Genomic DNA, 288,358 nt, shown 5'->3' with positions numbered 1-288,358 from the left:
CATGGAAATATACATATTTCTTAAATAGGTACTGTCACGCAGTCTGGAATGGCTCATGACCATGAATGCCTACATCAGGGCAGTCTGTCAAAAACAAGGCAGACAACCAAATTGGTGGAGTGTTCTATAATTAGATTTCACCAAGCCAGTAACAAATGTGAACTCCTGGATCACTATATCAGTCTTACCATGGAGTCACAGACTGTCCCCTTCGACTCTCCAAATTCTATCTTGCCACCCAAACAAAATAGAGTTAGTGATAAATGGTCACTTACACCAAAAATCACATAATGTTCAGGTTATTTCCAGTCCCAAGAGACCAGTTAATTACCCCAGATCAGTTGGTACTCTAGATCTTACATCAAAGACAATACCTGTAGCCAATCCTGTAACAAACTATCTAAAGGCTTATTAACTAGGAAAAAGGAATAAGAGAGCAAGCAAACATATACCATTTAAATCCTAAGAGTGACAGAGTTGTAGTGATCTGTCAACTCAAAGTGTCTTTCAGGGCAGATCCAGGGGTAACCCCTGAGGATCTTTGCCTCAGTTTAGTCTCTGGCCCTGTCAGAGTTCAAACAGCAAAGAGAGAGATGGAAAATCTTCCCGTGACTTTGTTTTTATTTTCTTCATTCAGCTTCCAAGTCTACAGGACGAGCTTCCTTGCACGTAGCATTTCCCATGTCTCATAGCACCATTAACCAGTCCTTTGTATTTAGATGTTCTTTGATGGCCCAATCTGATTTTGATAGTCCTTCTGGATGGGCAGAGAGAGGGGACAATTCCCAGACCTGAGGTCACATATTTTCTTATAGCATGGATCAGACATTGCAAGTGAGATTAATGCATGCAGCAATTTATTAGCACTTCATGGAGTCGAAACACTAAATACATTCTTATAAAAAACTAGCATCTATTTTGAGCAAAACTAACATACGGGTGAACTGGTCTGGTCTCCAGCTATGAGTTTGTCAGTTCTTAGCTTATACCTGCAGCCTGGGCAAGAGCTGGCATCTGGCCTACCAGCATCACAGGTACATTTTGCAACATGTGCTTATTACATTACAAACGCAACAATATGCAACAGCAGAAATCTCCCCCACTCACACAGAGTTACGTAACCTCATTTAGCTCTGTGGAGTCCAACAATAAAGTGGAACAAAATGGATGGGACTTTACTCATAGCCCTTTTCATGTAGTCACTTTATTTTCAAAGTCTTTTAAGGCAAAAGTTGTCTTTGCACCAGTTACTCACAACAGGCTACCTCAAATAAATTCTGTCTCCAACATGTCTTACCAACAAGATCTCCATTTTACTTCTATCTGACCCCTTTGGCTTTAGCTGACATCAGCCTAATCTTGGCAATGTATACAGTGTATAAAAAAGTACCTCCCTTTGGCCCCCTTACCACTGGCTCTACCACTAATTACCTTAGATTGCAACTCCCTCAGGGCAAGGATCTCTGTTTTCCATTTGTACAACTCCCAGCACAATAGGGCCACATTCCAATTAGGGTCTTTGGATATTAACATTGTATATTTACATATATGCTTGAGGACACGTATGCGCCATGCACACACACACACACAATGATAATATTAACTTCTGGCTGGCTTCCTTTATACAAGGTATGATTTCAAGAGTGCTCAGAGTAGGCCTACACCTATTAATTAAGTCAACTGGATATCAGTTGTTTCCTTCAATGGGAGCAAAGTTTGGCCAATACTGAGTGTTTTTGAAAATTCCACCCATAATGTCCAAAGACCTTCTGGGGACCACCGATATGGAATGGTTCTTAATGGAGGTCATCAGTCCTCCCAATTATATTTAATTAAATTGAATTACCCTTTTCTCCTTTTGAGAGCTTCTCCAATTTACCACTCTAGATTGAATTCACTATATCTAATACAGAAGCACACATTTAACTTATAACTTTTATGTACCAGGACCACAAATACTTCTGTCCAGACTAATGGCCTCCTGGAACACAGAAGACACTTGCAGGGTTTTCACATGTAGTTTCTTTATTTCCCCCTCTCACACTGAAATGGGAGAAGAAAGTGTGCAGACACATGGATCCTGAAGCAAAACACTGCCATGGGATAATGAGTTTTAACCTAAATGGCTATTATTACTCCGGTAGATATGACAAGGGGCCCTTGGCTGCTCTGAGATCAAACCTGGCTGAACAGCACTACTTTTGCAAGACGTGCCATGCTATCTTAATGATCACAAGTTGTAAGTGTGATAGATATTACAATCCCAGTAAGCAGTATCTTTTGGGGCCACTGTATTAAATTTATGAAGAGTTTATGTATGATTGCAAGTGTTTAATACATCTGTTATGTAACTACACTATTAAAAAAAGAGAATTAAATATGTTTCCCCCTTTCCCTGCAATTCCTCAAGCAGATCACCTTCCTAGTAACAAAAATATGATGGCTTTTGACTTACTATACTATAATTTGTAAAAAATTCCCTTTATGAGTTACACATCTTCAATTTGTGTATCTCTTTTCCCATATTGAGACCCCACTCACCCAGATCAATTTCTTTGTCCAAATCCCTCTCCCATGTTTTCATCTGGACTGCTTTTTACTTAATGATCCAGTGAAAGATCTGTATTTTAAGCAGAGAAACAAATTAATTTATTTGTTATTGTTAACAGCTAGACTTTTTACAACACATTAGTAGAATAATGAGATTCCTCCTCCTGTGGAACTGTGGTTTAGTAAAATATGGACTGTCCTTGTAACAGACACGCTTTCATACCCAGTATCTACACAAGAAAAGTGCCAAAAAGAGAATATACACTTAGAAATTTGGTCACTTTTTTTACTATACTCTGTGGAGGACAACTCCCCAGCCAGCAAGGCAGAATCTTTAGCCAGGTTCTTTGAATATTGATCTGAGCCTAAATAAGTAATAAGTACTGTATAATGTAGTAAGTTAACTTTGCTTCAATAAAAAGTTTATAAAAAAAGATATAAATACAAGATAAAATTGGAGAAAGATTATTGAATATTTTTCGTCACAAAAAGGACCTAAAAATGGCAATTTCTGAATATACATGCTACCATATAATATTTTATACCAGAATTTTGCTGTGAAATACATTCATATGCAGCTTATTTCTTAGGCCTCAATCCTGAATTCAGATCCTTGCACTCACATACAACCCCACTGACTTCGCTAAATTCCTTTCTTTTTTGCAATTCCCCCAAACATTGGTCTTTCTCCATAGACCTTCTACTTTTGTAGGAGGCATCAAAGATCCAAAGAAAGAAAAGGGTGAACTTGTTGCCAAGGCACTGGACTGAAACCTAGGATACCTAGGTTCAGCTCTGAGCTCTGCCACATACTCGCTGTGTGGCGGTGGGCAAGTCAAGTAATCATTGTGCCTCAGTTTCCCACCTGTAAAATGTGGATAATGCTTTCTTTTTATCCACACTTTTTTCTTGTCTATTTACATGGTAAGCTCTTTGGAGCAAGAACTGTCTAATCAGATCTGTAGCCACCATAATAATACAAATAAATAATAGACATGGATATGAAGAAGAATAGCATCTAGAGACACTCACTTTTTATCAATTGCCCTGGATTCAGAACAAAACTGATCCCCAGCAGGAGGTATTATGGCTCTCTGAAGAATCTAGCACTGGTGGCTAGCAGACGAAGACAGTAGACTGGAAGTCAAATCTTGGGCCAAGTCACCCTATACATTTTGAACACAAGTCCCTATTGAATCCCACTGAATTCATCTTAATTCCCTTTGAAAGTTCCATCCTCCTAATAATGTTGCAGGATTGACACACTTTTGCTATAATATTGTGTCAATGATCCTGTGCACAATCTATGAGTGTTTTTTCTATTCTTTATTATGACAAAAATAATCACTTGATCAGAAGTCATTGTTCCTAAAACATAATCCAGGAACTCTGATCTATTTAATAAACCACACACAAAAATTTGTCAGACTTGCACAATCCGTGGTGTACTATTACACACTTAGTCACTGTACACAGTGGGTTATTTTTCAAGAATGAAATGACACCATTACATCATTTACTGTGCTTTTCCACTACAAAATATTGATCATTGTTTGCATTCATTACTCCTACATTACAATGATAAATGCATTATTGTTGATCTTGCCGTGCTTAGTATTACATTAATCATTCATCCATTTTCACCATCAGCATGAGAGAAGAATATGTATAAAGGTCAAATCCTTCCATCCAGCACACAACAGGCCTGATCAAAAATGCACTGAAGTCATTGTGTATCTTTCCACTGGCTTCAATGGGCTTTGGATCAGATCCAACTTATATACTGGGCTGAATGTTGGGGGCGGGAGGATCTTTCTTGGAAAAATGGGAAAGGAATCCTGAGATTGCAGTAGCCCCTGCAATACTAATCCTTCCCTTTTGAAGGTGTTTGAGATCAGGACAAACAGTTCGATATGTGAAGCACCAGATACTCTAGCCCCTCCCCTCTTCAGATTTGTCATTGCCCCACCCCCGAGACGGGCTTTAACAGGCTGGCATGCATGGCACCATGCACAGGGCTGAGCTCCATATAAAATGCATGCAGTCCTCCTAATCCACACCAGTTCTTCTGGCAGGGGAATCTGTACCCATAGAGAATGGGGTAGTATTGGTCCCCAAACATAGTCCATGTTTCCTGCATTTGTATATCAGTGTAATTGTGCATTCTGTTATTGTGAAAAACAGTGGTTGTTAAAAGCCCTTCTCACATGATACTCATTATTTCATTAAAGAATCAAATCCCTTCTTCATCTTAGAAATGTATATCAAACTAATAGTGAATCTCTATTCTCCCCAAGATACACTCATATATATGAGTGTATCAGCCATGTCACATGCAGAATACTCACTGAAATCAATTCGAGTTTTGCCACATGGGAGCATACCCAGGCTCATCAGCCTCCAGAATAAGTTAATGGAATTTAAATCATCAACAGAACCAGAAAGTGAATTTCCCACCAAGAGTAATAAAGGTGCAATGTTTGCTGAAAACCTCCCCACACACAGGAGGAGTTGGGAAAGGGTTAAATTAATTCTAATTGACTAATGAAATCAGATGACCTTTAACCCCCACCTGGATTTAAAGAAAGTATTAGTGGGTCTCTGAGGACATTGGGTGTGGGCTGAGCAATCCTGTGGGAGGAACCCTGGCTAAGATTTTCAGAAGCTTGAGAGATCTTAAAAGGGATTGATTTTCAGAAAATGTTGAGCGTGAGGCATTAGAAAATTAGGTCTGCATGCAGTGTATCAAAAACTGGGCAAAGTGAGCTGTAGCTCACGAAAGCTTATGCTCTAATAAATTTGTTAGTCTCTAAGGTGCCACAAGTACTCCTTTTCTTTTTGCGAATACAGACTAACACGGCTACTACTCTGAAACCAAAATCACCAGTCACTTCTGAAACGCTAAGGCCTCCTGAGGGAAGCCAAGTCTAGGGAGAAGATTTGAGCTGTGTGTTTAATATTACCCTGATGATCTTTTGCTTTTAACATAGCCAAAACCCAGGAAGGGATGAGTGAACTTTTCATACTGTGCTTATACAGCACAGTGAGAAAAGTGCCTGCTCTCAGTAACTGAAAGAACATCTGCCCTTGTTATGGTGGTAGTCTACAGTTCACCATGCTATCACCCTTCTAAAGATTTGAGTCACAGACAGACAAATCCATTTTTAAAACCCAATTAGTGTTTAAAACAAAAGAATTTTCCATGTAATCATTCTTTCAAGGCACTGATTAAAAATATGCTCTTCCAAAATACTATACATCTTTTTCTAATTGAGGAAATAAAGATATGCCATAATTAATAGCCAACACATCATTATATGCCAATTACAGTGAATATTTTGCACTTACTGCATTGTATTATTTTTCACCTTTTCTTTTAATTTACAAACAATTTCCCCACAATGAAATAATATTTACCCAGAGTGCATCACATGGGTATTGTGAAGATTAATCAAGAGCAAAGAGGTTAAGGTCAACATTTTCAAACATGTGCACCTAAATAAGTGGCCTATCTTTCAAAGGTGCGGACTACCCAGAGCTCCTACTGACATCTCTGTACTCTGAAGTTAATGGGGGAGCAGATGCTCAGAATCTTTGAACAATCAGTGTCTAATCTTTATTTAAATGTCTAACTTTGGACTCACTTCTGTTGGTGAGAGAAACAAGCTTTTGGGCTTACACAGAGCTCTTTAGGTATAAGCTCAAAAGTTTGTGTCTCTCTCATCAACAGAAGCTGGTCCACGAAAAAAGATATAACCTCATCACCTTGTCTGTCTAATGTCCTAGGATGAATACAGCTACAACAGCATAAATATCTGACTTTTCATAGTAAGTATAATTATTCTAGTTTGAATCATAACGTTGATGCTGCACTTCCTTTCAGATTGTTTTAATGAAGAATTATAAATATTTTCTCTCTCATGAACACACTGTTCCAAAAACTACCATTGGACATGTTTTGCTTTTCAGAATCTTTGATAAGACACAATGGAAGTGTTTCATAAATCACACTATATTATTCAGTTAGTCCTTCACAGAAACTTTGGATAGTGCTCTTCAGTAAAATTAGTGGAAGGATTCGTTCCTAAACTGCAAGATGCAGGGAGATCATTCCATAATATTTATTTTCATATAAATAACTTTGATCATGAGGCACCCATATCCATCCAATTAATTGCAGCAGGACAATTTAAAATACAATGGTCTTTATCCTCCATTCACCTCTAGAGTTGTAAATCAAGAGTAACTCCTTTGAAATCAGTGGTGTTACACCAGTACCAATAATAGGAAAGTTGAGCCCAATATAATTAGTCAAACAATATTAAAGATAAAAATCAAATTATTGAGGCAACATTTGAAAAGGATTGGGACAGGTCATATGTAGGGGGAGACAGATTAAAACAGAAATATTGCTGGAAAATATCCTAGACCTGAATTCTGACTAACTTCCAGTAGGTTTGGATTTGGCACTCTCACTTTGCTTACCCAGGGCTACTTAAACTCTGGAGTTGACAGTATAGATGGTGGACTAAATGATTTCTTCCAATTTATAAAAGTACACCCATTCAGAGCTCACTTAATCTTGTACCAAATGCATCAATGACAATCATAGCTACCGTGTTTCTACTTACTACACAAAACAATAAATACAGCAATCCTGCCTACTACAAAGATCTTCATTGACTCTTTGTATTACATACAATGATCAGCTTTTTAAAACTTACTTAGTTCATGAACTCAAAAACACAAGAAACACTAGTCAGCAGTGTAAATGGGCACCAGTGAAAGTACTGGCAGAACTTACGCACCTCAAACATGCTTCTCATTTTAATACAACGGCCATGGTTAATAATTGTGATTATTTAGCTTGGTCATAATCAGTATGTCCCCTAACGTATGTAAAAGAACCTCTGTGACATGCCTGAGTTGACAATAAGAGAAACAATTAGTAAGAGCTGGCCAGCCATTTCTTGTTTCTCTAAACTTAATATTTTATTAATATTAACCCACAACGCTCTGTCAATGCTCAGGAAAAAGAAAGTAGATGCTTTAAGTAGAGTTTCATACTACAGTATGTTCACTAATGTACAATACATTTCCATAATTATTTAAAACCATGGTCAGAATAAGGGAACAAAGCAAATTTTGTGATGCAACATCTTTCCATTTTAAAATTGTGTTTTTTCACTCCTTGGCTAACTCACAAAATGCAACCACTTCCCACTGGAGCTTTCAGCTATTAGTGAGTTTCTCTGTGAGTTCCTCAGCTCTTGTCCCCTAATGCCCTTACTCTACTTGCACTACATTGATGACATCTTCAACATCTGGACCCATGGAAAAGAAGCCCTTGAGGAATTCCACCATGATTTCAACAATTTCCATTCCACCATCAACCTCAGCCTGGACCAGTCCACACAAGAGATCCACTTCCTGGACACTACAATGCTAATAAGCGATGGTCACATAAACACCACCCTATACCGGAAACCTACTGACTGCTATGCTTACTGACATGCCTCCAGCTTTCATCCAGATCACACCACACGATCCATTGTCTACAGCCAAGCTCTACGATACAACCGCATTTGTTCCAGCCCCTCAGACAGAGACAAACACCTACAAGATTTCTATCAAGCATTCTTACAACTACAGTAACCACCTGCTGAAGTGAAGAAACAGATTGACAGAGCCAGAAGAGTACTCAGAAGTCAGTATTACAGGACAGGCCCAACAAAGAAAATAACAGAACGCCACTAGCCATCACCTTCAGCCCCCAACTGAATCCTCTCCAACGTATCATCAAGGATCTCCAGCCTATCCTGAAGGACGACCCATCACGCTCACAGATCTTGGGAGACAGGCCAGTCCTTGCTTACAGACAGCCCCTCAACCTGAAGCAAATACTCACCAGCAACCACACACCACACAACAGAACCACTAACCCAGGAACCTATCCTTGCAACAAAGCCCGTTGCCAACTCTGTCCACATATCTATTCAGGGGACACCATCATAGGGCCTAATCACATTAGCCACACTATCAGAGGCTCGTTCACCTGCGCATCTACCAATGTGATAGATGCCATCATGTGCCAGCAATGCCCCTCTGCCATGTACATTGGTCAAACTGGACAGTCTCTATGTAAAAGAATAAATGGACACACATCAGACGTTAAGAATTATAACATTCAAAAACCAGTTGGAGAACACTTCAATCTCTCTGGTCACTTGATTACAGACCTAAAAGTGGCAATACTTCAACAAAAAAACTTCAAAAACAGACTCCGATGAGAGACTGCTGAATTGGAATTAATTTGCAAACTGGATACAATTAACTTAGGCTTGAATAGAGACTGGGAGTGGACGAGTCATTACACAAAGTAAAACTATTTCCCCATGTTTATCCCTCCCCTCCCACCCCCCACTGTTCCTCAGATGTTCTTGTCAACTGCTGGAAATGGCCCACCTTGATTATCATTACAAAAGGTTCCCCCTCCATACCCCCCACTCTCCTGCTGGTAATAGCTCACCTTAAGTGATCACTCTGGTTACAGCGTGTATGGTAACACCCACTGTTTCATGTTCTCTATGTATATAAATCTTCCCACTGTATTTTCCACTGAATGCATCCGATGAAATGAGCAGTAGCTCATGAAAGCTCATGCTCAAATAAATGTTAGTCTCTAAGGTGCCACAAGTACTCCTTTTCTTTTTGCGAATACAGACTAGCATGGCTGCTACTCTAAAATCATTGAAATAAGTGGCATGATTCATGTGAGTAAAGCAAGCAGGCTTTGATCCTAAATATTCATATCACTGAATATTTCTTGTTGTTTGTTTTTTAGGATGGAAAGTGCCAGGAACTAAGTTCCCGGTAAGATGCGCAGCCGCACAGCTGCCTATTTAGCACCGTGCAGGCACTCAGGGATCTGCCGGGGGAGGGCCCTCCCTCGCTCCCCTGGTTCCAACCCAGCCCCAGACCTGCTGCAGTCAGGGGAGGGGTGGCCCAAACACAGCCCCGGTTGGACCTGCCGCAGCTGGGGTGCCCCTCCCCCAGCCCAAACCCAGCCGGGACCTGCTGCGGCCAGGGGAAGGGCACCTATAACACAGCCTCAGCCCTAGACCTCCCACTGTGGGGAGAGGCACCTCTCCCCCCAAGCCCAGGTGCTGCTGCAGGAAGAGAGAGCTGGGGGGAGTCCACACTCCGAACCCCTCATCCCTTCTCCCGCCACATGAATTTTATTATATGCAGGGAGGTGATGTGTTACACATCACTTCCATATTGGTGCACATAACAAAATTCCTTCCGCACATGTGTGAGAAAAATTAGAGGAGACAGTGGCCAAGAATCAAAGAATTTGTATTCAGTCTTTTTCTAATCACTGTTCATGGAGAACCTGCATCTCAAAGTGTAACAGAAAAATATTCTTTTGCCATAAAGGGCTAAAACTCGGCCATTTTGAAGATGTCTTAATATGCTTTTTACATGTTGTAATGTAAATATATAGCTGGTAATGGGGGAAGATTTGTGTTATAATTTACATTTTGGGGAAAGACAAGAAAGAGGGAGCTTTTAAAGAGATTACAGTACTAAAGGAAGGTGTGCTTGTTTATAAGCGATTAGTGTGCGTTTCTTAGTTGATGTAGCATCAGAATCATCTCTCTAGTGAAAAGGAATTTTTGCCTCACTGCATATTGTTATTTTAGAGAAGATGTTTGCTCATCATGGTTTCTAGTTTGTGGAATTGTTTGATCAACTCCAAGCTTAGGACACACATGCAGAAAGAGGCTGATTGTTAGCAACACAAAGTGTATAAAGGGAAATGTTTTGCTTGGATGCTAACAGTTAATCTCAGTCAGTTTCAACTAGTTGGTTGCTGACAGGAGTAGCAAGTTCAGGTGCAAAAGAAAGGTTTTTTTAATTTAGGGCAATTCTTGTTCTTATCCCAGTAAACTGGTCGTTGAGAAGTTTAGACTTGAAATTAGACGAAGGTTTCTAACCATTAGAGGAGTGAAATTTTGGAATAGCCTTCCAAGGGAAGCAGTGGGGGCAAAAGATCTATCTGGCTTTAAGATTAAACTCGATAAGTTTATGGAGGAGATGGTAGGATGGGATGACATGATTTTGGTAATTAATTGATCTTTAAATATTCATGGTAAATAGGCCTAATGGCCTGTGATGGGATGTTAGATGGGGTGGGATCTGAGTTTCTACAGAAAATTCTTTCCTGGGTATCTGGCTGTGAATCTTGCCTACATGCTCAGGGTTTAGCTGATCACCATATTTGGGGTCAGGAAGGAATTTTCCTCCAGGGCAGATTGGAAGAGGTCCTGGAGGTTTTTTGCCTTCCTCTGTAGCATGGAGCATGGGTCACTTGCTGGAGGATTCTCTGCTCCCTGAAGTCTTTAAGCCACGATTTGAGGACTTCAATAGCTCAGACATAGGTGAGAGGTTTATCGCAGGAGTGGGTGGGTGAGATTCTATGGCCTGCGTTGTGCAGGAGGTCAGTCTAGATGATCATAATGGTCCCTTCTGACCTTAGTATCTATGAAACTCTGTCCTCTGAGATATCCTAGAATGTTTCATAGCATAAATTATAGATGCTGAAGCAATAAAAACAAAAAGGTGTACCATATTAATTTTTCAGGGGACTCAACATAGGTAATACATTTATCAACCACATAATTGGCCAGGCTCGCAAAGACCTAACACTCAACTTGACAGTGTGTTTGTAACATAACTTTTAAATGTCACATCTGTTTTTCTGGGGAAAGGGGAGGGGAAATCAGACAAACAAAAGGGGGCACTGAGGGACACATGAAACCCCTGCCATTTGTTTAGCACAGCCTCAAGCGCCTCTGCAATTGTGCATGGATTGAATAACTGATTGATGGCACCCGTAACACCTTCCAGCATAACAACGCCCCTGCTCACTGTCCCACTACATTTTACACCCTGAATGATTTAGCCCTCAGGCAAATAATGGAAGAAGGGAGGCACAAAAAACCCCTGAAGGGGGAAAATTGAAGAACCCTGCCAAGGGGAAGAGGAGCATACAGAGCTGCTGCCATGGGGGGAGAATAGAAGACCCTGGTATGGACAGAAGAAGGTATGGGAGGCACATAAAATCCTTGGCAGAGAAGTCCCTGAAATAGAGGGGACGGGAGGGTGGCACTCAGAGAGCTTGTGAAGTGGAATGGAAGGATGCAAGGAGGCCCGATGTGTGCTATGAGCTCAGCCTATATAAGCTACTAAACATGCCTCCCAGTGATGAGCTGCCAAAAGCTGAAGAACCAGTTCCTTCACTTGCTCTCGGGTCTTTGGCAGTACTTCGGCAGCACTTTGGCAGCAGGTCCTTCAGTGCCGCCAAAGACCTGGAGCGACTGAAGGACCCGCTGCCAAAGACCTGGAGAAAGTGAAGGGCCCGCCGCTGATGTGCTGCCGAAGACCCAGAGTGAGTGAAGGGCCCGCTGCCGAAGTGCCGCCGAAGACCCGGAGCGCTGCAGGGTGAGTAAAAATTAAAAAGAGGTTCTCAGGGGAGCCTCCCCAGCCAGGAGCTCAGGCGGGCCGGACAGGATGGTCCTGCAGGGTGGTTGTGGCCCACGGGCTGGAGTTTGCCCACTCCTTTAACAACCAGTTCTAAACTGGCTTCAAAATTTAACAACCAGTTCGCATGAACTGGTGTGAACTGGCTCCAGTTCACCACTGATGCCACTCCATAGTACTCAAAAACTCTGCTAGAAGAGACATCTGGATTGAGAGATTGCTCCTAGCTCCAGCTTCATGACCTCTCCAGCAGATCAGAGAAGAAATTGGTACCCAGAGTTACATCTGGTTCCCTGGTTACCCTTGTGATAGCGTGCTGAGAACCAACAGCTGAACCAACATGCTGGGCATTGTAAATCCAAGTAGTTGAGGGAAGGACAGGCTAATTATTATATCATCCTGGGCAAAGGAGAGCTAAGGAGCCAATTAGCCTGTTAATTGCAAGCATAGAAAAAGAAGCACAGGAAAGAAATGCAGGGAGAGGCTCAGGACTAGCTGAGCCCAGCCTTAGCCCTGGTCTACATTACAAGTTTAGGTCGAATTTAGCAGCATTAGCAATTTAACCCTGCACCCGTCCGCATAACATAGCCATTTTTGTGGACTTAACGGGCTCTTAAAATTGATTTCTGTACTCCTCCCCGACGAGTGGATTAGTGCTGAAATCAACATCGCCGGGTTGAATTTGGGTTAGTGTGGACCCAATTCGACGGTATTGGTCTCCGGGAGCTATCCCAGAGTGCTCCATTGTGACCACTCTGGACAGCACTCAACTTGGATGCCCTGACCAGGTACACAGGAAAAGCCCCGCAAACTTTTGAATTTCATTTCCCGTTTGGCCACCGTGGAGTGACCACGCAGAGCTCATCAGCAGAAATGACCATGGAGTCCCAGAATCGCAAAAGAACTCCAGCATGGACTGAACGGGAGGTACTGGATCTGATCGCTGTATGGGGAGATGAATCCATGCTCTCAGAACTCCGTTCCAAAAGATGAAATGCAAAAATATTTGAAAAAATCTCCAAGGGCATGAAGGACAGAGGCTATCACAGGGACCTGCAGCAGTGCCACGTGAAACATAAGAAGCTCAGCCAAACCTACCAAAAAACCCAAGAGGCAAACACCCGCTAAGGGTCAGAGCCCCAGACATGCCAATTCTATGATGAGCTGCGTGCAATTCTAGGGGGTGCCCCTACAACTACCCCACACCTGTACGTGGACTCCTGAAAGGGAGTCTCATGCAACAGGGATGAGGATTTGGGGGATGAAGAAGATGATGAGGAGGGGGAGGTTGAAGATAGCGCACACCAGGCAAGCGGAGAAACTGTTCTCCCCGGCAGCCAGGAACTGTTTATCACCCTGGATCCAATACCCTCCCAACCCAGACTCCCAGACCTTGAAGGCGGAGAAGGCACCTCTGGTGAGTGTACCTTTGTAAATATAATACACAGTTTAAATGCAAGCATGTTTAATGATTAATTTGCCCTGAAGACTTGGGATACATTTGCAGCCAGTACAGCTACTGGAAAAGTCTGTTAACATGTCTGGGGATGGGGCAGAAATCCTCCAGGGACATCTCAATGAAGCCATCCTGAAGGTATTCCCAAAGCCTTTGCAAAAAGTTTCTGGGGAGGGCAGCCTTATTGCTTCCTTTATGGTAGGACACTTTATCACTGCAGGCCAGTAGCATGTAGTCTGGAATCATATCATAAGAAAGCATGGCAGCGTGTGGTCCCGGTGTTTGCTGGCTTTCAAGCAACATCCGTTCTTTGTCTCTCTGTGTTATCCTCAGGAGAGTAATATCATTCATGGTCACCTGGTTGAAATAGGGGAATTTTATTAAGGGACATCAGAGGTGGCCGTTCCTGCTGGGCTGTTTGCCTGTAGCTGAAAACAAATCATCCCTGCTGTTAGCCACACAGTGGGGGGAGGGGTGAAGTGATCATCCCAAAGAATTGCGTGTGTGTGTGTGTGGGGGGGGGGGGGGGTTAGTTGGGTTTCTGCTGCACATTAAGCCAAAAACATCAGCCCCTCCTTTTAAATGGCCAATGTGTTTTTTTCAATTTTAATCTCCCTTTTTTCTCTCCCACAGCTGCAAATGTTTCAACACTGTGACTAGCATCTCCGTCCCAGAGGCTAGCACAGATAAGAAGGCAAAAAAAAAAACCCACACTCGCGATGAAATGTTCTTTGAGCTTATGCAGTCCACCCAAACTGAAAGAGCCCAGTAGAATGCGTGGAGTCAGACAATGGCAGAGTCCAGGAAAGCACAAAATGAACGTGAGGACGCACAAGGGGACAGGTGGTGGGATCAAGAGGAACGGTGGCAGCAGCATGATGAAAGGAGGCAGGATGCAATGCTGAGGCTACTGGAGGATCAAATTGATATGCTCCAGCATAGGTTTGAGGTGCAGGAAAGGCACAGACCGCCACTGCAACCTCTGTGTAACCAACCGCCCTCCTCCCCAAGTTCCATAGCCTCCTCACCCAGATGCCCAAAAACATGGTGGGAGGGGGCGCTCCAGGCACCCAACCACTCCACCCCGAGGACTGCCCAAGCAACAGAAGGCTGGCATTCAATAAGTTTTGAAGTTCAGTGTGGCCTTGTCCTTCCCTCCTCCACCACCCCACCTGTTGCTTCCCTCCTCCCCCACTCCTCCCAGGCTACCTTGGCAGTTATACCCTATTTGTGTGACAAATTAATAAAGAATGCATGAATTTGAAACAACAATGACTTTATTGCCTCTGCAAGTGGTGATTGAAGGGGGGGAGGGGAGGGCGTTTGGCTTACAGGGGAGTATAGTGAACCAAGGAGGCGGGTTTTCATCAAGGAGAAACAAACAGAACAGAACAGGTCAGCCATGGTCAGCCATGAAACTGGTTTTCAAAGCCTCTCTGATGCACAGTGCACCCTGCTGTGCTCTTCTAACCTCCCTGGTTTCTGGCTGCACATAATCAGCAGCCAGGCGATTTGCCTCAACTTCCCACCCCACCATAAACGTCTCCCCCCCTTACTCTCACAGATATTGTGGAACACACAGCAAGCAGCAAGCAGAATGGGAATATTAGTTTCGCTGAGGTCTAACCGAGTCAGTAAACTGCACCAGCGCACTTTGAAATGCCCAAATGCACATTCTACCACCTTTCTGCACTTGCTCAGCCTGTCATTGAACAGCTCCTGACTTCTGTCCAGGCTGCCTGTGTATGGTTTCATGAGCCATGGCATTAAGTGGTAGGCTGGGTCCCCAAGGATAACTATAGGCATTTCCACATCCCCAACGGTTATTTTCTGGTCTGGGAAGAAAGTCCCTTCCTGCAGCTTTTGAAACAGACCAGAGTTCCCGAAGATGCGAGCGTCATACACCTTTCCCAGCCATCCCACGTTGATGTTGGTGAAATGTCCCTTGTGATCCACCAGTGCTTGCGGCACTATTGAAAAGTACCCCTTTCAGTTTACATGCTGGCTGCCTTAGTGATCCGGTCCCAAGATAGGGATATGTGTTCCATCTATTGCCCCACCACAGTTAGGGAATCCCATTGCAGCAAAGCTATCCACTATGACCTGCACATTTTCCAGAGTCACTACCCTTGATAGCAGCAGCTCAGTGATTGTGTTGGCTACTTAGATCACAGCAGTCCCCACAGTAGATTTGCCCACTCCAAACTGATTCCCTACTAACCAGTAGCTGTCTGGCGTTACAAGCTTCCAGAGGGCTATTGCCAGTCGCTTCTGAACTGTGAGGGCTGCTCTCATCTTGGTATTCTTGGTATCCTGTGGTTCAGGGCAGGGGAAAACAAGTCACAAAGTTCCATGAAAATGCCCTTACGCATGTAAAAGTTTTGCAGCCACTGGGAATCATCCCAGACCTGCAACACTGTGCGGTCCCACCAGTCTGTGCTTGTTTCCCAGGCCCAGAATCAGTGTTCCACAGCATGAGCCTGCCCCATTGCCATCAGGATGGCCAAATTGCCAGGGCTCATGCTTTGAGAGAAGTCTGTGTCCATGTCCTCATCACTCTCATCACCGTGCTGCCATCGCCTCCTCGACTGCAGGTTCTGGTTCTGCTTATACTGCATCATAACGCATGAGGTGTTTACAATGCTCATAACTGCCGTGGTGATCTGAGCAGGCTCCATGCTTGCCATGGTATGGCGTCTGCAGGAGAGCAGTATTGCAGGGGAAGCAGTGGTTGGATGACCAGTTTTGCAGACCTACTGCACAGTCTGCTGCCAGGACACAACAGCTGAGCGGGCTGCACGCTTGCCGTAGTATGGTGAGACAAGTGCAGCTGAGCAGAGTTACAGCTGAAGCGGCCCTGCAAGACTACCAGGAGAGCAGAGTGGCAGTGGAAGCGGTGGATGTCAACGGTCATATAGAGGACCTGCAAGATGGATTCATAGCATCAGGAGAGCAGAGTTGCAGCGGAAGCGGTGGATGACAACGATGGCTTGCAGTCCTACTGCACCATCTGCTGAAAACAGTATGACACCTGCACGGAAAAAAAGGGGGGGAACAATTATCTGCCGTTGCTTTCACAGCAGGGGGGCGACTGACAACATGTACCAAAACCACCCGCGACAATGTTTTTGCCCCATCAGGCATTGGGAGCTCAACCCAGAATTCCAATGGGCGGTGGAGACTGCGGGATAGCTACCCACAGTGCAACTCTCCGAAAGTCAAAGCTAGCCTCAGTACTGTGGACACACTCCGCTGACTTAATGCGCTTAGTGGGGACACACTAGTCTCTAAGATGCCACAAGTACTCCTTTTCTTTTTGCGAATACAGACTAACACGGCTGCTACTCTGAAACACAATCGACTGTATAAAATCACTTTCTAAAAAATCGACTTCTACAAATTCGACCTAATTTCGTAGTGTAGACATACTCTTAGAGAGGCCTCACAGGAGGGTAACCTCTGCACCTTTCAGGTCCTGAGGAGAGGGCCTGAAGCATAGTGATATGGTAAATAGACTGGTGCACAGGGATCATAGTGGTGTTGGTGTATGGAACTGAAATATGTGGCCCTGTGAATGCACAGTCATTGGACTCTGTGCAGCTCTTTGGGGCAAGAAGACAGGAGCAAAGGCACGTCCTGGTGCAACCCACTTATTGCAGGGATGGGCAGAAGTAATCTGCTATTGGCTCATCCAAAAGCCATTTATTTCTCCCTTCCAAACCAGGCCAACTATGCTGGCAGGTACATTATCACGTAGAGTCATGGTTCTACCTACTGCCATCCTTCCCCCTCACTCCCCCTAATCTGCATGGGCAAGAGGAATACAGGAAACCTGCAGAACCTACTGTGCACCCTGTGCACAAAAGGGCAATGGAGGTAGCTCACATGGGGAGATGGGGGCTGCATGGGGGCTCTTACGCCCCCACACTTACATGTGCAAGCACAGGTGCCATGGGAGGATATTGGCCAGAGTACGTATCTGGTTATATCAGGCTTTTAAATTCAATCCTTTATCAAAAAAGCCTCAAAGCAACTCAACTTTGAATCACTGTCCTTGGTGACTATGAAATGCTGGAAGAACAAAATCTACGACAACACTAATACTGCCAGACAGAAGAAGCCCAGATAATGTATTAGCTTAGGTTAGTCATCTTCCAGGGTACAGGCTTTCAGGAGACAAGACTGTGCATCTGAAATCCTTTAAATGAATTCTTACACTAAGATCAGAATGTCTTTGGAATAAAGCATTCAGACATTTAGGGATCATGTACCAACGTGATAGTAGATCCTGAAAATCTTCATTCACAAGAGTAGCTCTTACTTGCAAATAACCACAGCTCTTAATTGAGCTGTCAGATAATACAGCATAAATCAGGAAATGTTCCCCAATCCCCTAACAATTGCATTAAAGGAGTTATCATCCCAATGCAATTCCCTCTTCCCCACTCAAACTCATTGTGACCCTGTCTTAGTAAAACTCTAGGTCTGCATGCTGGGGGAAAATTTCCATATTCATTGGAGGCCTCCAACAATATTTTAAGCAGCAATGCCAATTTACATAGACTGCACTTACTCAGACTGCATTTACTTGAACAATATATTAACTTCAGGCTGATAGAAAGATCAGTCCATTGCAAGGGGAACAGATATATCAGCTTGTCCTTCATTTCAGTACTATCTTCCATGGATAGTGAGTAGGACAGGGTCGGGCCAGATGGCTATAGGAGAGTAATAGAAGGCAGATATATTAGCCCCAGGCTAAGTAGGTCCCTTTTCCCTGGGTAAAGTAACAGGGAAGGTTCCTGATTGTTCTGGAGACAATTAAGACAGGCTGATTAGAACACCTGCAGCCAATCAAGAAGCTGCTAGAATCAATTAAGGCAGGCTAATCAGGGCACCTGGATTTTAAAAAGGAGCTCACTTCAGTTTGTGGTGTGCGTGTGAGGAGCTGGGAGCAAGAGGCACTAGGAGCTGAGAGTGAGAACACAGACTGTTGGAGGACTGAGGTATACAAGCATTATCAGACACCAGGAGGAAGGTCCTATGATGAGGATAAAGAAGGTGTTGGGAGGAGACCATGGGGAAGTAGCCCAGGTAGTTGTAGCTGTTGCACAGCTGTCCCAGGAGGCACTCTAGACAGCTGCATTCCACAGGGCCCTGGGCTGGAACCCAGAGTAGAGGGCAGGCCTGGGTTCCCCCAAATCCTCCCAACTCCAGGTCCGACACAGGAGGAGTCGACCTGGACTGTGGGTTCAGAAAAACCACCAAGCTGAGGGCTGCAGTGAAGCTCCAAGGTGAGCAAATCCGCCAATAAGTGCAAGACCCACCAAGGTAGAGCAGGAACTTTGTCACAGGAGACAACTTGATTTTAATACCTGACAAAGAACAAATCTCCAAAGTAGCTTTAACAAACAAGGTTTGGAAAGGAAAGGGTGAGAAATAAAGAACAGATCATCTGCATAAGTACTAACTGGTTATCTGTGTAAACCACCTAATTCCTTCAAAGCCTAGGTAACAGCTGAGGACAGCAGCCCTATAGCCCAGAAACACCAAGAAAGAGTTTTATTGCATACTCCTGGGAAGATGCCATTAGGGCATTCCATACATTTTATTTGCCCTGTGTTGATAGTCCCTGATAGTGAGGTCCCTGAGGATATAAGTAAAGTGATTACAAAACGTTAATAGATGTACAACTCAAATTTCCAACCTTAGTCTACATGTGTAACACCACAAGCCGAGCAGAGTCAAGGTATGAGGAGCACACACTTTCAAAGGATGTCACAGCTCCACTGTGGCATGTCCTCCCCCACATACTCCCCGACTCATTCCTACTGTGCCAACTAGAATGCCTCTGAGAACTGTCACATTTCAGGAAGGAACATACCCTGAACCCTTGCCCCAACTGGCTCTGCTTGTAAAAGTCTCAACAGAGACCTAAGCACAGGATACAAGGCCTATTGCTGAGTGAAATATTGAGGATTTTACTTTGCAAAAAAGGCAATTTTCTTTTTCACTATGGGAGCACAAATGCAAATTGTTTTCACCATTGCTGAGAAAGTAACATGCAGCTCTCTGCTTCTTTTCTTTTAAAAAGCAGCAAACCCAATTGACTTTTTCTTGCCTTTTTTAAACAGTTCTGGTTTGCAAGTTGCGACACTCCTTCAGATCAATGCCTAATTATGTCTGACTCACAGATGATGAAGCTAAAACATTAGCTAACAGGATCAAGAAACGCTGCACCTGCAAACAGTTATAAGAAAAATTATTTCTGTTCCATTTTTCAGTTTTTCCTGTACATTTTGAATCATGATAAAAGGGAAAGAATATTACAGATACTGACTATATTATTTGATAGTATTAGGTCAAATTTTCTTCACCTGTATGAAGAATTATAAACTATTATCAACTTCATTCTAATCAAGTCCCTGTCTTTTCCTCTCCGCTTTTCAATTAAAAATATAATACCTTAAAATGTCTCTTCTGTATACCTCTAAAAGTTAAAGCTAATATAGATTTGCACGCCAAAAGTGATTGAAACCAGTTATTTAGGTAATAAAGTGTATTGTTTTTCTAGATCTAACAAACTTTAACAAGTACCACTAACCCAGTGGAGCAAAATGGCATATGGTGCACGAATCATAGAATATCAGGATTGGAAGGGACCTCAGGAGGTCATCTTGTCCAACCTCCTGCTCAAAGCAGGACCAATCCCCAACTAACTCATCCCAGCCAGGGCTTTATCAAGCCTGACCTTAAAAACCTCTAAAGAAGGAGATTCCACCACCTCCCTACGTAACGCATTCCAGTGCTTCACCACCTTCTAGTGAAAAAGTTTTTCCGAATATCCAACCTAAACCTCCCCCACTGCAACTTGAGACCATTACTCCTTATTCTGTCATCTGCTACCACTGAGAACAGTTTTCCATCCTCTTTGGAACCCCCTTTCAGGTAGTTGAAAGCAGCTATCAAATCCCCCCTCATTCTTCTCTTCCACAGACTAAACAATCCCAGTTCCCTCAGCCTCTCCTCATAAGTCATGTGTTCCAGTCCCCTAATCATTTTTGTTGCCCTCCGCTGGACGCTTTCCAATTTTTTCACATCCTTCTTGTAGTGTGGGGCCCAAAACTGGACACAGTACTCCAGATGAGGCCTCACCAGTGTCGAATACAGGGGAACGATCACATCCCTCAATCTGCTGGCAATGCCCCTACTTATACATCCCAAAATGCCATTGGCCTTCGTGGCAGCAAAGACACACTGTTGACTCATATCCAGCTTCTCGACCACTGTAACCTGTAGGTCCTTTTCTGCAGAACTGCTGCCGAGCCATTCAGTCCCTAGTCTGTAGTGGTGCATGGGATTCTTCCGTCTTAAGTGCAGGACCCTGCACTTGTCCTTGTTGCACCTCATCAGGTTTCTTTTGGCCCAATCCTCTAATTTGTCTAGGTCCCTCTGTATCCTATCCCTACCCTCCAGCGTATCTACCACTCCTCCCAGTTTAGTGTCCTCTGCAAACTTGCTGAGGGTGCAATCCACGCCATTCTCCAGATCATTAATGAAGATATTGAATAAAACCGGCCCCAGGACTGACTCCGCTCGATACTGGCTGCCAACTAGACATGGAGCCATTGATCAGCTTCAAATGGCCAACTTCAAAACGGGAATTGGCTTTAACCAGTTGGCATTCTCTCTGGACAACTAGGCCCTTATTCTCATTTATATTAAAGTTTCTTTCTGTTGCTCCATCAGTGTAAAGAGTCCTTAAAGTAGGTGCACATGAATAAAATGGATCAGGCACATGCACAGTTCTAGATGAGAGTACTACTAAGGCCTGGTCTACACTGGGGTGGGGGAAATCGATCTAAGATGCACAACTTCAGCTACAAGAATAGCGTAGCTGAAGTCCAAGTATCTTAGATCAACTTAGAATCACTTACTTCACGTCCTCATGGCGCGGGATCGACAGCTGCTGCTTCCCCGTCGACTCCGCTTCTGCCTCTTGCCGTGGTGGAGTTCTGGAGTCGACAGCAGAGTGATCAGGGATCGATTTATCGCGTCTAAACTAGACGCGATAAATCGATCACTACCCGCCGATCCGGCCAGTAGTGTAGATGTGGCCTAAATCTTGGTGTGCACTTAAAACTTATACCAGTATAGCTACGTCGGTCAAGGGTGTGACTGCCCCCCACCACCCACAAATGGCTTAGCTATGCTAACAAAACCCCTAATGTAAACACAGCTATGGTGACAGAAGAGGTCTTGTGTCAGCTTAGCTAATGTCACTCAGCAAGATGGTATTCCTGCACTGCCAGAAAAGCTCCTTCTGGCTGTGTACATTTCATCTATGGGAAGGGTTATGCCAGCACTGCTATGCCAGTATAGGCTCTGTAGTGTTGACATAACCCATGGGAAGAATGGCATGTCACACTCAAAAATTGCCTCTGACTGACCCAGAAATAGCACTAATGGTCACCCAATGCAGAGAAACTCAAGACCTGATCTATTAAGTCATGGAAATTTTTCATTAACTTCCATGTATTTTCAAGTAGGGCTCTAAGTCCTCACTCAGAAGGAAGGGAGTGTCTTTGAAGGGGAAGAATTTATTTTTTCAGTCAAATCCTCTACTTATGCCATACTAATGATATGTTTTGTTTCCTGTGAGTCACCTCATAGTCTGAGGATAAAGGATTAAATGTAGCATGTATCAGGGGAAGGGCACATGTACATACACTTCTTTGTAAAGGACAGTTGTCAAGATTTTCTACTTGTTTGTATTCTTGTGAAAGCATTAATAAATTCTGTTACCTCCACACTTCCACTTTGCATAACTACAGTGACACTTGATAATGCACTAACCCTTTTTTATTTTAAAGATTTCGTTGTTTTTTCTTAGGGGACACAGTGTAATGCAGCAAAGGAAAGGAGGGGACTGTGACTCAGGAGACCTAAGTTTTGTCCTGACTCTACTACTGACGTGCAGGATGACCTTGGGCAAGTCATTTCACCTCTCTGTGCCTCTATCAAGCAAGTGGGACTAATCATGGCAGGCAGTCCACCTAGGCGATGGAAAATTCTGATTTCAAACCAAGAACATCAAATCTGGCTACCAGTTTGTAAAAGTTGTGCCAATCATACACCTCTATGGGTCTGCCCTGCTGACTCTGGCTCATGGAACAAGGTGAATCAAGCATATTTCAGAGTTGTTTTTTCTTAAAAATACTGGGACATTTACCCCACTTCCCTGACAAGCTACAAAAGTAGCCTTAATGGAAATGAGAATCAGACCTTTGAAATTCAGGTCCTCATCTTACAAGTTGTTTTCCGTGGGCTGAACCCACTGTAAGTCAAAGGGGCTTCTCACAGGTGTAGGGATCCACCTACACAGAACAATTTGCAGGACTGGGGCCTTATTTTGTAACACATATGAAATCTGAGCCAGCCTGAACACAATGAAAACACATTAAACGTGAACAGAAAATGTAGCAGGCATTGTCCAGGTGGTTAGATTTGCATTGGTAAGCCATATATATATATAAAAATACTCGTTAGGTGGGTTGTTTTTTTAAAACTAGGGAACATGTTTATTATCATGTGCCTGCCTCTCCTATGCAAATATCATGCAACATATTTACCAACTTAGATAAGCTTTTCATCATCATTACTGTGTAGTAACAAATCTCCCTTCCATTTAGACTGTGTATTCTCTATTCCAGTGAAGTAGCTTTTCCTAGTCGTTTCTGAAGGAAGTATCAAATTCCCCTTCTATTATTTGCTAAGCTGCAATACATTTCCTTTCAGACTGAATTTTGATTCTCCAAAACAGGTTGATTATTTTTAGTGACCCTTTAAATCATCATCCCTAGATAGAATATAATGTCATTAGGATACAGTAATTAGTCCATGTATAGTAAATACCCATTAATAACCGTATATAAATGAGTTGGATTACCCATGTAATGTAGTAATAGAACTGTGGTAAAGGGCATTTAATTAAAAAGTGAATAAAAATATAGGCCTAGAGAGACTTACACAAACCTGCATATGTTCCCATGAAAGTACCTGTCTGGTCAAATTGGACTACTGAACAAATAGATGTAAATCTGTGGTGAGTATCTAGGATTAAGAAGGAATCTCTCTTGGGTGCCAGTTGCTTAGTCATTGCCCATTGTGGAGATTCTTGCCCCTTCCTGTGCAGCATCTGCTATAGACCACTGTTAGAGACAGGGTATTTGCCTAGATGGAATGATCCAGAATGGTAATTCTTAACTTTCTATGTAAGGAAAGAAGTAGCCATTGCAGAGCATGGACCACTTGTATTCCACAGTCATGATTGTCCATCCCACTGAAGCCCCTGCACTCTGCAGCACCCAGATTTTTTTTTTCCATCAAAAGGGTCAAGCGGAGAAGTAATTTGGCTCGTGGTTACAGAGATGCCAATTACTACAGTGATATCAACATCAGACAAGTGGTCCAAACCTCTGGCCCCACCACCAACAAGAAAAGGTACAATGTTCTCACACCTATTACAAGTAAATACTGTACAATAATATGATTGCTATTATCTGTACAGTCAAAACAGCTGATCTCTTCTTCTTTTACACTTACCCAGCCATTTACTCTTCCCTCCTTACACTTCTTTTGCGCCTGAGTATTTTTGCTTCATGAAAGAGTTTGTTTTTGTAAGAGATATCCAATAGGTCCCCCAAGACAGAGAACCATGTACAAGTGCATGCACATTTATAATTTTACACACACATTCCTCTGCTAGAGCATTGAATTTGAATACTGAGCAGAAAGGGAGAGGGGACCATGAAGGAACCATGTGTTAAAAGCAGTTTTAGGACTAAACAGTAAATAGAGTCACAGAGAGAAAGGAATTAAACTAGGGCTGTCGATTAATTGCAGTTAACTCATGTAATTAACTCAAAAAATAATCTCAATTAAAAAATTAATCACAATTAATCATACTGTTAAACAATAGAATACCAATTGAAATTAATTAAATATTTTGGATGTTTTTCTACATTTTCAAATATATTCATTTCAATTACAACACAGAATACTAAGTGTACAGGGCTCACTTTATATTATTTTTATAACAAATATTTGCACAGTAAAATGCATTGCATTAGGTGAATTGAAAAATAATAATTCTTGTTTTTGTTTGTTGTTTTTTACAGTGCAAATATTTGTAATAAAAAATAAATATAAAGTGAGCCCTGTACACTTTGTATTCTATGTTGTAATTGAAATCAATATATTTGAAAATGTAGAAAATATCCAAAAATATTCAAATAAATGGTATTCTATTATTGTTTAACAGCACGATTAATCACGATTAATTTTTTTAATCACTTGACAGCCCTAAATTAAACCATTTCACTCTGTCCCATCCATTTCTCCAAAATCCTGCAGGCAAGTCAGTAGAAACTTGAGACCAATGTATCAAAAGCTGCTGATAGTTCTATTAATCAGTGGCCAACAAAAATGGCTGCTACTCTTAAAAATAGAGGATTCCTAGAGAACAAACAGGAAAATCCTTCCTCACCAAAAAAAAACATCCCTCTCTTCCACAATGAGAGCACTTACTGATTTTCTGCACTTAGCTATAAAACAGGTACAACTTGGGTATGACAGGGAAAGCTTCCTTACTCTCTGCCCTACCAGTATAACTACACCCTGCTCCAAAATGACCATTTCTCTAAATGAGGGGTCATTCATTCTCTTTACATCTCTCCTGAGACTCCCTGCACAACTGCCGGCAAATGCCATGTAGTTTGGTGGGTCTGTCCACTAGCTTGGGGACAACACAATTAGCCACACCCAACTCCATTTTAGCCTTAAAGGAAGGGTCTGTTATTCTTCTCTTAGACAAACACAAAAAGTAACAAAAGTGATAGTCCTGAGCTGGACTGCTACTGCAAGGTCCTCTGCTACCCAGGAGCTCACGGTCCTCCCTGCCATGTTGCAGTCTCCTGCTGCTGCTTAGGGAGGTGTTTGTCTCTCCTGTCCCTCCTTCTCTTACAGACCTGGGTCCTCATTGATATCTTCCAGCTGGGAATCAGAGCCAATCATTAGCTGCTGCTTAGTTGGATTTGCTGATTCCCAACACCTACCTGCTGGGTTTCTCCTTAGGCCAGGGCTTTCTGGAGCAGACCGCCCTGCTGCATCTTATAAATCTTATAAATAGCAGCTTGAGATGTGGACAATTATATTAAACCTGATTATCACTAGCAATGAGCTTGTGTTGCACAGTCAAGAGTTGGATCCAGATCCAAACTTTTCCAAGCGTCCAATTATGTTCAGATCTAGGGGGTTTAGTTTAACTCCTTACAGAGTTGGGATCTAGATTTGAAACATCCCAGTCTGCAGGACTGTTCAAATCCAAGGTCTTGGGTCCAAATATTATTGAGTTGGGACATCTCCCAACAGTTTGGATTGATCCAATCCCTTTTTATACAGATTTATTTCTCTTTATAACAACCGTATTTCATAGGTGCCCACTGATTTTGACTTCTAAAATCCTTGGGTCAGACTCTGCCTCCTGGGGACAATTCACAGAGTAACATACAGAGTAACATAGCAGAATATGGTCTCTATGTGGGAACTGTTTCAATTAACTCACTAAAAAACTTGGAATAAACCCCACCTATTTTTAGTTCACACAAGTAAAATGGTCCATTTGTGTGAAAACCAGTAACTGGGGTTTGCATCAGTAGGGTTGCAAGATGTCTGGTTTTCAACCGGAACACCCGGTCAAAAACAGACCCTGGTGGCTCCAGTCAGCAGCACATAGGGGGCCCAGGGCTAAGGCAAGCTTCCTACATGCCTTGGCTCCATGTGGCTCCTGGAAGTGGCCGCCAGATCCTGGTGGCCCCTAGGTTCAGGGAGGCTCCATGCACTGCCCCACCCGAGTGCTGGGTCCACAGCTCCCATGACCAATAGGAGCTTTGGGGACAGTGCCTGTGGGAACGACAGCAGTGCATGGTACTGGGAGCCTCTTTGGTTGCCCATGCATCTAGGGGCTGTAGGGACCTGGCAGCTGCTTCCTGAGAGCCACAGTAAGAGCCACTGGGAGCCCACACCCGCCTCTCGCACCCCAACTCCATGCCCCAGCCATAAGCCCCCTCCTGCACCCCAAACCCCTCATCCCCAGACCCCCCTAGAGCCCACACCCCCAGCTGGTGCCCTCACCCTCCTGCACCCAAACTCCCTGCCCCAGCCCAGAGCCCTCTCCCTCACCCAAACCCCCTCATTCCCGGCCCCACACCAGAGCCTGCACCCCAGCCAGAGCCCTTACATCGTCCAACACCCCAACCCCCTGCCCCAGCCTGGAGCCCTCCCCACACTGTGAACCCCTCATTTCTGGCCCTGCTAGGGCCTGCATCCCCAGCCAAAGCCCTCACACCCCTCCCCAATCCTAACCCCCGGCCCCAGCCTGGTGAAAGTGAGTAAGAGTGGGGGAGAGTGAGCAATGGAGGGAGAGGGGAATGGAGCGAGCGTGGGCAGGGCCTCAGAGAAGAGGCTGGGCATGGGCATAGCCCCTGGGAAGGGATAGGGCATGGGGCAGGACGGAGTGTTTGGCTTTGTGCTGTTAGAGAGTTGGCAACCCTATCCAGCTGACAATCAACAGCATTCTGAGCTGTGAGCAATATTTACTAGGTTTCCATCCCTTTGTCATTTTTTCCTCCCCCCAAAAAGAGAAAAGTGAAGCATGTTTTGAATTACTAATGAAATGACAAGGAAAATAGCCTGGCACAGGAAATAACTTGGCTCTGGAACTAATTTATGTTGGAAATAATTTGAAGAAAACTAATCTTAGGTCAACTGTGCTGCTGTATCTCGGAAATGTTCAATCATTCAGACTTTCTCAACTTTATTATCACTTTATCCCAGTGTTTGCTCAAACAATGACTCTGTGGAAACTTTTTTAAAAAAAACTAAACATTCACACTGATGTTTCTGATCATTTTTTTTCTTTTCTAAATGTCCTCTTCATCAGTGACTCTCCCACCACAGACCATTTCCTTCTCCCCCACCCCTGATTATGGGTACATTCTGCGCTCTCGCTCTCTCTCTCTCTCTCTCTTTTTTTAATAAAGTGTTTTGCTGAAAACAATAGTTATTGGCAGGCACGTCAAAATAGGTTGCATAGAGTTCAGAGCTGCAGTTACTGGACTGGATATTGCCAGTTATCTCTGAAACGTCTCTAGGGGTTTTCTCTGCCTCATTCTCACATCATCTATACTGAAATGAACATAATGGCCTACACGCCCCTGTTTGAGAAATGTGAGAGAAGAAAAAACCCCCGTTTATTGAATCCCTCCTTCAAATAAACAAATAAACCACTTGTTGTAGGACTGCCTAGATCCTGCTTGCTTTACTCATGCGACTAGTTCTGTTGATGTCACACAAGGCTATGAAGCAGGATAGGGAGCACGTAGAAGCTCACAGTTGCTTTGAATTATACATAGCTAGATCATGCCTATTCAGTGGGTGTGCCAAACTTATATTACAATTGTGAGTGATGCAACAAGGAAACCTGTAATACGGGGAATATTCCTCCAAATCACCCTTTTACATGTTAATTAGAAATTGTTTCATCCAGCCCCCTTCCCATACCACAAGGTTCAAGAATGTCCAGTAGAATTTTTCATCCTTAACTGCACAATATCTGCTACTACAACAGATATTTCCAAGGATCTCTGTAGTTTGAGCAGCTTCAATACTAAAGGCAGAGTTTATTCCAGGGTAACAGCAAAATATGTTGTTAACAACATATGTCATTCTCCCCACTCTCAATTGTCTCTTCATGCCTCTAGGTAACTTCCCCCATTAATGGAATTTTCTGGGACAAATATGTAATGTTTCATGGTAATGTATTATGGCCCTAAGGATCATATTACGACATCCTTTTTGCTGCCACAAGTTTGTTTGGGCAGTAATAATATTAGAGCTTATGACCAGAAGAGATCACCAGAACATCTAGTTTGACCTCCTGTAAATCATAGGCCACTAAACCCTCCCAGTTACCACTGCATTGAGCCCCAATAACCTGGATTAGTCTAAAAAATTACAGTCCTCTAGAGACTCAACTATTTTGAGCCACAAACAGAGAATAGGCAGCACTGAAGTATACTAATGTCACAGACCCCTGCAATGGCAGGGAATTTATTTTGTGAGATATTCACCAGATGATCCTAGCAAGTGACCCATGCCCCATGCTGCAGAGGACAGTGAAAAGTCCCTGCCACTCTGACCTGGCGGGGGGGGGGGGGATTCCTTCCCAACCTTGAATCTGGAGATCAGTTAGAGGCATTTGAGCAGCTGAGAAAGAATGTTCAGTACCACCTCAGAGCACTGGCCAGCCCCATGCAGTGTCCCCGCTCCAGCTGTCCCCTGATGCTTCAATGGAAGAGGGAAAAAAAAGGAAATATGTTGTGGAGAGGGGGTGTCCTTCCTAACCCCTGTGGGACACCAGCTGAAACATAACATTTAGAACATAAAACATAGGACAAAAAGGGACCTTTGGGGTCACTGATCCCAGCCCCCTGCCATAGGAGGCAGTCATGTCATACAATCCCATTCATAAATTTATCAAGCTCTATCTTAAAGCTAACTCGTTATTTGCTCCCACAGCTGTTACTTGCTCCTCTGATGGTTCAAAACCATTTTCTAATTTCCAGCCTAAATTTATTCATAGCCATTTTATATTTGTTCTTGTGCCAACATTTTCTTTTAATTTAAAATAGCTCTTCAGACAACCTGGTGCTTAGCTTCTGATGTATTTATAGGGGACAATAAGATCCTCCTCTCACAAAATAGGCTCTCCAGTCCACTGATCAGCCTAGCCACCGTTCTCGGTGTCTGCTTCAGTTTGAATTAATCTTTCTGAAGCATGGGTGACTAGAATTGTACACCATATTCTAAATGAGGTCTTGCCAGTGTGGCTTTAATACTTCCCTATCCCCATCCCACCATCACATTTGACTTTTTCACAATGCCCCACGCAATGTGGCCCTGATCCCTGACTGGGACTACTATGTGCTACCACAGTACAAACAACAGGCACCCAACTTATACTCTGAATACCCTTACCCAGTTAAAATAGGATAGGTTCATATCATTCTCCAACATAATCAGATAATGCAAATAAAAATTAAATCGTGAAAAAGAAAAAGCTAGCATGCATCCCTTCATTCCCAATTTTGAAATGATGAAGGCATGGATAAATGTAGCAGCATTTGCCTCTGACAAAGGATTGCACTTGCCAGACCCAACACAGATGGAAAAATGTATCCTTAGCCATAACTGAAACCCAAGCATCCCACAGCAGCCTTCAATCTCTCCCTATCCCCTAAATTGTGAAACTTAATAACAAATGGCAGATGCACTTCCTATATAATCACTCCTGATTGAACACTCACAAGTTCTTCTGGCTGTTTCCCCTCAAACTACCAACATGATCTCCATCTTATCTGGACTGGGCCTCTGCCAGCTGGCTCTCATCCATACCTCAGGCACCAACACAGAATTATCCATTTAATTGCTCCAGGAGGATCAGTTGAAATGGAGGCATAAAGTTAAGTATAATCCACATACTGATAATTTATTCAATGTCCCCTTAGTTATACAAATGTTAACTTGGCTTCTGATGGAATGGAAGGCTGCATCGCCCCAGAAAACAGCTTCCATTATCTGATAAACAACAGCCTACAATGTGTTAAACCAATATCTAATGTGACTTCTCACGTCTACCTATTGCAGAGAATGCATGTGTCATAAACATGCAGCTAAGGGTAGCATAAAATCCCTCCTTTACCTATAAAGAGTTAAGAAGCTCAAATTACCTGGATGGCACCTAACCAAAAGGACCAGTAAGGGGAGAAGATACTTTTTTGTAAGTTTAAAGTTTTGCCTAGAGGGGAATCCTCTGTGTTTTGAATCTGATTACCCTGTAAAGTTACCTTCCATCCTGATTTTACAGAGGTGCTTCTTTTTCTTTATAATAAAGTCCTGTTTTTTAAGAATCTGGTTGACCTATTTGGTTAGTATATTATTCTCAAGCCTCCCCAGGAAAAGAGGTGCAGGGGTTTGGGGGGATATTTTAGGAAAACAGGAACTCCAAGTGGTCCTTTTCCTGAATCTTTGTCTAACTCACTTGGTGGTGGCAGCAGTACCCATCCAAGGACAAGGAAGGATTTGTGCCTTGGAGAAGTTTTTAACCTAAGCTGGTTAAAATAAGCTTAAGGAGTCTTTCATGTGGGCCCCACCTCTGTACCTTAGAGTTCAGAGTGGAGAGAGAACCCTGACACATGAAATTAAATAATTAGCTGCAACATCTAAACTTATCTCCATACTTTTTAATGTTTTCGTTCTATTAACTAATATTCTGGTATGTTACTTGCTATAGCAGCTTTAACTTCTTTTTCCTCCATCTAAAACTGATAATAATTCATATATACTTTGTGACAGGGCCTTTCATTTTATTTTGTCTGTAAAGCATTATGCCCATCTATGGCAATATTTAAACAATAAATAATAGACAGATGCCATTAGTAATAAGTCAGAGTTTTGCGTAAGCAGAAGTGAGGCTTTCATGAAATATAGGGTTTTCCTTTCAAAACAGTTGTGGCAGCTCAGTTAAAATACAGTAATTTGTGAAACTAAATAGCATATTTGTCAGATTGTTTTATTGTGCTTTCTTCTCCCAGACATTTTATTGGCTGACTTATTTTCAGAGTCTAAGGTTTCTAATGTGCTCTTTAATTTCTATAGTGTTCATAAAAATTTTAAGCCAACTGGTTCACATTCTATAAAATCAAACTGTCTTCAACACAGAACGGTATTTCTCAGTCTCTATCACTCAACTATCAATGTTCCTAACAATCAATTTTTGTCCATAACAGTCAGTCCTCCCTGGAACTATTATGACCCACTTGCTCTGGATGGAACCATTGTTTTAAAATACATGTTAAAAGAAAATTTTGAAGAAGAACGGAGATCCACTTCCTTACCAGGAACCATTTTATAATGTTTAGCACTCATGGGGGTTTTTCATCTCTAAAGCACCAATTTAGCGATGGATTTAAGCACATGCTTAACTCCATCCTTACTCGGCGAAAGCTCTTATGCATGTGCTTATCTATAAGCACGTGCTTAAGTGCTTTGCTGAATAGGAACAGACTTCTGAATCAGAGCCTACGTGCTTTTAAAAGGATGGCAAATATTATTCACAGTTTACAGACAGAGTAGCCCAAGGCACACAGAGATTGAATGATTTGCCACAGTTCATAAGGTAATTCACCTTTCTGGAAAAGCCAGCACACAACATATGCACCACTTAAATCCCTAGAATACTGGCATATAGGCTTTATGCTGGCCCGTTGCACAGGGATGAATTTCATCCAGAGTCTATAGCAGGGGTGGCCAATCTGAACCTGAGAAAGAGGCAGAATTTACCAATGTACATTGCCAAAGAGCCACAATAATACGTCAGCAGCACCCCATCCGCACCCCAGCGCCTCCCACCTGCCAGCAGCCCCACCAATCAGCACCTCCCTCTCCCTCCCCCACCTCCCAATCACCTGTTTCGTGGCATCCAGGAGGCTGTGGGGCCGGGGAGGGGCGAAGTGATGGAAAGGGGTGGAGTGGGGGCAGGGCCTGTGGCAGAGCCAGGGGTTGAGCAGTTAGCACCCCCCGGCACATTGGAAAGTTGGCACCTGTAGCTCCAGCCCCAGAGTTGGTGCCTATACAAGGAGCTGTATATTATCTTCTGAAGAGCCGCACGTGGCTCCGGAGCCACAGGTTGGCCACCCTGGTCTATAGAAATGTCAGGAACTACAAGAATACTTGAATTTATTCCTTCTCCAAACTGTATAGTCCCAATTTTTCAAATGCTTAGGTTTATAAACTGCAATATTCCTTCACATAGCTACATGCCTACAACCTTAACATTACAAGGATTTTTGTCTGTTATATAATTTTGTATCTCTAGTAACATCAAGTCAAGATGGTCAGAGATGCAACCCCATTCTCCAGGTGTCCCTAAACCTCCAACTGTCAGAAGCATCTGGCACCGGCCACAGTCAGAGACAGGATACTGGGCTAGATGGATCACTGGTCTGACCCAGTATGGCCACTCTTATAGTCTTTCATTCTTACTGTTCTGTAGAAATTAAGTGTCATTAAGATATTAAGTACACAGAACGGTTTGTCAGTTGGCTTAATCAGGGAATTATTTAATGCTAGTGAGTATTATATTGGCAATGAGTTACTAGTAACAGGTTTGATACACAAAAAATCACATCCAATCAGTAATATTTATCTGTTAAATTAGTTGATATTACATGGGCTTGATACACAGAATCTGCTGTGTTACCGAACTGCACAATTCCAAAGCATTTCAGTTTTAATGAGGTATGTTTCAGAAGAACAAGCTGATGTCTTGGACTAAAATTACATGGACTGTGACATATTGCACTGCAGGTTTCTCTAAAAAGTGAGCCAAGTGTGATCTGTTGAGCTCACAGCCTTTTACTGAGGTCAATCTTTTCAGATTCTGAAACATGCCTAGTTCCAAACCCACACATCTTAGCACAAGAAACCACACGTTCTGGCATTCCAGTGGGAAACAACTGCTATGTAATCATCACAATCGCATTCAACAGCAAAGCAGTTACCTGAAATCCATTTAAAGAGTGTTACTTATATTCCCAATCTCTGGGGTAATGACTCACTCTCTGCAGCCTTACCTGATTTGGAGATATTGATGAGATATATCAATTACTCTGAGAGGATTGAGATAGGCTTTAGCACTCAGTAACATTATCTAGTTTTGAAACAATATCTGTAGACAATTATTTCACCAGAAACCATCAACCAGTTTTTTTTAAATTTAAGATAATCCAGCTCACTGTCAGGTTGGTGATGTGCAGAGCATCCCCACTAGCTTTGGAAATGGTCTGTGCTGCTTCTTGGTTGGGCACACTTTTTATTGTTATGTTTTAAAAACTTCCAAAAGAAAAAAATCAAGGCTCTTTACCAACTGGAAAGGCCAGAAGGAGGTCAGCACAAAGGAGCAGAGATGCCCACTGCAGCCTGATTGTTTGTAGGCTAATGCCCATTAAAACTCAATAAGCTACATTTCTGCAAACATTATGGAAAATTGCATGTAGTAACACACATTGGGTTACACACGCAACTACCTAGCTATTTGCATGTTCAGATGCAAGCTGTTGACCATGCAAATGTTGCAGGTGCTATTACAGATGACTTCTGAAAATTTAGCCATAAAAGAATGTACTGACTTAGCAAGTTGTTGCACAATAGCCAGGTGTAAGAGCACCCAAGAAACTTCTACTCCCAGTAATGGGGAGGGGGGAGAGACAGGACTTTTGCCCTTGATTACAGAAGTAAATCTGGCTAATGCTGTACTTATGAAGTTCAAAGTAAATGAAACACTTTTTCGTAGGATGCCCAGCATTAATTATACTGTATTGACTGACATGTTTAGTCTAGAGAAGGGAAGACAGAGAAGGAACATGATAAGTCTTCAAATATGTAAAAGGTTCTTTTAAAGAGGACAGTGGTTAATTGTTCTCCATGTCCACTGAGGGTAGGACAAGAAGTAATTGGCTTAGTTTGTAGCAAGAAAGATTTAGGTTGGATATTAGGAAAAACTTTCTAACTCTAAGGATAGTTAAGTAATGGAGCAGGTTACCTCGAGAGGTTGTAGAATTCCAGTCATTGGAGGTTTTTAAGAACAGGTTAGACAAACACATGTCAGGAAAGATCTAGGTATTCTTACAGTATGTCTACACTTGGACCTGTGAATGTGATTCCCAGATCTACTCACACTAGCTCTCATCAAGCTAGTGCACTTAAAAAAAAAAAAAAAAAAAAAAGACAATGTAGCCGTGTCAGTGCGAGCTGCGGGACATCATATACTTAGGGCAGCTAAGCCATCCCATGGTTCATGCTGCCACAGCTACATTCCATTGTTGGTGTGCTAGTTCAATGACAGCTAGTGTGTCACCTGAGGCCTGGTCTACAGCACGAGGTTAGGTCGAATTTAGCCGTGTTAGGTCAATTTTATAATGAATGTGTCCACACAACCAACCCCATTCTGCCTACCTAAAGGGCTCTTAAAATCATCTGCTGTACTCATCCCCGACGAGGGGAGTAATGCTAAAATCAAATTTGGGGTACTGTAGACTCAGCGCTGTGCAATTCAATGGTACTGGCCTCTGGGAGCTATTATAGAGTGCTCCAATGTGACCATTCTGGACAGCATTTTCAACTCTGATGCATTAGCCAGGTACACAGGAAAAGCACTGGGAATTTTTAAATTTCATTTCCTGTTTGGTCAGTGTGGTGAGCTCAGCAGCACAGGTGACCATGCAGTTCCAGAATCGCAAATGAGCTCCAGCATGGAGTGAACAAGAGACACTGGATCTGATTGCTGTAAGGGGAGAAGAATCTATGCAGACAGTACACCACTCCAGCAGAAGAAATGCGGATATATATGCCAAAATCGCATAGGGCATGATGGACAGGGGCTACACCAAGGAAACACAGCAGTGCCACATGAAAATTAAGGCACTCAGGCAAGCCAACCAAAAGACAAAGGAGGCAAATGGTCGCTCTGGGTCAGAGCCCCAGACATGCTGCTTCTGTGATCAGCTGCATGCCATTCTAGGGTGGGACCCAACAATCTCAATGGACACCTGCAAGGTGGCAGCCTCATACAACACGCATGAGGATTTTGTGGATGAGGAAGAGGAGGAGGAGGAGGGGAATGCACAGCAGGCAAGCGGAGAATCTGTTCTCCCCAGCAACCAGGACCTTTTCCCCATCATGGAGCCAATACCCTCCCAGGGTGTATTGTTCCGGGACCCTGAAGGCAGAGAAGGCACCTCTGGTGAGTGAACATTTGTAACAACACTACAGGGGTTAGAGGCAATTGTTTGTAATGTTTGATTTGCCTTGAACAATTGGGATGCATTCGTGGAAAAGCTACTGGAAAAGTCTGTTACCATGTCTGGGGATGGAATGGGAATCCTCCAGGGACATCTCCATGAAGCTCTCCTGGAGGTACTCCTGAAAGCCTTTGCAGAAGGTTTCTGGGGTGGGCTGCCTTATTTTGTCCTCCACAGTAGGACATTTTACCATGCCAAGCCAGTAGCAAGTAGTCTGGACTCATTGCAGCACAAAGCATAGCAGCAAATGGTCCTGGGTTTTGGTCACATTCATGCAACATTCGGTCTTTATCTTTCTATGTCAGCCTCAGGAGAGTGATATCATTCATGGTCACCTGGTTGAAATAGAGGAAGTTTTGTAAGGGACCAGTAATCCCCTCTGTTTGGTGATCCCCAACACATTAGACCCCGGTCATGCTGGGCTGTTTGCGCTTGGCTAAAAGAAATCATCCCTGAGCATAGCCATGTGGGGAGGGATGTGCTGTACATCCACCCCAAAACCACAGCTCCTCCTTTTAAACAACAACCACAGCCCCTCTTTTTAAATGGCAAACTCAACCGGCATTAGTCGCTATGGGAAAGGAGGGGGCTGCAGTTTGAAACCATTCCCACATGTTATGAAGCTGGAAGAAGCCAACCCCGCATACCCTTTGGCTTACCATGGCTGCCTGGAAACCGAATTCTGTTGCCCAGCTGTGTGTAATGTGTCACCATACCAGCAGATGCTCAATATAAAAGGCAAAATGCAACCTTGTATCTAAAACACATGTGCTGTCTGCTGTGAATTGCTTGATTCACTGTGAAAGTCTCCCTTTTGTTCTCAGAAATATATTTTCTTAAAATCTACTCTCCCTTTTTTCCCCCCCTGCAGCTGCAAATGTTTCTATGCTCCCTGTATCAACTCCATCCCTGAGGTTATCGCAGATTAGAAGGCAAAAAAAAATGCACTTGTGATGACATGTTTTCCGAGCTCTTTCAGTCCTCCTGCTCTGATAGGGTACAGCTGAATGCATGGAGGCATTCGGTGGCAGAGGCCAGGAAAGTATACAGTGAGCATGATCGGAACACACAGGAGGAGTTGCTGAGGCTAATGGGAGAGCAAACAGACATGATGAGGCATCTGGTGGAGCAGCAGGAAAGGCAACTAGAGTACAGACCCCCATTGCATCCATTGTGTAACTTCCTGCCCTCCTTGCCAAGTTCCACATCCTCCTCATCCAGAGGCCCAAGAAAATGTGGCGGGGAGGCTCCGGGCACCCTGCCATGCAACTCCTGGGGATGGCCCAAGCAACAGAAGGCTGTCAGTCATTCAAACAGCTTTGATTTGTAGTGTGGCTACAATAAGGAAGGTGGCCTTGCCCTTCTCTCCTCCCCCACCCCACCCCATTATCAAACCCTTTGTACACCCGGGCTACCTTTTACTAGTCAATGTTGTCAGTGATCTCAAGTTTTTTTTAATAAAGAAAGAACGAATGGATTCAGAACAATAGGGACTTTATTTCCTGTGCCAGCTGTGGTAGAAAGGGGGGAGGGAGACTGGCTTACAGGGAAGTACATTCACTAAAGGGGTGGGTTTGCATCAAGGACAAACACATACAACTGTCACACTATAGCCTGGCCAGTTGTGAAACTGTTTTTCAAAGCCTCTCTGATGCACAGCGCACCTTGCTGTGCTCTTCTAATTGCCCTGGTGTCTGGCTGTTCAAAATTGGCTGCCAGGCGATTTGCCTCAACCTCCCACCCTGCCATAAATGTCTTCCCCTTACTCTCACAGATATTATGGAGCACACAGCAAGCAGCAATAACAATGGGAATATTACTTTCACTGAGGTCTAACCTACTCAGCAAACTGCGCCAGCGCTCCATTAAACATCCAGAGGCACATTCTACCACCATTCTGCACTTGCTCAGTCTATGGTTGAACTGCTCCTTACTGCTGTCCAGGCTGCCTGTGTACAGCTTCATGAGCCATGGGAGCAAAGGGTAGGTTGGGTCTCCAGGGATACCTATTGGCATTTCAACATCCCCAATGGTAATTTTCTGGTCTGGGAAGAAAGTCCCTTCTTCAGCTTTCCTAAGAGCCCAGAGTTCCGAAAGATGTAAGCATCATGTACCTTTCCTGGCAATCCCACGCTGATGTAGGTGAAACGTCCCTTGTGATCCGTCAGTGCTTGGAAGACCATTGAGAAGTACCCCTTGTGGTTTATGTACTCTTTGGCAAGGTGGTCCGGTGCCAAGATAGGGATATGCATTCCGTCTATCGCAGTTAGGGAACCCCATTGCAGCAAAGCCATCCACTATGACCTGCACATTTCCCAGAGTCACTACCCTTCTTAGCAGAAGGGTATTGATTTCCCTGGCTACTTGGATCACAGCAGCCTCCACAGTAGATATGCCCACTCCAAATTGATTCTCGACTGATCGGTAGCAGTCAGGCGTTGCAAGCTTCCCCAGGACTATCGCCACTCACTTCTCAACTGTCAGGGCAGCTCTCATCTTGGTATTCCTGTGCTTCAGGGAGGAGGAAAGCAACTCACACAGTTCCATGAAAGTGGCCTTATGCATGCAAAAGTTTTGCAGCCACTGGGAATCCTGGAAAAAATTTTGAAGGAGAAATTAGTTAAGGACATTGAAGTCAATGGTAAATGGGACAAAATACAACATGGTTTTACAAAAGGTAGATCGTGCCAAACCAACCTAATCTCCTTTTTTGAAAAGGTAACAGATTTTTTAGATAAAGGAAATGCAGTGGATCTAATTTACCTAGATTTCAGTAAGGCATTTGATACCGTGCCACATGGGGAATTATTAGTTAAATTGGAGAAGATGCGGATCAATATGAACATCAAAAGGTGGATAAGGAATTGGTTAAAGGGGAGACTGCAACGGGTCCTACTGAAAGGCGAACTGTCAGGTTGGAGGGAGGTTACCAGTGGAGTTCCTCAGGGATCGGTTTTGGGACCAATCTTATTTAATCTTTTTATTACTGACCTTGGCACAAAAAATGGGAGTACGCTAATAAAGTTTGCAGATGATACAAAGCTGGGAGGTATTGCCAATTCGGAGAAGGATCGGGATATTATACAGGAGGATCTGGATGACCTTGTAAACTGGAGTAATAGTAATAGGATGAAATTTAATAGTGAGAAGTGTAAGGTTATGCATTTAGGGATTAATCACAAGAATTTTAGTTATAAATTGGGGACGCATCAATTAGAAGTAACGGAAGAGGAGAAGGACCTTGGAGTATTGGTTGATCATAGGATGACTATGAGCTGCCAATGTGATATGGCTGTGAAAAAAGCTAATGCAGTTTTGGGATGCATCAGGAGAGGCATTTCCAGTAGGGATAAGGAGGTTTTAGTACCATTATACAAGGCACTGGTGAGACCTCACCTAGAATACTGTGTGCAGTTCTGGTCTCCCATGTTTAAAAAGGATGAATTCAAGCTGGAGCAGGTACAGAGAAGGGCTACTAGGATGATCCAAGGAATGGAAAACTTGTCTTATGAAAGGAGACTTAAGGAGCTTGGCTTGTTTAGCCTAACTAAAAGGAGGTTGAGGGGAGATATGATTGCTCTCTATAAATATATCAGAGGGATAAATACAGGAGAGGGAGAGGAATTATTTCAGCTCAGCACCAATGTGGACACAAGAACAAATGGGTATAAACTGGCCACAGGAAGTTTAGACTTGAAATCAGAGGAAGGTTTTTAACCATCAGAGGAGTGAAGTTTTGGAATAGCCTTCCAAGGGAAGCAGTGGGGGCAAAAGATCTATCTGGTTTTAAGATTCTACTTGATAAGTTTATGGAGGAGATGGTATGATGGGATAATGGGATTTTGGTAAGTAATTGATCTTTAAATATTCATGGTAAATAGGCCAAATCTCCTGAGATGGGATATTAGATGGATGGGATCTAAGTTACCCAGGAAAGAATTTTCTGTAGTATGTGGCTGGTGAATCTTGCCCATATGCTCAGGGTTTAGCTGATTGCCATATTTGGGGTCGGGAAGGAATTTTCCTCCAGGGCAGATTGGAGAGGCTTTTTCGCCTTCCTCTGTAGCATGGGGCATGGTTGACTTGAGGGAGGCTTCTCTGCTCCTTGAAGTCTTTAAACCATGATTTAAGGACTTCATTAGCTCAGACATGGGTGAGGTTTTTCATAGGAGTGGGTGGGTGAGATTCTGTGGCCTGCACTGTGCAAGAGGTCAGACTAGATGATCAGAATGGTCCCTTCTGACCTTAGTATCTATGAATAATCTATGAATCATCCCATACATGCAACATTATGTGGTCCCACTAGTCTGCTTGTTTGCCAGGCCCAGAATCGGCATTCCACTATCTCAACATACCCCTGTGCCACCATGATAACCCAATTGCCACATCCCGTACTTTCAGGAATGCCTGTGTCCATGTCCTCCTCACAATCTTCCTTGTGCTAGTGGTTCCTAGCTAGGCTCTGCACATACTGCAGGATAATGTTTACAATGCTCACAAAAGCAGTGTGCAGCTGAGTGGGCTCCATGCTTGCCGTGCTATGGCATCTGCATGAATAACCTAGGAAAAAAGGCATGAAATGATTGTTTGCCGTTGCTTTCAGGGAGGGAAGGGAGACTGACAACATGTACCCAGAACCACCTGCGACAATGTTTTTGCCCCATCAGGCATTGGGAGCTTAACCCAGAATTCCAATTGGCAGCGGGGACTGTGAGATAGTTACCCACAGTGCACCATTCTGTGAGCCGATGCTAGTCACGGTATTGAGGACGCACTCCACTGACCTAATGTGCTTAGATATGCTCTAAGTGTGAATCACACCAACTGTAGACATACTTATTCCTGCCTTGGCAAAAAACAAAACACCATGTCTAAAAATCCTCACCTCCAATAAGGTTGCCACTATCCTTTCCACCTAATAACTCTTCAACATTGTTTGCACTTGAGTATGTTGATCAGTTATATCTGGTTTCTTTAAAATGTTAGCTCCAAGCATTCCAATCAGAAACAAAACAAATTGGGTTATGGCTTTTTTTAGCTACTTGTGAGTATAAAAAGACATGGAGGGATGGTTTGTTTATTTTTATATTAGAAATTCAGGTACCGTCTACCATGGAAGATACTGGTGAATGGAGAACTAATAAACCAATGACATAATTAAAGAGAATGAAATCTAGGGATTTTTAATTCTTACCTTTTAAAGCCCTTGGGTTTTAGTTTGTTTGTGTAAACACCTAATGAACTTCAGTTACTAATTAATATTGTGGAGAAATTAAGTCTTTCTTAAAGATGCATCATGCACACCTCTACAATTAAAGGCCTGAGGGATCACAACATAGATGATCCAAGACATCCAGGAGGTCCCTCCAGCAAAACCAAGGAAGATCAGAATTCTCGTGATAATGTAAAAAAAATGGAGGAAAATAAAAATCAGATCCTCTTTACATATCCTTAAGTAGCAAAAATGGGCACGTCAGTTTTTAAAAAATTCTTAACCGCTAATCTTAAATTCTGGTATTGTTTTGATATATACCAAGTAACAAAAAGCCTTCTTTACTATGAGCTAAACTAAACAATCCCTTAAAGAATGATATCTCTGTTGTTTTTTAAAGAGAGAGACATCAACTGTCGTGAAGTATAGCAAAGCAAACATCATGGTAGCTCTACAAGTCAATCATCACCAAAATGATCCGAGTGTTAGAGAAAAAGAGATAGGTAGTCATTTGCAGACATTCAGGGTGGTTGAGAAATTTGACATTATTAGTGGGTGGTGGAGCATAATCTGATTTACCATTTAAATTCGGCCAGATTCAGACCTGGGGGCACAAAAATAGTGTAAATTTAAGTCTACATCTGAAAATTGCTAAGCACACAGGAAACAATGCAGAAAGAGAAAATGGAACCCATGCAGCTGGCATGAATATGGAATGGTGGTTAGTGATGCGGTAGTGGAAGTTAGTTTCCAAATCAGTTTGCCCATTCATAAAGCCTGAAAAAGAGAAATCTCATGAAAAAGCTTGTCTTGGAAAGACTTCCAGCCTGTCTTGGAAAGATTTCTGGCCAAGTGTTGTACTCCAGAAGAGGTTATAATAAAATTGAAGGACAGCCAAGCTTTCTGCTGTTATCTGAACATTCTGAAGCTCATCCAATACTTGGTACAGCAAAAGTTATTCAGTTGTGGGGTAGAGGTCTCTTATGACTCAAGACCATACAGCATTCATCCCTAATCATCTGTGAGAGGTCCTCTGCCTTGGTTCAAGCAGCACCAAGCACTGAAAAGACTTCTTGATACCTATCTTCAGCAATTTGAAAAAGACATCCAGGTGCACATCATCTATAAGTACAGGTCAAGTTGATTGAGCACTGAACTAGAACACAGGAAACTTGATCTCTATTCAGATAAGTCACTCCCCTTCTCTGTCACTCAGGTTCCCTGTATATAAGGTGGAGATAACGTAAAGTGACTGGGTTGTAAAATACTCTAACTCACAGGCCTATAGGAAGCTGCTGTGTACAAAGGCACCTGAAGTTTGCCCAAAAAAGTCTTTACTGAACTGTGGCTATAGTATTATGTTTGTAATCTTATTTATGAAGCATATAGAGATGCATGTATATGAAATATTTAAATTAACGTCAAGTTCATCACTATTGTTACTTTTAGTTTTTTCACCCCTTTCTCACCTTTTCATGGATCTAATTTTTTCTTTACATAACTGAGTACTTTTTCTTTCAGTTCCTTGATGAATGCTTCCAAGATGCCAACATCCACTGAGTAATCATAAAACTATATGAGCAGAGCCAGAAAAGATTCCTGAACAATTAAATTAGCCTCAGAAAGAACTCATGACTCCTTTTAGAGAAAGTGCTGGCAGCAGTACTGAGAAATGGAGCATCATCCAAGGGCACTTGGCTGCAGTCTAAGCTATATTAAAACACACTTTATGACAACAAATGACAGATTTGCCCACAAAGGACTGCTTGAATAAAAACTGACAGGAGTTCTGTGGAAGAGAAGCATATTTTTAACTAGTTTAAACTACAAGTTTAGCTTGCCACATAGCCTGGACCGGATTATGCAGAAATATAGTTAGGTAGAAGGCATAGGATGCTATGATATCTAACAAAACCCTTTGCCCAGCCAAAGGCTGCACTGGCAACTCTCCAGAGTCCAGACAGTGGTACTTAATTTCACTAAATGGAGATGACTGCAACTGCCCTCAAGTTTAGGAGAGATTTTGAAACAAACATCTCTCCATAAACATACAGAAAATATGGAGTTGTCAAGGTTCCTTCCCCACTCTGAAGTCTAGGGTACAGATGTGGGGACCTGCATGAAAACCTCCTAAGCTTACTTTTACCAGCTTAGGTTAAAACTTCCCCAAGGTACAAACTATTTTACCTTTTGCCCTTGGACGTCCACTGCCACCATCAAACGTTTGGCTGGGTTTACTGGGAAAGCATTGTTTGGAAACGTCTTTCCCCCCCAAAATCCTCACCAAAACCTTGCATCCCACCTGCCTGGGGAAGGCTTGATAAAAATCCTCACCAATTTGCATAGGTGACCACAGACGCAAACCCTTGGATCTTAAGAACAATGAAAAAAGCATTCAATTTCTTACAAGAAGAATTTTAATATAAGAAAAGGTAAAAAGAATCACCTCTGTAAAATCAGGATGGTAAATACCTTACAGGGTAATTAGATTCAAAACATAGAGAATCCCTCTAGGCAAAACCTTAAGTTACATATCCATTCTATTCAGCACAGTTTATTTCCTCATCCATTTAAAGAAATTATAATCCAACGCATATCTAGCTAGATTACTTACTAAATTCTAAGACTCCCTTCCTGTTCTGTCCCAGGCAAAAGCATCACACAGACAGACAGACCCTTTGTTTCTCCCTCCCTCCAGCTTTGAAAGCATCTTGTCTCCTCATTGGTCATTTTGGTCAGGTGCCAGCGAGGTTATCCTAGCTTCTTAACCCTTTACAGGTGAAAGGGTTTTTCCTCTGGCCAGGAGGGATTTTAAAGGTGTTTACCCTTCTGTTTATTTTTATGACAGGAGCCTTCCAGCAATATGGAAGGTTGCTAGTTCGATTTTGATGAAAAGTCATTTACCATCTGTCAGGTGTTCAATGACCTAGGTCAGTGATTCTCAACCTTTCCAAAAAGAAAAGGAGTACTTGTGGCACCTTAGAGACTAACAAATTTATTAGAGCATAAGCTTTCGTGAGCTACTATAGCCCCCCACCCCACCCCCTCAGGAGTCTGATTTGTCTTGCATACATTAAGTTTCAACTCATTGAAAATCTACTTGCTTACAAAATCAGACATAAAAATACAGAAGTGTCACAGCACACTATTACTGAAAAATTGCTTACTTTCTCCTTCTTTACCAAATAATTATAAAATAAATTAATCAGAATATAAATATTGTATTTATATTTCAGTGTGATACTTGAGCCTATTTTCAACTTGTGAGCCTTGTCTGAAGCCTGAGTCCCAGGCACCAGGGCTGAAGCGTGTAACTTAGCTTCACGGGGGCCCCTGTGGCTTTGGGCCTGGGGCAACTGCCCTGCTTGCCACCCCCTAATGCCAGGCCTGCATTTGTGATCCCTATAAAACCCGTCCCATAACCCCAGGTTGAGAAACACTGATCTAGATGAGTTGAGTACCTCCTGGAAGACCTTGGCGTAACTCTACGGGTATACATACCCCTGGTTGAGAACCCTGCTCTAAGTGAAGCAAGTTGGCAATCTCAGTTCAGTTCTTAGCGATAGGATGCCAATGTCACCAGAACACTATCACAACAAGCACTAATGGGCATGCTTGTTGTCGAAAACCAAGGATTGAATGGATTGGATTTACCACTCAACACTAAATGTGGATGTGACATTACCCAGGGTAGAATCTGGACCAATGAACAGCTGTGTCCCCTCAATTCTCCAACCTGGGGTGCCTTTTACACAGCTTTGCTGTGAGAGCAACCACTCCTGGTCTGCTCACACACAGTCCCCAGCGTATAAATTACTCCCAGATATACTGCAAGAGTGCTACAGCCAGTCACCCTTGAATTATACTTCAGAGTAACACCAACAAATTCGCAGTCCCAGACATTCCCCCAGAAATGTACATCTTGTACTGCCCAGCTCTCTCTTGATCAATATAAGCTCATATGAAGTCCATCATTTTATTAATAGAAAATTATATGCACAGATTCTGTTGTCCCAATTGGAGCTCCCCAAACACTTCAGTCCAAACATACTGGTTTAGATTAAACAAAAAACAAGTTTATTAACTACAAAAGGTAGAATTTAAGTGATTAGAAGTAATGAAGCATAAAAATTAGAATTGGTTACAAGAAAATAAATCAAAATGTATGCCTAATTTAACAAGCTAGAGTGAATTCAAAGAAAAAAGGTCTTTCTCACCACATTTTAGAAGTGTTAGTGGCTCATTCTTTCAGTCAGGATCCCTCCCCCAATCCAAAGCTATTTTCTTTGTTCTTCTGGTGTTGTGGATGCCGTGGATAGAGAAAAAGGGAGGAAGACATGATTTGGAGCCTTTGTGCTTTCCATCTTATATTTTTCCTCTTCTTTGAGGATCATCTCCAACTGAGGTTCAGGAGACAAAGTCTGTGTGGATGGAAATCCCTAGCTGTTTCTTTGTCAAATTGTAAATCTTCATTCATTTCCTTTTTCCTGCCAAAACAGGGGATAGTCCATTTGATTTTGTTGACACCTGGCTGAGGTGTTGGTAGCCTTTTATCTCTGGGGAACTGGTTTGTGGCTGCTTTTAGTAATATCATACAGTAGAATCTTATAACTATACATACACTGTTGCCACACATATTTTATCAGGACACTAATGATGAGCAAATTATTAGTTTTCAAATTATACCTCCCAAGGCATACCTTGTACAAGATTTATTATAGTCCTATAACCAGGGTGAGTATAGAGGTACCGACTGCCACAGTGAACTCTCCAGGTTAAATACCTTGACCAGTACTATTGCAAAGGAAGCCTATGTATCCCATTGGTCAGTGGGAGGTATGTATCCCCCTTTGTGCCCAGCCTAGAGAAAATGGGTCTCTTATAGGCCCAGCTTGCAGAGCCTGGATCTTTAGCTCAAGCTTAGAGAGGCATATTTTGAGTTCTTGAGGTCCCTAGTTCAATCCCAGGTGTGTCAGCCAAGCTAGCAGATATCAAACTTGCACTGTTTCTTCCAGTGCTGTAGCAAAATACAGGATTTTATCCTCCATTGTAGTTTCTCTTACCTTTCTCAGAAATTTAATTCATCTTAAGAAAACATATGGGCAAATTAGCTGGTGTCTAGAATAGTAACAACACATTAGATGAAATTTGCCATTTTTCTGTTCATGAAGCATCTATAAAAATATCTTATTTAACTAGGTATTTATCAAATTTGTTCAATAGTCAATAACATTTGGGCTATATATTGTCTGTGAACTGCTTATATTACATATTCCCTCAAACATTCAATACTTGGAATTTATTTTTCTAGTCTTTTCTTTTACACTATTTATATAGGTTGTTTATTTCTTTCCCTGATCTGATGATCTAACCTTTATAAACTTATTTCCACTTCTACCAGAAGCAAGTTCTCTTTCATTCCAAAACAAAATTTAGTTTTTTGATTAAACTAACCTCAGTTAGTGATCCATTAACTGGATTTTGCTAACATTCGCACCAACAAAATTTCAAATTGTAGAAATGTTGATGCACATAAAAAACAAGGCTGTGAACAGAAACTTAGACCAAACTTGAAAAGTTTGGGTGACTAAAGATAGGATCTTAATTCCATATTTTAGGCACTAAATAATTGTGTTCTGATTTGTCAATGGGAACTATGGAGGCCCAGCACCTCTGAAAAAATCAAGCCACATGTACTTGTGCTCAGAGGTATAGCATTGTTTATTTCTGTGAAGTCATGGAAGACAGGAGAGATTCCAGAAGACTGGAAAAGGGCCATCTATAAAAAGGGAAATAAGGACAACTCAGGGAATTACAGACCAGTCAGCTTAACTTCTGTACCCGGAAAGATAATGGAGCAAATAATTAAGCAATCAATTTGCAAACATCTAGAAGATAATAAGGTGATAAGTAACAGCATGGATTTGTCAAGGACAAATCATGTCTATCCAACCTGATCACTTTCTTTGACAGGGGTAACAAGCCCTGTGGATGGGGAGAAGTGGTAGACATGGTATATTTTGACTTTAATAAAGTTTTTGATACTGTCTTGCATGACCGTCTCATAAATTAACTAGGGAAATGCAATCTAGATGGACTTACTATAAGGTGGCTGAAAAACTGGTTGGAAAACCATTCCCAGAGTAGTTATCAGTAGTTCACAGTCATGCTGAAAGGGCATAATGAGTGGGGTCCTGTAGGGATCAGTTCTGGGTCTGGGTCTGGTTCTGTTTAATATCTGCATCAATGATTTAGATAATGGCATACAGAGTACCCATATAAAGTTTGCAGACGATACCAAGCTGGGAGGGGTTGCAAGTGCTTTGGAGAACAGGATTAAAATTGAAAATGATCTGGACAAATTGCAGAAATGGTCTGAAGGATGAAATTGAATAAGGACAAATGCAAAATACTCCATTTAGGAAGGAACAATCAATTGCACACATACAAAATGGGAAATGACTTCCTAGGAAGGAGTACTGCAGAAAGGGATCTGGGGATCATAGTGGACCACAAGCTAAATATGAGTCAACAGTGTATAGGTGCCGACTCCGTGGGTGCTCCGGAGCTGGAGCACTCACAGGGAAAAATCAGTGAGTGCTCTGCACCCACTAACAGCCAAGCTCCCCTTCCCTCCCCACCCCTCCTCACCTCCACTCCGCCTCCTCCCCCTCCCCTGAGTGCACTGCATCCCTGCTCCTCCGCCTACCTCCCAGCACTTGCCACCACCAAACAGCTGTTTGGCAATGTAGCAAGCTCCGGGAGGAGTGGGAACATGGCACACTCAGGGGAGGAGGTGGGGAAGAGGTGGGGCCAGGGTAGGGATTTGGGGAAGGAGTCTGAATGGGGAAGGGAGAGGGCAGAGTTGGGGCGGGGACTTTGGGGAAGGGGTTGGAATGGGGGAGGGGCCAGGGACGGGGGGCAGCACTCACTGGCATGAGCAGAAGTCAGCACCTATGCAAAAAAGTGAACATCATTCTGGGTTGTATTAGCAGGAGTTTTGTAAGCAAGACACGAGAAGTAATTCTTCCGCTCTACTCTGCTCTGATTAGGCCTCAACTGGAGTATTGTGTCCACTTCTGGGCACCACATTTCAGAAAACATATGGACAAATTGGAAAGAGTCCAGAGAAGAGCAACAACATTATTAAAGGTGTAGAAAACATGACTTATGAGGGAAGATTGAAAAAATTGGATTTGTTTAGTCTGGAAAAGAGAAGACTGAGAGGGGATATGATAACAGTTTTCAAGTATGCAAAAGGTTGTAAGGTTGCATAAGGAGGAGGAAGAAAAATTGTTTTTCTTAACCTCTGAGAATAGGACAAGAAGCAATGGGCTTAATTTATAGCAAGGGAGGTTTAGGTTGGACATTAGGAAAAACTTCCTAACTGTCAGGGTGGTTGTGACATTCCCCTCTGGTGTTATCTGGACTGGTGATCTGCTAGGTCACTCCAATCTTTGACTCTTGGAGCCAGCCTTACCCTGCTCTGCTGTGAGAACCCCCCCTCCTGGGCTATTCATGCACAGCCTCTGGCATGTAAGCTGCTCCTTGGATTGTGCAACCGAATGACACTAGCCAATATCTCCGGTCCCAGACACAGCCCTAGGAACCTCCGTCTTGCAGTTATGCCCGTTGGACACTGCAAGCTCATAAGAGTTCGTCAATTAAACCAAGAAATGTATATGCACCAGGCTTGTTATTCCAAGGGGATCCTCTGACACACTTCAAACCAAATGCACTGCTTCAGGGAGAATAAACAAACAAATTGGTTAACTATGGAAGATAGATTTTAGGTGATTATAAGTCAAAGCATAACAAGTCAGGTTTAGTCAAATGAAATAAAAGCAAAACATATTCTAAGCTGATCTTAACACTTTCAATGCCCTTACAAACTTAAATGCTTCTCACCACAGGCTGGCTGGTTGCCCTTCAGCCAGGCCCTCCCCTTTAATCAGTGCTTCAGTCGCTTAGTGTGGTAGATGTAGGTGGAAGAGAGAGGAAGACTATGGCAAATGTCTCTTCCTTTTACCATGTCCTTTCTTCCCTCTTGACTTTGGCTCCCCCCTTCAGAGTCAGGTGAGAATTACCTCATCACAGTTCCAAACTGACCAAAGGAAGGGGGGTGACTCCCTCAAGAGTCTAATAGATTCTTTTGTTGTTGCCTAGGCCAGCATCCTTTGTTCCTGTAGAGCTGGGCTGGGTTTGTCCCATACCTGCCCTGATGAGGTGTGAACTGCCTCTCTGTTCTTGGAGAGTTTTTGCCTGGGCTTGCTTTGTGCCATGAGGATACATTTTCAGCCTCATAACTATATACATGAAATTATAACCTATAACCTTACTATAACATTACTGTAACAATTACTATAACATCACTATACCAATAATGCTCAGTGCATCATAAGCCTTCCGAAGACATCCAGCATGACAGACTTTGCATTGGATACCACACAATCATTTTATAAAGATGAAGATGGGGGGTGTAGGATGTTCCCCTTAGGTACAGAGTGTCACAATGGTTAAGCACTGGAATAAATTGTCTAAGAAGATTGTGGAATCTCCATCTTGGAGACTTTTAAGAGCAGGTTAGAAAAACACCTGTCAGGAATGGTCTAGATATTTAGTCCTTCCACAAATGCAGGGGACTGGACTAGATGACCTCTTCAGGTCCCTTCCAGTTCTATGATTCTATGTACTTTCCAACAGGTGACATTCAGCATGCTGACATCAACATACTGACCCGTAGCCTTGCATAATTGATACACTCATAAGAAGTCCTCATCTCCAACTATCCCCACACACATATTCCTCCTGTCTGCAGCTAAAACTTGGAAGATGTCATAACACAGTCAACAGTGGTGCCAGGAGAACAGGAAACCAGAAGGCAAAGAGCCAGAGCCAGCAGCCAGGAAAAAGAGCAGAGACACAGACAAGCAATTATTTTCAATTATTCAGGGTCTGTTTCTGCAAACCTTACTCACACAAGCAGCCCCACTGTGTTTGAGAGTAAGTACTACACTTGAGTAAGGGTTACAGAATGAGGCCTATAGGAAGCATGCTGTGAAGTTCTCATCAAGTCTGCTGTTTGTATTTTTAGTAAGTCTTTTCCTGCATTGTTGCTTCAAGGAGCAAGGTTCTGTTGAGCACTGGCATCTCTCCCTGAGAGAGCCAGCGATGAAGTGGAAGTGCAGTTACTTGATCAGAGAGGAGAATTCCAGACCACCCTGTATCTTGGAAATCTGGTCTCAGGCCCAGAGCCGTCTGTTTTTTTCACAAACTGTCTCTGAGGCCACTACCTCTCCCTCAGTGCACCACATTCCCTCTTCCACAAGCAGAAACCCTGGAACAGGATAGTGTTATTTCAAGGCCCGTAAATGGCTCCCTTAAGGGTGAGAAAAAAAGGCTTGTGAAAAAATAAACAGATAAAACTATTAAGTTACTTGGCTTTACTCAGCCAAGAAATCTAGCAGGAAAAGACTTTCCTGGAGAGAGATCCCGGTATTTTCCATTTACTGACGGACAGAAAATATCAAAAGAATAACATTTCTCATATTATATTGCTACTTCCACTTGCAATGCTGGCAACCATCAGGAAGTGCAGAGTGTGTGAAAAATGGAAATGTATCTCCCATTTAAAAAATAAAACACATTTGTCTGAGTGGCCGAAAAGATTCCATTTGGTTTCAGATCTGGTTTTGGTTGGTTTTTAATTTATCCAAACAAACAGATTCACCTATTCCTATTTAATCATTTTTGTCCAACTGAATGGGGAAATCTATAATCCTAAATAAAAGGCTAGTAAAGGAAAGACTTGCTTACTAATATAAGAATGAAATTGAATGGACTGTTAAGAAAGGCACCCAAGATATAAGTTAGAGAAAAATCTGTGGTGGAAGCTGTTTTATAGACTGAAAAAATGAATGTAGTACAACCCTGCTTGTCTGAAGATCTCGGAAGATTCCAATTATTGGGTGATTCTCCCCAACAAACTTTTAAGCGTGTGCAAGGTTAAATGATTCTGAGTGTACACCTCAATGCCAATCAGCTACCCCAAGGCTATTTGCCTCTGTAATTCTGACTCCAAATTGCTGCTAAGAACTAGACGGCTAGAATTTCCCTCTTGTGGTGGTTTTGAACTCCATAGGACTGGAGATTTGGTTTTGTGAAGCTCCTGAGTTCTGTATAATTGAAGCCCTAGCTTTCTGCAGGTTAGCAGCCCCATAGAACCAATATATGTGGGGGAGGGGGATGTAATTCAGTCCTGCAAAGCTCTTATGCATCACATGACTGAAGCTCCAGTTATTCAGTCAAACTTTGTGGGACTTTCTGCATTAAAGTGATAAACGTTCTAAGGCTAATTATCTGGCTAATCTACTATGAGAAGGTAGCTGGCCAGTGGGGATTGCTGATATGTACTTTATTAGAAACCTTTAACTCAGTTGTGCAGGTAGCTAATCTATGTGTAACTATGTAACAACATTTCTGAGTTCTAAATTAACTGAAACCACTCAGGAAAAAGATCTAGCCTTTCCTGTAGACAGTTACATTAAAACTTCTAGTCCACATGCAGCAGCAGTCAAAAAATGCAAACCAAAATGTTATTCAGATGTATAGAGAATGGGAAAAAAAGCATTAATGAAAATATTACAATTTGTTATATAGAACAATGGTTGCTCTCACTTCAAGTGCTCTGTTCAGCTCCGGTCCCCCCATCTCAATAAGGAATTATACCAAAAACATTTTAGAACCCAACATAAATTGCATATTATCAGAGATTATTAAAGCAGCTCATCCAGTCCAGCTGAAAGTTTCAGTAGAGTTCAGGGTCTTCATACTTCAGGAAATACTCAACTGATGGACCTTCAGTGAAGTGATGGCTTTTTATAAGTCCTTAGGAAGAGAATGAACTTGATCCTAACCTGAGATACTCAGGTATTCATCCATACCTATTTCTGAACAACAACAAACAGCCTTAGAGGATTTATAGAGGGGTTCTTCAGAAATATGTACTAGTACCACACTATGGTCCTGATCCTGCAATGAGTTCTGTGCAGGCTGCTGGATTCACTGCAGCAGAGAACCTTGCAACACAGCCTCAGCGTCTCAGGTGAGTCTCTAATCCTCCCAAGGCCTATACTTTCATGTCCCAAAAAGTATTGTTTGTATAAGAAAGGGCATAATGTAGTGATATTTATATATGGAGATTTGATAATTTATAACCAATAGATAGATTGCTTTTTCCCCCTCCTGTTTCAGAGGTTTGAGGCTTTTTAGTTACCTACCTCCCCTTCCCTTTCTGTTTTATGTTGTTCTGCATACTGCCATTACAGCTAGCTCTGGAGACCACTGTTGTCTAAAAGAGTTCAGAATACACAGTCCGTATTTGGTGCTGTACTAAGAGGAGAAAGCTCAGTTAAAGCACATTGAATTGGACATTAAAATGTGGAATCTATTGCCCTTTTTGTCGGAAACATCAGACACTATTCATACAGCCTGCTCCCTGGAATCATTTCAACATTCTAACAATCCAAAAACAACAGAGACATGTCCTGAATCATTCAAGTTGAGGCAAAATAAACAGAAACTTACATCAAATAAGAAAGTCCAAGGGAAAGCCAGCATGAGTAGTAAGTAACCTTCTGTCTATACAACTGAACGCTCTTTGACCAAACATTTCTTTTTGATTAAGGAAAGCTAAGAAATCAAAAACAGATGTCTAAGACTCGATATGACCTTATTTCCTGTTGAATACTTAACTCTGTCTAACCGTTCTCTGTGTCATTCTGCTAATGTTCTACAGTGCATTTTACAGCAACAGTGTTCACGTGGCACAGTGACACAACAGGGAATCTGAATGTTTGATTCAGTTTTGATTATGGAACATTTTCTACTGCATGTAGTGTAGTGTCGTGTCTGATCACGTATGGCAGTGTAAGCCATCCATTTACTATTCATACTACTTGCGCCTCATACTAATTGCGTGTACTACCAACTACTCATACTACTTGCACCTCTCTCACCCCAGAAGAAATTAAGTAACTTTCAGATAAAGATCCAGCCCTTTTCAAAGGTGACATGTTACTCTGCAAGCTGTTAGAAAAAAATATCACTCTGTTTATACTTAACTCTGGATTAAGTTAACTGAGTGAAAGTTTTAATTTTGTTTTTAATTAATTTTAAATTTATCCAGTTTTCTAAACAGAACTAGTATACTGGTATATTCATTGGCTACTGTGTACTCTAACATCAGTAGTGCAAGTAGGGAGGTACTCTCCAGTACACAGTACTGGCAAGAGATTTTTAGCGGGTATGGGGTACCGGAAAGACTTGGGGCTAGCCTCCCCACATCCGGGGGGTGAGGCTGCGTTCTGCTCCTTAAAAGGAGCAGAACACTGCTAGGGAGGGCATTCATTCTTTATATGGCTTTAACAGCACAATACATATGCAAACAAACTTAAAGGCCTTTTTTGAGTTTGTTTGCATATGTGTTGTGCTGTTAAGTTGGTCAGGAGTCCTCAAGACGGAAGGGGAGCGGGGGAACGGAAGGAGTTTAAACAGTGTTTTTTATTCTGTTTCTCCCCATTGGTCTGAATTATCCATGTCATTCATCTCAAAGAGGCAGAGGTTCACAGATTTGCAAACCTAAAAACCTGTGTTATGCTTTAAACCACCTCAGCACATACGAGGTTTATGAACATTAAAAAGTTAACTGCAAAGGAACACTGAAGCCCATTAACCTGAATGTGTGCCAGCCAGTATGCCCTCAATGATTAAAGGTGCAGTCACACCCGAACAGCTAAAAATTAACTTGCCTTTTTAGGCTAAACAGTCATATCACTGGCTCCATCTCCGTTGTTACATAACAGATAACAAAAATCCAGTGCAGTTTGGTGGTGCTAGCACTTAGGGTCTCAGATATGTGGTGTGCTTTTTCAGAATCTCTTTGTGGAATAGTCATGTAGGTGAAATAGCTGGTACTTTGATTATACTGTTTCTATGCATGTATATTCATCTTGGTATCTGAAGTTATGAATATTAGCTATGTTCACTACGTTTGCTCCTGGGGTAATGTCCACAAGGTATTTAGCCAGCACATGAAGAGACAAGTCAAGTTGAATGGTCCATTAAGGAACACTTAGCTCACAATGAACCCTGGAAGCTGCCTGTCTACACTTAATGGACTTTTTGTGAATGTTCTAACTAGAACATGGGTGGGGGTGATGGACATGCAACTTGCCCAGGTGACTCCAAACACCATCTTTCACAGTGAGAACAGATGTTCCTTTATTTGGCACTTGGCAGAAGCTAAAAGGCCCTGGCCTGGAAACATCTCAATTTTGCCTCTTCCTTGCTCCGGTCTCTTTCCTGCTCAAGCCTCTGGATATATACTAATGGGAGCATTCTAACCAAGGTCTGAGGACTTTAAGGTAATCTGGAGCCTTTATATTTCCTTGATCCTTTGCAGATGGACTTATGAGTTATATATGGTACAGAGACTGTTCTAGCCTCATTGATTGCTGATTTCCCCCTTGCAATGGACAAATATCAGATGTCTGCTGACTTTCACACAAGTCAGCAGCCTTTGATATCTGTGGTAAAAGGAAAATGGCCCTTGCTTGAGTGGTTTTGTTCTTTCCTCTCCAAATGTCAAAGCCTGTTCCCATGGAACTCAGTGGCAAAACTCCTTTTGATTTCAATGGGAACAAGATTTGACCCAAGAGATCAGAGAATGTGATTTTGAGCAATTATCTGTCCAGAGACAGTTCTCCTGCATGTTCTGCCAGGCTGATTTTGATTGCCCTTCCTGTATATCATGCTGAGGAAAATAAGAAAACAATTTGGGCTGTAGTTCTATCAAGATGTACATGGCACACACAGTTCAATGCCTCTTTTCCATCAAACCCAGATGGCGCAGCATCTTTGCTTTTCTAGTGCCCGGCAGAGAGCAATACTTAGATAAAGGCAAGCTGGCAGAAGCTTAGTTTGGACATAAGGGAGACACTAATAGTGTGATAAGGGAAAGTGAGGTGATTGTCCTTCCTATCCTTCTTTAAGAAATTTTCAATTTGGGGTGCTGCTGGATCCTCAATGACACCTGGAAGTACAGTGGCACCAGGGGCCCAAAGGATCTGTTAAACAGATGCAGTTGTAAAATTTTGGACAGGTAAGAGGGGTGTCCGAGGGGGTGGGAAGAGCGTGGGGGTCTTGGGCTGGGGGCGGGGCAGAGTCACGTGGGGAGGTCACATGGGGAGGTCACATGCTCTCCCTTGTGTCCTTCCCATGAATGCAGTACAGTCAAGAAATGATTTCTACTTGCACCGCTGTCTAACATCTAAGCCTATATTTATAGTGTCCTTCACAGAAAGTCACAGGACATTTTACAGCACAGTTTTATATATCATACAGTCTGTGATACTGTGTATTTGCACAAGGAAATGTGAGGAAAACTCACTAAAGGGAAAATTCTGCCCAGAGCAGAAGCCCAGCACTAAGTCCTTTGCATCACTTCAGTCCCATTTCGGTCCTTAATGGAGCATAAGTGGGTCTTAAGTTATGCACAGGACCTTCCCTACACTGATGAATTTTACTATACACCTAGTAAACCAACCATTTAGCATCCCAGCACTTCCAGGCTCCCTGCTGTGGAGTCAGGAGCTGACCCCCATTAGAGCCAGAACTCCTAGGCTCCCTCTCCATGGCAGGGAACCTGGAAGCCCTGACATGGTAGGGCTGCTCTAAAGCCAGAGAGCCTGGTATTCTGGGGTCCCTGGTCTCAAGGCAGTCCACACAGCAGAGCTATCCCAGAGCCATGGACCCCGGAAGACTAGGCTCCCTAGCAGACCAGCAAGTTAGCAGGGATCCACTTGAACACTGCCTTGGTTTTTATCAAACCAGAGATATTTCCAAACAATATTTTAGGTTCAGCACCTTTGCATTTCATCAGAAATTTTCCAGCAAGCTCTAATCATAAGCAACCACCTTTCTCAGTACTTTAAATTAAAATTTAAATATCAGCGCTACCCATACCAGGAGCCTATAGATTGCAGAGGGTATGCATATGAACAGGAGCTGGTTGGAAAATGTGAATAAAAAACTGAACATGTCAAAAATTAGTTTTACATAAAAATTCAAAAATTATCAGAATTTCAATTTCAGAAAATTTCAATTAGCTCTAAAATTGACTACAAGAATTATTTTAATATGTTTTCCCCCAGGAGAAGATTATCATTGAACAAAATGTGTGTATCAGTAATATTACTTAATAATCAGTAATAAGCTCTAAGACTTGCTACTGCAGACTGCTACTCACTATGCAGACGTACCCTAAGGGTATGTGTCTTCCAGCGACATGTAGTGTACCCATCCACGTAGCCCCCCAGCACAGGTATAAATAGCAGTGTAGCTGGGGAGGCATGACTTAGGTGAGTAAGGACACACCTGAAGGGCATGGGTAAATTGGCAAGTACATATCTTACAGGCTCTCTACTCATCCAAGCCGCACCTCTATTTTTAGCAGTGTAGTCTCCCACCTCTGGAGCCTTTCCCCTCCACAGGAAAATACTCCAGCAGAGGGGAAAAAGGGAAGGCAGCAGGACAAGGTTCCGCCAGCTCCCCACTGCTGGAGCACTTCCCCATAGCAAAGAAAGGCTTCAGCAGTGGGGAAAAGTGCTGTACGGGGTATTCCCTGATGTCTCCCCCTGCCAGAGCCTTTCCTCACTGCAACAGAAGTCTGCAGCAGTGGGAAAGTGCTGAAGCCTTTCTCTCTGCTGGAGTCTTTCACGGACATGTGTAGCTACACACTGCAGTCTGTACACAGCTTGCTTTCCACTGACACTACACGTGCACTACAAGCACCAACACAGCTATGTAGCGCAGACTTAGCCTAAGGGTCTCTGGGACCCTCACTTATGGACTTGGTGTTTCTAAGCCAATGCTTGAGTGTCCACACTGCATTGTAAACCTGAGTGTACAATAGCTGGATCTGGGTCTCACAGCCATGCCAATGCATCCATACTACACTGCACAGACCTTCAGAATCAAGACTGCGGCTTGACCTGCATCCACACTGCACAACGACAGGGCTTGGAACAGAGTCTCAGCAGGACTCTGACTCCGACCCATGTCCTGAGTGCTTGCCAACCCAGGCTGGAATGACTTGTGTGTGTGGATGGAAAGGAGACTTGATCCCCCAAGCCTGAGTCAGAGCCCGGGCTTAGCACATAGAGCAGACATACCCTAAAGAGCACAGAACTTGCAGCCCTGGGGAAGGGGGGGGGACTAACATGCCTTTGAGCTCCCCTCACATCCTCCCAATCCTGGGCTGCTCTGGAGGCTTCACAGGCCCTTCAATAACTTGGCCTGTCTACGTTACATCATCATCCAAGGCCACAACAGTGCCTGGAAATGCTACAACCCTGTCCCTAAGGTGCCTCTCCCACTCCCAGCACGCCCCCTACACAGAGACTTGTAAGGAGGCCTCAGAAGGTCAGCCAAAGGCTGTCTTCCACTGTGGGAATCCTCCCCCTGCTGGATACAGAGCTTTTTCTGAATTATTCATGCCCTTTACCCTGCGTAAAAGGGCCAATACACCCACAGTATATCAACTCAAAAATTTATTTTGTCCCTTCACTGATTCCTTCATTCCCCAGCACACAATCACTTTTCTCAAATGCAATGATTATTTTTAAAGAGAATATTTCCTCTTGCAATTCCTTTTTCTGGCATCATCTGCTATAGAGCAATTTCACAATTATGAAAAGCATATAAAACTCCAAAGGTGTTTTAAAAAGGGGGGGAAGAGTTGCATCCACTTTAACCTTATGACTTTGAAAATGCATTTGGCTGCACTTTGAACCCCTTTTACCAGGTGTGTCCCAGACTCCCAGCTCTCCCTGGGTGTCAATGGAACATTCAGGGGAGACAAGTAGCACAGTATGTAACTTGGAGAACCAGCAATCAAATTGTTAAGTGTAGCGATCTCACCTAGCACTGGAAGCCAAATCTAAGAATACATTGTCATTCAAGCTGGCTAACATCTTGTCTGCTTGCTTAGAGACAATTACGTAGGAAAGAGTGGCTTAGATCAGAGCTTTTAAGTTCATAAACATTCTTCAGTCTTTCCCGCCCATCCACTGTGTTGTCACTAGCAGCATCCTGTGTAAAACTGGAAATGGGCTGCCAAAACAGTCAGAAGAAAAACATGAATACTAGGCAAGCAGACTAATATGTCAACAGTGGAATCCCAGGCTTGGATACTATCTGGGCAAAACTTTTCATCCCTTATAGTAGAATCCATTTATTTCACAGCGTAGTAACAATTCTTCACATGGGATTTTCATTTTGCTTCACTCATGTGGAGCTGATTTTCAAAGGTATTGAGCACCCACAGCTCCCATGGACTTTAATGGGAGTTTGGGGGGGGGGGTGGCCAAACCTCTGAAAAGATCAGCTTGATAAACCACACTAATTTTAGTACTTCAGGTTCTTCATATCCCAGCAAAGGGAGATTGTGTTCCAAGTTTTAGACATGTGTTTGAAATGTGTCCCAGCTGTGGTTTCTCTCTCCCCTTTTGAAGTCCCCTTCTCCAACAATATGTTTATAGAGTTTTTAATGCTATGGGTTTTGGGAATTGTTTGTTTGAATACTGACTTCACTCTGCCTGGTATCATATTTGCAAAAGCACCACTGACAACTTCCTCCTACAAGCCCGCTCCTCTTCCCCAATCCTAAATGCCGTAATTCCATAAAATGTGATCTCGCTCCTCACTGGTCTTAATTAAGCTGTGTTATGCTCCACTTGCTGTTTTTATAAGGCACATTCATTCGCCACATACTGCATCAACCTCTCTAACTAGGTATCTGGACCCCACAATCAATGCTGGAAGTGCAATTGCACCTAGTGACAGCTACTGCCTCCCAAATGTCACATCTCTCTCTCTCTCTCACTCCCACTCTCACTCACACACTTTGGCATTATTTTTGGCTGAAGTGCCTAGAGCTTCACCCTTCTGTTATCCATTCATTAGTGAAAATGCATCATTGCATAAACTCAACCCCAAATATTTTCTTTGTATCATTTAATGGCTATACCCTGGCAGAACTAGCTCAATGCCCTGGGTGCATCAAGCATTCTACCCTAAAGACTCCCTGAGCAATCATTTTGTCAGCTTCTCAAGGAAGAGGAAAGTGTCACTGACACAGAACATAGTTATTCCATGGAGGTCTCTGTAGGAGTGAGTGACAGCAGAAGATCATGCATCTTTTATGCATAAGGAGGAAAAATTGTTTCTGCAACCTTTCTGCTTTGTGAATTTCTTTCCATGTATGCAGGTAGTTGCCTGGACTCCTAGAAGCCACTGTGATGTCATTCAGCTGTGGCCAATCCCCTGCCGTCTCACTAGCCCACCTCTGGGCTGTTCATCAATTCTAAAATTTCTGCAGGAGATAGCAGGACACTCATCTGGGACCCCAATTAGAATGAGATGGTGCTTTCTAAATATCTGGCTGAATTTGGGACCAAGTCCAGAAGCAGTGAACCCAAAGTCTCTACACCCATTCTGAGATAATATAAAAATCCCAGTTTGACTCTGTTTTGCAACACCATGATGTTGCAAGAATGGCTGATTAGAAAACAAATTTCCATTTTGCGAAAGATTTTGAGGTTTCCAAATTTGTTTTCATTTCGACATGGCACAAAATCATAACCTTTCAAAATTTACCCCCCACACACACACTCTCTCTCTCTCTCTCTCTCTCCCTCTCCCCACCCCCCCCACCCAGAATAGCTAATAGCCTGGTGGTTCAGGCACTCACCTGAGATGTGGGAGAACCAAGTTCATTCCTGCTCTACCCAATTGTCTATTCTGTATTGGGTGTCTGTCTCTGTCTCATGTTTTGACAAGAAATTCCATCCTGGACCTGAGCAACCTTCCAGATGAAAGTTTCAACTAAACTGATACACTTATATAAAAAAAATTTATTTCAGTGAACATGTATTTCCCAATAAAATGTTTTGTTGAAATACTCTTGACCAGCTCTACTTGCAACTTTCCACCAATACATGAGGAAAAGAAGAGTTTCATTGTGTATAGACTGCTTAATGATACCATTATTTTGTTGCTTTCCATCTCAAAGTTTGAGACCCACTGTTCAAGAATAAAACACCTGAAGCCAACCATCTTCTCTGCAATTGCATTTTTCCTTCTTCATCCCTGAAATGATAATTTTTGAACTTTTTGCTAGAAAAATGTGTGAAGTTTTGGGGAACCTGAGATTCATAGATTTTAAGGCCAGAAAGATCCACTGTTCTGATCATCTAGTGTGGCCTCCTGCAGGCCAAAGAACCTCACCCAGTAACTCTGCCTCAAGCTCATGACTGCTGTATGACCTATCCCAGGTCTTTTAGAAAGACACCCAATCTTGATTTAAATACTTCAAGCGATGGAGGATCCACCACATCCCCAGGTAAAAACTGTTCCAATGGATAATTACCCTCACTGATCAAAAATAAGCACCTTATTTCTAGTCTAATTTTGTCTAGCCTCTGCTTCCAGCCATTGAATCTCTCTTTGTTTTCTTCTGCTAAGAATCATCTATCAAATTCCTCTTTCCCTTATAGGTATGTATACACCATGTTCCTGTCTCCTCTGACCTTCTCATGGATAAACTACACAGACTGAGATTCTTAAGTGTCTCATTATAAAGGCATGTTTTTCCAGACCTTGAATAATTCTTGTACTTCTTCTCTGCATGCTTTCCAATTTGTTACCACCCTTTTAGAACAATGACCACCATAGATTCATAGATACTAAGGTCAGAAGGGACCATTCTGATCATCTAGTCCGATCTCCTGTACAGCGCAGGCCACAGAATCTCACCCACCCACTCCTATGAAAAACCTCACCCATGTCTGAGCTATTGAAGTCCTTAAATCATGGTTTAAAGACTTCAAGGAGCAGAGAAGCCTCCCTCAAGTCAACCATGCCCCATGCTACAGAGGAAGGCGAAAAACTTCCAGGGCCTCTCCAATCTGCCCTGGAGGAAAATTCCTTCCTGACCCCAAATATGGCAATCAGCTAAACCCTGAGCATATGGGCAAGATTCACCAGCCACATACTACAGAAAATTCTTTCCTGGGTAACTCAGATCCCATCCATCTAATATCCCATCTCAGGGGATTTGGCCTATTTACCCTGCATATTTAAAGATCAATTACTTACCAAAATCCCATTATCCCATCATACCATCTCCTCCATAAACTTATCAAGTAGAATCTTAAAACCAGATAGATCTTTTGCCCCCACTGCTTCCCTTGGAAGGCTATTCCAAAACTTCACTCCTCTGATGGTTAAAAACCTTTGTCTGATTTCAAGTCTAAACTTCCTGTGGCCAGTTTATACCCCTTTGTTCTTGTGTCCACATTGGTGCTGAGCTGAAATAATTCCTTTCCCTCTCCTGTATTTATCCCTCTGATATATTTATAGAGAGCAATCATATCTCCCCTCAACCTTCTTTTAGTTAGGCTAAACAAGCCAAGCTCCTTAAGTCTTCTTTCATAAGACAAGTTTTCCATTCCTCGGATCATCCTAGTAGCCCTTCTCTGTACCTGCTCCAGTTTGAATTCATCCTTTTTAAACAATGAACGCCAGAACTGGACAGTAATACAACAACTGTTTCACTAATGCTATATACAGAGTTAATACCACTTCCCTAACTCCTATTTGATATTCCCCTGCTAATACATCTAAGGATCACATTCGCCCTCTTAGTTACCGCATCTCTCTGGGAGCTCATGTTCTTTTATTCTATCAAAATGAACTACATTTTAGGAGATTGTTCTAACTTCACAATCAATGGGACTAAACCTGGCAGTTTAGCAAAGCTTTACTTCAAACTCAATGGCATTTGAAGAAACAGCCTTTTGGGATAAGCGAGTCAGCATATCCATTGCTGCCTTTGCTTTTCAGCTTCAGCAATAAGAGAAAGACTTCCCATATAATTTACCTATTAAAGAAATGTATAGTATGAATTGAAATGTCTAGGGGAGAAAGACTGGATGATTCAAGTTGTGGGCTACTGAAACATGAATCTTATTTTAGAACTGTTTAAAAAATTATTTTCATTATTTTTTGATAAAAGGGACAATATTTTCTCAAAAAATCCATTTTTTCAATCTGTTCTTTGCTAAAATACTTTTCCTCCAACTTAGCCCAAGTTGGAAGTAACCAAAAGTTGTTATCTACCATTTGTTTGGGGACCTACATTGAATGAACCGGTGACCTTAGACCAGTATATGCACATTACCAAAAATGCCATCACAATCAGCATGCTTATTAACACTCTCAGTTGAAAGGTCAAGGATTGACTGGCCTTGAGAGATGAATCTACTCCAAGAGGAGTAAGTTTTTTAAGTGTAAACATATTTTAATATCACTGAAATTATATTTGCCTCAATATTTATAAAGACCCAAGACTTATATGGGCTTCAAACAGATCATCATTTGAAAGTAAATGGTTACATATTGGCAAGCACAACTGTGGATACTTACAGGGCTACTGCATGAAGATGTAGTTCTTGCAACAGAAATGCTCTTTTCCCCACTTTGATAAAATTATTACCGTAACACTGAACACTAAACACTAAAACTGTCCGAATTTGAATTCAGGACTCCAATTAAAATTGATGGGGCTTATACATGCATGCATCCAAGGAGAGAATTTGGAAGGATTGGTTGATATGGTGAAAAATAATGCTAAGCATTTTAGTGACATCTTTACTACAGTATACATGGATGATCATTTTGCAAACGAGCTGATTCAGATAAAGCAACTGCCAGAAAAGAAGCCAACATGCTGAAGCTTCACATAAAATGAAGTTCAGAATTTGGTTTTTAATGCCTTCCCAATCCAAGATTAGCGATTGCTGCAGGCCTGATATGAATTATTACATACTTGCTTGTGGGGAATGAGTAAGAAGAGGCTGTACTGAAGTGGGAGCCCCCTCAGGAACTTTGGCTGACTGAGAAAGAATCCTCTCTGGAGCTCTGTGAGAGGGCATACTACAGGAGCAGTTGCACTCCCATCCTCACCTAGCCAACATTGCTGGCTGATGCAGAATGAGAAGAAAGTACCATAGCCCCATCTACCCCCTTTCCTAGGGCATAGTGCCATCACTAAAAGGAGCCAACGACATTGCTTGCAGGACTGTGTACAGCCCTTGGGCAGGGCTCCAAGTTGTAGAGAAGAGAGAAAATTCTTGCATCCTCTTCCACCCTGGCATAATTTATCCCTACTTGATAAACCACATATGAATTTTTGCTTTCACTAGAATTGATACATGCCAAAGCACAAGTAATGACACAAAGCAATTCAGATTGTACATAATGCAACAAAATGTTGCCTGAATCAACGTACAAGTCACCATACTTTAATCCACAAACTGGAAGAACAGCAGCATGCCTTCTCCAGTCTTAACTCCAGATCTATTTACTCTGGAGTCTAGACTAGACTCTACACTAGGATCCAGATTCTCATATTTAATCACTACATAGAAAAATAAATCAATATTATGAGACTGTCTTCTGTTTGTGGCACTGAATTAGCACTGAAAAAAACTATCAATAATTTCTCTGGCATTTTGTCCTAGTTTTTACCATCAGTAATTGTTTAATGACCTCATGGAATAGAATATAAAGGATATTCCACACATTTTGCATAGAAGTCTGGTATTTGACTGGGTAAAATGCAATGGGCAGTCAGCACCATCTATTGGTGTAAGAGAGGAATAATAATTAAATTTAGAAACTCTGAGGGTATATCTATACTGCAATTAAACAGGGTCCTAGAGCGTGGGCTCCAGCTTGAGCCCAAACATCTAGACCGCAATTTTATAGCCCCGTAGCCCGAGCCCGAGTCTGTGTTATGAAAGAAGTCACCAAAGGGTGAGAGAATTCACATTAAAAGAAACAGGATGGTACCGCAGTAGTATTGGTATGTATTGACGACTTATAAACATGTGTTATATGTACAAACACAGAAAATGACATTCTCTGCCCCCAAGAAACTTACAAACACTGTATAAGGCAAGACAATTGGGCTGGGGGTGATGTGGAGTAACAAAAACACGTATAGTTCTTAGACAATCAGTGTTAATAAGATAACATTAATTAGAAGGCCCATTATCTGAAAATGTCAAAGGTTGGATCCTTAACTAAATTTCTATTTTAAAACTACAGGAGCAAATTCTGCCTTGATTTACATTCCTTGAAATCTCATTAACTTCAAACATACTGCATAGGATATAAGCGAAGGCAGAATTTCGTTATTAAAACACAATTAAGGATTTTTGTGTGTGGTGGGAGGAGAATGAAGTTTCACCCACAATAATTTGCTGTTCTTTTCATATCTTTGCAGCGTTTTGCATTGCCAGGAAATCTTTGTAAATTTTTTATGATGTAATACCACACAAAGAGCCTCACTTTTGCTTGAAATGCAGACCCTTTTCTACCGATGAGAGAAGATGGCAACACACTGTAAAAGTGTGTCACATTGCTCTCTAATGACTAGTGGGGGAAGAAGAGGAGGTGGGCTGAGGAGAAGGCACGGTATGGAGAAAGAGGTGAGGACTAGTTGAGAAGGGGGAGACTGAGGAGAAAGAAAGAATTGGCTGGAGGAAAGAAGGGGCTCGTTCTTTGAGAACCCATGCTTCCCATTCTCAAGTACTAGGAGGGCAAATTGGGATCGCATATAGCCAGAGTTCTGCCTCCTCTCCCTGGTCCCATCACCCTTTGGCCCCTACTCTCAGGGCTGCAGCACCTCCCTTGCCTCTGTCTAACTGGCTGGTCCACTAGAGGTTACCCGGTAATGAAGTTACTCTTTTAGCTCATGAATTAGATCTCTGGGTTGCAGTACTGAAGATACCACATTTGAACCGAATGGGGATGTTCTTACAAAGACAGGATAGGAGCATGAGAAAAAAAAACATATACACTTATTCCTCAGTTAACATTGTAGTTCTGTTCCTGAAAAACGAGACTTTAAGCAAAATGATGTTAAGTGAATCCAATTTCCCCATAAGAATTAATGTAAACAGGAGGATTAAGTTTCAGGGAATTTTTTTTTTCGCCAGACAAAAGACATTATATACATTTTAAACAATTTTAAACAAGCACTTTAATACAGGTATAAGTTTTAAACAAACAATTTAATACTACAATTATCATTGCTGAGTATGAAGCTTGGTTGAGGTGGTGGAGTCAGAGAGTGGAAGAGGGTGGATTGTCCAGCTGCTCCTCTTGCTGTTCTTGCGGAAGTTTCTGAACTCGAAAAAGCACATCTAGAGATTGTTGTTTTGCTTTCCTTTTTTTCTCTTGGTAAATTTCTTTATAGCAAGTCATTAGATGACCAAATCTCCTAATCACTTTGGAGCTGTCAGGATCGTCATAACTCAGGATTTGCAAGCCAACCTTAACCCACCTCTTCTTCTCCCCCCGCCACTTTACTCTGCAAGCTGTATCCTCGCTCCTCCCTCCTCTTTCCCCTGCGGCAATCAGCTCATTTGCAGTGTTCAGAAAGGAGGGGGGAGAAGCGAGGACACAGCACGCAGGCTCCCCCTCCCTCCCCTATGCTGCAAATCAGCTGATTGCCATGGGCAGGAGGCAGGGAGAGAGGGGGAAGGAGCGAGGACGCAGTGCGCAGGCTTCCTCCTCCCCTTGAGTACTTTGGTACTCAAAAAGTGCTGTACTTTTGAGGACAATGTGCTGTATTTTTCATACATAGTGCAGAGATTCAGCAGCTTAACTAAGGGTAAAATTCAGTCATGACTATGGAACTTTAATGACTGTGTCCATAATATAATGCTCTTTCAATGTTCAATATGCATGAAAGTGTGCAAGACCATTCACATCACTGAAGTAATTAAAGGGGGAAATGGTGTAATATTCTCTAATACTGATGAACACTTACACACATAAGTAGCCACAATGGGACTACTAACATAACTCATCAGGACTGTACATTCAAGACCACTTAAGTGTGTAAGAATTTCAGCCTAGACATGGTTTATACATTAGTGTTACATAAGAATAAAATTTCAGACTTGAGTTAACTAAACAGAAGAGATGACTGGTCTATAATATTACTGATACCCATTATATTTCTTCTTAAAGGGTCAACATCAAGAACTTTGACATTTTCGAAACAAGAATGTAGGAACTGCCACACTGAATCATACCAATTGCCCATCTAGTCCCCTGTTTGATAGTGGCCAGTACTGAATGTTTTAGAGAAAGGAAAACTCTGATGTGGGCAACTATGAAATAACTCACCCAAATGAGAAGTTTCTTCCCAATCTCCTCAATTAAAGATTGGTTTATGGAAGACAACAAACAATATATTTTGATTTCCATCTAGATTTAAATTAGGGCTGTCAAGCGATTAAACAAATTAATCACAATTAATCATGTGATTAAAATATTAATCATGATTAATCATGCTGTTAAGTAATAATAGAAAATTATTTACATATTTTGGATGTTTTCTACATTTTCAAATATTTTGATTTCAATTACAGTTATTATTATAGCTGGTGTTGCAAGATATTTACATGTCAGATATGCTAAAGATTCATATGTCCCTTCAGGCTTCAACTGCCATTCCAGAGAACATGCATCCATGCTGATGATGGGTTCTGCTAGATAATGATCAAAAGCAGTGCGGACCAATGCAGGTTAATTTTCATCATCTGAGTCAGATGCCACCAGCAAAAGGTTGATTTTCCTTTTTGGTGGTTTGGATTCTGTAGTTTCCACATCAAAGTGTTGTGCTTTTAAGACTTCTGAAACCATGCTCCGCACTCCGTCCTTCTCAGATTTTGGAAGGCACTTCAGATTCTTAAACCTTGGGTCGAGTGCTATAGCTATCTTTAGAAATTTCACATTGGTACCTTCTTTGCATTTTGTCAAATATGCAGTGAAAGTGTTTTTAAAATGAACAACATGTGCTGGGTCATCATCTGAGACTGCTATAACATGAAATATATGGCAGAATGTAAGGTGAGATTTTCCAAAGCACTCAACTCTGATTCCAAAGTCAATGGAAAACTTTCATTTACTACAAATCTGCAAATGGAAAGGGATATAAAACAAACACATCTGATAACTTCATTTAACTTGTCAGCAACAAAGCTATAACATTTAGTTTTCCACTAATATGTTATAGCTCTGACACAAATATTACAAAAATTGAGCTGGCCAAAAAAAAAAAAAAACAGTAAAAAAAATTTCACAGTTGAAAAAAATTTCCTGTTTTTAACATCTTTTCTAGATCAATAATTTTTTTTTCTAGATCAAAGTATCTCCAGTGTGTTGTAATGAAACCATTTTTTTTCATTTCAAAGTTTTTGTTTGCTTTGTTTATTATTTTTTCTGTAGGAATGTTCATCAAAATAGATACATTTTGTTTTTAACAGATGTGGCATTTGTCATCAGAAAACTTTTCTATAAACTGAGTTCTATTATATTCATATTCACTCTAAGAAGCGCATCCTTCATGTATTGGCAATTCATATACAGAATTACTCATATAGCTTGTTTAGCAAAGAGGGGTTGAAAAACTGACCAGTGTGTAATTTCCTGGGCCCTTGTCTATTCAATAACTACTTAAAAAAAAAAGTCAGGATGTGCGACATTTTCAGACCTGGGGACCTTTAGCAACTGTGGGGCAGGCAGGGCGAGAGAGAACGAGAACGGCTTGATGTTCATAGACTTGTGAAATCCCTCTACTTGCTTTTGGTGGTTCACTTTACTGATAAACTATGACTTTAATGGCAGTGTTGTCTTGTCCTAATGATCTGGTATATGTTTCAGTATTGGGAAAGACATTTTAGTTGTTAAGCTTGCTATTCCCCCTTAAATTCCATACACTCTGTTCTAGTTGGAGAAATGGTCTTCCTTTTGGTAATGGTAATCCTTTTGTCAGCTACTTTCACTTCTGGCCAATTCTATCTGATATAAGACCTTCTCTATGCCTTTGCTGGTTCTGGGGAACTGAAACAGGTCAGAATAAAAGAGTGTGAAAAAATGTAGATTTTTGCAATAATTATTAAGAAATTGTCTGTATTCCCATTTAATAAACATATTGACATGAAAACATTTATGCCAAAACCCTTTGTGAAGTTTTTGAGAATTTCTAGTTAACCTCACTATTCTTGAGAAGGTGTTTTTAAACTTTTTCCTATATAATCTCTGCAGCTTTGCTTTTCATCAGAAACTCATACTGCACAAAGATGGATAAACATTATCCCCATTTGTAAAATGGGGAAATGAGGTACAGGGAGAGGAAGAGATTTGCCCAAGGTCACAGAGAAAGTCTAAAGCAGATTCAGGAATAGAAGCTAGGTCTCCTAAATTTCAGTAGACTGGGTTTGTGCACTAGATGCTCTGCATAATTAAAAAACCTCAGTCATCACTTTGAATGTCCTAGAATTACAGCTTTTCCTTTGCCTTTTTTTGTTAAATAAATGTACATAACTTCCTATTTCCTGTAGCAGAATTAATGAATATATTAGAAGATAACTGTCACTGATAAGATTGCTATAATGTAGCATTCTCATAAAACTAATGAGAGGAACCATTTTAAATCCAGAGTTCAACACTAGCACAAAGTCAGAGTCTTGCAGTCCTTACTCAGTGAAAAATGTCATTGGTGTTAAGCAAGATGTCTGCATGAATGGGGAGGTTCATGTGAATACAGACTGCAGGAGTGGGATCAGCATATATATGTATATGCTTATATTTTGTTCAAGTAACTTAGAAGTTACGGAATATTTTAATTCAGAAGATTTTTCCCCCACCCATTTTTAATTCTAGTACAAATAACTGCAATTGTGACACTTTCATCAAAAGACTAAGTGTTATTTAATATGGCATGTTCTAGACGTTAAACAAACATTCAAAATGAGGAAAGTGTTATTCAGAGAGTCTGAGTTGATTCCACCCAAGCAATTAAAGTTCATGTGATCTTGAATTTTTTTCTTTAATTACTATTCAACTGAAGTTTTCTTGTTCTGACTAGTCTATTTCCTCCTTCACAGGTATTATTCATAACTGCTTTGCTGCAGTCTCCTGGAAAAACTCCCATATCCCTGTTTCCCAAAGTTTGTGCTAAGATTTAAAAAGAGTTTTGAACCAAAACCCCAAACTCAAACACTCTTGAATTTGGATCAGAGCCAAGGTCTGCAGTTAGGTCTAAAATGAGATTGTAGACTGAAGTTAAGGAAAACAGTAAGTTTGTGGAGAAATTATTTCATACAGGGACAGAAAAGGGAAATGCCTCTGGCAGACACTCAAGGAAAGACAATCAAAGGCCTCTGTGGGCATTTAAAACATGCACATTGGGAAACAAAAACGGATGGGAGCCAATTTCCTCCTTAAACAGACCGAGTAGCAGTTTACACATTTCATTCCAGTGGCCACATTCAGAGTTCAAAATGCTGCACAATCAACCCAAGCACTGCAAGGAGTCCTAAGAAAAATTAAAAGGCATAAAATGATCTAAAAAGTTCATTTTCTGGATATAGGACTTCTCTACACTGGCATAATACCTGTTGTACTCATAGGGTGACCAGATGCTAAATACAAAATATCGGGACCGCCGCAAGGGGAGCGCCTTTTCAATTGTTACACTCACCCGGCATGTTCGGCGGCAGGAAATAAATCTTGCCGACGAAGAAAGAAGTACCCGGACCAAAGACCCGGACGTGCCAAGTGAGTGTAACAACTGAAAAGGTGCTCCCCTTGCCTGTCACCGCAGCCTAAGAGGGGAAAAAAAAGACGCGCCCGAAACAAAATATCGGGACAAATGGCCTCCCAGCTGTACGTCGGTTGGGACGCGGGACAAACTGCTCAAATATCGGGGTAGTCACCCTAAGTACTCATGACTTGTACCAGTGTAGTTTCCCCAATTTCAAACTGGAAGAAAAAGCAACACACCAAGTCAGTTTAGAACAGTGTACATCTACATCAGTTCTCTTGAAAATTCTCATTCTAAAAATTAAAACTTGACAATTTATTGGGGTGTTTAGGCACACAGAAGATTCAAGAACTCTTGGAAAAGACCTAACCCAATAGAACCCTATGACAATCCACTTCCACCAGCAGAATGCCTATTAGGAAGATACTGTTTCCCCAAACACTAGTATTGTTCATTCGGCACATAAGCATGACAATGAGGAACAAAATTCTGAATTTAACGAAACACAGACTAGCGTGTTCCCAGGAACAGCAATCGCAGTTTTGCCAGCCATGCTGGAAAACATTTTCAGCCCCAATGCCCTCCGGAAGTTGGTGTCCTGCTCGCCCACCCCCAGGACTAGCCCGAGTATACCCAGGCTAGCACTTTCCGGTGGAGGATGAAATTTAAAAATTGCACTGAGTCAAAAACCAAGTTTCATAAACTTGGCATTGCCTTGATTGTCATTTAAGCTACACAGCTAATGTTTGCACTTTGAGTTGGAGGCATAATTTGCAGCTCAGGTGGACATACCCACACTAACTTTGGTCTAGCTAGTGCACTGGAAATAGAAGCGTAGGCTGCAGCAGCACGAGCAGCTGGATGGGCTAGACCCCAGGTATAATCCTGACTGGGACCCTGGGCATATTCTCAGAGCAGCTAGCCCATTCCACCATAGCTACACTTCTATTTTTAGCACACTAGCTCAATCAAAGCTAGCGCACAGGTCTAGTCAAGTTGGAAAGTACACCTCCAGCTCGAAGTGTAGACATACCTTTTGAGTTGTCAGTACTGGACACGTCAACATATACTAGCTGCGTTCTAGTAGATCCCCTTCTAGTAGCTAAATCAAAGAGAGGTTTAGGCATCTCTGGTCTATTCTATGGGGTTAGACCGGAATTTAGCCACTTTAGTCGATTTTAAAATGAATGTGTCTACGCAACCAACCCCGTTCCATAGATCTAAAGGGCTCTTAAAATCGACTTCTGTACTCCTCCCCGGCGACCTTGCTGGGTCGAATTTGGGGTAGTGCAGATGCAATTCTACGGTATTGGCCTCCGGGAGCTATCCCAGAGTGCTCCAATGTGACCGCTCTTGACAATACTTTGAACTCTGATGCACTAGCCAGGTACACAGGAAAAGCCGTGGGAAATTTTGAATTTCATTTCATGTTTGGTCAATGTGGTGAGTTCAGCAGCACAGGTGACCATGCAGTCCCCCCAGAATCTCAAACGAGCTCCAGCATGGACTGAAAGGGAGACACTGGATCTGATTGCTGTATGGGGAGAAGAATCTGTGCAGGCCGATCTCCGATCCAAAAGAAGAAATGCTAATATATCTACCAAAATAACACAGGGCATGGTGGAGAGAGGCTACCACAGGGACACTACAGCAGTGCCGCGTGAAAGTTAAGGAGCTCAGGCAAGCCTACCAAAAGACAAAGGTGGCATTGTGATTCACTGTGAAAGAGTCTCCCTTTTGTTCTCAGAAATTTATCTTCTTAAAACCTACTCTCCCTTTTTGTCCCCCCCAGCAGCTACAAATGTTTCTATGCTCCCCGTATCAACTCCATCCCTGAGGTTATCGCAGATTAGAAGGCAAAAAAAATGCCCTTGCAATGACATGTTTTCCGAGCTCTTTCAGTCCTCCCGCTCTGAAAGGGCACAGCTGAATGCATGGAGGCATTCAGTGGCAGAGGCCAGGATAGCATTAAGTGAGTGCAAAGAGCAGAGGGTGGAGGTGATGCTGAGGCTAATGGGGGAGCAAACAGACATGATGAAGTATCTGTTGGAGCTGCAGGAAAGCCAACAAGAGCACAGACCCCCACTGCATCACCACCTGCCATCCTCCCCAAGTTCCATATCCTCCTCACCCAGACACCCAAGAATCGGTGGGAGGAAAGACTCTGGGGAACCCACCACTCCACTCCAGAGGATAGCCCAAGCAACAGAAGGCTGTCATTCAAACAGTCTGATTTTTAGTATGGCTACAATAAGCAATGTGGCCTTGTCCTTCCCTCCTCCCCCACCCCATCCCACCCCACCCCACCTGGGCTACTTTGTCAGTTATCTCACTTTTTAAAAATTAATAAAGAAAGAATGTATGGTTTCAAAACAATAGTTACTTTATTTCCTTTGCCAGGTTTGATCGACAAGGAGAGGGTGGTTGGCTTACAGGGAATTAAAATCAACAAACGGGGCGGGTTTGCAGCAAGGAGAAACACACACAGCTGTCACAGCATAGCCTGGCCAGTCATGAAACTGGTTTTCAAAGCCTCTCTGATGTGCAGCGCATCTAGCTGTGCTCTTCTAATCGCCCTGGTGTCTGGTTGCTCAAAATCGGCCACCAGGCAATTTGCCTCAACCTCCCACCCTGCCATAAACATCTCCCCCTTACTCTCACAGATATTATGGCGCACACAGCAAGCAGCAATAACAATGGGAATGTTGGTTGCACTGAGGTCTGACCAACAGAGCCAGTGAGTTTTTAAATGTCCAAAGGCACATTCTGCCACCATTCTGCACTTGCTCAGCCTATTGTTGAACTGCTCATGACTACTGTCCAGGCTGCCTGTGTAGCTTCATGAGCCATGGGAGCAAGGGGTAGGCTGGGTCCCCAAGGATAACTACTGGCATTTCAACATCCCCAACAGTAATTTTCTGGTCTGGGAAGCAAGTCCCTTCTTGCAACTGCTCGAACAGCCCTGAGTTCCTAAAGATGCAAGCGCCATGCACTTTTCCCGGCAATCCCACGTTGATGTCAGTGAAATGTCCCTTGTGATCCACCAGTGCTTTCAGCACCATTGAGAAGTACCCCTTGCGGTTTATATACTGGTTGGCAAGGTGGTCCAGTGCCAAGATAGGGATATGTGTTCCATCTATCGCACCACCATAGTTAGGGAATCCCATTTCAGCAAAGCCATCCACTATGACCTGCACATTTCCCAGCGTGACTACCCTTGATAGCAGAACATCAGTGATTGCATTGCCTACTTGGATCACAGCAGCCCCCACAGTAGACTTGCCCACTCCAAATTGATTCCCGACTGACCTGTAGCAGTCAGGTGTAGCAAGCTTCCAGAGGGCTATCACCACTCGCTTCTCAACTGTCAGGGCAGCTCTCATCATGGTATTCCTGCACTTCAGGCAGGGGAGAGCAACTCACAAAGTTCCAGGAAAGTGGCCTTACCCATGCAAAAGTTTTGCAGCCACTGTGAATCGTCCCATACCTGCAACACTATGCGGTCCCACCAGTCTGTACTTGTTTGCCAGGTCCAGAATCGGCATTCCACTGTATCAACCAGCCCCACTGCCACCATGATGTCCCAATTGCCACAGCCCGTGCTTTCAGGAACATCTGCGTCGATGTCCTCATCAAAATCATCCTCGTGCTGGCGTCTCTTAGCCTGGTTCTGCACATATTCCAGGATAATGCGTGAGGTATTTACAATGCTCACAACAGCAGTGGTGAGCTGAGAGGGCTCCATGCTTGCCGTGGTATGGCGTCTGCATGGGTAGCCCAGGAAAAAAGGCGCGAAATGATTGTCTGCCGTTGCTTTCACGGAGGGAGGCAGTGGCGACTGACGACACGTACCCAAAACCACCTGCGACAACGTTTTTGCCCCATCAGGCATTGGGAGCTTAACCCAGTATTCCATGGGCAGCAGAGACTGCGGGAACTGTGGGATAGCTACCCACAGTGCACCGTTCCGTAAGTTGATGCTAGCCAAGGTATTGAGGACACACTCCGCCAACTTAATGCGCTTAGTGGGGACATACACAATCGACTGTATAAAATCAATTTCTAAAATTCATTTTCTATAAAATTGACCTAATTTTGTAGTGCAGATATACCCTAATTATTTCTAAGCAACTAAAACTGATTCTCTAGCTCAAGTAGCAAAGATTCATGCTTCTGGATTGCTCAGTCCTGGATTCAGTCTCCACTGACAACGCTACCAAGGGCATCATCTATGCTGTATAGAATGCTATGTCAGTCAGAAATTTACAAGCTGACAACACTGCTCAATCATCCTTGAATTTTGTTTTGCAAGGGTTATCCTTAAGTAATCAGTGATAAAGTGGAGATGGTGTGCAGTGTTACCCGTATTTTGTGCTTGGATACATCTGACAATCTTGATCTGACTCATTTCAGGAAGCCATGCCCCAAACTTGGAATGCATAAAATAAATTTACGCAAAGATTAAAAAATGCAAGGGAGTGTCTTGTCAGGGGGAGAGTGGGTATCAGGGCAAGTGAAAACTCCTTGTTGTTACCTAGTTATGAGATAAACAAAAAATGTTTGATCAAAGGAAACAGATGGTTGTATTTGATAACTGTGTGGGTGGGACAGGGGTTGAATGGATTAATAAACTAAAAGTGCCTTCAGTGCAATTATTGAAATGGAAGTACTGAATTGCTAATAAAAAAAGTAGTTTAAGAACACAATGTTTAATTATGGATTTTGTAATAAAGCAGTCTGAAGATGATATGGGAATTTCCATCTTCCACCCCCTACATGCATTAATTGCCTGTTTTACTATCAATTAAGGCCTATAATTAATAGTTCTAGGCCAAGAGTCAAACATCCATTAGGCTGCATAAAAGGAATGACTAAAGAGACAACTATTGCCTATATTGGTGGTTCCCAACCTTTCTGACTAACAGTTTAGCCAGTAAAGACTTGATATCGGATAACAGTTTAAACTACGGAAGTCTTAATTAAGGGTGTTCAAAGAGTAGAAGTAAAAATCTAAGGGTGGCCACTGAGGTAAATTTAATCACTTCAAAAAAAAACTTTTAAAAACATCTTTTAAAAATGGGGTTTGTGTCCAAAAAGACCCTGCCACCTTATCACATTTCCTCTCGCTTTAAGAGACCCTTTGGAAGGTGACCTATAATCTTAAATGGGAGTGAATGATTTACAGAAGCCAGATGAACATCAGTAAAACCTTTTCTGGGGCAATCCCCCAATAAGAACCAACTGCTCTCTTGTACCAAAAAGTGAGGAGAGGAGCAAAGGAATACAAATTGGAGAGAATGGTCTGTATATAAATGTCCACAGTTGTATGAGCTCTTAACTAGAGCTGTGTGAAGAATGGATTTTTCAGTTCACTGAGAATTCCAGAAAATGGGAAGAAAATTGCTTTGGGACAAATCACAAATGAATTTTTTGTGCTTTATGGTTTGCCAAAATTAAAAAAATAATTGATTTTGGATTGAAGCAAAAGTTTCATTCAAAACTCCTCTAAATGTTTTGTTTTCAAACTTCTTTTTAACATTTTTGAAATTTTAAATAAAACTGAAGGAAATTTCTGAACAAAAAATTGTTTTGAACCAAAAAATAAATAAAAAAATAAATCAGAACACTGTTTCAAAAATGTTGAAAGAAAGCATTTCAATTTTTTTCTGATTTTGTGGGGGGGAGTGAGGAGGTTGTGGGGGTTAGCTGAAACCATTTGCCAAAAGCAACACAAATTCGCAAAATATTTCAGTGTCACCAACTCTTCATTTTGTCCCAAAAAATGTTTTGGCCAAACAGTTTCACTCAGTTCTTCTCTTATTTTATGTTATTAGTTACCACCAAGTGAAGATCCATTCACTTAGTATGGGGTCTCCAGACTCTGGTCACACTATTACCCTGAAGTAACAAAATTCAAGGCTCTTCTGTTCCACACCTTTTCATAAGGATGTGACCACTTTCCAGTTTGTTTATATAAAACCATTGCCAATATCACTTTATCACATCAGACCACCAGTACAGTAAGTTGAAATAAAACCTCCTTTACACAATCCATGGAAGCAAGTCGTCTTAACATTAAACCCTCTATAAATTGTTTCCAGTCAAAATATTTTAGAAAGGAAATCACGTCAGCCAAGATAGTCAAACACGAAGTTCTTAGTATGGAATTTTTTACACCTTGAATTTCACCAGGGAAACGTATCCAGGGAGGAATTAATCAGTTTTATGGAAAACGAACAATAAGTCTGAAAATATACTACAATGGGTTGTGATTCACAGCTTATGTTATATTAAGTGGCACTGTTTATTTAAAGCCATGATAAAGTGTACAGTATGATGAAGGGTATTGCCCTGTCAAAATAAGAGACTCAGAAAATTCATCATTTGGTATGTTTTAGCTCACTACAATGAGCTGTGAAGGTTTATGTTCATTTTATGTCAAAAACATTTGTTACAATGGGAGACTGTGACACATCCATAGAGACTCTGAGTTCCATTATTCCACAGAGGTGCTCAAACACCAGGGCAATGAGCATGGTAGGAAAACTTGGATAAGAAAAGGACGATGTAATAGAAATAGTTGCTGGAGAAGTCACCTCTTGGCCACAGAAATCTTTTTTCTAGAAATTCAGACACCTAGTCTTCGCCCTTCAGGACCATATTAACCATTAAACCCAGGTATTGGGCATAGAGATTTTGTGGGTGCCATTTGGAACAGTCAGGTAGATGGACAGCTTAGCCTAAAAGGGGAGCTGCAGCTATGCACCGACTTGTCATGGTGGAGAAGCGCTGTGCTGGCCAGCTAGATATGAAACATAAAGAGATGTGCCAGATGGAGGAATTGCATAGTCACCTGAAGAGACCATCCCTTAAACGAAAGGGCTGCTCTTCCAGGCTACACTAGCATTCATACCATTGGTACCTCTGGTGTGGAGCTGTACAGACGGGGAACATAAAGAAAAGTGCTACAGTAGAAAAAATCATTTACACCAGCAGCAACAATAAAACCTTGCTAACATGCAATGGCCTCACCATTTCTGAGTCTACCCAGCACCCAAGTTTGTCATCATCCAGGTAAATTTAGTGTCTTCTTGTACATCTGTGGAATCTGGATGAATATTTTTATGATGAAAGGACAATATGGATTCCACCATTATGTATTAGGAACTAAGTACTCATGGTCTGTTGTGAATTCTTGCAAAAATGTCTGAGCTACCCACACTGCTCATCATTCAATGTGCGTTCAGTAAACATCTTCAGGGTTGCTAGTGGGGGTATTTTTATGACCCAAAGGACCCATTTTAAGTATTGGGCTGTAGCAGGGAAGGCCTTCATTTGAGTGTCTGAGCCCAAGTAAGTCATGATGTAAATAAGGACAACTCCACTGAACTCACCAAAATTACACTTGCTTACAATAGGACTGAATTTGACCTGTACCTCAGAACATAGTCTAGCATTATAACTATCTAGACAAGCTTTTCATGCTCTAAGCCTATGCTAGCTATACATTTTTTAGCTATCCTCAACAGATGCACCCTTAAAAAGTGATTGACTCTATAATATTTGCTCTACAGACATTTCAGGGCTCTTGAAAGCAAAATACAACATTACTGTATCTTAGCTAGGGAAAACATGCAGTTGTAACAACAAAGAAGGTCATGCAGTCCAATTTACCTATGCACTCTGGAATTCCTCCGGTGTTAACTGGAAAGTGTAGGATGTTGCCTTTCTTGGTTGCTTAGACAAAGCTCATTTAAGGGTATATCAGTAAACTCCAGTAGACCACATAGATCCAATCTACTTTAAGATTAAAAAAAACACCTAAATCATATATTAGGAGTAGCTTCTTGCAGAAGCTAATCTTCACATTCAGAAAAGTGTAAATTTATGACTGAACTTCCAAATTTATTTCAATTTTCACCACTAAAAGTGTACAAATGTACTTTTTTTTAAAAGCTATAAAATATAAGTAATCAAACTATCTATATAACCACACTATAACCGTGACCACTGGGTATACAAAAGGTTGCTTTTAATATTAAAGTTAATTAAGCCTCACACAAAGTAAGAGGGAAGTAAGTATTATCCCTATTTTACTGATAGTAAAACAGAGGTGCAGCAAGGATGAGTGACACCATAAGACAGTGACAGAGCCAGAAACAGAATCTGGGTACCTGGAAATGCATTCCCCTGTTCTAATCACTAGACAAACAATGCTCAACATTGAGCATTGAGCACTAGGATTGGTGTTTTCCATTTAAAAAAAAAAACACTATTGGGATTTATAATTGTGCTAAAAAAACATCAACTTGGCTGTTAAAATTATCAAAAACTAAACTAAACGCAAATTTAACATCTTCCCTGCTTTTTATAATCCCCAAAAATGGCTTTGTTTGATAAAAGTAGTTTTTTTAAAGATAAATATTGCCAATAAGCCCATTAATTTTTGCATAGTTGTCTGACAATACAATCTCACTAATTCCATGCCCAGGTATAATAATTGGGATAGGACAAGAAGACGAAATGTCCATAGTGAAATGCACCCTAAAAGACCGAATTTGACTAGATGTCACTTCAATGAAACGGATTTTGCTGAACAGACTTAAATGAAGTGACATTCATATCCTGACATGCTGTTCTGTTCTCTTTCAATTGCTACTTCAAAACATAGCCAGATCATGAAGCACGTATGAACAGCAGAAGCTGATTCTTCTGTGTAACCAATGGATGGTTTCAATTGTTAACTTGCTGTGGAGGTCTATCATCAAATCCAGCAGTGCCTGCAGGGTGGAAGTAGTAGGTAGAAACCAGCACGTGGCACACGCTGCCAGAAGGAGTTTTCCCTGCTCCTGCTGTTCCTGGCTATGTGTTGCATATATTAACATGTGCACTAGCAGATTAGAGGGCCAGATGCTCCCTTTAAACCATACATCACATCCCTTGAAGACATAGTGTACATGTCTGGCACACTATAATGAAATTCTACCCTGAAGAATTCCTAAGCCCTATGTCTACCCCAAGCCTCTCTTTGCCTGCTCTTACCCTTGCTTGTGTAACAGCACAACAAAGAGAAAGACCGAGCCCTTAATCCCAAACAATCAAATGCTTCTTTGCAAAAAAAAAAAAAAAAAAAAAAAACAAACCCCAGGCAATAAACCAGACAATATATAAGTCAATACAGCAGAATCCTGCACAGTTCACATATCGAACAAGCAAGTACTGGAGCAAATTAAAACAGGGGTCAAGGATCAGCACACATTTTCCTCCAAAAACAATTGCTACTCTCTGATTTTAATATACAAGAGCTCAAGATGGCCTATTAGAAGAGCAAAAAGTTGTCTTCTTAAACTAAGTGCCCAAATGTTCATAGTATTTATTCAGGAAATCAGTTAGCTATTCAGGTCTAGATTCTCAGTTGGGGTAAATTTTCATAGCTGTCTTGACTTCATTGAAACTCATGTTAATTTACAAATCTGAGAATCTGACTCCCAGTCTAAAAAGCTAACTAAAGAATAGAGCTAGAAGAGTGCTTATGCTAGGCAAGAGAAAAAAGGTGTATCCCTTAGGTTTTCAAAGCATTTAAATGTTTCTCTTATTTCACAGACTCGAAGTCATGGTAGATTAGCAAGTACAGACAAACATAAAAATAGACAATGTTATTTTCCATATATTGAATTTCAAAGCTAATATAATGATTCCCCTTTTCTTAACTAGCAGAGAGAAGAGTGTCTTTATTGGATGCGACCTCAATTACAACTAGAGAGTCACATCAAAAAATTTTACTCAATATATTGCATGTTGCTTCTCTGTGTTGTTCAACATTCATACATAAGCATTATGGAAAAATTAGAAGGGGCTTATTCCTAAAACTGGAAGTCTTATTTTCTTCACAGGGTTTGCAATAGTTAACACGAGTTAAAATCCCTGCAATGGAGTAGACACAAAAGCTGCAAAGAGGAATATTGTGCCAACGTGGCCTGCTCTTTTGTTAGTCCACATATCTTCAATTAGTAACTGCAGAATGATACGTCATTTGGAGACAGACAAGCCACGTAGACATGACTGTACAATGAGGTGCTCTATGCACTCACTTTTTAAAATAAAGGTCAGTGCATGCGGTACAAAAAAAACCCAAAGGAAAGCATGTCCAACATTTGACATTTTGGGGAGCAGGGAGGGGAGAGAGTGGTTTAGAAGATTTCCGCCCAGTCATGCATCAATCTAACAAAGTCAGAATAGAAAACATGGCACTAGTCCATCTGATGATTTTGCCTAGCAATTATCTTTTCTTTTGATAGCCTGCTGTACTCCAACGCTTCACAGCTGGGAGCTTTCATTACATAAAAGTTCCACAAGCTATCAAGTACCTCCTTTGAAAAGAGCCATACAATCAGATTTGGGAGTTTTTCTTATCCTTTAAATATTTATATTGGAATAACCTGCTGAAATGGAAGTGTGTATACAAAAAACCTTGGAACTGGAGAGGATAACCAATTCCACTCCTTTAATTTCTCCCTACCAGAGCAAGAAAACAAGTAGAAACCAAAACACACTGCTGGACAAGCTTCAGAATTAAAACATTGGAACACGGTAATGGTTCATTTATTCCAGTACCAGATAGTGATTTATCATAGTTTTTGTTTTGGAAAAAGTCCTGAAATATCTTCAGTGGGGATAGATGACTCAGAGAATGCTTGCTAAGAACCGGACACCCTTATGCCATTTTATTATAAGTAAAGTTACGTTTATAAGGATCACAGAAGTCACGGAATCCGTGACTTCCAGAGATCTCAGTGACATTCTCTGCTTCAGCCCCAGAGGCCAAGAGATTGGGCCCCAGCAGGGTTCCAGGGACAGGCAACAGCCTTCTCATGGGGCCCCTGCAAGGTTCCAGCAACAGGCAACAGCCTCCTCATGGGGACCCTCCTCAGGGTTCAGAAAGGATGGGGTCGGGGGACACCTCAAGCAAGCATCTGGGGGTGTCCTGTTTTCTCTTTGGGAAATATGGTCAACCTGCAGATCCCAGATGTCATGGAAGGAGCCCCCCCCCCCCCCGCAGCTTCCAGCTACCGCGGGCAGAGAGGGAACCCCACAGCTCCCAGCCACTATGGTGGTGGGGGAAACCATGAAGATACAGTAGCAAAAGTCACAAACAGGTCACGGCTGTTTATTGCCCGTGACATGTCCGTGACTTTTACTAAAAATAACCATGACAAAATCGTAGCCTGAGTTATAAGTAGAGATACAAGACAAACTGAAAAGCATAAAAATAAGATGTAATCCACGTTATAAAAGAGCACAAGCACTTTTGCTCTAAGAAAGAAATGGATTTACACTGCAATGACTAAAATGAAAGGCCTTTCTCATGAGAGAAAATTAATTGTATCTGCTGGAGATGCTGCAGCAGTAGCAGAGGGTTGTGCTATTTGCATGGGCCCCAGATTGCACAGCAGAGAACGTTTCCTGGACCCCAAATCTAGATGGACAGTAACCACCAGCAGCCCAGCCATCAGCCCCAGCCCAAGTCTTAGGAGAATGCAAGAGGCCTCTGCTGGAGACACAGCTATACTAGAGAAGAAGTAGGTTTGCCTGAGGACTACCTTCCACCTTCCCTCCCCCCTCACATGCCAGTCCCTGGACTAAAGAATGACTAGTAGTGTGAGGAGTGCAGGGAGAGTTGTATGTAGCACACACACACCCCACCAAGTCCCAGCTTGGGAGCCATAATTCCAAAGGTAAAGCATGAGCCATGGTTAAGCAGAGACATTCAGGTCTGCTGCCAGAGATGCGTTATCATGCCTTCGTGCTTTCATGTCACTCTACCATGAGCTGCACAGATGTAGACTTAGGAAGGAAAATAAGGACCCTAGAATATTGGCTGGTTGCCACCATAGGTGGAGAAGAAAAGTGAGTTGGAGGGAAAATAGGAGAAGAAATTTAGAGTATTAGGGCATTTAACTACAAAGAAAATCATTTGCTGAAACAATTTTTTTCAAAAAAATGAAACAGATTAAAATGTACCAAAACTGTATAAATATATAAAAATAAGGGGGTGGTCAGTGTCTGGGGAAGGATAGGAATTTAGATACACAGGAGCTGGTGGGAGGAGATAAAAAAGAATATTAAGAAATGAGAGAATTATGTAAAGCTTATGTTTATACTGTGGACGTTCACATGACATTCACCTGACAAACCTAGAGTAACCATACTATCTTTTATTGTTCACTGGTCCTTCCTTTCTCCTATTCCCACTCCTCCCTATTGTTCGCTAATATCACCTGTTGAGGCATGTCTAGTTTTTAGGTCCCCAGTCCTGCAGTAGAATCTAGTAGAACTAACCTCCTGCTTCTTCATAAAGACTCATTGGATAGAATGGGGCTCATTCTAGGTTCAGGTGTCTATGCTAGTAGATCGACTGCAGAATCAAAGTCTAAATATAGAATGTTCTTCCTCTGGGAAAAAGGCTTTTTATAAAAAGGCTTTTAATACCACCCTATAATTATGACCAGGGGATTAGTATTTGTATTGATAATATTACTCAGTAAATTAAGTAATTGCTAAGATTAAAATGATTGACTCATGTAAAGTTTGTGATAATTTAGACCATTGTATGGCTGTTAGGATCCTATTATACAATACAACACTGCTATTTCATAAGCAATGTTTTTGATTCAAAGTCGGAAGACTTGAATTCAGTTGTGAACTGAATTGATGAGAAATTCAATATAATGTTGCAGTGAAAGCTTTTATCCCTTTTTCAGAAGGCTTTAGGTTTAATCATTAATATAGGAAGATTCCTGTTCTGCTATGCTTAGTGTTGACACAACAAAATTCTTTTTCTCCTCATATTAAAACCATCCTAAAAAAGTACAGGAAAGAGTTTACACTGTCTTAGAGACAGAGTTCTCATACTGCAGGAGTCACAAGCAAAGTCACTTTTTAGATGGCTGCCACCAGAATGGGGCTCAGAAATAACTTAAGTGAAAAACATTAGGCCACAGTACAAAACTCACCATTCTAGAGCACCCTCATCATGGTACACTGTGATACTGCAGCCATTCTACCTCAGGTTCCCCACCAAGCTCTTTGACCTACTCCAATCATAGATATGACTCAGCCTTCTGGCCAAACCACTTTAAAGAGATTAGCCTCTTCCATGGCAATGGAGTCCTTGGATAAACAAACGAAACACAAAACAAATTATTCTTTATCCCAGCCAGGGTTAGCATCCAGCCCCCTTCCTTATATGTGGGCCTCAGCTGCAACCACCTGTGTGAACACCCACCAACAGGCACCTGGGCTTAGGTCTACCCAACAATCCAGTCCACACATACCTCCTTTTATAAAGGCCCCCAGCTAACCATAGCTCTCAGAGAGCTCCTGGCCCTCAACCAGGTAGGAGCAGTCTGTCCACTGTCCTCCTCAGTCAGCCTTTAACTGCTGGGCTTGCTCTTCTCAAGTCCACTACCACTACTTAGTGCAGGTGTAGCAGAACAGGGCTGACGGGCCCCCAGGCCACCTGGCCTTTAAAAGGGGCTAACCACATCATTACAGCCACTTTCTCAGCTGGTCTAAGTTGGCGAGCTACACCAATTTACACCAGCTGGGAGTCTTGTCCTTTATTTTCACATATATTTTGCCGATACCATGAAGTACTTCTTGGCCTATTATTTTTTAATCTGCTTTGCTGACAAAAATGGACTGTATCCCTTGCAAGACACATACAACATGAAGAAAGGAACCCGCTTCTATGACAGGTTTATCTCAGATATTGCACCTTTTTGGCTCAGACAGCAGCACACTTGTCTATGGATCCTGACTGTCCCTCTTGAGTCTTGTACAGGACACACACATTTTGCATTTATATAACAACTTCCATCCAAAGACACCCATGGCTCATCTTAAACAATGAATTTTAGTTTCAACACCAGTGAGATAGGTAAATACTATACTGTCATCCCCATTGTACAGATGGGGAAAGAGAGGGCTTCTATACACAGTGCATTAGTGCACATCAGGTAGGGTGTAAATTCTAGTGCACAAGTATGTCATGCACCAAGTGGCCATGTGGCCCCCACTGGCACACACTACATTTTGTTAGTGAACATCAAAGGACCCTAGAGAACTTTTAATATATACAGCAGAGTCCCCACAGCCAGTTAGTGCATGATATGCTGATGTGCACTAGAATTTACACCCACCTCGTGCATGTTGACGCAAAGCACTGGCAAGCCCTAAAACACAGATTGTGATATGCCCAAGACTTTGTTGAAAAGAAATGGAAATCCCCAAACTGAAAAAGTTTGAGAAAAAAACAAAAGAAAATTCAAGGACTTTAAAATATACCTGTTTTGTTTTTTGTTTTTTAAAAAGTCATGTATGAAGAAATTGTCTCAGCTCCAAAGAGTTTGCTACTTCTGTGTTTTCAGGGTGGGAGAACCTCATGGTATTTTGAAAAGCAACAACTTAAGGATATGAAAATATTCCATGATACAAAGGGATAGACTTGTTGACCCATTAGGATTTCCTTCCTATGGAAATGAGTCTGTGATTATATATTTAAAGATGTGTGCATTGCCAATTTTTTCCCCCATTTGCGTTCAAAATCCTCCTAGCAGACTTGAATCTGAATCACGTTCTGACACACACCACTAAATCAGTAACTATGAATAACTAATGTCTGCATCTAAATCTCAGTCATTTCTATTTTTTTTCCTCAGCCAGGTTCCACTGTCTATAATGCCCAATCATTAAAAATCAATCTGTAAAGGATATCAATCATGCAAAATCCAAGAATCAGCATGAAGGATCTGATTAGAAAATACAGCAGATAAGAAAGAATCTCAAAGATGTCTGGTAACTGTAGAAGATACTTAAAAATTAGACAATTATTACAATGGACATGAATCAGTCTGTAAGATCCATTTCTGTTGTGACACCTTAGAGACATCAGCCAACCCAGTGATAGCTATGTGGAGCAGCAATCACAGGTAGATCATTTTATTCATTATTTGCAAAAGAAAAAAAGTTCTCAAATGATCTGAAACCAAGTTGTGTGCACAACCAACCTGTGCAACCACATAATCATATTACACTCATCATGCCTTCCTACCTAGTATTTGTTACACCCCCTGCTGTCTTATTTCCAGTTAATTGTCATAGAGTTTAAGGCCAAAAGGGACCCCCACCCCCAGATCATTTAGTCTGATCTTTTGTGTATCACAGGCTGCCAACATCATCCAGCATTCGCACACTAAATGCAACAACTGAAACTAGACCAAAGCATTACAGCTCACAGAAGACTTGATAGTATGGGCCACAGAAGGACTGAAGTGCACCAGTGCCTGAATACCCCCCTCCCCACCACAGTGGCAGGGAAATGATTAAGCGATATACACCTAGATAATCCTGGCTAGTGACCTGCTGCAGACGAAGGCAAAAATCCTCCAAAGCCACTGCCAATCTAACCTGAGGCATAGTTCCTTCCCGACCCCACAGAAGGCGGTGAGTTAAACCCTGAGAACGTGAGCAAAATACCTGAGAAAGAGAATGCTCGGAGTCACCTCAGAGCCCTGGCCCTCCCCATCCAATATCCCATCTCTAGCCAGGGCCATCCCTGATGCTTCAGAGAAAGGAGATAAAAAACAAAAATGGTCAAACAGAATATATTGGGGAGGAAACATCCCATCCTGACCCCTGGAGGTGGTTGGCTGAAACCCTGAAGCACGAGCTTTTAGGAACATAAAAGATAAACCAGAAGTGAGCCCCAGGGCTCTTGAGCCCTGCCTTTTGCTGTCACAAGCAGCCCCATCATGCAACTGCATTCATATATTTTTCCAGATCTCTCTTAAAACTAATTAAGCTGTTTGCCCCAACAACTCCTATTGGGACGCTGTTGCAGAACCTCAGATCTCTGATGGTTAAAACCCTTCTTTTAATTTCTAGCCTGAATTTGTTCATGGCCAGTCTATATAATATTTGTTGTTGTACCAACACTATCCTTTAATTTAAATAGCTCATCACCCTCCCTGGTGTTTACTCCCCCCCAAAATGTATTTAAAGCAACCATATCCCCTCTCCATCTTTTTGTTAGATTAAATAAGCCAAATTCTTCCAATCTCCTCTCATAAGATGAGCCCGCTATTCCCCCGATCATCCTAGTAGCTCTTCTCTGGACCTGTACCAGTTTGAATTCATCTTTTTGAAAGTTGGTGACCAGAATTGTACATAATATTCCCAGTGCCTTGTACAATGTTAATATTTCTCTATATCTACTGGAAATGCCTCTCCTGATACATCCTATGGTCACATTTGCCTTTTTAAGTATCACATGGCTTTGGTAGCTCAGTCATCCTGTGATTGACCCACACCCTCAGGTCTCTCTCCTCCTCTGTCACTTCCAACTGACGAGCCTCCAGATTGTAGCAGAAATGTGTATAACTAGACCTTAAGTGCATGACCTTGCACTGTGTGCTATTGAATTTCGTTCCATTTCTGTCACCCCAATCTTCAAGATGGTCCAGATCTTTCTGTATAATGTTCCGATCCTCCTCTGAATTGACAATGCCTCCCAACTTTGCATTATCAGCAAATTTCATAAGCACACATTCCTACTTTTTGTGCCAAGGTCATTAATAAAAACACTGAATAAGATTGGTCCCGAGACCAATCTTTGAGTAACTCCACTAGTAACCTCCTGCCAGTCTGATAATTCACCTTTCAGCACAACTCTTTGCCTTCTCTCCTTTAGCTGGTTTCTTATCCACCTTGCAATTCTTGTACTTATCCTCATCTTCCTTAACTTAACTGTGGCATGGTGTCAAATGCTTTACTAAAGTCCAAGTATATTAGATCTAATGCACAGGTTAGACTGGCATGAATTACCTTTGGTAAACCCATGTTGTATTACATCCCCTTTACAAGTTACCTCTTTTAATTTAATTGTTCTTTCCTTAATATAATTATTCTTTCTTTGTGAGATCTTTAGGCCAGGGACCATATCATCCTGTGCTCATTCATCCATTCAGCACCTACAATTATAACAATTAACATAATAAATCTATGTATACATCATGATTTTAAAGTCTACTGAAAACGCCCTGCATTGTTTGAGTTCTGCTGAAAAGGTTCAGAAAGAACTGGTTTTGATTTGCTTCTGAACTCTTCACCCAGCCCTGCTTATAATGCCATTTAGTCTCTGTATACATGATGAAAAAAGGTGCAAATAGTTACCAGCAGGCTTCTGAATCATGATATAGTGAAGCTAGTTATTTAACTAACTCAGTTTCAAAAAGTACCTTTTTTCCTTTGTCTAGAAATACCTCTAAAAGAAAGTATTATTTCCTCACCGACAATTGCACAGCTGGCTTTGGTAATTTATTGTTTAAATCTATCTTATGGTGCACACACTGTAAATGCTAGGCTGATAGCACTTGAGAGATTAATGAAAATTCTATCGATCTAGCTGCATTGGCAGCATCTTTGATCCAACAGTAATACTGTCCCTTGCACTTATATAGTATTATTTATGCAAGGATCTCAAAGCATTTTACAGATATTAAGCCTCATAATACACCTATCTAACCTGTTTATGATGCATCCATCACCATAATATCTAAGTACCTACTATCTGAGGATGAATAAAGTTAGGGACAGAGATGTTGACTGATTTGGCCAAGTGGATACAGTAAATCACGAGCAGAGGTCAGAGTAGACTTAGGAATCTAATTCGTATTTCCCTGCTCTAACTACTAGACAACTCTCCCTCATTGTTCATGTGAAGGGCAATGATTTTAATACTTGGAAATAAAGTAGGAGAGAGACTAGGGCTGTGTCATAAAGGTTAGTGGGCTTCACTCTTGCCCACTGTCAAGAAATAACCTGGTGCCAGTTTATCTGGGGGCCAAAGTGAACCATAGATTTGTTACCAGTTACAGGAGGTCAGTAGAAGCATATCTAACTAATTAAGAAAAAGTCAATACATCTTAGTAAGAGTGCCCCTTTACAACTAATAAACCTGAATGAAAAAATTAGAAGTGAATGAGGTGCGATATGTCTAGACATAAAATCTTATCTAAATCTCCCCTGTGCACATATTATTGCAAAAGGTTTAACAAGGGCCAACTATTCACAAGAGAAAAATGTTTTTACTACTTTTTTCTGTTTGTGAAAATGTTTAGTAGACTTTGTTTTTCCATTGATTTATTTATTATTTAAAATCATTTGAACATTTCATGTGAACATATTTCATCCTCTGGATGGTTTGTGATCTTTCGTTTCCATTATTTCTTTGACTATTAACTATTCATTTAGTGTTGTGTGACTGGTCACTTAAATCACATTTTGTTCCTGTTATCTGATTGGAATGCTGAAACATCTATAAATAAAGGAGGGAAATAAAAGATACAGAGATAGCTACACAAGCACTTCTGATGTGAACCTTCCCACTAATACATCTCCAAAAGCATTTAGTGCACTCTGCTTTCTGCAAACATTCTTATGGAACAAATAGTCATTCATAGAAAGTTCATAGGAAATTAATGAAAATATCATCAAAGCAAGTTCACAGCTTTTATATTGAAGAGTTTTCATGAATACTTTTGGGCAGGATTCAGCCAACACTCAAGGCACATTCAGATATTACTGGAAAAGTTTCATTTTATCAACAGATCTTGGGCCAATGACTTCAGAGTTGTCCCAGGGCAGAAGCCAGCCCTTATGGAGCATGTCTACACTGCAGTTAAACACCCGCAACAGGCCCATGTCAGCTGACTCAGGCTTTCAGGGCTCGGGCTACGGGGCTGTAAAACTGCAATGTAGACATTCAAGCTTGTGCTGGAGCCCAGGGTCTGGGACCCTCTCCACTTGCAGGGTCCCAGAGCTTGGGCTCCAATCTGAGCCCAAATGTCTACAGTGTAGACTCTACACCAAATTTTACAGCCCCACAGCCTGAGCCCCATGACACCACTTCAGCTGGCATGGGCCAGCTATGTGCGTTTAATTGCAGTATAGACATACCCTGTTTTCAGGGGCTTAACACTTCAGCATGGCATCTCACACTACACAGCAACCAGCCATGCTGCCTGGAATGATGCCAAACACCATGTTTGAGCGAACTATTGCTGTTGTGTTAACCAGATGGCTTCAGTTTCCAGAACGGATATAGCTCGCTTCATCCGAGTGCTACATGCACTTCAAATTTCAGTTTAAAATCATTTTAGATGGTTAGCTAAACTGCTACGGGCAACAGTGACTGATGATTTACAAACCCATTTTGGTGAGGAATTCAAGGAGGGGAATCCACAAAGTTCTGATGTCACTTACTGCAGAAGAACAACCAGAAAGAACCTTAATCAAAAAAACATATTTCTTAGTACTAAAACTGTGTTCAGGTCAGGCCAGGCATCGTTCATTTCAAACTTCATTTAAAAGACACTTGTGAGGGGATTCGAGAATATAACTATATATTCTAATTTTCTTGACAGCCTTGAGTGATTGCTCATACCACGTCTGGGATAATAAAATCAAGCATATTGTCAAAACAAATGCCAAGTGTATAAGGATTTTATTTTCTTAAAGCATCTTTGATAATCACTGACTAGTATTTATGCTACTTATAGTACCAAGATCCTATGGAGCACTTTCATCAGTAGATATCAAATAACTTTACAAAGGAAGCAAGTATCATTACCCCCCATTTTACAGATGGAGAAACTGAGGCACAGAGAGTGAAGTGACCAGCAATCCAATGTCAGAGTTGGGACTAGAATGTAGGTCCTCTCCCGAGTCCCAATCCAATGCTGTATCCATGATAATATTTAAGCACGTATACTGTAGGTATTTATACCACTTATACAATATAATACTTTGCATTCCTCTTTAGAAAAATATGGTGAACTATCAAGAAGAATTCCATGCATTTGCATTTCAATTTTAGAGATTTTTTTTCCAAAATTAAAGGTAGGTTTAATATTTTAAAGATCATAAAAATCAGAACCAAATCATCTGTCAACAACAAAGTCCCACATTTTTAATTTAATCACTTTTGTAGAACTTTGAAAATTTGATCAACATAATTTAAATAAGAAAATTGTGATTCAGAAGTCATCAGAAGGAGATATGAAAACAAATAACATATTCTGAAACTTACATTATACTCCTTTCAGTGTAGCAGCCGTGTAGTCTGTATCCGCAAAAAAACCAGGAATACTTGTGGCACCTTAGAGACTAACAAATTTATTTGAGCATAAGCTTTCATGGGCTACAGCCCACTTCATTGGATGCATAGAATGGAACATATAGTAAGAAGATATAGATATAGATATGTACAAATAAGTTGGAAGTTACCATACAAACTGTGAGAGGCTAATTAATTAAGATGAGCTATTATCAGCAGGAGAAAAAAAACTTTTGTAGTGATAATCAAGATGGCCCATTTAAACAGTTGACAAGAAGGTGTGAGGATACTTAACTTAAAGAAATAGATTCAATATGTGTAATGAGCTGGAATTGTCCATTTTAATGGCAAACTACTGACCTCTATAGGCAATAGATTTACACATGTAAAATTACTGCATACAATGGCTAATACACATCCTAGGAGACAAAAATATACTCCGTATAATCATCTGATCAAATCTGAAGACAAAAACCATCAAAATCAAACATGCTCGGCAGCAAGTTGAAAACTTTAGCAACAGCAGCAGAATATTTCACTGCAATGGGTTTGATTACAATCAGAGGTATTTCAGACTGAAAAGAACTGGCAGTACTCAGAGGCAGTGATGTTAAAAAAGAAAAACATTAGTGATTTGATTTGTTCGTGCTAGTAAATTGTACCCTTCTCTGCCACAAGAGATACTAAACGCCTAAGGAAGGCAGGTAACGTTTACAATACCACCATCACCACTGTGGGAAGACTGTCAACTTGAGTGAAATTGCTTCACAGACCCACCAAAACTGCTAAAGCTGGCTGTCCATCTGAGGCAGCACTGTGCTGTGGTGGAATAAGACAGTGCAGCACTGTGCTGAAATCAGACATGTAAACAACATTTTTCTGTTTGTTCCTCATTTTCATCCAAATGACAAAGACCAGAACAGACTGAACTTTCCTGGTTGGCTCCATGTCAGCTTCTATGACAAGCATCAGTCCACAATTATTGAAACAAAGGACTATTTGGGCTAAAGATAGACAGCTACAGTTTTCAAAGCGCTCTTACAAGTAGAGAAAACACCCATTAAAAAGCACAGCCTGAGATCAGTTCTTGTAATAATTTCTCTGTGAGTGTGCCAAGCATTCTCCACATTGCTAGCCATACACATAAATAGAACTCATTGATATTACAACTGTACTTTATCAGAAATATTGAAGTCTCCTAAGAAATAAGAAAGGCCAAACTAGATAAAACACAGTAGGAATTAAGAGTACTCACCAGCTAGCAAAGAGGTAGTTAGCTGTAGCCAATTGCAAAATGGCCTCTTTAGGGCTACAGCTGTTTCATTATGCCAAATTTAAAGGACCAGCCACAGAAAAGCATGCAGGGAAAAAAAGTTCCTATAAGATGCCAATCCTTCCCTAAAGAGAGTTAGTATGAAGTAGGTGATTACTAAAGAAAAGTGTAGCTGATATGTTAAAAGGTCTTAGCCCAGTTTCTCATTTTGTGTCTGCAGTTTTCAGTCAATTGCCAGCACTAATTATTACAACACAAAGTAAAAGTAACTAGCTTATTTCCCTTGCCCAAGATAAGTAAAATTCAAAAAATAAATTAACAGTATAAATGAAAACAAGTACATTTTATATTAAAAATGTGTCCAGCTTCAAGTGTTTTAGTAATACTAGTGAAGAAGTTTGCTTTTGCTTTTTAAAAAATATGGTTTTAAATTGGGAAGTATCTGTTTAATAGCTCCATGTACCACTATGCAGTAAAACTCAGAAGGGCTGCAACTACCTCCCCCAAAATTCTGCTTGACAAAACCAGCCTGAAGTTTTATTTTGTTGTTTTCTTATGTTGTTCACAAAACCCTTTTGGTTTTGACCAAAATAATTAACCACAAGTTGAGCTAATCTTGTTTTTACTGCCATTGAAAACATACTTAGGCCTTGATCCTCAAACTAGGTAAGCAGATCCCTATACCAGAGGAATGTTCTCAGAGGGCCCAGCCCCACCCCGATGGCGATAGACTGATGTTACTACAAATTCACAGTCAAAGTCTCTCTAGTGGGAGTAGAGGGGAGAGGGGCAGAGGTCATAGGCTTTCTGGTGGGAGAGAAAAGGTCCTGACCAGTCCTGATTTCTCTAATGGGAAAGAAAAGAGCAAGGTTCTGGACCAACTGCTCGCATCCCAAAATCCCAGGCTGCCGTCTCCTGATGCTGTCTTCTCCACCTCTTTCATTTCCAGGACTGCTCTAGAAGGTGAGATGCAGCAGCATAAGCTGTACAAGCAGGCCCAGAACCATAGGTAATTACTAGGATAGCTACCCTGTATTGAAGCCTGTGTTGTCACAACATCACTTTGCCAGTACCTGAGCTAGCTCAGATAAGTTTAGCTGCAATTGCACTCTGTGATTGCAGTGAAGACATGTGCTTAGCCTTTAAAGTTAAAAACAACCCAGGTAAATAAAAAATCAACTCATATCTACTGTGTGCCACCTTGAAACTACTTTTCTAATAAAGTTTTCCTTTCAATTTCCTTTTGTAGGCAGAAATGTATTTGGATAAGTCTAATGGTGTTTTGGGATTCAATTGGTAATGAATTCCTGGATAGGATTAAAATTAATAGCAAACAACATATTGTTTTACCAACCTGATTTCATTCTTTGATGAGGTTACAGATTTGGTTGATAAAGGTAACAGTGTAGATGTTGTATAGTTAAGTTTGTGTAAGGCACTTGACTTAATACCACACAACTTTTTGATTAGTGCTGGGAAAATTATTTATTTTTTTGTTTGGCAAGCAAAACAGAAAATAAGGGAAAATATTTGGTTCTGTTCTGAAAATGTTCATAATTTGTCAACAAATGGGAAAAATCAGTTTCAGGACTGCTTCAGAAAACCACATCTACATCTGAGTCAGAAAAGGGATTGTGACTTCTTACTTCCTCCCTCCCAGCAGAGGGCCTTAATTGTCAGGCTATTGAGCTGTTATAAATATAAAGGGAAGGGTAACCACCTTTATGTATACAGTGCTATAAAATCCCTCCTGGCCAGAGGCAAAACCCTTTCACCTGTAAAGGCTTAAGAAGCCAAGGTAACTTAGCTGGCACCTGACCAAAATGACCAATGAGGAGACAAGATGCTTTCAAATGGGGGGGGGAACAAAGGGTCTGTGTGATGCTTTTGCCGGGAACAGATTAGAAATGCAGCCTTACAACTTTTAGTTAGTAAGTAATCTAACTAGAAATGTGTTAATTTCCTTTCATTTAATGGCTGGTAAAATAAACTGTGCTGAATGGAATATTCCTGCTTTTGTGTCTTTTTGTAACTTAAGATTTTGCCTAGAGGGATTCTTTATGTTTTGAATCTGATTACCCTGTAAGGTATTTACCATCCTGATTTTTCAGAAGTTATTCTTTTACCTTTTCTTTAATTAAAATTCTTTTTTAAGAACCTGATTGATTTTTCATTGTTCTTAAGATCCAAGGGTTTCGGTCTGTGTTCACCTGTACAAATTGGTGAGGATTCTTATCAAGTCTTCCTCAGGAAAGAGGGGTAGGGCTTGGGGGGATATTTTGGGGGGAAACTTCTCCAAGTGTGCTCTTTCTCTGGTCTTTGTGTAAGGCGCGTGGTGGTGGCAGCATATGGTTCAAGGATAAGGCAAAGTTTGTACCTTGAGGAAGTTTTAAACCTAAGCTGAATAGGTAAGAATAAGCTTAGGGGGTCTTTCATGCAGGTCCCCACATCTGTACCTAGAGTTCAGAGTGGGAAAGGAACCTTGAAAAGAGCCATTCTTGTGCTTGTCTGCTTTCTTCAGCCTAGTCAGTGAATAACTAAGTACTGATACAACGTGCAGCTGCTTCAAGAGCAGACCATAAGAACAGAATAGCTTATAACCTCTTGGCCAAGGCTTGCCTGAATGTCGCCAAAGATGTGAGTTCAAGTTGACTATTTAAGAATTTATACAATGTGAAACAGTTTCAACAAACAAAACTGAAAATAACTTGTAGCATGGTGGTTAAGGCCCTCCCCTGCTAGTGGGGAAGTGCTGAGTTCAAGTTCTTCCTCCACAGTAAGGAGTCCATCTTGGGTCCCTCAAGCAAAGGCCCTACACTAAAGGGAGAGACAACACCACTTTCTGAAGCTGGACCTCAAAAATGTTCCCCAGTTGAAACTAATCAGATAAAATTTGTAAATTGTTTCAGAATGACTGAAATTGCATTTTTTGGCAAATAAATTATTCATCTGAAAAAATTGCCCAGCTCTAATTTTGATTGAAAAATTAGCATTCTGTCCCATATTAATAACGCACATATTAAATGGATTAAGAACTCACTGACTGACATCTCAAAGTTGTCAATGAGGAATAGTCATCAAATATGGGTCTCTGTAGTGAGGTACTACGGGGATTGGTAGTGACAGATACAGCAATTTCTTACAATATCTTTGGAAAAATCTTACTGAATTAAGTTTGTGTATCATTGTGGGCCACTGACTGTATTGTATTTCATGGGAGAGGGTGACCACAGCTCCTCCAGGAACTAAGAACAATGAGAAGAAAAGGAGTACTTGTGGCACCTTAGAGACTAACAAATTTATTTGAGCATAAGCTTTCATGAGTGAGCTGTAGCTCATGAAAGCTTATGCTCAAATAAATTTGTTAGTCTCTAAGATGCCACAAGTACTCCTTTTCTTTTTGCGAATACAGACTAACACAGTTGCTACTCTGAAACCTAAGAACAGTGAGGCGTGAGTAGGCAAAGTCACTTGGGTTATAACACTTCCAGAGAAAAAACATCACCTGCAGAGGCTCACAAATACTAGTTCAAACTGGATTCTCCAGAAACCTACCAACAAATAAGACTTTTTGATGAAGAGCCTGAGTTTAAACTGATTAGGGCCTCTATCTGATGCAGCAAATGGACAAGACATTCCAAGGGAGCCCCCATCCTTTCTGGAAAAGGGTCTGGAAAATTTGGCCTATTGAGGCCCCATAAAACTGATGTGTGATCGCTGGTAAGCCATTAGCCTGGGTATAGGAACCTTGATTGTTTTTATATGTTTTCTCTGTAATGCTTTAACCTTAAGAATAAATGTGCTTGCCTACAAAGATCTTTGTGGTAACTGAAAACTGCAGGCAATTACACTGTTCATAGCTTTCAAAGAGAAAGCAAAGCACAGATGCTGGCCTGTTTAGGTAGTCTGGCTTGCTGGGAATATCACAGTGCAGCTGGGAAAACTCATTTCATGAGGGGGAAAGATGTAGGTCTCCACCCAAGAGAAGTGCTTGCTGAAGAGCTGGAAGCCTAGAATGGGTGGCCTTAGTGGACCATGAGGGCTAAATACAGGTGCAGTTGACCTGAACTGTGACATGGGTACTTGACCTGACCCTATTCAACATTTCATCAATGATCTGGAAATAAATACCAACAAGAACCAATGGCAAATTCACATCAGAAATCCTATACACATATTTAACAGAGAGGATGATTAACCAATGGAACAATCTACCAAGGGAAGTGGTAGATTCTCTATCTCTTGATGTCTTCAAATCAAGACTGGAAGACAACGCTTCAGCCAAACAAGTTAAGCGTTAGTTGAACACAAGTGATGTGGCTCAGTACAGGAGTAACTTAATGATGCTTACTGGCCTATGATATATAGGAGGTTAGCTATATGATCTGATGGTCCCTTTAAGCCTCAAATTCTATGCATCTATTTTAAAAAAAAAAGCAGCAACATTAAGGCTATTTTCTTGTTTGTTGTTTATGCAGACTAGAAATTGCCTGGCTTTCTATTCAGTAATAATTTTTGAACAACAAAAGAATGAATATGTAGGTGATTTTTTTATGTTATGGAATGAGGGAGAAGTCATTCTTCAGTAATATTAAGCGTTTGTCCTCCAGATCAAGTGTCTATCTGTATGTTACATTGAACAGAGGCTCAAAGTAGCTTAAGTTATGACAAACTTTCATCAGGTAGAAGAACTGCCTCTTTATCTGCTACGTTGTTTGTCTTGCTTTTGCCTTTGGAATTGGTCTAGTAATATGTGTTCCTCTGCTTTTTAATATGATCTTCCATTAAAATTCAGTAATTGTCCCACAGAAGTAAAATCTTTCACAAAAAAAGTGGAATAAATGAAGCATCTGGGAGAGAACAACAGGACAGGGTTGCAGCACTTCTGAATTTTCCTGAAAACAGATAGAATTACAGAAACCGGAGCAGGTGATATCTTCCATACTACCACCCATACAAAGAAAATAATGTAATGCTACAGCCCTCAAAAAGAAAGTAATGCAATGCTAAAATAATTACAGTGATATCTCTATGGGGAATAAGTACATTAAGACTGAGCCTAACCACTAGTAGCTAACAAAGTATGCAATTCCTTGTAATCCTAGACACATTAACATCCCCTACGGGATTATTTTACCACCACATGGGCAGAGGGCTTAAATTGTTTAAACCAGTTTGGCCCAAAAACTCACCCTTAGTACTCTGAGTTAGCCTGTGGAACAATTGTACAGGACTTCCCCAATTTTAACTGATTCCTGTCCATCATTCTCACACAGGACCAGCTTTAAGATACAGAGCACAGACTGTGGGATGATTCTTGGGGGTCCTCAACTTAATGTGGAGTGGCATCTCGGGTTCACCAGAAGCCACTGCTGCAGGAAATGAGGAAAACAGTTGTTTGTGCTGGGGCATACACATAGTTGTTAGTGGCACAGAGTGATAGTTTATGGATCTTTGTCTTTAAAGAAAAAAAGAACAGACTGGGAATAGAGAGAGAGGAAGTAGAAAGAAGAATAATGAGGGAAGGCACAGGAGTGACTGGGGCTGAAACTGCAAATGTTTGAGAAGGATTCTGACAGTGCAAAGTAGTAGTTTGGGTATGCTATGCCTAAAGATTTAACCTGGAACAATAGAATTAAACTGGTTTTACTGTAAAACTAATTCAGTTTGTGTTAATTATTTGGGTCACTTTAATCTGGGCAGACATTAGTAAAATTACATAGTGATTGACACACCCTCTATGTCATTGCAAGAACAGCCATACTAGGTCAGACCAGGGTCCAGCTTGCCCAGTATCCTGTCTTCTGACAGTGGCCCGTATCGGAATTTCAGGGGGTTTGTACAGAACAAAGCAATTATAAAGTGATCCAGCCCTGCTTTCCACTCCTGGCTTCTGGTAATCAGAAGTTTGGGGTTGCCCTAAGCATAGGGTTGCATCCCTGAGCATCTTGGCTAGTAGTCATTGATGGATTAGTCCTCCGTGAATTTATCCAGATCTTTTTTTGAACCCAGTTTATGTTTGGCCATCATGACATCGCACAGCAATGAATTCCATACATTATTTGTGCATTGTGTGAAAAAGTACTTCCTCTTATTTGTGGTAAATCTGCTGCCTATTGATTTCCTCAGGTGACCCCTATTTTTTGTATCATGTGAAGTGGTAAATAACTCTTCTCCATTCACTTATTACACACCATTCATGATTTTATAGACCTCTATCATATCGCCTCTTAGTTGTCTCTTTTCTAAGATGAACAGTCCTTATTTTTTTAGTCTCTCCTTGTATGCAAGCTGTTCCATAACTTTGATCATCTTTGTCGCCCTTCTCTGGACCTTTTCCAGTTCCACTATGTTGTTTCTGAGCTGGGACAACCAGAACTGGACACAGTATTCAAGGTTTGGGCACACCATGAATTTATATAGTGGCACTATGATATTTTCTTTTTTATTTTCTATTCTTTTCCTAATAGTTCCTTACATATTGTTAGCCTTTTTGACCTCTGCTGTACATTGAATGGATGTTTTCAGAGAACTATCCACGGTGACTCCAAGATCTCTATCTTAGGTGGTAACAGCTAATTTAGACCCCATCATTGTATATTATAGTTGGGATTATTTTTTCCAATCTGCATTACTTTGCACTTATCAATGCTGAATTTCATCCGCCATTTTGTTGCCCAGTTTTGTGAAGTACACGTAGAGAGAACAGAAGAGAAGAGAGCCACCAACATTTAAAAAGCACTCTATAAGCGTTCTCCAAATAAGACAGCGACAAGATTTTCCAAAAAGCTCAGCACCCAACAGCTCCTACTGTTCTCAATGGTATGGTAAGCCATGGTAAACTGTGTCGGACCATCTTTATACCCTGCAAGTGACATTCAGAAGTACCATACAGCCAAACAGGCAGAGTTAATTCACCCCACTGACTGTAGCCATGTTTTTGCAGCAAATGTTAGTAAGGTCACCCACATACCCCCTAAGCACAGAAGCCCGGGCGAGGACATGAAAGGCAGTTTTACTTAGATGGGCCTGGTTCCTGCAAGGTGCTGAGCACTCTGGCTGCAATCCTTCAAACCATTTCAATGCCTGCTTAACTTTAGAGAGACAAGGTGGGCGAGATAAATATCTGCCCCTCAGTCATATGTGCACCTTAGGCAATCCCATACAAACAAACAAACAAACAGCTCTTAAGCCTTTTACAGTAATGCTTCAAAATGCTGCATCTTACAGCAGTGTTTTTAAAAGGTATGATATTGCAGTCCTTACCCAGGTACCAGTCCCATTAAAATCTAGCTTCCAGTGTTTTGGACCTTTAAAGCAAGATACTACAATATGTTTTGTAAAAGAGACAGCCCATGAATTCATTTCACACATGGTAGCGACTTGGCCTCAAGCAACCACTTTTTTCTGGCTAAATAGAAACCTATCCAGATTTCTCCAGAGTGTTTTTAAATATGCCATCTCCTGAACTACACAATAAAAAATGAGATGAGGGAATGGGTTTTCACAACAACGTTTTTTGGTGGCCTCAGAGGGCGGCCACCAACTCTTACTGGTGGCAGCTCTGACAAATTCGTCTCTCTGTCCCGGCCCCCCATGGCCCTTCAGTGAGAGCCTGCTCCAGGGAAAGTGGGTTGGGAACTCACTAGATTCATGCAGAGTCCCAGGCTCCCCGTGCCCTCGCCAGGTTGGAGCAGGGGAGCTACCTAGGGGAGTGCCCCTGAGACCAAACTCTGCAGCTGCCTCCAGCGCTGTGCCCACCAGCCCCACATGTCTCCAGAGGTGCTGCCCAGAGCCCCCGAGGAGGCTGCACGGTGCAGCAGCACCAGCGCAAACACCAAGGCAGCACATCTCACTGTCTTTGGGAACATCTATTCAGGAGCAACAGCTGAGTGCTGCAGGGAGAGGCCACTGCTTTCCCCCCACCCCAATATGCACCCATGCTTTGGAGGCTGTCATGGCCACAAAAAAAACACACTGGTGGCCCATGCTGTTAAGGCACAGCCCTGCATTGGAGTCATAACCACAAGGGAGCTTGTGGGAGGACTGAGCTCCCAGAGGCTTGCATAAGAAGGGGAGATGGAGCTATGGCCCTGCCTCCTTCCTTTAGGTTGCACAGAGACAGCCCCCAAGCACAGAGTCTGCAATTATGGCTGACCCTTACATGAGTCACATGTGGGAAGAGGGTCTTTTTGGTATACCTCCTATTTACCCCCATGCACCATGTAAGAGCCAGGGCCCCTGCTCTTTAATAGATACCACAGCCTGTATTTTCAGTGAAAGTTATTCTTACACTTCACTGTTCATTTATACCACATAAGAGATGATACTTCATTTTGCATAATGTAAAATTTCTCTCTTTCAGACTTGGATCTCTCAGTTTTTTAAAAATTAATATCTAGGTCTGTATTACTATAGCATGACTTCTGCAGATGGTTTTAATCTTATTTATGAAGAGGGTTCAGATAATAATTCAAACCAATTTGAAACCTAATCATTGTTGAGATAGAAGCTGCTGTGCCCCATACAGTGTCTATCACCAGTGTATCTGCCTTGGACATTTATGATACACCTCTCACAGCAGTATCAAACTGCCATCTGTAGCTCTTCTTTAGCCTTGGTTGGTTTTTCCGTCCCAATAATATCTATATACTAAAGCCTTTAAATCCATCTCAAGCCTACAATTTCATTGGCCCAGTCTAATGAGCAGAATTTGCTAATTCCCTTCTGGTAATCCTATTATCTGTCAAGAGCTATTTCTACATGGGTCATCATTATCCAGAAGCCTAAATCTGATTCCAGATCTACCTATCCTCAAGTGCAATCCCACCAGTGAGTCACATTCTCCTCTGCTACAAGCTATCAAGGACACTGGTCACATTGGAAAAGTGGAGCTCAGCAGCTGATCTTAACAGGTAAAGTCTTTTACATGTTGATACTTTTTAGAGTTAATGTTAACAGGGGAGCAAGATATGATTTTACAATACTTTGTGATAGCTGTAGAGGTGTATTAACATTATGCTAAATGTTTTGCAAAAAAGATAATTGCTATAGAACTTCATCCCTCAGAAAGAGTTTGTTAGGGATCAGAGTAAGGTAAAGCTACTGATATCAAAATTAATACTAGATTTTTACTTATTCAATTACCAGATTTTTTCATACATTGAATGTACAGTATACAAGCTTGTTGTATAGTATAGACTGTCACAAGTTGTGCAGTGAACAAGCATTGGCCTTTCTTACAGCATGGACTATGACAAATTGTTCAGGATAAGTTCTAAATGGAACAGTTTTAGCAAGGAATAAATCTATTAGACTCCTGACTCTGTGAGGTGCCACCTATGTTCTAGGAGTAGCTGTGCATCTATCAGTGGGAGCAGGATTGACTCCTATGTCTCCCTGTTTTTTAACATCTTTTATGTTCCTGGGGTGAAATCCTGGCTCTACTGAAATCAATAGGAGTTTTGACATTGACTTCTGTGGGGCTAGGATTCTACCCATTGTGTTTTACTGACCTTAACGCCACACTACTTTAAAAGGAGCTACAGAAGAGTGAATATATGTCATTCTTTTACCCACATGTATATATAACCCCCATGTTCCTTTAGGGGCTCTTATGTTTGTGGGGAAGCTCTTTGTTTTTGACCCCAGAATGTTTTCAGAACAAAATTTTCAAACCTGGGTCTGAAAGTTAGGCTCCTAAATCCTCTTAGGTCTTAGGTATGAGGACCTGCAGCTCCCATGACTGCAAATTAGGTCACTTATATTTAGGTGCCTAAATACAAATTTAGAATTTAACTTTAGGCATTCAGGTTTGAAAGTGTGGGTCCCGTGCTCACAATTTAGTGACATTCATTATTCTTGTTTTATTTTGCTGTAAACTCATGACAGACAAAACATATTGGGCTAAATTTTTCCCTTGAGCACACTCTCTGCTACACCATTAACGGGGCTACAAGAGTGTATCTGAATCATATGGTCCATTGTACATAACAATAAAGAACATGTCTCAGATTAAATACGTGCTCCTGCATATGTCAATGGGAGTTTTGCCATTGATTCCAGTGAGAACAGCATCTGGCACGTATTTTTGTATGGCTCCATTTGTATATCCAGAAGGGATTGCTGTACAGTTCACCATTTTCTAATATCTCTCTCGATATATGTAAAGTTCAGACCTGCCTTTTCTAATTGACATGTAACTAATTATTAACATTGTGTACCGTTGTGACACAAAGATGTAATCTGATACGGCATGGTTGTTTTTCTCCTTAATGAGCATCTTTTGACAATGCAGTATCCACATAAAATATACAAACTTAACAAATTTTTAAATTTATGTAGACCACTGTGGGAATTTCTATCCACACTCAAAATAACTTATCAAGCATATCTACTGAATATGTACACAAAGGAAATACACAGCCCCTTTAAATCAATGCAGTCAAATCCATCCTTGAATCAGGTGTGGGGTGTGAACAGAGGGAAAAGGAATCTTCTCACACAGAACTGACATGTAAATCCCAAAGCTCTTGATTTAAGCAGAAACACAATTGCAGGTCAATGGAACTTCTTTCCACAAGAGCTTTGGATAACCACAATCCTTGCATTCAGCTCAAATTATGTCTTACTTAAACTTACTGCTTTGCCATAGCATCCCAAAGCATGAAGGATAAATACATTTTAAAATGTAATTCCACTGCCTGCTGCAGCTTGGTGGGAGAAGAGTAAGAGAAGAATTTGAATAAAGGTACAAGATCAATGAAGCACTCAAAGTTTTGTCTTGCCAATAGAAAAGAGAAAAATTCATATTTCTTGATACACAACTTATTAGTATTGACAAAATTTGGTAAGGCAATCAGATATGGTGATGGACCTAAAGTAAAAACAGATAGAAAATGTACAAAAAATGTTCATCCCAAGTAAAAATATGTATAATGTCAGAAAGCGATCAAAGGAAAATTAGACTATATGAAGATTCCCTTGCAATACAGTTTTCTACATAGTATAATTCCATGATACAATTCTCTCTAGCTGGAGTCCCTAGATCATGAATATTCCATGAATGAATAATCAGATTATTCCAAACACTCCTAAAGTAGCCGGGAAATTTGGAGGTTAAATGTACCTGATAGAATATTTGCTTCATTATGCTCTGTTTATTCTCTTTCATGCATCATCAGCAGTGATAGTAATAGTCTCTCTCATCAAGAACCTTGCAATCAAGTGCTTTGAAATGTTTACTGCTCCTAAAAACATTTGTGCAATTTTCTAGTTTGGACAGGGTGAACAATATCAGAACTTAAAATCATGTCAGTTACCCCCTTGAATTTTTTCCACCCACTTCAATTGTCAGTTATTAGCAGCTGATTTCTCACATGCTGCTAGAGTTATAGATTAATCCTTCCTCCCATTTCAAAACTGGGATGTTAAGATAATTTCATATGTTATAAAGCAGGGTTGGCAAACTTTTTAAGCCAAGGGCCACATCTGGGTGGGGAAATTGTACGCAGGGCTGGGGCAGGGGGTTGGGATGCAGGAGCGGGTGCAGGAACAGGCTCAAGACAAAGGATTGGGGCGGGGCGGGGATGCGGGTGTATGAGGGGGCTCAGGGAAGGGGGTTGGGGTGCAGGAGGGGTGCGGACTGCAGGAGGGAGCTCAGGGCAGAGGTGCAGGAAGGGTGTGACAGGGCTTAGGGCAGGGAGTCGGGGGGCAGGATGCAAGAGAGGTTTGGGGTGCAGGCTCCGGCCCAGCACCGCTTATCTAAAGCCACTCCAGGGTGGCAGCGGCGCACACCGGGGCCAGGGCAGGCTCCCTGCATGCCTGCCCTGGCCCCACGCTGCACTGCTCCGGAAAGCGGCCGGCCCCACATCCCTGCACAGCCCCTGGGTGAAGGGGGGCACAGGGCTCCGCGTGCTGTCCTTGCCGCACCTCCAGGTATCTCCCCCAAAGCTCCCATTGGCCGCAGTTTCCCGTTCCCAGACAATGGGAGTTGCAGGGGGCAGTGCCTGGAGGCAAGAGCAATGCAAGGAGCCCTCTGCCATCCCCTGCCTAGACTACAGGGACTTGTTGCCAGCCACTTCTGAGAGCGGTGAGGGGCCTGTGGCACCAAGGGGGGCAATCTCTCAGGCCAGATCCAAAGCCCAGATGGGCTGGATCCGGCCTGTGGGCCGTAGTTTGCCCACCCCTGTCAAAGTATTAATTTCCACTTCTATAAAGCCACTGCTATAACATCATTCTGAAATAGAGTGCTGAATGAAAGAATGGAGTGGTGAATGAATGATGTGGTTTAAAGGTAAATTGTCATGACTAAAGATGATTGCTGTATAGCAGCATATGCCATTCCCTAGTTTCCAGTCATTTACAGCATTCATCTCTAGCTGCAATGGATCTTGAAATAGTCACTGTTTCCTCTGCCTGATAAAAACAATATCACTGGTACAGGACTGAATACATTTATTTTATTTATATATATATTTACAGAGTGCTGACAAAGCCTCTGGCCGTGCTTCACACCTTAGAAATCCGCCTGGTTTATTTTTTATCTTTATCTGTGCCACAAGGATTTTTCTGTCCTGAAGGCTGAATTGCACTAATAAAAAAAAAAAAAAAGACATCCTGTGAAGAAAAAAAGTTAATTGTTACCTGCATGGCCCCATCTCTGTAGTAGGGTAGTTTTCAATACCAGTTGTGCCAGCAGCTACACAGACAGGTCAATTTGCTTGTCCAGATAACTAACATTATAGAAGATTATAATTCATTTGTCCAAAGGACACTTCTGGATTTACTGTCAGATCTCAAGATGGTGTCCACCTCAAGACCTGGAAGGCAGAGGAATACTGCATGAAAAAAAAAAGTTTTTTCAATTTCCTCCCTGTCTTTTAGGCAAATGGTGCATTCTGACTGTTTACGGATGGTCAGTGGTATTGAGAAGGCATAAAAAAAATCCTCAAGCCATCCTCAGATTTTTATAACGATCAAGTTAGCTTTTATGGACAGACAACTGTAACTTGGTTTTTAGTGCAATCTGACTGGCAACGTGAATTACTTGTCTACATCCCTTTTCCCTTTTGATTTTGTCCCACTTGATAATTGGGTGGGTGTTGAAATCATGGTATTTTGTGGGACCACATTGTTTTGGTGTTGGATGACAACTGCGTTGGCATATAGTGTGCTGGGAAGATAAGAACTCAGCAAAATTTGAAAGATATCTGTAAGGAGGGACTGTTTTATTAATAGAGCAAGGTGGAAGGTTTGCCTGCGTGTTATGGATGGAGGGTTTAGGTGGGCGTAGGTGGACTTTGCAATCTGCTTTGTAGTTTTTTAATGGGCACCTATCTGCATGCTTTCAATGACCACTTCAGAGTGACTGACAAGGCAGAAAAATACTGCTGTAGGCTTGGAATATGGTGGCCTCAGGGAAATGGCTGTGGCAATGTGGGTTCCTCTATTCCTATGTTAGCGGGTAATGAGAGAAGGCAGGAGAAATACAAGCAGCACAAGATTTAATATTGAATGTAAGCCAAGGCCAAGATGTTTAGTCTCCATCTCACTGGGTTCAATGTATATTTTGTCCAGGGAATGGAGGACACAAAGATCCATCTCTTCACTTTATGATACTAAATGCAAGATCTGTTCCTAATAGGTCTTGCACTAGGTTATGTGGAGTTGTTCTCAGTGGTTGATAGCATGGTTAGTATAGGTTACCTACACTTGATCACAGAGTCGATTTAGTCTCCTTCTGAAGAATTTTCATTACTTTTCTTTTTATCTAGTCAACTTTCTGCGTCTGATGAGACAGTAATATCTTGAAAGGACAAATGCTAAGTCCTCATTGCCTGACTTTCAGAAAATGTCATTCATTGAGGTCCTGGAGGCATGAGTGCTTCTAACCACAAGATGTTGGTTGGACCCCTTTCCTTCCTGTCTGGTGAAGGTCAATAGAGAAGACTAGACCTACCAGTAGTTGAGATTAGCTAATGTGTCCTTCATGGGGAAGGTTGTAGCAGTTTATGGAGTCCTCATTTATTTGAGGTCAAGAAAATATCAATTGTAGGCCACACACTTGCTGTGGTAATTGGTCTTTTATAAGCTATGCATAATGATAAAATGCCCGTGATAATATTTTAAAATCTGTCAACAAATTCTGATATCATTGACCATGGGGCTTTGCTGATATGTTCATGATTTTCAGCTGTAGTTTGTAGTAGTTCTTCAGTGGCTCCAGTGGTGGAGTATAGTTTTCAACAGAGAGGAAATGGGTCATTGGAGGTGGGCTGAAGAGTGAGTCCACCCTACACTCACCCAGCAGCTGCACCCAGCTCCCAACTCCAGGCATTAAAAGCTGGTAAACAGGATCTTAGTGCCATACAACCCTGAGTGCCATGTCACAATGTCCTTAGCTGAGAGCCAGACCCAGCCCCATGGACAGGAGCCACCGCTGCCAATTGAGTGCAGTGTGAGATTGTCTCTAGCCTCATGTGCAAATTCATGTTGAACACCTTCCGTTGCCAGTTGCATAATGTCCTTGAAAAGGTACCCTACATACATCTAAAGGGCACCGGGGTGGGTGGTTGCCTTCTCTGCCCCCCATTTTCTTCACCACCAAGTGGTTTCACTTCTTTCTTGAAATGAGGTCCCAGGGGTAATCCTTGACAATTGTTCCTCTTCCTTCTTCTCATGTACAGGGTACTGCAGCAATCTCCTTTGACATCTCTCCTGTTCCACAAGTTTTTGACACAGCAGGGAGGTTCAGCATGCTGGTGACTCATGGGTATATGAGAATGCAGCCTGTCTAAGGACTAGCTGGCTGAGACTCAGTCCAGTCAAGATGAAGTTAATGTTACTAGACCAGGGGAAAACAACTGGAAGAATGGGTAAAAGTTAGAGTGTCCCAGACATTCATTACACAGATTCAAAATTAGAGAGTTTTATTAGACCTGGGCTTCTGCTGAATGGTCATGTAGCAGCTATGACCAAAAGTTCTTTTTCTTCCATCTGTGTCTGGCTCAGTGTGTGATCATTCCCTTTGGATGCAAACTTTGCTATTATTATCATCCATAGCATTGTATTCTCAGGATTAGCTAATGTAAAATGCTCTGTATATGAGGCTGCACACTGGAACTATTTGAAAACTGAGGCTAAAGTGGGAGCAGACACTCACTTGCTAAGTGGTTCATCACTCCATAATTTGCACCGGCTACCAGAAGGTAAAGCCAGGAGTTTTAGTTACCATGGCTACATTTTTTAAAGGAATTTAGGGGAGTTAGGCATCAAACTCCTACTGCATTTCAACAGGAGTTGCATGCCTAAATCCCTTTGGTTCATTTGAAAAATCCCTGCCCCTGAGTCCACCTATAGGAGGCTCAGAGGGAGCCACGGAAGACTTTAATTAGCTTTCCTATTCATAAAAATGGCCTTCCTGGGCTCGAAGCAAATCTTCGGTCCTATTGGCAAGTTGGGACTCTCCTCATTCTGGTGGAATAATAATTTTTTTCCAGGGCCTCAGGACATAATTTTGAAGAGCCAATGACTACAAACAGTTGTGTAGTCAGAAATGTCCATGAACTTCAGCCTTTGGACATGATCTGTATTAGACAGTAATAGGCTTTTCCTTGAAACTCATATACCCCACATTAATAGAACTGGTTGACTTTTTTTGTTGAAACTTTTGTTTGATGGAAAATTGGGTTTTTGATTAAACATATTTTTTAAAGGTTTGTGTGTTTCTTGAAAGGTTTTGATTTGTAATTTGAAAAAAACCAAAAACTTGAACACTGAAAATTTTCATTTTTTTGATGAAAATTTGAAGATTTTGTGGAGCGGGGAAAAAATTCCAACTAATGCTACTATTTTATCCGTCTGATTTATTAAATTTTTTTTAAACCAACTCTAGTATACTAAGATCAATGGATAGCTGCAAATAATTATTCAGTCACAAGCTAAACTTCCGGACACAGGGCTTTTGGATATATATTTTTGCACAGAGTCAAATGGAAGTACCAAACATGCAACTACAGTATAATTACAGGTTTCAGAGTAGCAGCGTGTTAGTCTGTATTCGCAAAAAGAAAAGGAGTACTTGTGTCACCTTAGAGACTAACAAATTTATTAGAGCATAAGCTTTCGTGAGCTACAGCTCACCTCATCGGATGCATTTGGTGGAAAAAAAGAGGGGAGACTAATATACACACACAGAGAACATGAAACAATGGGTTTATCATACACACAGTATAATTACAGTGTACCTGCACTATGAGATTTGTCCAGATTCTGATTTCAGTTACATAGGCATACGTCCAGAGTAACCAACTGCATGTTTAAATCTCTGTTATATTCAATACATGGTTAATAATCATAATCAACAAAAAAGCATCAGACTTACTTACTTGTTCAATAGGAAGAAAATTGAAAGTTAGGACTAACCATATTTGACATTTATATAGCATCTTTTATGGTCCTAATTAGGATTTCTTGACTAAAAAGCTGAGTAGTGGGTAGTGAAGATAGGATCAATGTCTTTCAGTGATCAGATTAATTTTATAATACATGCACATCCAGTGGAACCTATTTAGAGAGAAACTGTTTTCTGGTAAAGTAGAATGAAAGTCACAAATTATTTCAATGCATATGTAATGTGAAAATGGTGCTACCTCTTTGCTTAGAATAAAATTCTGTGAGAACAGACTCCACTATAAGAGGGATCCATGGTAAACCAAACATGTACTAAATCATTCCATTCTCTGTATCAACCATTTAAGTGAAACAATGAGGAGAACACATTCGAGCACTGGCAGGTTAATCTATGAAGAAGAATCCTTTAATAAATCCACTTGGGAGGATTTTCCAGTCAGGCACTAGAGGTCAGTCCTTGTTAATAGCATCTATTAAGACATTTATTGTACGGGTTAGAATGTATATATATTTATGTGTGTAATATATATTGTGTATGTATTTTAAACAGATAAGGTGGGTGAGGTAATATCTTTTATTGGATCAACTTCTGTTGGTGAGAGAGACAAGTTTTTGAGCCATTGATACTACAGTAAGTTTTGCAGCTGTAGAATTGTGGCAGAATTGTGGAGAAATTCAGCTGCTGAAATCTCCTCCCCTGAGCTCTCACATGGCCAGGTGTAACAATGGATTATGGTGAGTGTTAGACCAACATAGTGCACTACTCTCTTCTGCATGTCTTGGTGATATTATCTGCCAACCCCTCTTATCCACTAATGGAGGGGAGAAAAGTCACTGAAACCAGCTCTGCTGCCTCTAGAACACATAGTTTGGGGGAGAAAAGGGAGAAAACAGATATGCCCCTGCAACCAGAAGAAGGTAGTGCTCCGCACTCCCTGCAGATCAGCCAATAAGAGGAGGAGACAAAACTGATTTTTTTTCCAATCCTAGCACCCAATAGAAGGGACCCAAATTCTGGAGAAAGATCCTGTGATTTCTGTATTGCAGCAATATTGCATTCTGTTGAGAATTTAATTTTCTGAGGCAGCATAAGATGCCTGGGTAAATGTTCCAAACCAGAAGTTCCCAGTGGATGAAATTCTATCTGGAACATTTCATTCATTTAGCATTATGTTTCAGAGTAGCAGCCATGTTAGTCTGTATTCGCAAAAAAGAAAAGGAGTACTTGTGGCACCTTAGAGACTAACAAATTTATTTGAGCATAAGCTTTCATATACTCAAATAAATTTGTTAGTCTCTAAGGTGCACAAGTACTCCTTTTCTATTTAGTATTATGTTCACTTGAAACATGAGTGTGCCTCATTAAATTTCACACTGCCATGAAATATTTTGGTTGATCTCAGAGGTCAGTACCTCAGTAATCAAGAGGCCTTGGGGTGTCACCCAGGGCTGTTCCTGTGACGTAGTTACATTATTTATCTTTACATTGTACTGATTACACTAATAATCTACTTGAGATTTGTTAAAAAAAAATCAGTGACTAGAAGGAAATTCACATCTAAGTACTAGTGTCTATTGTACTGGTTTGCCACGTCTGAGAGAATGAAATGACCCATCCCCAAAGATGCTCACAGTAAGAGTACAGGGACCTTCCCTCCACCTTTTCTGTGTTCCTTTCTTTTCCTCCTCACTTATCTTAAGAAAGAATAAGTAGACAGTCTTCACCTGCTAGCATCACATAAAAAGGTGTCAAGCCCCTCCTCTTGACTTCCTTCCTGTTCACAGGGTGGGGGAGGATACTGATGTATTCCTGTTAATTCACTGCAGCAGGAGTGGCTCATTAAGAGGTATGATATTATTTATTGACTCCCATCAGGATATAAGGGTGTTAGGAACATTTTACCAGCCTGAAAGGCTCTGGACTGAACAGTCCTCTAAAAGGAGACCTAGAAAGAAGTAATCCTGGGGAAAAAGACTTGCTTGGAATTGGTGTTCTCTTGCGAATGGTCTCTTCATAAATAAAGTCCAGTTGCAGGAATGGGGTGAGTTTTGTGGCAGGGTGGGAAAGCACCTATTCACACCACTGTCCTTTTCTCCTACTTAAAGGGAAGCAAACTCAAAATTACGTAGAGTGATTGAAAGTTTCAAAAGTGGAGTTTGCTAGGTGAAGAAGGGAGAGAAGCACTAGTGTTTCTTTTCTGCCTTCTTCTCGTGCACCTGTGCTCCAGCACAGCTGCTCCTCAGTTATTCAAAATAATTGAGCCTCTGGAGGGGGAGCCACGGGGGGAGACCAGGTCAGTGGAAAGTGGTAGTTGGAGGGGCAAAAGCAGACAGGCTCTACTGGGGATATGAGACGCTGCCAGGGATAGATGGAACCTGTTTGGGACGAGGCACTCAAGAACAGCTCTGAAGTACAGCAGGAGAAACCAGGGAAAGCCATTGCTTTCTCTGTCCAATGAACTGTCTGTGGCTCATCAAGGAGAAATCCCACTGCTGAAAACAGAAGGTCCCTAGAAGGAGGCAGATGAGAATGGGTAATAACTGCATCTGCAAAGAGGGAGATCAGGGGCCATTTCCAATTGACAACTTTTTGCATTAAATTTAATTAACAAAATTGAACAGACAGATGTGGAGCTGAGGTGCAATTTAACTTAGTAATATTGAAGGTTGCTGGGTGTTTTTGGGGTGGGGCTTTAAATGGAGCAACATGCTTATGATAGAAACTCAGTTGCAACCTTAACAATGGAGTGGCTTCACAAACTCTATAATAAAGAAGAATTGATTCAGAAAATAACAGAACGCCACTAGCCATCACCTTCAGCCCCCAACTAAAACCTCTCCAACGCATCATCAAGGATCTAGAACCTATCCTGAAGAACGACCCATCACGCTCACAGATCTTGGGAGACAGGCCAGTCCTTGCTTACAGACAGCCCCCCAACCTGAAACAAATACTCACCAGCAACCACACACCACACAACAGAACCACTAACCCAGGAACCTATCTTTGCAACAAAGCCCGTTGCCAACTCTGTCCACATATCTATTCAGGGGACACCATCATAGGGCCTAGTCACATCAGCCACACTATCAGAGGCTCGTTCACCTGCACATCTACCAATGTGATATATGCCATCACGTACCAGCAATGCCCCTCTACCATGTACATTGATCAAACTGGACAGTCTCTACGTAAAAGAATAAATGGACACAAATCAGACATCAAGAATTATAACATTCAAAAACCAGTCTGAGAACACTTCATTCTCTCCAGTCACTCGATTACAGACCTGAGAGTGGCTATCCTTCAACAAAAAAAATTCAAAAACAGACTCCAACGAGAGACTGCTGAATTGGAATTAATTTGCAAACTGGATACAATTAACTTAGGCTTGAATAGAGACTGGGAGTGGATGGGTCATTACACAAAATAAAACTATTTCCCCATGTTATTTCTCCCCCCCCCCCACTGTTCCTCAGACTTTCTTGTTAACTGCTGGAAATGGTCCACCTTGATTATCACCATAAAAAGTTTTCCTCCTCCCCCCCCCCCCGCTGGTAATAGCTCATCTTAAGTGATCACTGTCCTTACAGTGTGTATGATAAAACCCATTGTTTCATGTTTGTGTGTGTATATAAATCTCCTCACTGTATTTTCCACCGAATTCATCCGATGAAGTGAGCTGTAGCTCATGAAAGCTTATGCTCAAATAAAGTTGTTAGTCTCTAAGGTACCACAAGTACTCCTTTTCTTTTTGAGAAGCACCTGAGGTTTCCCTCATAGTGAGTTCACCATCCCCCGTGGGATGTGATTTCAAGAGACTGAATTCTTTGTCATGACTGTTATCTTTTGTTCATTAAGGGCCAAATCTGATCCAAAGTCTATTGAAGTCAGTGGAAGGACACTCATTCACTTCAATGGGCTTTTGGATGAGCAGCTCTATTTTGGAAGATCTGGCCACTTAAAACTATGGATTTAGGAGCTTAACGTTTAGGCACCTAATTTTGAAAATCTTGACCTAAACCCAAAAGGGGCAGAGAGCCTAGAATCCTAGAGAAACCTCACAATAGATGTCTGGAATGAAGGCTATTTATATGTTTGAAGGCCATTCTGTAAATCCACCATTGCTGCAAAATTGTAATCTTTCAGCACTTTCAATTCTTTATTGCAGAGGAACCACAGTCTGTAACTGTTGCCCCTTTACAAACCAGATGTTACTCTCTTATTTATTGATATGCTATGAACTGGGGAAAGTAGCTATTTAGTATTTGTGGTCAGAAAAATAGAGCTCATGGGATAAATCTGAAGGCTTTTAAATGATTGAGATGTTGTAAAAGATGTACATAAGACAAGGGTAAATTATTACCTGTGGGATAGGCCAATGGTTCCAAACTCATGTTTTGCTGGTAGTCCATGTATCATTTGTTGGTGGTCTGCAGCAAGATGGCCCATCACATGGTATTGGCTCTCTTCTATTTTTCCAGCGCAAAGTCACATTATAAGAAGCTAGAAATATATTAAATACCTTCCCAATGTCACATTTCCTTGTAAACAGTTGTTGTGGTGGCCACAGGGCTATCATGTGATCATAAATGGGAAAGAAGGTGATTTCTCCTATTGCATGTGGGAGGTGTATTCAGATGTGGCTCACACCCCGAGACTGCCGAAGAAGAATGTTATGAAGGTATGGTAATCCCCACTTGAAGTCTGCCAGCTTTTGGGACTCTGAACTGAGCCTCTAGCAGATCCTACCCTTTGACTGTAACAAGAATGGCCAGTTACCTCTGACACCATTTCCAAGTATGCTTGGAGTCAAGGGTGAGGAAAGAATGGACTTGAAACTCCCGTGGAGGCCAGTAGGGAGGCTTTTGCATGGAGTGATCTGAACAAGTAGTTTTTTGGACCAATGATGAGCCAAGATGAAGGTCAGGCTCTGAAGTCCACCCTGCTTCCTAGGCTTCAGAGGCCAAGTCACAACTTCAAAGCACTGTCTCTACAGCTATTTTTAGAGTGCTAGTACATGCCTTGCTAGCCTATGTCTCTCGACCTGTACTGAGAGGCTCGCTCCAAAATACCGTTTAGACATACCTTCAGTGGGAGGGCACAGCCTGATCCAGAAACAAAAAGACAAGGTTCAGTTTTAAGCACCAAGTTTGGGATTTGAGAGAGAAGTGAAACAGGGCAGGGAGTCTCCAATTAACTCTCCCTCCCCACAAAAAGAAAAGGAGTACTTGTGGCACCTTAGAGACTAACAAATTTATTAGAGCATAAGCTTTCGTGAGCTACAGCTCACTTCATCGGATGAAGTGAGCTGTAGCTCACGAAAGCTTATGCTCTAATAAATTTGTTAGTCTCTAAGGTGCCACAAGTACTCCTTTTCTTTTTGCGAATACAGACTAACACGGCTCCTACTCTGAAACCTCCCCACAAAGGGAGTCTTTGAACTGCTGTGGGATCTAGTGCATGGATCAGGCAGTTCCAACCCTGAGCAGGAGAGCTGCAACTAAAATGGCAGAGACTCCAGACCAGGGAGAGGAACCTCCCCCAATCAGGTTCAAAGACCCCTTTCTTTTGTTTAAGCCAGCTAACATTCACAGTGCTGCAGCACTCATCTCTGGACTCATCCTCATCAGACCAACTGCCCGGGAGAGAGCTGGGAGTTAGGAAGAGTTGTGAGTATTGGGAGGTGGGAAGTTTGTTTTGTTAATATTTAGTGCCTATTAGTTAAGCCTAACCCTTTCCTTCTCCAGATCTTGTTTTCCTGCTCCCAATAAAACCCTGCTTTGTCAAATTGTTATTTTGGGATGGGTAATTTTGTTGCTGGGGTTTGTATTGATGTACTTTATTATTTCTTGTGTACTGTTTTATAATCCTTTCCAACCCGAATAGCATTATTATTTTACATGGGGTGGCGGCAGCAGGCATCATACAAAAGAATCCAGGCCAGGACCCAACCAATGTAAAGAGAGGGAAGAAGCCACTCCATGTAGCAGGCATCAGGGAGGAAGCTTGAGGGGCTATTGTAGCATAGAATGTAACTTACATGCCTGTAATTTGATCATTTATTTTATGCCATGTTGCTCTAGTGCAGCAAAAAGTTACTATAAATGTTTTGTTATAAGGATATGCACATGGCAGCTGCTGGCAGATTGACAGGTCAACAAAGGAGATTCCCCTTTTTCCCCTTGTTCTTGTTGTATATGCTGATTGATTCCAGGACTGCTTAAGCCTAGTTAGCAATGGCTAGTTGTGTCTCTTGACTCAAACACAAAATATACAACTGTTGTATAAATCATCCTTTGCAGTAATCTGTTGTCTTCTTTAAAATATATACATAGTTGGATTGGTCATTCCCAGCAAGTGTGCAGGGAGATATTCATTTCCTGATGCCCTCTCCAACACTCTGCTGGACAACCTGAACAGGGGAAAGCAGACAGTGCTCTGGAGAAGAGGAGTTAAGAGTTATGACCATATTTTTCCAACTTGACTGCTAAAGTTAAGCAAATAAACCCATATTTAGGCATCTACAGAAAAGTTTGGCCTGATTTTCAGAGCACCTCACTGAAGTCAAGAGAAGCGGCAAGTGCTCAACACATCTGAAAATCAAGCTAGGTATTTAGGTTAAATATGAATTTTGGTTCCGGTCTTTAAACACCTAAGTTTGAAACTTTTGGGCATTCTCCTTTTGCAACAAATAGACATTTTCTGACCTCCAACCATATGTTTTCCCAGTACAACCATGGCTTTAAAAAAATGCACATAAAAGCAGTTCAGAGTAAGGAACTGATAAGTAAAAACTGGATTTCCTGAAAGAATAATGGATCAGAATATCCAAATAAATGAATACATCACCACCATGGTAACAAACATTTTATTGGCGCCCAGGTCTCCAAAATTTAACTCCTTTAATTTCAAGGGACACCATTTAATGCACAGCATGGGGCTTCATTAAATCAAGATTAAAAACATCCCTATTAATATTAACCAAAATGTTTCTCAGAAATAAAACAAGTATTTTTATAATTTAAAAGTTAACATTCTGTTCTAGGTGCACAACCCAAACACAACAGCACTGTTCCAGGACACGATCTACAGAAAGTGAAACTGACTGATAAAATTTCAAGCTAGTTTAACTTTTCAAACTGAGTGAAATGCAGAAAGTATACATACATAAATAAAGAGCAAATTAGATTTTATATTGCACAGGGAAATGATCAAATATGTATGTGCACATGAAAATGCACACACAATTTTGTGTGCATAATTGTAGGCCAAGTTTTGAAGGTTTGTTCCTAAAGGTGTCCGAGTACCACAGATAAAGATTTTTTTTAAATGATATGATTTTTAACCTAGTACAATCCCTGGAAGTCTAACATTGTCACTTAAAGTGCTTAAATTGACTTGACATAGCTTTAAGGATCAGTGAAACTTTGAACTGCATCTATTTAAAATGTTTCTATCTCACCATATGAGGAATTACATAACGCTTCTAATCCGGATAGACTGAGTAATCCACTAACCTTCTCATCAACCCTGTGATCTGTAGTGAAGTTGACAGCTTTCTACGTCAGTCCATCCAGGTTTATTTATTTTCTTCCTGCAACATGATCATTTCTTTAATCTGACAAACTCCTGCGCCACTGCCTTTTGCAACATTTTTAGATGTGGTGGTCTGCAGACTACAGTCTGTATGAACATGATTATAGTTTCGGCTATTTGTGTGTACTTAAAGCACATGCAATTTTGTGCCTCTCATGGATGCATTTCATTTGTAGTTAATACAGAAATGAGTATTTGGGGCAATGTTTCCAAATCTGAGTTCCTGAATACATATTTAGGCTCCTAAATATAAGTGGTCTGATTGTCACTGAAGTCGATGGGAGCTGCAGGTGGTCTGTACCTTGGACTATCAGACATGTAGGTAGGAGTATATCATTAGTCACTCAGGTCTGAAACAGTCAATCTTACCTCCCTAAATACTATTTGCATATGTAATTATGATAATACATGCATGCACAATAGGAAATGCATGTGCAATTCAGTATTGACTTGGAGTGTCCCCATTTGAAAATTTGGCTCATGTAGTTTTGGGTCATATAATATGTATTTATTTAGTCATTGGTCTCCTAGTAAAACTGCAAGCTTTTTAACAGCAGCTACAGCTAGTAAAATAATGAGTTAACAGCCTCCTGTAAGTTGTTATAGTCGTAGTAACTACAGGATGGATCCTCTACTGGCTGAGCATTCTCTCCTTGAGTCAGCAAAGCATTCAAGCACATCTCAACTTTAAGCATGTAAATTGGGCTCAGAACCTTGTAGATCAAGCCATGAGGGTCTAATCCAAAGCCCATAGAATTCAATGGAAAAGCTCCCGTGACATCGATAGGTTTTGGAGGAGACCCGTTGGAAATTATGATACTAACGGCAGCACTAAGATGCGTATCCTCCCTCCTATCTTGTCATTGGGTGCAAAAGGTCTCAGATACAGAATATTCTAGTGTTTCTGCTGTATCGGGAGGGGAGAAGAAAATCAGATTTTAGTTGTCCACACACTGGGTGCATGATATCCTGTGGAATTTAGCTCTATGCTAGGTCTCTTCATGGGGACCCCTTGGGGGCAAGATAGGCAGAGCCATCCCTTGAGTATGGCAAATCGGGGTGACCGCTCCAGACCCTGTGCTTTGGGGGGCCCCATTAGCCAGTGTGATTGGCTGGCAAGGTTGGTCCCAGAAGTAACTGAGTCATCACTTCTGCCCCAGGGCCCGCATCCCCATAGGGATGGCCCTGAAGATAGGGGATGGTTGACCACTGATGACAGAGGCAATACCCACTGTTCCATGCAGAGGAGAGGTGTGAGGGCCATTGAAGTAGATCCAACCTCAGTGATGGAGCAATGATCATGGGTGTTTCTGCAGCTGCTCCATGGCCTATTGGGAGGATTTCTCTTCCCTCTCCCCACAGCATCCACCCACACAGTTGTTATTGGGCCATTTAGTGCCCTGGATGAGGTACACCATATGTTGTGATAGGCATGTGTAGGACCCCTAAACCTGGAAAGGTGTGCTGTGGAAGTGTTGATCATCAGAGCAGTGGAGATATGTCTACAGGTTTTGCATCTGTTGTTCTGGTAGGGTCTGGTGCCACTTTGAGTTGATGTGTCCTGGACTGTGGGAAGCTTGCTTCTGATGATGAGCTTGGAGAGGTTGGGGGTTTGTTTGAATGCCAGAAGAGGGGATTCAGGAAAGATTTATTTCAGGATGTGGTCCACTTTGAGTATGGGTTGTAATTGTATAATGATACTCAAAATGGATTCCAGTATTGGGTGGTAGGTGACAACAAGGGGTGTGTAGTCAGAGGGGGTTTTATTTCTGTATTGAAGCAGATTCTTTCAGGTATTTGGGTGGTCCATTCCATGGTGTGATCTACTTCTCTGGTGAAGTGTCCTTGTTTGGTGAAGGCTGTTCTAAGTGTGTTAAGGTGTATAACCCTGGATTTTTTCCTTGGAGCATATTCTTTGGTATCTGAGTGCCTGGCTGTAGAGAATAGATTTCTTGGTGTGTTTGGGGTGGTTACTGGATCTGTGAAAGTAGGTGTGGTGATCCGTGGGTTTGTTCTTGCCTGTAGGGTTCCATTGTTGAAGCTGATTGTGGTGTCCAGGAAGTTGATGCTAGTGTGGGAGTATTCTAGAGAGAGTTTAATGGATGAGTGGTGTATTGTTGATGTTACAGTGGAAATATGAAAGGGAGTTTAGGTCATCTGTCCAGAGGACAAAAACATCAATGTATATCATAGAATTTCTGGACAAAACACCAGAAAACATTCTCAAGGCGGCCCATGAAGAGATTGGCATATTGGAGAGTCATCCTAGTACCCATGTCTGTTCCCATGGTTTGGACAAAGTATTTGTTGTTGAATGTAAAATTGTTATGTGTGAGGATGAAATGCATGAGTTGGGTGATGAGTTTGGGGTGGTATGTGCATGTTGTCCATTGTCTTGTAGATAATTAAGGCAGGCAGCAATGCCAACATTGGAAGGAATGTTAATGTATAGGGAGGTGACATCCATGGTGGTAAGGATGGTGTTCTAAGGGAGTTTGTTAATGTTGTAGAGTTTCTGGAGGAAGCTGGCACATCATGTGGTGAGTGATTTGAGGATGTTTTCTATGACTCCCGAAATTCAGGTGGTGATCACGATGTTATCTGGCTACCGCACATATGATGGGTCTGCCTGGGTTCCTTTGTTTGTGTATCCTGGGAAGCATGTGGAAGGTCCCTGAGGTGAGGTTGTAGAGTTTCTCTGAAGTTTTGGGGGAAGGATTTGCTGCTATCCTTAAATTCCTGGGTAATTTGAGGTGTAGGATCTTCTCTGAGTTAGTTATAGTAAGTGGTGTCAGAGAATTATCAGTTGACCTTGTTAACATAATCATCATGGTTGAAGCCTACAATGGCACTCCATTTGTCTACTTGCTTTGATCACTATCTGGTAGTTGCATGTCAGGGACTGTATAGCTGTCCTCCCGGCGGTGGAGAGATCATGGTAGATGTGAGGTTTGTTAAATATTTCACAGTCAATCTTTTTCTGAAGCAATCAATGTAATGATAAAGAATATGATTTTGTCTGCTGTGGGGTGTCCAGTCAGATGATTCTTTTTTCTTATGACGTCAGTGAGGATGTGGTAGTTGTGGGTGGTGTCATCATTGTTGTGAAAAAATTCTTTAAAGCAGAGTCAGGTTCTGTGATGGGACAAAAGTTCAGTCTCTTGGGGACTATAGATAATTCACCTCTGGTTAGGGTGGTCTTGATAAACTGATGATGTTGGAGTGTCATATAAAGTCCACGTGGTGGGTCCTGGTGCCATGGTTTCTCTCAGAGGTGGTGGTGTGCGCTTTGTGGAACTGTTGCAGTGGTTCCATTTTTTGTTTTTGTGTTGGAGGACTGTTATCAGATTTTTTTGATGGTTGCTTTTGGTTTCTTGCATGATTTCCAGGTAAGTTACCTGATCTTTTTCTTCCAGTGTGTGGGAGCATGTGATGATTTCTTGTTTGAGCAGGTTTCTTCTCCAGTATGTGAGGTGCAGTAAGTGGGTTACTCAGTTTTTCTGAAGTCCTTCTGCAAATCTGTTCATCACATTTAGAGTTGTATGTAGTGGTCAAAACATTATAGATAGTGAGACCTGTGGGGATAATATTTTGTTTCTTGCATTTACTCAGAAAGTAAATGCTGCCATTAAATTTTGCTTTCTTTTTCTTCCTGCTGTGGAGTTTCCATTTCAGCTGGCAAAATATGGTATCTTCATTGCTGTATTCAGTGTTGTTGTAGCCAGGTTGTTTTTTTTTTTAAAAAAAAACAAACAAAACAAAAAAAAACACCCAAAGTTTTCAAAACCCAGAAATTTTCCATTTAATTGAAATGCTTTTTGATATTGAAAATTTTCCTTTGAAATGTTTTTTGCAATCAGCTCTAATGATGAATGGTGGCACTAATTGGCACTTATTTGGGAGGCATTACTGGTACTTGTTTGGAATTTACTATGTAATTAATGGTTTTGACATTTAAATAAAAGGATCATCCTCATGCCAATAAAACCTTCCCACCAGCACTCGTCACCTGACATTCTATTATTTTACATGACTGTATCATCTCAGGGTACCTCAGACACAGCTGAAATAACAGTCCTCGCTGTGGAGTCAAATTTGCCATCATAGAGGCCAAGAGCATAGCAGGATTCCTAAAACAAGTGGACATTTATATGGGTAACAGAAACATCCAGAGTTGGTGTAGCAAGGATTCTAAAAACAGGGATTTTGAAATGGATATGAGTGTTTATGCTTCAGGGTATAAACCAATCTACCTACTGGGATTAGGAAGAAACTTTTCCTGGGGACAAGTTAGTTTATAACTGCCTTCTCACACCTTCTGAAGCCACTCACAGTGGCCACTGTCAGACACAGGAAACTAGACGGAGTGGCATGGCAATTTCTATGTTCCTAAGAAGTCCAGGGTCACTCTATGACCACAAACTAGGAAAGACAGAAACAAGGAAGCTTGATAATACAGTGGATTTACTGGAGATATTAATCCAATTCTTTTAAGAGTAGATAAGTGAAATAAAGAATAGTGGTCTCACCATTCTCCTTATTTGTCACAGCACAAAGACACCTTACACTTCATCATATTTGGCAGCCTCTGCTTAAAAGAAACCAAAATACTGCTATTACAGGTCTTGACTCAAGGTGCACAGGCAGAGCCTACACTATACATAGTTTAAATGGTGTTCTTACACACTTCCTCATTTTCAATAGCATTGGCTTCACTCTCAGATTTTGTTTTTAAAAAGAAGCAGGGGGAGGAGTACCAAAGGATGATGAAAGAAACTTCTTCTCTAGGGATCCCCTGACCAATTCTCTCAGGCCTAGGAGCAAGAGTGGTGAACTCCTGACACCTAGGTTAACCTAATCACAGTTAACCATTAGGCCACTGAGTCAACTCAGGTTTAATGCGTTTCTATTAATAGGTTTTCTTAGTATATGCATGATAACTAAGGTTCTGTGTTGGTCATGGAGGTCACGGATTCCGTGACCTCTGAGACTTCTGCAGCGGATGGTGCACCTGGCCTGGGGACCATCTGAGTAGCCCCCGGGCCAGGTGCACCGCCACTGTTGGGGCACTCTTGGGCCGTCTCCCCAGAAGGGACACAGGCCCTCAGCTCCTAGCTCCGCCCACAGTGCTCCCCCCGGGCCACAACTCACCTCCCCAGCACCCATGGCGTTCCCCCCCCCCCCCGACACACCTCCCTCCCCTGCTCATGTGGTGCCCCGTCGCACTCTCCAGCTTCCAAAGCACTCCCCAGGATGTCCTCCCAAGCTTCCCCACCCTGCCAAGTTTTAGTCAGGGGTATATAGTAAAAGTCATAGACAGGTCATGGGACATGAATTTTTGTTTACTGCCCGTGACCTGTTCATGACTTTTACTAAAAATACCTGTGACTAAAACATAGCCTTGATGATAACTCATTTAGTCCATTAACTGGGACTGTCAGTTACTGCAGTCTTTGCTACAGTGCTGATAATTTTAATACAATATTGAAAGCAACTATGTTTACTTCAATAATTGGTTAAAAAATGCAGTTAGGGCAGTGGTACGCAAGCATTTCCAGTCATACACACCCTTATTGTTACTGGAGTTTACCCCCACACTCCCTCCATTACTGCCCAGCCATGGCTTCCTCAGCAGCAGAACTTGGGCTGAAGGCAGAGCTGGGGGTGAAACTGGAGATGGGGGAGGAGCTGGGCTGGGGGTGGATCTGGCCTGGAGGCAGAGCAGGGCAAGGATAGAGCTGATCTGAGGACAGAGCAGGGCTGGAAGCATGGTGCTCCCTCACCACCTCCCATGGGGGCTCACGCAGGCTTGGAGGCAGAGCAGGACCAGGAGCTGAACAGGGTTCAATGAAGAGTGAGGCTGGGATGCAGCTGGTCTGGGGGTGGAGTGGGGCTGGAAGTGTGGCCCTCCCTCCCTGACCTTCATGGGGACTGGCCCAGGCCCTACTGTGCATCCCCCCCCCCCCAAATGTTCCAATGTGCCCACCTATGGGGGCCTACCCCACAGTTTGGGGACCACTGCATTAGGATGTTCAATCTAGGATTTATATTGCCATTGAATATACAGACAGTACTACTGTAAAAGCTTCAGTGTTTATGTTAATATAGGTCCCTTTTCCATGCCGAGTAGTAAATAAGCAGTTACAGTGAAACCAGTGAAACTACGTGCATTGTAAAGTTGTTTGCAGTGGTGTTTTAGCTGTGCTGGTCCCAGACTGTTAGAGAGACTACGTGGGTGAGGTAAGATCTTATATTGGGCTAGTGAAGAGCTCTGTGTAACTCAAAAACTTGTCCCTTTCACAAACAGATGTTGGTCCAATAAAAGATATTACCTCACACCCCTCATCTCTGCATGGTAAAGTACAATTCAATGAGTAAAGGTGACAAAAATCAGACCCTTAACTAGTAAAAATAGGCTTTTCAATATTTACATTACATCTCTTCAGTTATGAGTGCATACACATTGGCCTTGCAGTGTCTGAAAGCGTCTGTCTTAATTCCTGTATAAACTGGATTTACAAAGATGACATGAAACAATTATTTCACTTTCCTGGAATGTGGTTCCTGCTGTCTATTTTAGGTGCTTCATTACCATAGTATCGGAGTACCTCACATCTTTAATGTATTTATCCTCACAACACCCCCATGAAGTAGGAATATATTGTTATCCCTATTTTACAGAGGGAGAAATGAGGCCCAGAGAGGCTCAGTGACTTGCCTAATGTCACAGGAAGGCAAAAGGATGGCAAAAGGAATTGAAGCCAGATCTCCCAGGCTAGAGCCCTAACCACTGGACCATTTTGTGTATCAGGACACCTGCCTACAACGGGCAACTCACCTTCCATTTCCAACATGTTCTAATCCCATCAAAGAGGTTTCTAACATTGAATATCAGGGTTGGAAGGAGTTCATCTAGTCCAACCCCCTGCTCAAAGCAGGACCAATCCCCAATTTTTACCCCAGATCCCTAAATGGCCCCCAAGGATTGAACTCACAACCCTGGGTTTAGCAGGCCAATGCTCAAACCACTGAGCTATCTCTCCCCTCCAAAAAAAAGCCACCCACTGGGCTAATCTAGGAACATAAACATAACTAAAGCAAATCTTCTGATACATATTTAAACACCCAGTTACTGTACAGCATTGATGGGCCATAAGAATAGGTAAATTGCTGTAGAAATATATTCTGATACACAGCTGAAATATAAAGTTAACTAAGTTCTTCTAAGAAATGGTCCCCTATATTTTAGAGGCAGAGAGATTATTAAATTTGATGTCAAAAAAAGGGACAAAGGAATATATATTAATCTAACAAGTACTTACAATACATGTTTAAATTTATTTCTATTAAGCATCTTTGAAATAATTTACAAATAAGCATTCTTTCAAAGAACATATGGCAGGAATTAAATCATGCTTTATGTACCAGATTTATTATTAAAATATAAATCTATACCTATTATGAAAGTCCACCAAAGAGACAGGCAGGTCAGAAAAGAAATTTCTTAGCTACGTGGCAAATTGCCAGTACGATTATGATAGGTCCCCCGCTGCTTGTTCTTGGGCTGGGGGTATTCAGGGCACAGTTTCCTGCCCCTGAACTAGGGTATCTACTGTCCCACTAGTAACCCAAAGAAGGGTAGTGGAGAGGGAGGGCCCTCTCCCACAGGCCCACCCTCTACTCCGGGTCCCAGCCCAGGGGCCCTAGGGCTAGTGGTAAACCACTTAAACTAGTGTTTCCTTCCCCTGGGCTACTTCCCTCTCCTGTCCTTCAGCTTGTGGGGCTTCCTACCCCCACCTCCCAAGCCAGGTGTCTCTTTACCTAGGATCTTGGTTTTCTAGCCAGCTATGGCACTTCTCCAAACTGCACTCTGCTCCAACTCCTTTTTCTAGCTGATTGAAGCAGGGGAGTTTTATCAGGTGATTAGCTTCAGGTACTCTAATTGGCTTCAGGTGCTTTTAATTAATCTACAGAAAACTTTCTTCCCTCTACAGGGAATAAGGTTTCTCCTCATCCTGGGACTTACATGTCTCTTCTATATCACTCTCCTACTGCCTTCTGGCCATGCTGTATTACAGCTAAAATTTATTTAAAGATAAAATCAGATATATAAAGAAAATAAACATCATTAAGTACTACTGATATTCAGGAAGCGGTGATGTATCAGGAATATTAGAATCTAGTTATCTACCTTCAGAAGATAATTTTTTTTTATTATTGTATTATTATTGTCCCTCTTCAGCTGAGCAGCAGCTTAAATTCAAGAACTCATAGGTCAGTCTCCAATTTGGAGCAGAAATCAGTGACATGAAGTCAGGTATTTTCTTAATGAAATTTGTTTATTTACAAGATGTACACAAGCCCGGTTCCCCTGAACAGTGGTAGGAATAAACTGTATGCAGATAGCATATTTTGAAGGAATCCCAGGTAAAGAACCATTGCTTTGTGCCAAGAAGCTGGTATCCTCTCTCCAGGGCTCTCAGGCTAAAAGCCAAACAAAAACTGATTCCTTTCAGGAACCAAAACAAAAATTCCATCTTCTGAATGCTTAACACATAACTATGTTCCAGTCCTGGAGTCTGAAATCTGGGAAACCTTGTAACTTCACACAGTCTCTCCAGAATGCATGGTCTTACTGTGTATGTTTAGACCGCAGCAGGGAACATGTCTCCCAGCCAGTGCAGGTCTGTCTGCACAAGCACTGGTGAAGCTAGCATGCTAAAAAATGCGGTATGGACATTGTGGCATGGGGAGAGAATTAAGTGGCTCAAGAGTAAGTAATGGAAAACCAGGAACCAGAGCCTCACCTCAAGCACCTTCCTAAAATTATGCTCGTTTTATGAGGAGTTTGGCCCGATACTGAGCACTGCACCCAGCACTGAGCCAACCATGGTGCGTGATGACCTGGTCAGCCAGGATGGTGCCCTGCTGGGCTCAGAATCGGCATGGGGACTGTTCGGAGCCAGCAGCAGGCACTGCCTGGAGACAACGGAGTCACTCTATTGCTGAAACCGCTTCCAGAATAGACTTTGGAGCAGGAGCAGCCACAGCACATCCTAGATTCATACTCAGAGGAACTGATAATACCCTGCCAAGAAACAGCCCGCTGTGAACCCTGCAACAGACACAGACAGGACAGAAGCCACCCCTGAGTCTGGTAAGTTTCTGGCTCCATTTTAAATATTTGTTAATATAGTAATATGAGGGATTTCCACTCTATGACTCAATGTTATGAGAAGCCTCAGCTAGCAGCGTGTATCCACGAATAGCAAATTGCATGCCACTGGTGTGGCTCCCCTTCCACTACCCCATGCAGTTCAAAAAGGTGACTGGGAAATGCAAATAGTAAAAAAACACCTTCAAAGTGTATTTTTACTGGAAAGGCACAGATTTTTGCTAGGGCCATTCCTGTTCCTTAATTGCCATATCTGTAAGTATGCTGCTCTGTAACCATTCTATGGTATATTGAGCCACCTAGAAACACTGGGTGGTAATAGCTCCAAGCAGGAACTCCAGATAGGTAGCCACATTCCGGGGCCACCTCAATAGCTGACTAGCCCACACCATTCATCAATGTGCTGTTCAATCACTATACATTTGAATACTCCTGCTGCATAAATTGCAAGTTTCACACCAGCAGCTTGGAATATCATCTCCCTTTGCCAATAGGGCACCACAAGAACTGTTATGTCTTCCAAAATGTGGAAGGCCTGAAATGATAAAAAAAAAAAAAAAGTGTTGGTAGCATGGCAACTGATGGAAGTCTCACCCCATCCCCTCAAAAAAACCCAAGTTTTGCAAAATCAATAAAGCAGTTTTAATGTACCATTAGGCCTGCAATGCTTTTGCTGCAATTAACTAAGCTGTGTCCAGGGATCTTCTATTGTTTGAGGCATCCTTCTCGTAATAAAGTGAAGTTCCATTTGTAAAAGTATCATTTTCTGTCCTTGAAATTCCACAAGGATGTTTTCTGTGCTCCTGCAGTGAGCTATTTGAGACAATAACCCTCTGTATCTTGTCCTGGTTCCAGGCCACTCAATCTCTGCTGGCTCCAGGACCTCCACAGCTTGCCCATACTGCAGCTAAAGGTTGGGCCAACGTACCTTCACAGACTGTTCCGAAAGGAAGCGTTTCCATGATGAACTTATGATTGACATTCTGGAGAGGGCAAACAAGCAGGTCCAGTACCAAAACCAGAAGGATTTGGGGCTAGAGGAAAGGCATGCAGCAAGGCAAGAGGAAAGGCTCAGGCTGGCTGCACAGCTTGAGGACAGGGTTTCAGCACTGGAGCAAGCACTTCCTTCACAGTTCCTGGAACAGGAACAGTGGCTAAAGGGAGGAGGACAGAGCTCAGCAGAAAGAGCTGTTTGAGAAGCTCATATCACTAATGACTGCAAGAGTAGCAGCTCCTGCTGCATCACCCACATCACAGACTGATTCCTCTGCACACTACCCTGTGCTGCAGACCAGAAGCAGCTTGGACGTCTCCATGGCTGGGTGGTGCATGCGAGTGGGCCCCATGAGTGGCTGGGCAGGGCAACCTTGCCCCTATAGCCCTCCCTATTGACCCTCTCCCCTGTGGATTCCTCCACCTCTGTCCCACAAAAGCACTTGCCTGGCAAATGGGGGAAAGAAGGGAAAGGAGAACTGGTGGCCAGGGTCCATGCTATGGTAGGGGTTCTGTCTTGTAACTGGTTTCACTTGTTTATGCACTTTATTTTGTTGTGGGTTTTTTCCCCCTGTGAGGGTGTGTTGTCACTGGTGTGACAGTGGGTAATAGCAGCTGGCCTGCCTGGCAATGGGTGAATGTTGTACTTTTCTAATACATATTTATAAACAAAGGGTTTTTTATTTCCTCTAGAAAGCTCATTTCTATCACTGCTTCACATCATGTGGTGTGTGTTCTAAATAACCAAGGTAAACACATGATCAGGGACCATTGGGAATTAGTACGCACAGAGGGTCGCTCAATACAGTTATCTATAGCAATCCATACTTCAATCACTTCCTTACATCAATCCATACTGTGAATAACCCCATTCCCCCTATTTCATAAATGATCATGTCATTCAAAAGTACACGGCATGGCACTAAAATTCTGAACCCCACTCCATCCCCCACCAATCAATGACTCCCATACCACCCTCATCTCCCAAGCACATTCATATAGGTTCTATTCCCCCACTTCCATTGGGCCATGCAAGTCCATAATGTGGAAGCACAAAGCATGCCTGACTTCTGTTGCCCGGGCAAATCCAGCCCCAGTAGCTGCACTTTCTGGTTGAGTGTACAGATTCAGCAGCCCCTCACTGTCATGGGTCCATTCAGGGAGAAATGGTTCGACTCTGACTTCACAAAGATTGTGAAGAGCACAGCAACCCATAATAATACAAACAGCATCAATGACACCAGCATGCAAATGGGTCTGTAAACATCTCAAATGGGACTTTGAGCTGCCAAAAGCACATTCAACAACAATTCTGCACCTACTGAGAGTTTAATTAAACTGTCTTTTGCCAGGGTCTCTGAAATCAGGATATGGTTTCATAATCCAAGGCACAAGGAGGTATGCAGGGTCCCCCAGAATAACAGTGTGGACAGTCATTTGGTGAGAATAGCATCCCAGCCTGTCCACGAATGTAGACTCCTGATAGGTAGAAAACCCCGGCATCATGAACTTTTCCAGTGCAACCCATGTTGATGTTCATAAATTGCCCTCTGTGGTCCACAAGGGCCTGCCTAATAGTGGAGTAGTATCCTTTGTGGTTATGTGCTCCTGGAGGAGAGCAAACTATGGGCACATGAGTCTCATCATTAGCCCTAGCGCAGTTTGGAAACACCATTCTCTCAAAGCCAGTAATTACTTCAGGACTATCTTTTATGCCCACCACTTTGGGGTAAACCACATACCTGACCACCTCAGAAGCCTCTGTCACCACTTTACCCACAGTCGGCTTTCCAACACTAAATTGGTTTGCAATGGACCTGTAGCAGTCTGGAGTAGCCAGCTTCCAGACGCTATGCCAACCCGCTTCTGGACCGGCAGGGTTGGCCACATGCATGTTTCTTTATGCTACTCACAAAGCTCCAAAAATGTAGCTTTCTTCATGCTAAAGTTCTGGACCCACTGCTGGTCATCCCAGGTCTGCATGACAATGTGATCCCAGCAGCCTATGGCCTTGCTTCAGAAGCACTGGTCTACATAGAGGGCTATATCAAGTGTATGAGAAGCATCAGACAGTTCAAGTCTGCCATGCCTGGGTACTCCTATTCCTCTGCTTTCTCCTCCTCCAGCTCCATCATAAGCTATGTCAGGTGTCTTTGGTGGTTCAGAAAATGCCACCGAAATGTCCATCAGCACCTCATGGAAGCTCTGCCAATTTCCTGACACAAGAGTGCAAGTGCAAGCCAGAGAAGTTCTTCAAAAGGTGCCTCCTCCACGCTTCTGGCTCTGGTAGCTGGGAGTGCACTGACCAAAATGACTTCAGGCAGGCCGTTCAAACTTCCTGTAATGTACAGGGTGGACAGTCAAGTTTTCCCAGAGTGCATCATGGTCAAAGGGCTAGAGCGGCCACATTTCAGGTGGGCACTAGGGAGTCTGGGATATGGTTGGTTTGACTCAGGTCTGAGTGCTGCAGTGTGGACAGCAGAGCCCTAGATTTGAGCCCAGGTTAGAAAATTCTTAATGTAAGGTTAACAATCAGTGTAGATGTTCAAGCCCCGGGTTCTCTAACCCAGTGTCAGCTGACTCGAGTCCCACTAACCCTGGGGTTACATTGCAGTGTAGACATACCCTAAGTGGCCATATTTTCAAAAGTGTCCACACCCAGCAGTTCCAACACCCTTCTGCAGAGTAGCTCCTATTGGCAGCTGCAGAGTGCTCAGTACCTTAGAAAAATCTAACTACTTCGCTTGTGAAGTAAATGTGAAATCTTCCCTTAACTAATTCATTCTCACAATACCTGGCTAAGGTAGGCAAGTAAAGTTCTCCCATAGTGCACCAAGGTCTCCGAGTGAGTCAGTAGCAGAGCCAAGATTACATCTCAGGAGTTCCTGGCCCCCCATCCCAGGCTAAGCTCACTAAACTTCTGTTTTATGTTGTTCGTTGTCTTACAACCAAACCACTTAAAATGATGTGAAAATACTTTTCGCAGTACTCAGTGATTCAGCTAATTTTCTGGGATGCATTATGTACAACACACCAATAAAATATACTTTCTAAAAAACACAGCATACTTTGATGCCGTTATGCAATGTTTCCACTCAAGCTGCTTTACTCTTGTTGTGGTCAACTTTCTCAGGTTCAAACCTGCAGCAGCCAGGAAATCCACTTAACTGTACTATTTGCTTTCCTTCTATATTTTTAGATGCACTTAGGGCCAAAAGCAATGGAAAAGCAAAATCTACATAAAAGGGATCCACATTAAAAACCCTCATGTTTTTCTGATGGAGCAAAGGATGAAACCTTGGCTCCAGTAGCTTAGCTGCTGACATTGGCATTAGAGACTGCAAATGACTGTCCTGGGAGGGATTTTTAGATGCATTTCACTACTACCCCTTTATGGCCTAGTGGATCTACACAGGTTTCAGAGTAGCAGCCGTGTTAGTCTGTATTCGCAAAAAGAAAAAGGAGTACTGGTGGCACCTTAGAGACTAACAAATTTATTAGAGCATAAGCTTTCGTGAGCTACAGCTCACTTCATCGGATGCATTTGGTGGAAAAAACAGAGGAGAGATTTATACACACACACACACACACACACACACACACACAGAGAGAACATGAAACAATGGGTTTATCATACACACTGTAAGGAGAGTGATCACTTAAGATAAGCCATCACCAGCAGCGGGGGGGGGGGGGGGGGGGGGGGGGAGGAGGAAAACCTTTCATGGTGACAAGCAAGGTAGGCTAATTCCAGCAGTTAACAAGAATATCAGAGGAACAGTGGGGGGTGGGGTGGGAGGGAGAAATACCATGGGGAAATAATTTTACTTTGTGTAATGACTCATCCATTCCCAGTCTCTATTCAAGCCTAAGTTAATTGTATCCAGTTTGCAAATTAATTCCAATCAGCAGTCTCTCGTTGGAGTCTGTTTTTGAAGCTTTTTTGTTGAAGGATAGCCACTCTAAGATCTGTGATCGAGTGACCAGAGAGATTGAAGTGTTCTCCACTGGTTTTTGAATGTTATAATTCTTGACGTCTGATTTATGTCCATTCATTCTTTTACGTAGAGACTGTCCAGTTTGGCCAATGTACATGGCAGAGGGGCATTGCTGGCACATGATGGCATATATCACATTGGTAGATGCGCAGGTAAACGAGCCTCTGAGAGTGTGGCTGATGTGATTAGGCCCTATGATGGTATCCCCTGAATAGATATGTGGACAGAGTTGGCAACGGGCTTTGTTGCAAGGATAGGTTCCTGGGTTAGTGGTTCTGTTGTGTGGTGTGTGGTTGCTGGTGAGTATTTGCTTCAGATTGGGGGGCTGTCTGTAAGCAAGGACTGGTCTGTCTCCCAAGATCTGTGAGAGTGATGGCTCGTCCTTCAGGATAGGTTGTAGATCCTTGATGATGCGTTGGAGAGGTTTTAGTTGGGGGCTGAAGGTGATGGCTAGTGGCGTTCTGTTGTTTTCTTTGTTGGGCCTGTCCTGTAGTAGGTGACTTCTGGGTACTCTTCTGGCTCTGTCAATCTGTTTCTTCACTTCAGCAGGTGGGTATTGTAGTTGTAGGAAGGCATGATAGAGATCTTGTAGGTGTTTGTCTCTGTCTGAGGGGTTGGAGCAAATGCGGGTATATCGTAGCGCTTGGCTGTAGACAATGGATCGAGTGGTATGATCTGGATGAAGCTAGAGGCATGTAGGTAGGAATAGCGGTCAGTAGGTTTCCGATATAGGGTGGTGGTTATGTGACCATCGCTTATTAGCACCGTAGTGTCCAGGAAGTGGATCTCTTGTGTGGACTGGTCCAGGCTGAGGTTGATGGTGGGATGGAAATTGTTGAAATCATGGTGGAATTCCTCAAGAGCTTCTTTTCCAGGGGTCCAGATGATGAAGATGTCATCAAGGTAGCGCAAGTAGAGTAGGGGCATTAGGGGACGAGAGCTGAGGAAGCGTTGTTCTAAGTCAGCCATAAAAATGTTGGCATACTGTGGGGCCATGCGGGTACCCATCGCAGTGCCGCTGATTTGAAGGTAGACATTGTCACCAAATGTGAAATAGTTATGGGTCAGGACAAAGTCACAAAATTCTGCCACCAGGTTAGCCGTGTTGGTGATGGCTTATCTTAAGTGATCACTCTCCTTACAGTGTGTATGATAAACCGATTGTTTCATGTTCTCTCTCTGTGTGTGTGTGTGTGTGTGTGTGTGTGTGTGTATATAAATCTCTCCTCTGTTTTTTCCACCAAATGCATCCGATGAAGTGAGCTGTAGCTCACGAAAGCTTATGCTCTAATAAATTTGTTAGTCTCTAAGGTGCCACCGGTACTCCTTTTCTTTTTGGATCTACACAGTAGTCATATATCTCTGATATGTTCACTATTCTCTGCTCTACTGGAGGGCATGCAACAGGATGTGGAATTCACTTTCAGAGGGTCCTGTGAATAGCTGACCACAGTATTTATGCTACTTTTGGACCTACATAGTTCACAAAATTTGGCAAATAAAGTGAGCAACTACAGAAATACAGAAAAGGAATCAATTTCACAGTAATTTGTATCTGCATAGCTCTATCATATACTACAGGCGGTATTTTAGTAATATCAGACTTCATTATCCGCTTCCCTTCAACACAGAATCAGAATGTTGCCCAGGTACCAGTTTGAATAAATTATTTGCACCAAGAATTTTTGCCCTGAAGAATTTATCACTACATTTGCTAAATTACCTCCCCTTGAAACTCACATACACAAGCAGCAGCGTATCCACCTTAGGAGGTATTACATTATGCTATTTTACCATGAAAAGCACAGATTTGTTACAGAAACATTGGAGTTGGCAAAAAAATAAGGTGCATTTCTTTATGAACACTATCTAAAATGAAAATCACTCTATTTTTACTTACTATCAGCTTTTTAACTCTGGCATTAATTACCTGGTCAAAATTTAACAACATATTTACTTGACAGTGACTTTGCAGAGCTGACTTTGTAGCACAAGCCAGAGAAAAATATTCTCATAGGGCACAAGTACAGGGCAAAGTATCAAGTACCAAGTTATATCTGCAGAGAAAAAGTGGGAAATAAGACTAGACAGAATGGCATCTTCATTTCTCCGAGTTTCTGACATTGGTCTTTCATGTGGAAAATGCTTATAGCTCAAACTCCATTTACAGTTTTTGAATAGAAGGGTGCAATGTTTCTACTAGAGGGAAGATGAAAAGGTTCACCTCAAAGCATATAGTAGCAATTAGGTTGAATAATATGCCTTGTCAGCACTGGGTAAGTAAACAGATGAATTAGGAATTGGTACCTTTACTATTCCTATGTAAAAGTGCTAGTAGGTTCTCAGTGCTCACAAAAGTCACAATATTTCTGTTAAAAAAAAATTGCCTTTCAGGAAAAAAAAAAAAGTATACTGCCCAAATCAGCTCATTTTGCAACCCAATGGCCCAGTCTGATCCAGTCGCCTTGTACCACTCTGGCAGTGCAAAGTAGTCAAAGTCAGCGTATCTGTCTGAGAATTCTTCATGGAAAGGAGAATCCTTGCATGGAAGAGAGTCATCATAGTGCTCTGACACACTGACACACACACACACAAAGTTCAGGGGACATGACATGGGGGAAAGAGACATCACTAGGTTACCTCACTGATTCCCAGCTGACCATATAGCCCTGAGGCGGCTTTAATTTACAGCAGGAACCAGCCAGGTCCCCTGACAGCTCCATGATTGAGGGAGCATAAAAGTGGCTTAAAGCCACCTTTGCCTCATCTTTCCCAGCATGCAACAAGTGCAGCCCAGCCAAGTCAGAGGATCTAGCCCTGGATGTTTAAGAGATAATCGGTACAGACACAAGGTATTGAGGTTTGGCTCAGTCGTCTCTAATAAACTCTGAAAGTGCAGGATGGAGAATGTATTGCATAGGAGCTATTTGGTGAATAATTAAGAAAATAAATATGATTGTAGGAATCAGGATCTGTTACTGAATGGTTTTCAGACAAAAATGGGACACATTTGCAATGAGTATAATTCCAGCAAATTTTACTACCTCTATTCTTCTCTAGATTACTCATATTTCCTGCTGATTTATAGGACACAATAAGATTTAGGAAAAAGAACACCCTCATATTTTAAATTAGCCTAGGTACAGACACTTTTAATAATGCAGACTGATACGTTGTCCTAATTGCTTTTTATGAGGTTAAGAGAACTATAATTAAATTAAGATTACATATGCTTTAATTACCGACTTGGAGCTGCACTGATATCTAAAAGCAGCAGGAAATTATACATTGTACTATAACCAGCTGTAAAACTTACAACTCATCTGTCATGTTTTTCATTATTTTCTGTGTCATTTTAGCCAATTGAGTGACAGTTATGGAAGAGCAAAAGAGTGCCAGTTTGGAACAAGATTTTGAAGGGCAGGCTACACATACAGGTAAAGAAACAAAAAGTTAAGGGACATTGTTAAAAATTAATCCATGTGGAAGCCTGTAATTTTCATTTGCTGACTGGAATTCAGAATGCCTTGCACAGGTATATTCAGGTATACTCAGGATCCAATGAAAACATTTTTATGACTAATTCACACCCCTCTTGACTGGACGGTTATGCAGGATTGAATTCAGAGCCAGCCTTATTGGTGCTTGAAGCAAATGGCTGCACAGGACACCAAAGCAGCAGTGGCGTTGTTCAATGCAAATTTGATGTAGGCTCCTTTGCCTCAGTCATTAATGATCTCCTTTATTCCTTTGTACTGAAAACAACTGTAACCCACTCGCAATGGGTTATATGTTTTCAGTCAAAAAGGCCGAAATCTGGGAATCTTGCTTCCCATATGTCTTTGCCAGAGACATTAATGCCTCTTAGTGTGACAAGCAAAAGTGTAAAGTGAAATCTTAAAGCTCTCAATTTGTTTGGAGGAGAAATCTTAGCTAAAAATTCATCCACAAACCCTTTTGTCATAGCATAATATATCCAGTAAAAGCTTTAAACCATCTTTGGTTGGATACATTCTTCTTTTCTTTTTCCAGTATCTACTGACTATTGTTTATGTGAGTGCTGTCACTGTACTCAGGGAGCATGGAAACATATGTTCTACACAGCTTGTTTTTCTCTTTGTGCCCCAGATGTTCCTGTGCACTTTATTCAGCCCTACCCCTTGCAACACCTCTTCTTACAATTCCTTCCCAAATCAGCACTGTTGACCTGGGCTGAGATTTCAAAAAAGGACCCTAAAGTTAGAAGCTTAACAGGAATATAGTAGCCTAAATATGTAACCTGAATTTCAAATGTGCTGAGCACTCAAGATCATCCACTGAGATATTAGGAGTTTCTGGGTGCTCACCACTTTTGGAATTCAGGCCATTTATTTAGACTCCTAATTGTTGGTTCCTGTTTTTGGAAATGTTTAGCCTATATCTTTTTCCCATCTTATTGGGTGGCACATGCTCTCTTTTTACGTGTGGCTCTTTAATATGATATTTAGAGCCTTTGCTCTCAAAGATTATGATAATTGTTTAATTCACAATCATAAAACAAGACACTCACTGAATGCAAAAAGACCCCACCAACTAGCAGTTTAGTAGCTCTGAAGGGAGAATGCTTGACATTTTTGAATTTTTGGTGCAAATTCAAATTTCACTGAACAACCACCACATACCACCCTGAAAATTTGACAAGTTTTCCTCTGATATTTTTTTTCAAACTAGCTAGATGCAGTTTTTGGAACCATTTGACATTTTCAAAATATTTTTGCAAGATGTTTTACTGTTTAATCAACCAGCTCTAGAGAGTAGATTTTGATTTTAGTTCTGTAATCAGAAATATTTCAGCATTGACTGAGACATACATTTCAATGGCATAGATATGGGCTATAAAGTCTCAGTGTTCTGACCTCTTGTTTTGCAGTGCAGTAGAAGGTCTTTAAATATGCCCTGTGTTCAAAGATACCGTCTTTCTGAAACTAACAACCAAAACCAAATAATTACAGATCTTTCTCTCTCCTAGGGCCCAAAGGCGTGATCAATGACTGGAGAAAGTTTAAATTAGAAAGTGAAGACAGAGATTCCCTTCCTTTGAGCAAGAAAGAGATCCTCAGACAAATGTCTTCACCACACAGATCTCTCAGTAAAGATGATAAAGACACCAGAGAGAGATTTAGCCGTAAGGTAACAAGAGAAAAGAAAACATAAGCGAATTAATGATTCTGTACAAAACATGAAAACAAGAAAAATGTGGTATAAGCACAGGAGAAACCAGAAACTACTGAATTTAATTGCCATTGATTCCAACTTCCTTTGTGTCTTTGTACAAATCACTTAACATCTCCATCTCAGTTTTCCTCAGCTGCAAACTGGGACAATACTGAACTACCTCAAAGTAACATTGTGAAGTCAATGTTTATAAAGTATGTTGAATGTGAGAAGGACTGTGTGATACATGTTCGCATTAGTTGCTGAAATTTAAATTGGGGCCTATTGAAAGCGACAAGGCATTTGAATTATTATAAATAAAATACAGAGAGATCATGAAGGGGCAGATTATGCTATTCTTGCCCACACTGAGTAGTATTTTGCATTGCAAGTAGTCCCACTGAAGAAAATGAGACTACTCAGAGAGTAAAGAACTACTTAGTAGAAAGATGGAAGCAACTGACCCAAAACGCACACAAAATAGAATACACCACTTGATTCCGACAATCTGGCCAACTGTTGACCAGTGCTGAATCTTCTACCCTTAATTAAGGTTAATGAGAAGACTGTGGTGAGATAATTCTCGTGGTATCTAGCTGTCTCAGATTTTTTTCCACTCTTGTCAATATGGGTACCATGCATAGACTGTTTTGATTGCCTTGGTAAATTATTTCCCCCTGAAAACAGATAAAGACCGGGGTGAAATTCTGACCCTACTGAAGTCACTGGCAGAACTCCCACTGACTTTAGTGGGGCCAAGATTTCACCCAATGTGTCCTTGCTGATATTATTAGATATGTCAGTTGCTTTCAATACCATTCACCTGTACACCCAAGTAAAGAGAGAGATGGGGTTTCCATTCAATGGCTTAATTCCTCTCTCAAGATTCCCCAAAGGGCAGTTTTGCACAATTATTCTTCTACCCAAGGGTCTTATGTGGGGTTCCATAGGCAACATCGTTCCCCTCCTTGTTCAGTGAATATATAGATCCATTCAGTAATATAATGCTCTCTTACTATTCACAGATGAGTATGCAGGAGTATGAGCTCATCCATGATGAGCAAGAGGATGAAAGCTGCCTACAAAAATACCGCAAACGCTGCATGCAGGATATGCATCAGAGGCTGAGCTTTGGGCCCAGATATGGCTATCTGTATGAGCTGCAAAATGGGGAACAGTTCCTGGAAGTCATTGAGAAAGAGCGAAAAACCGTCCTGGTCATTGTTCACATTTATGAAGACAGCATCAAGGGCTGCGAGGCGCTAAACAACAGCTTAACTTGCCTTGCTGCAGAATACTCCACAATGAGATTCTGTAAGATAAAGGCATCTAACACAGGTGCTGGAGACCGTTTCTCAACTGATGTGCTCCCAACCTTGCTTGTCTACAAGGGAGGGGAGCTTCTGAGCAATTTTATTAGCATTACTGAACACTTCAGGGAGGAATTTTTTGCTGTGGATGTGGAATCTTTCCTACATGAGTATGGGCTGCTACCCGAAAAGGAGATTCCAGCACTTGGAAATGGCAATACAGATGATCAAGATATTGAATAATTAGAGAGGGATATAGCCCTTCATTATCTCCTATTTCTCCATGTATTGCAATTGGATCTCAGCAGAACCCATGATCGTTTAGAGAAGCCTGTGTGTGCTCATTACTTTATACGTAAGATATACATATATAAATATTTCTTAACTATCAGTATGTGAACTTTATTTAAAGCACATCTAGCAGGCCTACACATTTGTTTCTATGCAATCTCCACTAATAACAAAATTAGGAGAAAATGCAGGTGACAATCATAGGTTTTACGTTAGACACAGGTCTTAAAAGGTAATTTAGGCCAATCCTGGGCCCACTAAAGCCAAAAGAAGGTTAGCATCTAATGTCAGTCAGAACAGAATCAGGCCCTTCGAAACTCCTTCAGTGTATGCAACTCCTGCGGGAATTCTGCGCCAATGCCCATGTGCAGAATTTATGTCACTGCAGATTTTTTTTTTTTGATTCCCCACAGAAAAATTGCTTTGAGGGGGAAGCCACAAGAGCAGTCACACAATCCTCCCCAGTAGTATGTTTCAGGTGCCCAGGGCAGCTGGCAGAGAGGTAAATCATTGTGGGGCGGGACTGGGGAAGACCCAGTTGGTGGCTCCTACCCTGTGCCAGGCTTAGCTGGTAGTCCCGGCTGGGCTGGGGAGGACAGGACAGGACTTCCTCTTCCCCTGCTTGGCCTCCGGGGCTGGGTCAGACCCACCCCCACATTTCTTCCCAGGCTGTAGGAAGCTCTGCAAACTCCCCGCCCCCTTCCCCAGTGCTTCCTGCACCCATCACTCCTCAGCTGTAGGGGGAGGTATCACTGTGCAGGGGGAGGTCCCCCATCTACCCAACCCCCATGCACCAGACCCTCCTACAGAGCTTCACCCCTGCAGACCCAGAACCGCTCCTGACAAGCCCCATTTCCCTGGTACCACCCCAATGAGCCACCCACACCAGGATTCCCACCACCCTGAGAGCCAACCAGCTGCAACTGGATCTCTGCCCCACTCTCCCAACATCTGGATTCCTCCACAGCTTCCCAGACCTCTCTACCAAGCTCTATCCCTCCCACACCATGACCCCCTGGCTGAGCCCCAACCACCTTCACCTCGACCCCCCTCCCTGCAGCATCCCATTACCATTGCACCCAGAACCCCCCCAACAAGCACCTGTGCAGCCAGATCACCCAGTGAGCCGCCTACACCCAGATTGCCCCGAACAGAACCCTCTCAACCCACACTTGGACCCCACCCACACACTGTGCCCCTCCACACTTGGACCCTGGCTGCATCTGGCACAGAGGGGCAGGGCCCTGGGGTGTTTCTAGGGCAGGCCTGGTCCTTGCGCTGTATGAGGGTTGGGTGCACTGCTGAGTCCATGTTCCAGGGGGAGCTGCAGAGTGATCTCCCACCTCTGTGCAGCCAGTGATCTGTGCTTCTCAATGCCATGCTGGAGCTGCCACATTTAACAAATAAAATTTGCAAAAATTTGCAGAATTTTTAATTTTTTAAGTGCAGACTGCCCTCAGGAGTAGTTTGTGAAAAAATTAAGAAGCCACCCTACATATCTACAGCAAGGAAGGGACTATATGCAAGATCATCACCTGATTGAAATCACTTGCAAAACTCCCACTTATTTCCACGGGGCTAGAATTTCACCCAGTAATGTTAAAGATAAATCGGTATCTGGGCTGTGAATGTTCACGAGTTACATACATAAGAAATATAGAACACTTAAATATTTGGTTTTGTATTTAACTTTTAATTGTGAAAATATGGATTAGCTCATTGCTGAAACAAGATCTCTTCTTGAGAAAATAATATCAAAAGAGACTTAAAGTTTGCATTAACAAAGAGATTAATCAGCTGCTTTTTAGTATGGTGGTGTAACATGTTCTGACCATTGATGTTACTTATTTTAAACATTTGTGATTCCTGAGCAATTATCTTTGTTTATGTAATTAATATGAATAAAGCTTAACAAAGAACCAAAACATCAATAACAAATATGAAAGTAAAATGTATCATAATGATCCTTACGAGGAATTACCAGAAAGGTTTCCAACTCCTTAGGGGAAAAAAAAAAAAAAAAAAGTTCACCCAACTCAAATTTGAAACATGTTATTAAAAGGGACATGTGGGGAAACAAAGAGGCTGTTTGGACTAAAGGAATGCAGGGTCAATGCACTGAATGATTTGTTCTCTCTTTCACTGAGAAAAGTTCCTTAGGTTTTATAGTTAAAACCACTTAAGAATGTCAATTATGGCACAAAATACAATGAAACACAAGTTGTCCATTTGTCACATTTTGATATTGCTCATTAGCATGATTTGAGGCCGAGTGGTTTGATTGTTACTGACATCACCTCAGGTTATTAAGATTTACACGTTTACCAACCTAGCTTACATTTCATCATTGCTACTGTTTGCTAGCTTTTTGAATTTTATTCACCATGGACAACAAAACTAGACTAGCAAGTTTCCCTTTACGTTCAAGGTCAGATCAAATGCTCCATGTGCAGAATTCCAATTGATTTTGATGGGAGCTGAGCATGTAGATGTCTATTAATCCTCCTAATCTTAGTGCCCCAGCCACATGCAGAACATTCATTGGCACAACTCCAACATCAACTCCTTGATTTGTTACTGTTCGAATATATTTTTTTCTCACTTGCAATCATCCAGAAAAATGTTACATATGAAGTCAAAGTGACACCATTTGCCTGTAGAGCAATACAATATGGAGGTTTGCAAAACATAGCCTTTTAAAACTTATTTTGAACTTCAAACTTAAAATATGTTCCTTTTTAAAATAAAAAAAAAAAGTCATTCAAATGGGGTTTATGCCTGGTTTAGGTAACTTTGAAAACCCACTTTGCTTTTTGCCTGCTGACTTGCAATGAATATTACCAGAAAGCATGTCTAATGGCAGACTTCATTTCAAAAGGAGGGAGGGTGGTAAATAGAGAAAGCAGCATGTAAGTGCATTACACATATTGATAGACAGATAAAACACTTAGCACACAAGATGAGATTCATGAACAATATAAATAAATGCCGGTTCCCTAACTTTCAAACATAAATCCACTTGCACTCCCGTTTCAATCTGAACTACTATTTAGACTATTTCACACTATAAAAATGATTGATAATTTTCTTTTCAACCTAGAACTTAAATGACACAATGCGGAAGACATAAATTCTCCAAGAATTGTCAAGTATAGTTGGTATTTTACATTAGTCAAATCCTCCACTATGGTGCTTGGTGGAATAATGCAGGCAGCACGTGGCTCTTTCAAAGCAGCCCCTTTCTGTTCTCTACCCCCTCACATTTCATCCCGAGCTAAAAGTAATCCCAGCTGATCTCATGTAACATTTCTATTCCGGTGAGTAAGGGCCTGGGTGTGTTTTTTTGGAACAATTACCACCAGGTATTGGGCTCTTTCCTCTTTAGCAGTAGCATGAGGTGAATAATTATTATCCCATGCAGAGTGGTGGTGAGAAGGAAATTAACAAAATACTGATCTGTGGCACAGAGGAGAGAGAACGCAACAGTGAAGGGAAGGAAATGATCATTTCTGATGAAGCAGCACGCTGCTTTTCCCTCCCATCTAACACAAAAATAAAATATAAAATAAGTCAGAAGCTGCATCTATAGCTGGTTATAGGAAATAAACCACCACATTTCAACTTAAGAGGCAGATCATGAGTGCTTCAGCAGGATATCCCTGAGGATTCCTTTAACCCATAACTATCACAATGAAACATCCATGTGGTGCCAATGCAGCATCCAAATATTACTAGCAACAACACTCCACAGAAGGTGATCATGACTAACCAAACTTGAAAGCAAAGCTTTGATCACAGCATTAATCAACATTTCTCCAGGAAAGACTCACTGAGAGGCAGAATTTGAGTCACATATTGCATACAAGATTCTTGAATGACAAAGAGTAAAAGATTTAATGAACCCATGAAACACAACTTCCTGCTATCTATAGCCCCAATCTGAAATCCATTGAATTCAATGGGAATCCATCCATTTGCTTCAATAAGCTTTGGATCAGGGGAAATAAAACTAGCAACTTTGGCTGTGTGTGTGTACACTGGTAAAAATGGGACCTGTAATTCACATCTGGTGTCACCCCACTGGAGTGAGCAATAGTAGATCCTAGTGTAGACAGAGCTCAGGCATTATGATTGTTGTAGCCCTCAGCCCTGCCATAAGCAGTACATCTGTACCAGTGGAAAATTATGGTTCCTAGCATACACAAGTCCTCTGAGGCCCAAGTTCTTCTCTAGGTTTCACCAGTTTAACTTCATTGATTTCAGTAGTTACCCATGTACTTTAGCACAAAATTCAACCAACAGCTATATAATGTACAATAATTTGAAGCCACTATATTTAAAGTAAAACTGCCAAACCAACAAAGATTAGTATGTGACAGGCAAGGAAAATAAATACAAGATTTATATAGGAGCGTGGACCAAGGTTTTCAAACCTGCAGCACCTAAACGTACATACCTCCGTACAATAATTGGCCAGGTTTTTGTAAGTGTGGAACACCCAGCAGTTCCAACTGAGGGCTTATTACTAGATTTTTTTTCCCCAGATGTATCAGTGGAGACAAGCAAATGAATATGTAGGTCTCACCTGAAAAATCTTCATTATAATTCAAGTGAGGGGGACCTCAGATTTCAACTGGATCCTTCAGAAATACTATATGCCTCATAGTGAAAGGTTAGATCTTGCAAGGGTATAGGCATGAGAGAGAAAGAGTGAACCACTAATAAATAGTCCCTATCATTTTTGTTTTATTCTCAGTCCTGACTTCTTCCTCTTTTTAAAAATGCCCATTTCCCTATTTTCTTAGGCTACTATAGTTAGTAAGGCAATTGTAGCGTTAAATGCTAAAAAGCTAAGCAATCTCCCTTCTCTTGTCCCCACAGTTCTCAGATCACATTCCACCTTTCTGTAGTGAGAGTTGCAGGTAGTCCACACAAGAGGCAGGCAAGGTTTGTTGCTTACTTCACCCACTGTTTCCTAAGGGCAGGATGTTTGCTGGGCTCAGTTCTTGTGGAGATGTTAACTGACTTCGCAATGATCACTGGAGAGGTATTTATTAATTTACTTCCATTCATTCATCAAGGAGCAAAGTATTAGGTTTTCCCTGCCCATTGCTCAACAAGAAAGAAAAAACTTCAAGGTTAGCCTTGCGTTATACCTGGTGTTTCACCTTAGGCTATTTCAATTCCTCAGTGTCCACTCCCAAATCTTAAACATATGTGTCAGGCTTTGCTAAATCCATTATGTACACTTTTATTAAAATAATTCATCTGACAACACCAAGCATATTGTCAGCACTCTCCGCATAAAATAAAACAAATCTAGGTGATGTATTAAATAAGAAATAAACATATGGATAAAATATGGTCCACTTCCAAGCATCCATGGAATAGCAAATATGGCTAAACTCTGATTTACGCTACAAGTGGCAGCTGGCAGCCAGATTGCTGAGCCACTATTGGAATGCTGCATAATAAAGCAAATTCTTGGCTCAATAAAATACTCCTCTGCTGAATTAGATTGTGATATCCTCAAATGCCATATTCTGAGGCTTTCTACTTCCCCACCTCACTTTTAATGGCTGGATTCTGAAAATAAATGAGCAGAGAATAGTTATGTCTTAGACTTTCCCCACTGAAGATAAACATTAGTATGTCTGGGTACACATATGAAGGCACATTAGAAATTTTGAACTTAAATTCACTTTATAATGGGGGGGCTTCATTTTTTTCAGAAACAATCCTTTGACCTCATTTCACTAATTTCAGATATGGATTTTTTTCCCCTAAAATGGAGCACTCAATTATTTATTTGAAATATTACTACTTTCAAAAGGCTGCACTGGCCATGTTAATTTGAGGCAGATCTGGAGTACAAGAAATCCCAAAGAACAAAACCTTAGATACAGAAACAGCAACCTATCCCTGCCACTGCATCATCTATTGCTTCATTATTTTCAGAACTAACCTTCAATGAACGCATTTTCAGTAAACTTCAATAAAATCCTAAATCACAATATGGATCATCTCTCTCAACCTATGGTACCAACGAGAACATTACAAGCACAGGAAACTCTTCATATGACTGAATTAATTGAATTCACCATATTCTTTAATCCTTCACAATTCTGTAAAAATAAGAGGATTTACACACAAATTTGTGTGGGATAAAGGTAACAAATTGAGGGGGAAAGTGATAGAGAGTTGCAATTTAGTTTTTTTAAGTGCAGGAGAGACGTGAACTTCAAAATCTATAAAGAATTATTTAAATGCTCTGACTAGACTTCGCTAGGTCAGTCAGGGACATGAAGAGATGTGATCCCAGACTGGCTGGCACTGCTATGTTGAAGCCCCTAGGGCATATGCAGTTATATCAGCAAAACCGCACTTTTACTAGTATAGTCCATTTTGCTCATGGAGGCGGGGCGGTGGCAAAAACGGAGTGGCCGGACTCAAAGAAAAACTTTGCCTGTACACTATACCAGTTTTCTTATACCGGTAAGATGCTCCTAGTGCAGACGTGCCCTAATAAAAAGCACGGTGACATTAGAGTTAAGGAGAGAGGGTTGATCTGAGTAGACAAACAAGAGCCATGAACTCACAAATTCTAATCCCAACTCCAATATTGACTCCTTGTGGTGTGTCAGGCTCAATTTCCCCACATGTAAAAATGGGGATAGACTTGCTTGTATACCTCAGACAGATGTTTGTGAGGAGCATTTATTAATCACTCACTAAAGCTTTGTTTGGCATTTCACATGAAACAACAGTTTACCAGTCTCAGTGTTCACCATCTATGTAGGCAAAATACGAACAAACGAGAATAATTATGAGAATAATGTACAAAGCATGTAATGTACAAAGCAGGTATGGAGCGGACTTGTTTATACATATACACAATAAGAACAGTAATAAAATATTTTCACATTGCCTAGTTTTAATTAATATTCAGAAAAGATCACTCTTTATTTAAAAAGCTATATTTTGACTAAGTCATCACAATACCAGCCATCAACAATTAACATATTTCACAGATTACTATTTTAAAAGAATTAACCTTTGCAAGATGACTTATCCCAAAAATACACACATCCAGCTCTTTATTAACAAACCTGGGCCCTGGCTGACCAAGAGATTTTATTTTTGGTAGGTGAGAAATCAAATGCCAAAGTCAAGGACCCCTACTGGAGAATGCCCTGGCAGCCACTCTTTTCCTTTCTTGAGTGCCTCCACTATGTTCTCAACTGAGAGACCCAGGGGAGAAAAGAGATAATTTAGGTACCAAAGTCCAAGGTCCACCTTCTTTTAGCAGCCAGAAGTGGGGAAGGAATAAAGTACCTACTCATAACTAGGAGGACAGACTGATGTCTTCCTACCATTCTCTCAGGAGACAGGAGCAGACTTGTGAGGAGCAGTTTTTTTTTTTTTTTTTTTTAAATTTCAAAAAAAGTCTTGAGATTGCTGAACCATTCCTGCCATTATTGATTTGTCCCTGGCTCATTAAGAAGATACTTTGTCATAATTCTACTTTGCCTGTGGAATCCATCAGATTTATGTCAAATAGCACACATATCTGCAAAATAAATTTGCTGCAGGAGGGCATCCCTGCACTCTGCTATAAGGGGCCTTGTTTTCCTCTTCGCCCTTCAAGTTGCTCCATTCAAACAATGCAGTGAGAAGAAAAAAAGAGTACATTAGAGAGGCCACCACTGCCTAATACAGGCCTCAACCATGCTCCAAGTCTGAAATTTAGCCTTTGGCCAACAATTACAAAGAATTCCTATAACGTTCAAATTTAGTGCGTTACTAATGCTTAATGAAGAGAATGCTTTTTATAGCTGCAGTTTACTCTAAAAATCAGTCTAAGCTTTTCTTGATCTTTACAACACAGCAGTAATTGCACAAATCTGAACATCAAATTTTTCTTTTACTGGGTTTGTTGTTTAGGGAATATAAAAATCAAATGAACAGGCTATGAATTTTAATATTTCATTTGCAAGTTACCTTTTGTTCAAAGTTTCCTAATATTTTATGCTTGATTATGCGGTAGGCTCAAAGCTTTCCGATTTCTTCCTGCAATTTCAGTACCTTTGCATATAAACTCATTAAGCTTAGTTACAAAGGTTAAATACCGTTCAATCTGGTACATATCAGTTTATATAGTAACTCTAACTACATGAATGCCAACAACTTTTGTATAAAAGTGATATTTGTTAACCTGGTGTCAAACATTTTTCCTTGGGGAAAGCAATAATATACTTTAAAGATAGCACAGACTTACCTCTCATTCATATCTTAAAAACCTTAATTATTTATCAGCCTCTAAAAAACTTATAAAATTATTCATGCCTGTCTGCATATTTGGGATTTGAATATCTGGGGAATTATCGGATATATCTTTAACGGAAAGAGGGGAATGAGTCAATCAGGATTGGATGGATAAGTCAGATCATGATGAAAAAAGAAGCATATATAAATTAACCATACATCTGAGAGGTTTAATTATTTCATTGATTTCTGTTTATGATGCTTGAGCCAAGATATTTATATAGTGTGTGTTGGCCTAAAATGGGATTTTGGGGCTGCTACAAACTATTTGCATATTTATTACATCAGTTAACCAACCTGATGCACCCAGTGCATAGGTGGGGGGGGGGGGGAAGGAGCAGCCGTTCCCCTTCTGAGCACAAATGGCACCTTTTTAATTTATAGGCGCCTTTTTTAACTTTAATCACCCGGCAGTGCTCCACCTCGGCGGGGGCCTTCACGCGCTCCGGGTCCCTGGCAGCATTTTGGTCTTCAGTGCCACCGAGGACCCGGAGCGCCACATGCTGAGTACAGGCGGGTGGCACCTTTTTTTTATGTCCGCTGCCCCTGTTTGCTCCACCTAGCTACTCCACTGGATGCACATGCTTTAACAAAAAGAATATATGGAGTGAAATTCTGGTGCCACTGAAATCAGGGTTTAGCCAATTGATTGCAATGGGGCCAGGGTTTCAATTCTTGTCTTTTTTTTTTTTTTTTTTTTAAAATACTTAACAGCACTTTAGCCCACATCAGCGTTAAAGGATTCCTTAAGGAGAGACCTGTCATAGTGAATAATTAAAAAAGGGCAAACGTTAAGATCCAACAACCTTGAAAATGTCTCTTGAAAAATACAGTTAAGCTTTTAACAATGAAATTGTAATCAAGTAGCTGGGAAAATGTTTGGTTTTTTTTTCTTTTTTGAAAGAATTCTTCCTGGAAAATAATGCTATTTTACAGGCAATTTCCATCAATGATATATACCTTCAGTTTCCTGGATATCTGATCCACCTACAGTATTTGCATGTTGAAACAACATGAATATATCACTACAATTAGAACACACCTAACTGGTGTATTTTAGGCAACATGTTTAGTTGCTAACATATGAAATCTTTGAAGCTTCCACCTTGTATTAATGTGAATATTGGTCAGTGTTCCCATGATGATTAGACTGCTTCTTTTGCTTGGAGCCTAGTCACTGAAGTAATTAAAGGAGAAGGTTACTGCAAAGATTGCGACTGCAGCTGCTATTACCACACCTAAAAGGACAAAGGAAATACAACTTCCATGAGTGAAGAGGAGAGTACAATCACCACAAGGCAGGGTGTGAAGAAAAGGAAAAGTGGGAACAATAAGAGTCATTTTTAACATTGCTGAGTAGCACTACAAGGCCTAAAGATCAGATTACATTATTGTTAGTCATAGAAATTAATTTTACAAGACAATCTACATAAATAATTTTTCAGAGTGCAAAGTTCTTCAGAGATTCAATTAATCATAAACTCTACTCTTATGGGCCAGATCACCAAAAGCCTAAACGCATTAACTCTAAGTTATGGCTTGATGATACCAAACGGACTCTCAGATTAAAGGTTATGGATAAAAAGGGGCACAAACAAACTTAAAATTCCAATACATGAATTAAATGTTTCAGATACTGCTTTTGTAGTTTTACATTCACATTTTCCTATTGTTTTAAAATGTTTCTCCCCAGTGTTGTTATGCACAAGCAGGGCAAAACTGGCTAAATGTCGAGAGGAAAGAATTGTCATATGCACAAATTAAACAAACAAGCAAACAAAATATATATATTTTTAATCTCCAATTTACAGAAAACTTAGGTGTTACTTGTAAAAATATTAAATAAAAACAAATGTAGTGATAAGTAGGCTTTAAGTTGGTGTTGTAGTTGTTCCACTGACTAATCAAATACCAAGTATAAATCCACATTTTAAGAAGGACAGATTTTCATCAAGATTTACTACAATTTCTTTGCTCACCAGCTTGATGTCTGCACCAGGGACTATAATACAATGTTGATTGAGGAAAGACTTCTATGATGGCTGGAATTCATTACCAAGATAGCACAGCTCATCCTTGCAAGCAGCATAGCGATAGCCGCATGAGCACTGCTATGAACTAATTCATATATTCATTCAATGCACCTTGGAAGAAGCCACTTGCCTGCTCTCTCTTCCTTGATTGTCAAAAGAGAGGTTATAAAAATGGTGGCTTCCCAGAAAGCAATAGGGCTACCTCAGCCACTTGTTTTGAGTGAAGTTTTCCTTATTATCTGTTTTGTGCAACTTAGATCTGGTTCTGATTCTGAGATATGCTGATCACCTACAACTCCCATCTGGGGAAATATTTTTAAAAGACTACTGATGTAATATTTAAAATCACTGCTACTATATTGTTTCTCTCATCAAGATTAAAGCTTCTTTTCAAATATCAAACGCCCCATCAATATTTCATTATTTGCTTTGGACTTTATCCAAAATGGACTTTGGACAAAATGCTGAACACTTTGGTCCCGATGTAGCAAAGCACATCATACATACATACATACATACATACATACATACATACATACATACATGTTTAACTTTAAGCACGAGACTCAGATGCCAACAGGACTACTCACATCCTTAGAGTATGATCTTAAGTGCATGGCTAGATCAGAGCCAGAGTGCCACCAATCCGGTCCAGAAGTTCATCTATGCAGACAACATCTGCTCTGGGCTACAGGCTCTGACCTTCTCAGAACTGAAAAAGATCCTGCGTAATGATGCTGCAAAGCTGGCCAACTACTATAAAACATGGCGCGCCTTCAGTCTAGCACCAACAAGACAGTCTCTAACATATTCCACCTCCACATGTCAACATTAATAGGGAATTGAACATCATAATGGATGGCCAGAGGCTGAAGCATATCCAGTTTACTTAGGTGTGACCCTTGACCAAACACTGACATACAAAAGCCACCTGAGCAAGAAAGCAGTGAAGGTCAAGACACACAACAACCTTCTCAGCAAACTGGAAGGTTCTTCATAGAGAGTAGATGCTCCAACCCTAAGGACCTCAGCCCTTGCCATCGCGTACTCAGTAGCAAAGCACTGTGCATCAGTATGGAGATGATTGGCAAGCACCAAACTTGTTGAAACGCAACTCCTCTCAACCGTATGCATCACCACAGGAAGTCTCCGACCAACTCATCTTCCATGGCTTCCAGTTGAGCCACATTGCTCCCCCTCACATCAGGAGGGAGATTGCAGCTGGTAAGCTGCTTGAGAAGGTATGTGCCAATCCAAGCTTGCCCTTGTTCAAAAACCTTTTTAACCCACTAGCTATACATCTTTCCTCACGACACCCACTGTGTTTGAGGCTGCCATGCCAGGACGTGATAGTGGAGTCCCTGTAGTGGGAAGACTGGTGATTAATATCAACCACCAATCGGTTCCTTGTCACAGACCCTATTGCTCGCCCATCTGGCTTCGACCTGGGCCTTTCTTAACTAATTCCGGACTGGCAAAGGCCTCTGGTGCAGCCAACTAGCACCATTGGGGTCTTTAAGACAATCGAAGCTGCAGATCAAACAAACAATGATACACATTGTAGAGAAAAGTGTCCACTAACCAACTTCAGCGGTTGGCTCCACAAGCACCACTTGGCCACTAAGCATGCTATTGCTTGGCTCAGCGAATACACACACACACACACACACAATTGCAAAACTGAGCCTTTGAAGAGTGAGCCAAATAACTCCTCCCCCCCCCCCGCCCCAATCTCAACTTTTAGCAAGCACATAACTATTTGGCTTAAGCCCACTGAAGAACAAGTCACCTTCCCCCCACCCCCCGCTTTACTAACTCTGTGCTTTAAACCGTAAACTAAATTATGCCGTTTACTATGTCCTCACATTCTGAAAATACTACCAATACTGTGGGAGCAAATGACAGTGAAAGACTATACTTGTCAGTTCTACAGTGCCTTAATGGGCTTATTGGAGGTAACATACCCATGTTTTGTTGAAGTTTCGATAGCAGCGTTGCTTTTGTCAATTGTATCTGTTGTGTGTCATCTGTGTTGTTGACAGGTGGATTTATATCAACTGCACGAAATTGAGAGATAAAAGTTTAGCAAAACCAAGTATTCATTCACAGTTTATAATACACACCTATATTTTGCAATCACAATAATACAAATAGGACATTAAGTTTATAATTCCCGATCTGCTCTACCAGTGGACTATATTGACCATTTTGTATTATTATCAGTAGTAATGAGGTACCTGTACTGAAACTTGTGCTATTCAACCTATTCATCAATGATCTGGAAAAAGGGGTGAACAGTGAAGCGGCGAAGTTTGCAGACAATACAAAATTATTCAAGATAGTTAACTCAAAAGCAGATTGCAAGAAGTTACAAAGGGATCTAACAAAATTGGGTGACTAGGCAACAAAATGGTAGATGACATTCAACCTAGATATGTGCAAAGTAATGCACATTGGAAAAAACACACAAATATACGATGGGTTTTAAAATAGCTGTTATCACCCAAGAGAGATCTTGGAGACACTATGGATAGTTCTTTGAAAACTTCTGCTCCAAGTGCAGCAGTGATCAAAGAGACATACTATTGTACGTCAAGCATTGTTATGAAAAGGATAGAAAGTAAGACAGAAAACATCATGCCACTATATAAATCCATGTGCACCTTGAATACTGTGTCCAATTCTGGTCACCCAGTCTCAAGAAGGACACAGGAACTGGAAAAGGTCCAGAGAAGGACAAAAAAGGTGATCAAGGGTACAGAATGGCTTCTATATGAGGAGAGTCTAAAAGATTAGGGCTATTCAGCTTAGAAAAAGAGACAAATGGGGGAATACGGGGGAGATAGAAGTCTTTAAAATCATGAATGGTGTGGGGGGAAGAAAGTGTTATTTACCACATCATACACACAAAAACCAGGAGTCACCCAATGAAATAGGCTGCAGGTTTAATACAAACAAGAGGAAGTACTTTTTCCACATAATGCACAACCAACCTGTAGAACTCATTGCTATGATGTTGTGATGTCCAAAAGTTTAAAAGGGTTCAAAAAGGACCTTGTTAAGTTCACGGAAGATAGGTCCATCAATGGCTATTAGTCAAGATCATTAAGCACTCAACCCCATGCTCAAGGCAATCCTATACATCTGATGACCAGGAGCTGGGAGTGAAAAACAGGTATGGATAACTCCAGGGAGAGTGTACAGAACGGCAATTATGAAGCTCTGGTACAGGCCACTGTTGGAGACAGGACACTGGGAAAAATGGACCAGGTCTAGTATGACAGCTCTTATTAGTAATAATAGAAACAGCAGCTTAGCACCAAAAGAATGCTAAGTGCTATACAAACCAGTTAGAGACAAAAAGGTAAAAAACTGTGAAAAAAGCATTTAAGTGACATTCCTAAGGCCCATTTTCAACAGTAACTTTGACACTTAGGAGCTGAAGTCATTTTTCACAATTTTTCCCAGAACCTCTACTCCAAGAAGTTTTAGAAACTCAGGGCTAGAAGTTAAGATTTAAGCACATAACATTACTCACTTAAGTGGTTCCATTTAAGTCAATGGAACAACTGGGAAAACTGAAATGAGTAGTTACTCAGGTACATAATCGTCCATAGAACTGGATCCTAAACTGGGGCTTTACAAGAAGAAACTACATTATTTTTTCTTAGAATGAAAGACAACCTTCAGTTTTGTTTGTTTTACTGCACTTTGTGTCCTTGTGCTGTTGGCAGTAGTAGAAATGCAAGGCTGCATAGAGTATTTTTTTTTTTAAATCATGACTGGAAATAGTTATAAAGGAGACCATAAAAACCAGCATTTAGATGTGAAAATATTTAACCTATTATTGTTACAGGTAACACCTAAAATTAAGTAATAAAGAGATTGGATGGGGGGGGACGGGGAAGAGGGGATATCTCTTTTAGATTTATTTTGTGCGTTTGACAGAACCTCATGTGTAGTTAGTTTCACCCATCCCCATCTGGATACCTCTTATCATTGTGTGTAGAAAAACTCCCAAATAAAGAAGAGAAAAATTTTAAATTGGGAAAATCTGACTGTAAAACTTCCATTAAAGATGAGAATGGGAGGTGGTGCTCAGGGGCAATGTAATGTCTGAAAGTACTTTTCACTCATTTTGTAAAAACTGGGTGGGTTTCAAGTTGACAGTGCCTCTCGATGCATTGTCCTTCTGTAAACATATTGAGACTGTAACTAATATTACTAGAAACACACACACACACACACACACACACACACCAAAGCATCCATTAACCAATGCAAAAATATGCCACATAGGATTCCCAAACACCGAAGTCCTTTATTTTTCCATAAAACAAATACAGCCCAGACAGTGGAAATAAACATTTCTGTACACGTCTTTGTCTGTGCATTTTAATTCTGGCCAATTTTTGAGACCGGGAGAATGATTTAGAATCCAGTCCTGTGTCTTTGCTAAAAGTGCCAACTGTTTGGTGGACACTTGTCCAGTTATAATTAGATTGAGCTCACTAATTGATTTCATACATAGAGGAAAACACATTGGCCACTGTTGACTTAGGCTGGAAATAAACCACTGATCTAAAGTTGAAGGGTTCTGTATCCCAGCCAATTAATGGTACTTTCAGAATATGTGTTATATATTTGAGGGAGAAAATTCACAGTTTCATTATTTACTTTAAGCATACACATAAAAATTCACCCAGATTGCTTCAGATGTGCAACAAACAAGTGACTACACGGGGTGAATCTATTAATACTATCTGCCAATGGTGCAAGCAGGGGCTTCTATATTGGCATTTTCTGTAAAAGTGAAGTTCCACCGGATTTAATCTGGGAAAGTTAGGCCTAAGTGTTTTTCCCGCCCCGCAATTATGTTTCAATGTGTTCTTGTACCAGAATCCCTAAAAGATGGCCTTGTTCTATTTAGAATAAGATTTTCTACCCAGCAACTAATAATAATAATAATTTTAAAAATCACTTGTATTAAGGAGGAGCTTTGAGCACCAAAAGATTTCACATTTCTAAGTAATATACTCTTTAACTAGACCCAATAACTTAATCTTTTAATGAAAAAAAGAAGAATAAAAAAGAATTTACAGCCAATTATCAGCAAATGTAAGGAAATGGAGACTGGAATCTAAAAATCATAATACAACCTGTCGATTGCTGGGTAAATATTTGGAAATTACTGTCCATTAAAGTGGATATAGCATTCAAGTTAGTAACATGAGGAAGATGAAAATGTATTTTCATTTGAGTTGAGATGAGTTGCAGCAACAAAAAAAAAAACAAAAAAATGCCAGTAGGATCTTAGCCCACATCAAAATAATATATTATGAACATGACAAGGGAAATTATACAGTGAAATCTGTTTTAAGCAACCACTCAAGGGACCAATGTCAATTACTCACTGGAAGTAGCAGTTCAAAACACAGGTAGAGCAGAATTGGACTCCGTATGTTTGGAGATACTCTGGGGTTGTCTTCTATGACATGCTTTGCCTAAAGGAGTGGCTTTTCACACAGGTTTCACTGCACCATCGTATCATAGCAGGGTATGGAGGCACCACTTGCAGTATTATGTTATGCTGCAGTATTATGTCTTGACTGTTATAAATTACTTTTTGGATTAAGTCCATACATTTTACAGAAGTAGAATCTAGATAAGAAAAGTTTTACTTTGTCAAAATATAAACAGAACTCCACATAAGCAAGGCTGCCAGATCCATTCATTAATCATCTAGGAATCACTGAGCAATACAAGGCAGTGCCCTCAGTCTCATGCACCAATTACAGAAATTGCTACACTTCCAGAAGTACTTTCACCATTATATCATCAGCTATTTAAGTAAGTTTAAACAGGATCTGGGTTGATCAGATGGGTGGCCGGTGAATCATCTGAGATGACTCATATATGGCAGCTTATGAAATTCTAACGCCATCTAACTTACACACAAATGAGGTCATTTAAAAATCAAAGCTGTCTCCCTTTGTGAAAGCATGTCTCTACATGTTTTTACTCCAGAAACGGATAGCATTGTACTGTACATATATCATAGCAACTAATGAATACAATTGCTTAGCAACTTATTTAATGGAATGCAGAGGTTTGCAGTACTAATCAAGAATAAAACTTGGATAATATTTCATTTACTACAAACTACAGTTACCAGAAAAAATACACATGCTCATCTGTTTACAGTGTGTGGAGATCTGCAGTTCAAATATTACAGTGAAGAAAATAATTTGATATTTTAAGAACCTGTATTGGAAAGAAAAGCTAGAAACAGTGTTCTTTCTAAATATATATTTTAATAATGGTTTCAATTTCATAATAAAGTTCAGAATTTTGCATTCACAGAAAAACAACCTTTTTCAGTCAGCATTTAAAAATCTTCATAACTCTGGGCAGGGTAATGAAACCCTCCCCCCCCAATCAGGTTTATATGGCTCTGATGGCATTCCTACAAGCACAGTTATCACTTTGGGGGCTGTTACTCTTGAGAAGGACATTAATGCACATGGTTCACAGGATGGATTAGAAAATAAAATAAATAATAAATAAATACCTGTTCTTTGTAGTAACCCAAAGAAGATTAAAGCCTAGGACACAAAGCCCAAATCTAAAGCAGCACTGATATAATGCTGTGTACAATTGTCTAGTGCAGACGCTTTCTAATGCCAATACTCTCTGTCCCTTGCCTTCGCCAGATCTTAAACTGCCTTACAAAGAACAAGTGAACAATAAGAAATTACGGCCACTAAAATTGTATTTGTGTTTACCTACTCAATGTATTTAATTTGTTGGTGCCAGGAGCTAGGATTTGGTGAGGCCAATTGCTAATGCAAAAGCTTTCAGTTGCTCATGTCAAAGCCCTGGAATACCTTGGAACAACAATCTGAGAGTTGCTTATACTTTTCAGATATATGACCGATTAGTTCTTCTTACTATTTTCCATTTAAAAATTTTAAAGGCTGAACCATTGCAGTGGGTCGTTAGCATGAGCTACAATGAAAAGATATAGTGAAAACGCTTTTGTGACCAGAACATGTGGATCTAGTACACAAATAACTACTGTATGTAATTCTTAAAAATATGGCATTGTTCTGTGTGTTTTGAGTAAAAAAAAAAAAGTTTAAATCCTTTTCATATATTGATTCTCTCCTAACCATATGAAGATATTAAATTAAAATAGTGTTAAATAGAATCACTTAACTAAAATGTAAGCAGATTTTTCACTATTAAAAAGGAATGAGCATATTTTTAGTAGATATTTTTTAGAAATATCTATATTGTGTAACAGTAATTGAGAAATTTTAAATGGAATTTTAGATACGGTCATATTTTCATCAAAAACAGGTTTTTAAGATGTCTAATATTATGAGCATTGTCATAACAGAAAGGGTATGTCAAAATTCACTGCAAATGTTAGCATTAACTCTCCATTGTTGCAGCACACCAAGTTTTAGGAATGCATGCTTAAGCTTTGAGAAACAAGTGATGCCATTCAACTGAAGACCAACTGTTCACATGAAAGATATCTCAGGAAAATTCCAAACTTGCGTTATGTCACAAAAATCACATAAATAGCGGTACATGTGAAAGTACACAAGACCCACCTAAATTTAATTACTCCTTGTTTCCTTAAGCATTTAAGGTCTTCCTAGTCAGGCTGACAGTTAAGCTTCATTTCTAAATTAGCAAGATAGACTGGAGAGTCTGAGGGGATTGTCTGTGATTCTGTGGTAAGACTGGTATAGTGACCCAGGAGTTCACATTTGTTACTGGCTTGGTGAAATCTAATTATAGACTATAACACCAGTTTTGGGGTGTCTGCCCTGTTTTCCAACAGTCTTCTCTGAAGTAGGCACTCATGGTCGTGAGCCATTTTTGACAGCAAGATATCTTCATTATAGCTCACCTACAGTATTCTGTTAGCTGTAATATTATTTTAACAAAAACAATGTTAGTGTAACACCAGTGGGTTTTTTGGTTTGCTTTCATTTTTTTTTTTTTTTTTTTTTATAATTAATCCCTAATTCATCCCTGTGTACTGTCACTGAAGTGCATTGGTTAACACCAGGGATGAGTTTCACTCATTATTTCCAGAGAAGTTGAAACATGGGGACCTCAATTAATTTGGAACTGATGGAGGAGTTTCCAGCTAGTAATGAAATTCACTGAACAGAAATATGAAACTCATCACAAGAAATCACATTCCAACCTACAGTCAACTCTACAGCAACATTTCACGTTTTCCTCTTCAAAACATATCCAGGTTTGAAGCAGTGAAAGTGATATTAGCTATGATAAAACTAGAAAAGTATTAAAATGTTTTTGACTTAAGACATTACAAAACCATAGAATAAAACTCCTCTAACCATATTGGGGGAAGAGGACAGGTGGGGCGCGGGGGGGAAAGAGAGAGAGAAAGAAAATAAGCGTGCCTCAGATATTAAGGCTATATTTTCCAACCGCCACCCCCACCACATTTGACTATCTCACCTGGAAAGGGATAAATGTTTTCCTTATGAGTTAGCAACTGCAATCAGGTGATACAGAAGTGAAATTCTATATAGCTAATTATACCACAAAATACTACTAAATTTTAAAAATAAGAAAGTATGAAAAAAGCTCATAACTGGAATACAAAAAAGTTATTTACAGATACAGTGTTATTTAGCATACAATGGAATTCCATGTTAAATTAAATGGAGAGCACTGCTCCAACAAAAAAAGTCGTGCACAACACATTTGACACAGACAAATTAAAACTCAGAATAATGAGACAAAAATCCCAAACAAAACTCCAACAAAAATGCTGGAAATAAATGTTTTCACAGTAAATGTAAAAATGTGTTTGATAAAAGCTTTGTTCTAGTTAAAATATTAAGCTACTGAGCAAGCTCTTGACTAAAATATAAGAGGTCAGAAAGTTCATATGTGGTGCAGTTTTTGTCTCAGTCTTTAAGAAAATAGATTTATAAATTCCTCATGAAATAAGGTCATCAATAACTCATCAACACACTGCTTTCATGGAGTTTTAAATTAATTACATTAGTTTCTTGATGAAGCCTTGTATATTGCTACAATAAAAGATTTAAGATTATCATCACATTTTTGTGGGTTGTGACTAATTACCAACATTTTTGCCATCTTACCTTGAACAAAGCTCTAGATAGCTGAAGTGCTGATACATGACACAACCCATGAGAAAGCAAAAACATATCAAGTAACTCTTTATTATATATAAAATATGACAGCCTTAAGCATCTTATTCCTGTAATATAAGTAAGTATATTTAAAATGTAATTACACTAGTATACACAAGAGGTACAAGATACGAAGTTAGCCAGATTTAAGCCTTGATGCATTCAGTGTAGTGTAGTGAACCTCAATCAAGTCTGTTGGTTAATTTATTCATAATCCCAGTTATAGTCTAATTTGGTTCTTCACTCAGATGCTATATTTACCTGTGTTTATTTCCTCGGCTATGTGTATAGCTTCCCCATGCACAACTTGATCCAACATCTCAAAAAAACGCTCTTGGATTTCGCCAGCCGTTTCATCTCCAAATTTATAATCACACAGCATCACATTTGATCCGGCAATGGAGGCAAACACTCTGTGAGGCAAGGCATGAAACTCTCTCTCAGAATCTAGAAAGAAAGGGGAAGGAAATACTTGCGTAGCTGTGGTAAAGACATTTTAATAATCAGCATACATTATACAAACAGTTGTAAACAGGACTGTTCAAGGCATCATGTAAAAGTCTGATTTCAAACATTTCCAGCCTAATTGTTACTGTTTCATGTAAGTTCTAGCCACTTATATTTGTAAATGGAAATTATATTCCTACTAACTAAAACTTTTCATACATTTTTCACATAACCCTCTCTTCAGTAGTCCTTAGAAATAGCCAAACGACCTTAAAAATGATTCTGAATTGAGAATGTTGACCAGGCCCTTTATCGCTTTAGAAATGATACAAAGAGCACTCTCAGGAAGGTTGGAGATAAAGGAATTGATGCATGTACCAAACAGTACACAATTTCAGCATCATAAAGGATATCAAAGAGTTATGGTTTTATGTAGTTAACAGCCATGGAGTACAAGTGCCACCTAAAGACAGAATGGAAAACTGCATGCAAATGATAAAATCTACTCCGGCCATATTCCCCATTTTGGATAATATTAGCTAAAACAATATTTACAATGAGTTTATTTCTCAGTACACATAGCACCATAAACATAACTTAATGTCATCTAAAGTAGATGAAGACGACTATTTGGCAGCATTCAATTTTCCTTTCAGTTAGTCAAACAGTTACTCTTTTTTTTAAGAAAACCACCCAAAACATCACAAGACATTTTCCAACTCTCCAACTTAGCAGATCTTGGGTAGGAGAAATTAACATTTCACTCAGCTGATCACATAGCGTTTGTCATTTTAAAACATTCCTTTAAAATTATTATACGGTATGAAGGATAATGAATGATATAAACTGGCCATCAGGAAGTTTAGACTTGAAATTAGACAAAGGTTTCTAACCATCAGAGGAGTGAAGTTCTGGAACACCTTCCAAGGGAAGGAGTGAGGGTAAAAGACCTATCCAGCTTCAAGATTAAACTCAGTAAGTTTATGGAGGAGATGGAATAACATGATTTGGTAATTAACTGATCTTTAACTATTCATGGTAAATAGGCCCAATGGCATGTGATGGAATGTTAGATGGGGTGGGATCTGAGTTACTACAGAGAATTCTCTCTTAGGTATCTGGCTGGTGAATCTTGCCCACATGCTCAGGGTTCAGCTGATCGCCATATTTGGGGTCGGGATGGAATTTTTCTCCAGGGCAGATTGGAAGAGGCCCTGGGGTTTTTTTTGCCTTCCTCTGCAGCATGGGGCATGGGTCACTTGCTGGAGGATTCTCTGCACTTTGAAGTCTTTAAATCACGATTTGAGGACTTCAATAGCTCAGAGATAGGTGAGAGGTTTATTGCAGAAGTGGGTGGGTGAGATTCAGTGGCCTGCATTGTGCAGGAGGTCAGACTAGATGATCATAATGGTCCCTTCTGTCCTTAATATCTACGAGTCTGATGGATAACCTAAACATGAACCAACTGAGATATATTAGTATACTAATTTGGTTTTGTGGTTTGTAATTGTATTAAGATACAAAGTTCACTATTATGGAGAATAAATGTATGTAGTGAAAACAATTCTGGCCTTGAAATTAATACAAACCCAGATAGCCTTACAATTCATTCAATATGCTGAGCTGATATACAAGATACATACCTTTTTATTTAAATGTAAAGTGAATTTTGTATATTATATATATGAAACCTCAGAGGTGAAATACTGGAAACTTTAACACTACATGGGCTACCATTTGTAAATCTGGATAGGAGCATAACAATTCCCATACTGGCTCAGACCTGAGGTCCATCTAGTCCAGTATCCTGTCTCTAACAATGATCAGCATAAGATGCTTTAGAGGAAGGTGTAAGACTCTTGCTGCAGGCAAATGTGGTATGGTCTGTTCTGCATGTTAGGTCTCCCCCAAATCCCTAATAGTTAGGATATGGATAATTCCTTTTTGAATCTTGCCAAGTTCGGTATATTGTTTATTTCCCTGTTGGGTGGGGACATCACAAAAATAATTGGCTGATTCTGACTAAGTATCAAAGCCCTTCTGTATTAGAGATCTTGATGCCAAGTCCATGACTATGGGGTACTGTACTGAGGGTCAGCTATGCCAAGAAAGGAATAAAGTGGAAGTTTAATTTACACTCGGGGCAAGAAAGTATTTAATAAACATTATAGGGGGAAAATGCAGGCCGAAAGAACAATGCCTGAAGTTGAACGAAATCCTTCTGAAGTGGATAGCTGAAAAAAAGAGGCAAAGGAGTGACAAGTAGAATTTATGCTGCCTGATGCACTTTTGTTTCCCTCTAACTAAACCCAGATTTCAGTATTTCAGATTGAATCCTGATGACTATCAGTAAGGAACTCCAGGAAAACAAAAGGCAAATTACATTAGAAAAAGATAATTTGTTTTCTTCTCTAGTCTCCTACTTTTTTTGGCAGGTGCCTCATTTATAAGCAGATCTTCAAACAATATTTCACAACGATCAGAGAGTGTGTTTATTATATCCCTCTTCAAAGCCTGCAAGGACAAAACAAAACAAAAACAACCACCACAAACAACACGTCAGCCAGTTTGCAAGGTATCTGCGATTACCTAGAAACAATCATAGAAAAAAAAAAAAAAAAAAAGTCTCAGTTTGTCCTATGCATTTAGGCCAACTTAACCGTGATATGCATTAACAAAATCAAAATATAAAAAAAAACAGGAATAAAAAAAAAAGCCTGACAAAGGGAACCTAGTATCAAAAAACCAAAACTTTCCCCTTCAGTATCCTACCATAATAACAACAAATCATCAAGAAGTGTGGTTTTGTTATTATCTGTTTGTTTTAAATAAGCTTCAATATTGAAAATAAGCATATGACCAAACTCAGGAGACTGGGTTATCTTCTTGGCCAAGTTACAGGCTCTCTTTAAAAAACTTTCCTAATCCCACAATGATTTTAAGAGACCTAATTCATTACTGTCTGAACTGCTTGGCATGCCGCACACAGAGCTGCAATAGAATAATTAGGCTATCGAGACAAATACTGCTTTCACATATGATCCTCCTCCATTAAAACCATTCCCTCCACTGAAACTAATCAGAGTACAATATAGCCCATTACTATAACTAGTCTGTTAAATAAAACTGTTTTATGCGATTAGGGGGTTTCCTAAACATAATAGAAGTTATCTGTTTATGGTGCTTTTATGCAAAATGCTAGTTTGATTTTAAAAAGGTGTTGCTCGTCAAAAGTTAGTAATGTTAAATTTATAAAACCTGCTTCATCATCAAGTCACAATATTCTCTCTGTTGTGTTATTTTTATGTATTTTTGTTATGAACATTATGAGTGAAATCTTGTCTGCATTAAAGTCTGTAAGAGTTTTGCCAGTGTTCAATGGGGCTCAAATTTTATCCTTTGTCTTTAGTTTGGCTATGTCTACGCCAGCTCCTTTTGTTGGTGTAACTTATCTCACTCAGGGATACGAAAAAACACCCTTCTGAGCGACGTAAGTTACACCAAGAGAAGCACCGGTGTGGACAGAGCTATATCAGCGGGAGACACTCTCCCACCGACATAGCTACTGCCGCTCATTGGAGAAGGTTTAATTATGTCAATGGGACAGCTTTCTCCCATCGGCATACAGCAGCTATGTCGCTGTAAGGTCTCTAGAGAGACATAGCCTTACTCACTAACAGAAGTGGGAGACTATATGAACAATTTCAAAACATGTGGTCTGTTACCATGCAGAAGATTGCAACATGGAAAAATACTGACTGTCATATTCAGTACTTTTTTGGACAATATTAGAAGTGCAGCAAGACAACAGAAAAGATCACTTTGATTTAGAAGTACTATTCCAAATACATTTCAAAAGAGTAACTGCAGTATCTAATCTGCCTACATTTTTCCTCTGGCAAGTACAAAAATACGTAACATACAAAAGTCATTCCTTTAATTTTAAGAAAACTTTACACCAAGCATTACCACCACTAGACTAAAGACTAAGTTAGGATTTCTTAAGAGGATAAAAACAACACTAGTAGAGATCTAAAATGAACTGCTTCTAAATAAAATTAATTTTTTGAAAAAATTTATTTTCTTGAACAATAAAAAGGACTTCTAAAAATTCCAAACTATCACTCTAGCTGTCGTGAGTTCAGACTTTTTGGAGCCCAGTTTTGACCTCTATTATCCCACGAAAGGCAGAGACAGAACAATAATTTTAGGGTTCTAGTAAAATATTTGGGAAAAAGCAATGAAGGAGAGTGCATTCAATACCTGAATAGCATCTTTAACTTTTGGCTTGTTATTATGGATGTAAGCTCTGCATTTCACAGCACCTTTAAGATTAATGGAACCACTGCAGACTTGCACCATTGCTGCAGATCGATGGCCTGAACTCTGGGACTGAAAGATAAACACATTTCAATTATAATGTTAGCTATGCATCTGCAATATGGTCAGGTAATGAAGCCACTACATATTTCAATTAACAGCACTTAAACATTTTAAGTACTTGATAAAGTGTGTGTTATTCCCCCCTCACAGTTTATACCTTTTAGCAAGTAACTTAAATATGAAGCTCCGTCTTAATAGTTTTGTCCTTTTCCAGTTGCAAATTTTAAAGCATTTACCTTTTCCAGGAACTTATAATTTCTTGCAATTAATATATTTTATGTTTACTTCTCATCAGCATGCAAATAGACATCAATGGTGATGTTAGCAAGGTTGTGAAAATAGCTCCCTCTGCTTGTTTTTGAAGTTTGGTCACCACTGTTTTGACTGAAAATAAAAGTAATTCTATAGTCCTAGAATGTGTAAAATGCTTACTTTATTTTTTAATCAGCCTGTTGCTAATATGAATACAGTATCTTCCGAGTAACTTCCCTTGAACATTACTTTTTGAAGCCTTTTTTTAAGTGACAGAAAGTTTGTCTAATTACTGTATTAGTAAGTATAATCTAGAATATCTACGTTGTGGTGTTTGAGTATTTTTCTTAAAGCAGAGTCATCCATCAGTCCTAGAATTAATTAGGAAGACATTTTTATCTGGTCATATTTGGAACTAGATCAAAGCTAATATCCATGGGAGTCTCTCTCCTATTTTAGGGCAAACTATAACGTTTCTGTGGCAAGAGGGAGACCATTATGGAAATCCCTTCAGTCCGATATTCTCCTCTGACTACCCCAAAGATGTTCACAGAACAATTAGTGATTCCAGTATAAACAGGATTGTCGGAGACCGATAGTTTGACTGTAAACATCTGCCCTTTGCACAGAGCATAAATGGGCATGTCTCACAAGAAAAATAACTTACATTATTACTATTTTGATTAAATTTAAAGATGTCGTCATGAACTTTGTCTAATCTTCAACAGGCCAGTTGGGCTCTGATCACACAAACTATTTGAAATAATGTGCTTTTTTGCACTTTTTTTTTTGGAAGGGAGTAAATTAAATCACGGAAACAACTTAACTAGGAACATGATGGATTCTTCATCACTGCAGTCTTTAAAATCAGAATTGGATGTCTGTCTTCTAAAACAGTGGTTCTCAACCAGAGGTACACATACCCCTGAGGGTACTCAGAGGTCTTCCAGGAGTACATCAACTCATCTAGATATTTGCCTAGTTTTACAACAGACTACATAAGAAGCACAAGTGAAGTCAGTATAAACTAAAATTTCATACGACTTGTTTATACTGCTCTATATACTATACACTGATATGCAAGTAAAATATTTATGGCCCAATTGATTTATTTTATAATTATATGGTAAAAAGAAAGCAAGCAATTTGTCAGTAATAGTGCACTGTGACACTTTTCTATTTTTATGTCTGATTTTGTAAGCAAGTAGTTTTTAAGTGAGGTGAAACCTGGGTGTATACAGGACAAATCAGACTCCTGAAAAGGGTACAGTAGACTGAAAAGGTTGAGAGCCGCTGTTCTAAAAAATATGTGCTCTAGCTCAACCAAAAGGTATGGGCTTGAATCCGACACCACTTGATAAAAATGCTATGGTCTGTGTTACACAGGAGGTCAGACCATAGATAAGCACAACGGTCCCTTCTGACCTTGAGATCTATAAGCCTTTTTTGTGCAGGTGAACCCATATAGCCACACAAAGCCCCACTGAAATAAATGGAGCCTGGTAGATGCAGGAGTCTGCCCAACATGAGCAGTTTACAGAATTTAACATCTATAGGCTTCAGTTTTCCTCCCCTCCAACTATACTCTATGATCCTCGGGTGCTCTATCAGGACCTGATACTTCCACTGAAGTCAATAACTTGGGTAAGTCCCTGCATACCAGGATTATATTAATTTGAACAAGAAACCAAACCTATAGTGGGGAGGAGTTGTTTTAAAAAAAAAAAAATAGATCATTTTCAATTACATCATGCCCCTTTTTTTAGACTAGGCATCTGAGAATAAAGCTTTTTGAAATACTGTACTTAAGGTTTCAGAGTAGCAGCCGTGTTAGTCTGTATTCGCAAAAAAGAAAAGGAGTACTTGTGGCACCTTAGAGACTAACAAATTTATTTGAGCATAAGCTTTTGAATCCGATGAAGTGAGCTGTAGCTCACAAAAGCTTATGCTCAAATAAATTTGTTAGTCTCTAAGGTGCCACAAGTACTGTACTTAAGCTTATTGGCATTTTCCACACACAATGCTTACCAATTGCATCAGAACCTTCACATCAAAGGGTTGAATACTGTGTTGAATATTTCCTCTTGAAGACTTTTTCTGAGATAAAAAAGGAAAAAATGGTATATGAAATATACAGAACATGTATCTGTATCTACCATATCTAGGTGCTCCACTGGCCCATAGCACTGTAGTAACAGTTTGTAGATTTTAGAAAGAAAATTCAGATATAGAAACAACCTTAAGGACACAGTTAACAAAATGTTAGGAATCTTTGGAAAAAAATTAGTAGTAGTGGTTTTAGTACCAAAACAACTGCACAGTTTTAGATGATCTCATTAGAATCTTCTTGAGCGGCTCACTCTTTACCTCTAAAAACTGCAACAGAAAAAAAGTGTTGAAGTCACCCATAAAAGTCAATCTAATCTTCAGCATATAGGCAGAATTCTTATACACCTGTCCTCCCTAACTTATCCTTCTTTTCACTATTTCTACGATCATCCCTTTTTTGCTTCAAGGACAGGTAGAGAATAGGCAGCAAGTTTAACACAAGCAAAAGGAAGTATCTCCTCAGACAATGCACAATCAACCTGTGGAACTCTTTGCCAGAGGATGTTGTGAAGGACAAGACTATCACAGGGTTCAAAAAAGAACTAGATAAGTTGATGGAGGATAGGTCCATCAATAGCTGCTAGCCAGGATGGGCAGGGACGGTGTCCCTAGCCTCTGTTTGCCAGAAGCCAGGAATGGGCGACGGGGGATGGATCACGTGATGGTTACTTGTTCTGTTCATTCCCTCTGAAGCACCTGGCATTGGCCACTGTTGGAAGACAGGATACTGGGCTAGATGGACCTTTCATCTGACCCAGTATGGCAATTTTTATGTAAGAGAAATGCAATCCTTTATATTAATTACATGGCACACGCCAGTTAGAAGTAAAATATTCTACAGAAGACCTTTCGGCCACTAATATTACCATACCAGACATTTTGAGTGACACATTGATATTAATACTATGCTATACAGCACACACCTGCCCTTCCAATAGCTCTGTGTCATCTTCTTTAGCTTGCCCGTTGATCAGAAAAACGCCTTCCTCTATCTGTTTTGCCCACCGGGTTAATCCATTCTTTAAAAACCAAAACACACAGAAAGATGGTAAGTATATATTTTGGGAAGAAAGCTTCTCTAAAAAGAAAAAGGAATTCTTGTGGCACCTTAGAGACTAACAAATACATGTGAGCATAAGCTTTTGCATCCGATGAAGTGAGCTGTAGCTCACGAAAGCTTACGCTCACATATATATTTGTTAGGTCTAAGGTGCCACAAGTACTCCTTTTCCTTTTGCAAATACAGACTAACACGGCTGCTACTCTGAAACCTCTAAAAATAAACTACACTTTTGGTTGAATATTGCCACAAAACGCACTAACACTCCAAAACTACTGTCATGCATGTTTAAATCATTAACCAAAGAAAGAAATTAAATCCTAACCAAATTTCAGACCTCATTCATATGCATTATACTGATAGACAACATACTACTCACAAGCCACCTCTTAATCTACATTTCCTAAAGTAAATAGAAATATTAATTTTAATCTTTATTGGCCTAAATATAAAGGTAATTTGCATAACCACCTAAATGGAAGACATGACGTGGATTTTGTTTTTCCATAAGATGGGGTGGGGCTTATTAATAGTGAATGGGCAATGAGAGCACCCCATTTTCAAAACCAGACCCTGCATCAAATGAAGAGAAAAAGGAAAGCTGTTATCTTCTTTACACACTCCTAAAAATGTGTCTGAATAACTTAAATTAAATAAATACAGGAAAATAAAAATCTTGCATAAGGAGAGAAATCTTTTTTATGCTTAATGCAGCAAGTGAGTTGTGCATAAGGAACTTATTACCTTATAGATTTAACTACCAGTAACAAATCATTAATTCTATTCCCCTACCTACTCCATGTTTTCATAACACGTTATTCATTTCTAAGCAGTACAATTGTATGTACAATATTAAAGGAGTAAGAAAAAGTGTATTGTTATTGTTTAGTTACCCTTGTATTTTTCTCTAGCTCATAGCTGACTGATGTAGCAGAAAGTGGGATGTGGATATTAACATTAATTGTGCACTCCAAAGATAGCCAGAAGGCAGACAGGCCACTTTGGTACTTCCAGTCTGCTGGCTTAGGTAAACTCTGGGAGGAAGAGACAGGGTTTTATTTTTAAAAATGTAGTAAATATAATGGCTTAATACAATGTTACAAATGTGAAATAAAATCTATTTCTTCTGAACTTTACAAATCTTACATACAGTAGTCAGTCAATCTTACCTTTGGATCTTGCATATCATAGGTTCGACAAAGTATCCTTTATTAATTAAGGAAAAAAAATCAGTGAAATATGCTTAAAAGGAACAAATAAAAACTAAGGAACAAAATAAACACATATTTTAAATTAACTTATAATTTATCATTTACGTTTACTATCTTCTTATTTTCCAGAGCCAAATTTTTAATACTGTAGAGAATGTTCTCACACTGATGGGAATAAAAAAAAAAAAAAAAGTTTCACCTGTAAACTACAAGTATTACAGAAATTATGTGCCTGCCTTTCATATATGTATCAACACTGATTAGCTATCCATATGAATAGCTATCAATGGTGATATGTATTTTACACTTGCAAACCCTGATGTCTCCCATACTTCTCTACAATTGTGCTCTCTCTCCTGGCCTCCTCCAGAGCAATACTTCTCCCCCATCAATCTGTTGAGCCCCTGTTCTCCATGATCCTCACCTGCACAGCTATTTCACTGACTTACAACATTCTTCCCACCATGCCTGTTACTTCACCACCATAATCAACCTTTAAACTATTTTTTATTATTACAATTGCAAGTTACAATGCAACACAAAAAGACATCAGATGTTATTTTGGGTGCCTTTGATATTTAAAACAAGAACACTACTTTTACAAATTAAATGTGGGAGTGAAGTAGCGGGGCATGGTGAGAAGCAGCAAATGCACAGAGAGAGTGCAAGGAAAAACCTGAAGATGCTGCTGGGAAGAGGCTCTCCTTTCTGATGAACCCATAAGTGGTTCATTAAAATAGATCTCCACTCCCTTGTGCTTCCCCATCCAGGCCCCTCCCTGTTGATTACCATCTTTTTCCTCAACTTCCTTCCACCAATAGAAACCCCTATATCTTTATCCTCATTCTGAACAAGTGTATAGCCTTCAACTGACAATAAATATAAACACAGAATGGAAATCTGTGTGCACTAGTGTAACTTCTACATGAAAACTACTACCAAATGAGTTTTATATGAAAGGGTGATCTCCAACAGAAAAACATTCTACATTTACAATCTGCAAGCGAACACCATACCTCACCTACCTACATGCATCATACAAAAATTAATAATGGAATTTACAAAGGAAACACCAACCCTAAAACAATCAAAATGCATGACCATATAACCAGTAAACATGCTCAAAGTTATGGCTGCACATGGTTGAGCAGAGTGAAGGTAGAGAATGTGGTCTGTGAATGGTGGAAGGACAGTAACTGAGCTTGAGCAGGGGAGCCGATAAATTGAGTGCAGAGTGGATGCCTTGCTTTTTATGATGTGTGTTGTTGGAATATGCATCTTAGCAACCCTTGACACAAAGGCAATAAAGATTTTTGGGTGGCAATAAATATACATTAGATAGATCCTGAACTATATTATATTTCAATACACTGTATCAAAAGACATTATATTTTTGCTATACAAGGATACTTCTTTGTAGCAGAACAAACGTGAAGAGCCATTCTGTCAGAGACTTCCTCCTCAGTAAAATTCCAGAGCCTCTTTTTAACTATAGACTTTTCTACTGAAAAAACTAGCTGAAGAAGAAGAAAAAGAATGTTATGGGATTTTTCTTCATAGCACAAACAAAAATGAATGCAAGTAGTTATTGTTACTGAAAACAGCTCTGTATTTCAGTTTTAAAGCAAAACAGCATGTCATTTTCGCTACAAGTCAGTTTCTCAGCTGTATAACACTTTGTAATAGAACCAAAACTCGAATATTTGCAAATGCACAGGCTGCAAATATACAAACTGAAACTGATGGAAAAATTTGTGCAAACCCTGGGAACGGTCACTGCCACTCTGATGCCAGCATCCATTTTCCAAGGACCTTCTGGCTTTTAATTATAATCTAACATGAAATCTGACAGTCTGAAGGTTGGCTCATCTCAGATCATCCCATTTTCAGATGGTACAGGAACTGAAAATACGTGGTTTTAAGTTAGGTTGGTGCCACTGTTAAATGTCTGAAACATCACATATGAAAGACAAGTGCTGGAGATGATGTTAATGAAAATATCTAATATGCAGACTTTACATTGAACAGCAACTTTCTGTACATGCTACAGTACAAAGCAGTACAACCACTATCACACAAATCTTCAAAATTAGAACAAAAACAAATCTACTGACTTAATTAAGTTCATTTTGCACTTTTAAAAAAACCCTTCATAGACTTGCTCATGCCCCACTCATAGACCTGGTTTCTTTCTTCACCTTCCTCTTCTCAGTTCCTCAATACAATCTGACTTCCTTCCCTGCAGCTTCTGATATTTGCAACAGCTTTCTCATATCTCTCCATCTCATCAACTCTCTCTTCAGACCACATCTGAAAACTTAAAGTCTCATTTGCCTCCACATTTCCAGTTCCCACTTCAAACCATTTAACTCTGTGAGACAATTTGGAAGACAGTTGGTATGAAAAAGAAAATACATCAAATAAAGTTATATAATAATAATAACAGAGATGAAATAATTACTTTTATTTTGTCTTTTGCCACATCTTAGGGAAGTTATCTACAGAAGTATCTGTCCCAATATTGAGTAACAATCATAATGCTTCCACGGATATATAGGTTACTATAAGTGGGACTGGTAGCACTGCCAAATATAAAAGCTGCCTGACACCACCCATTTTAAGAGCTTCTTTTCAGTTGCTTATAGCTTTGTCAAGCTTTAATCACTGGGACTGAAATTTTATATGCCTGGTGTCTGCCTCAGACTGAATTTTTTTTTTTTGAAAAATTTTAGTCAAAATAGTTACAGATGTTTCCAAGAATAATGTTGTTGAAATATATATAGTTTTGCCCATGTTGAAAAATTCAAGCAATCTTTTACTGCAAACCATTTATCTGGTATATTTCTGGTTTCCGTTTCAGAGAATCCAGTTAATAAATATAGCTAAGACTTCAGCGATAGAAAAATTACTCTGCCGCACAAATTTAAAAAAAAAAAAAATCCAGCTCCTTCCTATGGACATTATCTACCCGCTTACCTTGCGCAAAGCATTTTGGATATCTTTTGCCAGTTCTGGAGCTGCAACAATAAATACACCAAGAACTAGCAGTCCTCCAGGGAGCATTCTAGACAACTTACAAAATAAACAGAAAAGCAAAATTATTAATTTACTATTATGATTATAAAGTTCTATAAACTATATCACTTGGTTTACTTTTTTTTTTTTAGGTATTGGAACCCAGATGTAAAATAAACTACAAGACTAAAATTAGTAAGGCTATTTCTCAACTTCACATTCCCTCAATTTAAAAATACTCTATTCTTCCATTTTATCATCATATTTCATGCAAGTTTTGTGCTCAAAAACTATAGAACCACCTGCTTTTTTAGAAAAAAAGACTACTTTTTATATTGGTTGTAGTCGTGTAAGGTTTTGATCAATTAACAAAATCAGTGCCATCAAACGACTCCTGAAAAGACTCTTTTATGCATAAAATTAGGATTTGAAGTAAAGAAGAATTTCAAAAAATTTATTTCTTACAATAACTATACATCTTCTGAAAGTGTTTTACCTGACTAGCATGTGCGGTTACCCATTCTTCATCAATGTCAGCCAATTTTGGATGATAATTTTTGTTACTTTCATTTTGCTCTTCTCTTGGAGGTGTTCGAATAGCCAGAATCACATAATCTCTTTGTGGGGAACACTTTAGGGGAAAGAAAAAAAAAACCCACAAAAAAGACACCTGCACAGCTATTTCACTGACTTACAACATTCTTCAGGTTGGTATCGATTTTAAAAGAAAATCACAGTGTAACATATAGCACATTTTGAGTTGCTGTGTAGTTCGTCTCTATAATGCTCCAAGTTTTGGGTTTTTTGTTTTGTTTTTTTTTTTAAATCACACATGGAAATATTTTCTCTCCCTTGTCTTTAACTCTTAAATCAACTCAAAGGAGGTAAAATTTAGCTCTAAACAACATTATTTAGAAAACGGAAGTCTAATAGATGTTTGGCTTTGGTTTTTTGGGTTCCCCTCCCCCAGACAAAAAACACTCCCTTGCAGTCCTTGCAACCCAAACACTGCAGTACTGTGCTAGTGCAGGAAAACCTGTAAGTGACGTTTACTAGATTGTTTGAAAATGAAAATGAATATCTATTTTCATTTTCAAAACCTAGAGAAATAAAAAAAAAAAAGTCAACAATGTAAGTAGCGGTAAGTGATTTTCTTTTAAACTCTTCATTTTTAATAATCTCAAAAGTTACTGGGGATAGTAAAAAGTTGTTGAAATAAGTTATATTACTTGAGAAGCAACGTATCATGTAATTAGAGAGACTATTATGCTCAGTGCATCATTTTAAGAGTCTCCTAACTCTAGTTTCCTCATCTTTCAACACCTCACCTATTTACCTGCAAGGCTGTTCAAAACACAGTTCACCCCCCCCCCCAAAAAGTATAATGGGAGCAAATACCCTTGCTCACCCAGATACTCTCCTTGCAATCTATGGGTACATCTATACTGCAATCTTGGGGTGTGACTGCAACTTGTATGGACATACCTGAGCTTTAATCTAGCTAGCTGAGGTACCAGAGCAGTGAAGCCATGGCAGCATGGGTAATTACTAGAGTGGCTAGCCTGCGCTAAAGCCTGTGCTGTCACAGTTTCATTGCTTTGGTACCTGAGCTAGCTAGATTAAAGTTCAGGTACGTCCATAAGAGTTGCAATCAAAGCCCATGATACCGATATAGACATATTCTAAAACTACGATACAATTTTCCCACAACTTTAAAAGACAAAATAAGGTCATCTTTGGCCAGAAATCAAACATTGTACATTTCAGAGAGATAGGAGTAAGTGAGAACAGAGGCTTAGATTATACCTGATTATTCAAATTTAACAATGGCAGTTGCTGCCTATACCAGCAAAGTACACACAATGACCTGCAAATTTGATGCCATCTATCCTTCACATAAGTCTGTAATGAAAATGTATGTATAATATGTATGTATAATATCTTCGACAATTATCAACTTTATTGCTGAATCCTCTGCAGTATATGAGCTTCAAGTGGAACAGAAATGGATGCAGATTGGAACACTTTTCCTAAAGGTGAGGAGACATGCCGTGTCCTTAAAAGCACTAGTGTAAAGAATTCAGAGTAGCAGCCGTGTTAGTCTGTATTCGCAAAAAGAAAAGGAGTACTTGTGGCACCTTAGAGACTAACAAATTTATTAGAGCATAAGCTTTCGTGAGCTACAGCTCACTTCATCGGATGCATTTGGTGGAAAAAACGGAGGAGAGATTTATATACACACACACAGAGAACATGAAACAATGGGTTTATCATACACACTGTAAGGAGAGTGATCAAAGTGATCACTCTCCTTACAGTGTGTATGATAAACCCATTGTTTCATGTTCTGTGTGTGTGTGTGTGTGTATATAAATCTCTCCTCCGTTTTTTCCACCAAATGCATCCGATGAAGTGAGCTGTAGCTCACGAAAGCTTATGCTCTAATAAATTTGTTAGTCTCTAAGGTGCCACAAGTACTCCTTTTCTTTTAGTGTAAAGAATGTAAAGCATTAGGACATCTGAACAACCAGAAGCTGGCCAAGAACACAACTTAGAGGGCTGCATTTTTTTTCCAAGAGGATTCTAAATTGTTCCATGAAGAAAATGAACAAGACCACTAACCCGAGATCCAGAAAGAAAAAATAATCTAGAGAAGCAACTATTAATTGTATTGCAATGGCAGCTAGAGCAGTTGTTTTCAAACTGCAGGTCATGGTCCAGTACTGGGTTGTGGAATGTAAGGCACTGGGTTGCAGCGGCTCTGCTCAGCACCATCGACTGGGCCATTAAAAGTCCCATAGGCAGTGCTGCCGGTTAAGGCAGGCTAGTCCCTACCTGTTCTGACACTGCGCTGCGCCCCGGAAGCGGCCAGTAACAAATCTGGCTCCTTGGCGGGGAGGCCATGGGGCTCCGCGCGCTGCCCCCGCCACGAGCACAGTGCCTCAACCTAGGAGCCAGACCTGCTGCTGGCCACTTCTGGGGTGCAAAGCAGTCCGCAGTGCCAGGAAAGGCAGGAAGCCTACCTTAGCACCCCTGCTGCACCACTGATCAGGATCCGCCAGAGGTAAGCCAGCACCCCAACCCCCTGCTCTAGCCCTGACCCCTCCCAAACTCAGAGCTCCTTCCTGCACTCCAAACCTTCATCCCTGGCCCCAGCCCAAAGCCCTGACCCCTGCCGGCACCCCAAGCCTCTGCTCCAGCATCCCCACAAACCCAGAGCCCCCTCCTGCACCCCAAACCTCTCATCCCAAGCCCCACCCCAGAGCCTGCTCCTCAGCCCAGAGCCATGACTCCCTCCTGAGCCCAAATCCCCTGCCCCAGCCCTGAGCCCGCTCCTGAACCGCAAACCCTTCATCCTCAGCCCCACTCCAGAGCCTGCACCCCCAGCCCACAGCCCTGATCTCCTCCTGCACCCCAACCCCTTGTACCAGCCCAGAGCCCCCTCCCACATCCTGAACTCCTCATTCCTGGCTTCATCCCACAGCCCTCACGCCCAAACCCAATCCTCTGCCCCAGCCCTGAGCCCCTCCCCCCCTCATTGCAGCTCTGCTGGGTCATGGGCATCAACAATTTTCTTCAACTGGGTCACCAGAAAAGAAGTTTGAAAACCACTGAGCTAGAGGATCCAGTCAGAGACAAACACCCTATTGTGCTAGAGACAATACATACAATTTTTTTTTTTTTTTAAAAAGGGCAGTCCCAACCCAAAGAGTGTACATTTGAAACATCTGATGAGACAACAGGCAGAGAAATACATAACAAATAGGAGAAGGACAAGGTAACAATGAAAAAAACAACAGATTATTACTTTTGGGCATGACAAATGTGGGGGAAATTAAAATGGTAACATATATTGCTACGTTAATTATTCACAAATATATAAAAGTGACACTAAAAAGATCTGTTTACATAAGCAGACACTTGTAAAAACAGTTGCTTTAAAAGTCAGTGTCAAATAACTCCAGTGTGTTCTAGGTCCCTCCAAATATTAATGACAGGACTCATTTTCAGTGACAGTTGAATGGCTGGTAACATTTGCTGTCTGTCATTCTATTACAACTGGGTTTCACATTGATAGCGAAACATGAATGAAAATACGGAACAGAAATGGGAGATCAAAAGTCAAAATGTTGCTACTATCACCTTTGCAATCTCATTTCTACTATATGGTTTAATACCTGAAGATATAGTCTCACTTCAATACATGCATGCAACTCCTAACTATATTCCAGACTACTTGGGAACACAAGTTCGAAACACAGCAGTGTTATCTGAGCCCTTAATTTTTTTTTGGAGGTGCATAAATGTAGTTCCATGCCATTTACTGTATCTTTCAGACAAGATTTCAAAAATGAAGTCTCTAAGTGTTCAGCGGGTACCATGGAAGCTTTTATAAGCATATGGTTTTGCCCTGATGTCCTTTGTCAAAATATCCCCTTCCTGTCTCATACAAGTTCAGCATTAAGGTTACAGGTTTGATCCTACACCATTAAAGTCAATGGGAGTAGGACCAAGTCTGTAGCTTGATACTGATACAGGGTGCAAAACTGCTCAAGTCACTAACACAGGTTCTTTACCTTAGCATCTACATAAAGAAGTGTTACCTTTGAATACAGATTACAAGCCCTATATGAACATAATGTTAAGTTGAGTTACACACCCACCCTACAGAAGCCTATTCACTTTCATATAGATTTAAAACACTTACCTGCCCTATCAACAGGCCAGTGACACAAGCCTTTGGCTTGGTGCTGAAGTCTGAAAGATACTGTCCAACAGCTTCTTCCACAAAATAGCTTCTGCCCATTACTGCAAGTTTAGTCTAATTTCCATTTATAAAAAGAAAATATATTATTCTACCTCTACAGGTACTTAACCCGAGAACGTAAGGCATAGCATGGTAAGTGTACAGAAATAAAAAGGTCAGAAAAACACCCTGAATGTGTTAGTATGACAGTGACCATTAACAAAGTTACAATAAGCTTTATACCTGTAATAGCTTCACTGTTCTAAAATTCTCTCTATAGCACAAAAAGTGTACTCTTTTATTCTTAAGAGACTTGTATGAAAGAGAGGTATTTTAAATATGGGAACATAACTGTGAAATTGGCACATCAAATATCTTAATTTAAAATCTAAGAAAAAATAATTTGTAAGTTATCTATGAAACAACCTTCAACTCTTAATGTTTTAGGAGTAGTTCACTCACACATTCACAATTCTCACATAGAGTCAGACCACTAAGCTATGATCGAAATAGAGCAAATACCCGCTGCCTAGAAAAATGAAAGAACAGTCCTGCTCAGTTACATTCTACAGTATTTACATTTTGCAGACAGACATTCTCATTTCCCTTCTTCAGACATGACTTGTTTTTTAAGTCACTGTGAAGTCTGTCGAACAGGCCCGTTTTACACCTTCCATTTCCAGCTTAAAAAAAAAAAAAATTCCCTGAATGCAAAATGTAGGATCTGGACATATGGGGAGAACTCAGTGGATTCTTTAGCTCCCTCTTTCCCCCTCCCGCCATGCTCACGTACCTCAATTTGACTCGCTCCTTCCAAAGGGACTAACTAAAAAGTCTAGATCTATACTACAGAGCTGAGGGGCGACGCTCCAGCCCCCAAGGGCTTTGAGCGCAAGGTGCAAGCAGATAGGGGGTTACGACGGGATCCACCCCTCTTGACTCAGCCACAGCGAGAGCCGCCAGCTAGTGCCGCAGAGGGGAGACATTTCCCGTTTAGTCCCATCATCCCCGCCAGCGCGGCCCCGCAATTCGGCCTCCCCCTCCCTCAGCTAGGTCAGACACCCACCGCCCTTCAGACACATCCGCCTCTCCCGCAGTCAGGTCAGATTCCTGTCTCCAGTGGCCTGGCACCTTGCCCCCTTCCCTCGGCTCGGCCAGGCCCCTACACCCTCTACCCACGGCCACAGCAGCCTCACCTGCTTACTGGGCAGCGGCACCAGGTTCTCTCACAGCTCCCTCTACCCCCTGCACGGATGTGTCCCACGTGTCCACATCACCAGGCTGCGCCTCAGCTCCCGTCTCAAAGAGTGAACTATCAAAGCGCAGGTTGATGACGTAGACGAATCACTGGGCCCAACAGGAGACAAACTTAATCGCGGGCGGATGGGCGCTGGATGTTTCTGGCCATCAGGGTCCGCCATGTTCTGTGTGGCGGATGTAGCAGCACGTCTTCCTTGCTGATCCAGTCGCTGCGAGATGACAAACTCGTTACTGCTAACCAACCAAGGCCCCTCTTTGTGAGTTCACTCGGTCTAATCAGACAGGTTGGGACGCAGTGCCTCACTCAACATGGCGGATAGGACGCTACTTCCGGAAGGTTTTCGCACAGGAGTTCGGTTTCCGGTGGAGAGTGAACACTACGTTTCCCATGGCGCCCGCTAGCGGGCGGCTAGTGCGCATGCTCTGTGCGAGCCGGGTGGTGAGGGCGCTGCGCTGTGTCCCTTCCCCGCGGGCCAGAGGGCGGCAGAGAGGGGTTGGAGAGGCTCGCTCCCAAGATGGCGGCGGTGCTGCAGCAGGTTCTGGAGCGGGCCGAGCTGGCCAAGCTGCCCAAGCCGGTGCAGGGGAAGCTGGAGCGCTTCCTGGCCGATCAGCAGAGCGAGATCGATGGGCTCCGAGCCAGGCACGAGCGCTTCAAAGTGGACAGCGGTGAGTGGGGGGGGGGGAGCTGGGCATGAGGCGGCGGGAAGGGACAGTGGCGAGGGCTGGGGAGGGCGTGGGAGTGAGGGGTGATATTTATACGGTGCCGTCCCGGCTGGGCTGCTCCTGCTGCGGGATCCGGACCTGAGTCTGCTGCCAGGCGGGTGGGCCGGGGCGAGGACAGCCTCCCCCCCCCCCCCCCCCCTCCGCGGCGCTGGGTGCATGATGCTGTCCTGCACCGAGGTTCACCATCACTGAAGTACCGGAGGGACCGAGTCTCGAGTTGTGCCTGTTTGGCGGGAGGTGGGCTCCAATGGACGCTGGCTAATCGTCATAATTGAGTCCGAGCCAAGAAGCAAAGGGATAGTGCCAGAGGCAATGTTGTGTGGAGGTTTCATGTTGCTGACATGGGCTTTTAAAATATCCCCCATGGCTTTTACATCTATATAATGGCAGTGTCAATATAATGCATTTGTTCTGTCAGGCGGATTCCTTTAGTTTTACACCCTTGTTTTCCACTTAAGTTCTGTGTCGCAGTGTTTGTAAACCATAACAGGAGCTTGTTCTTAGTGTGAAGTTACAAGTTATTACTTTACATTAAAACTCTTAAAAATAATTTAAAGTTAAGGAGGATGTACATCCTACTGGAGATTCTTTACCTGCTCTCCAAGTTAGCCAGATGCTTGAGGAAGAGCATCAACGGGTTGTTTGGTGTACACTGCAAAAACGCACCTGCTACAGTGGGTCTACAGGCCTATGGCACTAAAAATAGCCATGCAGATAGTCCCACTCAGAGTCTGAGCCCTAGAGAGGTAGTTGGTTTCAGAGCCTGAGCTCTAGTGGGAACGTCTACATGGCTATTTTTAATGCTGTAGTACAAGGCTGAGTCTGTAGACCCAGGCTCTGAGACTCACTGCTGTTTTTGTAGTTGTTTTTTGCAGTCTAGACATCCTCTGAGTGGGCCCAATCTAGCAACACTTCCAACAAACTCAATGTTTCAGGCTTGAATCTTTCCAGATAATCTGCCATTGCTTGAAGCAAGGCTTTTAAAGGATGGATTTCAGAGTAGCAGCCGTGTTAGTCTGTATTCGCAAAAAAGAAAAGGAGTACTTGTGGCACCTTAGAGACTAACAAATTTATTTGAGCATAAACTTCCGATGAAGTGAGCTGTAGCTCACGAAAGCTTATGCTCAAATAAATTTGTTAGCCTCTAAGGTGCCACAAGTACTCCTTTTCTTTTTTAAAGGATGGATTGGCGATGATCCATGCAACACTTTCGTTTCCTGAGAGCTGTAATACTAATCTAGGGTTTTGGGCTATCCAGTGGTCCCATCTGGCATTAAACTCTTAATATTTTAGAGACAATTTACATTATTGATGATATAATCTTATTGCCCTGGGCAACATAGTGGCTAGAACAGAGGACTGGGACCCAGGAGACCTGGGTTTAATATCTGTCTCTGTGACTGGGTAACTTTGAGCAAGATACTTCTCTTCCCTGTGACTCAGTTTCCTTGTTTGTAAAATGACATTAATGATACCTCTCTTTGTAGAGCAATTAGAAATCAGACAATGAAAAGTGCTGTCTAAGAAGAGCTAAGTATTATTAGGGGATTGGATTGGGGGCAAGAGCATTGTTTAATAATTGAGCATAGGTGAAACAAAGGGTAGAGTCAGGAGTTCATTTCTCAGCTAGGCCAAAGATTTCCTTTGTAAACTTGCTCTTAATCTCTCTATTCCTCAGTTTTGCAATATTATAACAGGGATAATATTCCTGCCCTATAGTGATATTTTTGAACTTAATTCATTACTGGTTGAAAATGTTTTGTGATGCTTTATTGGAAGACTATAGAAGTATTATTTATTAACATTTTCATAAACAATCTTGCTCAAATAAAACTTTTAATCTTCCAAGTGTTTATAGTGGAATTATCAGTTTAAGTAGGCTAGTGGTTATCTGTAAACTTCAAGATTTTCATATACATGCAGGTGGAACGTCATTATTTGAAACTGATATAGTTTAGACTGAGAAAGGTTTACAGTACATATTAAGAAAACAGCACTTATCTAAAAGTCTGCTAATCTTTCTTGCTGTTATTCCAAGAAAATAGTAGCATCACCAGAAATATTATCTCGGATATTTACAAAACATTCTGGAACACTAGAGAAAATCTGGTGTGACTTTTATTTCAGTTATAAAGCAATAACCTTTACGTATCAGTGTTACTTCTGGTTGTGATATTTTCAAAGTCCATAGTGCTGTACCCATACAAAAAGGTTCTTTATCAGAAATCACTGTGGTTAACAGTTTTCCAAGTTAAGACTGTAAGAGCGAATTTACACCCAGTTTTATACTGATTTAATTGTATTGGTTTAGAAATAAGCTACCCTGGCATAAGCGCTTATATACCAGTATAACTGACCACACTAGGGAATTGCACTAATTTAGCTATATGTTGCTAAACTAATACAGTGAAATCAGTCCAAAAACTGGAGTCGATCATACTTTAGGGCAGTGGTCACCAACCCGTCAATCATGATAAACTGGTCGATCCTGGAGCCTCAGTCAGTCGATCGCAATCTCCAGGCCGCTAAAAGTCTGGTGGCGTAGCGGTGCTCAGGCAGGCTGCTTGCCTGCCCTGGCCCCAGGCTGCTCTCGGAAGCGTCTGGCTGCTGGTATGTCTCTGCGGCCCCGGGGGGGGGAAGGTGGCTCCACACACTACCCCCAGCACCGTCCCACAGCTCCCATTGGCCGGGAAGCAGAGGCAGCACTTGTGGGCGTGGGCAGTGCGTGGGAACCTGCTTCTCCCCCCTGGGCTGCAGAGATGTGCCAGCAGCCAGCCCTTTCCAGGAGCACAGTGGTAAGCCCACTGCACTGCCTACAGGGTGCTACTTGTGATAAGTGCCTCCCAGCCGGAGCCTGCACTCGCAACCCCTTCTGCCCCAGCCTGAAGCCCCCTTCTGCACCAGACTCCCTCCCAGAGCTCGCAGCCCTCACCCCCTCCTGCACCCCAAAATTTTTCCCCAGCCTGGAGCCCCCTCCTGCATCCAAACTCTCTCCCAGAGCTTGCACCCCCTCACTCCTGCGCCCCAACTCCCTGCCACAGGCTCAGCCAATGCACACCCTACAGTTGAGAATGTTATACTGATTATAGATCAAAAATCTTTCAGGGATTGTCACAAAACCACAAATTACACTAATAAAAAGTAAAACTCATGAAATGTCCAGTGGATTCTATGGAATTAGGTGCAGTGTGACCATGTGACCCCTACACCCAAACTCCCTCACAGATCTTGTACCCCTCACTCCTGCATCCCAACCCTTTGCCCCAGGCTCGGGCCAGAGCCTCCTCCCACACACCGAACCCCTCTGCCCCAACCCAGAGCTTGCACCCCTGCCCTAGCCCAGTGAAAGTGAGTGAGAGTCGGGTAGAGCAAGTAATGGAGCCGGGGGGGAATAGAGTGAGTGGGGTGGGGTCGGGGTAGATCCTGCATTGATTTTAAATTCAAAAAGTGATCTTGTGCATAAAAAGGTTGGACACCACTGCTTTTGGGCAATGCACTTGGAGAAATATAAAACACATCTGACTATAGTAACAAAATTATTTAAACAGTGCTTAATAGTAAATAGCACTTGGCTTAAAAAAATGTTTTTTCTTCAGGATCTACTGGAAGCGCATTGTTTCTAGTTGCATTTTCTGCTAGATATGGTTCTCTAATAAAAGCTGATTATGAATTAGTGTTAACATAATGTGTTTTTCTGCAGAACAACAGTACTTTGAAGTGGAAAAGCGTCTGGCGCAAAGTCAGGAGAGACTTGTAAACGAGACACAGGAATGTCAGACTCTCCGTCAGGAGCTAAACAAACTTAGTATGTATAACTACACATCGATTAGCAGATTGGAAAGTTTTTTTTCTGCTTATAATAATTAAATCTTTTGAACTTATTTTGAAATGCTTAAAAATCTAAATAAGAAAGAAAAATCCGTGAACCAAGCTTCTTTCATTTCATAGAAGTTAATTGATATTTTTGGTTCAAGTCCCTGCTTTCTACAGGCTTTTAGTCTGTTTTACTGGAATAAACATCTTAATTACCACCTACTCAAGGAACTAAGGGTTAGATTCTACAAACCGATGTGTGCAATGCGCACGCATTCCCATAAGGGTCAGGTTGCAGGATCAGGCCTGAGACACTGATATGTTAGTGGCTTCTCTGATACTCCTTCCTCTGAGTATTGTTTCCAGAAAGCATACGAGTAGGGATAAAACTACTTTTGTTTTTAATCACAAGAGTACCAATTTGGTCAATGGCTTGGATGTTGGATTTTTAATTTTGGGAAAATTTTTCTCTTCTCAGTTTTATATTATTCTAAAGCAGGAATATGAATTTTACCAACTGGATATAACTAATGCACATGTTCTGTTAATACCAAAAAGTTTCCCTAATTTTCCCTCCTTGTCTGTCTCCCTCCACAGATGAGCAGTTGAAATCATTGAATGAGAAAAACAAAGAACTTGAAGTGGCTCATGATCGCAATGCAGCCATCCAGGTATAGGAATCACTGAGCATGCAAATGTAGCAATAGATAGTTGAAAGGCTTTAGAATTTAGGGTGCATGTTTTGTTTAGAGTCTTGACAATCAAAAACTAGATCTGATCCATTCTTCAGGTGGATAGCTTGGTGCAAATAATGCCTTGTCTATTCAGGAAAGTTGTGCTCTTCAAGTCCCAGTGCAAGCTCCAGTGTGGACACTCTTATTTCTGATTTAAGAGTGACTTATTTTAGCATATCTTAAACGTGTTCCCAACCAAATTGAATTAAACCTCAGAAGTCTTTAACGAAATAAGTTTCTGCACAGGGGGTTTCACCAGTTTAACAAAATTGGTTTCAAATTAATATTCTGGGTTCAATCAGTACAACTGTCTTGTGTAGACCAGCCCATGCTATTGATGGGTTTCTTCGCAATTTCTTTTTTCCCCACTGGCCCTTTGATTAGTCTGTGGTTAATAGCATGTGGTCTAATTTGTTCACCAAATAAAACTAATTCAGAGAACTAGTGTTGTGACTAGAGTACCTTTTGCTGATACCACAGTTCTGGTTCTAGGATTTATCCTTAGGCACATTCAGAACAAGTTTTATTTGTGAGTTTGGAAATCCATTCGGACTCTGAGCCGTTTCTTCTGCTTTTCTAACAAAGAAGGGCTGTCTCTATGCTTACTGGAGTCCAGAGGAAATCTTTCTGTCTTGCACCTGTGAGGAAATCTCTATAGCAGTTTAGTAGCAAAAGTAGGAGTAAGAAAACATCGCTGTTCAATAAACAATTCTCCTAGAGTGGCTGATATTTCTGTTCTTTTTTGTTCTTTTTTTCTTGGACATGTACTCTTTTGGAGTACTCACAATTTACGTTTAAAGGTAAAGAAGGTGATATCTTGTATCATCTCAGATTGAGATTACATTTAATAAACTAATCAGGACTATGGGATGAAAACTCCAAGAAAACTTCAGGGTGTTGCAAGAAGTGATGCTGGTTCTTCCCTCTGTGTCAGAACTGAATAGATGCCCAGCACGGTAGTGGAAATCAAAGACGGACACAAGATTCCAGTTTGTTTCAGTAACTGAAAACTTGCTTGAGCAGCTAAACACCTTCCTGTGTACTATATAGTAGGATTGTTTTCACACATGTATTAAAAATGGTTAGGATGATAACCTCTGTTTACTACAGCATTTTCCCTGTATGATAGTAAGTTTAAAGAATGACCATGACTCTTAACATAAAACTGGTACTTTTTTTTTTAATTGAAGATTCAGCTTACTAGAGCAAAAGAAGAATTGGAAGGTGAAAAGAGAGATTTGGTTCGAACGAGTGAGAGACGCTCTCAAGAAATTGAACACTTAAATGGTATGACCAGTAAATATGCTAAAATCATAACTGAATTTACACCTGTTTTGGGAGTCAGACTTAAACCTAAACTCAATAATGGTTCATTATCCAAATTTATATGGGTAACTCCCATTAATAGATCAGTAAGGAACAGGAGTCAGATTGGTAGAGGAAAGTGGTGGGGAAAATGTAAGTGCAAGTCAGGAAAAGCCCAGCAGCATGCTAGGTGATATTTAATTGTACGGAGACACATATTGACAATTGCTAACAGTCTTCTCATAAACTGGTAGCCTTCATTTCTAAGGTACTAAATCTGATTTATTTACAGTAATAACTGATACTGTTTTGAATGTTTGACATCTTACATTGTCTCTGATTTTCCTAGAGGATGTTAAACGTCTAAATGAGAAACTTACGGAAGCAAACACAGCAAAAGTGGAGCTACAATTAAAGCTGGATGAGCTTCAAACATCGGATGTCTCGGTGAAGGTAAGTGGTCTTTTACATGGATTACTCTTGTCAGTAGTGAGAGTTCCAGTGACTTACATTGTAAAGACATTAATTAAGTAGGTATCAATAATAAGATAACCACATGTGGTATAAAAATGGGTCTTCTTTCAAAGGACGCAGGCAAACGTCTTTGTCATAGCAGGAAAATGTCATTTGTAACCTTCCAATAGGCTTAAACTGTTGAATTTTCTGTAATTCATACAGACTGGTCTTACTCTAGGGCTGCCAATATCCATGAAATCAACTTTCTAGACTTCATTCCTGGTTATAGTGATAATGCTCTAGTGACTGATCCAATCTGTATTCATTTTCTTACGGAAACAATAGTCCTACACAATTCTAAATTAACTTCCAAAGGCGGTGCTAGGAAGTTTGACCTTAGTCAAATGACCGTAGTCATTTATCTTGCTAATATATATTCCTTACTCATCCCATTGATAACCTTATGATCTTAATCTTAGAAGGTCCCTTATCTTTTATTTGGACCAGACTAGAGTCCTCATAACATACATCCAGTTTCATATGAAATAAAAAAACTGGAACAGTCAGTTAAATAGACACCCACGAGAGCCATGTCAAAATACTATTTGTCTGCATTTCATGTTGCTTCTCTTTAGTAGTTCAAGGTTCTGTTAACTTACGTTTGTGCAGTGCTACATTGGCATCTGTATCAGTTCCCTTCCACGAGATTTGTAGGGAATTCATATGGAGTTTCCTAGATATTTCTGGAAAACATCATTCCTTGTATATCCCTAGCTAGCACAATGCAGCTTTTTGTTCCATTCTAGTAGTTGGAACACTTACAGAGGTTTGAATATGCTACTACTTGCAAGTAAATGGGCTTTGTCTTTTAGCACAGACAGTTGTGTTTCTAGGTCAAGAGGTCCTTGGTTCAGTCTCCAGGGACTGTTACACATGGATTCAGCCAAATGGCATGAATCTGTATTTGGCTTACTGAAGTTATGAAACGTGAGTGTCTTCCTCACTCTTCCTCAGTATCATTTTGTCTCTGAGTGTTTCTGTTTGAGGCAATGTAGCCTTCATATAGTCAAACAAGTAAGCAAACTACTGCTATTTTGTTACGACTATGGTATTGGCACATTGACCCTTTTGATACTTTGAGGCTTATATGTGATGTTTAACCTAGTCTCTCCTTAGACATCTTCATCAAGCTTTTAAGTCTCCAGAAGTGGGGATTTGTTATGGCACTGTATTTTAATTTTCTTTTTCCACGTCTGTAATTCCTGTTTTTTAAAGGCTGGGTCATATCTTTTTTTGTTTGTGTCAAGCATAGCACAATGGGGTCCCAAGGCTAATTATGGCCTTTGACCCCTATTGAAACTTAAATGGTAAATAATGTTACAATAGTTGTTCCATGATGATGGACACATTTTTTGCCTTTAATGTGCTTTCTATCTTGTACCTGAAAAGGAGGGGCAGGTTTATGCTACCTATTGAAGAGACAGGTTAACAGTCTTAGAATTCCAATGCCAGAGTTATTATTCTTATTCATAAAATGATAGCAAGGATCGAGGAGTAGGCATATGTCGTACCTGAATTGTTTCCTGGAGCCTGAAGACCGGAAAAAGAAGACCATTCTAACTTGGTGAGACTCATGGATGCATGGCTATGCATGGGTTCATCATTAGCTCCAAACTTGAGCTAGCCGCTAACACACACACACGCGTAATTTGTGAAGAAGTATTGCACAGAAAGTAGTCTTGTTACAAGTGCTAATTTATTTAGTTTTACCATGCTGTCTTTCACTATTTTATTTTTAGTATCGTGAGAAAAGGTTGGAGCAAGAAAAGGAATTATTGCAGAATCAAAACACTTGGCTGCACACTGAGTTGAAAGCCAAAACAGATGAACTCCTGCTTATTGCCAGGGAAAAGGGAAATGAAATCCTGGAGCTTAAATGTAGTCTGGAGAACAAGAAAGAAGAGGTAAAGTAGTAAATAATAAAAATATTTTTTCTAAGTAATTTTAAAAAAGAAAACAAAATTTAGTCAAGTTACGGTAACAATTATCTGGAGTCTATACCCCTTAACTACTTGAGTGAGGAATTTTTATAGCACTGACACTCTTCACTATGGATTGACTTCCATGTAAAGGGGAAATTTAATGTACATTCTCGAAGTTTTGGGTGATATGTTTTAAGGTAGGGAATTGTGCTTTTTTTCCATTATGTGCTTTGGTCACTTATAGTTTGCAGGGAATGAATATATTGGTATGGACATCGAAAGTAAGGTAAAGCAATGAAAGATTATTTTTGTAAGATTAGTGATGATAAATTAGAAGTAGCTGAAAGTACAAGGTGTAATACAACAGTGCTAGTGAAAATATACAGAAATACAATTTGTTGCTTAAAAGAATGTTTGGTTTTTTAAATACACCTCTTCCCCGATATAACGCCACACGATATAACGCGGGTTTGCATACAACACAGTAAAGCTCTGACGCCGCTCTGAGCAGCGTGTTAAGGGTGCTGGGCTGGGCCGGGGCTGAGGGGTTGGATAAGGGGCAGAGGGTTTCGGGGCAGTCAGGGGCTCCCCCTTGCCAGGGTCTGGGAGGCAGGAGCTGTGTGTGTGTGGCGGGGGCGCAATCCCAGAGTGGCCCGGGGGAATAGCGGGGGGCTGGGAGCCGCCCACTTCGCTTCCCTTGCCCCAGCCGTGTTGCTTGGGGGAAGGGATTCCCCACTACACTCACTGGCAGCAGCGGAAGCAGAGCATCCCAGCCCCAGCCTGCTCCACTCTGCCAGCTCCCAGCTGCGGTGTTTAATATCTGTTGTTCACACAGGTTTCCAGAATGGAGGAGCAGGTAAACAGCTTAAAATTATCAAATGAAAATTTACAGAAACATGTGGAAGATCTTTTGACTAAATTGAAGGAGGTAAGAAAACCTTTTCTAAACTGTAATCTAGTGTGGCAGCATTTAAGATAGCTTCAGTATTTTAACTAGAAAAATTAAATACAGTACTACCCTAATCTGCCCCACTGTACTAAGGTATTGTTGGGATTGCCAATCTATAGAGGGGAGAGAGTTTACATTGCAGGCTGCAGTGTCCAGGCAAAGCAGGAAGGACTCCGTTAGGGGGAGAGTATTAGTTTTAACTTACTACTCTCTTTCTTATTAAACAACTTTGAGCAAAGGTGGGTGGGAGGAGAATAGAAGTTTAAGAAAGCGTTTACTTAGGGCCAACAGCTTCCAGCTTCCAACTTTTACAAAAGTTGCATATAATTTTTTTTTTAATTAATATTCTCCTGTAATATTTGCCACTCAAATGTTGCAGTTTTTTGGAAGTGTATGAAAGCCTAAAAATGAAATTGACTGGCATATTTTCATTCTCCATGCTGACAGAAGTGCAAAGAGTAAAACTGGAAAAGTAACGTAGAACAAACTAGATCTCTTGATTCTTTTGTAATAAGCCAATAGCGCATATGATTGAAACATTGATAAAGAAATGTAAAAGTGTTCTTTTAATGTTTTGTGCCTCAGCCTGAATTTTGCTTTTTCATTTGTATGTATCATTTATGAGGAATCATGTTTTCTCAAATGTAAATTAAAATTGGCTGGTTCTGGAAAAAAGTCAAACTTCTGATGGGGGGGAAAAATCTCATTCAGTAACTTGCTCTTTTCCACATTATTTGGTCTGTACCACTGTATATCTGAGGAAACATTTTTGTTTTTGAACTTCTATGTATTCTAACAGCCATAGTATAATTCTTAAACTTATAAAAACCTCACTTTGAACATAAGAACGGCCATGCTGAATCAGACAAATGGTCCATCTATCCCAGTATCCTGTCTTCCGACAGTGACCAGTGCCAGTTCTCCGGAGGAAATGAACAGAACCGGGCAATTATTGAGTGATCCGTCCCCTGTTGTCCAGTCCTTGTTTCTGGCAGTCAGAGGTTTAGGGAAACCCAGAATGTGGGGTTGCACTGCTGACCATCTTGGCCAAGAGCCATTGATGGACCTATCTTCCATCAATTTATCTACATTTTTTTTATTAATACAGTTATACTTTTGGCCTTCACAACATCCTCTGGCAACAAGTTCTGTAGGCTGACTGTGCATTGTGTGAATACCTACATGTGTTTTTAAAACGTGCTGCTTATTAATTTCATTGGGTGACCTTTGGTTCCTGTGTTATGTCCTTATTTACTTTCTCCACACCATTCATGATTTTATAGACTTCTATCATATCCCCCCAGTCATTGTTGCTTCTCTAAGATGAACAGTCCATCTTTTTAATCTCTCCTCATGTGGAAGTTGTTCCATCCCCTTAATTGTTCTTGTTGCCCTTCTCTGTACCTTTTCCTGTTCTAATGTATCTTTCTTGAAATGGGACAACCAGAACAGTATTCAAGTTGTAGGCCGTGAATTTATATGTGGCCTTATATTTTCTGCTTTTCTTTTATTCCTTTCCTAATGGTTCCTGCTGTTCCTTTAGCTTTTTTGACTGTTGCTGCACATTGAGAAGATATTGTCCGAGAACTAGCCACAATGACTCTAAGATCTTTCTTGAGCGGCAGTAACTAATTTAGAATCCATCATTTTGTATGTATAATTGGGATTATGTTTGCATTAGTTCGCATTTACCAACACTGAATTTTGTTTGCCATTTTGTTGTCCCATCACCCAGTTTCGTGAGATTCCTTTGTAACTCTTTGTCATCAGCTTTAGACTTAGCTATCTTGAGTAATTTAATATTGTCTGCAAACTTTGCCACCTCACTGGCTTGCAATTCAATTGAAATAGAACCAGTGCTATGAATTCATGGTTTTTTTTAATTCATCAGGCAAAAGAACAGCAAGCTGGTATGGAAGAAAGATTCCATAATGAACTAAATGCCCACATGAAGTTATCTAACTTGTACAAGGTAAGTTTGGGGATGTTGGATATATTCATATTAGAATTATATGGAAGTAGGTCCAGGGTTTGGAGTGTGGTACAGGTCAGGCTATTTTCCCAGAGCTATATTTCTGTCTATATAAAGTGTTAATGTGAGATGGGAGGATGGTTCTCTTCCATAATCCTCCAAAGTCCTGTTTAGTTTCTTCTGGCCAATAGGATAGTGACTTTTATCACATGCATTTTCACTAAAAGGAACAGATCTTTCAAAAACTTCATAGACAGCATTAGGACACTATGCATAGATTTGCTCTGACATGTTGAAAGAAGGATATGGCAGAATAAGCTTGGGTTGGACAGTTGATGTGGCCAAATGCCTGAAATGACCCTAACTTTGTAGGTGGTGGTAATGATGGTGTTATATGTCACACTGCATTTAAAATCTTACATTGCTCAGCTCAAATCTGCTATTTGACTTCATTCTACAGATTAAATAACTGCATTTAAAATAATAGAGGAAGTATCTTACCTACTGTATGGAATTTTCCTGTATCGTAAATGTGTTAATCCTGATACAGGGCAGTGCTCACTAATCAATGATCTTAATCAATGCCTGTGCAACCTATTTTTTAGTCCTGCAATAGTCTTGTTTATGGCTCCTAAAAGTCCACTGAAATTAATAGTGCCACGTATTAATGTTATAGTTGGGAAGTGAGCAAGCTGGTGCTGTATTAGCCTGGAATAGTTCAGTACTAGGCTGAAAAGCTATCACAGTCCAGGATTTAAAGTTTTACCTACGTAAAATTGAATGTGATAGAAATTAGTGTCTTACAAAAACATTCAACTAGAATTGCAATGTGATAAATGTGAGCTGAAATACCTGCAGATAATAGTAGAGTTACCAATAACTTTTTTGTAATCTACTGGACTACCATCCTACACATGTAATTAGTCAAGGAGCTGACTGAGGAGGTATCTGATCCATTAGCGATTATCTTCAAAAAGTCATGAAAGTTGGGAGAGATTCCAGAGGACTGGAAAGGGGCAAATATAGTGTCAATCTATAAAAAGGGAAATAATGTCAACCCTGAGGAATTACAGACCAGTCAGTTTAACTTCAGTACCTGGAATGATAATGGAGCAAATAATTAAGCAATTAATTTCCAAACATCTAGAGGATAATAAGGTGATAAGTAAAGTCAACATGGATTTGTCAAGAACAAATTGTGTCAAACCAACCTAATAGCTTTCTTTGACAGGGTAACAAGCCTTGTGGATGGGGGAAAAAGGGTCCTCAACTGTTGCCAAATACAAACATCATTCTGGGATGTATTAGCAGGAGTGTTGTATTCAAGACATGAGAAGTAATTCTTCCACTCTACTCCACAGTGATTAGGCCTCAACTAGAGTATCATGTCCAGTTCTGGGTGCCACATTTCAGGAAAGATGTAGTTTGTTTAGTGTAGAGAAGAGACAACTGAGAGGGGACATAAGTTTTCAAGTTCATAAAAGGTGGTTACAATGAGGAGGGAAAAAATGTATTCTCTTTAACCCCTGAGGATAGGACAAGAAGCAATGGGCTTAAACTGCCCTTGCTTCAATTTAGATTGGATATTAGGAAAAGCTTCCTAACTATCAGGGTGGTTAAGCACTGGAATAAATTGTCTAGGGAGATTGTGGAATCTCCATCATTGGAGATTTTTAAGAGCAGGTTAGACAAATACCTGTCAGGGATTATCTAAATAATAAGTCCTGCCATGAGTGCAGGGGGACTGGACTAAATGACCTCTCAAGGTCTCTTCCAGTCCTATGATTCTCTGAATTATATGTATGTGTATGTATATTTATATTTAATAATATATAAATAGAAGTTTGCTGCTATTTTTAAGTATGAAAAAATAAATATTTGCTTAACAAGGTTTATTATGCATGAGGTTTTTATGAAAACAAATTTTGTTTACAAGAAAAATCTACAAAAAATTTAACTGGCCTCTAATTTTCATGTCAGAGTTTTTCAGTGTCCGTCTTATATAGGGCCTGATTTGCAGAGTTGCTGAGCATCCACAATGTTTATAGACTTCAACATGAATTGTGTTTTCTCGTCATCTCTGAAAATTAGATCCTAGCAGTCTAAATCTGGGCACGCAAAATTAGAGGCGAGTTCTAGAGAGGTGTGGGCCTTAACTTCTTTCTGCTTCATTTGCTCTCCCTTTTAAAATGGAGGATAATGTCTTTTCACAGGAGTGTTTCAAAGCAGTAATTCTATTGTTTGTACAGCAAATCACACTGAGATCCTCAAAAGAAGGAGATATTCAAGTGAAAAGTATAGTATAAATACTAACTTGCCAAAAGCATTTATATCTAAGAACGAAATCTCATACTTTAGAAAAAGTTTATAAATTTGATTTTTTTATAGAAAGCCGGGCCCCTAAAAATACTGCTGAAATGCAGCTATGCAAACATGTTAAATAACTTTGGTTATGTCAACAACTGACTATTTTCCTCTAAAATGGGGAGTTAGCCCCGAATTTCAAGACCCTTAGTTACAGTATTGTTGGGACTTACACTAAGGGACAACTGTTTCCAATTAGAGTAATACCTTGGTGTGTGTTACATATTTATACCAACATCTTGTTGATTCCTCTGAGGAGCTACCTTCTTTTAACTGTTCAGTAACAAAAGATGAAATAATACACTTGTATTTAGGGTGCTGCGGATGATTCAGAAGCAAAGAGCAATGAGCTGACACGAGCAGTAGAGGAGCTGCACAAACTTTTACAAGAAGCAGGTGAAGGTGAGAAGCTACTTATAAGAACTGCATAGTTTTTAGTGGTTTTGTTTTCTGTTCCTGTTTAAACAGTTTGAGTAAAAACACCCTCAAAACAATGGCAGTTACGAAGGAAATTTTTTCAATATTCATCTTTGGGAAATGTTGTTAAAATGTCATGTTGAATTGTCTTATAATAGTTATTTTATAACTTTAAAAAAATCTTTGTACATTCCTATGATATCTGAATGTACTTGTAGAATTTTCTTAATGTTGTTGGGATTTTGAGAAGATATAAATTCTGCAGAATGTCTTTAAAGAAATTTGACCTGTTTCGTCTTGTCATTCTCATTATTTTAGATTGGCTTGTCCTAATCTTGCTGTTTAATTTTTAGTCCTCTTCTGTATTCAGCAGAACACCAGTTTATGCTTTTCTTTCTAAGCTGAATGATTTAATGTCCTTCTCAGAGGCCATTTAAGAAACCTTTTTAAGATACTTTTGTATACTTCACTCTTTTTAAAGAGAAAAAAAAATTATATGTAATTTTAGCTAACAAAGCAACAGAGGATCATTTGGCTGAGGTGGAGGAGTCTAAAACTGCAATGGAAAAAGAACTGAGAGAGAAGATTAGCAAGTTAGAGAAAGAACTGGAGAATGCTAATGATTTACTTTCCGCTACAAAACGTAAAGGTAGGATAACATTTGAACTTTTTGTAAGTGCCAGATTTTATATATGAAATTATTTTCAAAAAGGGTTTTTGCATTGCAATTTCTAAACCAAATAAATGCACTAAATCTTCATCTTAAAACATATGATAGTATCTTGGGGGGAGGGATAGCTCAGTGGTTTGAGCATTGGCTTGCTAAACCCAGGGTTGTGAGTTCAATCCTTGAGGGGGCCATTTAGGGATTTGGGGCAAAAATTGGGGATTGGTCCTGCTTTGAGCAGGGGGTTGGACTAGATGATCTCCTGAGGTCCCTTCCAACCCTGATATTCTATGATTCTATGATCTAGGGACAATATTATGTAGCAGAGATCAATCTAAATATATCTGCTAAAGTCCAAATACCAGAGAAAACCAGTTACTGTTGTATTTTGTTTTAATTTTATAAAATGTGGAAGGTAGCACTTCTTTTTTTTCTTTCACTCTACTAGAGTGTCGCTTGTAGTTTGGCACAGTTGAGCTCTGCCAGACATTGTATTTCAGGGGCATCCCTGCTATTTAAATTGTTTGTTTACATTTTGTGATTGAAGACTCAAGAGTCTGACAGTGAGATTGTTTGAACACTTATGACTAGATTGAACAAAGCGCTATAGAATATATTATAAAGAACAGTTTTGCACTAGAATTAAGTGAATTTTATTTCTAATTTCTAAGATTTTAGAACCACATGGAATTTTTTCCTAGTCTGTTATTTTTGAGAAGGTTCATAACACCTTATTTGTAATTATTGTTGTCTATGTACAGTATGTGTGTTTGTCTTTGAGCATATGTGCATAGTATTTGTGTACTAGAAATAAAATGTAAGCATCTGTGGAGTACTTTCTCTCTATTTTATGTATGGTTTGACATATGTTTTGGGGTTTTAACTTATCCAGGAGCCATACTGTCTGAGGAAGAGCTGACAGCCATGTCTCCTACTGCTGCAGCAGTAGCTAAAGTGGTGAAACCTGGAATGAAGTTAACCGAGGTAGGTGGAGTTAGTTTATTATAAATTGATGACTCAAAATCCATTTATCTATTTGGGCCTTTGACTAAAATCTTTCTTACAACATTAACAACATGGATACAAAGTATTTACTCAAATGTCCATGGCCCTAATCCATCAAAGCACTTGATCTCTGTTACACTTTGGAGGTTCACTCAGAACAGTAAGGATTGTGTTTACTGCCTGCCCTAAACCCTGGGAGCTTCTGTGTTCTGCGGCTTTGGCTTAGAGTGCTGACACCATCAGCCTGCTTACAGCATAGTGACCTTACCCTGACTTCCACCAGCCTGGTTACCCCTTGCAGGATGACACCAAGGCTCTTCCAGTCCTGAGTCTCCACAGAACAGTCTCTTTTGTACTACTCAGCTCCTCTCACTGTAGCACTCACAAACCGTATCAAGTTCACTGCTCCTTTAAAGAGATAGTATGCAGCACAAGCCTATTAGTTTGGCTAAGTATTTTACTCTTCAGTTTGAAATGCTGCACTCCTATGGATGTGTAATAATAAAAGATTAAGTTTATTAACAAAGAACATATATTTAAGTGGTGCCAAGTAGGAGGAATTAAGATAGTAATGGTTACAAACGAACAAAGGTAAAAATATGCTTCTAAGTCTAAAATCTAACTTAACAGACTAGAATCTTTTTCATTCAAAGTAGTTTTTTCACCACATTCATTTTTCCAGGATAGCTGGCCAGTCTCAAGCCAGGACCCAACATAGAACCCAGAGTCTGGTTTCTTTATCTTCCCAGGTGAAAGATGCCAAAATGGCTTTCTCTCTCTGCTCATTTCCTCAAAGTTTATCTTTGTTTTCAAAGTTAGGAAACCTTCCTTGCAGCTCAGCTCGCTGTGTGCACCAGGAAGCTGATGCCATGTAAATTTTTGCAGTCTCCTCCTCCACATCATGGCTTATCTACCCCACTTGCTAGTTCGGTTGCTTTGTTTACCTTTTGTGTGAATATACTTCAGTTGTCTCTCCTTGCTCAATTTACATTGGCAACACCATTCAAGCAGGTGGAACCACATTCCTTTGTGCCTTAAACCCTATCTGCCAAGCACATTTTCAGAGCATATTTCCATCACAAATTTATAATTTTTCATATATCACCCTGCACAATATTGTTAATGACCATCGTGCTACCAGTTAGCATATGATACCTCACTTGACACCGATTAGATATGGACTGTGATCACAGTGAGTTGGGATATACTTACTCGGTCAGGCCTGCTGAGACTAACTGTTAGGTACAAGAGAACCCCAGGGCTCCTGGGATGCTCTTAGGGTCACAATCACGTGATCTCAATCAATGGGTTTACTCATGTGCTTAAAGTTAAACACATGCTAAAATGTTTTGCTGGATCAGGGTCTTAGTGAGTTAAAAAAAGCACTAATGTCAAGGGGTTTTTTTGAAACGTAAAAAGAGAGAGTGTTTCTTCAGTCCTGAAAATGTCATATCCAATCACATATAAATCTGGTCATCATTTCATTTGTGCACACCAGTTTTTTACAGTAAAGCTTTTCCTTCTGTCACCGTCATAAGGGATGCTCAGAATGTGTCAAAATATGCTAGGTTTCAGAGTAGCAGCCGTGTTAGTCTGTATTCGCAAAAAGAAAAGGAGTACTTGTGGCACCTTAGAGACTAACAAATTTATTGGAGCATAAGCTTTTGTGAGCTACAGCTCACTTCATCGTGTTCTCTATGATGGAACTAATCGTACTTTTGTAGGAAGAATGGATTTAGTTGTATAAGATATCTTTTTCATCTTTCTTTTCTCGTTCTCTCCTTTTCTCGAACCACTGAAGAGACTGGTTCCAAAATGAAACTTTTGTTTGCTGCTAAACTTGGTATTGCTAAGGTTTTTATTGCTTGATCTGCCATATATGAATTTTGATCTATGTCAAATATCTAGTTAGAACATATTTAAGATTTGCCCTATTTCATTTTGTGTAGAATTACATTGCTGTAGTTACACTATAACTTGAAAAATGGCAAATATTTAACAATAGAGATGATAATATCACAGAATATTTGCATCATAAACTAATATAAAGCTTAAACCAATTAGTTATTGAACTCAGTGAATGCAGTTGAAAAGATTACCTGAATATAAAATGTGTTACAGAATGTGATGGAAAACATGCGTATCAAATGTGTGAATTAGTAGTCATTAAATAAGTAAAAATAAGTTTTTTGAGGTAACTGGTTACACTTTTAAAAAAACGTGTTTTCTTGACACAGCTTTACAATGCATACGTGGAAACACAGGATCAGCTACTTCTGGAGAAGCTGGAAAATAAGAGAATTAATAAGTATTTGGATGAAATAGTACAGGAAGTGGAAGCCAAAGCACCAATTTTAAAACGGCAACGTGAAGAGTATGAACGGTCACAAAAAGCTGTAGCTAGTTTGTCTGCTAAGCTTGAACAAGCTATGAAGGTCAGTGTGGATATTAAAAAAAAAAAAAATATTTGTAAATATAAGTGAATGGATTCTAGTAAATGGTGTGTTGTGCAAAAGAAACTGTTTTGTGTTTTCCATTTGTGAGTGGTTATGGACAAGATTGTTCATGATCTCTGTAGCAGTTCTAGAACAGTGTGTTTACCTGTAGTCTTGTGACCTTCTGTGAGAAGAAAGCAAATTTATAACTAAGGCTTTACATATTTGATCTTAATTTGCAAGGGGGTATCAAAACAGGGGATTAATGAATAACTAAACAAAATGGGATTTAGATTTCCAATTCCAATTAATTATCATGGAAATTGGGTTTCCAGATCCTTCAGGCAGCTTTGAAGAATCTCATCCTATAATTTTAGTGTGTGGTGTTACAAAAACTAATTAAAGTATAATTTGCAAAAGTAATGATTTGGTTTCTTTTCGTTTTGATTGTGGAAAAAGACACTCAGACTCTAGTCTCAAACGAGAAAACAAATACTTGGTTGCCTTGAGGCACAATAGCTGTATTTTTTACTAGTTATTCAGAAAAAATTTCACCATATTTGGCATGATCACTGTAGCAGAAAGCGTTGATCAATTCTGAGTTTGTAGATGTTTTATATAAACGTTTTTTTTTTTTTTAATAGGAAATTCAGCGATTGCAAGAGCATGCTGATAAAGCCAATAAGCATGCTTCTGTACTGGAAAGAGAGAACCAAAGACTGGAAATACAAGTGAAAGACCTTTCACAGCAGGTTAGAACAAATATTACTCATTTTTTTTCCTAATACAGTATCGGAGTGCTCTCATTCTTGTTAACTCGGTGATCAGTTGTTGTACTACACATTCTGAGATTGACTTTGTGAAGTACACCTCTGATGTTGCTGATGTCCTTAAAAGCATTTCCCCGGGGCAGTGTACTATTTCCGTTTCTGCTTATAAAATTAGATTAAATTCTAATTATCAAAAGTTGTAGTCATCTTTGGGAGAACATGATGCATGTCTGACATGGAAAATTGCAATATGAATTGGATTTTTTGTGTGGGAGTGGTAGATCAACTGATCTGAGCACAGGATTGTGAACCAGAATACCTGAGTTCAAGTTCTGGCTTTAACATGGATTCTGTAGCCTTGGACAAAGGACTGAACCTCTATCTCACTGTAAAATGAGGATAACTCCTACTAACCTCAGAGGGTTTTAGTGAAATTTAATTCATATTTGTAAAGAAAACTCTACTATTCAATTTTAATTCTAGACAGAATACTTTATAGAAAGTTAGAAAATACAGAACTTTCAAGTGTTTTGCTTCTAAACAGTTTGTCTGTAAAAATACATTTTTAAAACCAAATGTAAGTTACAGTTTTATAACCTCTGAATGTTCTTTTTCAGGTGAGAGTGCTTTTAATGGAACTTGAGGAAGCCAGAGGCAATCATGTAATTCGTGATGAAGAAGTGAGCTCTGCTGACATCAGTAGCTCTTCAGAAGTGATATCCCAGCATCTCGTCTCCTACAGAAATATTGAGGAACTTCAGCAGCAGAATCAGCGTCTCTTGGTGGCTCTTCGGGAGCTTGGGGAGGCTAGAGAAAGGGAGGAACAAGAAACAACTTCATCTAGGTAAACGTTACTCCTTCAGCAAAGTTTTCATACTTGCCAGTAACATGATATGAAAATAAAGGGCTTAATCTGCAGCAAGGTAGATTTAGGTCAGTTATTAGGAAAAACTTTCTAACTATAATGATAGTTAAACTCTGGAATAAGTGTGAAATTCCCATCATTGGAAGGTTTTTAAAATCAGGTTGGACAAACACCTGTCAGGGATGGTCCCTGGATAACAGGGGGCTGGATTTGATGACTTCTTGAGGTCCCTTCCAGCCCTACATTTCTATGATTGTATGTTAAGCAGAAGAATTTTAATATTAATTTACTTGAAAAAGCGATAATTATTTTCAAAAGCATTAGTCACCAAAATTTAGGCTGCAGATTAAAATTGTTGCTAGGCTTCATATTGCATCTCTTCTTTTTTCCACCATTTTTCAATTCAACCCACACAAACCTTGCTGCCTTCTATATATTCTTCCAAAACTTTGGCACTTCTATAACTTCTTGAAATGGTGCTTCACATTTTCCAAACGGATAAATATGTTGATAGATGAAAAAATATGCCAAGCCCCCTGTCTTAACTTGTGCCTTACATGTGTGTAATAGGAATTGCATTGAATACTAGGTTTTTAACTTTGCCTAAGGATTTCCTTATTTTGTAAAAGAATGTTAATCTATTTAGGCAAAGTGAGTTTAAGGTTTTTGGAGTGATAGTGTCCCCTTAATAAGTACTTTATTTTTTAATAGTTACTCTTCGTAGTTGATGACTAATAGTTGATTTGTATTGTCACCAAATGATTGGTGAATAAACACTGCACACAGTTATATTATGGCTCAAGTGGGTGGCTGCAACTTCATTCATTGGGCTAAATTTGAAATGGCAAAACCCATTACCTGGAATTAAAACTAGTCCAACATGCTTATGTCCTCAAACTGACCATAACAGACAAGTCCCTAGCAGACTTCACCCTGTGCGATACACTTGCAACTAAATTCCCCCAACCTACCCCAATTTTTGTTTGAAGAAATGTGCATGAATAAGGGGCTGCCTCTAAATTGTTCTTGGTGGAAAAGGCCCTTTCCCATCTTGCCATTCATAGAATCATAGGACTGGAAGGGACCTTGAGAGGTCATCTAGTCCAGTCCCCCTGTACTCATTGCATGACTAAGTGTTATCTAAACCAGCGTTTCTGAACTTGCGCCACCAGGGGTTTTTTGTGCCATCACAGCTTTGTGGGTGGTTATTGATGGGGGTTGCAGGGGGCAAAGCAGTGGCCACTCTCTGGAGAGACAAAAGCTGGAGAAGCTGGCAGCCAGTGAGTTTCCCACCTTCCCAGGGGAGGTGGGGTCAGGCTTCAGCCCTGAGGTGACAGGTGGCAGGCTCTAGCCATGGGGCTTTGGGCTCTGTTCCCCAAGCTTATCACCTCTCCCATCACCTCTGACCCCCGCTGCCTCCCCTAGTGCCCCATTGCCCTTGGCTCCCACTGCCTCCATACCCACTTCCCCATCCAGGGCTCAATTTGTCCCCAGATTGCCAGGGCTGAGAAAGTCTGCTGTGAAAAGTGATATTTGTGTGTTTGTTAATATCACTTTTCACAGCAGATTTAGTAGCTAGCTAATCTAAATTAAAAAAAAAAAATACAAGAACATTCAAAGCACCTTATTTGTGTTTCTATTCTGTTTAGGTCCAGTGAAGAAGAGAGACAACTGTACATTATTTTTATCATTGAGTCCCCCCCTCCCCCCCAAAATCCTACATAAATAAATTACGATTTGGACATGTATGTGCATATTGGTTTGTTTTTCCTAAAGTTAATGAAATGTTTTAGGAAAAATTGCACTCTGAGGCCACTAAAAAATTTGTTGAGAACTCCTGATCTAGACCATTCCTGACAGGTGTTGGTCTAACCTGCTCTTAAAAATCTCCAACGATGGAGATTCCACAACTTCCCCAGGCAATTTATTCCAGTGCTTAACTACTCTGACAATTAAGAAGTTTTTCCTAATGTTCAGCCTAAGCCTCCCTTGCTGCAATTTAGGCCCATTGTTAAGAAGAACAATTTTTCTCCCTCCTCCTTGTAATAATCTCTTATGTACTTGAAAATTGTTATCATGTCCCCTCTGTCTTCTCTTTTCCAGACTAAACAAACCCAGTTTTTTCATGTTTTCTAGCCTTTAATAATTTTTATTCCTCTTCTCTGGACTTTCTCCAATTTGTCCACATCTTTCCTGAAATGTGGCATCCAGGACTGGATACAATACTCCAGTTGAGGCCTAGTCAGCGCGGAGTTAGCAGAAGAATTATTTCTCGTGTCTTGCCTACAACATGCCTGTTAATATATTCCAGAATGATGTTCGCTTTTTTTGCAACTGCGTTACATTGTTGACTCATATTTAGCTTGTGGTCCACTATAGCCCCCAGATCCCTTTCCGCAGTACTCCTGGACAGTCATTTCCCATTTTGTATGTGTGGAAATGATTGTTCCTTGCTAAGTGGAGTACTTTGCATTTGTTCTTATTGAAATTAATCCTATTTACTTCAGACCATTTCTCTTGTTTGTCGAGATCATTTTGAATTATAATCCCAGTCTCCAAAGCATTTGCCGCCACTCCCAGCTTGGTATTGTCTGCAGACTTTATAAGGGTACTCTGTATGCCATTATCTAAATCAGGGGTGGCCAACCTGAGCCTGAGAAGGAGCCAGAATTTACTAAGGTACCAAAGAGCCACAGTAATACGTCAGCAGCCCCCCACCCCGCTCCCAGTGCCTCCCACCCACCAGCAGCTCCACCGATCAGTGCCTCCCCTTCCTTCCCTGCACCTCTTGATCAGCTGTTTCGTGGTGTGCAGGAGGCTTCGGGAGGGGGAAGGGGACGAGCAAGGGCAATGCAGGCTCGGGGAGGGAGCAGAAAGGGGTGGAGTGGGGGCAGGGTCTGTGGCAGAGCCAGGGGTTGAGCAGTGAGAACCCCCCGGCATATTGGAAAGTTGGCGCCTGTAGCTCCAGCCCTGAAGTCAGTGCCTATACAAGGAGCCACATATTAACTTCTGAAAAGCCACATGTGGCTCTGGAGCCACAGGTTGGTTACGCCGATCTAAATTATTGATGAAAATGTTGAACAGAACTGGACCGAAAACTGATCCCTGCGGGACCCCACTCATTATGCCCTTCCAGCATGACTGTGAACCACTGATAACTACTCTGGGAATGGTTTTCCAACCAGTTTTGCACCCACCTTACAGTAGTTCCATCTAGATTGCATTTCCCTAGTTTGTTTATGAGAAGGTCGTGCGAGACAGTATCAAAAGCTTTTCTAAAGTCAAGATATATCATGTCTACCACTTCCTCCCCCCCCATCCACAAGATTTGTTACTCTGTCAAAGAAAACTATCAAGTTGGTTTGACAGGATTTGTCCTTGACAAATCCATGCTGACTGTTACTTATCACCTTATTGTTTTCTAGGTGTTTGCAAATTGATTGCTTAATTATTTGCTCCATTATCTTTCCGGGTACTGAAGTTAAGCTGATGGGTCTGTAATTCCCCGGGTTGTCCTTTATTTCCCTTCTTATAGATTGGCACAAAATTTGCCCTTTTCCAGTCTTCTGGAATCTCTCCTGTTTTCCATGACTTTTCAAAGATAATTGCTAATGGCTCAGCTATCACTTCAGTCAGCTCCTTGAGTACTCTTGAGGATGGATTTAATCAGGCCCTGGTGACTGGAAGACATCTAAAGTGTCTCAGTAATTTTTAACTTCTTCTTTCCCTATTTTAGCCTCAGATCCTTCCTCATTTTCACTGGCATTCACTATGTTAGATGTCCAATCACCACCAACCTTCATAGTGAAAACCAAAACAAAGAAGTCATTAAGCACCTCTGCCATTTGTACATTTTCTTTTATTGTTTTTCCCCCCTCATTGAATAATGGACTTACCTTGTCCTTGGTCTTCCTCTTGCTTCTAATGTATTTGTAGAATGTTTTATTGTTACCCTTTGTCTCTAGCTAGTTTGATCCCGTTTTGTGCCTTGTCCTTTCTAATTTTGTCCCTACATACTTGCGTTATTTGTTTATGTTCATCCTTTATAATTTGACATAGTTTCCACTTTTTGTAGGACTCTTCTTTGATTTCCTGATTAACACAGGGTGGTCTCCTGGTTAAGCCAAGGTGGTCTCTGGCCATACTTCCTATCTTTCCTACGCAGTGGGTTAGTTTGCTCTTATGCCCTTAATAATGTCTCTTTGAAAAACTGCCAACCGTCTTCAAATCTGTCTCTTGCCTCCATAAAGTTACAGGTGCTTTGAAACTATGTAAAGAAAACCTAAATAATAGCAAAACCTACAAACCTGTGGCCTACACATAGTGGATGCTCATGGAAGGTGAAAAAATCCCATCTCTTAAGTGAGTCCGTGATATGGGGACCAATGCCAAACGGCCAAAGCCTAGAGCAGTGGTTGGCAACCTGTGGCTTGTGAGCCGCATGCAGCCGATCAGGGTTTGCTGATTGCGGGCCACGAGACATTTTGAGGACATGGACTATCGGTAGGCACAGACCCCCACAGTTCCAAGTGTATGAATTTATTTCTTTGTATCATCCAATTTATCCCCTGTCAATATATGTGGGAAGGGGCATCCTGCCAATTGACTGGCATATAGCCTCCCCCATCTTAAGAGAAGGGAATCTCCGTTTCCCCTGTCAGATTAATCAGTGGCATAGCGGGACATATTTTGTATTTGCTAAATGAATTGCATATGTTTCTATGTTTGTCAGTTTAACAGGGTACTGTAATTGTACCTAAAATCGAAAACAACTGAAAGCTCAAATAAGATGAGCAATAGGATATCTGCCAATATGTGACTCTGACTAAGCCTGACAGTCATGTTTGCTCACTTTTTAAAAGAAAAATTGTTCAAGTTCAAGGGCCTTGTCCAGTCCATGTAATTTTGCTCAGAACTCCCAGTGATAGTAATTAAAGTTCCAAGGATGGAATAAACAGTTTTGAACGCCTATTGTGATGAAATAATTTAAATGCTTCTATAAAAATGCCACCGTGGCTAATAATAATTGCTGTCTAAATAGTTAAAAAGAAAACAATATCCTGTCTTTTCTCTGTTTCAGAATTTCTGAGCTGCAGAGTCAACTTGAGGAAGCCATCCATGAGTTAGAGAAACTGCGTGAAGCACGTCATGTTCAACTGCAGCTTGTAGACTCTATAGTTCGTCAGCGTGATATGTACCGCGTACTGTTAGCTCAGACAACTGGAGTTGTCATTCCAGTACAAGGTTAGGCTTGTGTTAGCAACTCATAAGTTTCCACATGTCAAAGAACTTTACAGCAGTTGATAGTTTTCTAAAATGATGCATAGAGAGGATTCCTTGTGGCACCTTAGAGACTAACAAATTTATTAGAGCATAAGCTTTCGTGAGCTACAGCTCACTTCATCGGATGCATTTGCTCTAAATAAAGAAAGCTTATGCTCTAATAAATTTGTTAGTCTCTAAGGTGCCACAAGTACTCTGTTTCTTTTTGCGGACACAGACTAACACGGCTGCTACTCTGAAACCTATCATAGAGAGGATTGGAACCTTTTTCAGTTGGTCCGTGTTGTTCAGTGTTTATCGTTAATGGCATATGGAAAATATGAAATATATAAGTTTTTTGCTCCAAGAACTCCTAGCCTTCCCAACACCAAGTGACTGAGATTCAATCTTCTGTTTGTATATTTGGTGGTTTTAAAATGTAGCTTTTTATTTTTATAAAGCTTCAAGTATGTTGCCAGAGGAAATTTCTTTTACATCAACCCCAAAACGTTCAAGTATGCCTCAGGCCATGTCAACTCCTGCTCCAGTGTCAATGACTGAGTCAGTAGAAGCAGTAGAGGCTAAGGCTGCACTTAAACAGGTAAACTGTATTTTTTTTCAGTAAACATTTCAAATAATTTGTTTCTTTTTCACCTTGTAATCTTCTTAACCATTGTTCCTTAATGCTTACTGTAGCTGCGGGAAGTTTTTGAGAACTACAGAAAAGAAAAGGCAGAGAATGACAAACTGCTAAATGAACAAAATGAAAAACTTCAGGAGCAAGTCACGGACTTGCGGTCACAGAATGCTAAGATGTCCACCCAACTTGAATTTGCCTCCAAACGGTAATTTGGTGTTTATTACATTTCCAAGTAGAACTCCACTTTCTTGTCTTACATGTGAGAAAACAAGCTAATTGCTTGGTGTTAGACTATATAGCATGTTAGTTAATATGAACTGCTAATAAAATACCTATGTTTCCAATTGAGTGAGAAGGCAGTTGCCACACACAGGCAAATTTAGGTGCATCGATACATGGCAACTTTATAATTCCACAAAAGCCCAAAACGAATAGCATGTTGCTACTCCAAAAAAAAAAAAAAAAAAGTGCTAGTGTTACTTAATCCAAAATGGGAACCCATAATAAATTCTTTATTTAAAAACAAAAACCAAGAAATCCAACAAGGGAACAACCCAAACATGAAACTTTGGATCCTTTATTTGAAATACAACTTTCTGGGTTAAAGCCAAAGAGAGACAGAAACCTTATATTTTTAAAGCCAGAGGAGCTTCAACTAGTATTGAATAGAATAGTCAACTAGCCTGTCAGTGGAAGAGAAGTCTGTTTAGCTTGTGTTAATTGGTCGTTATTTAAGAACTAGCCATACTTGCATGATATTAACTCAAATATTCATCATATTTAGAAACTTGATATGAAATAGACCAGCACTTTAGAGAAAACTATTTAATTTGCATTTACTTTTCTAATTCAGCTAATCTTTTACAAGGCTAATATATCTGTAAATCATGCTTCAAACTGGTACATGAAAACATAGCATGTTCGTGTGAGTGTATGCACCCACCTTGTAATTCAGTGTAAGTCATTTAACTCTAGGAATATAAACTACTTTTTTTTTGTTTGTTCCATTTAAAGTTATGAGATGCTGCAGGATAATGTTGAGGGATATCGTCGAGAAATAACATCCCTTCAGGAGAGAACCCAAAAGCTCACAGCAACAACTCAAAAACAGGAACAGATAATTAATACCATGACCCAGGACTTAAGGGGAGCTAATGAAAAGCTGGCTATGGCAGAGGTGATTGTACAACATTTTCATGCAATCTGTATTTGTACACACTTCAAATTTAGTATAGTAACACAGTAAATTTGTATTCCATTGTCTTGAAAACTGTTAGAATTTGAACCAGTGCTTCATACCACCTGAAATTTTGGAGTTCAGTAGAATCTAGTACTAAATCTCTTAAACTTCATGTCTTGTGAAAATACTAGCTGTTAAAATCATGTCCATGTTGGAACATGTTATGTGAGATATTTTGTTGACCATCACAAATATTTAGAGACTCAGTAAACTGTTCTAAGGGCCGTTTTTTTTAACTGATGACTAGAGTGAAGCTTTTGCTTTTGGCTAATGTTAGTCAGCTAGCTAAAGTTTTGTAATTCCAAAACTTATTTACTTCGTTAAATTTCAGAAATTTAAGCCTGGTTACATTTAGAAGAGTACTTGACTGGTTTTGGTTACTTACCTTGATTATGTTTATGATGAATGTTTTTTCAAGAAGTTATACAGTAGGTAAATTTTGCCCAAATTAACTAATGCACAGATTTGCTGTTAAGATGCTAAATTTTCATTTGTAATCTGCTCTTTTAAAGGTGAGAGCAGAGAACTTGAAAAAAGAGAAGGATATCTTGAAGATGGCTGAAGTTCGTCTGACCCAGCAACGAGAATCTTTATTAGCGGAGCAAAGGGGACAAAATTTACTGCTTACTAATCTGCGAACTATTCAGGTATAATCAAATGCCATCTTTTTCGTTGGATGCAAAAACCATGTGAACTGGAGACAGAGTCTTTTCAATTGATAACACTAAATGTGTAACACTTCATTTTGTCAGATCTTTCAGGAATTAATATGATGACTTGGGATGTTCTATTCAGGGCTTTAAAAATACTGATGAAAATAGCATGTTTCAAGATGTTATCCAATGCCTGATGAAATCATTGACTTCAATAAGCATTGGATCCGGCCATTAAACAGCAATCATTGTTTCAAGTCATAAATAAACATTCTTTACTTGAATACATTACTTAGCAATTTCATCAGTGAGCAATAATACTGTTATCAGTATGGGCTTAGTTTTTGAGACAAGGAATTATTCTTCCATTGATGATATAACCATTAAAATGCAACTGACTATAAATTGTGGATCAGATCAAAAAAGTGGTTACTTGTTTCATTAACTCTGACAAACTTGATTCTGGTGACTGCCTGACCTACTAATTTTGTTTTCCTGTTACACTGAGATGTGTTTAGTACTTCGTTCATAAATAATTGCTTAAGATAACATTCAAAACAAATTTATCTTATTTAATAACACATCTTTTTTTAAAATACATGCTGTTTGATTTGTGTAGTTACAAGAAATTTTACTAGAGAAAAATTTGGCGGGCAGTATAAACTCACTGTTCATGGTGGTAACAAGTTCTGCTGTGTTAGTTGTAACATCTTGATACAGCATATTGTGTGGTGCATAATTTTTTGTGTGTGGGGGGGGTGAGGGTTACAGGAATGGTGTGGAGTTAACTCATACTAAGTGATTAGGATTTCTTCACTTGTCTGAATTGTTCCACATGGTAGCAATCACATTTCGTGCTTTTATCAGGTGATATTGGAGAGGTCTGAGACAGAGACTAAACAAAGACTCAACAACCAGGTAGAGAAACTAGAGCGTGAGATATCCCAACTAAAGAAGAAACTAGAGAATGAGGTGGAACAAAGGCATGTGCTTACCAAAAACCAAGATGTGAGTACTTGTAAGCAATTTTTTCTAATTGGTGTTTAAGAGAAAAATAAATGAAATTACTTACCAGCTTACAAGATCTGCTTAATCATTACATTGTTGTCTTGTATTAATTATGTTGGATTTTTATGCAATGTGTCAGGTATTGCAGACTCAAGAACACTGCCTTTACAGGTTCATCTGTTGGATACTAAGAGACAACTTGAGACTGAAATGAACCGTCACCTTAACACAAAGGAACTGCTGAAGAATGCCCAAAAAGAGACTGCCACATTGAAACAGCAGCTGAATAATATTGAAGCTCAGTTAGCCTCCCAGACATCCCAGCAGGCTCCTGGTAAAGGTAAAGAGAAATGGTGACTTACTGAAACGTTTACCAGTTTGGAAGCTGGTAATGAATGAAGGAGGAGACTAGAGTGAGTTATGTCCAGTGTTGTGTGTAAATCTAGGAATATAGTCTCTGAAACAGAAAACCCCATTCTGATTACTCCAACATGTTCAGATACAGTTTGACCAATATGAGGTATAAAGGAATTCAGATGGACCCGACTTAAAAATAGGACAAATGAATAGGCCTCCTATGTAGACTTGAAAGCTTACCTTTTATGTGAAATGCTATTTCTTAAGTACATCTGATCTTATACTTCCTCATCCTCACCATCTAAAATTAATTGCTCAGACCTCAGTGGTGGTCTTAGGGTAATGGGTGGAAATTTCTGAACTTGCATTTTATGTCATAATTGCAATGTAAGATTGTGTGTGAAATCCTGGTTCCGCATTAACTTCACTAGGGCCAGTGTTTTACCTTGTATCTTTTAAAGTGGCAGATTTTGTGATGTGTACTTTCAACAGGTAGCAACTAACTTTTTTAAAAGCCCTGTTTTCATGTATGCTTTAGTTGTGTGTTTAAGATGCAGGATTTTGACGTTTTGGTTATGAATTTATTTTAATTTGTTCCACTGTGCAACATTTAGAAAAACATTAATATTTTTAGCAATAGTTACAGATGAGAAAGCACTTACCTCATGAGCTATTGCTTTTTATTTAGTGCTTAGGATTTTCTAAAAGAAAAATCCTTTTGGCTTGAAATTTTTCATGTTTGTTCTTAGCCTTAAAGGAAAACTTCTAATTCATTGGAAAATAATTTGGTTTGACTGTGTTTTAAAGAAATTTATGAACCTTGAAAATTCTTACTTGTTAAAAAAATATTTTTATTCCTCTATTACTCAAAAAAATTCTGAGTTTAAAAAATATTCAAATTTAATGTGTACATTCTCCTCCAAATATGAAAGGGCACTTTATCTTTTAGAAGAGATGGTAAGATTATAAGTACAGACCCATGAAATTTGTTAAAACTTTTTATAGTTTTTCATTTAGTTTTGAAAAATTTTGTGTTACTTTGTTTTATCCATCCCAACAGGAGTAGCGGAGGGTAGGGGGCTGAGGAAGTTCTCATGTCCTGTGGGGGGTGGGAGACCTTATAGGATTTCAGGGTGAGCCCACCCAACATTCACCCTGCAGCAGCAGTGGTTCTTGCCCCATGGGGCTGAGTCCAGCTTCCCGTTCCAGGCATTGTGCCCTGGTGAACAGGATTACAGCACCACTCAAGTTTTGCCTGGCCACCCCTCCATCATGGCAGTGGGAGGGCAGTTGTTGGGCCAAATTTGAGCAAATGTTACTGCAAATTTGGGTTACAATGCCACTCACTAAGATTTGGCCTGGAGACCCCATCACATCATGACAGAAAGGTGGCTGGGCCAAGCCTGAGCAGCACTGCCACCCCATGCATCAGGTCACAATGCAGGGAACTGGGCCCAGCCCTGTGGGGCAGGAGCCACTCTTGCAGGGTGAGGTATTGGGTGGGAGGGCATAGTTGATTTTCTTTTATATACGTTTTTCATTTTATTTCGTGTGACTTCATGTTTGCAAAAATCACAAGGCTCTAATTATAAGGCTAGTCTTACCAGACTACTCTCATGTGTATTGTCTCATCTCACTTCTCCCTCACAGCACCACAAAAATGAATAATTACAGCCAGGGTAATAATATTTGGTGAAATTAAGTTGCTTTCTGTGAAAATCACAAAGCAATGTCACTGCTCATCTTATCTTCAGAAGGTATATCTTGGACATAATTTACATCTTAAAGACTGAGTTCTAGTTTATAAATTTATGCATTTGGTGACAAAGTTCCTCCTCTATCTTGGTGGGTCTTACGCTTATTGGCGGATTTGCTCGCCTTGGAGCTTCATGGCAGCCTTTAGTTTGGCCGTTTTCGTGAACCCACAGTCCAGGTCAACTCCTCCTGTGTCTGACCGGGGGGGAGGGCCTGCCCTCTACTCCGGGTTCCAGCCCAGGGCCCTGTGGAATGCTGCTGTCTAGAGTGCCTCCTGGAACAGCTGTGCGACAGCTACAACTCCCTGGGCTACTTCCCCATGGCCTCCTCCCAACACCTTCTTTATCCTCACCATAAGACCTTCCTCCTGGTGTCTGATAATGCTTGTCCTCCTCAGTCCTCCAACAGTATGCTTTCTCACTCTCAACTCCTAGCGCGTCTTGCTCCCAGCTCCTTATACATGCACCACAAACTGAAGTGAGCTCCTTTTTAAACCCAGGTGCCCTGATTAGCCTGCCTTAATTGATTCTAGCAGCTTCTTGATTGGCTGCAGGTGTTCTAATCAGCCTGTCTTAATTGTCTCCAGAAGGTTCCTGATTGTTCTGGAACCTTCCCTGTTATCTTACCCAGGGAAAAGGGACCTGGTTAACCTGGGGCTAATATATCTGCCTTCTATTACTCTCCTGTAGCCATCCGGCCCGACTCTGTCACAATTTTTATATCTTAGGACAGCCTAGTGCAAATGAGGATGTGGATGATCTTGTTAGTCGACTAAGACAAGCTGAGGAACAAGTTAATGACCTGAAGGAAAGATTGAAGACCACTACTAGTAATGTGGAACAGTACAGAGCGATGGTTCTTAGTTTAGAAGAATCCCTTAATAAAGAAAAACAGGTAAGTGTCAATATGTGTTTAGCCATTAACATTACTTGCTAAATATAACTGTGTACATCTTGGTCATATTTTTCACTGTATTAGTATTCTTACTTATGAGGAATTCTGCAGCCTGTGTTGTTTCGTGGGATGTCACAATCAGAAGCAAGTATTTTGCAGTGCCTGTTAGAGTCTTGTGAAATTATACCATTCCTTTTCAAATTACCATAAATAGATTTTCAAGCAAACTGCCTATTCAGTCTTCCTGCATACTTTCATGCCCATACGTTAATACAACACCTGTAAATTTGAGACAAGACTGACTCTTTACCTGACTGTCTCCAAGTTCTCTACTAGCAAGTGGCCTGAGGCCTCACAAGACCTTTGGAAATGTAGGCATTGCATATGAATCAGATACAATTTATGTCATACATTCTAAATAATCACTTTTTATCCTAACAGATTAAACTTTTCAAACATGTGAAAGAATACTTTCTAGGCACATTTCAAGCATGAAGGCAAATAACCACATCCTATTTGTAAAAAAAAAAAAAAAAAATCGCCGCCTAAACTGCAAATGCAGCCCAATGTTATAAATCATCTGTATGTCTTTTAGATTCTTGATTTGTCAGAGTAGAGAATACCCAAATAGAACTTTGATCACCGGGCAACATTATCGTTTTCACTAAAATTGTGGCATCCAACAGATCAAGTACATGTCGCTCTGTGTTCAGCATCCAGCCCTTTTCCCGTCCAATAGTTACTGCAAACTTTTCATTGAGGCATGAGTTTTATAAATTTTACAAACTTTAATATGTAGTAAAATATTTCAGCTGATATACGTCCAAACCCTAGTTATCTGAAACTGAGCTCTTCAAAAGTGCCCCCAGTGGGATGTTGAAAATATCCTGAGTGATTCAAAAATACCATGAGCTGTATTTTCCAATGTCCCCATGACATTTGTCTGAGATTAAGATTCCATTTTTTTGGCTTAAAATGAATATTGCATGAATGTGAAAGATAAAATGTGAATCTTTATAAGGAAAGTATGGAACACAAGCGGATCTCCTGTAGTGTGTGTGGATCTAAATTTTTACTGATGGCTTGATCTTTTTGACATTTACTTTTTTTGTGAAGGTGACAGAGGAAGTTCGTGCAACTGTTGATGCACGTTTGAAGGATTCTTCTGAGTATCAAGCCCAGCTAGAAAAGAAACTGATGGAGGCAGAAAAGGAAAAGCAAGAACTTCAGGATGAGAAACGTAAAGCTATAGAGAACATGGAGCAACAGGTATAGAGTGCTGAATGTTCACCTTCCTTGTGTCTACAAGAATATGTTTGCAGTTAGTCTTTAACTGTAGTTTTCATTTTAACTTCTATGCAGAAAAGGAAAGCAATGCAATCTCCAATGCTAATTTCACAAAAGGATTTACAGGACTGTAACTGAATTAGAAGGATGCTGTATTAAAATATATAAATACATATTTTATCCATTCAGTCCTTCACCGTTTGTCTTGTCTTATACTTTGATCAGTGCTTGAAGGAAATAGCGTCATCACACTAGCAAAACCAAGCTGCGGTGTTTGTTTATTTATACCAAAATTAGGGCATCCAGACCCTGTAATTTTTCTGTTTTATATTTGGGAAATGGCTGATTTTCTTCCTGTTGGAGTTGAAATTAACAAGACTGCTGTGCAACCAGTATCACTGTTGTGAACTCAGCTGGGAAAGCACAGTTACCTATTTCTGAAAATGGAGCTTAGAATACCTGAATTCGCACAAAAATGTCTCTTACATTAATAAGTCAAAACCTAAATTTAGATTCACCAAATTATAACCATTTAAAATTCCTCCTTTACCTCTAAATTATTCATATCTTATACCTCTTCATGTTGCTTCTTTTAAAAACTGTAAAAAGAAAAGGAGTACTTGTGGCACCTTAGAGACTAACAAATTTATTAGAGCATAAGCTTTCGTGAGCTACAGCTCACTTCATCGGATGCATTTGGTGGAAAAAACAGAGGGGAGATTTATATACACACACAGAGAACATGAAACAATGGGTTTATCATACACACTGTAAGGAGAGTGATCACTTAAGATAAGCCATCACCAGCAGCAGCGGGGGGAAGGAGGAAAACCTTTCATGGTGACAAGCAAGGTAGGCTAATTCCAGCAGTTAACAAGAATATCTGAGGAACAGTGGGGGGTGGGGTGGGGGGGAGAAATACCATGGGGAAATAGTTTTACTTTGTGTAATGACTCATCCATTCCCAGTCTCTATTCAAGCCTAAGTTAATTGTATTCAGTTTGCAAATTAATTCCAATTCAGCAGTCTCTCGCTGGAGTCTGTTTTTGAAGCTTTTTTGTTGAAGGATAGCCACTCTTAGGTCTGTAATCGAGTGACCAGAGAGATTGAAGTGTTCTCCAACTGGTTTTTGAATGTTATAATTCTTGACGTCTGATTTGTGTCCATTCATTCTTTTACGTAGAGACTGTCCAGTTTGGCCAATGTACATGGCAGAGGGGCATTGCTGGCACATGATGGCATCTATCACATTGGTAGATGCACAGGTGACTGAGCCTCTGATAGTGTGGCTGATGTGATTAGGCCCTATGATGGTGTCCCCTGAATAGATATGTGGACAGAGTTGGCAACGGGCTTTGTTGCAAGGATAGGTTCCTGGGTTAGTGGTTCTGTTGTGTGGTGTGTGGTTGCTGGTGAGTATTTGCTTCAGATTGGGGGGCTGTCTGTAAGCAAGGACTGGCCTGTCTCCCAAGATCTGTGAGAGTGATGGGTCGTCCTTCAGGATAGGTTGTAGATCCTTGATGATGCGTTGGAGAGGTTTTAGTTGGGGGCTGAAGGTGATGGATAGTGGCGTTCTGTTGTTTTCTTTGTTGGGCCTGTCCTGTAGTAGGTGACTTCTGGGTACTCTTCTGGCTCTGTCAATCTGTTTCTTCACTTCAGCAGGTGGGTATTGTAGTTGTAGGAATGCATGATGGAGATCTTGTAGGTGTTTGTCTCTGTCTGAGGGGTTGGAGCAAATGCAGTTATATCGTAGAGCTTGGCTGTAGACAATGGATCGAGTGGTATGATCTGGATGAAAGCTAGAGGCATGTAGGTAGGAAAAGCGGTCAGTAGGTTTCCGATATAGAGTGCTGTTTATGTGACCATCGCTTATTAGCAGAGTAGTGTCCAAGAAGTGGATCTCTTGTGTGGACTGGTCCAGGCTGAGGTTGATGGTGGGATGGAAATTGTTGAAATCATGGTGGAATTCCTCCAGGGCTTCTTTTCCATGGGTCCAGATGATGAAGATGTCATCATTGTGCGCAAGTAGAGTAGGGGCATTAGGGGACGAGAGCTCACGAAAGCTTATGCTCTAATAAATTTGTTAGTCTCTAAGGTGCCACAAGTACTCCTTTTCTTTTGCGAATACAGACTAACATGGCTGCTACTCTGAAACCTGTCTTTAAAAACTGTGTTATAGTACTTAATAAATTACATTGTCTGTCCAATTTTATTTCCTTTCTATAGCTATCTGAACTGAAGAAGAGCCTCTCTAATGTGCAATCTGAAGTCCAGGAAGCTCTTCAAAGAGCAAGCACAGCAATAAATAATGAACAACAGGCCAGGCGTGACTGTCAGGAACAGGTAAGTTTTCGTTTTAGCTATAAATGGCCAGATGAAGTTTGATAGCTTTGTCTCTGTCTGGAGCCAAGGACGAGGTTAATTTTCAGTGCAGTTGTTCAGAAAAATTAGTGGAAATAGAAGGTATTAAAGGAGCAGTTCGTCCATTCCTATGACATGATTGTTTCCTAGACTGTATTTCCTGGTACTTCATTGCCTTGATGTAATCTAAATTTTAAATAACTAGAGTGTTTAATTAAGTAGACTTTTGAATATAAAATCCTGCACTTGTATAAGGCCCCAGTGTGGACCTGCCGCATGGGGAGATGCGCCCCTCCCTTGGCCCTGCTCAGACCCTCTGGAGCTGCTGCGGCCAGGAAGAGGTGCCTCTCCCCCAGCCCTGAGCTGCTGCGGCCAGGAAGAGGTGCCTCTCCCCCAGCCCTGAGCTGCTGCGGCAAGAGAGGTCTGGGGGAGTCCTCTCTCCCCACTGCAGTCTCGGGGCAGCCTGTACCCCAAACCCATCATCCCCAGAACCTGCACCCCAACCCTCTGCCCCAACCCTGAGCCCCCTCCCGCACTCCGAACCCCTCAGGCACACTCCCACCACATGAATTTTGTTATGTGCACCAATGTGGAGGTGATGTGTCAAACATCACCTCCATATTTGTGCAGATTACAAAATTCATTCAACACATGGATGTAAAAAATTAGAGGGAACACTGACTGTGGGGTGTACTTAACTGATCTTAACGGATTCTTTCTTAACTCTCCAGAAGAAGGTGAAAACTAAAGTTCTCACCCATATGTACTAGGGGAAAATTTCTTTCCAAACCCAATTTTGACAATTAGAGTGCATGCTAGCAGCAATAACTGTAGCAAAACATTTTTGCCAGTACTCTAAGAAGATAAGTTTGGTGTCAAGTAACTGCTGGTTTTACAGTGAATCCTAGTCATGCTTATTTTTCTACATCTGAGAATTCCAATAACTCTTTCAGAAAACTCAATTGTGTACTTAATCTAGACTGAGTGTTTAATTGCTGGGGATTTTCATGTGTCAGATAATAAGATTGAATCAATCTTTTGCTGGTCCGCCCCCCCTGCCCCTTTTGTATTTACCTCTCTCCATAGTTGCAATCAACAGAAGTGCTTGAAAAGCTCCTATCCCTCTTGATGCAGAATTTAAAGGAAGAGGGCTGGGGAAAGGGCATATAAAAGGGATTTTCATCCAGCTGGTTGCCAGAATGTTAATATTTAGGGATTTACTCAAATCTGCATATCTGTTTTCTCAGGCTTTTGAGAATCACGAGTTAAGGGATAGGGTCACTTTGAGGAGGTGGCTTAGATTTTATTTTTGGTGGCTTTTTTGGTTTATCAGGATTGATCTACAAGAGAAGACAAGTCTAATATTGGGAAATGTCCCTTTTTGTATTTATGTAACTTTTTAACAAGTATGGAAAGCTATGGAGGGTATGTGATATACTTGAAGAAATAACGAAGTATACTGTTTCTCACAGGCAAAGATCGCTTCAGAAGCTCAAAATAAGTATGAGCGGGAATTGATGCTTCATGCTGCTGATGTTGAGGCCTTGCAGGCTGCTAAAAGTCAAGTTGCTAAGAATTCAGCAATAAGGCAGCAGTTAGAGGAAGCTACTCAGAAAGCTGAATCTGCACTTCTGGAGTGCAAAGCCTCATGGGAAGAGCGGGAGAGAATGTTAAAGGTAGGATTTTTCTGGCTCCAGTGACTTTTCTGAAGTGTATAGATATCTGTAGTGTTCAGACCTATGCAAATTAAAGTTCATCATGACCAAACAGAAAAATATTCTGTTGTAGGATGAAACTTCAAAGCTTGGGTCTCGCTGTGAAGACTTAGAAAAACAAAACCGATTATTACATGAGCAACTGGAAAATCTAAGTGACAAGATGGTGACCACTGTGAAGGAAGCCATGCCAAGTGCATTGAATGTTTCTCTTAATGAAGAAGGCAAATCACAAGAACAAATCTTAGAAATTCTCCGGTAAATTTAATCCTAAACTATTTTCCATAGTCATTGTGAGTAATTTCAGAACTGGTTAGTTCATCTTCATTTTCTTTTTTGGAAAACAGAATATTTCAAAATTAAAGTGGATTAATTTTTGACTGGTACTAGCTATGGTGACAGCCTTTTCCCTGCTTCAATAGCAGCAGAGATAGGTGGAATTGCAACTGCTGATTGGTCCCAGCTATCATATGGAAAAGATGTAAGGCAGAGACTTGTCTGGAGAGCCTGGTACCTCCTGGTAAACGATGGTGCCAAGAACATTCCACAGAGTGACACCTTCCCATTTTTATTTTCTTTTAGCAGCTGGCCTCATTCTGACATGGGTCTCTAGATTTAAATTTCCTTCTTACACTTGAGTTCAAATGACCCCCTTTCTTATAGATTTATACGCCGAGAGAAGGAGATTGCAGAAACTAGGTTTGAGGTGGCCCAGGTGGAGAGCTTGCGTTATCGTCAGAGGGTGGATCACCTGGAAAGGGAGCTCCAGGAGTTGCATGATAGTCTGAATGCGGAGCGAGAGAAGGTGCAGGTGTGTACATGAATTGTTGGTTACACTTTCAACAACTGGCTGAAATGTCTTCCTCCTTATTCATGTCTTTTCCTACTTCAACTGGGTACGTCTATGCAGCTGGGAGTGTGTTTCTGAGCTTGGGTAGACAGAAGAACTAGCTTAGCTCAATCTAGCTCTCTAAAAATAGCAGTGTAGCCGGTGATAGCACGGGCAGTGGCTCAGGCGACCAGTCAGAGACTGAAGCCAGCCAGATCCCCTGTGTATGTACTTAGGCAGCTAGGCTGAGCCACCATCTGTGCTACCCTCAGCTATGCTGCTATTTATAGCAGTATTTTTAGAGCTCTTTTTGAGCAAGCATGTGTCTGTCTACCTGAGCTGGGAAGCATGCCTGTCATCTGCATTGTAAACATAAGCTAAAAGCTAAGAAGTGTGCAAGAGTCCATTGTATTTGGAATGGGATTGATATTTGTTCAGTTGCACTAGCTTTGCTCCTAGCCCCATGAACTTGCTCTCAAAAGCAGGATAGCAATTATGCTTCGAGATCTTGTTTTAACATGTATAGTTGTGCAGAACAGATATTTAGGAAGCAGTCAAAAGAAATGTTTGGAGAAATGGTACAGAGAATCACATGGGGAAGTCTATTTTCAGGGTTTTTAAACAATATATTAATTTCTTCATATGTACACAGTGATAGTTTTCTGAAGTCTAATGCCAATGAAAGTTGTTTGAATATTTATGTCCAAAGAAAGCTAAACCAGTTGTTTGGATGATTTTCTTTGACCTAACAGATAACAGCAAAAACAATTGCTCAGCATGAAGAACTAATGAAAAAGACGGAAACCATGAATGTATTGATAGAAACCAACAAGATGCTGAGAGAAGAGAAAGAGAGGCTAGAACAAGAGCTACAACAAATGCAGGCAAAGGTTAGTGATGAGACTTACACACAAAATTCTCAGACACTCAGTATTTGAAGGAGAACTTGAATGAATCAACATCTGCGTTTGTTAGACATATAACATATCACTAATTGCAGTAACTGTATGCTGTAAAATTTGATTATAAATAATGTGGGGGACAATCACATTAGATACCACTGAGAGGATTTTCAATATAATTAAGATGTCAGAGGACAAGGCCCTGTTTACTATGCAGAAAGTTTCAGCTTTAAATAAAGTAGAAAATCAATAGTTAGTCTTGATTAACAATATGTCGTTGATCAGGACGCTTATTAAAATAAAAGAAAGATAAAGGGATGGGCTTAAGTGGTGGGCCACAATTTTATTAATTTAGCACTTCTGCCTAAGGTTATATGTGGCCTATCTCACAGACCAGGAATTTAATGGTGTCCAGTGTGATTTACAGGGCTCCCATTCCCATCATGTAAGCAATAATTCAGGGTTGACCCTCATCAGTCTATCCCTAGAACTCAGCTCACTTCTGAATCTTCTCGTCCACTTCCCCCGCCCCCCCCCCCCATAAAGCAAATAGAAGATATTAAGGGGGACCTCAAGTTGTTTTACGCCTCCTCTTTTACAAGCACAAGGTCCATCAGTGAAATCTTGAGTGTCATTTACTTCTGGGAGTGCTGCACCTTTTAGCCTTTATCTGCACTGGCCAGTGGAGACACCCTCGAAAGGGGTTTAAATTGGCCTTTGTGCTCCACCATCGATCAGCTTTCCCTCTTCTCCCCAGCTGGCCGGTGGGAGGTGGAGAACTCCAGGAGGAGGAGGGCCCTAGTCATGGCCTTCTCAGGCATGTGCTCTCCCATCTCTCCTTCTGGGCTGTACATCATTCTGTCAGTCTGACCAACATCCCCTCTGCTCCCCCAGTGAGATGGGGGTATGTTTTAACACCTGATGATTTTCCAGGTGCGTAAGCTAGAGGCAGACATCCTACCTTTACAAGAGTCTAATGCTGAGCTAAGTGAAAAAAGTGGAATGCTTCAGGCAGAAAAGAAGCTGTTGGAAGAGGATGTCAAACGTTGGAAAGCCCGGACCCAGGTGAGTGCGTCTTTTTACAGAGGATGTCCAAATGAAAGAACTCAAATGCTGGTAGATCAACTCCATGTCCTGAAAAGTGGTGGAAGACTGAAATGAATTTGATTTGTGAAACATCAACAGTGAATATGTATTAAGAAGGCTTGAATTTGTTAGGATAACATGAGTTTGCCTTGTCACTCTGCCTGATATAGGACACAGCTAAGAGTGCCAATCTGGGGTCAGACTGCCAGAATATAGGGCATATACCCCAGGCTGGTGGTGTATTCTATACTAAGACCTCACCAAACCAGTAACAAATGTGTGCTTCCAAATTACTGGACTAGTTATTATAGAGCCACAGACAGTCCCCTTAAGGCCCTCTAGCCCCTCATGCATCACCCAGACAAACCATTTATCTGTGATAAGTGATAACAACATATATTAGATTGTTCCTGTTCTAAAGAACCCACCACTTACCCCGAGATCAAAATATACTTCAGGATCTCACCCAAAAAACATGCTTCAGCCAATCTTTAGTAACTAATCAAGATTTATTCATAAAAAACGGAAAAGAAGAGTGATTAAAAGGTTAAAATGAATCATATGCATTACAGTTGATATCGGAGTTTGTAGATCAGGATAATAGCAGTGATGTGAAGTCAGCCAGTTTGTAATAAGTCTCTCTGGGTTGGGGGTCCTCAGTCCATTGTTTAAAGCTTTCCCTTTCTTATAGAAATTATAGTTTCAGAGATGTGGAGCAAGAAAGAGACAGAGATAATGTCACAGTCTCCATTTATATTCTCAGTCCAGGTGCATGGAAAGTTAGTCTCAAACATGGAGTCAGGGATCACATGTTCTACATGCCCTTGCTGATTCATGAGACATCTATTGTCTACATGCTCTCTGAGGTGTAGTTGGAAGGGGCCCACTGGACGAGTTGATTCTCCTTAATGATTCATCAACCATGGCTGACTGGTCTTGATGTAAATCCGTCTTGTGGGTGTTACCAGGAATAAAACATGTTTAAGATACAAATACAGAGCAAAGATTCATAACTTCATATGCAATGATAATACACGCTTATAAACAGGATAACATTGTTCAACAGATTACAACTTTTCAAATAAAAACAATGCGAGGAGTCCTTGTGACACCTTAGAGACTAACAAATTTATTTGGGCATAAGCTTCCGTGGGCTAAAATCCCATAGTCTCTAAGGTGCCACAAGGACTCCTCGTTGTTTTTGTTGATACAGACTAACATCACTCTGAAACTTTTCCAGTGATACCTTTCAAGGTATACTTTCTTTGAGATTTATCACAATTGTGCAAGAGTGGTGATACATTAGTGGTTATACCTCAGTGTAAACATGGTCATCTTTTTTTATACAGTATCTCATGCCTAACTTAGAATGCAGTTCTAAACCACCATTGACAGAGCACAAAAGCAACAATCACCAACATGTATAGGTTCTGTAGAATGAAATGTGTGTTCTTTTTGCAAGAATCAAGATTATTCAGATTATAAATATCTTTCAGCATTTACTGAGCCAACAGAAAGACTCTGATCTTGAAGAATATCGGAAACTCCTTTCAGAGAAGGAGGCGAATACCAAACGCATACAACAGATGAGTGAAGAAACAGGCAAGCTTAAAGCAGAAATAGCAAGGTACAGTATAAGGAAACTTTTGGAAAGTTATGCATACTAAAAGTCAGTTTTACTATGTAATATTTAAAATAAGACCACATTTGGAAACAAAACTCCTAAATGCCCCTATATAAGTGTCAAGTCTTTGGTGTTTGTTCAGCAATTTAACGCCTTTTATTCAGTAGTTATAAAAAGTGAAGTGTTAATTTATTTGGAAACAGGACATTTAAAATAAGTAGCCAAATGACTCCAAATTTAACTTTTATAATTTGATTCAATGGGGGTACTTTGCTTTGAATATATATTCACTCATGGTGAATTATGACATTACAAAAATATAGCAATATCAAAATGTACTGACTTTGTTTATCTCTTGGCAAGATCTCATGCATCTCTTCATCCAATTTTGGTGTTTAGATCTAACGCATCTCTGACTACAAGCCAGAATCTGGTCCAGACCCTCAGAGATGAACTAACTAAAATAAGAACTGAAAAGGACACTCTTCAGAAGGAGCTAGAGAATAAAGTGGCTGACATACAAGAAAAAGTCAAAACTATAACACAGGTCAAGAAAATTGGGCGACGATACAAGACTCAGTATGAAGAGCTGAAAGCGCAATATGACAAGGTAGATGTAAATGCTGATTATTAAAGAAATTGAATAGTGCACTCTCAGCAGAGTCTTCATAGGTAATACTGTTTATAATATCATTACTTCCGATACCAAAACTTGCCTATAAAATTCTGGCCTTAACTTTGAAATGTCCAAAGAATAATATGCTGTATGTATGTGCAAAAACAACGAGAAGTTCAGTGGCACCTTGAAGACTAACATTTATTTGGGCATAAGCTTTCATGGGTAAAAAACCCACTTCAGATGCATGGAGTGAAAATTACAGATACAGGCATAAATATATATTGGCACAAGCCTGTATCTGTAAGTTTCACTCCGTGCATGTGAAGAAGTGGGTTTTTTATCCATGGAAGCTTATGCCCAAATAAATCTGTTAGTCTTTAAGGTGCCAGCGCACACCTCGTTGCTTTGGGGATACAGACTAACACGGCTACTCCTCTGATGCTGTATGTTGTTTGAATGAGAAGCTCAGCTCTTAAGGGAGTATCATAATTCCTTTCTGTATCCTGCTTAGACCATTTCTGATGACCAGTGCCCATCTGGTAGTGTTGTGTATGGAAGTGATAACTTTCTGATGGCTCCTTTTTAAAAACCAAAACAAAAAATGTACAGCCTGGACCCGACATCAATTTGCAATGTTTCAGGTGGTTGCTGAGACATCAACTCAGTCTTATGCAGAAGAACAAGAACAGCAAGCTTCGGTCCAGGAAATACAAGAACTGAAAGAGTCCCTCAGCCAGGCTGAGGTAAAGACAAAAGCTCTGGAGAATCAGATTGAAAATTTACAGAAGGTAAGAAGAGAGCAATATTGTTAGTTTCTACATACGTTTTGAAAGCACTTCACAGGGTACAGTGAAGATTTGTTTGTAAAGTATGTGATCTGTCTCTATCTCTGTTGAAGGAGCTGGAATATTATACCACTGAGAACTTTTACTGCACCGGACCCTTGCTAGGACACGGTGTTCGGGATCCATGCGCGGTACCATGTTAATGCGGGGACTGCATTATAGCAGGGGCCACGTTACCATGGATCCCAATTTAAATATTTACATTTGGGATCCATTGCCATGACCGCGCTATATGCAACTCCATGATATAGCGATGAGCACTCTAGCGAGGGTCCACTGTATCTTAACTAAAGTGACTGGTTAGTATCTCAGCTAATTGGGCTGTGTTTTGTGTCTGACGCACTCACCACTTAGTTTTAAGGTAGCTTATTATAGCTGGTAGCTAAATTATCTACCTAAATTAAATTTATCTAAATTATCTAATTTTTTTTTTTCTGCAGACTATAGCAGAGAAAGAAAGTGAAGTCAGAAGTCTTCAGGAACAGATATCTCAGCTACAGTCAGAACTTTCTCGTCTTCATCAAGATTTGCAAGAGAGAACTACACAAGAAGAACAGCTCAGGCAACAGATAACTGAGAAGGAGGAGAAGACTAGAAAGACCCTGCTGGCTGCCAAGCAGAAAATTGCACAGTTAGCTGGTAAGCTATTCTACTCTGCCTTAAGGGTTTTCCATTTTTTTCATTGGTTTTATGGAAAAGCTTCCTGGGCTGAAACCCTGGAGAAAACGTGAACTTCTTGGGTAAACTTTAGCGAGAAATTAACTATGATGTAAACCATAAGTTTCTAAAATTAAACTTTGAATGTAGCTGTTCCTTTGGCAGGTTTTTCAGCTATATACAGTTAGTTATGTAGTGTTGGAAGCTGTAAAAATGTTTGACTTGGTATCAGTTAAAATGGCCAATAACTAATCTGAGTTACTTTAGATGAGTCAGAACATATTGTCCTTGCTTAGCACCCAGGTATTTATCTCACACAGCTTACCAGTACAAAGGACATTTCTTTCTTTCAGCAAGTTCAGTGTTAATCAGGAAGAAATGAAACCACTAGTTCCTGCTTTCTGATGGTTGGAGAAAACATATTGTCCTTCAATATTTCAAATTTACAGTTGTTAGCCTTATTTTCAAAAAATCACACAAGTTATCACTAAGAAATAGTTTTATCACCTACAATGTGTTAGTACACTTAGGTCTCTGCTTAAAGTACTTCATTAACTTATAAAAAAGCAAGCAGACTTTCGGTGCACAAAGACTTGGTAGGCAGTTTTACAGTGAAGAGACTGAATGCTTTGTTACTTGATTAGGTACAAAAGAACAGCTGACAAAAGAAAATGACGAGTGGAAACAAAAGAGTAGTGCATTAGAAGAGCAAAAGACTGAGTTGGAGGTGCGGATGAGTGCACTCAAATCACAGTATGAAGGTCGCATTTGCCGCCTGGAGAGAGAGCTAAGAGAGCAACAAGAGAGGCATCATGAACAGCGAGATGAGCCTCCAGAGTCTACTAATAAGGTAAGGTACAAGATATATGAAGCTTTTGTTAGCTGTATTACCATTTGTAGTGAAACAGAATAGTCTGTGTCTAACAATGTGTGGGCTTTGAGTTCACAGTAATGGAGCAGTTGTGAATTGGAAATTCAACAGACACAATTTCTTCCCATGGGCCTTCCAACCTTTTTAATCCCCAGAATAATGCAGCTGGAAACCCGAAACAGTACATACCACCTCCAGTTTCCCAAAGCAAGTTGGTCTTGGAAGGAAGAGAAGCAGCTCTTCAGAGCATTAGAAGTTAATAACAAAAAAATCGTTCTGTTCGGGTTCAAACTTTCCACTGCTAACAAAAGCATATAATTGTTTTACTGACTAGGTTTCACGACAGGAGCAGTTCAAACATTGCTCCTCTTGTTGGCTCTGTCTGCAGTCTTATTTGCATATACAATATGACAGGACTATTGTGCTAACACTTTGAGCTTGCATCCTGGTCCTAAAGTAAATGTAGTTTTTTTCCAATAGAACAGAATTAATCAGTATTCTTTTTGGCTGACTAAAAAAACTGCATTATCAAGGGTATCCCAGAAAATACTTGACTTTCTTGAGCAAGCTCAGAATATTTGAGAGTAAGTATGGAACTTCACCTGGTATTCTGCCAAATCTGTAGTTGAAACAATTGTGATTAAAGAGATCTGTCTACTGAAGCAGTAATCAAAATTGCGTTTTGGATTGTTTTATAGAGCCTGCTGGCTTAATATTTGGCTATGGAAGCATATAATTTACAAAAACACTTATGTCTAATAGGTTCCAGAACAGCAGAGGCAGATCACACTCAAATCTACTCCAGCTTCAGGTGAAAGAGGAATGTAAGTTACGGGTTCTTTTTTGTCCAATCGTTATGTCTATATTTTTTGTTTTGAACTGTAGGAATAAATTAAAGACTTTTGGAATTTAAGAATTTTTTAACAGATTTTGGAAGTTACTGACTGCTTAATGCTAACACTGAGCTATGGACTAACTGAATCTAACCAGTTAAGTCATTTACTGCTAAACTGTCACATTTAGATACACTGTGAACTTGAAATCTAGTCCATTTGAAAAACTATAAGCAGTTTCAGATACTACACCAGCCTGTGAAGATGTATAATCTTTATGGCCTATAATCTGACATTTCTGTTCTTAGAACAGTTTTGATCCCCGGTGTTCTTGTAACAATGGTACACATCTTTGATTTTTAAAATCCTGGTATCCCTTTGAAATGAAGTTCTGATCTTGAGAAGTGACTGTAAAAATCACTGGCCTCATTATTATTCAGCAGATATTCTCCCTCTGTATTGAGCCATATCAATTGACTTCAGTGACAAATATAAGACTGTGTCTACACTGTGCTGTCAGTGCTAAAACTTTAGTCATGCAGGGGTGTGAAAAAACATTCCTGAGAGACAAAAGTTTTAGCACTGAAAAGTGCCAGTATAGACAGTGATTTATCTCCAGGAGCTGCACAAATTTCCAGTTAATCACATCTATCGAGGATATGGGGTTGTGCACAGGGCATAATTTGCCCTGCAGAATAATCTCTTCTAGCGGAGATATGCAAGAATGGTAATTGTGAACAAAACTTCGAAGGTAGCTGTTGATTACAGAATCATAGGTATGTAGGGCTGGAAAAGACCTCAAGAAGTCTTTAAGTCCAGCCCCCTGCACTAAGGCAGGACCAGGTAAACCTTGACTATCCCTTCCCCCAGTTGTCTTTCTCTAGACATAAACATACCCAATTTTTTTAAACCTTTCCTCATAGGTCAGAATTTCTAAACATTTTATCATTATTGTTAGAACATAACAATGGCCATACTGGGTCAGACCAAAGGGCCATCTAGTCCAGTATGCTGTCTTCTGACAGTGGCCAATGCCAGGTGCCCCAGAAGCAATGAACATAACTGGTAATCATCAAGTGGTCTACCCCCTGTTGCCCATTCCCAGCTTTTGGCAAACAGAGGCTAGAGACACCATCTCTGCCCATCCTGGCTAATGGCCATTGATAGACTTATCCTCTATGAACTTATCTAGCTTTTTTTTGAACCCTGTTATAGTCTTGGACTTCACAACATCTTCTTGCAAAGAGTTCCACCGCTTGACTGTGTGTTGTGTGAAGAAATACTTCCTTTTGTTTGTTTTAAACCTGATGCCTATTAATTTCATTTGGTAACCCCTAGTTCTTGTGTTTTGAGAAGGAGTAAATAACACTTCCTTATTTACTTTCTCCCACCAGCCTTGATTTTATAGACCTCTATCATGTGCCCTCCCTCCCCCCCCGTCGTCTCTTTTCCAAGATGAAAAGTCTGAATCTTAATCTCTCCTGATATGGAAGCTGTTTCATGCTCCTAATAATTTTTATTGCCCTTTTCTGAACCTTTTCCAATTCCAGTACATCTTTTTTGTGATGGGGCGACCACATCTGCATGCAGTATTCAAGATGTGGGCGTACCATGGATTTATATAGAGGCAATATGACATTTTGTCATCTTATCTGTCCCTTTCTTAATGATCACCAACATGCTCTTAGCTTTTTTTCACTGCCGCTACACGTTGAGTGGATGTTTTCAGGGAACTATCCACAATGATGCCAAGATCTCTCTTGAGTGGTATCTGCTAATTTAGATCCCATCATTTTATATGTATAGTTGGGATTATATTTGCCAATGTGATTTATTTGCATTTATAAACATTGAATTTCATCAGCCATTTTGTTGCCCCGTCACCCAATTGTTGCTTTCCTCTGATCTCTCCAATTTATTCACATCTTTCCTAAAGTGTGGCACCCAGAACTGGACACTACTCTAGCTCAGTGCCGAGCAGAGCAGGACAATTACTTACCATGTCTTACATACGACAGTCCTGTTATTACACCCCAGAATGATATATAAACCTTTTTTGCAACTGCAGCCATTGTTGATTTTCAGTCTGTGATCCACTATAATTCCCAGTTACTTTTCATCAGAACTACCACCGAGCTAGTTATTTCCCATTTTGTATTTGTCATTTGATTTTTTTTCCTTCCTAAGTGTGGTACTTTGCACTTATCTTTATTGAATTTCATCTTGTTGATTTCAGTGCAATTCTCTAATTTTTCAAGGTTGGTTTTGAATTTTAATCCTGTTCCCCCAAATGCTTGCAATCCCTCCCAGCTTGTTGTCATCCTCAGTAATAAAAATATTGAATAGTACCAGACTCAGAGCTGCAGGATCCCTGTAGATATGCCCTCCCAGCTTGAGTATAGTCTTTCAACCAGTTATGCTCTCACCTTATAGCAATTTCATATAGACTACATTTCCTGAGTTTGCTTATGAGAATGTTGTGGTAACTGTGTCAAAAGCCGTATTAAAATTAAGATACATCATATACAGGTTCCCCCAATTCACTAGGCCAGTAATCCTGTGAAAGAAGGAAATTAGGTTGATTTGGCATGATTTGTTCTTGACAAATTCATGTTGTTTGTTCCTTATAATCCTCGTATCCCCTAAGTGCTTATGAATCGTTTAATAATTTGTCCCAGGTACTGAAGTTAGTCTGTCTGGTCTATAATTCCCCGGGTCATCTTTGTTCTCTTTTTTAATAAGTACTCTGCTACCTTTCTCCAGTCTTTTGGGACCTCAGCCATCCTCCTTGAGTTCTCAGATAATAATTGCTAACTGTTCCAAGAAAACTTCAGCTAGTTACTTAAGCTCTCTAGGATGAATTTCTTCTGGCCCGGTTGAATTTAATACATCTAACTTATACAAATATTCTTTAACCTGATCTTTCCCTATTTTGGCTTGCATTCTTCCATTCTTGTTGATAATATTACTTGTATTGAGTATCTGGTTACTACTCTTCTTTTTAGTGAAGACTGTAGCAGAATAGGCATTAGCCTATTCAAATGTCATCTCTTTTATTTCGTCTCCTTCCCCACTAAGTAGAAGCCTACACTTTCATCTTTCTCTTGTTCCAAATGTATCTGAAGAGCCGCTTCTTATTACCTTTTATGTCCCTTACTAATTGTAACTTATTTTGTGCTTTAACCTTTCTGAATTTGTTCATTCTTGCTTGTGCTATTCTTTCGTACTCCTGAGCAATTTGTCCATGTTTTCCCTTTTTGTAGGATTTCTTTTTGATTTTTCAGATAATTAAGAAGCTCCTAATGGGGAAACGTTGGCCTCTTACTATACTTCCTATCTTCCTTTGCATCAGGGTAGTTTGCCATTCTGCCTTTAATGTTGTGTCCTCCAGAAGTTGCCAACTCTCCTGTATCCCTTAGATTTTCTTCTCTTGGGACCCTGTCTTCCAGTTGTCTGTATTTGTTAATCTTCTTTTTGAAGTCCACCCCTCTTATTCTGCTGCCCTCACTCCTTCCTTTCTGTAGAATCATGAAATATATCATTTTATGATCACTTTCATCCATGTGGGCATCCCACCAAGTCTCTGTGATGCCAATTAAATAATAATTTAGCTTAGATACTAGTATTATGCCACGATCTGTTTTAAATGTTGTGAAATTTTTCTAAACCAACATTTGATATTGTGTTAGAAAACTGAATTTGATACACTTGTAAGTCTGACCCCAACTTTGTTAGCACAAATAAAACCAGTGTCCTATTTCCAGTGCTAGCACTTCAGATCCACCAACAGCAAATATTAAGCCAACGCCTGTTGTGTCAACTCCAAGTAAAGTGACTGCTACTGCCATACCTGGGAGTAAATCTACTCCAAGAGCAAGTATCCGTCCAATGGTTACTCCTGCTACAGTTACAAATCCAACCACTACTCCAACAGCCACAGTTATGCCTACAACACAGGTGGAAACCCAAGAAGGTAAGTGTTCTAAATAAAGGACAACTATCTAAATTAAACTAACCTTAAAAGGACACCTCTACCTTGAAATCAAGTCAATTTCAGAGTTAAATATAACATCTGATATTCTACCTGACCTTGAATCCCCTTGCTAATTTGTTGTTCTTTTATAGTTTTTAAAGCTTTAAATCAATTAACAGGTCATACATGCGAAACATTAAATCTCACTATCCACTGCTTTCTCAAGTGAAAAGTAATGTGAACTGTACTGGATAACGATAAGCCAATTAAAATGTGCTACCATTTGCTTTCCAGCTATGCAGTCAGAAGGACCAGTCGAGCATGTTCCAGTCTTTGGAAGCACAAGTGGATCTGTACGCTCCACCAGTCCTAATGTCCAGACATCTCTCTCTCAACCCATCTTAACTGTTCAGCAACAGACTCAAGCTACAGCTTTTGTGCAGCCCACTCAGCAAAGTCATCCTCAGATCGAGCCAGCGACTCAAGAGCCAGCCCCCACCATTGTGGAGGTTGTACAGAGCTCACAAATAGAAAGGCCCTCCACTTCCACAGCAGTGTTTGGTACAGGTTGGTTTCATTCTCTAAATCAATATAAAGGGCCTAATCTCATGGTGTGTCCAAGCCACTACAGATCCTCAATGAATCAGGCCATAATGCATATAATAGCAGCTCAAGGCTTTGTGTGCAAATTGTGGGGTAGGCTTTCAAAAAGACTGAGGTCTGGCATACCTTCTTGCACCTGCCAAAGTATTACCATTTAAAAAATGTGACTTAGCACACTTCTAAAAGGTATCCTAGATAAAACAAGAAGTGAATGTTCACATGTCTATTCAAACTAGAGCTGGATGTTAAATCTTGTTTGCTACAGAAAAAAGCAGGATCTCCCCTCATACGCGCCTCTATTTCCTCGATCTTGGTTTGGTATGAAGATTCAGAGTTTAATATAAAGGTTTGGCTCGAAACTTTATAAATGTCTACTGTAGGAAAGCAAACTAAATCAACTGAACTGAACAAATATTCTGTGATTGTACCTGTACTTGCTTCAATCCCATTTAGGCCTTAGATGGCAATTTTTAAAAAAATTAGATCTTACTGCTACACTGAGCACCTATCATTATAGATACTTCTGTTTGCAAAATTTATCCCCAAAAGTACCCCTTGTGACTATTTTTAGTTGCCTTTGCTGGTGCCTACGGAAACGTTCGCAACCACATTCTGTCAGGAACCAAACTCCTGAAAAACGAAAGAAAGAGCTGAAGCAAATAGAATGAGTTCAGTTGTGCCCTGAAGCTTAGATCTGGGTTCTGATGGACTTTGAATAGGGGCCAGTTTCACAGAGGGGAGCCTGCAGCTCAGAAAGCTCTGCTGCCAGTCCCGGTGTGTTCAACCCCAGGAGCAAATCGCAAGACATTCCTATCCAAGTGCCATGGTTGAGTATAGAGCAAGAGGCAGTCTCTCAGAGAGGAAGCTGAAATTATCTGGGTTTCTGCCAGTTTACTAAACCCTCTTTGTGTGCCATAATGCTCTTGAAAATAACACCGAGGACTCTTTCAAGTTTCAGCTACCCCAAGTTCTTCCTTGCCCAAGCGTCCACGAGAGGAGGAAGAGGATAGCACAGTAGAAAACTCGGAACAAATTTCAGAGGAAACAGTGGATATGCCTCTTCCAAAGAAACTGAGAAGCATACAGAGAGTTGGACCTGAGGTTTGTAAGAATGGAAATACTTCCAGTGAATTATTTTGTCCCGTCCAGGATTTGAGATTGGAATAAACTTTTGACAAGGAAACTGAAACAGGATCCTGTTGCAAAAGCTTTTAAAATTCTGTTGCTGGTAAAGTCAGTCGCCTTTTGTGAAATTGGTAATTCATAGAATATCAGGGTTGGAAGGGACCCCAGAAGGTCATCTAGTCCAACCCCCTGCTCAAAGCAGGACCAAGTCCCAGTTAAATCATCCCAGCCAGGGCTTTGTCAAGCAAACTCGTTACTAGTAGTTCTCAACCAGGGGTCCGAGGTCCCTGGGGGCGGGTCCGTGAGCAGGTGTTGGGGGGGTCCACTAAGCAGGGCTGGCACTACACTTGCTGGAGCCCAAGGCAGAAAGCCAAAGGCCCACCTCATTGGGCTGAAACCAGGGCCCTGAGCCCCACCACCTGGGGCTAAAGCTGAAGCCTGAGCAACAGATTCATGGGGGCCCCAGGCAATTGCCCTACTTGCTACTCCCTAACGCTGCCCCTGGCTTTTATATGTAGAAAACCAATTTTTGTGGCACAGGTGGGCCATGGAGTTTTTACGGCATGTTGTGGGGGGCCTTGGAAAGAAAAAGGTAGAAAACCCCTGCTCTATACCATTAGAATAGCCTACATCTTCCAACTAAAGCAAAAGTTATAGCATTTAACACAGGGGCTTTGTGTTAAAGAGTAGAATTTTTATTAGTTTAAGGGAAACACTGTTAACTTGAAATTCATGCGTCAAACTTAGCAGTATTTTGAATAGGCCTGAAAGGAGTGAGGTGGGTGTCAGGAAGGCAGGAGATGCAGAAATTGAAAATGAGCAATAAGCCCTGGGCAAGAGTTTTAGGAGTGTGGATAGAAAGAAGGCCAGTTCTTTGAATTATGGAGAAAGAAGCAGCAATATTTGGACATGGTCTGAATATTCAGATGTAGCGAGAAAATAGTTTCATATGACACCTATGAGGAGATGTCAGAAAAGCAGAAATATGAGCTTGGATGGAGAGAGGCTAGTCAGCAGTCACAAAGTAGGTATTGGGCATTGGTGTAAAAATGGTAGTTAAAATTGTCTGTCTGACTGGCTCTCTTATTATGAAAAATATATGGTTTTTCAGGAGGAAGTCACAGCAGAAGAAAGCACTGATGGTGAGGTAGAAACTCAAATTTACAATCAAGATTCTCAAGACTCCATTGGAGAAGTAAGCAAAAAAAAAAAAAAAATTAAAAAAAAATAATTAACTTTAATTGTAGCATGAACAGCCCTTCCCTGCAAATACCACTTTGGTGTTTTAACAATTGCTGCAGTTAGCATGGTATATCAATTTAGTTACTATTAGAAAGCATTTGTTGATGGTAACATCTTTGTGAAATGTAAGTCATAATTTAGAAATTTGTAATGGAAATCAGTTTGTAAAGATTATAACAATTTTTAGGGCTAGAAGTTTCATTCAGTGTATATTTAATTTTTATTGCGATTTTCACATACCTCCATAGATAGTACTTCACATTTTCAAAGAACTACATAAACATTAAGTACTACCACTGTATTACGTAGTAATTTTACTTACTGGGGAAACTGAGACATAGGGATTAAAGGAGTCAACATCAGAGCCAGGATTGGAGTTTGAGAGTTCTAAATTCTTAAATTTATTGCTTTGTCCCCACAGACTACACTTCGGTAGGAACAAACCAAGAAATTGAAGAATTTTTGGCTTTATGTTGCAGAAAGTTTCTGTGACAAATCGTTGAGCAGCTTTCAATCAGCAAGGAACTGGGATGGATCATAAGAGTGTAGGCAGTGAAGGCAATATCAGTAGTTCTGTTCAGTACCTTGGATTTTCCTTTGTATTTATTTAGGGCCAGATTTTTGGCTCTCCTGAAATAAGTAATTGAAATGTGAAGACAAAAAAATAGAATTAAATTTCTCTTCCTACTGCAAAGAAGTAATTCCATAACTCATACCTGCATCTGTCCTGATCGGACCTTACATTCTCATAGGGAGTGGATTTTCTCTAACCAGTGGAGAATACTGTGTCCCCAGAATCAGGGTTTTTTTCTGTAACTTTACACATGCAAAAGATGTTCAGAGGTTGACTCTCATTTAACCCCCAGATACCTCTACCTCCAAACTTCCTTGAATGACCTATTCTAGAACTCAAACATGATTACTGCAGTCCAATTAATTCTGTTGCTGAGCAATTAAATACGAACCAAGTCACTTAGTATGCAGAAATATCTAGAACTAGTTCTTGCACTTAACAGTCATGGGTGCTGAAATGTGAAAAAAATATTCTCAATCCAAAAAAAAAAGTGATTTCCAATATATGAAAATAGATGACTATTATCTGAACATCTTTATCCAGATTTAACAGTTCTTGTTCAAATTCTTTGAGGATTTTAATGAGCTGCAGTTTTTGCTGAATTAAACTAGAATGATGTACAACATTTTTAATAACTTTTTGTAGCTTGCTAGCCAAGTGATGGACCTAAAGGGTTTCATTCAGTCTGAAGTAGCAGCAGAGAAGCCTAGAGATAGTTTTCCATTGATACAGAAGAGAGAACTTTGCCAAAGGTCCTGGCTACATTTAATCTTTTTAGATGGGTGTGAAACTGGTTAGTGGCATGGTCAAATCCAGCCATACACACACACAACTGGATTAATACTCTGTTAATATCTGTGGCAACTAACGTTTTTCCATTTCCAGCAACAGATTCTGCTTCTGCTCTGATTGTCATCTCACCGCCAGTTTGGCATACTACTCTTTTGCACGTTGATGGGCTCCTCTAACAGAGCTGTTGTAATTGATTTGGCCAGTTCTCCTTTCTCCCAGCTGTATGTGTATTAGGGTACACCAGCGTACATTACACACACACTTCCAGCGAGGCTCTATTTACATATCCTCTGGGCACTTCTCCTTGTTCAAGCACTATGCCCAGATTGTCCCAGAACGCATCAATACAAACACAATTACCATCTTGGTAGGTGTTAATTCATGTAATTGCATGGTTTGTGGCCCCAACAAAAAGCAGCTGAGTGGACACAACAAAAATGTGATTGTTGCAACCAGTTAAGATGAGCGTCACAAACAGATTACAACAAAACAGATGTAGTGTAGAGTGGACCCAAATCTAATCTAGGTTCTGAACTGCGAGTGGTGACATAGCTGCTTTTAGCAGCACTCATGGAGGGATTTAAAAGTTAAATGGAATTGCAAATTGACTTAATATCTCCTGTGGCAAATATTTTTAAAAACACACATATGAAGTCTCACTTTTATTTTAGTAACTTTACTTTACCTTTTTAAGGGGGTTACCCAGGGAGAGTACGCTCCCATGGAAGATAGTGAAGAAACCTCTCAGTCCCTCCCAATAGATCTTGGACCTCTTCAGTCCGATCAACAGAATACCTCATCATCCCAGGATGGTCAGTCCAAGAGAGATGATGTCATTGTGATTGACAGCGATGACGAAGAGGATGATGATGAGGAAAATGAAGGAGAGCAAGAAGTATGTCTGGCTTATTTGTAGTTTATGATCATCAATATCTTTGTGCAAATAAACAGCTCATCCTGCACGTGGCTACCAAAAAGCAATTAAATGGTTTCTATTTTTAAAAAAGACAAACTCACAATTTACAAATGTCTGCTGTTTAACAATAAACATAGAAAAGCATATGCACTCTTAGAAGCTCTGTGTATCCATTTACCTGGCTTGAGCGGAAGTAAAACACTTTTTTCATTGATGCAGGAAGAACTAAGCACACAATTCCTGTTAATAGGAATTCTGCAGTTATTCATACAGCTGGACATTTAAATTTATTTACTCAACTCAGCTTGATTTTTGAACTGTTGTGAAGTTGACTGAAGCACTCATTTATATAATGAAATGCCTCTGCAAGCCAAGCTGTGGAGAGGTTTTCAGCACAGAAATAATTTTGAAGTAACTTTTTTAAAAAAAAAAACTCCTTTCCTTAAGTAAAATCCTCAGTATTTCTTGCTTCACTAAATAAATAAATAAATAAATAAACGAACCCCACAGAATATATCACACTGACATTACCAAATACCTTGAGTTTTTCTGCTATTAATATAACTTATTTATACAGGTTAAACCTCTCTAGTCTGACATTCTCAGGACCTGACTGGTGCCGAACCACTGGAGGTCAATGCAGAGTGCCAGCGGGTATCCATAGGCGTGGGAAGTAGGGATAATGGGGAGTGCTGCAGTACTCCCAGGCTTTGTGCCCAGCATGGCCCCCTCATCTGGGGATTCTGCTGTCACCCGGGGTCCCGGCCACTAGCCCCTCAGCCTAGGGGCTCCTATGCTGGCCCCAGGTCCCAGCCCGCCAGCCCCTCGCCCGGGGTCCCAGCCACCGGCTCCAGTTCCTCCGCCTCCCTCCCGGAGCTTGAATGCTGCAAATCAGCTGTTTGCAGTGCTCCGGAAGCACTGGGAGGGAGGAGGAGGAATTGGTAAATGCGGGGCTGCCAGCGCATCGGGGGAGAGGGAGGAGGTTGGCACTGGTGGATGCTCCACACCCATTAATTTTTCCAAATGGGTGCTCCAGCCCTGGAGTGCCCTGAGACCCCAGTTAGAATCCTGGCCTCATGATGCCAGATGCTGTACAAACATATACAATGAGAGAACTAGATTGAAGCAGGCATATCTTAATTAGTCAGTATATAAACTTTCTCATGCATCTTTGTCACTGCACATTACTCAAGGTGACAATAAAATTTTTCACTTGACCTGCAACAACATTTGAAGTTTGTATATGCCTACAAATGAATTCTGAACATCTCTAGAAAGAGACCTTTAGAGAAAATCTGTCTATTCATAGCACACTACAAAATGATTTAGCCATTCTCTAAAATGGCGATAATGATAGTAACCTCCTTTGTAAAGGGCTTTGAGATCTATAGTTGAAAAGTATTGTATAAGAGCTAGATATTATTCTTTTGAGCTTTTCCTAAAGCTGTGTTATGTTACATTTGTAGGATTATGAAGATGAGGAAGAGGAGGATGAAGATGATGATGAAGATACAGGAATGGGGGATGAAGGTGATGATAGTAATGAAGGAACCGGGAGTGCTGATGGAAATGATGGATATGAAGCCGATGATGCTGAGGTAAGAGTAGCAACCTTTTGTAGGCATATGCGATCTCCTGAGATAATTGTGATGTTACAGCTTGTTCCTATTGTAATCCACATGTTGAGAAAGGAAAACCTTAATTTGAGTTGATCCAAGTAAATTGGATTTTGTGGTTAGGTGATAAATATAGTTCATGTTGCAACTGGTTTTCTTCTTGAGTAAAAAACTTTTCAATGTGTGGAAAGGTTGGATAATAAGTACAGGGCACAGCGTAAGTTTTGTAATACTAGACTATGGTAGCTGTGAAGCTAGCCTAGTGTAACTCTTAACAACAAATGTTTATTAGTTGAAACATATTGAACGAATGATATTTTGATATAGATAGGTTTTAAAACTTGTGTAAATGTATACATGGTTGTTCTTTACAACTATGTATGGTATATAAAATTTCTTAAGTTTTCACAGATATCATCTTTCCTATATTAGCTTTTTCTGTTCTCTTTCAGTTATTGGCCTGGGTAGGGTTTTGCACTGAATCACTGTTTTATGAATTTTTAGGGTGCTGATGGTACAGATCCTTGTACAGAAACTGAAGAGAGCATGGGAGGCGGAGAAAGCAACCAGAGAGCAGCAGACTCTCAAAACAGTGGTACAATTAATCTCTGCTATCTCTAAAGTCCTCTGGTTATGAGGGGGGACGTGTGCAAGCCTTTTGAGTTCTTTCTGTTAAAACATGTATTTTTGAATTTGAGTTGGAAAAGATAGGTTTACTGGAGCACACTTTGGGGTGTGCGCCATAAAATTCCATAAGATAACTAGCACTGGGTGTATTCAATATTTGTATGGAAAACATTACTTGCAGAAAGAGCTGTTGATGATTCAGTAGATGATCCTCTTCCCTCTGAGTCATGGGTGAACAATTTGCCTATCATGGTGCTAATTGGTTCTTTAACTTGTAGACATGCTGTCTTTCAAATGACTTTTTAAATCCTGGCACTGTTCAGTTGTCACTGTTGGTCAATTACCGCTTTTTCAAAGTGTAGAAATGTCTGCTATAGCATGTTAATCTGATTTTCAGTTTTGGTATATGTTCTGTAAATTTTTATTACAGCTTCATCTCAAACTGCTCATGCTTCACGATTGATTCCATTTGGGTGGTGGGTGAAGTGATCCCATATTCTCTATAAAGTATTACAGTGTACATCAATTTTTTAAATTTGTCATACTTTTGTCATTGCAACTAGAGTACTGCCTGAATTACTCTGGTCATAGATTTGTGGAGTAAAGTGTTTTTATTGTGTGATATTTCCTTGCATTTTAGGCGAAGGAAGCACAAGTGCTCCAGAGTCAACTTTCTCTCATGAAAGTTCAAGAGAACAGCAGCCAACATCTGCCTCAGAGAGGCAGGCTCCTCGGCCACCTCAGTCACCACGCAGACCACCACATCCTCTACCGCCACGACTGACTATTCATGCTCCACCCCAGGAACTGGGACCACCAGTACAGGTAGGAAATCACTCAATGCTTTAGAAAATTAAGGGAACTACTTAATTATGTAGCTTTTTGTAAATAAGGTGTTAGTCCAGTGTATTTGGTCCAACTGTATTACTTTTATATGGTATTTTACAAAAAGGAAACATACAGATATTAGTTGAAACAGCTGAGCAAATTAACTAACTTAAATTTCTCATCTCTTGAAATATGGCAGTGATTTTACTTACTAGTTGTACAAGTGAAATGACCATTCAAAGCAGTAAGGCAATAGTGATGGGTGTGTATCTTGAAATGATTATACCAGCACTGTTTCAGTTAATACTTGTCAGTATTTCCACTCTAAAAGCAGTTTTTGAGCAGGCTATAACTCAGCAGGATCTGGCTCAGATTTTTATTAAATATTCTTTGTCCAGATGCAGGTGTGGCATAAGGAAACTCCCACTGTCTTCTCAGCTAACCTTTTTGTGCCTAATGCCTCACATGTGAGCTGTATGTGACACTTTAAGATTCTACAGAATTTTAAGCTTTCATTTAAAAAAAGAAAAGGAGGACTTGTGGCACCTTAGAGACTAACAAATTTATTTGAGCATAAGCTTTCGTGAGCTACAGCTCACTTCATTGGATGCCGTAGCTCATGAAAGCTTATGCTCAAATAAATGTGTTTAGTCTCTAAGGTGCTGCAAGTACTCCTTTTCTTTTTGCGGATACAGACTAACACGGCTGCTACTCCTGAAACCTGTCATTTAAAAAAAGAAAGTTTTACCCTTATGGTTGCAAAAAGAAACCTCCGGATGGTGAGCTAATTCTTTACAGCCCCCTTGTTCTGAGAAGTGTGCACTGTTCCAATTTATTTCTATGTCTGAACCATAATGACAGTTTACATGTCAACATTGTTAACTATTCCACTTTACCAGAAACTTGAGCTAACATGTTTATATTTCCTGGTTGGACCTGGTTGTGGGTAAGGAAGGTTGGAAAATGGATGTTTTTAAAAGCATAGTGCTACACAGATGAGTCCTGCAGTGTCACAGGATCTCTCCTTGATTTTCAATGCATGAGCCTACCCCATGCATGATGTGTGGAAAATCTTGCTGCTAGTGAGGACAGAGACAATGATTTCTCCTGCACTTTCGCCATCTCTTAAAAATCAGGGTTCTTCTCAATGTAGCCTGATGGGGAGCTGAATTGGAAACACAAATTGCAGAGTGGGAAGAGGAGCAAGGTACATATAACAATACCTTCCAAATTTCAAATCATTTCTGCCCCAAGAAAGAACAGATAAAAAAGAAGAATGGAGAAAAAATAAAGACCAAAAAAACAAAGTGCAGAGAGAAAAAAGTAGCACACAAGGAAGGATGGGATAGATAGGAGAACGGGGAAAGAATGGAGAAAGAAGACAACAGCATTCATGGTTGGAAGTTGAAGCTAGACAAATTCAGGCTGGAAATAAGGCATATGTTTTTAATGGTAAGAGTAATTCATCATTGGAACCATTTATCAATAGTTGTGGTGGAGTCTCCATCGCTAGCAATTTTTAAGTCAAGATTGAATTTTTTTTTTTAAAGATATGCTTTAGGAATTATTTTGGAGAAATTCTGTGTCCTATGTTATACAGGGCAGATAGATGATCATAATGGTCCTTTCTGGCCTTGGAATCTATGAATCTGTATGGGACCTTGCATATTTTATTACACTGAGAAATGTTGAATGCAGCTGTCAGTAATCTTCTACTCAGTCTGCCTTAACTAGGTCTCCTTGAGAGTTGGTCTGCACTGTTGCCTAATTGGTTTGAGAATTTATTAAGTAGTGAGCTGTGCTGAGCATGCTTCCTCCACAGTCCAGAGAGCACCAAGAGAGAGTTGAAGAATGAATGCCAGAAGTTTTGACAGTTCCATGCTCAGAACTTGAAATTTTTTAAGTTTTTTTTTGGGGGGGGGGGGGGGAATTAAGCTGACCTTAATAGTTCTAACTTAAGCACAATTATAATTGTTCATAGATTTTTCATTTGGTTTGTTGTGCTCTTTCAAGATATTATAATATGGTTTATAATATTTTGTTTATTTTCCAAAGACCTTTCTGTGTGTGACGAAGTGCACAAAAAAACCCCTCTGAGCACTTTTCACTAAATGCTGAACCATTTGTTTAGATTATACTAAAATTGTGTCTTGTGAAAATGATTTAAATGTCATTGTACTGCAATGCCCCCCTCACACACTCTCACTATTTCCTCTTTACTTAGAAAGAGTTCCTGTATTAATTTTTCCCCCTTTTTGGTGTAACATTGCCCCATTTTGTAAAATAGTTGCTTCCGCCTGATTCGGGATTGTTTTAAGTATAAGAATTAAGTGCATAATTAAATATATCTGGAATATAGCTTTCACTAATAAAAATATGCTAGCTGGTTTTGTTAACCAAGTCATGCTTTTGATAGAAAGCCAAAAGAATTTCTTTATTTACCATTTATCACTAAACTTTATTCCTGAAGATTTTTGCATATGGCTAGACTCCCCAGGAAACATTTATACTACTTTATTCCTCCTTTTACCATACAGAGAATCCAGATGACTCGGAGACAGTCAGTGGGACGTGGGCTTCAACTAACTCCTGGTATAGGGGGCATGGTAAGAAAATGGCAGTTTGCTCCTAAAAAACCTTGATTGAGAGAGCACTCTGAACTTTAGTCTTATAACACTACAAGAGCAGTAAAGGATTCCTTGGATGTTTGTGTAAGCTTGCAGATAGGTTTAATCAAGCGGTGGTTTTTCATGTTAATGGGCCTTCCATCCTTTAACTTATTCCAAATGTGAATACCGGGCAAGGTGTGTTAAGTATAAGATGAAGCTAAAAACCTTTAAGAATCTGGGTCAGTTTAGACACAGCCAATATTTATTACTATATTTTAGGATCAATCTTTTAAAATACTTTTTTATTTTCACATTGGTTCCCTTCACACTGTTGACTAGACAAATAGTGGTTAAAGCTGATATGTCTATTTTTTTGGGCGGGAACAACCTTTGTAGATGAGTTTTATTTAGAAGCAAGCAGAGTAGGAATAATGAATATATTTTAGCTTCTGATCTTAATATTTTCTTCAGCAGCAACACTTTTTTGATGATGAGGACAGGACAGTTCCAAGCACCCCAACTCTTGTGGTACCACATCGTACAGATGGATTTGCAGAAGCAATTCAGTACGTAGAAGTCGTAACAAAGCAAGTGCTATTGTGTATTTCCCTTTTACTAACAGTTGAATGGTTCTTTGCTTAAAGATAAATGGAAATAAAATGATTTAGTGATTGTGTAGTAAAATACTAAATAGCATTCCATCTACAAGATGGTTAAGAGAAAGAATCACAAATATTGAATTGTTTGAACCGTACATCATAAAATGGAGTTCAGAAAAGTAAGTTTCTGATCATATTCCAATCTAGTGTAACCTATTTGTTTAAAAAGTCATATAGTTAAATTACTAGGGCAACAGTGGGTTATCGTGTTTCTTTGAGCTCCTCTTGCACATTCACATTAGTGCTATAAGTGGCAAAAGCATGTTTTCTCAATGTTGACTATAAAGATCAGTTAAAATATATACAACAAGCTGCTGTGAAGAATTAGTTGTGTAAAGCCATAGGAGCTATTTAAATGTTACAGTATTCATTGAAAGTGATTTTACTATTTTCTTACTAGTGGAGTATTTTTTGACCATATCATTTTGACACAGATGTAATGGAGTAACTAATTACTTCGGATAATGCTGATAAAATTAAGTGTTATCTATGCTTGGCTACTAATCTTATTTGTATAATACATCATTTGTTTTCATTATTCAATTAAAATAATTTTATTATAGTTTTTAGTTTATTAAACAGTTTTTACAGCACATTCTGCATCTTTGTAGTTCCCCCCAGGTTGCTGGAGTTCCCAGATTCAGGTTTGGACCTCCAGAAGATATGCCACAGACTAGTTCCAGCCACTCAGATCTTGGCCAGCTTGCATCACAAGGAGGTAAATCTATGTAATACCTTTGTTTTATGTTTGTAAGAAAAAATAGAAACAGCTTGAGAAACTATTCAAGCTTGGGTAATTGTCATCTCCGTTCCAACTATATCCTTGTCTGTGCCTCTGTATAGTTGTAGGATGGGTAGAAGGACTAAGGAGGCAGAGAAGATGTTTTGCTTATCTAGCACTGTTAGCTTTGTCATTTGTAACTATATGCAGCTTAATGTAAGGATGATTGACTGCTTCGGCTTGGAAAGATTAGATTTTTATCAGTAAACATAGGTAAACATCAGTTTTACCATACATACACAAACCAATAAAATATTTTCACTGATGATAACTGAAATTAAAAGATAAGCATTTTTCTTACTTTGTCTGAGAACTTAGTTTGTTTTAAGGATGTTTACTTTATATATTTTGACATGTGATGTTGACAACTTTTTGTGCTTTCATGTTTATAAAGCTTTAACTTTTCTGAATCTTAACATTTACTGTTGTTAAATAATTGCCTTACCCTCTACCGCCATAATTTCCAGCAACTGTGAAAATATAAATTAATATAAATAAAAGTTGCTTAAATAAACATGGATATTGTCTATTAAAATGTTGCTTGAATGCGACCAAATCCCAGGACCATTCGCTGCCATGCTTTGTGCTGCAATGATTCCATAATACTTTCAGAGTAGCTTGACCTATCAAGGTAGATTTTAATGCTATTCCCTTCGCTTTAAGAGCCCTTTAAGTCGACGGAACGATTTTAAGAGCCCTTTAAGTCGATGGAACGGGATTGGTTGTGTGGACGCATTCATTTTTAAATTGACCTAACGCAGCTAAATTCGACCTAACCCCGTAGTGTAAACCCGGCCTAAGATAAGCTTTGCAAAAAGAAAAATTGCTTGAGGGATTGCATGTTTTATAGCTCGTGTAGGCAGAACTTATTGCACACACCAAGGGCTCCCTGCATTCCTTCAGTCCTCCTATAAGCTTCCTATGTGCCACTGTCTCATCCTTTGTTTTCAGGGACTCCCTGCAATTCCCTCAATCTCCTCCCTGCCAAGTGTTCTGTATGCCCTGCATTCCTCTTTCTCTCATACAGACTCCTGGTATGTAGTGGTGTTCAAGGTGTCTGGTTTGTGCTAAAGAATTGGCAGCGGCTTCATGTGTCCTCAGTTTTCACCCTTGGAGTTTTTCAGTTTTATCCGAAATCAGCAGGATGGCCATTGGTAGCCTAGAACTTTCCCTGGAATTTTGGAACTGATTGGACTCAGTGTTCAAAAGTTACTGCATTACATACATAAATACATACAAACACAGAAATGCCATCAAGTTGAGTGTAAGGCCTTCACAAGTTTGGCCAATGAGACATTTTCATTATTGCATAAAAACCTGGTGCCTGTCTCTTTTCATAAGTTTCAGTAAGCTTATCTCATGTCAACGAATCTGGGTACTTAGCAGGACAATATTGCTTTCTGGCCTCTTTGGCAAGACTTGGCTCTAAAATGAATTGATCCTGGTTGAGATTCTCTTGCAGTAGTAAAAGTCTGACAGGTTTCAAATAAACAGTAAATATGATGGGATCTTCCAATATACATCTGAAAAGGATATGACCGTTTAATCGAGTGGGAGTGAACCAAAGCTTAAAGGACAGCTAGTAATTGGGCTGTTAAAAAAAAAAAAAAAATTAAAAAAATAGAGTAAAAAATACCCAGATTGCTCAAAGCTCCAGACTACTACTGTTCAACCTTAAATTCTGTAAAATAAATTTCCCATTACTGAGGGACATATTTATTTTGGAAATAACTTATCTTTGTTTTTAGTAGCTTAAACTAAATTGCATATGTACAACTAATAGGATTTTCACTCATAGAATTGAAAAAAAAAATTCCAAGTTGATCAAAGGAAGCATTATCTAGTGGTTAAAGCTTGGGTCAGTCATCAGAAGATAACCTTGGACAAGTCATTTAACTCATCTGAATCTATTTCCTTGTCTTTAAAATACAGATATTTATTTCAAGTTGGAGTGTAGTTTATTTCATTAATACTGAAGAACTTTGGCTGACGGTTCTACATAAGTGCAAACTAGGTTTACTCTTAAAAAGAAAAGGAGTACTTGTGGCACCTTAGAGACTAACAAATTTATTAGAGCATAAGCTTTCGTGAGCTACAGCTCACTTCATCGGATGCATTTGGTGGAAAAAACAGAGGGGAGATTGATATACAAACACAGAGAACGTGAAACAATGGGTTTATCATACACACTGTAAGGAGAGGTTTCAGAGTAGCAGCCGTGTTAGTCTGTATTCGCAAAAAGAAAAGGAGTACTTGTGGCACCTTAGAGACTAACAAATTTATTAGAGCATAAGCTTTCGTGAGCTACAGCTGTAAGGAGAGTGATCACTTAAGATAAGCCATCACCAACAGCGGGGGGGGGAGGAGGAAAACCTTTCATGGTGACAAGCAAGGTAGGCTATTTCCAGCAGTTAACAAGAATATCTGAGGAACAGTGGGGGGTGGGGTGGGGGGGGAGAAATACCATGGGGAAATAGTTTTACTTTGTGTAATGACTCATCCATTCCCAGTCTCTATTCAAGCCTAAGTTAATTGTATCCAGTTTGCAAATTAATTCCAATTCAGCAGTCTCTCGTTGGAGTCTGTTTTTGAAGCTTTTTTGTTGAAGGATAGCCACTCTTAGGTCTGTAATTGAGTGACCAGAGGGATTGAAGTGTTCTTCAACTGGTTTTTGAATGTTATAATTCTTGACGTTTGATTTGTGTCCATTCATTGTTTTACGTAGAGACTGTCCAGTTTGGCCAATGTACATGGCAGAGGGGCATTGCTGGCACATGATGGCATCTATCACATTGGTAGATGCGCAGGTGAACGAGCCTCTGATAGTGTGGCTGATGTGATTAGGCCCCATGATGGTGTCCCCTGAATAGATATGTGGACAGTTCCGCCGACATGCACGAGCTGAAATTGTGGAAAAGCAGCATCGCTTGCCCCATAACCTCAGCCATGCAGAACACAATGCCATCCACAGCCTCAGAAACAACTCTGACATCATAATCAAAAAGGCTGACAAAGGAGGTGCTGTCGTCGTCATGAATAGGTCGGAGTATGAACAAGAGGCTACTAGGCAGCTCTCCAACACCACTTTCTACAAGCCATTACCCTGTGATCCCACTGAGAGTTACCAAAAGAAACTACAGCATTTGCTCAAGAAATTCCCTGAAAAAGCACAAGAACTAATCCACACAGACATACCCCTGGAACCCCAACCTGGGGTATTCTATCTGCTACCCAAGATCCATAAACCTGGAAATCCTGGACGCTCCATCATCTCAGGCATTGGCACGCTGACAGCAGGATTGTCTGGCTATGTAGACTCCCTCTTCAGGCCCTATGTTACCAGCACTCCCAGCTATCTTCGAGACACCACTGACTTCCTGAGGAAACTACAGTCCATTGGTGATCTTCCTAAAAACACCATCCTAGCCACTATGGATGTAGAAGCCCTCTACACCAACATTCCACACAAAGATGGACTACAAGCCGTCAGGAACAGTATCTCCGATAATGTCACGGCTAACCTGGTGGCTGAACTTCGTGACTTTGTCCTCACCCATAACTATTTCACATTTGGGGACAATGTATACCTTCAAATCAGCGGCACTGCGATGGGTACCCGCATGGCTCCACAGTATGCCAACATTTTTATGGCTGACTTAGAACAACGCTTCCTCAGCTCTCGTCCCCTAATGCCCCTACTCTACTTGCGCTACATTGATGACATCTTCATCATTTGGACCCATGGAAAAGAAGCCCTGGAGGAATTCCACCATGATTTCAACAATTTCCATCCCACCATCAACCTCAGCCTGGACCAGTCCACACGAGATCCACTTCCTGGACACTACTCTGCTAATAAGCGATGGTCACATAAACAGCACCCTATATTGGAACCTACATGCCTACATGCCTCTAGCTTTCATCCAGATCATACCACACGATCCATTGTCTACAGCCAAGCTCTACGATACAACCGCATTTGCTCCAACCCCTCAGACAGAGACAAACACCCACAAGATCTCTATCGTGCATTCCTACAACTACAATACCCACCTGCTGAAGTGAAGAAACAGATTGACAGAGCCAGAAGAGTACCCAGAAGTCACCTACTACAGGACAGGCCCAACAAAGAAAACAACAGAACGCCACTAGCCATCACCTTCAGCCCCCAACTAAAACCTCTCCAACGCATCATCAAGGATCTACAACCTATCCTGAAGGACGACCCATCACTCACAGATCTTGGGAGACAGGCCAGTCCTTGCTTACAGACAGCCCCCCAATCTGAAGCAAATACTCACCAGCAACCACACACCACACAACAGAACCACTAACCCAGGAACCTATCCTTGCAACAAAGCCCGTTGCCAACTCTGTCCACATATCTATTCAGGGGACACCATCATGGGGCCTAATCACATCAGCCACACTATCAGAGGCTCGTTCACCTGCGCATCTACCAATGTGATAGATGCCATCATGTGCCAGCAATGCCCCTCTGCCATGTACATGGGCCAAACTGGACAGTCTCTACGTAAAAGAATGAATGGACACAAATCAGACGTCAAGAATTATAACATTCAAAAACCAGTTGGAGAACACTTCAATCTCTCCGGTCACTTGATTACAGACCTAAGAGTGGCTATCCTTCAACAAAAAAGCTTCAAAAACAGACTCCAACGAGAGACTGCTGAATTGGAATTACTTTGCAAACTGGATACAATTAATTTAGGCTTGAATAGAGACTGGGAATGGATGAGTCATTACACAAAGTAAAACTATTTCCCCATGGTATTTCTCCCCCCCACCCTACCCCCCACTGTTCCTCAGATATTCTTGTTAACTGCTGGAAATAGCCTACCTTGCTTATCACCATGAAAGGTTTTCCTCCTTTCCCCCCCCCTGCTGCTGGTGATGGTTTATCTTAAGTGATCACTCTCCTTACAGTGTGTATGGTAACACCCATTGTTTCATGTTCTCTGTGTGTGTATATCAATCTCCCCTCTGTTTTTTCCACCAAATGCATCCGATGAAGTGAGCTGTGTAGCTCACGAAAGCTTATGCTCAAATAAATTTGTTAGTCTCTAAGGTGCCACACGTACTCCTTTTCTTTTTGCGAATACAGACTAACACGGCTGCTACTCTGAAACCTAGGTTTACTCTTGAGTATTCTCAATTACTCAGTCTCAGTATTTAAATACAAACCAGTAGAATACTTCGGGGTTGTACTGTACTGTACTATACTAGTTTGCCTTCAGATAATTATATAATTTTCTGCTGTCTAACAGGCTTTCACTGCATTCATTAATACCAAGAATTGTGTGTTGTAGGTTTAGGAATGTACGAAACACCACTCTTCCTTGCCCATGAAGAAGAATCTGGTGGCCGCAGTGTCCCAACAACTCCACTGCAAGTCGCAGCACCAGGTGAGAATCAGTATTGAAAAGTGTAATGACAAAATTAGATGCTTTGATTTCCAAACAAACTGTATATTACTGTTATGTTGTTTATTGCTCTGGTGAAAATATTACCGCAGACTGAGTTCTCATAGTACCGAATATTTTAATAAATTGCGTATAAGTACAAAATAACCTTCTCTCTTAACTGCTTTTCCTGATTTTGTTTTTTAAAGTGACTGTTTTTACTGAAAGTACCGCAGCTGATCCTTCAGAGCATGCTTCTCAGTCTGTTCCAATGGTGACAACGTCCACTGGCAGTTTATCCACTACTACTGAATCTGGAGTGGGTGACGATGGGGATGAGGTTTTTGTGGAGGCAGAATCTGAAGGGTAAAAGACACTACTCAGTGGATTAAGACTTAATTCTGTATTTGAGATTTAGTTTTACATGCTTTCATTGCATTTCATTGTTTGTGTGTGTCTGTTGTCTGTTAAATCTTAGCTCTATTTTGTCCATAGCAGGGAGGGATTACCAGCACTGAGTGGTTTCCTAAATTAGTTGTAAAACGAATCTGGTGACCTTTTGCCTCCTTCAATACCATCTTCTTCTTTTGGTCTCCCTGTATGGAACTATATTCATCTTGAAAACAGGATTAGTGTGGCTACAGAAAGGATGACTCCCATCTAAATTGGAAATTATGGTGGAAGATGTTCACAGGGTAATCCACTTGCAGTGGAAAACAAGAATTAAACTCAGAGGCTTATTTAACCTCTGGCACTGGTAGTGGGATCTAGAATTTCTAGACATCTCAAAACGGTCACAGCTCATTGTCAGATTTCCTTTTTTCCGAACAACTTAATTTCCTACTTTGCAGAAACAAAATGTAAATCTTTTAAAAGAAGCTTTTTTTAACCTATTTTTTTTAAAGCATCTCTCTGCTCAGCTGCTAAATGCTTTTTTCTTTTGTGTGCGTGTTGTTTGAAGTTCAAGTGTGATCAAAATTTGGAACACCACCAGAATTAGAGACATACAGGACAAAAACAAACTAAGAGCGACCTGGAGAGCTGTGGGGCTTCTCTGGGGTAGAATTTGATATTAACAAATGTAAAGTCCTGCACCGAGGCAGGGGAAATAAAACAGCACAAAATGGGAGTTAACTGGAGAAAATACAACCAAACAGCCCCATAGATTGTCTAAAATGATTTTATTTTTATTTTGTTAATTCTGCCCTCAGACTTCCGTGTAATCAATTGACCTAGTTCTCCTTGGGAAGCTTCTATTGGACTCTGTAGAGTGCTCTGTAAGATAACTGTGTTATTGTCTTTCATTGTCGTGGTACTGGCTTTTTGAAAAATCATTAATCCAACCTTTAAGTATTGCACTGAAAAGAACATTTTGGGCAAAACTCTAGGAACCATCTCTTTTTCCCAGCCTTTACATTTCATATACTGGATCATACTGCATAGTCTTAATGGGTTCCATTTAAATTAAATATTGACTTCCCACTGACCTCTGTAATACGCGGAGCAGATTGGTGTATAAGTTCTTCCATGGCACATGGTTTTACTCAAGTGCACCTAAGTAAACTTCATTTTTTTCTCCCTCATTTTTCTGATCTCTGCAAAGCAGTCACCCTGGTGGTGTGCAGTGGATGGGTAGATGAGTGCCAAAGAGGATTTGTCTGCCTTTATTTTTAAAATACTAATATCTCTAATATCTGTTAACAAGATAGAAAAAATGTGAAGAGTGTGTGTGAAAATATCCATAGTAAAACAAAAATCAATTTCCTGTTAAATTACAAAATTATCTGTGCTCTCAGGGAATTATCAGTTTCTCTTTAATTTTATCACCATTGTTCGACACCTGAATTTTTATGTTCCAGAATTACATCAGAAGCTGGTCTAGAAATTGATAGCCAGCAAGAAGAAGAATCTGTTCAAGCATCTGATGAGTCAGACCTCCCTTCTACCAGTCAGGATCCTCCTTCCAGCTCATCAGCAGGTATCGGCTTCCTTCCTAATGCAGATTGCTTCATACTGTTTTGTAGGATGTTTGTACTTCAAGCCTTTTCTCAGTGCAATACACATTGTTGGCAGTGGAGACCAGACTAGGACCAACTATTCTGAACAGTTAATGTCCCTTCTGAAGCATAACTTTAATACCTATTATTGTCTCCGTAGTGGGTCAAAAGGAAACTGAGGTTAGTGCTGTGGTTGTTGTTAAGAATACACTCAACTTTCTCACCTCTTCCCAAGCTGTGTGTTGACAGGTTGAATTATGAGTGAATTTTAATCATTATGGCAGCATTGTAGTAAGATAGGGTGGCAATTTGTAGGCAGATGAGTGGCATTTATCCTAAATATGGAACTTCTTCCACCATAAGTGTTTAAATTTGTATTGATTTTTGTTCTGTATGAGTTGATAACATGGATAAACCTCTAAGACATCTGGGTTGCTTATAAATAATCACAGGTTTTGCTAAAACAATGGTTCTCAACCAGGGATACTCGTACCTCTGCGGGTACCCAGAGGTCTTCCAGTGGGTACGACAACTCATCTAGATATTTGCCTAATTTAACAACAGGCTGCATAAAAAGCACAGCTAGCGAAGTCCGTACAAACTACAATTTCGTACAATGACTAGTTTATACTGTTCTGTATACTATACACTGAAATGTAAGTACAATATATTCCAATTAATTTATTTTATAATTATATAGTAAAAATGAGAAAGTGAGGAATTTTTTTCGTAATAGTGACTTTTTTATGTTTGTCTGATTTTGTAAGCAAGTAGTTAAGTGATGTGAAACTTGGGGGTATGCACAATAAATCAGACTCCTGAAAGGGGTACAGTAATCTGGAAAGACTGGGAGCCACTGTGCTAAAATATCCCTTTAATAAGTGAAAAATTACAAGTAACATGATGGGCATATGAGATGCTTTATTCTTTTGTTAATCCATTGGTCTACCAACCATTAGTCTGTCACTCCATTTTGAAATAAAATGGACATGTGAATCTTTGGAGAGTTTGACGTTTTTTCATCTATTTAATTTCCTTTTCCATTTGGTGAGGGCAACAGACTGTAAGTACCTGGACCATATTTTTGTCATCAGTAACTAATGGAGATAGAAGATACTTTGTTTAGTTTTTCTTTTTTAAGAGAGAAGTTTTTAAAATACCTTGAAGGATACTCACTTCAAAAGAGAAAATATTAGGGTCAGAATCCCTTCCTGGAGTTGTGATTATGTACTTCAGTGGGACTACTCTTGTGAGTATGGGATTTAAAATTTAGTCCAGTGGAACTTTTAAAAGGGATGTGATGTAAGCAATGGAAAAGTAAAAGGGCAAGACTGTAATTAGGTGCACTTGGTTTTAGCTGCAAGTAATTTAACCCAGCTAGTGAGTAAAAAAAAAAAGGAAAACAAACACACTTGTTCAATCTGAGGCTTTATTATTATTATTTGAGAAAATGTTAATGAAATATGTTGCACCCTCAAGTTTTTAAAATATGAAAGACAAGTACAAATGTATGTTAAACTTAAGTGATGGACTCACTAACAGTTACAAATTATACTGCAGTAATATAGTATTGTTTTATACATTCTTTCTGAAACTCTTCCTTCTCTACAGACACAAGCAGTAATCAGCCAAAGCCTTTCCGGCGTGTCAGACTTCAGCCACCAACATTAAGAACTGGTGTCCGTGGTCGTCAGTTTAACAGACAGAGGGGTAAGTGACTGTCAATGCTAGAATTATTGTGACTATGTATGTACTCTTTCAAATAACCTCTTAATTTTCTTAACCCTTTTGAAACTGGATATCTATTGTGCCACCATAAATATACATGATGAGACACTGAATAATGCAGAGTCCCTGCCCCACAGAGCTTTTAATAAATATTATCCAAAGCATTCATTTGGCTGACAGGCAAAAAGATTACAGAAAACGTCTTCCTTCTGGAGCTCCTGGCTCTGATTTTAGAAGGTGTATAAATTGCAGTAGATTTTAAACTTACTTTTTTTTGATAATTTATCGCTAGGACATAAGCTTGATATGATACAATTCTGATCTTTAAGATTACTCCTAACACAATTTTCCTATTTCAAATTTAAGATTTTCATTGAGATGATGTCTGGAATTACTATGCTGCTTTTTAAAGAAAATTAAATGATTGAAATTACAGAAGCTTATTATGTTAGTATTCTCCAGATTTTACTTTGATTGCTACTAATGATTAACTAACTATAACAGCCCCCACATTAAAAAAACCCTACCCAGATTAAATGTATTCATCAACATAAATATTAAATATTCTGCATGCATTGGTGCTAGCACTGATATGTCTGTAAACATTCAGATGTTGTGGATCTAACCATAAAAAATGCACTCATAGAACTAGAAGGGATTTCCATTGCAATCCCATCTATTGTCGCACATTAACCAAAAGGGTGGCCGGTGAAAAGGGAGGGTAACCCTCTCCACCCAGAATTGAGCATGCTGTGGTTGTGACTCTTCTCCCCCATGGAATGAAAGTCCACAGTAGTTACCTCTTGGTGCTAGGCCATCACACACAGAGAGAGAGATCGCTAACAGAATATTCCCCTGCACATTCATCTCATCACCAAACAAAGTAGCAAACTGACTATGTTTGATTATTGGAGTGGGGAAGAGTACTTGCATTAATACTCGTCTCTTTCCCTACACAGGTGTAACTCATGCAATGGGAGGCAGAGGAGGCCTAAACAGAGGCAATATTAGTTAAAAGTTCTGTAAAGTAATTGAGGCTGTGTATACAGACTGCCAAATGGGCTACTGCTGCTTTAGTGTAATGGTTGCAGCGCTAAAAGCAGCGTTTTGTACGTAGATTGATGTGCGCATATTTCAATGTCTTTATTAATAAAATTAGACAAACTCAAATTAAAATGGCTTCTTTCTTTAAAATCTGGTCTTAGAAATCATTTTTAGGACACTTATACCAGTCCTTGGATACTGTCTGCCCAATCTGAGAGGTAACTGATCTTGCTATTCTGCTGGCCACATCCACGTTGTAGTATTGATCTGCAATGAGAGAAGTGCAGTTTGAGTGGAAATTAAAATTCTAGATTTAGGAAGTCTTTAGTACATAAAAAGCTTTTTGATTAATGTGCTGAGTTGACATCAGATGCCTCTTTCCCTTTTTATTGTCACTTTGGCAGAACTGGTACATTATATCACACTTGGTGCACATGTAGTTGAGAGAGGCTTTAATATCAGTTTCCAGACAAAGCATTTCATTCAAACATTTACTCTTTTTAGTCACCCAAAAATGAGTATTGACAATTATCAATCTTACCCATAACAGTTATAGCCAGCTAGCACCTGGAAAACTGTGCCACTTAGACCAGTCACAGTACCCCATTTTTTAAAAGCAGTTCCCTTTTTAAAAAATATATTGGCAGCTTTGTCAAGTCTCTTGACAAATACTACTTTGAAGCTTTCACACTGTTCAGAGTTATACTGGGAGATATGATCTTTTTTTGAATCTCAAACACAGCTGATACAAATACACTCAAAAATCCCGGAAGACATTCTTCACAGTTGTAAAATTGGGTGCACTTAAACAGATAAGTGTCTTACACAACTGAACATCCCTCAGCTAAAGACTTCAGAGTTAAGGGGAGAAGGTTCTTTGTCTCTGCTGTCTCATGCTCAGTTGTATTCTGTGCCAGCACTTCTCTGAAGGGTCTAAAGAGTTTTTAAGCCTTTTCTTAAAATAAAACTGTAAAAGTGGCACCTTCATTTTCCACAGGTGTGCATTGTCTCACTTATTTCATAGGCAAAATAGGAATTGTCATAGTGGATCAGACCAGTGGTGGTCCTAGTACAGCATCCAGTGCTTTAGAGGAAGGTGTAACAACAAAATCCTTCACTATGTCGTTACGCGATACTGCCCAAACTGAAGTCAGAGGCAAAACTCCTTCCACTTCATTAGTGTGAGGATTTCATTCTTGAATGCTCTATCGTTACAATGGCCACTCCAATAGTCGTTATCCCTATAAATGTCCAATCCTTTTTTAATCCTCTCTGTCTGACATCTTGTGGCACTGAGTTCCACAGGCTAGCTATTTCTCTGCCGATCATTTTAAGTAGAAACATCCATTTATTTAGGGATTATGGGTGAAGCTTGAGTTATTGCCATTTTTTTTTAAGCCTGAACCCTAGTACTTATTAAACTTCATCTTGGCAGTTCTCTTGCAGTGGAAAGGGTAGGTAACTTCACATTTCAGAAACCTACACTTGCCTTTGAGTTTTGAACTAACGTGTTTTAGCTTTAACTTACCTTTAGAGAAAACATAGTAGTCATAGCCATCTGGCCTTTTGTAGTTAGGTATTGATATAGCTGAGTGAACTGTTTTTGGAAATCCTCTCCAGTAAGAATTTATTTTAACCTCATGATGTAATATTCCTGCCGACAAGAAAATTGCTTTGTTAGGAAAATATATTAAAACATGGGCTGTACAAAGCTATAACGTGGGGAGAGAAGCTGAGAGAGAGAGAACTGCTGCTAGGATGAAGAGATCTAAAGCATACGTTCAAGAAGTTGAACAGATGACAAATGCCATCCTTCAGAAACTATTAATTTTAAAATGAAGATAAACATTTAACATTAAATATAACTGACCAGATGGATTATGGTTGATTCTGAGAGTGTGGTACGTGACTGGTGTGCGGTACATGATTGCTGATCTTACTGCACGTTGAAAGCGTCTCCTCTTAATCACAGCTCTGGGTGTATAAGCTGGGTACCTAACATATACTTTCTTTTTGCACTTTTTGGCTGGTTCTTGATTGTAGATATAATGTTGAACGCTGCCACCTGAAGCAGAAGTTTGTTCCAGTTGTGAAAACAGTTGAATTAGAAATGTCATCAGTACCCTAATATGAACTTGCTAGGCTGGGAAGATAAGAGCACCTTTTAAAATATGTCCAAAGGATATTGAGGAAACTTTCAGCTTGAAATGCCCCAAAATTACATATACAACTTGGAAGTATGATGCTAACAGGACCTAGTCCTAACATTTGTTTACTTCTGTGCGTAGTTCTGTTAAAGTCAATGAGACTATCCAAGGTAGTAAGCACTATTCTGAGTAGAGTGAATGGGATCAATCCCCTTGAGAAGAAAAGGTGAAATTGTAGGGCACTAGCCTGATGCTCAGGCTTATTGCTTGCATAATTCCCATTCCTCCTGGGAGTAGAAGCAAGGGAAAGGATTGCAGGATTGGGTCTATTTTACTTGCCTATCTGTTTTAATCTGAATAGCACCTTCAAATGTTCCTGTGTAGATGCTATACCATTCAAATAAGATAAATCCAGTGCTTTACAAGGAAAGAAACCATGACTGAGAAACAGTTCCATACATAGATATGTGCTGATTGATCTATTTCAGGCCTTACCATGCCTCATTAACTTGTCACTGGAATAGTGTTCAAATGATGGTAAAACTCTTCCTCATAACCTTATCCTGAAAAGTATTTAAACTTCCATGATCACTTTGGCATTCAAAGGCTGTATCTGAAGCCTCAGGTTAGCTCAGGATTTTCTGGTGCACTATGTACTGTTGTCATCACTTATTTGTTGCCAGACATGCAGTCTTACTTGAAAATGGAGCAGTTTTATTCCCAAAAGAAATAAGCTGAATACTACTTACATTTGTAAACATGAAACATACCTTTCTTGAAAAAATACACAGATTCTGGTCTGTTGTTGTGCTGTGCTACTGAAAGAACTGCTACTATTTTCCCACTTAGTCCTGCAAATCCTTTTGCAATTTGTTTGGGATAGCCCACATCCTTCACATCATTAGTGAAACGCCAGTATTGGGAACCCTGAGGATTTAAACAGAAACTTTTGCTTAAGGAGAAAAAAATGTCCATTGCTGATAGGCTTCAATGTAGACTACACAGGTGATTATGAAATGCACATCTAATTACTGTACGTTATAAAACTGGCCAAAATAATTACTGGTATATCCATCAAAAATAAAAATTAATGTCACTTATGTTGAACAGAGATTACTCTGCAAGCTCCTTAAACCTCCATTAACGCACAAACCTTTTCACCTACCAGCAGCCACTTTATTTTTGTGATTGCTTTAGTTGAGCTAGGGGAACTCTCTGTAAGTGCTTGGCTTTCTAGAGAGTCCATGTTATACAGCCGCTATTTGACGCTCAAAATCACTTCCACCCAAACTACCAGACTAATCTGTGTGCAAGGTTTGCATATTTTAGTCTGGCATGGTAGGCTGAAAACTGCTTCTAGAGTCTTAGCCCTGGTCTACACTGGGTGGGGAGGGGGATCGATCCAAGTTACACAACTTCAGCTATGTGAATAACGTAGCTGAAGTCGACGTACTTAGAGCAACTTACCGTGGTGTCTTCGCTGCAGTGAGTCGACTGCTGCCGCTCCCCCGTCGACTCTGCCTGCGCCTCTCGTGGCGCTGGAGTACAGGAGTCGACGGGAGAGTGCTTGGGGGTCAATTTATCACGTCCAGACTAGACTAGATCCAGTGGGTAGGGAAGACATACCCCTAGTAAATATTTATATTACAGTAATGTCTAAAGGCCCCAATCAAGATTAGAATCTTACTGTGCTGGGTATTGTACAAACACAGAAAAAATGACAATTGCCTCCCTGAAGGGGTTTCGCACTTGTGACGTTAGCTAATTAAAATATGACCATGCAAATCATTGCTGCTACCACTGTTATATAATTGCAATCAGGGTGGATTTGATTTAAATCACTAGTCAGGAAGACCATTTAATCATGGATTTCTACATAAAAGTGCATTCTTCTTGGTTGTTATAACCTTAATACATATTCTTCACAACTCAGAGATAGATGTAGGTTTCATTTTTAGAAGGTAGACACTGTACACTTTTTAAGTGATTTATTTTGAAAACTTTTCAGATTAGTTTTACAGCTATATCAGAAAATGAACAATTGTTTGGTTATTTCATTTACCAAAGGTAATTGAAGCAGATAGTTTACCTCCCAATGACTTCATAAATATCTCCAATTCAACAGGTTAATCATTAATATTTGGAGGATTTTCTTGTCATGCTGTATTAGGAGGAGATCATCACCAGACAGACATTTAAATTGTTCTATTTAACTAAAACGTTATGTATTCTGGATTTTTTTTCTTTAACTGCAAACATAATACAGTATTTTAACAAAACAAGCATATGAACATTCAAGTTTTTCTTTGTTGCACTATTTGTATTTTGTACATATGCCTGTCTTACCCACAAGATGGTAGAGGAACTTCATTAAAATATTCCCAAACTGCTGCCATTATAGGTTTTCCCTTCTAGTGAGAGAATGGTATGGTAGATCTCAAACCGGTGAAGGCTACACTCAGAAAGACCTCAAGACTTCTGGAATATGCTGCTCAAACAGTTTCACTTTTGTTTCTACTACCCGTCCCTCCCTTCTCACATTTATTTCCAGACGTCTTCTTGTCCAGATCTATTCTGTCCCCAACAATCTTTGAGCTATAATGTATCTTAATTAAAACTATCTTCAGATACGTTTTTCCTCAAAAAGCATTTTATTAAAATATCTGATTTTTTTTTTTTAAATCATTGATTTGTATCCACCTGGATTGCAACAAATCTTATACAAAGTGTGACACATGGCCAGAAAGGGTTACGCATCGTGCAGGCTAATTGACCCAAAGTCAACCTGTAGAGATGTTAGAAATGGTAATTAGGGCCATTTCATGGTAAATAGGCTAGAACTTTGAAATGCAAACCTATATTGTTAGAAGTTGGGGTGATACTAATTGTATGAGTACACTCATAAATGTTAGCCATGTAAACAGACAGTTCCTGTCTCTCACTATAGTTATTGATTCAGAGATCAAAAGGGAATATTAACATTTAGATGAATCTTGGGTGAAATAATGTCATTGTCTATATGTCTCTTTAAATTTTGTGATAAAATGCTTCATGGATAAATTATCTTGTGTTAATCCATGTAGTTAATTACCAGTGAGGTTTAGGAAACAGAAGGTTACATCAAAAGCCCATTGTTCACCCAGGATTGTGTGATCAAATGGCTGCTAGAAAACTGTATAAAAGACCCTTGGGTCCCAATCCTTTTTATCTCAGCTCTGCTTGAAGCTTCATGCAGGGGAACCTTAAGCCACAAGGCTGAGATTCCAGTCCTGACTGTACCACCCTGAATATAAATATTGGACTATAACCTATGAACTAATTCTGAAAGAACTCTTTGCAACTACAAAGCTCACCATCTCTGCTATACATTTAATCTCGAGAATTGTGCCTATGTCTGTATGTATATTGATCTTTTAACCAATACTTTTCTTTTTTTAATAAATTTTAGTTTAGTTAAGGATTGGCTGTAAGCGTGTATTTGGGTAAGATCTGAAATATTCATTAACCTCGGAGGTAATGTGTCCGATTCTTTGGAATTGGTAGAACTTTTTTATATGATTAAGATTTTCAGTAATCCTCATCATATTTGACTTGGGTGTCTGGGTGGAGGCCAAAGGATGGGTTACTTCAAGCGAAGTGTGTTTTTGGTTTCTGGGTAACCAGTGAGGTATTATAGAAGTTGTTTTGTGCTGGCTTGGTAAATTTAAGTATTGGAATGTCCACTAACTTTGAGGATTGTCTGCCCCATTCCTTGTAGTTCACCCTAATTGAGTGATCTCAGTTGGCTCCCCTGGGACGCTGGTCACAACACTAAAGGCACAAACAGATGAAGGGATTGGGATATAATATAAAAGCATATGAATACGGTGAAAAATTAGTATAGCTTTGTTAGGTATATGTAATGCAGATTTTCAGGGATGGGGGTGCAATTAAGAACATGCAGGGATCCTAGAGAGCTTGAGATGGAGGGGAAGAAGATAAGGTGAAAATAGCATTAAGGATTCCCCAACAATGAGCTGAAGAGTCAACAATTACATTTTATTAAGTAAGAACTTTGTACAACTAATTTTTGCCCTCTTTCATACAGCATTGTGCCTTCCACCAAAATAAGGAGAGAATGTAGCAATGAATTCAGATTTTATGTTTAACTCAGTATTTTAAATTATTCAGCTTAAGGAAACAAACACCAATGGTTAGCGCTGCTGTAATCATTAGTGTACTGGAACATGCAGTGCATTTCCAAAAAGGTACTGGTGGCTGCCAACAGTGCCAGATAAATTACACTTATGATAAAAACATGTGCAGGTTGGGGGCAGGGTTGGTTCATGGCATCATTAACATTTTTCCTGCTGTACTATTTGTCCCCCTCCCCTGACTGTTAATGGTGCAGGGGGCCAGAGACTGAAGCACAGCAGCGGCAGCTTTCCCTTCACTTGCATCATAAGGTGACCTGAAAGAGTTCAAGACTGATCCATGGGCATGTCCGATGCCTTCCATTAGAGTTCTGGTCAAAATTGTGTGCGAGAGGAATTTTCCCCTCCAAAAAGTTTAATCAAAACGGAAGCTTGTTAGCAGGAAGCTTTGATACCCACAAATGTGGATTTTACTGCGGTAAATTTTTAAATGTCTTTATTTCAAATTGACATTTGAAATGGTGAAAAACTTCTTTAGATTTCCATTTTGGTTTTTGGAATAATCTCTCCCCTCTCCTGCCTGCGCACTCACTCTAACATTCCTTCCTTTTGAATTAGTTGAAAAAAGGGGGGGGAGGGGCAAGGGATATTGAAAATCCTTAAATTGAAAATGGGAACCCCAATTTGCTGATTCCAAAAACAAACATTAAGTTAAAACGAAATAAAGCTTTTATGTTTTTGAAGTTTTCTGCTGAAAACCAACATTTTGACCAAACAATTTCAGACCAGACTTTTTCCTTGAATAGCTCATAGGAGAGATTTCAGCTTTCCAACCAGGCCAACCTCTTTTCAGCTCTTAAGTCTGGACCTTTAGAAAGCAGAAATGTAGGAAGAATTAGATAGGTATTCTGCTTTCTCCTCCATTGATTTATTCCCAACTGTAAACCTCATGACTACAGACTCTCAGTTGCAGAGGAGCCATTGCTAAATGAAAAATGCCTCTTTAAAAAAAGGCATTGTAGGGATCCATCTTTGAAATTTTATATTTGTATTTAATCACCAGCTCAAATTTTCTCATTTGACAAGTAATGTTTTTCTTAACTGCCAGTCCTCTAACCTCATTCTAAGCTATAAAAGTCAAGTGTGGTTTGTGTTTTCTCCTGCTTGTTCATCACCAATAAAAAAAACTTTGGTTCAAATTACACCTGGCATACACCTGTGCAACCATAGTGCTTTCAAATTATGCCCTGTAACACCTGTGCAACTATATCAGTCAAGTTACTGAGGCTTCACAGAAGGCGGCAGTTTGAACATATTGAACAGTTCTGTTGATTTGCAACCGAATTCACTCCCTTAGCTGCATTAGCTCTGCAATACTGGCAAGATTAAAAAGTAGTGAAATCTTAGGCTTTGTCTACACTGGCAGTTGGACAACAAAACTTTTGTCTTTCAGAGGTGTTAATCCCCACTCCTGAAAGACAGAAGTTTTGCCAACGACAAGCACCTGTGTGAACAGCTCTTTGTTGGCAGGAGCACTCTCCTGCTGATGGAGCTAACCTCACTCATTGGGGGTGCAAGTTTTTTGTCATCAGGAAAGCCAACAAACCTGTGTTGCTAAAAGTGTGCAGTGTAGACATAGCCTTAGTTTTGTTACTGCAGTAAACAGAAGATTCAGAATACAAATGTGCCGGTTTGTTGAGTAACAAGCTTCTGTTCATAGTACAGTCATGCTTATTCTTTCTACTTGCTTTGTAGGAATTTCTTGCCCTCCAGTGGGAATTGCATCAAACAACACTGAGTATTTTGACACTCCTTTCCTGTTAGAGGCAGTTTAAAAGTACCAAGACTGCACTTTACATAGTTGTGCTTGTTACACAGCAGATGGCTTAAAGAGCAGGCATCTCCCACCCGTATCCATTGTTTGTTCACATATTACCAGTACTTAAAGTGGTCTGAAATCACACCCACCCCCATCAATTAATTCTTCCCCCAACCCTCCCATCAATCCTGAGATTCTTCTCCACCACTCCTCCCTGACTCCCAGGCCTGGGCCTGTAGCAGGATCCCTTTCACCTTCCCAGGCCCAGTGTTGCTGGAGAGGCGTAACAGAGGAGCCACCTTTCCCTTGCTCATAGGAAGTGAGGAGGTGCCTTGAGCTGCTGGGCTCTTTCTGGTTGCCTTTTTTTTCTATGAAAGTTGGTGTGAAGAGCTCTGCCAGGCTGCTGTGCTTCAGCAGGCAGGCAGGCAAGTGGAGAAAGCAGCCATTCTCCAAGGGTTTTTCCTCTGGTGTACCAAAAATGTGCACATCTCAGCAACCTTCTTAGAAATTCTCTTTCCTGGCTCTGTGGCCCAGTGTACTTTAAGGACTGTATATAACCTACAAATCATAGAAAGCACTGCATTCTCTGCTGCAAAGAGGCTTTTTGTCTTGTCATAGTACCTGGGTTCATTCTGCCTGTTGCAGGTTCTTACCTCAGATATACAATGTGGCAATAGGAAAGGAAACCCTGTTAAGGCATCAGTGGGAGCCTGACTGGCACAGCCCGCACACAGCTGCAGCTTGTTAATTCTAGTATATTGTTGCCATGGTTTTAGTAGACAGTTTTATATCTATACAATGAGTGTTTGAGCATAGGAAAGGATCCAGCCTGACAACTCTGAGGACTGATATTCTCTGGCTATAGAATGCATACAATACAGGCCCCAGCAGCGAAAGCTACCTTCTGTGGGCTCACCAGCATCCTCTCCAACTGTCTTAGAAGGGTTAATTCAATCTGCATGTCCCTTCAGTCCTTGACCTTTTTCATGAGAATGCCAACAGGGATACTTGTTAAGGCAAACTGGGCAATTAGACTGGTGTGTTGTTAACTGAGCTCATGAACCTTTTTCTTTACTATTACCTTTTGCTATATAGCCCTTCATTGTTTTTTTCATTTGAAGAGGCATCTGTGAAGTTAAATCTTTTAAAACACTTAAACTAAGCAAGATAAATTCCCTACCTTAAAGAAGAAAGTTTTGCCATCACAGTTGCATCTGGAAAAGACAGTATCGATGGGGGATGGAATACCCCATCCCTCAGTGATTTTACGAGGGGACACTGTTGGCTGCCTAGATGAATCCAGCAGCCAGTAGTAATGACCTGCAAAATAAAAAATAGCACTAGCCCTGAAAAACCTCGCTGACGTGCACCATTTTGCCCCTACTTAACCTTTATTTTTTTAAAATAATAGTACAGAAAATGCCATATATAGAAGAATTCTAAATAGTAGAAGCAAGGACCACAGAGCCACCCTCTTCTCTTTGAAATGTCCTAACAGCCTCTCCAAGTGTTCACTCCTGCAAGGCTGAGTGCCCAAGGTAACAGAGATGGCTCAGCACCTAGCAGGATCAGACCCTCCATATAATTGCAGAGCCTGGAGCCCAGAAGCATCTGCTGAAAAAGTAACATTCAGCAAGCTTGTGGGAGGAGGACGACACAGGAAGTGTGCCTAATCTAAGTAGCTGAGAGCAGCAAAGTCTGTGCAGTGCTGCTGGGACAGAAAAGAGGAGGGAGAGTTTGACTGATTTGACAGAACAACCAACCACAACCCCAAAATATCCTTTCTGTGCTGGGATTACCTAGCCACATGCATGAAGCCTGCACAAACACTGTTTGGGGAAAGGACTAGATGGTGCAAAGCCCCTTTATTACTCTGCATGAAATAAGAGACATGCAATCTGCACTGGCTTCCCAGAAAGAGGAACCGAGCCATCTTGCAGTACCCAGCTTCACAGGGAGGCTTCATCCCAAACTAGCTGTCCCCAAACAGCTGAAGTACAGAAGGCTTTGAGTGGGGAGAAGAGCCAGCCCTTCCCTTCATCCCTCACACTCATCAAGCTACACATTATGATTAGCAAGGAACTCTCAGATTCCACTATTCAGCAGGGGAGGCCTAATTCCCCACCTGCCCTGTTAGGCCTCATTAAGGCACCTGGCTTTGAGCAACCTAAGTCTTGGCCCCTTCCAGAAGGTGAACTGTCTGCACTGCAATGAGATGACACTACAACAGTGAGTACTGTCTATGCTACATGTACAAAAGGAATCCGTGAGTGAAGGCTTAGTCTGGAGCAGTCTTTTGTGCTTCATGGCCAGTCAGGCTCATGTGAAGTCAATAGTTTGCGTTGGTGACACCAAGCACCCAGGTAGTAGTAAGCACAGGTTCACTCCAAAGGCTATGGTAGATTCCTGGGCTGCTCTCAGTTTTTATTATTATGTTCTGTTTGTGGGACGCTAGTCACATTTAATTATTAGAGGAGATATGATTATTTTGAGGGGTACAGTGTCTAATTATTGCTGTAGAGTTATTTATTTGGATATTAATTGCCTTTGATTTCTATGCCTTTCTATCTCTGGCTCCTATCTATATCCCTTATTTTAACTCTACCTTTTTCTCTGTTAATTTCTTAAAGTCATCTGATCCTTGCTTACTATAAAGTTTTAATAGTTGTTAATGGGGCTGTATGTTCATGTATTCATCAAACACTAAAAGCAGGCAGAGTTAACAAATTAGAAAAGGGAGCAGGAGTGGGAGTGGGGAAGTTATTAGTGGAGGATGGAAATTGGGAAGGGGGAGGGTGAAGGCATGAATTGGGGATCTGGGGGACCTGCAAAGAGAAATTTCCATGGCTTTTCTGTAGCCCATATCCTACTTAGCACAATAAAACTAACTTGTGTGGTTGTCCCCAAAGTTATGCATCATTATCCCAGCTCCCATTCAGTACAGTAATGCCTATGTATGTTTATTTTGTTAAGCAGTTTATTTTTTACACTGATGCCAGAGCAGGTATTACAGGTAGTCTGCAGACTCTGGTAGACAGGCCTTGTCTTACGCTACAGGGGACATTCGATCTAAGCTATGCAATTTGAGTTACACGAATAGTGTAACTCAAATCGACGTAGCTTAGATCTACTTACCGTGGGGTCCACACTACACTATGTCAGCAGGAGATGCTCTGCTGTCAACTCCCCCTACTCTTCTCGATCCGGTGGAGTACAGGAGTCGACAGGAGAGCGATCTACAGTCGATTGCCGCTTGTCGATCCCTCAGTAAGTGTAGGCAAGTCCTCGGTTACATTTGGAAGGTTTACCACTATAAGGGCTAGATAATATTTTGAATGAAATCTTAGATTCTGGAGCATAAACATTGCAATAATTTAACGAGCCATATGCACCAAAATAAGTGTCTGGTAATTACATTATAATGGGTCCCTGTCTGTAACACATACTCTAAAATGAACCTCTGGAAGCTGAACTTTTTGAGAGTCAATCAATTGCTTGTAACACACACAAAATGCATCACATGGCATTTTCATTATCTTTTTACATTACGCTCCTGGGTAGTGATTTGGACAGAGCACCACTCAAAAAGGCAAATACTTTGCCATGTCCTCTGTCACACTAATTGTGAGGCCCTGGAAGTACTATTGAGCTGTTGTCTCCTTTTGGCATCAGGAAGTGGACTTAAATGGACAACAGCCCAAATATATATTATCTGGTCATTAGGAAACGCCAAAGTACTTAATTAAAACATAAGTGAAGGCATGAAAATGATAAAAATCCATTAGACAACTCACCTCGGAATACAGCTAATGTTCCATTTGGTAAAGCAACAATTCCATCTGCTGGCTTTCCGTTACACAAATTCTTAGCTTGTTCATCTGGTACAAAATAATTACTTTTTTATTTAAATGAAGTTGAAGCTCAAAGAATAGTTTAAAATGCTGTAGGATTGTCAGATAAGATAAACCTCTTATTAATGGAACAGACTCTTAGTTTCATTATTTATTGGAGTGTGCATAGGGAAACCTATACTGTATATTCATCAACTTATTACATTATAAAAAGGCATAAAAGTAAAACTTTTTGAATAAGAATGCTGCAGACAAGCACTATTCCATCTTCGTGTTTGGGACTATTCAGGAACCAGAGTTCTGATTCCTATATTTATGTTACAAATAATAGCAATTATTCATTTGAGATATGTTCTCTAAAGTTTTAACCTTGATATTTGTTACCAAAGAATATAAAGTCTGATACTTTTATAGCAATCTAAAGTTTTCTTTTGTTAATATTTGGAATACCTGCATTTCAGAAAAAAAAATTGGGTAGAATTGTATGTATACCATAATAAATAACCAAATGAATTAGCTCTCACATAAAACTCATATTTAATTCTGTATCCATTTCCTGCCTGTTTAGTGGTTTGCTCTTCTTTGTTTAAACACTATCTTTAAAAACAATGCCTATTTGAAAAAGTCTAAAAGGGCTGAAATATTGTGAATTGGGTAAATGGATTTAGGTCAGATAGGAATTGACTCAAATTGTTGTCCAGAAATCTCTTATAGAAATTTGAAAAAAGAATTTACCTCTTCTGTTTTGTTTTTAATCAGCTTCTCACAGTTCTCTATACTCTGGGTTTTAGCTGGGAAACTGAAAAACTGCAGGAAATTTTCAATCCTTCATAGTATATTTGTGCTGTCTCAAACCAAGAGGTCCTGAAAATATTTTTCTTGACTCCTCATTCATTCACATAGATAGAGCAGATATAGATTTAGGAGCAGATCCTCAAATGTATTTAGGCATCTAGCTCCCATTGATTTCAACTCTCCATTGGCTTGCACCTCATGCCATCATTCACACCAATGAAAAGTGGATGCAAAACCACATCAGAATTCTCCACTCATAAGTGTGAATGAAACACACAACATGCAGTGTTTCCTATAGCTCTTTTTTTCTTAAGAATGAGTATATGTGTAGTTTAAGTTATGTAATCATAAAGGATGGGTGAATACTCTAGTATTTAAAAAATACTGGGTCTAGTGGTACCTAGTTGTAGCAAAATATTCAGGAATATGTGAATTTGGAAAACTGTTAAAGGAAAATAATAGGGCTAAATTTTTAATTAAAATATAGTGGATAGTAAGGGCAAGAACAATATTGCCGCTGGAAGGTGTCCTGGGGGCTGTCTTGTCTTGTTTTTTATTGTGGGTATCTGTGCAAAATGGCTGCCAAATTAGGTCACATGACTAATAATTGAACTCTAGTCAATGATTTGCTGGAATACTTTCATGAGACTTGGAAATCTCTCTCTAGCCTTATTCCTTGACCCTGTTTTGATTCATATGTTCCCTGGTACTTACAGTCAAAGTTCCAAGTAATCTCTTCAGAAACACATGGTTCCTGAAATGGAGACATGCTCTGGCTATCTGAGAAATTTAGTTTGTTCATCCCTATAAATATAAATGTTACAACTGTAAAGAAATATACCTTTGTAAAATACAGTTGTGTTGATATTGCCCTGTAGTTTGGAGTCTGTGTGTATAGCAGGGCTTCTTTCAGGAGCTTTAGTTGAATAAGATATTGATGAGTATGTTTTAGTGGGCAAATGTGTGACTTCTCTTCTTTCTTCAGTCCTTGTGGTTATGAATCCGCCTGGCAAGGTGGAGGTATGATGCATATCCTTCTCAGCTCTAAAGGTTGAAGACACTATTGTATGTTTTACTGAAGTATTTGTGTTCATAGCTATTGGACTTTCCTTGGTAATTTCTTTATTTGAAACAAGATCAATGCTGGTATTAGTTGTAATACCATGTGATGTTGTTTGTTGTTTTTGAGGGATAGCTGAATTAGATTTTGTTGTTGTCCATGTTATTTTCGTAATGGTCTCCAACCTGTTGTTTTCATCATTGTCATTAGATGTACCTCTCAGTGGAGCAACAGAAGTTGTGAATAAGATTGCTGGGTAGTCTATAGAGTTAACTTGTTTGGAAAAGGTAGGATTTTGATTGGGTCCCTCATAAGGAACAGTAGTTTCTTTAGGGTTTTCTGTGTTTCTGAGGGGGAAATTACTTTCTGTAAGAGTCATTGGATTAATTGTAGTGGGACTTGAATGATCTCTATGTTTCTCCTGCTCAGGAGTGACTGGATGGGTAGCTGGTTTCTGAGCCAAAGAAGGGCTGATGATGATCTTGGAAGTTTGAAATTTTTCAGTTGGAAACTGTGTTGTGTTTTTCTGGGTGGTAGTATCTCTAGTGTATGTATTTTCAGAGATGTCTTTGGTTTCAATAGTCTCCTTGGAAATGGAAGTTGCTGTAGATCTTTTAGTAACAATAGAAGTTTCTTTCGTGGTTTCAAAATGGACTTTTGTTTCAGTGAGGTCTTTAGGTTGAGAGGTAGTAAGGTTTATGGGTTGAGTAGCAGTAATTTGTATTGCAGACTTAGTGTTTTTTTCAGGTTCAATGGTGGCTTTTACTGGTGGGATTTGAGTGACACTGGTACCAGGTTTATCTTCTGTTGGTGACACAGGTCTTTCCTGGGAGTGTTTAGCTGTAATGGACACCTCTTCAGAGACAGTCAGTGTTTCTTTAGTGATAGTACTGGCAGTTGTGTCTATTTTACCTGTTGTAGTTGCCTGTTTATCATCAGAAGCTTTCTCTTTTTTATCCACTGTAGCTGTCTCTTCGGTAGCAGTTGTTACTTCTTTTTTATTGGTAGTAGAGGTGTCTCTAGTGACAACATCTGTTTCTTTTTTATTTGCCATAGTTGTCTCTCTGGTAACAGCAGTTATCTCTCTTTTATCAACTAGAGTTATCTCTTTATCAACAGCAGTTATTTCTGTTGTATCACTTGTAGTTGTCTCTTGGAGAACAGTACTTATCTCTTTTTTTTCATTCATAGTTTTCTCTTTGGCTGCAGTAGTCATGCCCTTTGAGTCCTCTGTAGTTCTCTCTTTGATAACAATGGTTAACTCTTTTTTCTCTTCAGTTGTTGTTTCTTTGGTAGCTGTAGTTTTCTGTCTGTTATCTTCAGTCTCTTCTTTATTTGCAGTTGTCAGGTCTATAGCCACAGTTGTTACTTCATCAGCAGTAGGGGTCTGTTTAGTGGTAGTTTGTGTCTTTTTAGCTGCTGCTGTTGTGTCCAGTTTAGCTGTTGTCATTACAGATTTTTTAGCTGCAGTAGTTGTTACTGTTTTAGCTTTAATTGTTACAGTCTCTCTGTATGCAGTAGTTGTGGCTTTATCTGTTTTGTCTCTTTCATCTGTTGTCATTACAGTCTCTTTGTCCACAGTAGATGTTTCTTTTTTACCTGTGGTGGCTAGAGTATCTTTAGTTTCTGTAGTTGTGTCTGTGTGAGGTGCTCTTGTTACAGTCTCCCTAGCTGCTGCAGTTGTGGCTGTTTTAGCTGATGTTACAGTCTCTCTATATGCAGTAGTTGTGTCTTTTTTATCTGTTGTGTCTCTTTCAGCTGTAGTCATCACAATCTCTGTGTCCATGGTCGTTGTGTCTTTTTTACCTGTGGTTGTTTTGTCTCTTTCATCTGTTGGCATGTTTTCTTTGTCCACAGTAGATGTATCCTTTTTGCCTGCTGTTGTTACAGTGTCTTTAATTTCTGTAGTTGTGTCTGTTCTAGGTGCTCTTGTTACAGACTTCCTCGCTGCAGTAATTGTGTCTTTTTTAGTTGTTAAGTCTTTTTCATCTGGAGTCAGTATAATGTCTTCATTTGCTGTGGTTGTGTCTTTATCTGTTGTTTTTACAGTGTCTTTAGCTGCAGCTGTGACTGTTTTAGCTGTTGCAGTCTCTCTCTCGGCAATAGTTGTGACTTCTTTATCTGTTGTGGTTATTGTTTCTCTATCTGTCGTAGTTGTTGTGTCTTTCTTTTCTGTTGTTGTTACAGTCTCTTTGCCCAGAGTAGTTAGGTCTCTTTCATCTGTTGTCATTACGGTATCTTTAGCTACAGTAGTTGTGTCTTTTCTGTGTATTGTTTTATCTGTTGTTGTTGTGCCTTGCTTTTCTGTTGTTGTTATAGTCTCTTTAGCTGCAGTAGTCATATCATTTTTCTCTTTTGTTGTCTTCTCTGTGACTGCTGTGGGTGTGATTCTTTTACCTGTTGTCATTGCCATTTTAGCAGCACTAGTTCTGTCACTTTTAGCTGTTGTTGCTTTCCTAGCTTCTGTAGTCATGTCTGTTTTAGCTGTTGTTACCTCCATAGCTACAGTAGTTGTGTTACTTTTAGCAGTTGGCTCTTGAGCTGTTTTTGTAGTGTATTTCTTAGAAATTGTTGTTGTCTCTATCACTACAGTAGTTTTTTCTCTCTTAGCTGTGGTCATCCCTTTAGCTGTAGTAGTTGTGGCATTTTTCATAGATGTAGTACTTTTGTCTTTAGCTTTAGTGACATGACTTGCATTAGTTAATGCTGAAATCTTAGCCATACTTGTAGTAGTAGGTTGCATGTTGGTCTTTGGACTTACTGTCTTTGTAGTATTCATTTTGAAGGGCATAGTAACTTTATCTGGCTGGGAGGCAGGGGTCTGGCTAAAATGTTCTTCTGACAAAGGAGCTGCTGTTGGATCTTTATTTCCTTGTCTTGGAATTTTTCTGTCAGGGCGCTTTGAAGTAGGAGCTGGCCTGGTACCCACATTGTCCAATCCACTGCCAGTCTCCTCAGAAATCTCTCTTATTTCATCAGACGTAGCAGTCCTGAATGAAGTTCTTCTGTTTTTTGAGTCTTGCTCTACAAGAAGTGCATATCAAATTAAAGCACCACTTTTTATTTTCTCATATTTATGCATCATTCTAGCATTAGTTCTTTTGGATTTGACACAGTAACCACTTATGATTTTTTTTTTTTGTGAACGCAGTTGGAAATAGTTGCAACTCTTGTGACTTGTAATACCTTTTTCAATTTTTTTCTGTAAAGTTGCACTGTTTTAACTTAAATCAGTTTAGAACCCTATGTGGTTGGTGCAAAATTTTGTGGATATCTTATTTCAATTTAAACCTGGCTTTTATCAGTTTAGCTTAATTCATCAAGAGATAAGGAATCGAGTTAAGCTAAATCGATAAAAGCCAGGTTTAAACTGTGTTAAGACTGTCCATGCAAGATTTTACATAGGTCTATCTAAATTGGTTTAAAATCACACCTTTAGTTAAGTAAGTGCACCTTTGAAAATAGAAAGGCCTAAATTATTTTAATGATCGCAAACTTATGTCATCTACATTTTAATGTCCTTATGAAACCATCTTAATATTGTGACATGCAGTGATGCACTATGTTGTGGCTCTTCCTATGTCAGTTGGTTCTCTACCTGTAATAACAAACCGTGTGAGGAAATGGGAAGTCTCTCTAGTGTTGCCAACTTCCTAACTACACAAAACTTCCTAACTTCCTGATTATACCCTTGTCCTGCTCCTTCTCTGATACCTTGCCCCCCTTACTCCGTACGGCCCCGTCGCTGGCTCTCCCCCACCCTTACTCACTCGCTCATTTTCACGGGGCTGAGGAGGGTCCCTTTTCACCCAGGCGTTCCAGTGGAGACAGGTTAGATTTTTTTACCTCTTCTAGTTGTTAAATACACAAATGGTAAATGTAGATGGTGCTGGGCTGGAAAAAGGATATGTTCTAGGAAACCCCAGCTTGTGGCCTCAGGGGGTTAATGACATATTGTACTTGTAATATAAAAATTAAGAGAGTCTAAAGGAGCCTTACGTATTTCATGGACAACCTTAGCACTGGGCCAAATATGCTCTCACACAGGCCCCAGCAATTTTGAGAGCAACACTGTGTCAGCAATTCTATCCTGTTTGTACCTGCAGTCAACCCTAGCATGAGAGCCTGCTGTGGCCCTTCCAGGGGCGTGACCTTCCTCAGTCAGGGTAGCAAACACTCCAAACCATTCCCACTTGACAAACCCACTCTCATCCTTCTTCAGAAGAGATTTCAATGTGCCACACTGTCACTGTCTAATCTCCCTCCTACCAAAGTTCAACATGGATTACCTAAACCTGCCTAGTGATTTTAGGGCTCTGCAAAATTTTGGGTTGACTCTGGTTATATGTAGTTCTGATAGGCTATTTTATTTATTTAGGTTCAGCTGCTTTATTAGATATGAAGTAGATTGTTTTTCATTTTTAAAAAAGGAGATAGGGCTATTTGTTCACATTGAAGATCTGAAAAGGAAGAGATACTGCATTGGCTAAAGGCGGATTTCTGCACACTGCTTAGGATATTCCGATTCTTCCATGGAAATATATTAAATTTGGTCTCTTTCTGTGTGAACATTAAACGGTGGCTCTACTCTGGAAAGTGACCCTGTAGAAATGGCAACGTGGGGTTCTATGTTTATTGTCCCTTAATGAGATCTGTATCAAATGTTCTCAGCTTACAAGTAAAATTAGGTATGTTGCCTGCCTTCCAGACCTGAAAATTAAGCCTAGGCTCTGACATTCAAGCTAGGTATATTGCCAGTAATAAAGATTCAATCTGAACATGCATTGTTTTGTACTGTATTGCACAGTATATAAAAGCCATTCCCATAACTTATAAGAAAAGTAAGCAGCAGGATACGGACCCTGGACTTCAGGAAAGCAGACTTTGACTCCCTCAGGGAACAGATGGCCAGGATCCCCTGGGGGACTAACATGAAAGGGAAGGGAGTCCAGGAGAGCTGGCTGTATTTCAAGGAATCCCTGTTGAGGTTACAGGGACAAACCATCCCGATGAGTCGAAAGAATAGTAAATATGGCAGGCGACCAGCTTGGCTTAATGGTGAAATCCTAGCGGATCTTAAACATAAAAAAGAAGCTTACAAGAAGTGGAAGGTTGGACATATGACCAGGGAAGAGTATAAAAATATTGCTCGGGCATGTAGGAAAGATATCAGGAGGGCCAAATCGCACCTGGAGCTGCAGCTAGCAAGAGATGTCAAGAGTAACAAGAAGGGTTTCTTCAGGTATGTTGGCAACAAGAAGAAGCCAAGGAAAGTGTGGGCCCCTTACTGAATGAGGGAGGCAAGCTAGTGACAGAGGATGTGGAAAAAGCTAATGTACTCAATGCTTTTTTTGCCTCTGTTTTCACTAACAAGGTCAGCTCCCAGACTGCTGTGCTGGGCATCACAAAATGGGGAAGAGATGGCCAGCCCTCTGTAGAGATAAAGGTGGTTAGGGACTATTTAGAAAAGCTGGACGTGCACAAGTCCATGGGGCCGGACGAATTGCATCCGAGAGTGCTGAGGGAATTGGCGGCTGTGATTGCAGAGCCCTTGGCCATTATCTTTGAAAACTCGTGGCGAACGGGGGAAGTCCCGGATGACTGGAAAAAGGCTAATGTAGTGCCCATCTTTAAAAAAGGGAAGAAGGAGGATCCTGGGAACTACAGGCCGGTCAGCCTCACCTCAGTCCCTGGAAAAATCATGGAGCAGGTCCTCAAAGAATCAATCCTGAAGCACTTAGAGGAGAGGAAAGTGATCAGGAACAGTCAGCATGGATTCACCAAGGGAAGGTCATGCCTGACTAATCTAATCGCCTTTTATGATGAGATTACTGGTTCTGTGGATGAAGGGAAAGCAGTGGATGTATTGTTTCTTGACTTTAGCAAAGCTTTTGACACGGTCTCCCACAGCATTCTTGTCAGCAAGTTAAGGAAGTATGGGCTGGATGAATGCACTATAAAGTGGGTAGAAAGCTGGCTAGATTGTCGGGCTCAACGGGTAGTGATCAAGGCTCCATGTCTAGTTGGCAGCCGGTGTCAAGTGGAGTGCCCCAGGGGTCGGTCCTGGGGCCCGTTTTGTTCAATATCTTCATAAATGATCTGGAGGATGGTGTGGATTGCACTCTCAGCAAATTTGCGGATGATACTAAACTGGGAGGAGTGGTAGATACGCTGGAGGGGAGGGATAGGATACAGAAGGACCTAGACAAATTGGAAGATTGGGCCAAAAGAAATCTAATGAGGTTCAATAAGGATAAGTGCAGGGTCCTGCACTTAGGATGGAAGAATCCAATGCACCGCTACAGACTAGGGACCGAATGGCTCGGCAGCAGTTCTGCGGAAAAGGACCTAGGGGTGACAGTGGACGAGAAGCTGGATATGAGTCAGCAGTGTGCCCTTGTTGCCAAGAAGGCCAATGGCATTTTGGGATGTATAAGTAGGGGCATAGCGAGCAGATCGAGGGACGTGATCGTTCCCCTCTATTCGACACTGGTGAGGCCTCATCTGGAGTACTGTGTCCAGTTTTGGGCCCCACACTACAAGAAGGATGTGGATAAATTGGAAAGAGTACAGCGAAGGGCAACAAAAATGATTAGGGGTCTAGAGCACATGACTTATGAGGAGAGGCTGAGGGAGCTGGGATTGTTTAGTCTGCGGAAGAGAAGAATGAGGGGGGATTTGATAGCTGCTTTCAACTACCTGAAAGGGGGTTTCAAAGAGGATGGCTCTAGACTGTTCTCAATGGTAGCAGATGACAGAACAAGGAGTAATGGTCTCAAGTTGCAATGGGGGAGGTTTAGATTGGATATTAGGAAAAACTTTTTCACTAAGAGGGTGGTGAAACACTGGAATGCGTTACCTAGAGAGGTGGTAGAATCTCCTTCCTTAGAGGTTTTTAAGGTCAGGCTTGACAAAGCCCTGGCTAGGATGATTTAACTGGGACTTGGTCCTGCTTTGAGCAGGGGGTTGGACTAGATGACCTTCTGGGGTCCCTTCCAACCCTGATATTCTATGATTCTATGATTCTATGATAACTGACCTTCTGTCCCTTATGCCAACAGCAAATATACTCAGCAGCTGCTTCACCATATACTACTGTTCATGTGTAATGGGCCAAATTTTCAAAACATATTCACTAAAAGTGTATGTGTATCAGTTGAACCTGATGCACACACAAATATGGGATTTTACAGGTATGGTTCACTGATGCATTCATTCATGTGCTTCCAATACACTAACCTTTGAAAATCTTTGCCTTACATGTCCTCTCTAAGGTCGTGATCTGGCAAGCTTTCCAAATACCTGTACAGAGCCCCATGGACCTAAGTGGAGCTCCATGTGGGTTTAAAGAATTGAATCAGATGCTAAAGAGGAGAGTTTGTGGTAAACCCTTAAGAATTCCTTCAACACAGAAAGACAAGCATGCACTGCTAAACAGCAGCTTCTAGTATACCACTGCATATTTAAATTTCATTTCTGCATTAGGCTATTTGATCACAATCCATACCTTTCATGGTATCCTTCACTTTTCTATTGTTTTTGTTTTTTAATTTTATTTATTTGGTTTTTTTTTCACTGGGATTTCTTGATGAAGACTTTGTTTTCTGAATTGTTGTGGATGACAACAAGGAAGACGATGAGAAAAAAGATTTTTGTTTCTCAGATTCCGAATGTTCTGTAGTCAAGTAAAATAATTGGTGAAAACAGAAAGTCATGCAAAATAAGATGTGTAAGAAGCTAATGTACAGTTTACAACAAAATTGCTCTCAAAAGATAAAGATTTGGAGTAAATAAGATGAAGGTGTCTTTTGAAATTTTTTGCCTCCTTAACCAGCAATGAATGGAAGCAACCCTCAGTAGGCGGTAGCAATGCTGCCAAATCCTTGTGATCATATTGCATGAAAATATGACCCCATGGCAGCCTCCTTTAATATGGAAGACTAATTTTGAGCAGAAAGTTCTGAGATTTATTCCCCATTTCATGTGTGTGGCTGAGCTGCTGGCTACTGTCTGTAAAGGCAGTGACAGATCAGCTGTAAAGGGGTTTAAAATCAGAAAAAGCTCAGGATTCTAAAAGAGGGTGTATAGGACCAGCAGAATAGACTAAAAAGGGAAAGTCCTAAGATTTCAAATTCAGACTTTCTGCCTTTGGAGAAAAAAAAAAATGGGGACATGAGAAAGATATAGGGCCTGATCCTCCACTAAGTCAGTGGAGTTACTTCTGATTTATTCTGTGAGAGGAGAATCAGGTCCATAATATTTGTCAACCAATAATTTATTTATTTATGTTAAAACGGGGTCATTTGAAAAGCTTGGCCTTTATTTTTTTAATCATATTTAAACATACATTTATCCCTATCCCCTGATTTTAGAATTGTTTGTAACTTACACCTCTGAGATAGAAGTGGTACATAACCAGAAACCCCATGGAGCTAAGGCATTTCAAAGCAGTCTCTCCTACCTGAGAAAAAATGGCTTAGAAGTTTTTTTTGTAAGCTTTACTGGAGATATTTAAAACTAATAAATAGGAAAACACTCTAATATACGGGTTTTCAATCTTTCTCATATAGTGGACCACTTCATAAAATTTAGGATCCCTGGGAGGATCTGCTCCCCTCTGAATCTCCTAATCCTTACTGCACACCTTCCCTGTCATTATGATAATGCTTGGTTACCTGGCAAGTATTAATAGGAGAATAGTAAGGAGACAAAAGGAATTTTAGCTCACTTTACTGAACTGCATGGTAACATCTTGGTTACATTTCCTCCCATTTTGTATCCTGTGGTTTATTTCCTCTCCATGAACTTAGATCAAAATCTTCTCGCCTTACTCTTTGTTAGTAGTCCCATTAACTTTAATCAGATTATACTTGCATATCTAAATTGATCAGGAATTGGCCGTAAGTGTATAAATGCCTAATATTTCATTGTATCATATCTCCAAAATATTTTGCTTCAATGTTGGTGTTATCCACTATCCAAGTTTACACACCTGTTTCCCCCAAAACCTGACAGACATGCAGTGCTGACAGACAGAGCAGTGCTCATTTAGCCTCTCAAAAAAGCCACCAGAAATCTTGAGAATCTGGGCTATTGCTAACAGCAAGCATTGGTGTTTAATGAGCGTTAGACAACACTGTGACAGATCTGTCTCTCTGTAGACCACCTGGAAGTGCTCTACTGACCACTGTCTGAGAAATGCTGCACTTGTAAATGTACTGTAGAAACAATACTGTACTGGCAAAGCATTGCAGACTAGGTCTTTCTCCCGTTTAATGTCTGCAATATACAGTAAATGGATTTGGATCCTTGTTAAAGGTTCTCATTGTCTTTTAAAAAGTTAATATGAATGTAATTTGTTTAGCTTTGATCCACTGTATCATCTCTTTATGGGAAATTATTGCAATTATTGCAAACTCCACTTTGCAGGAGTTTTAAAGGTTTATCTGTTATCATTTGCCATGATTGACCCCTGGTGTTACTATTGGAGTGAATAGAGTTACATCATGTTTGAATTTGTCCCGTCAGTATAAGCATATGAACTTCAAAGTCAGCCTATAATCTAACAAGTTATGATATAATATAAGAACATATTAAGAATAAGAATATAAGTGTTTTGCACTTTCCACAAAGAAAGACTAAGTTATGGGTATTTTCTGAAATTTTATGCAGCCTGGCTTAACTGAAGCATCAGACCCTTGCTGTGTAAGTTTCCCCTCTCAGCGCTGTCAACACACTGCTGTCCTGCTACTGTGCTTCTGTTTTTACAGTCCTGGACTCTTCCTGAAATTGCCAATTGTGCATATGATGTTTATTGAGATGCGGATGAAAATCCACTAAGGACCCAAGAGAGATCACCTGACTTTTCTAACATTTACATTAGCTAGGATAGAGCTTAAAAGCCATTAAGATCTTCTCTGAGAAGTAGATGATGTAATAAGCTTTTACTAACAAGTTTGGTAGCTGTCTGGTAATGTCTCATATTAGCTTTCTACATCCAGAACAGTGGAATGACCTTTAGTATTCATTCAGGTAATGCCCAGTTCCATTGCATTTGTATTCTTTCCTACCTTCCATAACTTCATGGGATTGTACTACTTTCTTTGGCTGCTGCTTCTTTGAATTTTTAGATGACCGTTTGGCTGTTGTTTTGGTGACCAAAGGAGCTGTTCTGGATGATGATTTTGTAGTAAGTGCTGAAGCCAAGAAAAATACTGTGTGTTAATGGGAGTTCCGTTCTCATTCAGCATCAGGCATATAATCATTAGCAAATGATATGGAACAGTTGTGATATATTTCCATTATAAGCTTAATTTTGCTCCACTCCCTCTATTCCCCCAAACTTTTACAAAAAAACCCACACACACAAGTTCATTTTCAGCCTGAAGCTTCTCATGCTTAATCTAAGGCCAGAGAAGTCCTTTTTTTCTGAAAGATTGAGATCAGTTGAACACTTTTCACTGATGGGATTATTTGGGGGGCGGAGGGAGTTTCCGCTTTTTAAAATTTTGTTTAACTTTTATGTCCACTTACTCTAGCTAAAAAATGTCTTGGGCTACAAACTTTGAACATGTTTTTGGCATTGGTTCTCCATGAGAACTAGTCAGAGTGTTATCTTTTGATAGGCCCTAAACATTTTTTAGTTATTTAGTTCATTCTCCATACATATGACAATTTCCAGGAGAGGCGGCCTTCAAGAATTAATAATTCCTCGAGAGATAGTAGACATGGAGCAAGGGGGCAAAGTCCAGATATTAGGTTTGTCCCCTTGGGTTCAGTTTTGAGGGTTCAGATATATTGTCACTGAAATCTCATGAGATTTCAGCTATGTTCAAACCAGCACCAGAAAATAATTTGGGAGCCAGCAGTGAATCTAAACTGCAGGTGTGATTTTTGGATCAGGGAGTGAGACAAATAGCAAAGGTTCAGGTAGTAGCCAATTAATTGTCCAGCCATGCCAGAAGAAAGACAGAAGGCAACGGAGGTAGTTTCACTAGGCTGCAACTTCATTCGCTTAAAGTATCTGGCAACAAATTGTACAGTGCGGGTCATTATCCTTTTCTTAATAATTTCCACATAATCCCCAGCCATGTCACAGCTATCCTGCTGCTGGGATTCTACCACCCTCTCTTCATATGAGGTGAAAAGGGGCTATAAAGGCAGAGGAGTTGGCTCACCATTGCTCCAGATGTAGGAGCATCAAACCTCCCTTACTCGACTCTCTTAAGGGATGCTTTCCTTCAAATCCTTTCCCAATCCATTTTATTCAATAACCGTATCCCTTCCATACCAAGTACCTGTCCTGGACATCTGCCACAAGTTTTACATGCTAAGTTTCAACATTATAATTAAGGCTTTGTGTTTGTCACTAGGCCTTCTGCAGTGGCCAGTATGGATGGCCCAGGAGCTGCCTGAGCAGCTCGGGCAGTCCCAGGCTAGTCGCACCAGCTCCTGCTGTGGCAGTCTACCCCCCCCCCCGCCCCCGCAGCAGCAGTAGTTTGGGTGTGGGGGGGGCTATGGTTTCAGGTGCAGGCCTGTGCTTACCTGGGGGGGCTCCCCAGAAAGGCGACAGGAACTCCCTTCCCTCAGCTCCTAGCTCCACGTGCTGCCTCCGTCTACAGGCACCATCCCCACAGCTCCCATTGGGGCAGAGCAGAGGCAGCACATGGAGCTAGGAGCTGGAGGTTGCTGCTTCCCAGGAGCCAGATAGAGGGTCTGCCCCAGCCCCACCAACCACCACCTGTAGTGCTCTCCCAGGCCACAGAACCCCCTCGCACCCTCGAGCACCCCCAGCAACCATTGGCCTTCCCGCCCCCAAGTTTTAGGCAGGGGTATATAGTAAAAGTCATGGACAGGTCATGGGCCGTGAACTTTTGTTTACTGCCCATGACTGGTCCATGACATTTACAAAAAATGCCTGTGACTAAAACTTAGCCTTATACTCTACTCCACCCCAGTGGGCCCCAGACCTCCTGTGGGGAAGGTGGAAAAAACCACCCTGCCTTGGCCAATCTGGCAAAGAGAGAAAAATTCCTTCCCAGCTCCCCAAGGAAATGGTCAACTAGTGTAATTCCCACAGTCCATCAAGAGGAAGCCTGGTCCTTTTGCCAGATTCATAGGTGGGAGGGTGGGTAAAAGATGGCTTCCTAGGTATAAATGTGCACACTTATGCACCACTCTTCTGGTCAGCAGGAAAGGCAGTGTAGTGACCTTCTCTTGACATCAACCCAGCTGCCTCCTGGCTATCCCTGTAACCTTTCCCCCACACATTGAAAGGGAGCCCTTATAAGAGCCCATGTAAATTGCATGAGCTCAGAAAAATGTACAAGCTTTTTTTGTTGCAATCAAAGATGCCTATAAATATCACAAGAGAAATAAATGTGGTTTATACATTTTTAACTATTAGAACTTTCATGTGATCAACCTTACACTCATTAAGTATTACCTTACTCCCCAAGTAGTCCCATGGAAACCAGTGGGGCTAGTGACACATTAATCTAGTATTCAAGGTGAATAAGAGTAGCAGAATAGAACTCATAATTTATATTGAGGAGTGTATGCAATTATTGAATGAAAATGCTTTAGGGCCTGGATCAACTCCTAGTGAAATCGGCAAGAGTTGGATCAGGTCCACGGGGTGACTTTTCATGAAAACAAACAAAGAGGAGGATGTAGGACAAAAAATTACTTTTAGAAACACAAACTTCCTTGTGGCTGGACTTTACAAAAACTAGACAAGCCATTTACAACACACACTTTGCTTCTCTACAAAAGAAAAAGGACACTAAACTATCTAAACTACTACATGCCACAAGGGGCCACAACAGTGGTTCCCTTAACCCACCCAGCAATATTGTTAATCTATCCAACTATACTCTTAGCCCAGCAGCAGAATCTGTCCTATCTCGGGGCCTCTCCTTCTGCCCCTCCACCCCCATAAACATGATACAGATCTGTGGTGACCTAGAATCCTATTTTCAACATCTCCGACTCAAGGAATATTTCCAACACACCTCTGAACAATATACTAACCCCCAGACACCTTCCTACCAAGACTACAAAAAGAGAGATTCTGGGTGGACTCCTCCTGAAGGTCAAAACAACAGACTGGACTTTTACATAGAGAGCTTCCGCCGACGTGCAAGAGCTGAAATTGTGGAAAAGCAGCATCACTTGCCCCATAACCTCAGCCATGCAGAACACGTCATCCACAGCCTCAGAAAGAACTCTGACATCATAATCAAAAAGGCTGACAAAGGAGGTGCTGTCGTCATCATGAATAGGTCAGAATATGAACAAGAAGCTGCTAGGCAGCTCTCCAACACCAGCTATCTTCGAGACACCACTGACTTCCTGAGGAAACTACAATCCATTGGGGATCTTCCTGAAAACATCAACCTATCCACTATGGATGTGAAAGCCCTCTACACCCACATTCCACACAAAGATGGACTACAAGCCGTCAGGAACAGTATCCCCAATAATGTCACAGCAAACCTGGTGGCTGAACTTTGTGACTTTGTCCTCACCCATAACTATTTCAAATTTGGGGACGATGTATACCTTCAAATCAGCGGCACTGCTATGGGTACCCACATGGCCCCACAGTATGCCAACATTTTTATGGCTGACTTAGAACAATGCTTCCTCAGCTCTCATCCCCTAATGTCATCAATGTAGCGCAAGTAGAATAGGGGCATCTTCATCATCTGGACCCACGGAAAAGAAGCCCTTGAGGAATTCCACCATGATTTCAACAATTTCCATCCCACCATCAACCTCAGCCTGGACCAGTCCACACGAGATCCACTTCTTGGACACTACTCTGCTAATAAACGATGGTCACATAAACACCATCCTATACCGGAAACCTACTGACCGCTATTCCTACCTACATGCCTCCAGCTTTCATCCAGATCCCATCACACGATCCATTGTCTACAGCCAAGCTCTATGATACAACCGCATTTGCTCCAACCCCTCAGACAGAGACAAACACCTACAAGATCTCTATCATGCATTCTTACAACTACAATACCCACCTGCTGAAGTGAAGAAACAGATTGACAGAGCCAGAAGAGTACCCAGAAGTCACCTACTACAGGACAGGCCCAACAAAGAAAACAGAACGCCACTAGCCATCACCTTCGGCCCCCAACTAAAACCTCTCCAACGCATCATCAAGGATCTACAACCTATCCTGAAGGATGACCCATCACACTCACAGATCTTGGGAGACAGGCCAGTCCTTGCTTACAGACAGCCCCCCAACCTGAAGCAAATACTCACCAGCAACCACACACCACACAACAGAACCACTAACCCAGGAACCTATCCTTGCAACAAAGCCCATAGCCAACTGTGTCCACATATCTATAAGGCCTAATCACATCAGCCACACTATCAGAGGCTCGTTCACCTGCGCATCTACCAACGTGATATATGCCATCATGTGCCAGCAATGCCCCTCTGCCATGTACCTTGGCCAAACTGGACAGTCTCTACGTAAAAGAATGAGTGGACACAAATCAGACGTCAAGAATTATAACATTCAAAAACCAGTCGGAGTACACTTCAATCTCTTTGGTCACTCGATTACAGACCTAAAAGTGGCAATTCTTCAACAAAAAAACTTCAAAAACAGACTCCAATGAAAGACTGCTGAATTGGAATTAATTTGCAAACTGGATACAATTAACTTAGGCTTGAATAAAGACTGGGAGTGGATGGGTCATTGCACAAAGTCAAGCTATTTATCCATGTTTATCCCCCCCCCCCAGCTGTTCCTGTTGTCAACTGCTGGAAATGGCCCACCTTGATTGTCACTACAAAAGTTTTTTCCCCTCCGCTCTCCTGCTGGTAATAGCTCACTTTACCTGATCACTCTCGTTACAGTGTGTATGGTAACACCCATTGTTTCATGTTCTCTATGTATATAAATCTCCTCACTGTATTTTCCACCAAATGCATCCAATGAAGTGAGCTGTAGCTCATGAAAGCTTATGCTCAAATAAATGTGTTAGTCTCTAAGGTGCCACAAGTCCTCCTTTTCTTTTTGCGGATACAGACTCACACGGCTGCTACTCTGAAACCTTTAGTAGTTGTACATTTTTTAAAAAACTTTTTTTACACGGGAGTGCTATATTAACAATGTTTTCTGTGAAGTATGAACAGTATAAGGCTGTTTATTGAGCTCCACCCCAGCAATGCATCAGAGCCTAGTAGAGACTGAAGTGATTGGAATCAACGTTGCAGATTGGAGACAGGATCAACATACATGCCAGCTTGAATTTTAGCTGCCACGACAAGGTTAGGATAGGCCAACTCTTCAAGGTGTCCCCTAAAATCTTTTTAAAAGTAAACAAATGAAAGTTAACTGGTCTAACTGCCAGTTAGCTTTAGCCATTCAAAAATGGTTTCTTGCTACAGCTTTAGGGAATGCAATGAAATACAATAAAATAAAAATGTGAATTTCATTTTTCTTCCTACAGATGAAGATGATTGTGCTCTTTTTTTTTTTTAAAGTCAGGTCTGATTTTTATTAACACTAAGACCCTTTTACCCACCATGCTGGAAGTGCTGGAAGTGCACAAAGTAAAACAAAAATCCTGGAAGTGGTTGCTTAAAAATATTCTGTGAACAGAATAACATTTGGGATGGTAATTAATTTTTTTTTCATAATGTTCATTTTGGTCATTGAACTGCTGACTTTAAAATTGGGTACAATAATGCTCTGGAGATCCTGTGATCTCAGAAGGCAGTATCTCAGTGCCAGCTGCATATATCAGTTTCATGGGTATTAAGGCACAGATTTAGCAAAGCACTTAAGCAGATGCTTAAAGTATATGCTTAAGTGCTTTGCAGAATAGGATGGGATTGCTCACACGATTAAAGTTAATAATGTGCATCCATGCTTTGAATCCATGTCTTAGTGCTCCTGAAAGCTTGAGAATAGATCTCCCTGGAGAATGAAGTTCTGCCTTTATCCATAGTACAGGTACAGCTTGGAAAGCAGCAAGACATGGTTTCTCACACTACCCTGCCATATATATATATATATATATATATATATATATATATATATCAACCTTAACCTGCAAGGAACACCTGGACTGGGAGTGAGTGTGGATTTTCCTTGTCTAATCTCTCTGTACCCTACGTGCATAAGAGTCAGATTCTCTGCAGGTAGAGTAAATGTCATACTATTATCCCATTACCTGTACTCTGAGCCATCCAGTTCCCCACACTTAAACCTCCAAATTCTACATTTGCATGTAACAACATTGAAGTCAGTGGAGTTATACCTGCAAAGAATCGAGCCGTGAAAGTATTATTATATATCATGGGCCTAGAAGTGTGGGGGTATGGATGTTCCATATAAAGACTAAAAATAAAAACATTTAAAAATAATTCCCTAAAAATTCTTTTCTTTCTGGTGATTTCAGCAGTTCCTGTTTTATAATATAGCTCCTACTCTTGAGAAAATGCAGAAAGTCTGTTTTTGTTAAAGAATATTTTTTTATCACTAGTTAAGGACTGTCTGAAAACACGAGCAGTTAAAAGACTTGGAAGATAGCTCAGAGCAGTTAATTCAGAGAAGAATGCCAGTAAGTAGTTCAGAGCATCTATATTCAAATAAAGGAATGTAACCAGACCATTCATTTAATCACCTCCTCATAGTTACTGTTTTCCATACGCAGAGGTTCTGTTAATGAAAGGGAATGATCGATCCTATTTCCATTGAAGTTACTGGCAAAATTCCTTGAATGTGAGCATTATCAAGTACAAAATATGTGGGGTTGTTAATCTGCTACAACACTTAGGCAGCTGTATTAAATATATAAAATACTGAAAGCCATTTATAAGGAAAGTACACTCACCTTCTTCACAATGTTTCGGATAGTCTGGACAGCATTTCCCATATTTTTTGCAGTCTGCGTCACAGTCACATTCTCTCCCTCTTACAAAAGTTTCAAAGCAGCGTCCTTTACAGGAGAGTTCTACACAAGGCAAAGCAAGAGGTTCAGCAGTATTGCCTGTGTTTTTTGTTTGTTTGTTTTACAGTGGAACCCTTTTATAGTGAAGTCATTAATTTTTGTTGATATAAAGAACAACTTCATATAAGCACGTAATCGCTCTGAGTTTGATCTAAAGCCCATTTAAATCAATGTAAAGACTCCAATTGCTTTCAGTGGGTTGGGAATCATCCTCTGTAACTGTAACTGCAGTTTGCACATTGTGGTGTACTGAAACAATTTAGAATATATGTTCTGCTTCACTAGAAGCTGTTTCATTATCTCAGAGTTCACTAGACGAAAGTTCCTTTGAACAAGATTTCCTTCCCCCCTCCCCCCCCAGTCAAATGTGATGTCTGTGAAATATTGGGCCAGATGTAAAATGTCTCAAATAGGGACTGAATTTAGATTTAACAAAGAAGTTATACTGGGCCAGATTTTCAGATGGGCCCTTCAATCTGCACACCATTTTGCATGAGCAATTATTTGTGTCGACAACATTAAAAATAGTGCACTTGGAAAAAGAAGGATTTGCTTGAACAAGTTGTGGGTTAGACTATCTGATATACATAAGCTGTTTTTGGAATGTGGAAATGGCTGTGCATAGAAAATTACACAGTCCTTTTCTGCAAATTTGTCCCCGATGTTAATTGAGTACAAAATTATTTTTGTACCTTTTTATAACATAATATCAGTTCTGATATTTAGATGTATAATTAAATAGTCTTAATTCATTTTGAATTGTTGTCTATTCTTAATAATCTATTGGGGCTAAAATTTTAATACCCACTAAGTTTCTTGCACTGCATAATAAATAGTAAGGGTCAATTTATCTGCTTGCAGGAGTGTGTGCAGCTGCCATTGACATCAGAATTTGATATAAATTACACATTTAAGGACAAAATGTGGCCTTAAATGTTTACAATATCTTAACATATTTGTTGATGTTGTATAGTATGTGTGTAACAGACACAAATTTTAGTATTTCAATGGTCATATTGGACCTGAAGTCACTGGGAGTTGAGGATGCAGTTCTCAGTGCCTCCAATTCAAAATAAGCAGTTGGTAGTTACACTGTTTAGTGTACAGGCAATAAACCTAATCCTGTAGCCTCTCTATGCCTGAACCTCCTATTGAAGTCCATCTCTGATTATGTGCAGGGCTCAAAATCATATTTTACATTAAATATTAATTAAGTGCTGTTAGGATAACTTACAGCTAGATTCTGACCTCACTTACACCAATAAAAATCCAGAGTAGTTCCACTGATATCAGTGAAAAGAAAAGGAGTACTTGTGGCACCTTAGAGACTAACAAATTTATTAGAGCATAAGCTCGGATGAAGTGAGCTGTAGCTCACGAAAGCTTATGCTCTAATAAATTTGTTAGTCTCTAAGGTGCCACAAGTACTCCTTTTCTTTTTGCGAATACAGACTAACACGGCTGCTACTCTGAAAACTGATATCAGTGATTTAGCTCCTGATATGTACCACTGTAAATGAGATCAGAAGTTCGTCCTTAAATTACAGCGATAAGAAAAATTGCATTCATAAACATCTCTCTGACATCCTGCTAATGCCAAAATCAATTAGTCAGTCATTAAACTCCATGGGATTACTCGCATATTTAAAGTTAAGCACATGTTTAAACGCTTTGCTTAATCAGGGCCAGTGTGCTCAGCAAACAGAGCATATATCAACTTTTTTTAAACCATGGAGAGCCAGTTTTTTAAAGGTTTTTAGGCACACTGCCTGTCTACCTACCTCTAGACGAGGGGTGGGCAAACTTTTTGGCCTGAGGGCCACATCGGGTTTCCAAAATTGTATGGAGGGCCAGTCATGGGAGGCTGTGTCTCTCCAAACAGCCAGGTGTGGCCCGGCCCCCACCTCCTATCTGACCCGACTCCCCCGTCTCCCCTCCACTTCTCACCTCTTGATTGCTCTCCCAGGTCTCCTGCCCCATCCACCACCTCCTGTCACCCACCCCGACTGCCCCCTTCCACCCCATCCAACCCCCCCTCATTCCTGACTTGCCCCCGGGGACCCCTGCCCCATTCAACCCCCTGTTCCCCTCCCCTGACCGCCCCAACACTTATCACACCTCCACCCCTTGACCACCACTCCCAATTCTCCTGTCCTCTATTCAACCCCCCCTGCTCCCTGCCCCCTTACTGCGCCGCCCAGAGCACCGGGTCGGGCCGTGGCTCTGCAACTGCGCTGTCCGGCCACCCAGAGCGTTGCACTGGCGGCGCGGCACGGCACACTGAGGCTCTGCGGCGGGGGGACTGTGGGGGAGGGGCCGGGGGTAGCCTCCCGGGCCTGGAGCTCCAGGGTGGGGCAGGAGGGTCCTGGAAGCTGGATGTGGCCCGTGGGCCATAGTTTGCCCACCTCTGTTCTAGACCTTTAAAAATCTGGCCTATAGTAATTGAGCAGGATATTGTATAATAAATCTGCAACATTTAATTTCAGACCAACATATCATTCAAGAGAATCAAAGGAATATTGAAATTGCTGAGCAGGTTAACATTTTGTCTTATTCAAATCAGGTTTATGCGAGCCATCAATACACTCAGTTTAATATTTATGATGCGGTTAACCACAATGCAAGTCCCTTCCATAGGGCTATTTATGCAGTAATGTACCACTTAGTATGAATAAGGGTGTCAGAGTTGCGGCTTATGATTCTGTAATGATAGAACTAAAAAATTCTACCCTAGAATGTTTTAGCACTGTTAGAACGCCAGTGAATAGTACACCATGGTTATCTCAAGGGCTTGTCTGCGTTGTGCAATTAACCCTCACCAGAAAGTATAAATTCTAGTGCACACTAGCATGTTGCTGGCCCATGTGGATCCTGCTGGCGCACACACAAAGTTCCCCAGTGCACGGTAACATAGTATTGTTTTAAACAGGACTGTATTAACGTACACTAGCGAACTTTTAATACACACCAGCAGAGTCCACACAGGCTGGCTAGTGTGTGACACACTTGTGCACCCTAGAATTCACATCCCTCTGGTGCTGATTAATGCACTTGGTAGACACTTAATCATAAACATGAATTTAATTCATTGCTGCTTCACAATAAACCTAATTTGCCAAAATCCTTGTAAAAACAGATTGAAACATGCATATTTTCACTGTTCAGTGACATGTTGATTATAGGAGAAATATATCTAAGTCCAGTATTCATTCTATCTTCTTCCCCATCAGTCTCCCACACAACATTTTCAACTACATAGACTCAGCAAATGGAAACAGAAGTGAGTTTTTAAAGTGGCAAATTTCAACTACTTTTTCATTAGAACGTATAGGTCCATACTGAGCCATCAGCTTTTTAAACAGGAATATCTTACTCAGTAGTGATTTTTGGCTTAAAAACTGATAGCACAATCTGATCTGAAGTCCATTGAAAGTTGATGGAAAGACTTCTATTGACTTCACTGGGCTTTGAATCAGGGCCTCTGGCTCCCACAGTTTTTAAAATGTTGCTTTAAAAAGTTTTTTTTAAAAGAGCTGAACAGTATTGGCCACTAATTGCCAGTAAAATATTAACCCCTTCTGTGCTGCTCTGCTAGTCTTAAAAGCAGGGCACTTTTCTTAGTGACAGCCTAATTATTGTAAATGTGAATACTGGACTTTTTCAAGTGGTGGTTATCCATGAAAAACTTTTATTCAGACATGATACAACGTTTATGAGAAGGAAACGAGAGATACAATAAAGCGAAAGAGATGTATAAACACTGAGAAGAGAACAAGGTACAAATGTAAAAGGAAATAGGAGCAGAGGTCATCATTGTAAAAACTGACTGGGTTTGACAACTTACCCTCTGTGCAGAACCTCATGTAATCATGGCAGCACTCCATGTAGCGTAGACAGCTATAATCACAATGGCAGGGAGCCTCTCTAGAATACCCTTCCCCACATCTCCCTGCACAGCTTGATAAATCTAAAATCATACAATACTAGTTTAAACTTTGCCATACTAGAATGGTTTGTAAGGAAACAGTGAATGGCAAAGTAGAAAAATGGTTTTGCTTATAATGAGTAAGCAAATGAAATCCTTAAGGGAAAAAAAAACAATGGGCCCAATCCATCTCCCATTGAAATTTATAGGAGTCTTTCCATTGTCTAAAGTGGGCCTAGGATTGGGCCCTATATTAGGGAGTATAATAGTTGCATTATCCAGAGTTCAAAATAAAAGGTTTCTGCTATGGAATATTTTCAAAGTTTGGATGTACTAATTTAAGTCAAACCTTGATGTGGCTTGTAGGAGGAGGTTTCTTCTTCCCGGTTAAACCAAAATATATAGACTGCATATGAAAAAAAATAGTTGTTTTGCTCCCACTGAAATCAGTGGCAAAACTCTCATTGACTGGGAGTTGGATTGGGCCCAAAACATGTTAATTTGTGTGTATTCTTTGAGCTATATTGAATACTAAGATCTAGAATGCTGAGCTATGGTCATACTATCACAAGACATAAATTCATGCTCTAGTTTAAAATTAGAAATGAGCCTGAGCTTGCAAATGCAGAGACAGATTTCAAACATACTAAAGTTGAGGGGTTTTGAGGTTTGAAGTTTTGATTTGGTATATTATGGAAATAGATAAGGGACAACTGTGTGGTTCAGGTCTCCATCCAGTACTGTGTTTGTCAACTTCAATTGCCCTAGTTTTGAGAGTGTGTTGAATTGGGGATTGATGCTCGGCTATCTGTCATACTGAATGAGTCAGTTGTATTGTGAGCTATCAGCATTTGTATTTTACTCGTCATAACTTAGAAAAAGCAAGATTATTTTTTTTATGTTGGTGAGCTGACTGGTAAGACCAATGTTACTTGTTTTCCATCTCACCTTTTAATTTTGCATCCCACTGATGATGACAATGTTTAACATGAATAGAAAGTTTTACTTCTTCAAAGCATTTTGCAAAAAATTAAATAATACATTCCAGATGGAACACTGAAACAGTGCAGTTCTTCTCTGAAAATAACTGTAAAAATGGGTCTATCCGGCTTTCAATATTTATTTTGTTTGGTGATTTCAGAACAAATTTGCTTCAATTACAAATAAAAGATGATTTTTCCAGCTGCCAGCACTGCAAGTTCAACCTAGGATCTGAAAGGCAAGCTAAGTTCTTGCATGCTTATCATCAGTTAACAGAAATTAGGACAGTCATATTTTGCTTTCAGTGACACTTGTGCTATCTCAGTGAAGGCTCTGTGTGCGGTTAGAGGTATACCTATCAAGCTAGCACAGATAACAACGGTGAAGATAGCTCAGCAGGTGCTTCAGATCAGGCTAGGGACCCATGTGTGTGCTGGACTCCTACTACCTATGCTGCACTGTCTTCACTGCTTTTGTTCCAGTAATCCAGAAGACATACCCTAAATGCAGAATCAGAAGGCACTGGAGATGCACAGGTGCCACTGACAGCATAATTTGGGCTGTATAATCTTTGTTACTGATGATGGTGTGTAGGAGCAGGAGAGAACCCTGGTTGACTTTCAGATCTCAGGTTGAGTTTGCAAGGCTGCTCATTTTAAAAAGTTGTTTTGCTTGTACACTGGTGAATATGATCACAATACAAAGGAATCCTGTGATGTTTCAGAGCAAGACTGCACTTTAAGTGACTTGTCCGATATTAGAGAGGGAGTCAATTTCAGAGTTAGGGTTAGAATTTAGGAATCATTGGGTCTCAGCCCTGCACAACAGGATAAAATATATTCTTTCTTTTTGTTCATGTGGATTCTTTATTTTCAGCAGAGTAACATTCATCTTCCACAGTGGCTTCAATCCTGGGAGATCACGGATAATCAAAGATAGTGGGAAACTCCCTAGCTATGCATTTAGAGATGAAAATCTAAGTGACAGATAGGACTGTTTTTTCATAATGAAACCACCACAACTTCTGATGGCAGTCCATTTTCTAGTTCTGCTAGATCATACAATCATCTTGGAACAATACCCCCAGTAAATAAAAACCACACTAGTGTACTAACAGCCTCTCCTTCTGGAATTGAAATATGCAAATGAAGCATCCTTAAATCTGAACCAAGAGACTGTACATTTAGTAAACAAGCTGAAAAAAAAGTCTCGAAACAGTGAACTGAAATGTCAAGAAGGAACAAGAAACAACACATAACACAGCACTGGAGACGAGAAAAATTTTCAACAACAAACACTGTACATATGTGTGTGTATCAAGAGGAGTGGAGGAGGTGGGATAAAAATAATAATTAAAACTCTGCATTTACATAGCACTTTTTATCACAAAGGCAAGTAACTATTTTCACTAGCAGTATTCCAGAGAGTAGCTGGGTTCTGAGGTGAAGTAATTTGTCAAAGGGAAACACTGTGACTAGATGAAAGAGTCAGGAGTTAGAACCCACTACCAGCCTTATGCATAGCTTGTTACAGTTGCCCATCCAAGTAAGAGAGATGGGTAGGAGAGAATATAGGTGAAATCTGGATTCAAGATTAAAAGACAATTTTATGAACTGTAGGATGAGAACTTATTTCTTAAAAAAAAAAAAAAACCACGGTTGTGCATTCTTTAGTGCATTCTTTCCTGGCAGTGATTGTCTGATCCCTATTGAAGTCAATGCAAAAATACCCACTCACTTGAAAGGGAGTTCCATCGGTCCCTAAGTCCCTCTGTAGATAAAATTTGACTCCTCCGTTGTAACGAGTGAGAGCTATTGATAGCTTTTTTTGTATTCCTGCTATACAACTATGTAATATCAGCTACTGTAGAAACTTAAATATTTAAATTGCTTAAAAATTAGAGCAGCAAACTTAATATTTGCTATTCTGTAGTTCCTTCCATTTTTCAAAAAAGACGCTATCTTGATTAGTAGATGCTTAGTTTTAAGAGAAAAATTAAAAATTTATAGTATTAGAGAAATTAATGCCACAAGAAGATTGCATGGTAGTATCAAAAGCGTGTTCAGATAATACGTTACTGACAAGGAAAGTGTTTAGTTAGCATGTTATGTACATGCATTAATCGGGTGGTATAATTGCAAGTACTTCACTGGATTATATCAGCAATGGGTTTGACTAACTACCTGTATATCATTTAGAGAGCAATAGGCTATGCAGCCTATATCGACAGAAAGAGAGTTATAGATACACACACAGCATGTACATATACATTTACATTACATGGAGATTTACAAATTATTCCACTTAAAAGACCAACTTATATTGACATACGTTTTAAAAGATTCTCAGATTTTGGCAAATTGAATCATGATACCCATATTGGTAAATTAGTTGTAAAATGTAGTAGTTTCTTAAGACATGTTTGCAATGAAGGAATCATTTATCTTTATTCATTTATTTTTCCAAATATTCCAAACAGCCTTGCTTCGGCTTTGTATTTTACAATACCTTGAGAAGAAGCTTGCTGAATCAAGGATGCTGAAAATAACACCAGGGATATGTAATATATATTCCACACCATGGTTATTTTTAGGTACTGCATCCTCTCTGAAAAGAAACACTGTATTTGAAATACTCTCAGACCACTATATGAAACATTATTTAGTTCATACTAAAAAATATAATGCAAATGAGTGCTTTAGTACCTAATAAAAGTCATGTAACAACTTAAACATCAGTTTGAAAATGTAGAGAACTTGCTAACACAGAATTATCCATGTATCCCCTAATAATAAGTTGATTATGCATTAAACTTTGCAGAACAAATAGACGTAAATTACATCATTACTTAAAGTCTGTTCCTGTACATTATAGCAATTAATGGAGTTAATATTTTTCTAGGAGTCCCAAAATGTGAGGAACATTAGATACATTTATTTAAGCTGCTTTTCTTTTCAATGATTTCAAGAGAACAATTTCTAATGATATATTACTGGTAAAACAACATATATTTTTAAAAATTGCTGTCAGAGGTTGTCAGACAAATTAATCAATAGATTAGGTAAAAATGTAATCCAACAAACTGTTACCCAGACGCCTCATTATCGTTTAGAACAGTGGTTTTAAACTTTTTTTCATTTGCACATCCATTAAAATATGCAAATGGAGGTGTGGACCCTTTTGGAAATTTTAGACATAGTCTGGAGACCCCAAATTGAAAACCACTGGTTTAGAAATATAAAAATGTTCAGTGGGGATGCTGGATAAAAATGGTTCTTTTTGCAGAAGGAAAATACAAATGATTATCTCCATTCTAGGACCCTCAGGAAAGAATATCACCTTTTTGATTCAAAGAGCACTTTGAACAAAATATTCTGAATAGAGATAGGTATTGCACTTACCCTATAAAGGATATGTCTGCTTTCAGGGATATTTCAGACATCTTATATATTGCTGTAAATATACTGGATGAACTAATTACCCAATGTGTTAGACAAAACCAACAGTGACAACCTATGACAGCAAAGTTTCCACATCATTTGGAAAAGGTTCCAGATGGCTAGACTTAAGCAACATCTGGAAAACACTCTGATTAAGAAAAATGACTACAAAAATATATCAGTGAATTAAATTTAGACTTATTAGTCAAAACACAATTTTAATTTTGTAGAGAAATGAACAAATTATCTTCTGACAGTAAATTATCTGGTAGGGATTAGATCGTATTGCACAGCAGTAGCAAATCATTGCAGGCAGACTTTGAATATATTTTCATTGCTATCAAATCAAATAGTAGTTTTAAATGATGCACAGTTATGTGCTATTAATACCAGCATTTCTTCTCAAATGGTTCTAAGGAACAATTATAATACTATTAATACTCAATTCATATGGTACAAAATAATGGACCAAATCTTGCAGTCCACGCTTGGTACTTCCCATTGAATTGAATGGGAATTTTTTTCCTGAGTAAGAACTGGCTAAAAATTGAAGGATTTGATCCAATCTTTAATTTACCCAAGGCAGAAGATGTGATTAATTTTAAGTATTAATGTAGACACTCCAATTACTCTGATAATCAAGATCCTTATCTATTCCCTATTGAACAGATTCAGAACATTGGAGCATTATGTACAAACCCTGCTTTTTCAAACTAAATTACTCTACAAATGGGTTCCTTCAAACTTTTAATTGGCCCAGTTCAGGCAAAGATTCCCTGATCAGAAAAGTACTTGCTAAGGTTTTCTCCTGAATTAGGAAGAGATTTAAGCACATTCTTGATGCTTACCTCACTTGGGGCCAATATGGCTTGTACCAGATTAATGATATGATAATAATAGAACTGCTTTGAGATTAATATAGTTTCATGACATGGGCAATAAATGTACATAAGGAGCTTTGAGGCTATAGTCATCTACATTCCATAACACACACAGCACGCTTGTATCATTTAATTAATTATTTTTAATTTGTTTATTTCATTTTATAAAAGTGCTCTTTTCCAATATTCTGAGGACATTAGAATAAGGCCAGGGCCAGCCTTAGGCATGGTCAATCAGAGCAATTGCCCGGGGTGCCAACTTCCAAGGTTGCCAAATCAATGTTCTGGGGGGAGGGAAAAAGAAGTGTGCCACATCTCACTCAACTGGGTGTGTGTTTGTTTCACCCTCCCTCCCCCCACCTGCTTGGCTATGGGGGCTGAAGAGTTCCAAAAATATTTTCCACCATGGGTGACAAAACACCTGGGGCCAGGCCTGAGTAGGACCAACATAAAAAAATGGAAACCCTCCTATTTGAAAAATAGTACTTTGAACAATATATTGTGACTAGAGATAGGTATTGTACTTACCCAACAAAGGATATGATTTCGACATTTCATATATTGCTGTAAATATACTGGGATGAACTAATTATCCCACGTGTCATGAGTAACATACATGATACATTTGATGTATATAACATTTTTATCTAAGGATCTCAATGCACGTGACAAACAATCCTCCCAGGTTTCAGAGTAGCAGCCGTGTTAGTCTGTATTCGCAAAAAGAAAAGGAGTACTTGTGGCACCTTAGAGACTAACAAATTTATTAGAGCATAAGCTTTCGTGAGCTACAGCTCAATTCATCGGATGCATTCAGTGGAAAATACAGTGGGGAGATTTATATACACAGAGAACATGAAACAATGGGGGTTACCATCACTCTCGTTACAGTGTGTATGGTAACACCCTTTGTTTCATGTTCTCTGTGTATATAAATCTCCCCACTGTATTTTCCACTGAATTCATCCGATGAATTGAGCTGTAGCTCACGAAAGCTTATGTTCAAATAAAATTGTTAGTCTCTAAGGTGCCACAAATCCTCCCAGTGTGCTTGCAAGGTAAGCATTATTTGCAGAAAGGGAAGCTGAGGCACCAAAAAGTTACAGGATTTATTCACAATCACACACTGGAGGTAGTACCATTATATTATATTTATTATATAGCAATAACATTTCAGTTCATTTTTTCCATCAGTTGACTCCGTGAGAAATTTACTTGACAATGAAAGTGAGTGGTGGGAAGAAATAGGAGAACTATCTATAAATATTTTAAGCCAGGAAAGGAGAGGAAATTGGTTTAGGTGGTCCCAAGGGATGCAATTAGCACTATTGTGATTAGTCTCGCCTGGAAAATAGCAGGACCCCCATTGCTTGAGTCATTTAAAACTAGACTGGACATTGAGTCATTTAAAACTAGACTGGTTTAGTAATGTTCACTGATAAGTGTTCTTCTTTTCCTAACCTGGGTGGCCTTAAGCAAAACTTGCGTTTAAACAGTGGCATAAATGACACTATTTGTGCTTAAAGTTAAGCAGATGCTTATTTGGTGCGTTGCTGGATCAGGACTCTAATCTACATACAGCCTCTAATTGATAAGTGGTGTGATCGCTCCAGAACATATCTTTTACTTATCTTTTTGGGTTGTTGTGAGGTTTCGATAATATTTGTGAAGCGCTTTGAGACCCTCAGGTGAACAATGCCATAAAAAGCCAAACTGTTAGTATTATTATAGAATAAGGAATTTGTTGTACACAGTAACTGAGCATCTGATGAAGTGAGCTGTAGCTCACGAAAGCTTATGCTCTAATAAATTTGTTAGTCTCTAAGGTGCCACAAGTACTCCTTTTCTTTTTGCGAATACAGACTAACACGGCTGCTACTCTGAAACCAGTAACTGAGCACTGTAAGATTAGAGCTGGTTGAAAATT

The 288,358-nt window shown here is 40.4% G+C and overlaps 4 protein-coding genes and 2 long non-coding RNA genes across 16 annotated transcripts; 2 read left to right on the top strand and 4 right to left on the bottom strand.

Annotated features, from left to right (window-relative positions):
* Positions 1–38,068: 38,068 nt before the first annotated feature.
* LOC119860440 lies at positions 38,069–52,522 on the bottom strand. The gene is made up of 3 exons (XR_005294539.2): positions 52,331–52,522; positions 44,962–45,231; positions 38,069–38,124 (listed from the first exon to the last, which is right to left on the bottom strand). It is a non-coding gene; the product is annotated as an uncharacterized LOC119860440 (long non-coding RNA).
* A 47,201-nt stretch (positions 52,523–99,723) lies between these two features.
* On the top strand, positions 99,724–136,351 carry PDC (phosducin). Its single transcript, XM_038414235.2, has 4 exons — positions 99,724–99,855; positions 132,479–132,556; positions 134,128–134,288; positions 135,338–136,351. The coding sequence occupies exons 2-4, from the start codon at positions 132,496–132,498 to the stop codon at positions 135,863–135,865; spliced, it is 750 nt and encodes a 249-aa protein (XP_038270163.1). The 5' UTR covers positions 99,724–99,855; positions 132,479–132,495; the 3' UTR covers positions 135,866–136,351.
* A 4,102-nt stretch (positions 136,352–140,453) lies between these two features.
* On the bottom strand, positions 140,454–144,380 carry LOC122455499. The gene is made up of 2 exons (XR_006273718.1): positions 141,879–144,380; positions 140,454–141,499 (listed from the first exon to the last, which is right to left on the bottom strand). It is a non-coding gene; the product is annotated as an uncharacterized LOC122455499 (long non-coding RNA).
* Positions 144,381–144,457: 77 nt separating this feature from the next.
* On the bottom strand, positions 144,458–174,250 carry ODR4 (odr-4 GPCR localization factor homolog). 5 transcript variants are annotated; one of them, XM_038414206.2, is made up of 14 exons: positions 173,907–174,250; positions 172,672–172,785; positions 168,460–168,594; positions 167,925–168,020; positions 166,359–166,465; positions 164,907–164,943; positions 164,631–164,771; positions 163,601–163,696; positions 162,597–162,665; positions 160,197–160,325; positions 158,357–158,447; positions 155,748–155,933; positions 148,236–148,328; positions 144,458–145,476 (listed from the first exon to the last, which is right to left on the bottom strand). In XM_038414206.2, the coding sequence occupies exons 2-14, from the start codon at positions 172,768–172,770 to the stop codon at positions 145,409–145,411; spliced, it is 1,347 nt and encodes a 448-aa protein (XP_038270134.1). In that variant the 5' UTR covers positions 172,771–172,785; positions 173,907–174,250; the 3' UTR covers positions 144,458–145,408. The 5 variants fall into 5 exon arrangements, with proteins under 5 accessions (XP_038270134.1, XP_043346635.1, XP_043346637.1 ...); XM_043490700.1 differs by having other exon boundaries at positions 172,672–172,796; positions 173,915–174,250; XM_043490702.1 differs by having other exon boundaries at positions 172,672–172,796; positions 173,988–174,250.
* A 27-nt stretch (positions 174,251–174,277) lies between these two features.
* TPR (translocated promoter region, nuclear basket protein) lies at positions 174,278–246,534 on the top strand. 7 transcript variants are annotated; one of them, XM_038414202.2, is made up of 51 exons: positions 174,278–174,636; positions 178,394–178,498; positions 179,104–179,177; positions 180,431–180,527; positions 180,895–180,998; positions 182,801–182,965; positions 183,819–183,911; positions 185,824–185,904; positions 188,583–188,670; positions 189,194–189,334; positions 190,245–190,336; positions 192,595–192,792; positions 193,437–193,544; positions 194,180–194,406; positions 199,508–199,671; positions 200,151–200,290; positions 200,386–200,534; positions 201,344–201,506; positions 202,082–202,216; positions 203,090–203,230; positions 203,402–203,570; positions 206,070–206,236; positions 207,353–207,505; positions 209,750–209,866; positions 211,357–211,560; positions 211,673–211,857; positions 212,263–212,410; positions 213,181–213,318; positions 214,264–214,395; positions 215,913–216,043; positions 216,440–216,650; positions 217,301–217,447; positions 217,945–218,143; positions 218,806–219,011; positions 219,795–219,856; positions 223,630–223,838; positions 224,133–224,405; positions 225,394–225,542; positions 226,678–226,761; positions 228,869–229,069; positions 230,557–230,688; positions 231,211–231,301; positions 231,974–232,158; positions 234,699–234,767; positions 235,245–235,336; positions 236,041–236,147; positions 241,541–241,636; positions 241,843–241,999; positions 243,493–243,611; positions 245,242–245,340; positions 246,318–246,534. In XM_038414202.2, the coding sequence occupies exons 1-51, from the start codon at positions 174,486–174,488 to the stop codon at positions 246,371–246,373; spliced, it is 7,104 nt and encodes a 2,367-aa protein (XP_038270130.1). In that variant the 5' UTR covers positions 174,278–174,485; the 3' UTR covers positions 246,374–246,534. The 7 variants fall into 7 exon arrangements, 6 of the variants coding, with proteins under 6 accessions (XP_038270130.1, XP_038270128.1, XP_043346634.1 ...); XM_038414200.2 differs by having other exon boundaries at positions 235,242–235,336; XM_043490699.1 differs by lacking the exon at positions 246,318–246,534 and adding an exon at positions 245,725–245,883.
* On the bottom strand, positions 245,046–284,712 carry PRG4 (proteoglycan 4). Its single transcript, XM_043491304.1, has 12 exons — positions 284,619–284,712; positions 281,049–281,171; positions 277,088–277,207; positions 270,278–270,403; positions 267,784–267,972; positions 259,989–263,231; positions 258,296–258,379; positions 255,682–255,821; positions 249,320–249,476; positions 248,273–248,467; positions 247,931–248,056; positions 245,046–246,669 (listed from the first exon to the last, which is right to left on the bottom strand). The coding sequence occupies exons 1-12, from the start codon at positions 284,710–284,712 to the stop codon at positions 246,560–246,562; spliced, it is 4,707 nt and encodes a 1,568-aa protein (XP_043347239.1). The 3' UTR covers positions 245,046–246,559.
* Between the last annotated feature and the right edge of the window lie 3,646 nt (positions 284,713–288,358).

The sequence above is a fragment of the Dermochelys coriacea genome, chromosome 8, assembly GCF_009764565.3.
Source record: "Dermochelys coriacea isolate rDerCor1 chromosome 8, rDerCor1.pri.v4, whole genome shotgun sequence".
Lineage (NCBI taxonomy): Eukaryota > Metazoa > Chordata > Testudines > Dermochelyidae > Dermochelys > Dermochelys coriacea.
This window is presented reverse-complemented; position numbering and strand designations above follow the sequence as displayed.

Bases quoted from the DNA above. Each gene is read 5' to 3' on its own strand.
- PDC (XM_038414235.2), top strand. From the start codon at position 132,496: ATGGAAGAGCAAAAGAGTGCCAGTTTGGAACAAGATTTTGAAGGGCAG. The intron at 132,557-134,127 runs GTAAAGAAACAA...TCTCTCTCCTAG, and splicing joins AGGGCAGGCTACACATACAG to GGCCCAAAGGCGTGATCAAT. The intron at 134,289-135,337 runs GTAACAAGAGAA...TACTATTCACAG, and splicing joins GAGAGAGATTTAGCCGTAAG to ATGAGTATGCAGGAGTATGA.
- ODR4 (XM_038414206.2), bottom strand. From the start codon at position 172,770: ATGGGCAGAAGCTATTTTGTGGAAGAAGCTGTTGGACAGTATCTTTCA. The intron at 168,021-168,459 runs GTAAAACACTTT...TTATTTTGTAAG, and splicing joins TAACCGCACATGCTAGTCAG to TTGTCTAGAATGCTCCCTGG. The intron at 160,326-162,596 runs GTAAGCATTGTG...TTTATCTTTCAG, and splicing joins TGAAGGTTCTGATGCAATTG to TCCCAGAGTTCAGGCCATCG.
- TPR (XM_043490695.1), top strand. From the start codon at position 174,486: ATGGCGGCGGTGCTGCAGCAGGTTCTGGAGCGGGCCGAGCTGGCCAAG. The intron at 183,912-185,823 runs GTAAGAAAACCT...TTAATTCATCAG, and splicing joins TTTTGACTAAATTGAAGGAG to GCAAAAGAACAGCAAGCTGG. The intron at 194,407-199,507 runs GTAAACGTTACT...TCTCTGTTTCAG, and splicing joins CAAGAAACAACTTCATCTAG to AATTTCTGAGCTGCAGAGTC.
- PRG4 (XM_043491304.1), bottom strand. From the start codon at position 284,712: ATGCAGTACCTAAAAATAACCATGGTGTGGAATATATATTACATATCC. The intron at 258,380-259,988 runs GTATATTTCTTT...ATTTTGTACCAG, and splicing joins CACAACTGTATTTTACAAAG to ATGAACAAGCTAAGAATTTG. The intron at 248,468-249,319 runs GTATGTTTCATG...CTTCTGCTTCAG, and splicing joins TGTGTATTTTTTCAAGAAAG to GTGGCAGCGTTCAACATTAT.